We start from the raw sequence: 240,696 nt of genomic DNA on the forward strand, positions 1-240,696 counted from the left end.
ATTCCAGACTTCGAAGTTTAGGGAAATGAGAACTAAAGAATAGATTTTGACTAGAAAGAATATGCTCTTGGGTCCGCTTCTCTTATTATTTATTTATTTACTTTTTCGACAAGTTAGTGAGATAACGGACTTATAATTTTATTTAAGAAAAAATAAATTGAGTGATTAAATATATATATATATATATATATATATATAATCTTATATATAATCTTATATTGTATAGGTTCAAATTTTAGTATCTATCTTAAAAATATAATCAAACTATTAATCTAATGATCTGAACTGTATTTTATTCTTTTATAAGACATTGATAATTCTTATTTCATTTTCTATTATATCAAATTTTCCTTTAAAAAAATTATATGCATATTATATTTTTAAGAGTTTTATTGGGTTAAAGTTATCGATTAATCAATTTAATTTAATTAAAAAATATGCATTAATTATTGAGGTTTCGTTGTTGGCAATCAAAAGTGTTTATGGGCTATAGAAACATTGCCAAACACACAACTTCTGACATGAAATTCATGTTTTGAGGGATGATTATCCATCCAAACAAAAATCTGTTAAAAGAAGTATTTTTGTAACAACTCGTTGGTCTAGTGGGATGAGACAATATGTCTCTAAGTAATGTCAGAGATTCGAATTCTTGCGTTTGCGAATGGAGCAAACTGGATTGGAAAAGTCGCCCTCACCTCTGCAGTATTCGATCTGGATTAGTCGATCAATATATATTAGTAATCAATTAAAAAAATATTTGTGTGGTTTGGGAAAAGCTTTGGCAACCAAATAACGATCTTAACCCTCAAATTTATTCACCAAAGGGTTTGGGGTTTGTGTTTTGTTTATTACGTGGCTTAGTTTATTGGCTCCACGTTGCTTTTTATTTTCTAGGTCAAATATATTTTTCATATTTATGTGGTTTGTATTATTATATTTTATCATTAATTAATGACTTAGTAATCATAACAAATTAAAATAACTTTATACGTCTATATTAAGCTCAAAATGTTGGGAGGAAAAAGAAAAAGAGATATGGGTACAAAAGCAAGAGAAATGGAGAGGGCATAAAATTAGATAGATCAGTTTCTTTCTTTCATGAATCGACTTGGATTAAATTTTAAAACCTCTCTTATTAGAATGACACACGTGTTTTCTTTGATGAAATGCTTGCAAGAGACAACCATGGTTGCTGTTTATGTTCTTCAACGATAAACAGGTATCTGTAAATACTGTTGTTTCTATCTTTTACCAATCTGTACCCAATTCTCTTGAAAGGAAGAGTTTGTCGATGTACAAAATGACAGGACCGGATGCTGCAACATAGTGTTGCATTTGAATTCTCGCCGATGCCTCGTCTTCATTCACTTTTTCATTAGCTGTGCCCTCGTCGGAAGAGCATACATCCCAGCAGCTACAGCTTTCCTGATTGCCCAGCCATGGTGTGGTGCAAATACCTGAGCATAGGCCTTAGAAGCAGGATCTCTTAAGGAATCACCCTCTGTAGCTAGAATTTGTTCAAAGAGGACCCTGACCATGTCAAGACCGCGTTTCACTCTCAAAAGGTTTCGTGTATGACTCCCCGCTTTCCTAATGCAGTTCCGCTCTATATCCCCGTCAAGCATTGCATTTAGCGTCGCAATCGACTTTGACGCCTCTGCAAGATCATTAACCTTTGCAACGTAGTCCATTTCTGCGAACTTGAAGGCAATGCCTAAACAACCAAAGAGGGGAGAAACAAAAGAACATGCGCGCGAGAAAGGGGGCACCTCCATATCTGTTGTTTGCGAGTTTACCGTGGCCGCAAGTTCCTTGAAGGCTTCGGCGATTTTTCTCAGTGTCTTATCGCTCTCCGCATTCGCCATTGCTGATCAAATTTTATGTAATACTAGTAAGTAAGCCATCTGGTACCAATGCAAACTAACATGTTTGGAAGAGAGACAATATAGTAACATTAACAAACCCTACATCAATAGATATTCCAAAGCTATAGAAGATGAATTAAGAAGCAGAACACCGAAAAACCGATGAAGCAGAAACACACTCCATAATGAAAGATTCTCTCTTCATAGTGCATTACAAATCTTTCTTCTTCTTCTTACCCCCCCCCCCACCCAAAAAAAAATTCAGTTGATGGCACAATAAAAATAGAACTAAAAAGCTTTATTTAGACAAAAAAAAAACAGCCAAATTAACTTACAATTCCAGGTCCTGTAGGATCGATGGTGGATAGTTTGATTTAGTTAGCCTGTCAGTAGGAAGTTATTGATTACCTAACCAATTATGTATATAAAAATGCGTTCAGTGTAAATGAACTATTATTATTTGATGAAGAAAGTTTTCTCAGAACTCCTCATCTGTTTTCTCTTTAACAAATTGATCATCTTCCTCCTACTCTCAGTCCTTTTTCAATAATTTCACGATTTTATGCGCACGATTTACGACATGAAAAAGAAAAACGAAGTCAAACAATAATCAGATCTACGATTCACAATTAGGCAACTCGAAAAGTGAAACAAGAGGGGGAAAGCAGTTCGATTAAATGAAAATAGAACCCTAAACTTCCTTACTTTTCACATATTTTCACGGAAAACTAATCAAAGAAATATGAAAAAGGTAACATTAAAAATAAAAACAGAAAAAAATACGATGATTAGAGTACGTAATTTACCTTCTGAAGCTGCCATCACTTGATTTGGGGAAAGTTGGAACCCTAGTGAGAGACCCCTGAGATACTTTTGCAAACGGAATCTATATAATATGTCAGTGTAATACACGAATAAACTGCCTTTCTTTGGTCCAAATAAAGTATAGATGCCTTTTGGATTGCACTCGAGATGAATTCGATGGCATTGAAAATAAATAGTAGTGATATGATCTCTTGACATTATCATCAACACTATTCATGATCTTAGGTTTGTCATAAACATCAAGAATCTGAACTCAGTTATTCTAAATCATTTTATAAGAATCACCTATTACAACTTTATATTTATATTTAAAAGATAGTATCCTAAAATCATCTTGATTCTATTTTCCCCATCAACAATAAAAATGTGATGAAAAGAAAAATCAAGGACTAAACTGATAAAGGTAAACAAATTCAGTGGTTAAATATGTTTAACCCTTTATTTTTTAGATAAATTAAGAACAAAATTTAATCAGGAAAGATCCGAAGGAGGTTTATATATGGTGGTGGGTCCACTGCAAAAGGCAACGATCCATGTGGAGATCAAATCAGTGTGTCAGCCACGTATGCAAAAGTAACATAGGACCATCCACACTGAATCGAATCTCATTTATGTGCTGCACATTCCAGTTGAATGTTTGGTGCCGTTTTGCTCTATGATCATCATCAAACCGTAGACTGATAGTTTCTTCCCTTGTATTAAATCCCCAATACTTGAAATCTCAGTTCAAACCCCTAAAAACTGTTGGTCAAATATGAATACTAGCAGCCGGTGGCTGCTTGATATTCAAAGGTGGGGGGTGCTTTGAATAAATGGGTGGCTGCCTAATTTTGTTGAATTTAGGTTTGGGTTAATTATTTTTTGGTCACTAGACTTTAGAATATTTTCAAAGATTAGTCCCTAAGTTTTAACTATAAATACCCTAGCTCATTTAGCTTCAATATCATCCCAAAATCTTCTAGTTCTCTCTCAAGTGTGTTGTGTAAACACCTGTAAATTTTATCTTAGTAAAAGATCTGCAGCAGCCCGGAGACGTAAGCACAATTGGCTGAACTCCGTTATCAATTTCGGGTATTATTTTTCCGCTTTTATTTCGCATTCTTACAAATCTGGTTATAGGGAAATTACTTGTACTTGGTTTATTTCCTAACAACTGGTAATCAGAGCTTTTGGTTGTGAATTTTGTAAATTTTCTGCGAGGTTACTATTCATTACTATTCACGTGAATAGTGAATTTCGTGAATAGTGAAATTCGGTCGGCGATACGAGTTTGTCGACGGAGGTGTTCTAATACACGGCGGTTCGCAGAAATTGTCAGAAACGATCCAAACGAAGCCAGATTCGAGTGGGAGCGATGGCTGCAGACGAAGGGAAGGTGAAAATTGAAAAGTTCGATGATGCGGACTTTGGCTTTTGGAAGATGCAGATTGAAGATTTTTTGTACCAGAAAAATCTATATCAACCTCTTTCAGGAAAGCAACCAGAGGGCATGAAGAATGAAGACTGGGCTCTTCTCGACAGACAAGCCCTCGGAGTTATCCGACTGACGTTATCCCGCAATGTTGCTTTCAACATAGCAAAGGAAAAGACCACGGCGGGTCTTATGGCGGCTCTCTCCAGTATGTATGAGAAGCCATCGGCCTCAAACAAAGTTCATTTGATGAGGCGATTATTTAATTTGCGGATGACGAAAGGGGCATCGATGGCACAACACCTAAATGAACTCAACACAATCACAACCCAGTTGAGTTCAGTGGAAATTGAATTCGATGATGAAGTTCGAGCTTTAATTCTCTTATCATCTTTACCAGACAGTTGGAATGCTACTGTTACAGCAGTCAGCAGTTCGTCGGGAAACAGCAAATTAAAATTTGACGATGTTCGGGATCTGGTACTGAGCGAAGAAATTCGACGGAGAGAATCGGGTGAAGCATCAACCTCCTCAGCCTTGCACACAGAGTCTAGAGGGAGAACTTCAGAAAGAAATTCAAATCGTGGCAGATCGAAATCCAGAAGGGGAAAATCAAGAACAGGAAATAAAGATTTTACCTGTTATAATTGTGGCAAGAAGGGTCACTTCAAAAGAGATTGCCGAGCACCGAAGAAAAATACCGGCGCACAGGAATCTGCCAACGTGACAGAGGAGACATGTGATGCCATGATTCTAAGTGTCAACAGTCTGATTGAATCATGGATCTTGGATTCAGGGGCATCTTTCCACTCCACGTCATGCCAAGAAATCATGGAGAACTATGTCAGTGGTGATTTTGGGAAGGTTCATCTTGCTGATGATGAAACCTTAAAGATCGTCGGAAAAGGAGACATCCGACTAAAGCTGCCAAACCAGACCACCTGGAAGCTGACAGGAGTGAGACATATTCCTGGTCTCAAAAGAAATTTGATTTCTGTAGGACAGCTTGATGGAGAAGGATACAGTACAACCTTTTCAGGCTGTGAATGGAAGATTACCAAAGGAGCACTCGTCATTGCTCGTGGTAAGAAGACTGGTACTCTCTATGTAACCTCAAATTTAGAGAATATCATTGCAGTAGCAGATGCTGATGGAAAATCAAACCTATGGCACCAAAGGCTTGGCCATATGAGCGAGAAAGGAATGAAGATACTTCTGTCAAAAGGGAAGTTGTCGGATCTAAAGAATGTAGATGTCGGACTATGCGAGGATTGCATCTTTGGCAAACAAAAGAAAGTCAGTTTTGCAAATATTGGCAAGACACCCAAGGCAGAAAGGTTAGAATTGGTTCATACTGATGTATGGGGACCATCCCCAGTTCCATCTCTTGCAGGCTCACTATATTATGTCACCTTCATCGATGATTCAACAAGGAAGGTGTGGGTTTATTTTCTGAAGAAGAAATCAGAAGTCTTCGATATCTTCAGAAAATGGAAGGCCATGGTGGAAAATGAGACTGGTTTGAAAGTCAAGCGGTTGAGATCTGACAATGGAGGAGAGTACAGAGACAGTAGATTCAGAGATTTCTGCGCAAACAGTGGGATCAAGATGGAGACAACAGTTCCCAAGACACCGCAACATAATGGTGTAGCAGAGCGCATGAACAGAACTCTGAATGAACGTGCCAGAAGTATGAGGATACATGCCGGCTTGCCCAAATTTCTATGGGCTGAAGCAATCAACACTGCAGCTTACTTGATCAACCGTGGGCCCTCAGTTCCTTTGGATGGCAGAATACCAGAGGAAGTTTGGAGCAAGAAAGAAATAAACCTTTCACACTTAAGAGTGTTTGGTTGTATTTCTTATGTACACATAGACTCTGCTGAAAGAAGTAAGCTTGATGCTAAGTCCAACAAATGTGCCTTTGTTGGTTATGGCGGTGATGAGTTCGGTTACCGGTTTTGGGACTATGAAAATCGGAAGATCATCAGAAGCAGAGATGTCATTTTCAATGAGAATGTGATGTACAAAGACATGTCAATTGTAGAATCAAGTAGTTCAAATACCAAAGCTGAAACAAAGGAATTTGCTGAGTTTGAGGAGATTCCTGGAAATGATGTTCAAATCAATCCTGAAGCAGTTCAAGAAGAACCAAGCACACCAGAACTGAGACGCTCCTCCAGAATTCCTAAACCAACCCAACGGTATTCTCCTTCTTTGCACTACTTGTTGCTAACTGACAATGGTGAACCAGAGTGCTATGATGAAGCAATGCAAGTGGAGGATTCAATCAAGTGGGAGTCTTCCATGAAAGATGAGATGGACTCGCTTATGTCAAATCAGACATGGGAATTAGCTGAATTACCACAAGGCAAGAAAGCGCTCCATAACAAGTGGATTTACAGGATCAAAGAAGAGCACGATGGGAGCAAACGTTACAAAGCAAGATTGGTTGTCAAAGGCTTTCAGTAAAAAGAAGGTATTGACTACAATGAAATTTTCTCTCCAGTCGTAAAACTGTCTACAATCAGACTGGTGTTGAAAATTGTAGCTGCAGAGAATTTACATCTTGAGCAGTTAGATGTAAAGACAACTTTTCTTCATGGTGATTTGGAGGAAGAAATCTATATGAGACAGCCAGAAGGCTTCATAGAGGCAGGCAAGAAAGAGCATGTATGCAGGTTGAAGAAGAGCTTGTATGGTTTAAAACAAGCTCCTAGACAGTGGTACAAGAAGTTCGATAGTTTCATGGGTAGCAGTGGTTTTACCAGATGCCAAGCAGATCATTGTTGCTACATCAAGAGGTTCGACAATAGCTTCATTATTTTATTGTTGTACGTTGATGACATGCTCGTTGCAGGCCCAAACATGCAAGAGATCATAAACTTGAAGCAAAAATTGTCGAAACAATTTGCAATGAAAGATCTGGGCGCTGCAAAGCAGATTCTTGGGATGAGGATCAAGAGAGACACAAAGTCGGAGACTTTGATGTTATCACAGGCTGAGTACATCAACAAAGTACTCTCCAGGTTCAACATGCAAGATGCTAAACCAGTAAGTACACCTTTAGGTGTTCATTTCAGACTCTCCAAAGAACAGTCACCAAAGACGGAGGAAGAACGTGCACACATGGTGAAGGTGCCGTATGCCTCAGCAATTGGAAGTCTGATGTATGCCATGGTTTGTACCAGACCAGATATTGCTCAAGCAGTGGGAGCTGTTAGCAGGTACATGAATAATCCGGGAAAAGTACACTGGGAAGCAGTCAAATGGATCCTCAGATATCTGCGGGGTACTACAAACAAAGCACTTTGTTTCAAAGGTGGAGATACGATACTAACAGGCTATGTAGATGCTGACTTAGCCGGAAATGTCGACATCAGAAGGAGCACTACAGGGTATGTCTATACTCTAGGAGGAACTGCAGTGAGTTGGGTTTCTCAATTACAGAAGATAGTTGCTCTCTCCACAACCGAAGCAGAATATGTCGCTGTTACGGAAGCCAGCAAGGAGATGGTTTGGCTCCAAAGTTTCTTGGAAGAGTTAGGCAAGAAACAAGAAAACAATGTCTTGTATTGCGACAGTCAAAGTGCTATCCATCTAGCGAAGAATCCGTCTTTCATTCCAGGACGAAGCACATACAATTGCGATATCATTTTATCCGGTCTCTTCTGGAAGATGGGATTTTGAAACTTGAAAAGATCAGTGGAGCTCAAAATCCAGCAGACATGTTGACAAAGACGGTGACCACGGACAAACTGAAGTTGTGTTCAACTTCAGTTGGCATGCTAGAGTAACAAGACTAGAAAAGCTGCTGCATCGATCGAGGTGTGAAGATAGATTAAAATCAGTCTTCAAGTGGGAGATTGTTGGTCAAATATGAATACTAGCAGCCGGTGGCTGCTTGATATTCAAAGGTGGGGGGGCTGCTTTGAATAAATGGGTGGCTGCCTAATTTTGTTGAATTTAGGTTTGGGTTAATTATTTTTTGGTCACTAGACTTTAGAGTATTTTCAAAGATTAGTCCCTAAGTTTTAACTATAAATACCCTAGCTCATTTAGCTTCAATATCATCCCAAAATCTTCTAGTTCTCTCTCAAGTGTGTTGTGTAAACACCTGTAAATTTTATCTTAGTAAAAGATCTGCAGCAGCCCGGAGACGTAAGCACAATTGGCTGAACTCCGTTATCAATTTCGGGTATTATTTTTCCGCTTTTATTTCGCATTCTTACAAATCTGGTTATAGGGAAATTACTTGTACTTGGTTTATTTCCTAACAAAAACTTCAGTTCCAGCTCTCTCTTTTTATTCACGTTCGAGTTTGTAAAGCATTTTCCTATCTTTTCAGGTAATAAGAAGTATCTTTCTTTCGCTAACATTTCTCGTTTCATTTTCTTGTTGTTTGCTTTGATAGTTTCTCGAATGTATACCAGCTGTTTGGTTCCCTAGATTCTTTTATTCTTTTATTTTTTTCTAAAAAATAAAGTGCTGGCTAAGTAGTTAGTTCGAGCCAATTTACTGGTAACACTTTTGAAATTTGGTGACGTGATTCAGTGCAAATTTCTTACTCTATTCAGCAACATATTTGGGTAACTTTGTTATTGCTTGACATTGTTTTTGCTTTGTTTCTCTTGGCTTGAAAGGATTACTATTGTTTTTGCTTTGGTTTGTGGTGCTTTTTGAACTTTGGATTAGTTTTGATGGTTTGTGTTTTTTCTGTTATTAGTTTGTGCACACAAGAGGATGTTGCTGGGTCATGCTAATGGTCTATCTGAACTTCGTTCGTCAAAGGACCAGCTACTTGCCGATCCGGAAGCGCTAGAAGATGATTTTAAATTAGACAGTTCTGAACCAATTTTGTATGCGGCTTCCTTTGAAGAGCTCGCAAGAAATTATCTTCAATATGACACCATTATATGGGTTTCTATATCGTTATTGCTGGTTTTGGCTTGGGGTGTTGGCATCATCATGTTGCTCTACTTGCCCTTTAGAAGATATGTGCTTCAGAAGGACATTTCATAACGCAAGCTGTATGTCACACCTAGTGAAATAGTTTACGAGGTATGGCTATAAAGTTTGGGCACAAAGATATAAGGTCTGAACTTACATAAACTTCCTGGTGGTTATCAATGAGAAATAAGTTTACTTTGAGTATAATCCTTTCCATACTATTATTTTGAAGGTTTCGAGGCCGTCTTTCATACCCTTTTGGGGCACAATAACAATGGAGAAGCATGTACCTCTTTCCAAGGTCATTGATATTATAATTGAACAAGGTATATACTTGTTTTTTCACTTGATAGATATTTGGTTTCTTGTCTAATTACTTTCCTAGTTTCCTTTCTCTATGTGGTGGATAATTTTGCAAGTGAAAGTTTCTTATTGATTTCTGATCAAGGTAAAATAACAATAATGTGTAATACAATCCCCTTTTCCATTTATTGCCTAAGAGCTGAAACTGAAATTGAGCAACTGATTTGAGTGACAAAACTTGGCTGTCATTTTGTCCATGATTCATTGAATATTCAATCCTATAGCCATTCTTTATGATGTGGGACCCTACAGTTGTGAATAAAACAAGTTTATTCTATTCTGATCCATAACTTGTTTTGCCTACATTTGAGCACATATCCGATATAAACTTTCCAGTACAGTGGTTCCTTCAGAAGAACAATTTATATGTTTGGTTTTGGCAGGCTGGTTGCAATCAGTGTACGGTATCCATACTTTTAGAGTTGAAAGCATAGCCCATGGAAAAGCGGCACCAGTTGATGAACTACAGGTTCAAGGGGTTGCTAACCCTGCTCTTCTGAGAAAGGCAATGGAACTGATTTCTTATGCTATCTTTTTTCTTTCTTTCTTTCTTTCTTCTTTTTTTTATATTTTTTTTTCAGAAAAATACCATTGGGATATAATCTTTGAAAAATGATGACATTCATTCTCATAAACAATTACAATGAACTTTGTTTAAATGTTTTGCTGAATTGCTGTTGTGCATGCAAGGCATCCTTATGGAGATTGGAAATCAGAAGTTCATACTTCTTGCAGGTCATTGTAAGAGAAACTGCAAAGGCTATACAGGAAGTCGGTAAAAGTTGGAAACTTTCTACTGTCACGGTGAAGTGGAAACTGTATCTCGCATGACAACATCATTCACGGAAGGGCAGCCTATCCTAAGATCACTGGCTAAAAGTTGGAAGGTAATTTAATCACTTGAAGCCGCTAAAATTTATACCTAATCATGCCATTTGTCTGGTAAACATGAGAAAATACCTGTTCTTGGATATGCCTATAATATGTCTTCTTATTCAGGTCAATTGGATTTAGGATGCAATAAATTCCAATTTAGTTATAGCACTTGGAAAAAAATTGACCCTGTAAATCCACAACTCTGCCATCAAGCTTGTAAGGTCATATGGTAATAGATTGTTTTTAGATTCTCTTCTGATAGGAGAAAGTAGGCTTTAGTGATTTCTTATGGGAATATAACAATTTTTTGTAATATTTAAGAATGAGTATTGAGTACAATAGATAATTATGTTCATGTCATCGCAGTAGCAAAACTTTGAATTTTGAAGGTCTGAAGTCTGAGCGTACAGATTAAACAAGATCTCCCCAGAACAAAACCTAGGATGCCAGTAAATATGTTTTACGGCATGAAAAATGAATGGCTAACTTGTTAACTCCTTTCTGCATGCTATCTGTAGTAATATTTCACAGGTTCTTTTACCAGTCGGATATATGCTTTACTAATTGCTGTTACATATGATTTCAGACATCAGCTTCACCACGTCATTCTTCCATGGAGCGCAGAGCAACGATGCCTGGAGAGTTGGTTATGCAAAAACTTGACGAAGTCACTAAATCAGTAAAGGTTTGCACCATCTCATTTCTTTTTATTGTACCGAGAAAAGGGTTGTAGGCATAGTCGGTTCTGAGAATAATTAGTTGACCCAGAAATGAATGTCAGAGCTCTCAAGATATATATTATATATATCTTATTAATGTGTTTTTTCATCAACCCTTGAACTAATGCTTCATCCCATGCCTGGCCAGAAAATCGAGTTTCTCATCGAGAAGTCCCAAGCTTCTTCAGAGGGTAGCTGAGAAAGGTGTAGAAAGTTCCAATACCGAGAAATGCAGAGTTAATATCATCAAACTTCAACAGACTTTCTTTTGTTTAATAAGGAAAAGCTTTTGTGTTTCTTCTTGATGTTCTATAAGTAGGGTTTACTTTGTACAAGTTCATCAATTCATTGCTCCTCTTTTTCACTTGGCATGTAACATTATAGACATAGACCTTAATCTCAGACTTGTAAATTTTCATGAAGTAATTGTACCATTGTCCAAGGTTTGGGAAATTATGTTTCATTGTCTCCGAATATTATCAGATTACTGAACATCTGAAAAATGCAAAGAAAATATGAATTAAGATGAAGTACTATTGAATTATGTTCAATTAGTCATTCTCATTATTAATTTTTTAAAAGTTATAAAATAATAATTGAATTTGTTTAATTGTTATAAAATTATCATTAAATTTTATAGAATTATTATAAAATAATTAAATTTATTAAAAGTTAACATTTATTATAATATTATATTGATAAATTTATAATAGTTTAATATTATTTTATAATTTTAAAAATCTAATTATTAAAATAATTTTTTTAATATAATTTATTGACTTTTTACGTACTTTACCCTTTACGTCTTATCCGATACTCAAGACTCGAGACTCATTACAACTTTGAACTCATGTGCAATCCAATCACTATCCAACAAAGTGACAGTGAATAGTGATTAAGAATTTAAGAAGATTCCTACCATGGGTTTCCTTTACTAAATCTCTAGAATCCAACCAATGGTATCAGCCTTACGAAACTTCCTACCAGAAAGAAGAAGAAGAAGAAGAAGAAGAAGAATAGAGGAAAAATAAACTAAACCCAAAATTGCAACCATCTAGGAAGGGATAAACGAGCACTAAGAAAGTGTTGGTAGTGGGAGGTGCAGGCTACTTGGGGCAACATCTCTTGCAAGGATTTTCAGAGATCCAAGGAATCACCCATATGACTTGGCATTCACCTACAACTCCTCTCCTCCTAGGCCTCTGCTCCATTCCTTCCCCGGCTCTCTTGCTTTCCACGTTGATTTGAAGACCGGAGCTGGTTTCCATTTCATTTCTATGTACATGCAATAAGCACAAACTGGCATGATCCCAAAATTCCTACCATGCTCTTTCTTTTCTCTTAATTTATTCCCTTTTAACTTGGATCATTTACGGTAACTTGCTGGTTTATCAGGTTGACTGTGGCTTCATGTCCCCTGCTGATATATCTATGGATATCACCAAGCTGGTTCAGACTCTGAATATTTCACCTACTCCATTTAAAGATGGTGTTAAACTGAGACTTGCAGCTGAAGCAAGTTTGAGTTAACATTGATAGTTATCCTTTTTTTGAACTACTTTATATTGGAAAAGTCAAAATGGGCACCGAATTCGGTGCATTTAATTTAGTTGAATTTTTTGGCATGGGAAAATTGTAACTTTAGTCACTGTACTTTAGGGTATTTTCAAGATTAGTTCTTAAGCTTCAACTATAAATACCCTAACCCATTTAGCTTCAATTATAAATACCCTAACCCATTTAGCTTCAAAATCATCCCAAATCATTTCTTTCTTTCAATACTAAAGAGTTTAGAGAGTTTTCTTGTGAGTGTTTTGTAAACACGTGTAAATTTTCTCTCTTTAGTAAAAGATCTGCAACAGTCTGGAGACGTAGACATAATTGGCCGAACTCCTTTATCAATTTCAGGTATTATTTTTCCGCTTTTATTTCACATTCTCACTAATCTGGTTATAGGAAAATTACTCGTTTATTTCTCAATAACTGGTATCAGAGCTTTTGGTGGTGAATTTTATCAGTTTTTCTACGAGGTTACTATTTACATGAATAATGAATTTCGTGAATAGTAAAATTTGGTCGGTGATACGAATTTGTCGACGGAGGTATTCTAATACACGGTGGTTCGCAAGAATTGTTAAAAACGACCCAAAAGAAGTCAGATTTGAGTGGAAGCGATGGTTGCAGACGAAGGAAAGATGAAAATTGAGAAGTTTGATGGTGCAGACTTTGGCTTTTGGAATATGCAGATTGAAGATTTTCTGTACCAGAAAAATCTATATCAACCTCTCACAGGAAAACAACCAGAGGGCATAAAGGATGAAGACTGGGCTTTTCTCGACAGACAAGCCCTCGGAGTCATTTGACTGACGTTATCCCGCAATGTCGCTTTCAACATAGCAAAGGAAAAGACCACAACAGGTCTTATAGAGTCTCTCTCCAGTATGTATGAGAAGTCATCGACCTCAAACAAAGTTCACTTGATGAGGCGATTATTCAATTTGCGGATGACAGAAGGGGCATCAGTGGCTCAACACCTAAATGAACTCAACACAATCACAACCTAGTTGAGTTCCGTGGAAATTAAATTCGATGATGAAGTTCGAGCTTTAATTCTCTTATCATCTCTACCAGACAGTTGGAATGCTACTGTTACAGCAATTAGCAGCTCGTCGGGAAACAGTAAATTGAAATTCGACGACGATGTTTGGGATCTGGTATTGAGTGAAGAAATTCGACGGAGAGAATCGGGTGAAGCATCAATCTCCTCAGCCTTGCACATGGAGTCTAGAGGGAGAACTTCAGAAAGAAATCCAAATCTTGGCAGATCGAAATCAAGAAAGGGAAAATCAAGAACGAGAAAGAAAGATTTTAACTGTTATAATTGTGGCAAGAAGGGCCACTTTAAAAGAGATTACCGAGCATCGAAAAATGACAATGACGCACAGGATTCTGCCAACATGACAGAGGAGACAGGTAATGTCATGATTCTAAGCGTCAACAGTCCGATTGAATCATTGATCTTAGATTCATGGGCATCTTTCCACTCCACCCCATGCCAAGAAATCATGGAGAACTATGTCAGTGGTGATTTTGGGAAAGTTCATCTAGTTGATGATGAAACCTTGAAGATCGTCGGAAAAGGAGACATCCGATTAAAGTTGCCAAACCAGACCAGCTGGAAGCTGAAATGAGTGAGACATATTCTTGGTCTCAAAAGAAATTTGATTTCTGTAGGACAGCTTGATGAAGAAGGATATAGTACAATATTTTCAGGCTGTGAATGGAAGATTACCAAAGGAGCACTCGTCATTGCTCGTGGTAAGAAGACTGGTACTCTCTATGTAACCTCAAACTTGGAGAATATCATTGCAGTAGCAGATGCTAATGGAAAATCAAACCTATGAAACTAAAGGCTTGGTCATATGAGCGAGAAAGGGATGAAGATACTTTTGTCAAAAGGGAAGCTGTCGGATCTAAAGAATATAGATGTCGGACTATGTGAGGATTGCATCTTTGGAAAACAAAAGAAAGTCAGTTTTGCAAAGAGTTGCAAGACACCCAAGGCAGAAAAGTTAGAGTTGGTTCATACTGATGTATGGGGACCATCTCCAGTTATATCTCTTACCAGCTCACTTTATTATGTCACCTTCATCGATGATTCTACAAGGAAGGTGTGGGTTTATTTTCTGAAGAATAAATCAGAAGTCTTTGATACTTTCAGAAAATGAAAGGCCATGGTGAAAAATGAGACTGGTTTGAAAGTCAAGCTGTTGAGGTCTGATAATGGAGGAAAGTACAAAAATAGTAGATTCAGAGATTTCTGCACAAACAATAGGATCAAGATAGAGACAACAGTTCCATGAAACCACAACAGAATGACGTAGCAGAGCGTATGAACAGAACTCTGAATGAATGTGCCAGAAGCATGAGGATACATGTCGGCTTACCTAAATTGCTATGGGCTGAAGCTATCAACACTGTAGCTTACCTGATCAACCGTGGGCCCTCAGTTCCCTTGGATGGTGGAATACCAGAGAAAGTTTGGAACAGAAAAGAAATAAACCTTTCACACTTAAGAGTGTTTGGTTGTATTTCTTATGTACACATAAATTCTGCTGAAAGAAGTAAACTTGATGCTAAGTCCAACAAATGTGTCTTTGTTGGTTATGGTGGTGATGAGTTCGGTTATCGGTTTTAGGACTACGAAAATTGAAATATCATCAAAAGCATAGATGTCATTTTCAATGAGAATGTGATGTACAAAGACAAGTCAACCATATAATCAAGTAGCTCCAATACCAAAGTTGAAACAGAGGAATTTGCTGAGTTTGAGGAGATTTTGGAAATGATGTTCAGATCAGTCCTGAAGCAGTTCAAGAAGAACCAGGCACACCAGAACTGAGATGCTTCTCCAGAATTCCTAAACCAACCTAGCGTTATTCGCCTTCTTTGCACTACTTGTTGCTGACTGACAATGGTGAACCAGAGTGCTATGATGAATCAATGCAGGTGGAGGATTCAGTCAAGTGGGAGTCTTCCATGAAAGATAAGATGGACTTGCTTATGTCAAATCAGACGTGAGAATTAGCTGAATTACCACCAGGCAAGAAAACGCTCCAAAACAAATGGATTTGCAGGATCAAAGAAGAGAACGATGGGAGCAAACTCTACAAAGCAAGATTGGTTGTCAAAGGTTTTCAGCAAAAAGAAAGTATTGACTACAATGAAATTTTCTCTCCAGTCGTGAAGTTGTCTACAATCAAACTAGTGTTGAAAATTGTAGCTGCAGAGAATCTACATCTTGAGCAGTTAGATGTGTAGACAACTTTCCTTCATAGTGATTTGGAGGAAGAAATCTAAATGAGGCAGTCAGAAGGCTTCATAAAGGTAGACAAGAAAAACCTGGTATGCAGGTTGAAGAATAGCTTGTATGGTTTAAAACAAGCTCCTAGACAGTGGTACAAGAAGTTCGATAGCTTCATGAGTAGCAATGGTTTTACCAAATGCCAAGCAGATCATTGTTGCTACATTAAGAAGTTCGACAACAACTTCATTATTTTATTGTTGTATGTTGATGACATGCTTGTTGCAGGCTCAAACATGCTCGTTGTAGGCTCAAACATGCAATAAATTATAAACTTGAAGCAAAAATTGTCGAAGAAGTTTGCAATGAAAGATCTAGGTGTCACAAAGTAGATTTTTGGGATGAGGATTAAGAGAGACACAAAGTCGGGGACTTTGATGTTATCACAGGCTGAGTACATCAATAAAGTACTCTCCAGGTTTAACATGCAAGATGCTAAACTAGTAAGTATACCTGTAGGTGTTCATTTTAGACTCTCCAAAGAACAATCACTAAAGACGGAGGAAGAACGTGCACACATGGTGAAGGTTTTATATGCCTCAGCAATTGGAAGTCTGATGTATGCTATGGTTTGTACCAGACCAGAAATTGTTCAAGCAGTGGGAGCTGTTAGCAGGTACATGAATAATCTGAGCAAGGTACACTGGGAAGCAGTCAAATGGATCCTCAGATATCTGCGGGGTACCACAAACAAAGTACTTTGTTTCAAAGGTGGAGATACGATACTGACAGGCTATGTAGATGCTGACTTAGCCAAAAATGTTGACATCAGAAGAAGCACTACAAGGTATGTCTATACTCTAGGAGGTACCGCAGTGAGTTGAGTTTCTCAACTACAGAAGATAGTTGCTCTTTCCACAACTGAAGTGAATATGTCGTTGTTACGGAAGCCAGCAAGGAGATGGTTTGACTCCAAAGTTTCTTGGAAGAGTTAGGCAAGAAACAAGAAAACAATGTCTTGTATTACGACAGTCAAAGTGCTATCCATCTAGAGAAGAATCCGTCTTTTCATTCTAGGACGAAGCACATACAATTACGATATCATTTTATCCGGTCTCTTCTGGAAGATGAGATTTTGAAACTTGAAAAGATTAATGGAGCTCAAAATCCAACAGACATGTTAACAAAAATAGTGACTACAGACAAACTGAAGTTGTGTTCAACTTCAGTTGGCATGCTAGAGTAACAAGACCAGAAATGTTGTTGCATTGATCGATGTGTGAAGACAGATTAAAATCAATCTTCAAGTGGTAAATTGTTAGAAAAGTAAAAAAGGGGGCACTGAATTCGCTGGATTAGGTACTAAATTCAGTGCATTTAATTTGGTTGAATTTTTTGCCATGGGAAAATTACAACTTTAGTCACTGTACTTTAGGGTATTTTCAAGATTAGTTCTTAAGCTTCAACTATAAATACCCTAACCCATTTAACTTCAAAATTATCTCAAATCATTTCTTTATTCCAATACTAAAGAGTTTAGAGAGTTTTTAATGAGTTGTGAGTGTTTTGTAAACACCTATAAATTTTCTCTCTTTAGTAAAAGATCTGCAACAGTTTGGAGACGTATACATCATTGGTCGAACTCCTTTATCAATTTTGGGTATTATTTTTCCGCTTTTATTTTACATTTTCACTAATCTGGTTATAGGGAAATTACTCGTTTATTTCCCAATACTTTAGCATCTAAAAGGAGTATAAATTTATGTTTTTCTGGTATTTGTTGTTGATTATTAAAGAACACTCGTGGTAAGATAAGGTGACTGTTGCACCACAATTCATTCATTTCTCTGTTCTAAAGCCAAAAGAGCTATTCATTTGTTTAGATACCATCAGAGCTATAACAAAAATTTGGGTGAATCACTCGATGTGAAATCAGACAGTCAAGGGCAAAAATTCATTTATTCATTTGCATTCTGCTCGATAATTCATTTGATTGACTATTGTAGGAAGATGCTGAGGGTCCGACTCGCCTACCTTAACATAGGCAGCAAGCATCTCATATAAAACCCAATGGTTTCCTGAATCTGAAATAGATTGCATTGTCTTTAACATTGATGCTTTATTCCATTGCAGAGAGTGATGTCGAATAGTTACCCAACAATGGAAAGGTAGTATAAAGAGGCAAGTTGAAAACCTTTTCCAATTTTTCTTGAGTGTCGTTTGTCGATTGTCGACTTTCTTCGAACAGTAAGTAGTTTGCCAGATGAGCCAAGCAGCTTGAGCTTGGCAACTAGATAAGCTGCTGGCAGTCGTGCATCAAATCGTTTGAAGCTGCTTAGTTCTGGCTCAATGTCAAACTCACCTAAACCTTTAAACAAATTGAAGGCGTATGTTTTCGAACTGCATACGATCGCATCGCAGAGACGACCCCTGTTGTCTTGAATATAAGCATAATTAGTCCACTTTTTTATCACTGGGATGACAGAATAAAACACAAGGCACTCCTTTGAAGATCAATATTTTCAAGGGAATTTGAGTTCCAGAAGAAGCAATGTGTTTTAGAGACGGACATAGAATTTTATGCTAGGGGTGAATTTTTAAAATTTTTAGATGACACGAACTTATAAAATCCTAACAGAGCGAAAAATATTTTTTAATACAAAATACATAAAAAAAACTCACGCCGATTCATCCCTTCGATATAAGTATGAATAATTATATAAGCATAATTAGTCCACTTTTTTATCACCGGGATGACAAAATAAAACACAAGGCACTCCTTTGAAGATAACTATTTTCAAGAGAATTTGAATTCCACTTTATGGGAGATGATTGTTCTAACTCGTCCCGTTCGATTCATCCCTTACTTGTTACCGGTTCTAGTGACCAATGTAGCTGCTGCATTCAAATTTTCAAGACCAAGCGAATCGATGAACTTAGCCGATGAAATGTTGGCCTTAAAGGCTGATACTTTCCCCTTGTGTCGAGATTTTCCGCACTCCATCTCCAAATCACCAAGAATGAGTTAATATGTAAGTTAATTAGTGAGGGATTTCTTTGGCTTAATATATTATTTGGACCATGAATTTGATAATTTTATGATACTTGAATTAATTTAGACTTTTAAAAATAAAAGTCATCCCTTTAACTAAAAGTAATTAATACAATGTTATTGGATAAAAACTTTAAGTTAGCACTTAATACAAGTTATTAGCGTTCTAATAATCAATACCATGTTATTAAGTGGTTGTTATAATATCATGTTAACGCAAGTAATAATTCGAAAAAAACTTTAATTTAAAATATTAATGAAATGAAAAAAATAAAGTTATTATTAAAAAAATATTAAGATCAGATGTCAATTAATATATTAGATTATTTTATTCACACTAATTTTATTAGACTTCTCATGCTTTTTAGGTTATGACCGATTAGCCTTGATTTTTATTAGTGGAATCTCTTTTATTTTTTTAATGTCTGTTAATAAGTATGGACAGAAATAAATGAATTATGTTGATTATTAACGGATCATTTTTTTTATTTAAATAAAGAGTTATAATGAATGGTGATATAACGATCAGTATTTAGGTTATCTATCTTCATAAGAAAATAAAAGAAGATAGCTGAAAAAATACATACTAGTTCTTCTCTCAATACTGATTGATAAGTTTTATAGTGATTTAGTGTATTCTTGCATACTTTTAATCATGATAACCATTCATATATTGACAGGACGAATATATTTGATTAATGTGATCAATTGTAAATTGATTTTTGATTTTGACATATCACGTCACGTGAACACATTAGAAGTCATGATTTTTTAAAAGATGCAAGACTTTAAAAGTTTTATGTTCAAAAATATTCTTTTAGAACCTCAACTACGAATGATTTCTTCAAAGATCAAGATATACAAAAAATATGGAGATGGTATAACAATAAAAGTTTATCACTATTAGAATAATAATTTACTAAATAATTTATTAAATTGATGTTTTAAAATTGAAATAGTAAAAACGATATTTCAAAATTTAAATATGGAGATCCATATTCCAAATAAGCGCAGGAGGTCCTACCAAATCGCATTCTCTGCCGAACACTCTCTCTTCCAACAATTATAACCGTTTTGCGCTTCCACGTATACTCTCTGGGCTCACACACACGACCTTAACCCAAACAAAAATAAAATCATCAATAAATAGAGAGAACAACAGAATTATAGAAATGAATAATTCTTTATCAAAATTTAGTATATAAATATTGACTAAACTCACGCTTAGAACAAAACCACCACTCTTCGTTTGCATTTTTTATTATCAGTGAGTTTTTTTTTTTTTTTGTGAATTCGGGTATTGAAATATGGAGCACGGAATGTGGAATCTGGCGCGATTTGTGGCGTCGAGACTGATCCGATCGAGACGTTGCTTCTCATCGATGATTCCTCGTCCTTGTATTATTCACAAGCGTGGAGCTGATATTCTTCATGATCCTTGGATCAATAAGGTTTTTTTTTAACAATATGGTGAATTTGTTATATTTGCTTATTATTTGCCATTGCCTTTTTGTTTTCTTGTTGCTCTCTAGTTTTCTTGTTAAATTTCAGGACACTGGCTTTCCTTTGACTGAAAGGAATCGACTGGGGCTACGTGGTCTCCTTCCACCGCGCGTGATATCATTTGAGCAGCAATATGCTCGTTTCAGTAAGTTTGATGCCTATTAATATTTTCAGAGCATTCTTAGATTTATAAGTATCTGTGATTTGAGTAAATGAAAGGCTAATATCTTATACGATTTAGATAGTTAATATTTATTTAGATTTGAAAATTGAAAATCATTTTTCTCTATATGTTATCTTTTATGAGATATTTTGGTCTGGTTGATCTTATCTTCAGTTTTAACAATAGCCTTAGTTTTGACACTGTTTTTAATCTCTAGTTGAATCATATCGCTCCTTGGAGAAAAATACACAGAACGAATCAGATACTAGCGCTGTGGCATTAGCGAAATGGAGGATCTTGAACAGATTACATGACAGGAATGAAACACTGTACTTCCGAGTAAGTTTCTTTGCTTGTTCCGGTTTCTAATATGTATACAAAATTTTAAGTTCTGAACATCACTTGAATATTGCCTCAGGTCCTTATTGACAACATCAAAGATTTTGCTCCGATAATTTACACCCCAACTGTAGGACTAGTATGCCAAAATTATTCTGGATTATTTAGACGCCCGCGAGGAATGTATTTTAGTGCAAAGGATAAAGGAGAGATGATGTCTATGATATATAATTGGCCTGCTCAAAGGGTAAGCTTCTACATGTTACTAATTTTTGCTTGTTCCACGAAGATCTAATATTAAATTCAATTTCCTTTGTTTTACAGGTTGATATGATAGTCTTGACTGATGGCAGTAGAATTCTTGGCCTCGGTGACCTTGGAGTTCATGGGATTGGAATACCAATAGGAAAACTTGATATGTATGTTGCAGCTGCTGGTCTCAACCCACAGAGAGTATGGGTTATTTTTTCTTCTTCTTTGTGCGTGTTTGCATGTATGAGTGTGCCTGTTGTCTATATAATTTGAGTTATACATTCTTATCGGTACTTAACACCAATTAATTTGGCCTGTATCAACCATTTGCGACCATTTTCATACTTGTGTTTGGATGCTGGCTGCATTTGACACCTTTAACCATTCAGTTGAAGTTCTCTGTTATATGCATGTGAGCTTATTTGCAACTATTTGGTTTATATCTAGCTGAATTTTTTTCCCCTGTTATTATTGTATTTTACGTTTTCAACTTTTTTTTGCCGTGGCAACTCTCTTGTCTTGTGTATAACTTTAATAATTCAATCAATGTCTTTGACAGATACTCCCGGTTATGCTAGATGTTGGTACTAACAATCTAAAGCTAATTGACGACCCGCTTTGTGAGTAAAATATGTATTTAATTACTTTGTTCTTATGTAGTTATTACCTTCATAGAGTGGAACATATGAAATGCTTTTTGTTACCATTTTTTTTGACAGATTGTGAAGATTTTTTTTACATCTTTTTTGGGTTTGGACAGATTTAGGACTAAGACAACCTAGGTTAGAAGGGGAAGAGTATCTATCAATTATTGATGAGTTCATTGAAGCAGTTTTAACACGTTGGCCTAAGGCTATTATACAGGTTTCTTTCTTTCAGAAGTGAGGTTTTTGTTTTATGCTTGTAGCATGATGTTTATTTCATGGTGACCCCATTCAGTTTGAGGATTTTCAAATGAAGTGGGCCTTTGAAACTCTGAAACGCTATAGGAGAAAGTTTTGCATGTTTAATGATGACGTGCAGGTGAGCACTTGTCTCAGCATGTTACTTTTATAGACTGGATTAGTTTCTAGTGTAATGCAGATTGCTGCAGCATCACTATGAATGCCACCGGTATTAGGAAATTGTGCTTACCTAGTGTCTATTAGGGAACTGCTGGAGTTGCACTTGCTGGATTGTTAGGAACTGTACGAGCACAAGGTCGGCCTTTGGATCACTTTCCAAACCAAAAAATTGTTGTGGTGGGAGCTGGAAGGTAATTGTCCAACTTATAGATAAGGCTCGGGCTTTCCTTCTTTCACCATATGTATTCTACTGTTCCTTTTTGCCCATTCCCTCTCCGCTTTATTTCTCTCACGCTCTTTTCTGTCTGGCTTCCAGTGCAGGGCTTGGTGTTCTTAGCATGGCCGTAGGAGTTGTTGCAAAGATGACAGGAAAAGCAGAAACAGCTGCCCAGAACTTTTTCCTACTTGATAAAGATGTACATTTTTGTACTCTAGTACTTTTCATCCTATTTGTGTAAAGCCTTTAATGTTCTTCTAGATATGTATGGTCCTTTCTCTTGTGTAAAAAAGATGGGGAGTTCATGAACTAAACAAGTCAAAAAGTTCTACTAGAAAAATTATAGATAGGTTTCTTTATATTCTATCTACTTCATTCATAGTTCTTTTCTCCCTTTTAATTCTTACTTCTAGTACAAAGTGATTATGGTTCGACTCTAGGAATATAAATGTTTTTGCTACTTTGTCACTTGACCCTCTGGTATTATTCATTCCGTACTCCATGCGGTGGGTACATACTTACTGTTCTAATTGTTTGTTGTTGGTTAAGGGTCTCATCACTAAAGAAAGGAAGAATCTTGATCCAGCTGCAGTACCATTTGCTAAAGATCCTGGACAGATAGGGGAACTTAGAGATGGAAACTCTCTACTTGAAGTGGTAAGTTCAATATTAGTGTTCGAGGGGCAACATGTGTAATTGAAGTGATAAGTTGAATCTTTTTGTTCAACAATGAAAAGGTTGATGTTATGCTACACCTTTTATAAGTACAATCTTCAACAAGTTATGGCTGCTCTTTACATATATAAGAACCTTATAGCTATGAACCAAATTTTATTCAGGTAAAAAAGGTCAAACCTGATGTGCTTCTTGGTTTGTCTGGAGTTGGCGGAGTGTTCGATAAAGAGGTGGAAATTCCTATTTTTCTATATATCTCTATCATATATGACATTTATTTTATTATTGGGGTGCAGGTTATGCTTATTTTCAAATTCTGATTACTGTTTACATTCTGCATTGTGTTGAGTTTCTCACTGCTGTGTTGGCACAAAAACAGGTGCTCAAGGCTATGCGTGAATCTGGTTCAAGTAGACCTGCTATATTTGCTATGTCAAATCCCACAATGAATGGTTTGTTTTCTCTGTCCTGCCATGCAGTATGGTTTTCCATATAAAACTAGATATTTTGTCTTGACATTTGTTTGCATTTCCACTGAACAGCGGAATGCACTGCCACTGAAGCTTTTAAGTATGCTGGAGAAAACATTGTCTTTGCCAGTGGAAGCCCTTTTGAAGATGTCAAGCTCGGTATCTTCCATATCTTGTCTGAAAGATATAGCATCATATGCATTTACAAGCCGTTTTTTGGCTATGTACAGCACGTTTTTGTGGTTTTTCTTTTCAGTTGTGGCTATTATTACATTCTAATAATTTGAGTGTTGACAGGTAAGGGCAAAGTGGGTTATGTAAATCAAGCAAATAACATGTACCTGTTCCCAGGGTAGGTATTATTTTCTGGTTCGTTGCGTTATCTGTACTTTGATCTTAATTTTGGTTTAACCATTGTTGATTTTAATCCAGGATTGGCTTGGGAGCTTTGGTCTCTGGTGCTCATTTTATAACCGATGGAATGTTGCAAGCTGCTGCTGAACGGTATGAATGTGCTTATTACTATATAGTTGCTCCCGTTCTTGTTATGGAAGTTGTGAATGAAATGTTGTCCTTTGCATTGCAGCCTTGCATCTTATATGACTGAGGAAGAAATCCAAAAGGGTATATTGTTTCCATCTGTCAATAGGTAAGGTTTCATTGGCTCTCACTGGTGACTTTTCCTTGTTCAAAGTGGTAAAAGTATACTTGTTTTTCTTTGTTCATACACTTTCAAATGCTTAAGCTTTTATGATTTAGCAAGGTGTATAGTTTTTAGGTCCATGATTAGAAAATTATAATTTAAACTTCACTAGGATCTTTAAGTTAAATTAAGTGACGCATACGATAAGATAAGATAATATAAGGTTATATCTCTTTTCAATACATATTAGAAATCCAAACTAGATTAAAAAATTTTAAATTAAATTTGATGACATAAATAATAAAATAAGATAAATAAGTACGTAATATCTACTTTTTTTAGACCTATAGATATAAATTATAGATTGTAATGTATTCAATTCAGTTCACACTTTCAATAATACATTGATTCTGGTGTGGTATTCCAGTATTCGAGATATCACAGCTGAGGTTGGAGCTGCTGTTGTCCGAGCTGCCGTTGAAGAGGAGCTGGCTGAAGGGCATTTAGAAGTGGGTCCTAAAGATCTGGCCAACATGTCACAAGTATGCAATTTCTTTCTCCTTTACTTCCGTTCTATATATAGATTAACAAAAACTTGAAATTAAATATAATTATATATTCGCACTCGATGGGTGCAGGAGGAGACGGTGGAATACGTACGTTCCCATATGTGGTACCCTAATTACAGCCCACTTGTTCAACAGAAGTAGTCTCTCTTTCCCTCACCGTTTTGATTTGGAATTTGGGTCAATTTCTTCGGCCCCAGCTTCCGCGGGAGAAAATAAATAAACCCGACTTTATATTCTTTTTTAATGAATTTACATTTTTTTCGTATAATAAATTTACGTTATTTAGTGAGTTTTAAAAATTATTATTTTCTCTATTTTTTTTCCTATTTAATCTTTTGAAATTACCCTCGGATGAATTTGATTTTACCTGAAATATATAACCCAAAGAAAACCAAAACCATACTGCCGATTAAATTTAACTAGCAAAGCTACGACCGAGAGATTGGAGCATACAAGCAACCTGTAAACTCAGAAATGAAAACAAAAGCAGCTCGCAAACCTAACAATCCCACTTTTCGCCAAAGAGTCCGCGTAGAAGATCTGCACTTGTGGAATGTGGCGATATTAGCATCGATCTTTTGGAATTTGCTCGGATAGTCCAAAACCAATGTATAGTATAACGGAAAAGCTTTTCTTGAGACCTCAATCTGCTTAATAGCCGTTGGAAGGAAAAACAGACCCAAACAGCCTGCCTCATAGGGAAACGGAGTAGGAAGAGTAAGAAAGAAACAACACCAACACGAAGACAGCGAGCTGAAACCTCCCGCCAAGATCTAAAATCAACAGGAAACTCTAGCAGATAGATAGGAGCAAAGAGAATTCCCACCATAATCGAAAATCCACAGGGAACTCCAGTAGTTAGAAAGCAGCAAAGAGAATCCCCAGAGGGAACAACGCCTCCTCAGCACCATTGCAACACTTTCTGGCAAACTAGCGCATCACCACCTTCTAGCGTCCAAAGCGAATCTAAGTCGAAAGTCAAGGACATCCAATCCCTTACCTTTCGAGCAACCAAAAACAGAAGAACAAAATAAACCATAACCTCACTCAAACACCAGCAAACTCTAAACAAAACCAACAGCTGAAAATCAAGGAGTAGCTTCTTTAGCTAAGGAGTCAGCTTCTTTATATTATTTTTCATCTTCTTTTAAATATATTTTTGTAATAATTAAAATTTTCACAAGCCATATAGAGTGTACAACTGTACATACATGAGATTTGTTAACTATTACGGTTAGTGTACATATATAAGATTTGTTAACTATTGGGGCAAAAAAAATGTTAGTAAGTGAACTTTAGTATGTATGTTGATTTTGTTATTGACTTTTAATTTTTTTTTTTAAATTTAAGCCCATCAAATGGTTTTAGTGGTTAAAGGGAGTGTTATTATTTATTTGAGTAATTGTGTTTACAGAGTATGTGTATGTTATCAATAATTAAAGAATATTTCAAAAAAAATTAACTTAGTATTAATTATTTTTAATATCACTTTTTTTTATTAAACCATTAATAACTAAATGATATGATAATTTGATGTTGATGTGAAAACTAAACAAATATTATTTTATTTTATCTCATCGTCTTTTTTATTAAAATTGTAATATTTTCATACATTTTCAATTGTCATATAAAATTTTCATTCTTTCGTGTTTTTGCATTCACCCTGACTACTAATGAACCTTGTGTCATCATTGCCTAACACTTTATCGAATTAAATTGTTCAAATCCTCTTTAAAACTCAAGATACAAAAAAAAATCTATCATTTTGGGGTTTGGGGCATTCTTGAATTCATTGAGTTTAAGGTATTTGTTTGTAAATTCAAATTATGAGATGTATTCTTTTAAAAGACAAACAACATACTGTAACACCTCCAACCCGTACCCGACCCGGATCCGAGTCTGAGGTGTCACATTGACTTTTCAAAACATTTACTTGTATAAAATAGTGAGTAATTTAAAACTTTTATACATGTAACTTATTCAAAAGATTTCGAGAACCATTCAAAGCTTAAATGTTTTTACAAAACCGATCAGAGCATATACAATTCAAAACATTAATTACATGCCAACTATTTTCAATATACATAACACATCTAATTTAAGACATCTTTTCTGATATGATCTTCGATAAGAAGTAACTGACCTGTCTTGCTCCACTTTGCTCTTTACTCTTCTCACTTCTGTAACCTACGTGTGAAACAATCACACGCTAAGTCTATGACTTAGTGAGGCAATAAATATATAATGTAAACTATAACTTGTACTCATGCATGAACAATTACTGCTATCACATCATACCTAAACATATATCCATTCATATATCAAATCCACACATGCATATAATTATCTTATTTTCTATCATTATCATATTATTACCATTCATATTTCTATTCTCTTGTTTATATGATCTATTATGTTCATATCATATATCTTATAACATATACAATAATCATTAACACACACATATATCATATCATATAATTCATATCACAAAACATATATATGTCACATATATTGTATTCAATGTTATCTCTTATTAGCCCATGTACACCTGTGAGAACTGTAGATATGTGAGTCTATTGAGATTGTGCACTATGTTGTCACCACAGCTCGTAAGGGTTCCCACTAAGGGCTATGAAATTTTGTCCCGAGGGACCTATGTACTGTATTTGTCCCGAATGACCACTCTTTAAGAACTATATACATATTCCAGTGGATCAAATCTGTCTCAAAAGACCCTGTAAATGTTCCAAAGGATACATATATATCCCGAAGGACCACGTAGAACCCTCGACTCTTAGCATGCCAACTATACCTATAGCTCTCGTATCATATAACATGGGCATTTTCACTTATATCATTCCACATATACCCTTTCATATCATATGTCATATAATCTCATAGCTTCTTTCACATATACATGTAGTCGCATAGCTTCTTTTCATATTATCACATAGTTCATATCTTATAATTTGTTTTCCCATGTTTACATATATCATGTCATATGACTCATATCTTTCTCATGCAATCACATAGTTCAGTTTCATATATGTTCATATATATATATATATATCACATAACACATACTTCTTATATCATTACATATAAAAGCATGTTAACACATATAATCATGCAACATGTACAATAATATGTCACCACATCGACTCATGCACACATATGAACCATAGCAAAAACATACTTCTATCTAGGAATTCATGCATTTTACTATTGGAAATAGACTTGTCGCAAGTCTTATTTCCCATTAAACATCATATACTAAATAATATGCACTCACCTGGGCCTCACTAAGTTCCAATCCACTTTTATGATTTCCTTTCTTTCGATCGAATCTTAACTTGATAATCGTTCTGAAACTTGTTCATGTTCGATATCTACATAATCATACATTGATACATATCAGTATCCCATTGATATACTCTAATTTATCATTTCTTAGACCAAAAGAAATGTCTATTTCAATTTCCCCTTGAAGTGCATCGATACATTCTATAATGCATCGATGCATTCTTTAACATGTGCATCGATGCACTACCCATGCATCGATACACAAATCACCTTCGATGTTTCATTTTAAGGCCTTATGCATCGATGCACTAACTGCATTCGATGTTTCCATTTTTAATGGGTGCATTGATGCACTTCTTGTGTATCGATACACACTGAACAATTTCTTGAAATACCCTTGATGCATCAGTACACATTGAATGTGCATCAGTACACATTGAATGTGCATCGATGCACATAGCCCATATTCATTTGTATGCCCGAAAATCCACTCTTTTCAGCTTAATAACTTCATATATCATCCCCTTTCTTATTCTTAACTTATATACTCATATTCAAACTCATTTCTATTCATTAATCACCTCTTTAACATCAAAATCCTATTCTCCATATGTAATTCAAGAATTACACTAAATTTTCAACATGTTCCAAATTCAATTCTATTGCTTATAACTTCTTAATTAGACCCTTGACAAGTCAAATCCATCTTTAGAACTTCAAAAACATTTCTATTACAAAAGTTCATTTCTAAACTCTTAATAGAATTTCCTTTCTAATTCTTTCCTCTTGGTGTTTTAAGCTTATATAAGCTTTCTTTAAACTTATATAACACTCAAAGAATAAAACACAACTCAAATATTCAAGAATTAACCATCAAAATTAAAACTCACCTTTGAGGCTTGAGCATGAATACACGGGAAGAAGAAAGAAAAAAGAAAAAGAAGAGTTCCATATAACTCTCCAAACCCACGTGTTTTATTCTTATAAAAGGGGGAAAATATCTTTTAAGCTAAAATTACCATAATGCCCTTATAATCCTTTCATATTTACCCCTTTCATCCAATACTAAAATAATCCTATTTAAAACCTTGAATTTTTAATTTTCCTAAATTGATCCCCAAATTTTAAAAAGTCTCATTTTTGTCACTAACCCTAAATTTCAGGATATTATACATACCTTGATATTAGTCTAATCAGATGATTATCGAAGGAGATCAAGCATTAAAGCATCAAACTTTTTAGATAATCTTTAGTTAGTTTAAGGTGGATTTTGTGAAAATTTTATTTAAGAAAAAAATGTGAAACGTGAATAATTTAATATTGATTTTATCATGAATGTCGATTGATTGATGACAGACGAAAATTGTCTAATAAATACAATTGGAAAAATTAACGATTTTTTATAAAAAGAAAAAACAAGAAAAGCCTACTATCATTATTTTGTTAATAATTTAATATCTCAATGATAGAAAAAAGATAAAAAAAAGTCTAATGATAAAATTAAATTTTTTAAATAATAACAATAAAATTAATACACGTTAAAATTCAATGATTAATTATTAACGTGATGGTTTACCTATATATCAACCGTGAGTTTTTTTTAAACATTTTGATGCACTTATAATAAAACCCATAGTGAACAAACCGTTCACTACAACTACCGTCATATTCATCGAGTTGTTTAGATCAGAAAATGGCAGAAGGCTCCACCTTTCTTGCAACTAAAAGGTTATCTCTTGCTTTCATGATTTCTTTGATACAATGTATGCCAATAAATTTCTTTACCTCCATCAAAATCTTCTACTCTACTTCTTAGGTTTGCAGTCGCAACATGAGTGAACAAAGGAATCGGTTTTGAGCTATGCAGGAACCTGGCCTCAAGAGGGATCATGGTGGTTTTGACTTCTAAAGATGAAAAAAGGGGACTCCAAGTTTTTGCAAAACTGAAAGCTTCTGGTTTGTCAGACTATCTGTTTTTTCATCAACTTGATATAACAGACCCTTCTAGTGTTGCCTCCCTTGCAGATTATGTCGAATCAAAATTTGGAAAACTCGATGTTTTGGTTAACAATACTGGCATTTTTGGAGCTGTTATGCATCAGCAAGCTCTTGCTGAAGCCATTCAACATGCTGGTTACTTTGTAAGTAATTTAATCTGTTCATAGAACCATAGATTTAAGCTCTGATCTGGAATTAGGAATTAGGATAGTCTAGCGGTTTGAGAAAGAACAGATAAATTGCAAAATTATTGCAACATATACAATAATATGTCAACACATCGACTCATGAACACATATGAACCATAGCAAAAACATACTTCTATCTAGGAATTCATGCATTTTACTATTGGAAATAGACTTGTCGCAAGTCTTATTTCCCATTAAACATCATATACTAAATAATATGCACTCACCTGGGCCTCACTAAGTTCCAATCCACTTTTATGATTTCCTTTCTTTCGATCGAATCTTAACTTGATAATCGTTCTGAAACTTGTTCATGTTCGATATCTACATAATCATATATTGATACATATCAGTATCCCATTGATATACTCTAATCTATCATTTCTTAGACCAAAAGAAATGTCTATTTCAATTTCCCCTTGAAGTGCATCGATACATTCTACAGTGCATCGATGCATTCTTTAACATGTGCATTGATGCACTACCCATGCATCGATACACAAATCACCTTCGATGTTTCATTTTAAGGCCTTATGCATCGATGCACTAACTGTATTCGATGTTTCCATTTTTAATGGGTGCATTGATGCACTTCCTGTGCATCGATACACACTGAACAATTTCTTGAAATACCCTTGATGCATCGGTACACATTGAATGTGCATCGGTACATATTGAATGTGCATCGATGCACATAGCCCATAATTCATTTTTATGCCCGAAAATCCACTCTTTTCAGCTTAATAACTTCATATATCATCCCTTTTCTTATTCTTAACTTATATACTCATATTCAAACTTATTTCTATTCATTAATCACCTCTTTAACATCAAAATCCTATTCTCCATATATAATTCAAGAATTACACTAAATTTTCAACATGTTCCAAATTCAATTCTATTGCTTATAACTTCTTAATTAGACCATTGACAAGTCAAATCCATCTTTAGAACTTCAAAAACATTTCTATAACAAAAGTTCATTTCTAAACTCTTAATAGAAATTCCTTTCTAATTCTTTCCTCTTGGTGTTTTAAGTTTATATAAGCTTTCTTTAAGCTTATATAACACTCAAAGAATAAAACACAACTCAAATATTCAAGAATTAACCATCAAAATTAAAACTCACCTTTGAGGCTTGAGCATGAACACACGGGAAGAAGAAAGAAAGAAGAAAAAGAAGAGTTCCATATAACTCTCCAAACCCACGTGTTTTATTCTTATAAAAGGGGGAAAATATCTTTTAAGCTAAAATTACCATAATGTCCTTATAATCCTTTCATATTTACCCCTTTCATCCAATACTAAAATAATCCTATTTAAAACCTTGAATTTTTAATTTTCCTAAATTGATCCCCAAATTTTAAAAAGTCTCATTTTTATCACTAACCCTAAATTTCAGGATGTTATACATACCTTGATATTAGTCTAATCAGATGATTATCGAAGGAGATCAAGCATTAAAGCATCAAACTTTTTAGATAATCTTTAGTTAGTTTAAGGTGGATTTTGTGAAAATTTTATTTAAGAAAAAAATGTGAAACGTGAATAATTTAATATTGATTTTATCATGAATGTCGATTGATTGATGACAGACGAAAATTGTCTAATAAATACAATTGGAAAAATTAACGATTTTTTATAAAAAGAAAAAACAAGAAAAACCTACTATCATTATTTTGTTAATAATTTAATATCTCAATGATATAAAAAAGATAAAAAAAAAAGTCTAATGATAAAATTAAATTTTTTAAATAATAACAATAAAATTAATACACATTAAAATTCAATGATTAATTATTAACGTGATGGTTTACCTATATATCAACCGTGAGTTTTTTTTTAAACATTTTGATGCACTTATAATAAAACCCATAGTGAACTAACCCTTCACTACAACTACCGTCATATTCATCGAGTTGTTTAGATCAGAAAATGGCAGAAGGCTCCATCTTTCTTTCAACCAAAAGGTTATCTCTTGCTTTCATGATTTCTTTGATACAATGTATGCCAATAAATTTCTTTACCTCCATCAAAATCTTGCACTATACTTCTTAGGTTTGCAGTCGCAACAGGAGCGAACAAAGGAATCGGTTTTGAGCTATGCATGAACCTGGCCTCAAGAGGGATCACGGTGGTTTTGACTTCTAGAGATGAAAAAAGGGACTCCAAGCTTTTGCAAAACTGAAAGCTTCTGGTTTGTCAGACCATCTATTTTTTCATCAACTTGATGTAATAGACCCTTTTATTGTTGTCTCCCGTGCAGATTATGTCGAATCAAAATTCGGAAAACTCGATGTTTTGGATAACAATGCTGGCATTTTTGGAGCTGTTCTGCATTAGCAAGCTCTTGCTGAAGCCATTCAACATGCTGGTTACTTTGTAAGTAATTTAATATGTTCATAGAAGTATAGATTTAAGCTCTGATCTGGAATTAGGAACTAGGATAGTCTAGCGGTTTGAGAAAGAACAGATAAATTGCAAAATTATTTCTTTTATGATGAAAACTTTATATGTGGTGAAGTACAAAAGATGAATTAGGAAGGATTCCTCTTAAATCATGCACCCAAGTGAAGAGCAAGCCAGTCAGTTTGAGATTGCAACTCAGACTTTTGAGTTGGCACAAGAATACTTGGAAACTAATTACTATGGTGCAAAAAGAATGGTTGAAGAATTTGTTCCCCTGCTCCAGTTATCTGACTCCCCTAGGATTTGTTAGAAATCAAACTTGATTTCTTATAAGTCAAAAAAAGACGGTTATAGAAATTAGCAAAGTTGAAAAGTTTTTGGCAGCATGCTCATGCTTAATAATTAAGGAAAAAACATGGAAGCTTCTTGAATTAATTAAGTATTAAGCTTAAGTAAAGATACAACAAAGTCAATTAAAGCAACACAAATTAATGTGTATGAAGGAAGCAACGTATACATGGATAAGAAAAGTGAAAGAAACAAATGAAATGCTTAGTTGTGAAGGAAAGTTTGAGGCGGTAACTTAGTCGGTTAAACACTATGATAAATATATGCAATGTAAAGAAAGAATACAAATGAGAAAAATAAATATGATTGAAAGCTTAAAAAAACTAGAGAGAAATTGAGAGAGCTTAGCAAAGCTTTGAATAGTGGGGTTGTGTTTGTAAACTAGCCGCATCTAGTGTTATAGTGTTGTAGTATTGTAATATTGGGGTAACGTCGTTGTAACGTATTTTGCCTCGTATTAATAATATTTCGAGTTAGAAAAATTACTCGAGTGCCCACCTACGCTTCCAACAAGTGGCCTCAGAGCTTGGTTCGAGTTTAACGTGGTAGAGAAGATGGCCAACATGATTCAACCTCAAATCCCGAGATTAACAAAGACGAATTATGGCAATTGGAGCATTCAAATGAAGGCGTTACTAGGCTCCCAAGATTGTTGGGATATCATCGAGGATGGTTACACCGAGCCTGAAAATACAACAGCAGAAGCAGTCCTTACCAATAAAGAAATGAAGGTATTGAAGGAATCTAAGAAAAAAACACATATATATTTTCGTAAAATGTACATAAAATTCATAAAAATTTAACCGTTCATTACTATACATTTATATTTACATAAATACGTTTAAAACATTACAAAACTTGATCATAGCATAAATACTTAATTTATCGATTTTGTTTACATGCCAACCACTATCCTTATTACAAAATACATACTATACATTCCTTTTCTAATCTGATCTTTGGAAAGGAGAAATTGTCATGTCTTGTATAACTTTTACCAATCTTCCTCTTCTCGGAACCTACGCGTGAAACAATCACATGCTAAGTCGTTGACTTAGTGAGGCATATAAAACATATAATAAAAATCATAAAACATTTCATATATTAAAATACATACATGCACATATACTATCACATTTCTATTCATATATCAAATCCACATATGTACATATATGATTATCTTCTTCCTTATCATTATCCTATTATTATCATTAATGTCTTTTATCATATAATCATATACTTATCATTTATACACATCATATATCATTTCATAAAGAAATACACTTAACATCATAAAATTCATATCAAATGCATGAGCAATTATTACGATCATATCATATAAAAGCATATATCATTACATAAATCTTGTGATCTATTCCATATAACAAATCACATATACATATCATATTCAGTATACTTATTAGATCTCTTTATTAGCCCATATACACTGTTGAGAACTTAAGGTATGTGAGTACATTGAGGTTGTGCACAAATGTTGTCACCACAACTCATATAAATTCCCACTAGGGGCACTGAATATTTGTCTCGAAGAACCGCGTAGAAATATCCCGGAGGACCACTATGTCCCAAATGACCACTCCTTAAGAACCATATACATAATACAATTAACCAAATAAGTGTACCGAAGTACCATATACATGTTCCATGGAATTACATATATGTCCCGAAGGACCACGTAGAATTGTCCCGAAGGACCGCGTAGACCCTCGACTCTTGGCATGCCAACTATACCTCTAGATCTCATGACACATAACATGGGCATTATCTTTTATAATTATCACATATTCATATCAGCACATAGTTCACTTACACGTAGAACATTTTCATACGATTCATATTCACATGTCATATAGCTTATACCTTGTTCTTATGTCTTCTCATAGACATATATTCTTTCTCACATAGTCACATAGATCCATATCATATAACATATATCACATGTGCATGTAATCATATAAATCGTATCATATAACTTATATTATTTCTCATGTGTTCATGCAAACATGCATATCATATCTGGTTCACATATGTTCATATATACATCATATATCACATATTGCATATTCATTTAAACATATAGATCACGTAACATATAATAACATACACCCATTTCCATATCTTAATGCACACATAAGAATCTCATAACATTTTAAAAGTTATTTCTTACCATAGTAACTACGTCACTGGCTCATCGCAAGCCAATATTTATTCAATAACATAAGTACAATTTAAATTGCACTCACCTTAGCCTTGCTTTGAATAAATCCTAATCCTTCGATTGTTTCGGAATTCGTTTAGGCTCTGTATCTACATAAATATAATTTTTAAGGCAATTATCAGAAGCCTAAACCTTATACTTCGATGCTATTAACTTAAATGAATTTAATAAAATCATATTTCTAATTTCCTTTAGGAGTGTATCGATGCACTATGGATGCATCGGTACCCAAAATAGCTTCGAAATTCACATGCATCGATGCACTCCTTAATGTATCGATGCACCTTCAAAATTTGTCTTACTGCATCGGTATACATTCATAGTGTATCAATTCATCTGTCAATTATAAACTGATTTTAATACGAAAATTCCATAATTTTTCATTAAAATTCTTCATGTTTCATTCCCCTTTCTATTCTTAACTCAAGTACATATACTTAAACTAATTTTTACTCATTCAATATATCTTTAACCTTAAAATTCCATCTTTTATATGGAAATCAATAATCATACCAAATTTTCAAAATACTCTAAATCCAATTTTATCACTTCATATCTCTTAATTAAGTTGATGACAAGTCAAATTTAGTTTCAAATTCAACTTATCAACTCTTTTCCAAAAATTCACTTAAAAACCTATTTTCTTTAATCTCTCATAACTTCTTCATCTTTTGATTTTAAGACAACTTAATCTTTCCTTAAGCTTAGTTATCATCTAATGATCAAAACTCAACCATAAAATCAACAAATAATTAACTAACAAAGAAACTCACCTTTGTCTTTGGGGGTTCACGGTGAAGAAGAAAGAAAGAAGATGAAGAGAAGTTTTGGAGAAAATATCTCCATCTTATCCCTATATCCTTATCAATCCCATTTTTAATTAATTTCTAACTCAAATGACTGTTTTGCCTTTCACTTCATTTAATAATTACTAATAACTTTAGGAAATATCTCCACATAAATCATTGAACTACTCAACTATTTTATTTTAATCCCCAAATTCTAAAATTTTTCAATTTAGTCACTAACTCATAATTTGGGATGTTACAACAATGTTATAATTGCAATAAGTATGGTCATTATAGTTATGAGTGTAGATCTGCTCCTAAACAAGAAGAAAGAAATAACGTAGCAACAACTGAAGAAGAAGAAATCAAAAAATTGAAAAATCTCCAGAGAAATGGTGAAAAGAAATACATTTCAGATGTTTATTATGTATCTGCTTTAAAAAGCAATATCATCAGTCTTGGTCAACTCCTAGAAAAATGATATGAAGTGCAGATGAAGAATTGCTCGCTTGCCATCAAAAATAAAGGAGAATTGATAGCCCAAGTTGATATAACTCAAAATTGTCTCTTTACAATTGATATCGAGTCGGGAGAAGTCAAGTGCATGAAGACCGCGATCAAAGATGATTTATGGCTATGGCATCTAAGATATGGACATCTTGGATTTTCTGGTTTGAAGTTGTTATAAAAAACAAATATGGTGAAAGGACTACTAAAGATCAACTCTCCAAATCAATTATGTGAGGCTTGTATTAAAGGAAAGCAACATAGACAGAGCTTTGAAGTTGGTAGATCCTGACGTACTTGAAGACCGTTGGAGATAGTACACACAGATATAACCGGCCCTTTTGATATACCATCGCTTGGCGGTAACAGGTACTACCTAACTTTTATTGATGGTAGAAAATGTTGGATTTATATCTAGAAAGAAAAGTTAGAAACGCTGGAAAAATTGAAAGAATTTAAAGCAATGGCTGAAAAACAAAGCGGCCAATATTTGAATATAATTAGATCAGATAGAGGATGCGAATATATATCAAAGTTATTTGAAGAATTCTGTAAAGAGCATGGCATCATCCATCAGCTGATAGTCAGATACACGCCACAACAAAATGGAGTTGCAAAAAGAAAGAACCACACAATCCTGGACATGGCAAGAAGCATGATAAAAGGTAAACATCTACCAAGAAATTTCTGGGCAGAAGCAGTTCGATGTGCAGTTTACCTATTGAACCGATGTCCAACAAAAAGTGTGAAATATATGACGCCAAACAAAACATGGAGTAGACAGAAACCAGGAGTTGGACACCTTAAGATTTTTGGATGTATCGCATATGCCCACGTTCCTGAACAGACTAGAAAGAAGCTTGATGACATAGGAGAAAAATGTATTTTCATTGGCTATGATGAAAGAAGCAAAGCTTATAGATTATATAATCCTCTTACCAAGAATGTAATAATTTCAAGAGATGTCTAGTTCAATGAAGCATAATATTGGAGATGGAGCAAAGAGGAAAAGAAAGTTGAAGGACTATTTTTTAATGAAGATAAAGATAAAGATGACGAACTTATCAATCAAGATGAACAAGCTGATGATCAAAGTCTTCAACAAAATGTAACATCGTCGTCAAGCAGCAGCAACAATGCTAGCAACATAATAGAAAATTATGAAGCACCTCCCACAGAAGTTCGAAGATCCACAAGAGAGAAAATAATACCAGAAAGGTACAACGATTATGAATTAAATAATGTTTCACTATTCAGTCTCTTTGCAAAAAGTGATCTCATAATAAATGAAGAATCGATTGGAGATGAGAAGTGGAGAAAAACTCGGAATGAAAAATCAAGTTTGAGGGGGAGTGTTAGAAATCAAACTTGATTTCTTACAAGTCAAAAAAGAAGACTATAAAAATGAACAAATTTTAAAAGTTTTTGGTAGCATGCTCATGCTTAATAATTAAGGAAAAAAACGTGGAAGCAAAATCAACGTGGAAGCTTCTTGAATTACTTTAGCATTAAGCTTAAGTAAAGATACAACAAAGTCAATTAAAGCATCACAAAGTAATGTACATGAAGGAAGCAACGTATACATGGATAAGAAAAGTGAAAGAAACAAATGAATTGTTTCGTTGTGAAGAAAAGTTTGAGGCGGCAACTTAGTCGGTTAAATACTATTATAAATATATACAATGTAAAGAAAGAATACAAGTGAGAAAAATAAATATGATTGAAAGTTTAAAAAAGCTAGAGAGAATTTGAGAGAGCTTAACAAAGCTTTGAATAGTGGGGTTGTGTTTGTAAACTAGCAGCAGCTAGTGTTATAGTGTTGTAGTATTGTAATATTGGGGTAACGTCGTTGTAACATATTTTGTCTCGTATTAATAATATTTCAAGTTAGAAAAATTACTCGAGTGTCCACCTACGCTTCCAACAGGATTGTCAATGTTTCCTCTATTATCGGGTTATTGAAGGTACATGATATACAGTTTTGTTAGGGAAACTCTATCTTCTTTCGGGAGAAATCCGTAAAATTTTGTTCGTCAGGCAGCTAGTCGAATCCATTATTCTCCATGTGCTAGGTTCACAGAGCCAAGAGTTCTTCGGATGGAAGTCGTGCATAGACGTGAGCATTTTGCACACTTGTCGCTTGAACACTCTACCTATGTAATATAGGCCAAGTTGCAATTGTGTTATGGCTCCAATCCGAGTCTCTCCCGGCTCTGTGAACCCGCCAAGGGCTCTCAGCATATTACAAGAGACAAAATCTGGACACGGGAGGAGAATAGATTATTGGGGTTTGGACGACGGCTCTTTTTTCATGTTGAATTGCAGCATGCGGGTGACTGTAAGCTTTGAAAGAAATTTTAAATTTTAATCATCTTCTGTCATGGTTGTGCAGAATGTACCCAGTCAATCTGTAAAATAAGTAGGAAGTTTTAAAACAGTTTCTTAAAGATTTCAAAGAGGGGTTACTGAAAGATCAAGGTTGGCCTACTTATTTCTCAGTATACACACTCTCCAAAGCAGCAATGAATACCTACACAAGGATTCTAGCAAAGAAGAACCCAAGTTTCCTAGTCAATTCCATTGGCCCGGTCTTTGTTAAAACTGATATAACCTGTAATTTTGGGGTCCTAACTGCTGCTGAAGGAGCTGAAAATGTTGCAAGGCTAGCATTGCTCCCAAATAATGACCCTTCAGGTCTTTTTTTCCTTAGAAAGGAAGTGTCATCATCCTTTTGATGAAAGATTTAGCTAATGAGTGTATCAGCTTGTATATCAAATCGAAATCATTTACAGACAGATTCTCAATGTTCAGTGATCTTAAAATCAATGAATTAAGCTTCCATTGGATGAAGTTTTGTATTTTTATTCAAGTAACTTGGTATCTATTTTGCTAAGTTTTAGACCAGGTGTTCCAATGATATTCAGATTGTTGCTTTGTTAGTGAAGGAACAAATGAAACGGTATTCTTTGTCGGTTCGAATACCTCCCATATAAATAAGCATCTGATTAATGGGAAGGTAGTATAATAGAATAAAAACTTTTGAAACTGGGTAAAATACACAAATGATCCTTCGACTATAGGATATTTTTTTGTTGAGTTCCCCGACTATAAAGAGTTGCTTTGTTTACTTCATCGACTATTAAAAGTTACATAATAAATAATCAAGTGACGATTTTGTAACTTTTAATAGTCGAGAGACTCAACAAAACAACTCCCTATAGTCGAGGGACTATTTTGTAACATTTAATAGTTGGGGACTCAAAAAAGTAGTATCGTATAGTTGAAGGACCATTTGTGTATTTTATCTTACTTTTATTTGTTAAATAATTTAGGATGATTACAATATAGTATCTGTTCAGAATTTTTTTTAATCAATTAATAGCACGGACACGCTGTATAATTACCACATACTTTTATTTGATTTGAATGGTAGATTGAGTATTTTATGATACAGTCGGAATACAATGGCTCATTAAAGTCATTATACATGTTATACATGAGCACCACTAACTCCAATAACCAAACAAAGGAAGAGGTCAAAAGCTAAAAGCCCTTGTTTCTCTACACAATTACTACATTTAAGCATCTCAAAATTTCAGCATCTCCAATCACGTGTGTGCCATCAAAACTCTCGCCATTATCAAACCCTCTTTTATAAAAACCAGAGCAGAGGGGTTGTTTCGATCATCAACTCTCATTTTGTCAGAAACCTCGAGTTGCATCTTTTTTTTCTTGCCCAACAGTTCCTCTGTTCCATCACCAAAACCCAAATCTTGAAGCCAAGTTCTAACCCAAAAATCAAGACCAACAACAATGGCATTCACAGGAACTTGACAAGTGCAAGGCTTGTGACAAGACTGTCTATGTTGTGGACGTGATGACCCTTGAAGGTGCGCCTTATCATAAAACATGCTTCAAATGCACCTATTGCATGGCTTCAAACTCGAGGTATCTTTCGATCTTTTTTCCTATGTTTTTTATTTTATAAACTCGAACAACGGCACTTGATAAAATCGAAAAATGGGTTTAAAAATTCGAATATGTTTATTGTTGTCCTGTATAGATGTCCACCTACTCCTCCATGGATGGAGTCCTGTATTGCAAGATTCATTTTGAACAACTATTTAAGGAATCTGACAATTTCAACAAAAACTTTCAATCAGGTAAAATTTATATTTACTATGACCCTTCAATTTTCTTAAATTATTTACTTGTTTGCTGCATGGCTAAGGCTAACAACATTAATTTTCTTTGATTATAATATTTTTTTACAGCTAAGAACGACAAGAAAGATGATTAGCCGAGGACTCCCAGCAAACTTTAATCAATGTTTTTCGGAACTATATACAAATGTCGTGCTTGCGAGAAAACAGTTTACCCATTGGAAAAGGTTACAATGGAAAGGGGATTGTACCACAAGACATGCTTCAGGTGCGCTCACAGTGTGGGTCTCCGTTGACCCACTCGTCGTACGCGTCGCTCGACGCCGTGCTGTACTGCAAGCACCATTTTGCCCAGCTGTTCATGGTGTGAAAGGGAATTATACCCACGTCCTTCGCAATGGCGGATGCACTAAATCCCATAAAATTTAAATGCACCTTATTATTTTAAAAAAATAATTAAATTTAATTTAATGGGTTAAAAAAAATTATAATTTTTACATACTCATTAATTTTAAAAAATAAATTAAAATTTTAGATATTATTTTTAAATTTCTAGATCTGTCACTAATTTTTTATGCTGCTCATAGGAGGAACAGCTCCACTGGGTCATCCACCGACTTCGCTGAAAACAACCGAACTGATCAAGATGCTGCGCCAGCCGATGAAGACGAATCCGAAGAATAGTCGTGATTAAAAGGAAGAAAAAGAAAAAGACGACGACGGAGAAAATGATTTAAGACAATCCATCGATCGATTTTTTTATAAAAAAAATTGACGCGCCCATGATGTTTTCTTAGAGCTTTTGAAAAAGTGTATTGGCTGGCACAGAAGACATCAAAAAGTTGATATGACAATAACCGGTTCAGCAAAAAGCCTTCAATCATATCCTGTTTTTTTTAGGTCCTCTGATTAATGCAAATTACATTTAAACTCCCTTAAGTTTTGTTAAATGACGCTTTAATAATATTCCCAAAGAATAGATAATGCTGCTTTAATGCTTTGAGTTGACTGAGCCCACCAACGTTGTCCTGAATCCCACTCACTCCGACTCACCAAGCACCTTCATCCATTAATAATGTAGATATTATTCATTTATATACATTAATTATTTTAAATTTATCTAAAAATTATTATAATAGCCCTCCTCATTAAGTCATTTTTTTATTTTAATTACAAAAATTTTCACTTTATTTTTTCTATATCATTTTTTCAGGAATCCATCCTCATTTTTCTATATAAATATGAAAGTGAATGATTAGTTAAAAATTATTATGGGTAAATTAATGATATGAATGAACTTTATTAGTGGAAATCATAGATTATTCAATGAAAAAGGTTTATAAAATAATTTATTTCAGTTTAGAGGAATACATAATACATGCAAATCTTGTTCAACTGTAGTGTTTATCTCCTAAAAATAGATGGGACTGTTGTGGTTGGCAATAAAATTTAGAGAAAACTGTATCATAGGTCCCTAAACTATAATCACATGATTATTTTAGTTATTAAACTTTTTAAATTTATAAATATTCATTAAATTTATTAAACAATTATAAAATGGTTACTGTATTATAAAATAATTATTAAATTTATCATTTTATAAAATGATAATTAAGGTTTATCATAATATTATAAAAAAACTATCAAACTTTATTTTCAAAATATTGTAATAATTTGATGTTTTTAATGATTATTTTATAATTTTTAAAAATTCAGTAGTAAAAAATAATCATTTGGTCATAGTTTAGAGATGTTACTTTACCCTGAATTTATAAATATAAAATGTATAAAAAAAATATGTGGATTCCCTAATTTAATTTTCTTGACAAACTCAGAAACGACTAAGAATCAAACCATTTCTCTTCTGTTCTACAATTTCCGTTCTAAAATCTATTATATATCTGTTTCCTTTGCCACCAAAAATCAAACAATTAAGGAACCTTTGCGCATCCCAAAACCAAATCATTCGATTTCTTCTACAAAAATCATTTCATTTTTTCTTTGTTTTCGATAGATCTCTGAGTTTTCACATAAATTTGTGATCTAACCCCCCTTTTTTGATTCAGCTACCGAAGCGGAGCCTCTTTCTTGTGTTCTAGGTCGACCCTCGGTTTTGCCACTATTTAAGGCGTTACCCCCTTTCTAAGAAGCCCTAACTTTGCGGTTTTTTTGGGTAGTTGTGTATAGATATTGGTTTATCTAGGTTTTTTTAATCTGGTTTCTAGGAGATTAGGATTGTGATATGAATAGTAGAGGGAGGTATCCACCGGGGATCGGTGCTGGCCGTGGTGGCGGAGTGAACGCGAGCCCTAGCTTTCAGTCCAGGCCTTCGCAACAGCAGTACGTGCAGAGGAATTTGGTTCAGAATCACCAGCACTTTCAACAACAACAACAGCTTTGGCTTAGACGAAACGAATTGCCCGGTGGCAATGACTCTAATGTCGTCGATGAGGTCGAGAAAACCGTGCAATCCGAAGCCGTCGACTCTAGGTCCCTTTTCATTTCTCATTTTTTATTGTTAGTTCTATATACGAAGAATCTTTTTCTCTATTGTATTTTGTGGCATTATCTCTCAATGGATGACGATTTTACAGGTTTTTTTTAGTATTCTAGTCATCTTTTTCAATCGTTATATGGTTTAATTTAGTCTTGAACTTTCCATTTGTATGGAAGGACTCGATTATATAGAGAAAGGTTGCTTTTGTTGATTTAGACTGTTAGTATTTTCTTTAACTATGAGTTGGAATTTTCTCTTGCACGTGATGTAGATTGTAACTTAATCTTTATTTGATTTTTCACAAATTGAGTTTTCTGTGCTGTATTTTCCCTTTAACACACGTTTGTTGTGCATGATTTCACGGTTGTTTACATCTTTTCTTGCATCCTCTTTCAGCTCACAAGATTGGAAGGCAAGGCTAAAGATGCCACCGCCAGATACACGCTACAAAACAGAGGTATTTATGTATATCATATCTGTTCTGGTGTTGAATATTTACTTCCTTGTTAATGATGCTGTACATTTTAGAACTATGGTTCTAAAATTTCTTGAATGATTTTATATATTTCACTTTGATAATCTTCGTACCTTAATGAAATATTAAAAAAATTTCTCAGCTCTTTAGAATGGTGAAGGAAAAATTGCTTTCTTCTGTTATTCTGGTGATACAAGTGGATTACTATTTTTTAATTCCTATTATAAATTTATAAGTTTTTAACTTGGGGAACTGATACCTGGGGGTTTTGATGCCGAGGCCTTCTGTTAGAGCTGTTTAGGCTTGCAATTTCATCCTTTGTAGCATATCCTTTTATTTTTGTCACATATATTGATATATCTCATTGCAAGGCATGATGGTAGTATGTCGGTGTTTATTGTTGTTTCAAGTTTCAAATAATCTATTTACATGTTTATGAGCTGATCTTCCTATTAAATTGCTGCTAGGATGTGACAGCTACCAAAGGAAATGAATTTGAGGACTATTTCCTTAAACGTGAACTACTTATGGGAATATATGAGAAGGGTTTTGAAAGGCCTTCTCCTATTCAAGAAGAGAGTATTCCTATTGCTTTAACTGGAAGCGATATACTTGCTAGAGCCAAAAATGGAACTGGGAAGACAGCTGCATTTTGCATTCCTGCCTTGGAAAAAATAGACCAAGATAACAATGTTATTCAAGGTTAGATCTCCATCTACCTTTTTCCCCACTCTTTTTGTGTGTATCAGTTATAGTTCCAGTTAATTGGTAATGGGTAATTCATAGCTTTTCCATTTCTTTTGTATATTGTTCTTCTAGTTGCTTGATTTGTTTCAGTCAGATATTGGAGAAGATGCATGGTTACCGTTTACTGCATATTTTGTTAACTTAAATCTGAATTACGAGCATTGGTATGTATGGACATAGTCAAGTGGTGGTCAAACTTCTGTACCAGTTTTGTGAAATGAGTACATCAAGACTTCCTGCAAATAGGTGCAACTTTTTGTGTCAGTCCGGGCATAAATTTTCATTATTCTTTCTGAAACCCGTCACCCATGCAAGCAAAGTTTTTTATTTGAACCCTTTTGGTTTAGTATGAGATACAAGTCAATTCCCCTTCTGTATCTCATGATGTTACTTTTGGCACAAGAAAGTTATCAATGCCACACTTGAGTTCTGTTTTTTCATTATTTGTTCAGTTACCTTTTTTTTTTTTACTGAATATCTGTTTGTTTTTGCATAGCTGTCATAATTGTTCCAACAAGAGAATTGGCTCTTCAGACATCACAGGTCTGCAAGGAGCTTGGGAAGCATTTGCAAATTCAAGTCATGGTCACAACTGGAGGTACCAGTCTCAAGGATGATATCATGAGACTGTATCAACCCGTCCATTTGCTGGTTGGAACTCCTGGGAGAATTCTGGACCTTGCTAAAAAAGGTGTTTGCATTTTGAAAGATTGTTCTATGCTTATCATGGATGAGGTAATAATTTGGTAGTTTCTCTGCATTTTTTCTCTCAGTTTGATTTTCTTTTTGCATTTTATCTGATTTTTTGTTTTTTTGGTTTCTTTCAGGCAGATAAACTTCTTTCTCCGGAGTTTCAACCATCTATAGAGCAGTTGATACATTTTCTTCCAGCAAATCGTCAAATTTTGATGTTTTCAGCTACATTTCCTGTTACTGTCAAGTACTTTAAAGACAGATACCTTAAAAAGCCTTATATTATTAATCTAATGGATGAGCTTACTCTGAAGGGTATCACTCAATATTATGCCTTTGTGGAAGAAAGACAGAAAGTCCATTGCCTAAATACTCTTTTCTCTAAGGTTTGATGTTATAAAAAACTTAATCTACTTTTCTCTCTTTTCCTTTGTTTAGATGAGTTGTGATATTTATTTATCTCCAGCTGCAAATAAACCAATCAATCATTTTCTGCAACTCGGTAAATCGGGTGGAGTTGTTGGCCAAGAAAATTACAGAACTGGGCTACTCTTGCTTTTATATCCATGCAAAAATGCTTCAGGACCATCGTAACAGAGTATTTCATGATTTCCGCAATGGTGCATGCAGGAACCTTGTTTGTACTGGTATGTTATGCCGTGATATGTATTTTTGTGATATGAGCTAATCTTTGTTTACTGTTGGATTCTTTAACAATTAAATCCATGGTTTATAGCTGATAGTCTGAAGTACTTTCTTTTACTGTTTTGCTAGAAAATAACTAATTTGAACCCAACGTTTCTGGCTTTATTTTATTTTATTTTGAGCAACATACTTCACGTGCCTTATAATCAATTCCTGATGCATGTGCTGAATAGGGTTTTACTCTTCATAAGCATTCTGTGATAGTCGTCTTGAAGAATAATCCCCTAACGATGTATTTGTACTTTCTGCAGATCTTTTTACAAGGGGTATAGATATCCAAGCTGTTAACGTTGTTATTAACTTTGACTTTCCCAAGAACTCAGAAACATACCTTCATAGAGTATGTTGGTTAAGATATTTTATATCTGGCGTGTTGTGCAATGTTCTTATCATTCTTTTCGGTAACGTTCATGCATATTCTTTTAATGGGCAGGTTGGTCGATCTGGAAGGTTTGGTCATCTTGGATTGGCTGTGAATTTGATCACTTATGAGGACCGCTTTAACTTGTATGTTACCATTACCCAACTGATATTACTATATACATTGAGGTGCTCCTGGTTCTTGAAAATTTTATGTGGCCCTTTGTAACAGGTATAGGATTGAACAAGAACTTGGAACTGAAATTAAGCAAATTCCTCCACACATCGATCAGGCAATTTACTGTCGATGATTTATGGTAGATGTTTCCTGTTCAGCCTATGGTAGATGGATGCGTGTTAAGTGGTGTTGGTAGAAGACTCTTATTGTTGCATATAATGCCCTGATTTCTTCTATCGATTCCTTCCTCAAACTCCTGCTTTTGATTTAGTTTAACATATGTCTGGTACTCTTATGGTTAGTCTCATCATGGTGGAAAGGCTTTAGCTTTGTGCAAGAAACTTATGTGTTGTTTTATGTTGGCGCAGTTGCTCATCTCTGTCATATGGATAAATAAAAGGCATCTGACATTTAAAAAGAAATTAACTTTCTTTGATCTCATTCCCATTTTCAATTTGTTTTAAGGCATTGTTAGTTGCCACTTTTGTACTTTCATTCGGGTGTGTACTTGTTTCTAGCAAGACCTAGAATGTGTATCCTAAACCACGACTCTAATTCTAAATTAATTTTTAAACTTTTGAATATTCTAATTTTATCATACGTCATGTCTTCTGTTACTAAAATTATTAAAAAATATTAATTATAATATAAATGTTGATATATATTATGTAATAATATTATGTGATATAAATGATACTTAATGTTGTGTTGTGTCTTTGAAATTATTATATAAAATTAATTTGAAAGGTTCTTTGGTTTTTTTTCCTCTCAATTTGTTTGTAATTTTTTCTATGTTTTAAAGTTAAATTATTATTTTATTTAAATTCAATATTAATTACTATTTATGTCATATCGTATTATTATTTATACACATTGATTTTTATATAATTAACGTTATTTATAATAATTTTATTAACCGGAGGTATAATTAGCATATAATAATTGTTTAGAAATATAATACAACGTTCAAATTAAAAGTTCATAGAAGGATCAAAGTTTATATATTAGAGTGAAACATTTGAAAATTTGAGGATGAATGTTATAATTTATGGATAGAATTTAAAAAATTAATTTAAAATTGAAATAATAGTTTGGAGACATGGTGTTATTAACTCTTATAAAATCTAACGAGTGATTAGGGTGAAGAGCGAAAATTTTAAGTGTGATAATAAGTGCATGGTTTGTAAGTGAAGACTAGGGCTGGTTATCGAGCGAGTCGATCGCGAGTTGGGCAGTGCTCGACTCATTCTCGTTAAAAAATTTACTGTTCTACTCGACTCGTTGCTCGTTAAGTTCGTTAAAATTATTTTCAACTCATTGCTCGTTAAGCTCACTAAAAAATTATCTTATTTTTTACCTAAAAAAATTTACTAATACTATATGAGGATATTAGGGTTGTGTTTGTCTTTTTGTGTTAAAATAATATTATTAATTAATAATATTTTATTATTTATTAAAAAATAATAGATTAGTTAACTTATTATTTTTTATTATTTATTCATAAATATTTAGATTTATTTTTTGAATGAAATAATTCTAAAGTAATTACTAAAATTATATTTTAAAAAATTAACGAGTTGCTCGTGAATTTATCAAATCGAGTTAGACTTTACTCGGCTCAACTCGTTAAGATTTAGAATCGAACTCGAGTCGAATCAATTCAAATCGAACGCTTACTAAATTTTAATCGAATTAAATTTGAACTGCTCAAAATTATTCAACTCGTTATTCACCCTAATAAATGTGATGTATAAATAGATATGTAATACTGAAGCGAAAGTACAACATCGTCTGTCACCTCGTTTCTTAGTAACTGTTATGTTTCTTTCCATGATAGAATGGTGTAAAAGTATCGAAGCTATCATCTTCATGTAATTATATTGAACTACAGTTTTAATAACGATTAAGAAATTTTTTTATCAAAAATAATATTTTTTTAATATTTTCGAATAAACATTATCTAAAATATTTTTTTATCAAAAATATTAATTTCGCTAATTAATTTTAGATATAACTCAATATTAATATTTTCGGTAAAAAATAATATTTTAAATAATACTTTATCAAAAATATTAAACATTTTAAGTAACTTTCAATATTAATATTTTCTATAAAAAATAATATTTTAAATAACACTTTAAAAAAATATTAAAAAAAATATTAACATTTCAAATAAAACGTTTGCTTAACCTACATTAAGACTGCTACCCTCGACTTCCAAAACACCAAACCAAACGTCTTTTTCAGTTCGGCCACTGACCCGCTTTTTCAGTTTGGACTTTTTAACTTACCACATTTATTACACTTAACCAATTGAATCAGAATACTTGACCTTCCCATTCCCTCTTTCTAGAAAATACTTTTGCTACTCCGCATTAATTTTTTGGGTAATTTTTTAAAAATTTTTATAATTATTTAATAGGAGAAGCCGTGACGGATTGATGAACGTTGCTCTTACTGAGGAATCAAACCTAGAAAAGCTCTAGACTCGATGAAGAATAATAAGAGATAAATGGGGAAGGTGGCGGCAATAGCTAGGGTTCTTTGGGGTTTCTTTAAGTGCTGGAAACAAGGTAAGAAACAAGATAAACAAAATATAAAGAAATTGAAAATAAAATATGATAACCAAGAAATCAAAAGTTCTCCCTTATGAAGGTGAACGGTAAAGATAATGATGGTGTGGATGAATATGTGGAAAATAGATGGATAAGTGTCCTATCGAGCCCTCCTAGTCGCAATGAAAAGGCAAACACGATAATACGGCTCTAACCAACCCTCCTAGTCGCAATAAAAAGGTAAATTGGAGTGTGAAGATTAATCTCCCTCACAAGAACTTGAAACAACTCCAGGAGAAGAAGCTTCGAAGGCACAAGGCAATCAACACTTGCAAAAATGAACTCTCGTTGTATTATTAATCAAAGAAATCTTGTATTACAAAGTTGAATGAAACCTCCTTTATATAGGGGCTAAGTTCTAAAGGTCCTAGATAACTAATGAATAAAATAATAATAAACTAAACATGTCTTAATAATAATAACTAAAGATAATATTTTAACCCACCCTTAATTCCTAATAAAATAATAAATCTAATCCTAAAAGATAATACATCATCCTATATTAAGTTATATTACAAATAATCAATAAAAATATTGAAAATTCGTAATATTTACAAAATCCCGTATTAATCCCGTATAGGATTTTTTGCATGCACCGTCTTCAATAAAATGGCTATATCTTGAGTTCCCGATATCGGATTGATGTGATTCAAGAACCGTTAGAAAGATAAGGGACATACGGTTGTATATCCATAAGACATGTCGACCAAATAAGATCAGGATCCCATTCAAAAAATCATCGCAAGTATGCTGTTGTTCTGATCTTCTTTTCCAAAGCTTGGACGAGTAGATCATTTGGAAGAGTTATTACTTCTTCCTTTGATTTGAACCTTGTGATGTATGTATCATCCTCCCTTTCTTCAAAAAGATTCGACCTCGAATCTGAAACATTAAAGAGAGCAACATTAGAATAGTTTAATAATTCATTCACATTATGCTTACCGAATAGATATGCTTTGAATCTTCGAGACTTTGTTCTTCTAATAGGTTCGAGTAGAAACATTAGTCCAAAGAAGCATGTATTATGGATTCTGGTGCATGTATCATTCCCCCACTCCTCAAAAGGATTCGTCCTCGAATCTGAAAATCCAAAAGAAAGAGATTTAGATGTGTTGAAAGAAAAACTTGTGAAACATTTACCAGGATCAATGTGATGTGTCTTTATGCGTTTAAGTCGAGGTTTCTTCTTTGTAGGAACTGATTTCTTGTAGTCTTGAAATCCTCTTTTGCATACAAGTCTTGTAATCTGATGTTTTGGTTGAATTTCAACATGGCGCCGGCCACTGTTGGCTTTCTGTATGATTATTTCAAATAATTTATCCATGGTTTTATTCGTGTGTGGCGAGAATGAGTGTTTAAAAATCATGTCAACTGGTTTGTTAAAGTAATCCCTTAAGTCTCCTAAGTGTGGTTCATGAATTAATGATTCCCAGGAGGAGATTTGTGGACTGTAGAACCTGTTTAGTTGGCAAGGAAACTCATATACAAGATAAAGCTCATTAAAAGCACTTTTAAAAGTATGGGTAGGAATATCAGAAATATCCGAGTTATCGTGATATACATCTTTGATATGTTCAATTCTCAGAATAGTAGTATGAGTTTGATAGGTAAGAGTATACCTTCGTGGTAGTGTATCGTCTACTGTGTTTTGCTTACCTCGGTATGTTACGCACTTAAAGGAGTTGTGTTTAGTATGGATGACAACTTCACGAGCCTTACCTTGTAAGAAGGAGAAGAAGTACGTTACAATGTCATTAAAATGATTAATAAAATATTTACCTTTGGACTCTCGTAAATCGTGACTCTTCATTGGTATGGCATAGTGATTAGGGCTTTCAGGTGGTAACCCTTCAGGAGGGTCACCTAGCACTATTCGACAACTCTTGGCGATGGAAGATGGTGTGGGCCAGTCTCATGTCGCTTTTACTTTCTCATCATTTACATGGATTCCCTGTGCACGAACTATAAAGCATGTGGAGTTGTTCAAGTCATGTTTCGTCATTAAGATGACGTTACGATTAAGGCTTTCATGGATGTAGCCTTTTTGTAACAAATCTAACTCTTTGGTTTCTTCGAGATTGTATGTTTGACGAGGTATGATGGAACCTTGAATTAGATTGGTTTGGTGTTTTTCCTTTTTCTAGTGGTAATCCGTCAGGTGGATCACCTAATTCTTCTCAAAAATCCTATAACAAAGATGAAAACACACTAGGCAAATCCTTGTTAATGTTAGAAATCGAAACAATTGATTCTCTAAAGCGAACAAGGATAGAAGGTTGTTTGTAAAGAAGGTTCTCTCTCAATTCTTTTGTGCTCACACATAGATTTTGAGTCACTCTTTTCTTCTCACAATTAGGTTCACTCACCTCCCATGGGTCATTATTCTTTTGGTTTTTATAACTAGTGACCTCTTTCTCTTTTGCCTCTTTCTCATTTTTTTCTTTTTTTGCTTTCCCTACCTCCTCACAAATTATCATTTGATCTTTAGGGGCTGGAAGTGTGTCATTCTTTGCTGGTCGTTCTTTCTCCTTGTCAGGTTTGTCATCTCTTGGGTTTTTCAGAGAAGATGGAGCAGAAGATGAGGAAGGATTTGAAGGATTACCTTGGTAAGAGGATGAAGTACCTTGGTAATGTTCTCGAAATCTCCTTTGGATTTGTATTTCGATTGTCATTGCTTTCTTTAGTGTATCTTCAAGGTTTTCGTACCCATGGAGGTCAAGAAGATCAGTGATGTTTGAGTTCAATCCGACGACGAATCTTGACACGGTGACCTCTTCTTTTTCGGTTATGTTATCCCTATTGAGTAAGGATTGCATCTCTTTGTAGTAGTCTTCAACTGAACTTCTACCTTGTCGAAGTCGGTGTAGTCGTAGTTTAACTTTTCGTGTATAATGTGTCGGTAGGAATCGCTTCCTCATGGTTTGTTTGAGGTCGGTCCAAGAAGTGATTGTTGGAATTTGGAAATTCTGGATCTTTTTCCTTGTTTGCATCCACCAAGTTCGAGCATATCCTTCGAATTGCATGGTGATGAGGGGAACTTATTTAGCTTGGGGGTAGTCATGGTATGCGAATATGAGATCAACTTTTCCTTCCCAATCGATGTACCTGTCCGGATCGTTGTCTTCTTTGAAAGACGGGATCATGAACTTTGGTTTTGCAAAGAGTTCGGGTGCTTGGAACTGTGGTTGTTCTCGCCTGGGTACCAAAAGTTCAGCATTATTTAGTCTTGGATTTTGGTTTGGTAGATCCAGTTGTGGTTCTTGTCGTTCTCTCACAGTATTGGTAAGTTCATCAAATCTTTCAACTTGAGTCGTGAGTCGTGCAAGTGCGGCTAAGATAGCCGTAAGTGTCTTGTTGTTATTGTCACACATCCTGAAATCATAACACTCGAAAGAAAATTTTAAAGTAAAATAAAAATAAAAGAAAGAAAATTTAACAAAGCAAGAAACCTCACAAGTCACTCCAAGAAAGTAACACAACGAGAGGCAAGTAAGCCGATCTTGTACTCTTTAAAACTCACTTTACCAATTAGTCTTTCACAATTCGTATAGGAGTTTGATTACTAGCAAATGCGATAAGAAAAACCTAAAAGCTCTAAAAGGCCAAACAAAGGTTAGACTCGAAGAGAACGAGAATGAAAAGAAGGAAGAAGTATGCAAACTCTTTAGTCCTACTAATACAAGGAAGATAATGTGTTAGATAATGAAAAAGAACAATAACAGGGAAAAACAAAAGAACCTAAAGCACTAAGAGTCAAAGAAAAAAAGGACCAAACCAGAAAACCTAGAAAACGCTGGATCAACTTGAGAAACATTTTTGAGGGGTTACCGGTATCCAAAAATTCTGGAAAAATTCTTGAATGTCTTTCGATGCGTCAAGAAACCACCTGTAAAATTTCAGAACCAAATACCTTCAGTAGTATCCAGTAGACTTTGTTGAACGGTGAGTCCTCAAACAATCTGTTTTTCTTGATCGTTTTGTTCGAAGTTGTTCTTGATCTCCAAAAATTATGATTTTTTGTGTGAATGATATTCAATATATGAAGTTTCAATCTGGAAATTTTCACCACAAAATTCCTCCTATAGAATTTTCAAGAAATTCGACAATATTCTAGACTGAATCTGCCGATAAAACTTGAATGATGTATTTGAAGGATCTAATGAACTCTGATCGAAGTGAATTTTGGACTGGAGATTAAACTTAAGACGAATATGATATCTGGAGAAAATCAACCATAAATACCTTCGTTTGCAATTTTTTTTTTTGAAATTTTGGTTTTTTAGTTTTGTTTTTTTGCCCTTTTTTGTTTTTTTTAAATAGCAAACTAACAAGAAGGATTTGAATCTAAATTAAAATTAAATAAAAAATAACCTGAAACGATGAATCTTCTCTGAACTAGCTCCGTTGGGGTACCTTTACGGTGTTGTATGCAAGAACAAACAAGATTGCTTGCTTCTTTCCTAGAATCGACCCAAATCTAATACCAATTGATAGGGGAAGCGATGGCGGATTGATGAACGTTGCTCTTATTGAGGAATCAAACCTATAAAAGCTCTAGACTCGATGAAGAATAATAAGATATGAATGGGGAAGGTGGCGGCAATAGCTAGGATTCTTTGGGGTTTCTTTAAGTGCTAGAAACAAGGTAAGAAACAAGATTAGAACAAGATAAACAAAATATAAAGAAATTGAAAATAAAATATGATAACCAAGAAATCAAAAGATCTCCCTTATGAAGGTGAACGGTAAAGATGATGATGGTGTGGATGGATATGTGGAAAATAGATGGATAAGTGTCCTATCGAGCCCTCCTAGTCGCAATGAAAAGGCAAACACGATAATATGGCTCTAACCAACCCTCCTAGTCGCAATGAAAAGGCAAATTGGAGTGTGAAGATTAATCTCCCTCACAATAACTTGAAAGAACTCCAGGAGAAGAAGCTTCGAAGGCACAAGGCAATCAGCACTTGCAAAAACGAACTCTCGTTATATTATTAATCAAAGAAATCTTGTATTACAAAGTTGAATGAAGCCTCCTTTATATAGGGGCTGAGTTCTAAAGGTCCTAGATAACTAATGAATAAAAATAATAATAAACTAAACATGTCTTAACTCTAATTCCTAATAAAATAATAATAACTAAAGATAATATTTTAACCCACCCTTAATTCCTAATAAAATAATAAATCTAATCCTAAAAGATAATGCATCATCCTATATTAAGTTATATTACAAATAATCAATAAAAAATATTAAAAATTCGTAATATTTACAAAATCTCGTATTAATCCCGTATAGGATTTTCTGCATACACCGTCTTTAGTCTATATCTTGAGTTCCCGATATCAGATTGATGTGATTCAAGAACCGTTGGAAAGATAAGGGACAGACGGTTGTATCTCCATAAGATATGTCGACCAAATAATATCAGGATCACATTCAAAAAATCATCGCAAGTCTGCTGCTGTTCTGATCTTCTTTTCCAAAACTTGGACGAGTGGATCATTTAGAAGAGTTATTACTTCTTTCTTTGATTTGAACCTTGTGATGTATGTATCATTATCAAATAAAATAAATAATATCTTTTGTTATAAATATTAATAATCAGTTAGTCTAATAGGAAAAGATATTAAATTCCTTAAGTAATGTCATAGGTTCGAACTTGACGTTTGTAAATGGAACAAACTTAATTGAAAGGGTCGTCATTGTCTCTACAATACCCAATATGAATTAATCGGTTAATAGATCGAACACTAATGATTAATTAAAAAATATTATTTATGATAAAAATATAATAAATTACATGAAACAAATAAACTATAAATACAAACCGACGACCGTTTTCTTACGCGGAAATGAAAAACATCCCCAAAAATCAAAGAGAAAGAAGTTGCATTCCATATATGCTTCAATCGATTCCACGACCAAGATGAAAAACGGCAGATTAAATCTTTGTAATGTTTACACACTGTTTAAACATATAACAAACATAGAACTGACAACTATACAGATGAAAACGGGAAGACACAATTACAATTGCAAATAAGAGGCAACCACCAAAAAACAGCTAGAACTTACATTTGCTTCAGCAGACTTCAGAAACATCCGAGGAGCTTTTTCGGAGTTTGTCCGGTCGCGCGGTATTTAGCGGCCATTTCCTCCGCCTTGAGAACTTCTTCTCCACTTTTGGCTTCAACCATTGCCCTCTTTTCTTCTGCTTCCTTGTGAAGTAAAGCCACCTTGTTCTTCATTTTCTCTGCATACTCTGCCTTCTTTTCCAATTGTTCCTACCAATGTTCGCAACACGTTAGAATTAAACCCGAATGATAAATGATCCACCAAGCTTATCCAAAGAGCTGCTCTTGACCTAAAACTCTAAATTCTAATTCCACATTTGCCATATAACCACACAATGTAACATAGTATTGAAAGTAAATAACATTGCAGGGCCATTATGGCTGGAAAAATAAGCAACGGTAGGGCCAGTTACCTCAATTTTTTTCAGTTGAGCTTCCAGAGCTGCTTTCTTGCTGTTCTCCCATGCTACAATTGCAGAGAGCTTTTTCTGGGACCTGCTCACCAGTTTATGTTGATAAATTATTTAACAGTTAAAACTCCTCTAGAAGATCATGGAAATAAAAGAGGGTATTTGGCCTTACTTATTTTCTGCTTTGGCCTTTTCGCTATCTTCCCATGCCTTGACGAAGGACAACCTTTTTGCCTTTTCAACCTCTGCAAGGGCAATATCTGAAGAATAGAAGAGGTTATAGATAAACATCCCTCCTTTTAGCTGTATCTGATGATAATAAAACGGTGGTATCTAAGAACTATTTCGAACACTTACCTCTATCATGTGATCCTCCTGAAATTTTCTTTGGTTCAGGTTCTGGAGCCTCTGTCAAGATGAAAATAATGTTAAAATCACCAGAAGAGTGACTAGCAATGATTAATGACAACAGTGTGTAAAGTTAAAGATGTGAAACAAAATACTTCAATATATAGCATGTCTAGATTAATCTTACTTCATAAACAAATAAAAGCATGCAAATGGGTTCTTTAATTACATTGAGGAAATCCAGATATGGAAAAACTTGCTCAAAAACTATCACCGAATTGAGGATTACCTGGAATTTCTATCAATACAGAAAGAATTTAAAACTATAATTCTTCATCAAAAAGGATACTACTATAATTCAGGATTCTTCTTCAATCTTAAAAGCTAGTTAAAAAGAAAAGGTATAGCAACAGTAGAAGTTATGTTCTCAAAGCAACTTTAATCTTTCACCTAAAGATAATGAAATTATTAGATGCCCATGATGATAATGGAGGGACCATGTTTACAAAAAGCATATCGTTAAACTAATCAGGAGAGCACCGTGCCAGCCTAACCATATATTCTACTAGAATACAAAAAGTACCATCACATCAGTGTAAAGATGTGTTTCACATTTGATAAACACAATTACAACAGAAATATCAAATTCGTGGCAGTAATTAATTTTGATGATCTGAGAAAAGTAAATGAATGATATGGCTCGGAAAAAAATAAACTTCACTTTTCTAAAAGTTTCCAAAATATATTTAGATATAAATATAAAAATATAGATGTATGGTCTTTTGAATATATAAATTTTTTCACAAACCTTCACTTTTCAAAATTGAGTAATTTCTAGGGTTGAAACTGTGCAAAAAAAAACAATCATTGGTTATTTCATAAATGGTAAGCAAAAGAAAGACATAGAAAAACTCACACATTTAAATCTGAAAAAGGAAATTTAACTATTCTTTTAATTTTATTTGCTCCCTTTTGTGTCAAAATTGATTATATCCTAAAATAACAGACCACTGAAACAGCGATTAAAAGTAAAGATGTATGCCAAACAGTCTTGAACTCTGTTTTCCAGATCAGTTGATATTAGTAAAACATTTTAGACACTAAGTTTGACATGAATTAAAACCAAAAAAAAAATTGATTATACGAAATGATCATGTTTAATTTTATCTCATACAAATTTTTGAAAGAAAAAATTACTTCAAGCAGGAAATAAATAAATAAATCCATCTTCAACGAAAAAACACTCTAAACAAAATATATCACTGAAAAAGAAATAAAAATTCACTGACTAGTGTTGATTTCCAGTATAATTAAGCAACCAAACAGGCCTTTTAAAAAAATACGAATTTCATTATCCGAATTCTGAAAGTTGAAACTGTACATAAAAACAAACACGATGAGGTGAAAGCCAAGCTTACTCTCAACTACCGCAAGAGCTTTCGATTCTTCGGGTTTCTCAACTACTGCAAGAGCTTTCGATTCTTCAGGTTTCTCCTCCGTTGATGGTGGAGACACGGTTTTTTCTTCAGATTCAGCTTTTGGAGCCTCCAATGTCGGCGGTGGAGCCACTGTGGTTTCAGCTTCAGCTTGCTTCTTCCCCTCCTCGGCCATAATTTAGATTGATCGGTGCTTGTGGAAAACAAACGAAAATTTCGTTAGGACTTGAGTGATAACTGATCTCTTAAAATTCTCGAATAATATTTTATATTAGCAACGTTCCCTTAAATCAAACTATAAATCCACTCTGGACTTTTATCTCCTACGCTTAGTTCACGCGCAAACACTGTTGATTTTTTAATATTAAATCTTTTTTTGGGTTGATCCAACGGCCGGTATTCTTTCTATTATGAGGACACGCAAAACGGTTAAATGTGTGCCACGTATGTCTACTAATATAAAACGACGACGTAGAGTAGTTAATTCCAGGGCATAGTAGCACTTGATTCTTTTTACTATTGAAAAAATATTTATGGTAAACTTTCTAATTTTACAAGTAATCTTAACGTCTTTTATTATTTAATATATTAATTTATTGGCACAAATTATAACTTAATTAATAATATTATTATTGTAATAATTTTAAATTTATATATATTTTTAAATTATTTACTTTGATAAAAATTTATATATCCTTTATAATTAATACTTGTTTAAAAAATTAATTATTAATAATATATACACACTATAAATTAACTAAACTTTTAAAGAAAATAACATTTTATCTTACTCTCATTTATTGTGAGAACTAAAATGAAATGAATGATGAGATGACATCCGAAAAGCAAATTGCAAAAGCAAGGAGATGTGAGTGACAAGTAAGTAGTGTAGGGCTAGGCTGGTGGCCAACTAAGGTATGCAATTGGGGATTTTTATGTGAATGATTTGGGTACAGTTGCGCTGCGCTAGAGGTCTTCTTTTTGGTTGGCTATTTCCCCAACAACGTGGACAAATTGCATTTTGAGTTTAGCTTAATTAATCTATAATTTATAGATAAATATTACATAAATTTTAATTTTATTTAATTATATACATTATTTATTTATTTTACTATTAAAAAGTTTATTGGTTAATATCATTTTAAATTTATATTAATGTAACAAGTTTATCTCTTTGTTAACGATTCACTTCTCTTGATTTAGGTCATCTCCAGCTCTCATCTCTACTTTATATCATCTATATTTTTACTCTAAAGATGAAACAATATTTCATATCCAGCACTATCTCTATATTATCATCAGCTCTACTTTATTCATAATATTTAACTATTATAATATTGATTTTACAAATATAAAATAAAACATATACATTTCTAATAAATATCAAGATAAAAAATATAAATAAAATATTCATAAATAATATTACGAAAATACAAATAAATAAGAAAATTACAATTCATAATAATAATACGAAAAAACATAAGTTACATAATTATATATTTTAATTCATATATATTTTAATAAGAAAATAATAAAAGAAATTAAAAAAAAACTAAAAATCAGAAGAAGAAAAAAATAGAGCATCTATCGTACAACGTCAGTTGTGACGTGCACTATAATCTGACACCATAATCTAACATAACAATAGCGATGTGTTAGAATATAAGATCATCTCCAAAGTGAAGATAAATATCACTCCAGCGATAAATGATAGACTATCAGCTAATAATTCAATATTGGAGAACAATAAAGAGAGATAAGTGAAGAGGATGATGGGCATGATGATAACTTGAAGAAGAAAAAAAACCTTTTTTAGTCTTTTTTGGGATATAAATAACTCGATTGTAAAATAACTGTGTTAAATCTACGGTCATCATGTCTCTCAGTAGACTGTCAGTTTGTACAAATACAACTACTAACCATCAAATTTAATTGTCAAAATCGTATCAAAGAATGATAGATAGAGGCTATGAGTGAACCATATGACTAGAATAATTCCAAAAATGATATGATATTTTTTCCCGATAGTTCTGTGCAATAAATATTTTGGACGATTATATTAGCGAAATATTGATATGTTCATGAGGATTTACACCAAAAATATAACAGTTTTACATGTTAGAAAAATTGAATAGTTATAATTATTAATTATAAAATAAATAATAATATTTATCATTTTAAATGAATATACAGTTAAAACTTTATAAATTAATAATGTCAGGACCGAAAAAATTTATTAATTTAGAGAGTTATTAATTTATTGATAAATTATTAATTATTACTTTAAAGAATTTTTAAGTAATTATACTGTACATACCAAACAAAAAGACAAATTAATTTATGCCTCTTAGAATTACGTTACAAGAAATGAATTAAATTAATAATGAGCTCCAAATATACTTGAACTTTAAAGGAAAACAGACAACTATTGAATCATATTTCAATAGAGTGTAATATATTTTTTTAAGTTTCTATGAATTATTAATTTATGATTTTCTTAGGACCGAAAATTATAAAGGGATCTCACGAAAAATTATTATCTTATTATTTTATCGAGTTTTTCAATTTTTTACATTGACCCAAGTCGGGACCGAACAAATTTATTATTTTAGAGAGTTTATTAATTTATCGAGTATTAATTTAAAGAGTTTATACTGTAATTAGATCAAAATAATAATAATATATGAATAAGTGCACGGAATTAAATTTATATATTAAATTATACATATGATCTAAATTCATGAATAGTTTTTAATATATATACTAAAATTTTAAAGTTTAAATGGGGAATTGAAGTTGTGTTTTAGTAAATGAAAGGTGGGGCTGGCTCAGCGAAAAGCATATTCGATAGGGATGGCAATTCAATTCAAACCCGATCAGGTCGGATCTTTTTTTAAAAAATTTGAGTTCGGGTCGGGTCGGGTTTTTTTAATGCACTGTTCGGGTCGGGTTTAAGGTGAAAAAAATCTGACCCGACCTGACCCGAAAAATATATATAATTTTACCTATATATTTAGGGATACTTATAATATTACCCCTCTATATATAATTTTTTTCAATTAAATCAATGTTTTTATTGAATAAAAATATGTATATTTTTAATTATTTCGGGAAGGATCGGGTCGGGTGAAATCTTATTTTCTTCGGGTCAAGTCGGGTCACGGGTGGAAGACTCTTTCTTCTCGGGTCGGTTCGGGTGACCCAAAAACCCGACCTGACCCATTACCATCCCTAATATTCGAGGATTACAATCCAATTACCTTATAGTGTATACTAATTTTCGAGAGGTTTAGGGAAATACAATTTAATATAAGTTTAAGAAAATATGTTATTAGAAATATTAATATTTTTTTAATATTTTTGATAGAGCGTTACTTAAAATATTATTTTTTATTAAAAATTTTAATATCAGACGCTATTTAAAATGTTATTTTCGGAAATATTAATATCAAAAATAAAATTAACATTTCTGATAAAAAATCATATTTTAAATAACAATCTACTAAAAATATTAAAAAAATATTAACATTTTTAATAATACATTTCTTTAATCTTATATTAAATTATCGTACACCAAAACTACCACTAATTTCCATGATTCTTCTTAGTCAAATTCGTGGTTACATTGCAGTACTGTTGGCCCGCTACTGAAAACGCCCATCTCCCTACTGTGGCAGTGAAATGGGGTAGCCTTTTATCCTAACCACGTTTTCTAAATTTTAAAAATATATTCATTCAATATTTTAAAAAGTTATAATGTTTCTAATAAATTCCATATATTTTTAGATTATTATTTGATTTTTATGTATTTTGAGTTTTCATAAATTATTTTTTTCTGAAGGTTTGATAAATATTATTTTTAATTATGTATATTTTATTATTTTTATGATTTCTTTTAATGTTGTATATAGTGTATTATTTTTATTAAAAAAACCTACCAATTTTACAAAGGCGAAACTAAATTGATTTATAAATATTTTTATTATAAATATTAAGAACTGAACTATAAAAATGTAGTTATATCATTTTATTAATTTATACTGTTATAGTATTTGAAAGGGATTTATGCTTTATCAATTCAAGAGAAAAGACCTCTACTTACAAGTTAAAGTGGTGAAATAATAATATTGAAAAAATATAGGAAAATAAAATCATAAGAAATTATTTAGGAAAATAAAATGAATGCTATGGTAATAGGTAATATCTCCAGCAACTGATGGAGATTTATTTAATTTTTTTTTTTACATTTTTGTGAAAAAAAAATATATAAGAAAATGAAAATACATTAACTACAATACAAATTTCCAAAAATTAGCCCAGGTAACTTTTAAAAATTCAATTTTTATGTTTCAACTACAAATATAATATAAAATTTTGAAATTCATAACTTTGTGTTTGAGTGGTTGATTGAAGATTTTTTTTAATTTACATTATTTTTTTAAGATCTACGCGATATCAATTCCAAAGATAATTTGTCGTCATTTTAGCTCAAAAACATATCACTTTGTTTTTAAATTTTAATTCTTTTAATATTTATTGATAATTTAAACCTTTAACTTCACTCTTTTTTAATTTATGGAAATTAAAAATTCAATTTTTATAAAAATATATATTATTTATAAAGATTTTATATATTTATTTTTAATGCTTAAAATCTAAACTTTTTACAGTGGTCCCTATAATTTAAATTTTATTTCAATTTAGTCTTTATGGTGCAAAATAAAATCATAATCAAATCAAATTCATGCGACAATTATCATTTATACCAACAATATTATTATAGCCTAAACAACAATATTATTATTTGTTTAAACTCACGATTTCACTTAAAATGATAATTTTTAGAAAATTTTAATTTAATCGATATACTTTTATTTTCTTACATTTTGATCTTAAAATCATATATAATAATAATAATTATCAACTGATGAGCAAATGAGTGTTGACACAAGTGGTTGTGATTCAAGAATTTAAGCTTGTAAGGCCAAGTTTGAATCCTACCACCGTCACTTTTGGAGAGCAATCTATAAATTCTTATGTAAATCTTAATTAGGTCTTAAGTATGCCCTGACGTTAAATTGGGGAAACTACCCCTAACCTAAATTTTTTGTAAAAAAAATAAAATTACCAACTACTGATAATTTTATCAAAATTATCTTCAATTATTGATGACATTTATTTACTACTATAATATTCATTATATTTTCATAAATAATATTTTATGATATTTATTTCCTATTTTTTCCAACATCTATAACCTTCATTTACCACTAGTTTCACCCTTACAATTGTATTCAGTTAAATGTCATGTGTATAGAAATAGCTAACACCTTGTTATATTTTGCTAAAACAATATTTTCTCAACCTCATTAAATTGATCTCTTTTAAATTTTAAAATTATTTCATTTAAGATGTTTTTATTAAAAAATAATAAATAACGATTTATATTTTTTATTCTCACACCTCAATATTTAATTTAAAATATAATTAATTGATATAAGCGACTAGATTGAATATTTTTGTAAAATTTTAGGTCAATTTCGAATGTTTAGAAAGTTAAGGGATTTACTCCTGAATTTTCCCATTTTTGGATTGTAGAGAAAAATAAAAAAATGGAAATGTGTCGCTGAGGGGTTTTGAACCCTGACTTAACACATGGCTGACCATCTAGGCTAGGCTCATGTTTAAAACCCATCCCCATTTTAGATTTCAAACCTCGCATCCCCAAATTTAATCCCACAAATCCTAAAGATTAATCGTCAACCCCTCTACGATTCCTTATCGTTCGACACCTTGGAGTTCACCGCTGCCACTATCGAGATTGCCGCCTTGTACGAACCGAAACCCCTATTGCCCGTCATCGAGATTCATCGTCGTTCGCCCTGAATTGATGTTAAACTGTTCGAAAAGAACCCTAGCAACTGCTATTAAAATTCATTAATATTGGCCGATCAAGCAGGCTTTGTTGCCCACCGCCATCACCGTTACATCCCTCGCGCAAATCCGAACAAAACCCAGGCGGGTTCATCGGTTATATGTAGTTGCTCCGCCATCCATCGTCAATAAGAGTTATAACCATTTTTTTTCATCGTGATATTGGTTCGATATTGGGTTATTTTAGAATTAAATTGTTAAGTTACATCTTGTGGAATGGTTGACCATCCTCAATGACTCCTATCGTCGCCGGTGCACGTGGGGCTATTCGGTCGGTCCAAGAGCCTTTTGGAACCTGAACCGGTCTATTCAAACTGAACCGGTTCAGTCATACCAAAACAGGTCGAGCTGAGTCAACTCGGCTGAGTCAACCTGTTGACTTTGATTAGAGTTGACTTTGACCAACGTTTACTTTGACTTTGACCAAAAAGTCAAATTGTTTGAAAAATCATATTTTATGTTTTTCAACGTCCTGAGTCCGAGTCTGAAGTTCGATTTTGTCAAATTCGAACCTGAAAGCCTCCGAATTACCGTCAAACCCGAATATACAGATGTAATTAAGTATTTTATTTAAGAATAATTAAATTAAGGTTAATGACCAATATAAGATATTGTTATTTGAAAGTACACGAGACTCTCTCGACCGTTCGATAGCTGGACCCAGCTCCTCTCGATCCGTTTGACCTCGTGAGCCAGAGATTACACGTATTATCCATAAACCCTAAGAATATTCAAATTAAAATATTATTACGATAATAACTCTGTTGCATTATAAATTAGGTTCGAGCACTGTTGCAGAGCGTGGCGAGATAGGTGCTCAGTAGACTTACCGACTGATCCCTTTTTGCCAGATGTATTCCCTATATGCTATATGATTGTTTTATCTGCTTCGAAATGTGATTTACCAAAATTACTAATTTACTTAATCATTTAACTGCTCGATATTATGACTTACAGATTTATTGGTTTACTCTTTATAAAATATGATTTTTTGATTACTTATTTTCCCTGGGAAATATGATTATGTTGATTTATGGATCATGAAATTTACTGCTTACTATGTGAAGTGTTTTATTGAGATACTGTTTGGATAGGATTCTGTAGTATGAAGGTTCAACTTTGATCAAGCTGGTAATTCCTTACGGACCTAAGGTGACCCTTGGGTAGGCTTCGAGGCCCCAAGAACTTTATTGGGTAGGCTCTCAGGCCCCAAGATGTTCCCTTAGGTTAGCCTCTATATCCAATGAGTATAAGATAAGTCCTTATGGATGCAATATGGGGACTACATTATGGTGTACGAGATGAGGGTATTTATGAATTTTAAAATATAAACCTCACTGTTACTTTATGAAATGTTACTGAATTATGGTGTACGAGACTACATTACGGTATAGGATAAGTTCTTATGGATGCAGTGTAGGGACTACATTACGGTGTATGGGGAGGGTACTTATGAATTTTAAAATATAAACCTCAATGTTACTTTATGAAACTTTATTGAATTATTTTCTAAATAATTTTCTATGCCATTTTATTTACACTATTGGAGCACGCTGAGCTCTCTAGCTCACTCTCCAACCTTTTTCCTTTCAGATACTTTTGGATAGACACCCCTAATTTGGCACTTGGAGGATCGATATATCACCTACAATGCTTTTTGTTGTAATGTTTCTATCTTCCAGACTGTCTTTACTTGGTGACATGTGCCTACATTATTTTGAATTACATGTTTCATGACGTATTTTATTTTACTACTAATACTTGTGATATTTGTGATACTAGATATTTGGTTTACTTATGTTATTCAATATTTTACAATACTCTTCATATTTTACGCTTATATTACTGATTTGGGTAATACCATGAATTTAAAGTATCAAAAGATGTTTTGAAATTTTCAATATAATATGCAAGATCTAGTCATAATGTGTAGGCTGAGTCTAGAGGGTTACATTTAGTTGGTATCAGAGCTTTCAGTTTTAAAATCCCATATTGTGAATGGGTCCTAAATAAATAAAAACACTGTTTTAAAATATTTTACAACTTATTGTAAAGTCATGTCACCCATTTTTACAAGTTTAATTATTCTCGGTATTCTAGTACTAAATCTAACCCTAAGTTTAACTATTTTATAGTGAGTCTGAGATCATCCCTATGAGCGCTAGAAGAGATCGTTAGCCTGGCTGCGGGTGAGGTTGAGCCTCGAGGTTTGCTAACCCCATTGACGATACTATTATAGATTCGTCACATGCTCCTAGATTTAATATGATGACACCTGTCAGGGGAGCGCCAGTATCTAGTTCTGAGCCTACGAGTGTGGTGATAGATGAGACACTCGCTAGATAGTTTCTTTAATTGATTCAGGGTACGGTTAGAGTAGTTGGTGCCCTACCTGGAGTCCCAATTACTTAGACCTTGATTACCAATGGGGTCAGGACTTTTAGAGGTTTGACTAGTGAAGCTCTTACTGAATTTGAGGATTAGCTCTATGATATAGAGAGATGTATGTATCAGTTAGGCTTGGATTTATTGAATAGGTATTTAGGAGCTGTCTCGATGCTTGACGTGAATACCCACACCTGGTGGGAGTCAGCAGTGAGCAGTGTCCCCGTTGAGCGTCTGACATGAGATTTCTTCAAAGAGCGCTTCAGGAACCGTTTCCTTTGAGAGCATTATTTGGCTGAGAGATGACAGCAGTTCTAGGACTTAGTTCAGGAAGATATGTCAATTTCTGAGTATGAGATGAAATTCTTGAAGCTATTGAAGTATGGTTCTAACACAGTTTATACTAAGATGGATAGATGTCATAAGTTTACTCTCGGACTCAGATACGAGTTACGTAGGCAGGTTGTGACCCACCAGGATGAGATATTTGATGTTTTAGTGGGTAGAGCGAAGAATGCTGAGAAGGTGGAGGCCTTGGCTCCTGTTAGAGACTGAGTAGATCGAGAGCAACCTAAGAAGTCTTTCGATCAGACCGAGTCTTCTGCACGTCCTAATAAGAGGGCTCGTACTTCTTTCCCCAATAGGAGTAATATCAGTTCAGGCCTGCAGTACCTTCACCCCAGCTGTTAGTCGAGGTGGTTCATCGGGTTTGCCTCAAATGTCTATTTGCGACTTTTATAGAAATCAACACAGAGAAAAGTGTCATAAGAAGATAGGTGCTTGCTTTCATTGTGGATCCAATGGTCATTTTCGGAGGGATTATTCATAGTTAGCTTCGACATAGCGAATGACTACTCAGACTCATGCACATTATTAGGCTTTTGTTCAAACCCCATATAGAGGTCATAGCTAGAGAAAGACTCTCAGATCAATATTCATGGCTGAAAGTAGAGCCCGTTCATAGTAGAGCAGAGGGCCAACAATATCAGAGGTTAGACAACATATTGAGTTAATCAATCGACGGAATCAGCCAAGAGAGGGGTGAATTGACAATTAAAAATTTGGTGGAAGTTTTAGCAGAAAATTGAAAGTAATTGCACAACGATTTAAAGTGGTTCGACTTTATTAACCAAAGTCTACATCCACTACCTTAGCTATCCAAACTAAGGATTTTTCAACAAATTCATTAATTTGTTCTTTCTTTTAAGGCCAAAGAGATAACCTTACAACTCCCTCAAGAATATACCCCAATTCTTGAGAACACTCTTTCTCAAAGAGAAGATTGCAAATTCACAAACTTAATGAAAAACCTCACAAGGCAAATGTGTTTGTACAATTCTATAACAAAGAAAGAACACTCAAGAATATTACAATTGAGCACAATAAGTGTTCTTGAAAGCAAAAATGAATATTGAATGAAATAGACTTGAAAATGCTCAAACTTGAGGTTTGATGCTTTCTCTTTGATTCTCTCTTGATTTTTGTTGATTGATGTTTCTTGTTGTTGATCAATGGCTTCTAAGCTTGTTTAAATACTCATTCGATTGATTCTGAACGTTGGGGATTATTAGTGGAGTCAATAGAGTCGTTTAAGTGTGAAAACAATTAATAAATCTGCTTGGAGCGTGGGGGGAATCGGTACCCCCTCATAGGGAATTAGTTCATGCAGTGTAAAATTCAAATATTTCGACAGTTAAACAGGGGGAATCGGTTCCCTCCGAGCAATCTGTTATTTCTCGGAGCCAAACCATTCAGGGGGAAATCGGTACCCCCTTGGGGGGAATTGGTTCCCTTTGGGTAATCTGTCCATTTTGGTTTGATTTTAATTAAGAAATGATTTTTGACTCGATTAAGGCTCGAAATACTTTTAAATTTGTTTAAAAGATTAAAACATATTTTTTACACTTTAGTAAGGATTAAAATGAACTTTGAAAGACTTGGAGTAATTTTTTATATTCGAATAATTATATCTAATATACTTAGAAAATATTTTGTAAAATCTTAAAATTCATTTAACTTAATTTGTTATATCGAAACATCAAAATATTTTCAACAATCTCCTCCTTTTTGATATAACAAAACATTTTAGTAATTTTAAGATTTTCTAATTAAAAACAAAATTGAAATCAAGTTTTGAAATGACTCCCCCTTACTTTAACACTTCTCCCCCTTTTTGTTGAATCAAAAAAGAACTCTAAAACATTTTTAAACAAGGTTTTGAAAAACTTTAGCCAATTGAATTAGAAAAATTAAAGCCTTAAGCTGCTAAGATCACAATCAAAAGAGATATTAGCCATTAGTTTCATAATCAATATTCATAAACGAATGTGTAATGGTAAAAATGGTCATATATCTAACATGATGTAAATGATGCACAAAATAAAAATTTAAGCAAATCCTCATATATAGATAAGTTTAAAATCATCCAAAAACATAAAAATTCAACATTCATATCTAATTCAAACATCCAAAATATTCAAAATAAGTCTAAACATCCACAAATTCAAGCATTCACAAACATCCAAAATGTTAAAACAATAAGTTTGGAGTTGTATCTAATAAATATAAGCAAGAAACAAGGCCTAATCGTCCATCGGTGGATCAAGAGGAGATAATTATGTCCAAATGTTGATCACATCACGTGAAAGTGCATCGACCCTCTCATCCAAAGTGTCGAAACGACGATTCATCGTTTCGTTGGTAGTAGTCAGATGTGATTCGATGGATGCAAACCTCATATCAAGATTCTCCATAAATGATCGGAAGAATGGAGGCACTTGATCTTCTTGTTGTGCTTGTTCCTCGTGCTGCTCCGATTCATCGTCGGCTTCGTCAATTTTCAAATGTTGCTCACTGGTACGAACCCATAGACCCGTTTCTTCATTGACCTTCCATCCCGATTTAGTTAAAGAAAAAAGGTTGATTTGATTTTTGAGAGGAAAAGAGGCATCAAGACCAACCCTAAGCTCGACTTTTAAAAACAGATTACTCAGAATGCAACCGTAAACTAGAGATGAACAGAGTTTCTTATTAGGAGCAAGATTTACGGTTTCGACAATTTCAGCAAATATAATTTGAGGTAGGTTTATTTTAAGATTATTTTGGATACAATGTATCCAAAAGAGATCCAAGGCTCGAAGTGTGGAGTATCTGCCTCCGGATGGTCGAAACCACAAAGAGATCATTAGATGAAGGAAACGATCATGAAGATCTAAAACACTCGCATTATCTCTTCGTTTATACTGAGAACCTACCATTTGTTTTTCATTGTCTAAGCCTGCATTATCTAATCCTAATGCGTTGGCTATGTATTCCGGGTCAATATAAAAGAATTGTCTTAGAATATAGGATCGAATTCCTATGGTTGCGATTATAGCCTGGTTTTGAATACAAACATCATTAGAGTAGAAGATACGAACGAGTTGATGATAAACTATTGGTTCAAGTTCAAATAGTTTATCAAATTTCCACTCTCGTAGGGTAGGAAAATGTCGAAAATTGATGTCTAACATGGCTTGAAGAGATGTGATTCGTTCTTCTTGGATTTTGTAAGACTCAAAGTATTGAGAATACCTAAAGAAAAGATTTTTTCTACGACCGGGTTCATTGAAGCACGAATTATAAATGGTCATATTAGGATCATCGGGATTGAGATTAGGAATTTATTGGATAAGAGGTGAATTTGGTGGTTGGTTTGATCGACTAGAGGATAGCCTAGAACGTTTGTGAGACATGATTTAAGAAAATCGAAATAAAAAGAGTAACCTACAATTTTAAACACATGTATGCAATATAATCAATCCCAAAACTCAATTGAGTTCGCAATATTTCAAGGTTCAAAAAAATCCTAATGGGCAATTTTGAAAAATAAGTTTGAAAACATGGTTTGAAAGTCAATATACGTATAATTTTCATAATAAAAACATAATTAAATCAAAACAATTATTTTTTTTAAATTTCGAAAATCTCAAAAATTTTGATAATTTTGTGTTTTTGATGAAATTAGTTGTAGATTATAGTTCTAAATCAATATATAAGCAATGCCCAATCACTATTTCAACCTAGAACTAATTAAAACTAGTCTTATGTTCAAAATCAATAAAATAGTGAGTTTAGAAAAATTACATTGAAAATTGAAGATTGAGTAGATTTTGATGTTGTTTGCACGATTTTAAGGATACTAGCAGGTTTAGAAGATGAAATATGATGAAATTCTGACTAGAAATCGTTGTTTTGAAGCAATGTGGAGATTTGGGGAGATAGAGAGGTTGAAACGGTGGCAAAGAAGAGAAGAGAGGGTTTGAGAGAATGAGAGTTATCTGGGCATTTAAAATACAGACCTCGTCGGGGTTATTGATTCCCCTTCAAGGGGGTATTGATTCCTCCTGCACTAAAATTCAAAAATATGTATTTTAAACACTCAAAATGCTAAATTAATTTGCTCTTGTGGTATTGACAACTCATATATTGAAAATTAATCATGTTCAATTAATCAATTTTATCCTTAAACTACATTTGAACATAAAATTAATTTTCACTAAGAATCATAAACTCTCCCTAACTAAAAGCAAAGAATGCAATAAAAAATTATTATTATTATAAGCATTTTTCATTTATTCTTAAAAGTGCTAAGATTAATTTAAACGTTAAGTGAAGATAGGTCAGTTAAACCTAATTCTTTCCTAAGTGTCCTAAATCTTTTTTTGTCTAAAGGTTTTGTAAAGATATCCGCTAATTGGTGCAAAGTATCAATAAATTCTAGAACTACATATTCTTTAGCGACATGGTCTCTAATAAAGTGATGTTTAATTTCAATATGCTTAGTTCTAGGGTGTTGGATGGGATTTTTAGTGAGGCAAATAACACTAGTATTGTCACACTGGATAGGAATGGTACCTACTTCAATTCCATAATAAAAAAGTTGTTGTTTCATCCATAAAACTTGTGCACAACAACTATCGGCTGAAATGTATTCTGCTTCAGTGGTAGATAATGCAACACAATTTTGTTTCTTTGAAAACCAAGAAATCAACATATTTCCAAGGAATTGGCAAGTACCAGATGTGCTTTTCCTAACTAATTTTCATTCTTCATAATCTGCATCAGAGAAGGAATGCAAGCTAAAGCTAGAGTCTCTAGGATACCAAAGTCCTAAACTAGGAGTGCCCTTAAGGTATCTAAAGATTCTCTTAACAACTAGTAAATGTGATTCCTTAGGACATGATTGAAATCTAGCACATAAGCAAACACTAAAAATAATGTCTGGTCTACTTGTGGTTAGATAAAGCAAAGAGCTAATCATTGACCTATATAATTTAACATCCACACATTTACCTCTTTTATCTTTGTCAAGCTTTGTTGATGAGCTCATTGGAGTGTCATGAGGTTTCCCATTTTCCAGTCCAAACTTCTTGAGCATATCCTTGACGTACTTAGCTTGATTGATAAAGATGCCATCTTTTATTTGCTTGATTTGGAGTCCCAAGAAATATGAGAGCTCCCCCATCATGCTCATCTCAAATTCACTTTGCATTAGCTTAGAAAATTCTTGGCAAAGAACATCATTAGTAGAACCAAATATTATATCATCAACATAAATTTGAACTATTAATAAATCTTTACCTTTATGTTTTAGAAACAATGTAGTGTCAACCTTCCCTTTTGAAAAAACTTTTTCAATTAAAAAATTTGACAATATTTCATATCAAGCTCTAGGAGCTTGTTTTAAACCATAAAGCGCTTTTGTCAATTTAAAAACATGATCTAGAAATTTTGAATCTTCAAAACCAGGAGGTTGTTCCATATACACTTCTTCTTTTATAAAACCATTTAAAAATGCACTTTTAACATCCATTTGATATAATTTAAACTTATTAAAACATGCAAATGCTAATAACATTCTAATTGCTTCCATCCTAGCTACGGGAACGCATGTATCATCATAGTCTATGCCTTCTTCTTGAGTATAGCCTTGAGCTCACTATATTACCACTTTCATCAAGCTTATTCCTAAATACCCATCTAGTACCTACAGTAGACTTATTACTAGGCCTTTCAACTAATGTTCATACTTTACTTCTCTCAAATTGATTTAACTCTTCTTGCATAGCCATAATCCAATATTCATCATTTAATGTTTATTTAATATTCTTAGGCTCTATGCATGAGATAAATGCCACATAATTACAAATATTTCTAAGAGAAGATTGAGTTGTTACCCCTTTGGATGAATCACCTAATATTTCACCATCCTTGACAAAATTGTATTCCCTTGGGTAAGAAACTTCCCTTTCTTCAATGGTTGGATTCTCGAGAGGATCTTGAGTTTCTTCATCTTTCGTTTCTTCTTTTGATGATGATTCTCCAACGTCATTTATGTTTATAATACCTACATCATAATTCACACAAGAATCCTTCCTCGAAAGGGGATTATCATCGAAAACAACATGTATAGACTCTTCTACAACTAAATTTCTTTTATTAAATACTCGATAAGCTTTAAAATTTAAGGAATAACCTAGAAAAATTCCTTCATCACTTTTAGCATCAAATTTGCCAAGATTGTCTTTACCGTTGTTTAAAACAAAACATTTACATCAAAAAGGATGAAAAAAGCTAATGTTAGGTTTTTTATTTTTAAAAAGTTCATATGGAGTTTTCTTCAAAATAGGCCTAATCATTACTCGATTAATAACATAACAATGGTATTTGTGACTTCCGCCCAAAAATATTTTGGCAAATTATTTTCACAAAGCATGGTTGTAACCATATATTCTAAAGTTTGATTTTTCCTCTCAATAACTCCATTTTGTTGAGGGGTTCTAGGTGCTGAAAAATTATGGCTAATACCATTAGAATTACAAAATTCAGTAAATTCAATACTTTCAAATTCAGTTCCATGATCACTCCTAACACTAGTTATAGAGTAACCTTTTTCGTTTTGGATTACTTTTGAAAACGTGATGAATTTTTCTAAAGCTTCATATTTAGTATTTAAGAATAGAACCCAAGTATATCTAGAATAGTCATCTACCAATATAAATGCATATTGTTTTCCACCCAAGTTAGTAGTTCTAGATGGCCCAAAAAGATCTAAATGGATCAATTGTAATACTCTACTAGTGGATACGTCATTAATAGATTTAAAAGAAATTCGCTTTTATTTTCCTTTAGCACAAGCATCACATATTTTATCATTATCAAATTTTAGTTTTGGCAACCCTCGAACTAAATCTCCTTGAATTAACCGTTGCAAAACACTCATACTAGCATGTCCTAGTTTTCTATGCCATAACCAACTATCATGCTCATCCTTAGCAACTACGCATAAATTAGTCATATCTATAGAATCTAAATGCACCATGTAAATGTGTCTTATTCTATGACCAACAAGCATAATCCGATTAGATGCAATGTCAATGACTTTACAACCATTAGTATCAAACATGACATTGAATCTTTTATCGCACAATTGACTAATACTCAATAGATTATGCTTTAATCCATTCACATATAAGACATTCTTAATTTGTATGGAAGAGGTATTACCTATAGTGCATATACCTTCAATGTGACCTTTTGAGTTATCACCAAAAGTCACCTCTCCTCCATTTTTGGCGTTGAGCTCTATGAATCGATTTTTGTCTTCGGTCATGTGTCTTGAGCATCCACTATCAAGGTACCATGAGTTTGAATTTGTTTCCCGTGACTTGTAGCAATGCTCCTTTTCCTACAAACATAGATTAATTTTTTATTTTTGGTACCCAATTTCTTTTTGGGTCCATATTCATTAGTTTCCAAAATTCTAGTCTCCTTAAGTATCCATTTGTGTAGGATATCCTTATCTTTAGTAGTAATGAGTTCTTTAGGAACCCATATACTTTTAACGATTTTTCCATTTAAGGTTCGTTGAGGACCTCTATGATTGTAGTTTCTAAAACATTTTCTAACAAAGTTGGATTTTGAATTTTCTCATTTTTCAAAACGTTTTGATCCAACTTTATCAAAGAAGCTTTAAGATCATCAATTTTCTTTTGATGATCATCATTGACTCTTGAAAGTAGATTATGTAAATCGATATTTTTCTTTTCAAATTCATTTAATTTGATTTGCAATTCTTTGATCTTACTTTCAAGATCATTGTTGGTTTTGGACATAAGACTATTTTCACTTTTTAATTTTGAAATATCATTTTTGTATTTTGAAAATAAAGTCTTATAATCCGAAGCCAACCCATTATAATCCTCTAATAACTCATCATAAGATAATTCATCCGAATCGAATGAGTTAGAGGTTACCTTAGAATCTTCCCCGAATGCCATCAAACACAAGTTTGCTACTTCTTGTTCTTCTTCATCGGAACCTTCTTCATCGCTCCATGTAGCCACGTGAGCCTTGTGCTTATTCTTTGATTGACCCCTTCTCATCAATTATGGACAATCATATTTGACATGCCTCGACTTTTTGCATTCATAGCAAATGATCGGGTCCTTCTCTTTTTGGTTCATTCTTGAAGCCTTCATTTCGTTTGAATTTTCTTCCTCGGTTTGGCGTCATTAATTTTCTGAACCGTTTGACAAACAACGCAATTTCCTCGTCATCTTCATCTGAATCACTATCATCCTTTATTGATTTGAGAGCAACTCTCAAGTTCTTCTTTCCATCTCCTTCTTTGGCTTGTCTCTTTTCTCGAGGTTTTCCTTTTCTTTAAGAATCATTTTATGCGTGAGGAGAGAGCCAATAAGCTCATCGAGAGTCAAGGATTTTAAGTTCTTAGCCTCGATGATCGCCATCTTCTTTGATTGCCAAGCTTTTGGAAGAGAGTAAACTAACTTCCTTACAAGTTTGTCATTTGGAATGATTTCTCCATATGATTTGAGACTATTAACAATCGTGGAGAATCTATCCGTCATAGCTTTGACATCTTCATTCGGTTTCATCCTGAAATTTTCATAGCTATGAGTTAGAAGACTAATTTTAGATTCTTTTACCTCGTTTGTGCCTTCATGAGTGACTTGTAGTTTGTCTCATATTTCCTTGGCGATTGTACAAGATGAAACACTTCTGTATTCATCCGGTTCAAGAGCATAAAAGATAATATGGATGGCTTTGGAGTTGAGCTGGAACATTTTTGTCTCTCATTTACTCCACAATCTCGGGTGAGTAGAGGGTTTGATGTATCCGTCTTCTATGACATTCCATGTTTCCATGTCACTTGCTTGAATGAAATACATCATTCTATTCTTCCAATAAGCATAGTTAGCTCCTTTGAATAAATGAGGCTTGTTGACGGGCATTGAATCGAGAACGAAGTCAGAGTTTGAAGCGCCGGCCATTGATGACTTGAATATCGATGTAACTCTTCCCGGATCTACTCAAGAGGCGATTAAACCTTTAAATGAGTCAATCACTGATACCAATTATTGAGTTAATCGATCGACAGAATCGGCCAAGAGGGGGTGAATTGGTAATTAAAAATTTGGTGGAAGCTTTTGCAGAAAATTGAAAGTAATTGCACAGCGATTTAGAGTGGTTCGACTTTCTCAACCAAAGTCTACATCCACTACCTTAGCTATCCACACCAAGGATTTTCCAACAAATTCACTAATTTGTTCTTTCTTTTGAGGCCAAAGAGATAACCTTACAACTCCCTCAAGAATATACCTCAATTCTTGAGAACACTCTTTCTCAAAGAGAATATTACAAATTCACAAACTTAATGAAAAACCTCACAAGGAAAATGTGTTTGTACAATTCTAGAACAAAGAAAGAACACTCAAGAATAATACAATTGAGCACAATAAGTGTTCTTGAAAGCAAAAATGAATATTGAATGAAATAGGCTTGAAAATGCTCAAACTTGAGGTTTGATGCTTTCTCTTTGATTCCCTCTTGATTATTGTTGATTGATGTTTCTTATTGTTGATTAATGGCTTCTAAGCTTGTTTAAATACTCCTTCAATTGATTCTGAACGTTGGGGATGATTAGTGGAGTCAATAGAGCCGTTTAAGTGTGAAAACAATTAATAAAATTGATTGGAGCGTGGGGGGAATCAGTACCCCCTCATAGGGAATCGGTTCCTGCAGTGTAAAATTCAAATATTTCGACCATTAAACAGGGGGAATCGATACCTCATGGGGGGAATCGGATCCCTCTGAGCAATCTGTTATTTCTCGGAGCCAAACCATTCAGGGGGAAATCGGTACCCCTTGGGGGGAATCGGTTCCCTCTGGGCAATCTACCCATTTTAGTTTGATTTTAATGAAGAAATGATTTTTGACTCGATTAAGGCGCGAAATACTTTGTAAATTTGTTTAAAAGATTAAATCATATTTTTTACATTTTAGTAAGGATTAAAATGAACTTTGAAAGACTTGGAGTAATTTTTGATATTCGAATAATTATATCGAATATACTTAGAAAATCTTTTGTAAAATCTTAAAATTTATTTAACTTAATTTTTTATATCGAAACATCAAAATGTTTTCAACACAACCAACTCTTGTGTATGCCACCAGACGTCGGGATGACAGAAACGAGCTATAGGTTATCGCAGGAACATTTACTATTTATTTTGTTCCATACTTTGCATTATTAGACAACGACTCCACCCACTCTTATGTTTCGAGTTCTGTATCCCAAGACTCTTAGATTCTAATTGAGGATACCGAGAGTGTTGTTATTTTTATGAGTTCAGTCGGATTGTTAGTGTTTATTAATAAATTATTCAGGCATTGTCCTTTGGAGGTTCAGGGTGAAATTTTTCTTGCCGACTTTATGGAGCTTCCTTTATAGGAGTTTGATCTCATTCTGGGGATGGATTAATTGAATGAACCCCGGGTCAATCTAGATTTTGAGTACAAGAGAGCTACTATGAAGACTTTTGATGGTCATACTGTTATGTTAGTTGGTGAGCATTGAGGCTACTTTCTAATATAGTATCGACTTTGGTTATCAATCAGATGATTCGAAAGGGGTATGAGACTTTCATTGCATGTATCTTGAATATTAAAGGCTATTTGTCCAAGATTGAGGATATTTGTGCAATTAGCGAGTTTCCCGATGTCTTTCTTAAGGAGTTGCTAATGTTATATCCGGATAGGGATGTAGTGTTTTGAATCTTCAAAACTTTGTTCTTCTAATAGGTTCGAGTAGAAACATTAGTCCAAAAATTATGGACTCTGGTGCATGTATCATGTAGAGTTCGAGATTGAGACTTATCCGTGTTCTGCTCCTGTTTCTATGGCACCATATTGTATGGCCTCGAAGGAACTTAAAGAGTTGAAGGTTCAATTGCAGGAATTACTTGATCGAGGTTTTATCAGATATAGTACCTTACCTTCGGGATTTCTAGTCTTGTTTATGAAAATGAATGTTAGATCGCTCAGACTGTGTATTGAATACCGAAAGTTGAACAAGTTGACAATCAAGAATAAAAACCCATTGCCCATGATTGATGACTTATATGATCAATTGCAGAGAATTATTGTATTTTCTAAGATTGATATTCGTTCAGGGTACTATCAATTAAAGGTAAAGAGTTCAGATATCGTGAAAAATGTCATCTACACTCGATATGGGTATTATGAGTTACTGGTTATGCCTTTTGGTTTGAAAAATACTCCGACAATTTTTATAGATATGATGAATCGTGTATTTCAGCCCTATATATATTAGTTTGTAGTGGTTTTCATTGATAATATTCTGATCTATTCTCAGACTAAGACAAAACATGATTCGTATTTGAACATTGTTATGCAGACACTGAGAGAGCATCGTCTGTATGCCAAGTTAAGAAAGTGTGAATTTTGGCTTCGGGATGTGTCGTTTCTAGGGCATATTGTTTCTGCGAGAGGTATTCAGGTCGATCCGAGTAAGATTAAGGCCATTGTGAATTAGAAGTGACCCAAGAATGTCTCTGAGATCCATAATTTCGTGGGATTAACCAAGTATTATCGACGTTTTATCGAGGGCTTCTCGATCATTGCTGCTCCTTTGACGAAGCTGTTAAGGAAGAATATTTCGTTTGACTGGGGTGATGCACAACATGAGAGTTTTGAGAAATTGAAGACAACTTTGAATCAAGCTCCAATTTTGACTAAACCTGAGCACGGGAAGGATTTTACAGTGTATAGTGATGTTTCACACTCTAGACTTGGTTGTGTTCTAATGCATGAGGGGAGGGAAGCCGCTTATGCATCATATCAGTTGAGGCCACATGAGTGCAATTACCTAACCCATGATCTAGAGTTGGAAGTTGTGATCTTTTCTTTGAAGATATGGAGACACTATCTCTATGGAGAGAAGTGTTATATTTTTACTGATCACAAGAGTTTGAAGTATCTTTTGACCCATAAGGAATTTAATCTAAGGTAACGTCGTTGGCTTGAGCTTTTGAATGACTATGATTGCGAGATTGACTATCATCCATGTAAAGCTAATGTTGTTGCGGATGCTTTGAGTCGGAAGATGATAACTGATCTGAGGTCTTTATTTTCCAGGATGAAGTTATATGATGATGGTATTATGTTAACTGAGTTACAGATTAAGACGACATTGGCTGAGGAGATCAAGGCCAAGCAGACTGATGGTCAATCTGATAGGGTGATTCAGATTCTAGAGGACATGTTATGGGGCTGTGTGATTGATTTTCGTGGTAGTTTGGAGGACTTTTTGCCCTTGTTTGAGTTTGCTTACAATAACAACTATCAGGCTAGCATTCTTATGGCACCGAATGACGCACTATATGGGCATAGATGTCTTACCTTGATCTATTGTACTGAGTTACGTGATAGAAAGACTTTGGGACCTGAGTTAGTCCGAGAGACTAAGGTCACCGTCAGGTTGATCCGTGACCGCCTGAGAGAGGCATTTGACAGGCAGAAGTCTTATACTGACCAAAGAAGGAAAAACATCGAGTTTGAGGTTGGATATCAGGTCTTTTTGAAGGTATATTCGTGGAAAAAAATGATGAGATTTGGGTGAAAAGGTAAATTGAGTCCGAGATTTATTGGGTCATATCGTATTTTGAAGAGAGTCGGATCTATTGCATATCAGCTCCAGTTACCTCCCCAACTCAGGCGTATTCATGATGTCTTTAACGTGTCTATGCTGAGGCTTTATCGTCCAGACCCTAGTCATTTTATTCATATAGAAGATGTTGAGTTGAGGCCAGATTTATCCTATGATGATGAGCTTGTTCAGATTTTGGATTTAGATGAGATAGTGTTTAGGAGCAAGGATATACCGATGGTAAAAGTTCAGTGGAGTAATCGTGGTCCAACATAAGCTACTTGAGAGACAGATGAATCAATGAAGACTCAGTTTCCACATCTGTTTGATTCAGGTAAATTTTGAGGACGAAATTTTCTTTGGGGGGAGAATTTTCAAATTCTAATATTTAATTTAAAATATAATTAATTTATTTAAGGAATTAAATTGAATTTTTTTGAAAATTTATGGGTTAATTTTAAATGTTTAGAAAGTTTAGGGACTTAGTCTTGAATTTTTCAATTTTTGGGCTATGGAGAAAAATAAAAAAAATGGAAATATGTGGATGAAACATTTTGAACCCCTAACCTAATGCATAGTCGACCATAATCCTACCATCTAAGCTAGGTTTCTGTTTAAGATATTTTTAATTATAATATATTTTAAACTTATCGAGCTTGTTTTAATATCCCAAAACTTACCCCCATTTTAGATTTTAAACCCCAAATCCCAAAATGTAAACTCACAAATCCCTAAGATTAATTGTCGGCCCCTCAACGATTCATCGTCGTCCGGGCACCTTGGAGTTCACCGCTACCTTATGTCGACCAAAACCCTTCTTGTCTGTCACTGAGATTCATCGTCGTTTGCCCTGAATCGGTGTTAAACCATTCAACGAGAACCCTAGCTACCGCCATTGAAATTTGTCAATTTCGATCGATCTAGTCAGCGTTGCTGCTCACTACCCTCACCGTTGCATCCCTCGTATAAATCATAACAAAACTTGGGTGGGTTTGTCAGTTATCCATAGTTGCTCCGTCATCCGTCGCTGGTAAGAGTTTTGATCGCTTTTTATTCGTTTTCATCATGATATTGGTTCGATATTGGGTTATTTTAGAATTAAATTATTAAGTTGCATATTGTGGAGTGATCGACCGTCCTCAATGACCCCTGTCGCCGCCGCAAGCGCCACAATGTACCGTCAGTGCGCATGGGTATTCTTGGTCGGTCCAAGAGCCTTCTGGAATCGGTCCAGTCAAATTGGATCGGTCCAGTCAGACCAAACCAGGTTGAGCTAAGTCAACTTGTTGACTTTGACAAAAAAAACAAATTTTTCGAAAAGTCGCATTTTATGTTTTTCAACGTTCTAAGTCCAAATCTGAAGTTCGTGTTATCAAATTTGAACCTGAAAGCCTCTGAATTGACTGTCAAACCCAAACATGTATATTTCCTAGAGTATTTTATTTAAGAAATTAAATTAAGGTTAATGACTAATCTAAGATATTGTTATTTGAAGGTAAACGAGACTCTCCCGACCGTTCAACAGCTTGACTCAGCTCCTCTTAATTCTTTCGACCCCGTGAGCCAGTGATTACTCGTATGATCCGTAAACCCTAAGAATATTCGAATTAAAATATTATTTCGATAATAACTTTGTTGCATTATGAATTAGGTTCGAGTACTGCTGCAGAGTGTGGCGAGGTAGGTGCTCAGTAAACTTGTCGACTGGTCCTTTTTTGCCAGATGTGTTCCCTATGTGTTATATGATTGTTTTATTTGTTTTGAAATGTGATTTACCAAAGTTACTTATTTACTGAATCTTTTAACTGCTTGATATTATGATTTACTGATTTATTGGTTTACTATTTATGAAATATGATTATTTGATATATGTTATCTGATTACTTATTTTCACTGGGAAATATGATTATGTCGATTTATGGATCATGGAATTTACTGCTTACTATGTGAACTATTTTATTGAGATACTGCTTGGTGGAGGTTTTACTTTGATCATGCTAGTAATTCCTTATAGACCTAAGGTGACCTTTGGGTAAGCTTCGAGGCCCCAAGAACTTTTTTGAGTAAGCTCTCAAGCCCCAAGATACTCCCTTAGGTTGGCCCCTATATTCAATGGGTATAGGATAAGTCCTTATGGATGCAGTGTAGGGATTGCATTACGGTGTACGGATAGGGTAGTTATGAATTTTTAAAATATAAACCTTGTTGTTACTTTATTTAAAGTATTAAAGGATGTTTTGAAAATTTCAATGTAAACCGTTAGATCTAGTCGTAACGTATAGGTTGGGTATAGGGTTACATTTACACTTATATGTCATTATTTTATGTCATTCAAAATAAATTGATCAATTATATAAAAAATTATCATTTTTTTCATTTTTATATAACTCGATATATTATTAAATTTATATTTTAAATTTATATATTTAATCAGCATAAAATAAAAGTAATGAGACAAAGAAAGTATATGAGATAAAATAAAAATATTAATACTCCAAGCTACTTATAGCATAAATTCTGGTAAGCAATGGGAAAGGCCGACACATTAGATATTTTCTTTCTTTTTGTGGAGGAAAAGCTTAACCAATGGAGCAAGTTGAGATTTGACTTGTATATTAACATTTTTTTTTGTCTTTGTATATTAAGGTTGTCTTAATCCTATATTAAAGTTATCGTAAAACAGAACTAGATGTAGTAATAAGTAAAAACACATTTGATAACATTGTTAAAATGTTTTCCGCATGTACGAAATATATTCTTACATTAATCTTTTTCATCGAATTATTCGTGATCTAACTAGTAAAATAACTTATTTTACTTATTTTCATATATTTTAAGAATTAACTTTTATTCCTTTTTATGTAAATATGAAAATAAATAATTACTTAAAAATTAATTATAAATGAATTAGTATATAAACAATAAAAAATGAAGTGAATAACTTTTGCTTAATAAAATAATTTTTGGTGAAGGACTTGAGAAATTGGTTCAAAGAATAATACTGAGTTATTCTCCAAAGATACCTAAAGTGAAATAAACTAGGGTAAAATACACATCAAGTTACGAACTTTTGGTCTGGTTATAAATAAGTCATTTAAAAAAATAATTTAACTATTTAATTAAAATATTATTACAAAATTTTTTGAAGTTAAAACTAAACAAATATATTAATATGACGTGTATAATAATAATTTTAGTTTATACAACTTATATAATATATTAATTTCGTTATAATTGAAATAATTTATTAAAATTAAATTTCATATTTAAAAGTTCAATCAATTTAATCATTTTATACGATATTATCGAAATAAGCGAGTTTATTAAATCAAAGTAGCAATTAAATAATTACATTCTACCATATAATAATAAGTTACTCTTAAACTATTATTATACAATAAAATTAATATAATATTTATGAGAAAAGAAAAAGTAATATAAGAGAAAAAAAATCTTAATTGACATAATTTTTTTAATAAAAAGCACTGAATCTAAAAAACTATTTTAAATTAAGATAAAATTAATTGAACATATAAATTTTAGAAATAATAAGTATTATTATATTTAAACATATTATTATTTCGTTTTATATTTAATGATTTATATTTATTTCTAATAATATTTTAATCAAATAACTAACTTATAACATTTAAAAAACAGTTCATTTATATTTAACTAACATTGAGTGAGCTGATATTTATTTTATCTAACAAAATAGTCCAAAATGAACAGTATGAATGCATGTATACTGAGGCACCATGAAATCTAGATTTATTTATAATTATTATTTATTTTATTAATGATATCTACTCTTCTTATACAAAATTTTTCTATTATATATATATATATATATCCATCCTAAAAGTATATGTGAATTCATCACTGAATATGAATATTTTTCAAAACTCTTAGCATTTCATTCAGCATCTTTTATCTCACACTCTTGGAGAAAAGTAAAGAACATATCGACTTTAACAATATAAAATAATGGTGGCCCGTATTTCTTTCCTCAAAGCTCGTCGTTGTTATTGACTTATGTGTTGACCCGGAACTCCTTTCAGCTTGAAACCTTTCCTTTCTACAAACTCAAGAACACTGCTGCAATTTCTAAGAAGAAAAAAAAAGATAAAAGAACAGGTCCTTAAATCCTGGTTGCGCGCGTGAGCTTTTGAATACAGCTTCCATGGCGGAGCAAGGTAAAACTGGCGATGAAGTAATTCATGGTTGCTTTTCAACGGTTGGGCTTGGACGCCTCAAGGGTTTCGCGACGACGACGACTACCTTCATATTCTTCTTCTTCCTCGTTGTTATTGCAGCTCTGTTTTGGATGGATGTTGTAAGTCATAATTCTTTCTTTTATGAATAATTTTTGAAAAAAAATAATTTTTATTACAATAACAAATTAATTGTTTATCAGCCAATCATACGAGGGAATCCGTTTAGTTTTACTACCTCTGAAATTCATCACGAGAGGATTCCATTTCCTCTCACCTGTTCCGGTTCAGTTAATTACACGTCGGTGGTTAAGCCCAAAGAATCATCGGCCAAAACTTGCCCGGACTATTTCCGGTGGATCCACCAAGATTTAAAGCCATGGAAAGCTTCGGGAATTACAAAAGACATGATCGAGAGGGGAGTACCGAGTGCGGATTTCCGGCTCGTGATTGCCAACGGAACGGCTTATGTGGATAGATACAGACCGTCGTATCAAACCAGAGATTTGTTCACTTTGTGGGGCATTCTGCAGCTTCTAAGGTTGTACCCTGGAAAAGTACCGGACTTGGACCTTTTGTTCTATTGTGGAGATAATACTGTGATCATGAAAAGAGACTACAAAGGACTGTTTGCTAAATCATCGCCGCCGCCGGTGTTTCATTATTGTGGAGAGAAGGCGGCGCTGGACATTATATTCCCTGACTGGACCTTCTGGGGATGGTAAAAGAAAACACTCAAATGCTTACTTCTACTGCAAGTAACTAGCTAATCATGTTTGCTTTGTTGTGGCAGGGTAGAGGTTAATATAAAGCCATGGGAGGAGATCTTGAGGGCAATAAAGGGAGGGAGGGAGAAGGTCAAGTGGGAGAAGAGGGATCCTTATGCCTATTGGAAGGGTGCAATCACTTCTAGAGATAGGTCTCATCTTATGAAGTGCAACCTTTCACACACTCATGATTGGAACGTTCGGCTTTATTTGCAGGTAACTTCCGAATCCGAAATCGGATAAAACTCGGGCAATGCCAAGCCAAATGGGGTGACTCTCTGGTTTGTTTATTGATTCAGGATTGGGGTAAAGAAATCGGAGAAGGATTCAAGCATTCTAATTTGGAAGATCAATGCACCCATAGGTATAAAATTTATGCAGGAGTGACATGGTCTGTAAGTGAGAAATACATAATGGCGTGCGATAGTATGACCTTGATGATAAAGCCTAAATACTACGATTTCTTCTCGAGAAGCCTCGTGCCGATGACGCATTTCTGGCCGATCCAACGCAGAAAGAAATGCAAGCATCTTAAGTTTGTAGCTGATTGGGGCAATAATCACACTCATGAGGTACGTATTCTCAGAAAATCGATACATGGATTGCACAGAATTCAATCATTTATATATGTGAACTTGCAGGCGCAGGCCATAGGGAAAGCAGGAAGCAAATTCATGGAAGAGATGGTGGCAATGCGAAATGTGTATGATTACATGTTCCATTTGTTGAATGAATACTCGAAACTCTTGAAATTTAAACCGATTATACCTCCGAACGCCCAACGGCTCTGTGCCGAAACCACCGAGCAAGGTTTAGCTAGAGAGTTTATGTTGCAGTCGATGGTGAAGTCTCCTAGTGATGAGCTTCCATGTGCATTGCCTCCGCCATTTGAGCCTAAAGACATTCAAGCTTCTTTCGACGCAGAAAAGAATATAGCTAGGCAAGTGGAGACTTGGGAGACTGAATATTGGAACAAAAAAACTAGACGATAAGAATTAAACTTTATGAGGTGACGGCCAAGCTCTCTCTCAATTCTCAAGTACTGCAAGAGCTTTCGATTCTTCAGGTTTACTCTGCTTACGGTGGTGATATAGTTTTTGGATCCTCCACTGTAGGCGGTGGTGTCTCCGTCGTTTCAGCTTCTGCCCGCATCCTCATCCTCTCGCCAATCGCCATTATTTGATCGGTGTTCCTGTAGAAGAAACCAAACAAATTTATATCTGAGGTTGTGATCCAATGACCATTTCATGTATAAGGCCTCGTTTCTCTGACCTCTTAATCACAGACATGATAGCACTGTTGACCTACTACAGAAACATCAAATGTTTTTTTTCAATGTAATATTTAAATTATTTAAATTTTATTTATAAATTAAAAGATAATACACAATTAAGTACATTCAAATTTAAAAAAACAAAAACAAAAATCTTGTCCTCCTAGAAATGCATTTAGTTCCCTAAATGTAAATTTATAATTGGTTATTTCATATTGATATATGCTTACAATCACTTCAAATATGTCATAGATACCAAGAAAAATAATTGATTAACGTAATTACTCTACTTTAAATTTTATATTCTTCTGTCTGGAGATTGTCTACTTTTGCTATATTTCATCTTTATTTATTTAATATGGCAATTTTTTTAAACAAATGATTATGTTTTTAATGAAAATTCTTATTAAATAATCATTCTTTCAAGTATTGATGTGATAATTCACGTATATTTTATTAATATTTTTTAATTTTTAATCAAGCGTGTATGTAATTATTGATATAATATTATTTTATTGAATTTTATATTATTCTTCTACAAAGTTATTTTTATAATATGAAAGCTATTTATTAGTATAATAATTTGTCATCTTGACAATGAAATATATACGTAAATTGTCATATCAATGAGTGGGAATTTTAATGATTCAATTATTATTTTTATTAAAATAACAATTTTTCTAAAGACGATTTGATCGAATCCAAATAAAATGAATCAGTGTAAAATTGATAAAGTTTATAAATCTGATGGCTAAATTTATAATTTAAATTAAAGAAAAGTGTGATATATGTAAAAGTTGTTAATCCTGGAAAGCTAAGAAGTTTTAACTTGTAAAAATCAAATTTATTACATACACTGGTCACTAGATACGGGACCGCGACTATTAGTCCCTACCTTGTTTAATTAATTACATACATAATAAAAGCAAATTTGACATTTGTATGAATATCGTGTCTCGTTTCCTCTCCGGATTGGCCTGGAAAATGTTGAATAAGCCAATGGCTGCCTTATAATAATCTTCAAATCTCTGTCAGTATTTCGTCACCTTTATCCCTTGTTTTGGAGAACATTCAAAAGGGAATGGTTGGCGGAATTTAATTTCAATGGTCCAAAGTCTCAATAATCACTTGTTTTTTTGTAGAAATAATTACATTAGAATTAATATGTTCAAAAAACTGATAAAAAAATATTTTAGCCATAGTCTTCTCCAGCTGATCATCTCAGTTTTGTAAGCTCCAATTACGTAGCTTCCATGGCGGAGCATGTTAAAGTTGTTCATGGCGATGAAGTGAGTCAAGGTTGGCTCTCAAAGGTCGGACTCGGACGAGTCAGGGGTTTTGTCACGACGACTACTACTTTCATCTTCTTCTTCTTCCTCGTCGTTATTGCAGCCCTGATTTGGATGGATGTTGTAAGTCCATTTCGTTTTACTTCACCAAGTTCTAAAATTCATCGTGAGAAAATTCATCACGAGAGGATTCAATTTCCTCTCAACTGCTCCTGTTTCGTTAATTACATGACGGATTTTGAGCCCGAAGAATCATCGGCCGAAACTTGCCCGGACTACTTCCGGTGGATCCACCAGGATTTAAAGCCATGGAAGGCTTCAGGAATTACAAGAGACCTGGTCGAGAGGGGAATTCCGATGGCGGATTTCAGGCTCGTGATCGTCAACGGGAACGTTTACGTGGAGAGGTACAGACCGTCGTTTCAAACCAGAGATTTGTTCACGTTATGGGGCATTCTGCAGCTTCTGAAGTTGTACCCTGGAAAAGTACCGGACTTGGAACTTCTGTTCTATTGTGGAGACAATACTGTGGTAATGAAAAGAGACTACGAAGGACACCGGGCCACATCGCCGCCACCGGTGTTTCATTACTGTGGAGAGAAGGCGGCTCTGGACATTATATTCCCTGACTGGTCCTTCTGGGGATGGTAAATTCTGGTGCATAGGCCTAATGTTTAATTTTACTGCAATTAGCTTGGTAATTAATCATGTTGGCTCTGTTGTGGCAGGGCAGAGGTTAATATAAAGCCATGGGAGGAAACATTGAGGGCAATCAAGGAAGGGGCTGAGAGGATCAAGTGGGAAAACAGGGAACCTTATGCCTATTGGAAGGGTGCTCCCACTTCCGCAGATAGGGGAGACCTTTTGAACTGCAATGTTTCGGATAAACACGACTGGCGTGTTCGGGTTTATAAGCAGGTAACTTCCGAATCCGAATCTGAAATCGGATAAAACTCGGGTAACTCTGTAACTCTCTGGTTTGTTATTGATTCAGGATTGGGGTAAAGAAATCGGAGAAGGATTCAAACATTCGAATTTGGAAGATCAATGCACGCATAGGTACAAAATTTATGCAGAAGGACGGACGTGGTCTGTAAGCGAGAAATACATAATGGCATGCGATAGCATGACCATTATGATACAGCCCGAATACTATGATTTCTTCTCAAGAAGCCTCATGCCAATGCGGCATTTCTGGCCTATCGGCCGCCGAAACAAATGCAGGCATCTTAAATTTGCAGTTGAATGGGGCAATAATCACACTCACCAGGTACTGCATTGAGTTCAGTCATTTGTATTTCAAAGTATACCCTTTTTCACTCGATGAACTTGCAGGCACAGGCCATTGGGAAAGCAGGAAGCAAATTCATGGAAGAGATGTTGACAATGCGAAATGTGTATGATTACATGTTCCATTTGTTGAATGAATACTCCAAACTCTTGAAGTTTAAACCGACGATACCTCCGAATGCGCAAAGGATCTGTTCCGAAACGACGGAGCAAGGGTTAGCGAAGGAGTTCATGTTGCAGTCGATGGTGAAGTCCCCTAGTGATAAACATCCATGTGCATTTCCTCCCCCCGTTTAAACCTCGAGCCATTCAAGCTTCGCTCGTCGCAAAACAAAGTAACACTAGACAAGTGGAGACGTGGGAGGCTGAATATTGGAAGAAAGTACACGATAAGAAGCAATAGATAGTTTTCATCAGCTTATTTAATTAGCTGAGCCAATTAAGTAAATATGGGTGTATCTGAGATCATTACACCAATCATATAGAAGAATTCTTAAGAAAAATTATAGCTTGTATAAAACATTAGGTAACTGTGATATTTTTCAAGTTTACTTGCTGCAATTCTAAAGCTTAAGACCTTGGCCAATTTGTCTGATAATTTATTTATCTTTTAATTTAAAATTTGAAGTGAAGTAGCTGGTATTTAGCACACTTCTATTTTTTATAAATAATTTATCGAATTTCAAAATTTAGATCTTGGTCTATCAATATTTGTGCAATAAATTAAGTGAGTTTAAAATAATTAATTTAAAGAAAAATAACGAAATTTATAATATATTCATAATAGCATAATATTAGGACTGTAGCATAATTTGATTTGCGACAGCCATTTGGGTTGTATGGATTAAAATTTACTAAATTAGATTATATGGATAAAATCTATAACTTATGCATACTACAGGGATTATGGATACAGTTTATCCCAAAATTAAAATGAAAAGTAAATAGAAAAATAAAATATGAAAGTCATGGAATGCAACCACTTCCTTTTATATTAATTTTTGGTCAAATCGTGTTATAATGCTCGGAACTTAAATATGAATTTTCTTTATTAAATCTGTGTACTAATATAAAACTGTAGAACAAAAAATGTCTTATAATATACGAATTTAATTAATTTTTTTTGGATTTGTCAAAATGACGAACAAATTCACAATGCGAATTCCAATTTCGCAACCCAGTTTCTAATTCCGCAACGCGAATATGTAAATTCGCGTTGCGATATTCCAAATTCGCAACGCGTTAGTCAAATTCTCAACGCGAAAGTCAAATTCGTAACGCGAAAGTCAAATTCGTAACTGAATTTCAAATTCGCAACTAAATTTCAAATTCGCAACGCGAATTTAATTTCGCAACAGGTTTTAGTTTCGCAACACAAATGTTTTGGGTATATAACAACGCAGCAGCAGCAACTCATAATCTAAATCCCTAAATCGTAACTCATTTCATCTCCATCTATCACTCTCTCCGGCGACATTCGTTCCTATATCCAACGACATCCTTCCTCATCTCTATTTTTTTACATAATTTTATTTCTATATAATTTTTCAATGATTTCTCTCCCAAATTATCAACTATCAACTTAATAAAGGTATGTTTTTCTCTAAGTTAGTGATGATATCTAGTTTATAGCTCGTTTGTTTAGTAAATTAATTTATAATTTTTAGAATGAAATCATCTAATGTTGATCATGTTTAGATAGATTTGTGTTTTGGAGGGTCATGGGAGAATGTTCATGGTGTTTTACAATATATGTCTTTACCCATGAATCTTCAACTAAAACTGTCATTAAAAAAGTTAACTTATGAAACTCTAATGTTACGTGTTGCAAAGAAATTGAATTTAGAGCCTCTAAGTGGATTTAGGCTATCTTATCTGAGAAAAGGTAAAGTTTATTTGTTAACCGACAATGAAGATGTTGAACGATTCATTGCTTACATTAGTTTTTCGCAAGAAGATGATGTTACATTATATGTTGTTGAACCTAGAAGTAGTGAAGTTGGGTCAGTAGCGGGTAGTAATCAACAAAGTTTTTCAACCCAAAATTTAATGGTTCCACCACAATTTCATCACCAAGCAAATTTTGTTTCACCACATTTCTAATACCAAACACAATATCAAACACAATCTCAAAACTCACAACCTTTTCTTAATCCAAATCCCAATCAACTTTCAGCACCAAATTTCGGTTTTCGTATTGACCAGTTAGACGATTATGAGCCAACAGAAAAAAATGTGAGTACTAGTCAGTATTCGAAATTTGATCTTGGTCAATACACGGACTTTGATCTTGGTCAATACTCGGATTTTGATGATGTGATGGAAGAAGAAACAGACCCTGCATGTAATGATTTTGATATTGGTCAAAATCTGAATTTTGATGATGAAACAGCCGATGCCGAGGAAGATGCTGTTGATGATAATGAGGAGAAAGTTACGACTGTGAATGAACATGTTGAACATCCATTCTGTAATTCATATAACCCTGAAGAAGAAAAAGAAGAAGAAGAAGAAGTCCCCGAAGAAAGGAAAAAGAAGAAAATGCCACGTGAGTATAACTGGAATATGCCAGAATTACTTCAGATACCGGAAGAAGAGTTGGTAAGGATATCAGTTGATTGTTACACAAAAGTTATTCGTATCAAGAAAGATGATTGTTTTGATACAAAGGAAGACTTGAAGATAGCTTTGTATACGAAATGTGTGGAAGATGGTTATCAACTAAAAGTTAACAAATCAAACAAAGATTGTTTCGAAACAAGGTGTATGATTGACAAAAACTGTACGTGGCGTATGATTGCTAAGAGGATAAAAGATTGCGAAATGTTTCAAGTTAGGACTTTTATTGATAAACATACATGTTCAAGAACCCAAGTTTTTCCTCACCATAGACAGGAAAACAAAAAGGTGTTGGGTGGTTTTCTGGCTGAGTTAATGTTTTTGAATGGAAGGGTATATCGGGGACATGAAATTATGACTGACATGAATGCTCGGTTCAAGATTGGTATCTCATATTCTCAAGCTTGGAGAGCCAAATGTTATGCCTTGGAATTGTTGAGGGGGTCGCCAGAAGCATCGTTTGCCCAACTGCCGGCTTATTGTCACAATTTAAAGCTGAAAAATCCTGGGTCGGTAACTCATATCAAAACAGATAGAGATGGACGCTTTGAGTTGCTGTTTATCGCCATTGGTGTTGTGGTTAGTAAATAATTATAATTTTGTTAACTCATTTTTGTTAGTTGCATGCATTTCACATTTAAATGATTATATTTCTTGTGTATATGATTTTGTAGATTCGTTCGTTTATTACTTGCATGCACCCAGTTATTATAGTTGATGGAGCACATTTGAAAGGTCGATACCTTGGAGTAAACTTATTAGCAGTAGCCATGGATGCTGACAATGGGATACTGCCAATAGCTTATGGGGTTGGCAAATCTGAAACCTCTTATTCATGGACATGGTTTATGGGGTATCTTAGGGATTACATAGGTCCTATTAACAATCTGATAATCATATCCGATAGGGAAAACTCAATTGAAAACGCTGTTAGAAGGTGTTTCCCAGATGCTTTTCATGGACTTTGTGGTGTTCATTTGTACAGAAATCTAAAATCAATGTCTGCTGGTATAAAAAATCACAAATGGACATAATGGAATGCTGTAAAAGCTTATCGGGAAGTGGATTTTAATAAGCATATAAATTATTTAAGACGAGTTTTGCCTCAATGTACTCAAATACTAGAAGATGTCGGGTTTGAAAGATGGTCAAGAGTACATCAACTTGGAGCAAGATATGGTTTCATGACGTCTAATAGTGCAGAATCAATCAACGCTCTAAGTCGTCATTCCCGGAAATTACCCATTACTGTTAATGGAGTTTTTTTGAGCCTCTATTCAACAGTGGTGCTACAAGAAAAGAAACCATGCAGGTATTATTTCTTTAAATTCGTAACTTATCATATATTTTACTAAGTATTATTTATTTTAATTTACAGGAACATTGGAACGTCGTGTTACACCATGGACTGAAAAAAAGATAACGAAACGTGTTATAAAGTCAACGTCCTGGAGAGTTGAACCATGTTCAAACACTTTGTTTGAAGTATTGGATAATAATTTAAATGGGATTGTCGATCTAAATGCAAAGACGTGTAGTTGTAAGAAATGACAAACATCTGGTTATCCGTGTGGCCATGTTATAAAAGTTGCTCTTCATCTAAACCAAGATGATTCAAGCGCATACGCTATGGATTACTACATTACAGAAGTATATCGACAGACTTATGCCGAGATTGTCTACCCATGTCCACATCCTTCTGAGTGAGACATATCAGATGACTTACAAACAGTTTTGCCACTAGTCATGGACAGCAGGCTACCTGGCCGACCAAAAAATCACGATCGTATACCGTCTAAGGGTGAAGAGAAGAGGATATCGACATGTAGTCGGTGCAAGGAAAGTGGTCATACAAGGTTGACCTGTGGATCACCAGTGCCATCACAATCATCTTTTCCTCTACTAAAAAATGAATCCTCATCAAAATCCAAAGCTCATATGGTGCCAAGCAAAAAGAAATCAAAATCGCAATCAAAATCCCAATCACAACCGGCTTCACCTTTTGGGACTTATTAACTTAGGTGATTTTTAAATGCAAACGTTATATTATGTGTATTTTATGTGTGAATGCATACATTTTCAGTTAGACATTCATTAGTAACTTGAGTTTGAATATTGCTATGATATGTTCAGTTGTTATCATGTTGGGATTTTCTCTTGTGTTTGATTGCTTGAATAGTTGTTATCTTGCTTCTTCAAGTGTCCTTAGCTTATATTTATAGCTTGGAATGTGTTTGATGTTGTATATACCTTGATGTTGTATGTTGCGATCAACGCGAAAGTCAAATTCGCAACGCGAAATAAGCGTTGCGAATTTGACTATCGTGTAGCGAATTTGACTTTCGCGTTGCGAATTTGACTATCGCAACGCTTATTTCGCGTTGCGAATTTACCTTCAACATGTCTTTTTTACCTTCAACATAATTCAGATTGAAAATTAAACAACAAATCAATTAAACATTGTTGTGGGTACATTATTTGAACATTGTTATGGGTACATTATTTGGAAAAATAATGTTCCGTACTTCGTTAGAAATATTCATCGGATTAATTTCGTTTTTGTGGGTACATTATTTGAACATTGTTATGTATAAATGTTGTGTATGTGTTTTGGTTTGATTCTATGTATGTATATTTCATTCAGATGAGATGGGGTGTGTATAACAAAACAATCTATCTCTTCCATGTGAGTACTTTATTCCAACCATGTGACAAGTGTGACAACCCCATCAACTCACAACTCAGCTTTGAACTCAATCAATATTGTCTTTTAGCTTGATGGTTCATAAAGCATGTTACTTGAACAGTATGAATCAATTATGCAATTTCCATGTTCAATTTAACACTCCATTTCAAATTCATTTTATATGTAATTGGAGTTTGAATTTAAATTTCAATTTGAGTTTGAATTTCAATATAAATTTCGGCTCCACTATAAATATTAGCCCAAGCCAATATGCATGATATCATTGATTATTCCTAATTTCCATTGTTTTTTTTTCAACTTTAAACGCGAGGGAAATCCCGACCAATGTATTTTTTTGTCAACTTTAAAGTGTCAGAAACGTTTCGGGCGTATGATCTAAGCGGTATACGAGAAATGCAACAAATGGCAACTAAAAATCCCGATAATTGAGGGCTACAACTTGTAAAATAATAAGTCCGAAATACTTCTGAGTACCACCCAAATCATAAGTCCGAAATGCTTCCGATGCTCATCAAAATCCAAAGCTCATATGGTGCCAAGCAATAGGAAATCAAAATCTAAATCTCATATGGTGCCAAGCAAAAGGAAATCAAAATCTACAACTTGGGTTTGAACATTTATATGATCTGTTCAGTTGTTATCATGTTGGGATTTTCTCTTGTTTGATTTTTTGGATAGTTGTTCTCTTGCTTCTTCAAGTGTCCTTAGCTTGTATTTATAGCTTGGAATGTGTTTGATGTTGTATATACATTGATGTTATATGTTGCGATCAACGCGAAAGTCAAATTCGTAACGCGAAATAAGCGTTGCGAAAGTCAAATTCGCAAATCGAAAATCACGTTGCGAATTTGACTTTCACGTTGCGAATTTGTACCTTTAACAGGTCTTTTTTGCCTTCAAACATAATACAGATTGAATTTTTTAGAAACAACAAATCAACTTTTACAAATCAATTAAACAAGCAAAAAAATAATTCTTATTTTCAAAACCAATTTAAACAAATCAACTTTTACAAATCAATTAATCAAAAAATAAATCTTATTTCCTCATCAATTATAACAAATCAACTTTCAATGTAAAATTCAATTGTTTACAAAGAACTTTCTACACATATAAAACCAACAAATAGCAAATTATTGAATTCTATGTACTTAACCAAATATTTTCAAACCAATTAAAGAGTACTGAATTCAAACTTACCAATTGTTTATGTATAACTTTCAGCACGCGGATGCAGGTAGACAGCGTCTCGTATATATCGATATGGCCATATAATGCCGAAACCACAAGCATATTGTAGCTCTATCTCTATCTGTGGGAGGTAGATATTGTATACTTCCTGTCGTCAAACGTTCCAAGCACAAGCATACAAGAGGACCACAATCCCCTCTGGCTCCCTGCGTTTGTTGTGGCGCAATCTCGTCTCTGATCATTGTAATTTTGAACTTCTTTGGCTTCTTGTTTCCAGATTTTGTGCAATAATCAATCACATTCAAGTATTTAGCCAAATTATCGCTCCATCTCTTTGTAATAATATCTCTCAAATCAGACAATGGTATGTAATTCAACATGTTGTCATATACCACTGTCTTCAGGGATGGGAGCTCAAGCTCGATGAGAAGCCAATGACGATGTTCCAAAACAGGGATAAACACCTGCAATCATAAATAATTGCGCACATCAAATAAAATTTATGAAAACCTTTAAAATATTCAAAAAATAAATACTAACCTTATCGACCTCCCACCACGCAGGATAAAGTTTAGTTTTTCCATTAGTCAACTTATATGAAGCATCTCTCTGATCCTTCAAGTGAGCTGCGTGAAAAGACGTCAACATAATAGTCCATCGAATACCTCTTTTCTTCAATTTCCTTATTATTAGAGACGTGACACCCATGCATCAATATGTTGTTTTATAAAAAAATAAATATATTAGTGAATTTATTAATAATTTAAAAAAAATTAATCAAAATGCAATATAAGAATAATATAATACTTACCCCCTTCGAGGTAACCATTATCTTCAACCCCTAATAAAATACCCCACCAAGACCGATCAAGAAACAAATTAATAGCATCGTCGATTTAACATAGGTTAGAATAACACCCCTTGCTCCGCTCATGTAGATAAAAATCAACTACGGTCTTAGCCCAAAGGGTATTATCTGTAATTGTGTCTGGTAGTGTTTCCATCTCCTGCTGAGGAATGGTACTGGCCGGTAACTCATACGAAAGCCAACACGCATCCATCATATCGGGCACGGGAGGTGGTTATCAATATGTCGACATATGACGCCAAATGAATCAGGCTCTTGAACAATGACAGGGGCCTCTTGAACGGTGGGAGGGGCTTCTTCGATGATGATAGGGGCCTCTTGAACGAAATGAGGCGCCTCTTGAATGATGATAGGTGCATCGGGTTTATTCTTACGGAGTCTTGGCACTAGTGGGGTGAACGGAGACGTAATGGCACATGCACGTCGTTTGATGCGTGAACCCCATCGTGCAAGAAAAACCCGACGTAAAACATCTACCTTAACGGGCCGCTGAAAATAAATTAATATATAAATCAGTAAATAAATAAATAAATAATGCCGAAAAAAAATTATTTGCATTTTTAGTATAGTATTAAACAAATTTACCTCATTGCGTAGAGTATTAACCTCATTCTGCAACAATGAAACAATCTCGCGTAGAGCGACAACCTCATCACGTAAGGTAGATACCTCACCGCGTAGCGCACCATTGTCATCGCGTAAAAAATCCACCTCACCACGTAAAGATCGAACCTCATCACGCCATGCATCATTATATTCACGTAAAGTACCGACCTCATGATGCAAAACACTGACCTCATCACGTAATTCCCCTAACTCATCCTGTGGAGGTGGAGAACAGGGAGATGGAGATAGACGGAGCCTCTTTGTCGGTCACCTATCATGAGGTGATGGTGGAGAAGAGGCTCGATGATGTGATGGAATAGGTGATGGTGGAGGTGGAGAAGAGGCTCGACCAGGTGATGGCTCCGGGTGTCGAGCTATAGAATCGGCCCGATGGGGTGATGGCTCTCGAAGTGGGGGGTGCTCATCATCCATCCCATCAAAAAACCGCTTACTAGCTTGCCACCAATCAGTGTCAAGCTCAGCATCTGAGGGTGTCAACCTCTGTAATGGGTAGTTGGCCTCCTAACAATATAAAAGCTCAAACAAAGTTAAATGTGTACTAGTAATAACTTGTTTATATATGGTAGTATTTGTGTGTTAACTTACATCATTAATCGTCGTATATGGGAGTAAGTCTTCTCAATCCAACATGCAGATCCTCTTCCAGGTAATAGCCCTAGGAATATCATTTGATCTTTTTATCGCATATGTCAGCATGATGGGGAAAGCCTCAAATATCCAAATCTACAAACAATATAATACACAAACATTAGTAATTGTTAAATAATTAATTATAATTTTGGAAATATTATATAGAAATTCTTGCCTTAAAGGCCCAAGTAAAGTCTGTCAAAGTGTATTTAGAACCATCGCCCTGCAAACTTTTTTGGTCGGCATACAAAAGTAGTAAATGGCATACTTTGACAACATCAAGGCCATCCATCCGAGTAAAACCATATTTATCAAATAATCTCTTCAAGTCGTCGACATGTATACTCGGCTTCGACTTTGCCATCTAAGGAAAAACCTGATATAACCATGATGGGCGGGCGATATGACTAGTGTACCGACCTACATCATTGTGTCCGAAGCGTAGACCGATGATTAAGCAAAACTCCTCCCGCCCAAAACAAGTATACGTCGGTGTCGGAGGAAAATGAAACCATATCTCTTCATCACCACGTTGTACCCCCTCGAGTAGATCGTTAGTCATAGTCTGAAGAAACAAATGTGTCAACATAGCATCTCCACCCGAATGTTGTACTTTTAGCCATGGCCTGAAGCAAGTATCCTCAAACAATTTTCTTTGTAGAGGTATAAGTGTCGACACAATTTTAGTGGCTATGCTTAATTTATTCCTTAAGGTCAATTGAGCCGAAAAAAATTTCTACAAAAACAATAAACATACCAAGTTAGATATACCAAAAACTACAAATTATACACTACAAACAAACATGATATTAAATAGTGAAAACAAAGCCAAATATGTTTCAAACTAGCACGGTATTCACCCAAGTCATTATTCCATCATAGTTCACAAAATGCATCAGATAACATTCCAGAAGTAAGCACTTATATAAACATTTAAAAGGACAACATATAGGTTTAGTGCAGGTTCAATAACATTCCAGAAGTAAGCACTTATATAAACATTTAAAAGGACAACATATAGGTTTAGTGCAGGTTCAATGACAACATAAAGAGTAGTAGTTTATTCTTGAAACTTAAATTAGCAACACTGTGAAGTTAGTATTTGTCTTTGTTTTTTGGTTGAAGTAATGCAATTCATTCAAGTTTTAATTTGCAGAATAAAAGAAGTTTCTGAAACTTAAATTCGCAACGCGAAAATGAAAATCGCGTTGCGAATTTGGTGTTGCGATTTAGGGTTTCTTCAACAAAAAGACAAATACTAACTTCACAGGGTTAAAGACTAAACAGTTTAGCAGTATTGGCAGCAACCGAATGAATTTAGCAATCTTAGTGAAATGGTTAATCTAATAATAATACAAAAATTTCAAAATAAAAATAAGAGATTAAAAAAACTAACCCTCGGTGGTTGATTTTCCATTTCTGACCGTGAATGGTTGTGAGGGTTGATCTGAGAGATGGAGATAGACGGATTTCGTCGGAAATGGGAACGGATTTCATCGGAGATGGGGATGGATTTCGTCGGAGATGGGGACGGATGTCGCCGTAGAGAGTGAGAGATGGAGATGGGATTGAGTTGTGCTTTAGGGTTTTAGGTTAGAGATGATTTGCGATAATACTGTTTACATTTGTGTTGCGAAATTAATATTGTGTTTCGCGTAAAAACATTTGACTTTCGCGTTGCGAATTTGACTTCTGTGTTGTGAATTTGACTTTCGCGTTGCGAAATTGGAAACTGGTTGCGAAATTGGAATTCGCGTTGCGAATTTGTTGGTCATTTTGGCAAATCCAAAAATAGTTTGTTAAATTTGTATATTATAAGGCATTTTTGGTCACTGAGATTATTTTCTCTTATAAAAATTAAAACTCAAAAAGTAAAAATAAAAAAAAACAACAATAATTTAAAATTTCTATAAAATTTCCAAAAGATAAAATGATAATAATAATTACATTTGTGAATGAAATGAATTGGATTGAGATGATTGTCCTCTTAATAGACTTAGATAGTATTTAATTTAGATTAATCGATCAATAGATTCGATATCGATGGTGATTATCCTCAAATTTTTCAGAGTTCGATGATTGAAATCTCATTTTGATAATTGAAAAAATCCTTTGAATCGTTAAAAAATCGTGTATAAATTGATTAAATCCATTAGATTAAAACCATAATAGCACAAAATATCATTAATGTTTAACTAAATAGTCACTTTGATCAATATCTTTTTAAAGCTCCTTGGTCGCAATGTTTTATTTTGAAGTAAAATACCACTTAATTGGAAGAAAATCGTTAATTGACTAACAGTCAACGCTTATAACTGACATGATCAGTCTTACAACAAACGTGATCATGAATCAACTAATGATTTCTATCTAACTAGGGAATATTTATCCTAAAACGAAACAATGTGGCCAAAATCTTAAGAAAAACCATAGAAAACAAAATAACTATTTTATAAAACATTGAGATAAATTTTAATATTATACCGTTAAATTTTTTCTTTTAATAATAAAAATCTACATAGATTTTCAATATAATGCAGAAGCTCCAATAGACTTAAACCCTTATCTTGTAGATAATAGATAGATTATAAGAAAAAGCAAACACGACTTGTGGATAATATATTATCTCATTTTTCTTCTCTTGATAGGCCTAAAATAATTAAGGCAAAGACTTAGGGTTTGCTAAATTTAGCTTCAGTGGTCAAAGGCAAAGACTTAGGGTTTGCTAAAATATGTTCTAAAAAATATCTAAACACGTAAAGGCCACAGACTTCACCCCTCATCCATAAATTTCCTCAAATTTCAACAGATATTTCTTTAATATTTTTTATTCTTTTTAAAATTTTATGAATTTATTCCTTCTAAATTTTTATAAGTTTATCCTTCTTAAATTTTTATAATAAATTCGTCATTGATGTAAACTATTACCTACGTCCCTATAAATCTTTCACCGCGCATCGTAATTTGTTGATTTAGCTAAAAACTATTTTACTTTTTACAACATCAAAATCTTTAGTGCTTAGTTTTGACCCTTGTTCTCCGAAGGTTTCAACGGCTGATCATCTCGCTTTTGTAGCTGCCGCTCCATGAATCTATACGCATAAATTACATGCACGCATGATCTTCTTCTTTTGTTTCCATGGTTTTTCATCTGTCATGCAACGAGATCACACGTTAGTTTATCTATGCATAGTCGACGAATGATTTGTTCTTTGATTTTTCTGTATTTTTTTTTTCTTGTGGAAAATGATATGATACCTAAAGACGATATTCTTTCAGTTTATTTTAGTCGCATGCATGACAGAAAGTCTTTCAACGTGTTGAATCATAATTGTCTCGTAAGGTCTTTGAATAGCTTATTTTAATGACCATCCAGCTCAGTTGGTAGAGCACAAGGTTCTTAACCTTGAAGTCGTGGGATCGAGTCCCACGGAGGGCATTTCATAATTTGGAGGTCTCTTACGGAAGTTGCTCTCAACCTGGTGTTGGGGGTAGCCTACATCTTACCTCCCCTTACCCCATATATATATGGGAAAAAGGGACAGCCATTTTACGTAATGGACTAAATATATTTGGTCATAGAAAATATTATTAGGCATAAATGTTTATTAAATAAATTTAATCATTAAATAATCTTTATTCCTTAACCATTAGAATTATAAATAATTAATCTATCACCAATTAATAAATAATAAATTAATATTAAAATAATAATATAAAAGTTAGGAGTTGCCTGTGTCGCAGTCGAATTAACTCAGTTATATGTGTCGCCAAACAGAAATTATCCTTCCAAATTCATTATATATATATATAAGCCCTTGACAGATTTGGTTAGCCCTGATTGTGTTGAGGCTTTTCAATATAGTTTCCATGGCGGAGCATGTTAAACATTTTCATGGTGTTTGGTCTTTCGGCCTTTAAGGGATTGGTCTCGACGACTGCTACTCTCATATTCTTCGTCTTCCTCGTTTTTGCAGCTCTGCTTAATTGGATGGATATTGTAAGTCTCCCCTTATATTTATATTTTGATTCTTATTAATAAAAGATCGATGTAAATTCATTTTCTTCTTCTTTTGGTCTATTTGTTTCTCAGCCTATGATATGGGAGACTTCATTTGGCCAGGCGATTTTTACTTCACCAAGTGCTAGAATTCATCACGAGATGATTGAATATCCACTAAACTGTTCTAATGTACATAATTTAACACAAAAATGTCCGGACGATTACCCATCGGTGTTCGAGCCCGAAGAATCGACGACCGCAACTTGTCCGGATTACTTCCGATGGATTCACCAAGATTTAAAACAATGGAAAAGTTCGGGGATTACAGAAGACGCGATCGAGAGGGGAATTCCGAGTACGAATTTCAGGCTCGTGATCGTCAACGGGAACGCTTATGTGGAGAAGTACAGACCGGCGTTTCAAACCAGGGACGAGTCTACAATATGGGGCATTTTGCAGCTCCTAAGGTTGTACCCTGGAAGAGTACCGGATTTAGACCTTTTGTTCTTCACTGGAGACAGGACTCGGATCATGAAAAGAGAATATAAAGGAAAAGGACCCAATGCTCCATCGCCGCCACCAGTGTTCCATTACTGCGGAGAGAAGGCGGCTCTGGACATTGTGTTTCCTGACTGGACCTTCTGGGGATGGTAAATTCTGCTACATAATTGCAAAAAGGTTACTGCAATTAGCTTGTTGATTGTATTTACTATGCTTTGTTGTGGCAGGGCAGAGGTTAACATAATGCCATGGGAACAGATGTTAATGGCCATAAAGAAAGGGAGGGAGAAAATCAAGTGGGAAGAGAGGGAGCCTTATGCCTTCTGGAAGGGTAACCCCCGCGTTGCTGCAGATAGGGTAGACCTTTTGAAATGCAACCTTTCAGATAAAAATGACTGGAATGTTCGGGTTTATAAGCAGGATTGGGGTAAAGAAATCGGACATGGTTTCCAGCAATCTAAATTGGAAGATCAATGCACCCATAGGTATATGAAAGCCTTCTTCTTCTCATTGTTAGGGGAGTAGATTTCGATTTTGAATAGTCTAATGGGATTCTGAACTTTGCCGTGGTGCCATGGATATCAAGATATAAGATTTATATAGAGGGAGCGACATGGTCTGTGAGTGAGAAATACATATTGGCATGCGATAGTGTGACCTTGATGGTAAAGCCTAGATACTACGATTTCTTCTCGAGAAGTCTCGTGCCGATGCGGCATTTCTGGCCGATCCACCGCAAGAACAAATGTAGAGATCTTAAGTTTGCAGTTGATTCGGGCAATGGTCATACTCGAGAGGTATGTGTTCGCAGCAAACGGAAATACGGACTGCAATGAATTCGACCATTAATATCACGTAATGTAATAAACCCTTTACACTCCATGAACTTGCAGGCACAGACCATAGGGAAAGCAGGAAGCAAATATATCGAATAGACGCTGACGATGCGAAATGTGTACGATTACATGTTCCATTTGTTGAATGAGTACTCCAAACTCTTGAAGTTTAAACCAACGATACCCCCGAAAGCTCAAAGGGTCTGCGACGAAACCGCAGCGTTCTTGGAGAAAGGTTTATGGACGGAGTTCATGGTGCAGTCGATGGTGAAGTCTCCGAGTGATAAACTTCCATGTACATTGCCTCCCCCATACGAATCTCGAGCGATTCAAGTGTCTCTCAACGCAAAAGAGAAAATAACTAAGCTAGTGGAGACATGGGAGACTGAATAAGCAATAGATAGATAGAGGCCCAAATCTCTTTAATTAGTTTAGCCATTAAAGAAAATTCTTGTGTATTCATTCCATACCAATCATATTGGAAAAATGTTGTGTTCAAATATTAGACAGATTTTGAAAGCAGCATTCAGAAACAGGGGAATTCCTACCTTTATAACAGACCATTTAGACTATAGGGATTACTTGGGATGTTGTAGTATTTCAGAATCAATGAAAATTATTGCATGAAGGAATTAAAGAGCTCAGGATTTGATGATGTCGAAGCTCATCTCGCTTGGATCGGTTGCCTGCAACTCGGCCTGAATCCCGTCCAACTGTCTCTTGAACTTGTCCTTGGAGCTTGCGTAAAGCATCTTACTCCTCACCCTTGCCCCATCGGGTGACCTATACATGTACACCATGAAGGAACAATATTATTGTAACCATCAGTTCTTTGGGAAGAGAAACCATGTGTTGGTTTTCATACCATGCAACGAAGAAAATCTTGCTCTTCTGGCAGTTCTCGTGGGTGATGAAGTAGTAGTCGAGGACGGCATAGCGGCATTCGTTGGGAGAAAAGGAGTTGGTGAAATCTTCGTAGGTTTCACGGGGACCTCCGAGCTTGCCGACGACCACCTGCTGTGTCTGCTCGTCGATCTTATACACGATGAACCGATAGTTCCGCACTCATCATTCACATACATTCCGGATGATGAATTTGCCTATATGCATCACCATAGGAATTATCACCATTTACTTGATAATAACATACAATACTGAAACCAAGGTTATTATTCGATATTACAGTCGTACGATATTGAAGTTAATATATATTAATTGATATCATTTATCAATTATCATATGGTATATTGGAATCAAATTCTTTAAGCTTTCATCTTTCATTTACATTTACATTCTTATTGTTGTTTTAAATCATCAATTACATTTCAAAGTTATTTACCAATAATAAAACATACCATTTTGTTCCTCAAATGAAGCTTTGACGGAAATTGTCAGGCGAAAAAGGGGAATTTTCTGAGAAAATAATGAAGCGAAAAAAAAAAGGAATTGAATGGCCGGTTTTAGTAGGGCGTGAGAATTTGATTTTCTTTTAATTAGGGAAAACAGAGAAAATAAAATATTTGCTTAATTTTAAATAATTACGGTTATAAATAATTTAAATTTAATATCTTAAAATTTGTCAAAAACTTAATTTTACCATCATGTCAAACAGAAATATTATATTTATTATTATAAAATGAAATTGTTTTAATTATATTAGTGTCTGTTTTATTTTAAAAATTAATTAAGTTTGAATTGATTTAACATTAAAAATTTCAATCTGAAAGTGATGTTTAATCAGTGTACATAATTTGACCAGTAAAATTGGTGTATACCACTAAAATTTTCAATATATTAAGATTTTTCATAATAATAAAAAATAATTATTAGTCAATTATTTTAAACTGCATGGAAATTTCAGACTAAGACATCTGAATTTTTTTTTCTTTCCCATCGCATTCTTGTTTCGTTATATTAATTAGATATCAGGACTTGGGATAAGCTCAACAAGTGAAGTTAGGTAAGTAGCATAAACTATATTTTATTAGTTAATAATTATTGAGATAAATATTAAAATTATACAAAAATTTAAATTAAATATATAATATGATATAAAATATTTACTTAACATAATGATATATATAATTTTGATTTTGATTTAATATATATTTTAAAATAAATTTAAATATAAAATGATATTATATGGATTTTGATTTTTATAATTTGTGAAAATAGAATAGAATGAAAATTTCATATATATGTATGTATATAATTATAAAAAAAATCAAAATTTATGTGTAGTACTACACATTTAACTAACATTAACTTACAGTTTTGATATTATTCCTTAATATTTTACAAAAATTAATTATATGTTAATGAAGTTGACCGATAAGAAGAGGGATTCTTAATTAATAAACTAAACATGTCTTTTTGAAAATAATTTTATACATATTTTGTTAAAAAAACTTAATTTTTTAAATATTTTCCAAATAATCAAAATCAAGAGAATTGATATATTATATAGTATATAGGGGTGCTTAATGAGTTGAGCAGCAGTTCGAACTCGACTCGGTCAAAACTCGATAAAAGTTAGAATCGGGTTGATTCGACTCGAATTCGAACTCGAGCTAAGACTTTTTAAATAATTTTTTAGTAGTTATTTAAAAAATTATTTCATTCAAAAAATACTATTTTACTAATAGATAATAAAAACATAATAAATGACTAATCTACTAATTTATAGTATTAGTAGATTATACCTATAGTTAAAAAAATAAGATAAAAATTTCATTGAGCTTAACGAGCAACGGGCTTAACGAGCACGAGTCGAGCAACAAGTTTTTTTAATGAGCTTCACGAGCAATAGATCGAGTTGAGCAACAAAATTTTTTATGAGCACAAGTCTAGCTCTGTCCAACTCGCAATCGGCTCGCTCGACAATCACCCCTAATAGTATATTTTCAATTTTGATTGCGTGTAGTCTTATTCTATCAAATTCATATTATTGTAAAATTTACAGGAATTAGTCCACTTATTAAAATATTTAGATTTTTCCCCACCATAATTATTTTTTTCAACCACCCTTTAATCGAGGTTTCCTTTCACACATATATAAGCATATTAATTATATATTTGATGGGCATATAAATATTGATTACTATGGACCTTTACATTTAGGATTAGATCCTTCAACTAAAATTTTTATTTTATAAAAATAAATAAATAATTAAACATAAATTAATTTAATGAGATTAGATATTTGATCTCTTAAATAATAAATAAAGTTCAAATTTTTTATTATAAATAAAATAAATTAGACCAACAGTTATATGAATTAATTAATCAATAGATCAAATATACATATATGAATTTAATTTTATAAATAAAAAATATACATATATTAGTTTACTTTTATAAGTACTGATTACAAATTATTTAATCAACAAATTTGAAGTTTTATTTAATTTATTAAGAATTTATTAATTATATGATTTTAATAATATCATTAGACTGGTTAAGTATTTTATTATATTTTATATATAAATAAAACCAAATCATCAAGTCTGGTTGGGTCCGAAACGAGAAGCATCACCAGCCAATCAGAGGGAGTAGAGCTCTTTTAACCCCATCCCCCCAAAAAACATTAATTACTGTATAGCACACGTGTCGGAAAGATAAAAGCGAGTAAATCAACTGAAAATGTAAAACAACGTTACATACCGTATCGCTGTCGTATACGATTACAACGGCCAAACAGAGAAAACAAACTGAAACTGATTGTTAAACAGTAAACTAGAGCTTCAACTTTCCCTCCTCCTTCCTCTTTTGTTTTCTCATTTTCGTTACCCAATTCTGCTCTTCCCCGAAGACTCCTTTCAGTCAACTATTTTATTACCAGAACTAATTGTTTATTGATGCTGCTTTGTTTATATCCGATCGCTTTCTCCGTTAAATTTCTGAAAAGCAGCTCGTATTAAATCTTCAACCGTTCTTTCATTTTCATAACCGAAGCTTTCAACTTTAATACCAAAGGTTGGTTTCCGTTTCTTTAATTCTCGAATTGGCCGTCCAGCTCAGTTTGTAAGAGCGTAAGACTATTAACGTTGTGGTCGTGGGATCGAGTCCCAAGACAATTCATAATTTTGTTGGAGGTATACCACAGAAATTGCTCTCAACCTGATTGGGGCTACTATCTTACCTCCCCTTACTCCAATTACATATGATAATAGAAGAATAAGGTCGGTTAATTTTTTTTTTCATAGAATTTTTCTCCCACTTTTCCTCTATGTGGAATGTTATAGTTAAGTTTTTTTTTTCCATAACTGGACATGGGAATTCAGTTTCTTTATATGATGCACGCTTCATCGTTGTTGAACCATTAGTTTTCTTCTTCTTCTTCTTCCATTTTCAGGGTTCCTTTTATCCTGTTCTGATTAAGATAAAGCATGGGTAGTTTCAAGTTAGGGGTTGAAGTGGTGGGCGCCCATGACCTTATAGCCAAAGATGGGCAAGGTTCATCCAATCCATTCGTGGAGCTTCATTTCGACGACCAGAGATTTCGCACCACTGTTAAAGAGAACGATCTCAATCCTGTCTGGAACGAGAGTTTCTATTTCAACATCTCCGATCCGAACAACTTGATCAGGCTTCATCTCGAAGCTTATGTTTACAGCCATAACAAAGCAAACAACTCGAAAGCCTGTCTCGGCAAGGTCCGCCTCACCGGAACATCTTTTGTACCCTACTCCGATGCCGTCGTTTTGCACTACCCTCTTGAGAAACGAACCATTTTCTCCCGTGCAAATGGCGAGCTTGGTTTGAAAGTGTTCTTAACCGACGACCCTTCAATCAAACCTTCGAATCCACTTCCTGCCATGGAATCGTTTCTGGATATCCCTATTTCACTTCCTGAGGAGAAAACTGATAAACGTCATACATTTCATAGTCTTCCGAATGCAAACAACTCGCAGCAAAAGCAGAATTCTCCCCCTGTACCACCCCAGCAGCAACAAATGAATTATGGAGTACATGAGATGAAATCTGAACCTCAGGCAGCGAAAGTTGTACACATGGTCTCGGGTTCATCATCTCAACCGTCTGATTATGCTCTTAAAGAGACGAGTCCGGTCCTTGGAGGAGGACGAATTGTTGGAGGTCGAGTCGTACGAGGAGACAAGCCGACGAGGCCGAGCATGCATGACCTTGTTGAACAGATGAGGTTCCTTTTTGTACGAGTGGTAAAAGCCCGAGATCTTCCTGCAAAAGATATGACAGGCAGCCTCGATCCGTATGTTGAAGTAAAAATTGGAAACTACAAAGGAAAAACAAAGCATTATGTGATGGACAAAAGTCCCGAGTGGAATCAAGTGTTTGCCTTTTCAAGGGAAACACAGCAGTCATCTGTGTTGGAAGTTATTCTCAAGGATAAGGATTTAGTGAAAGATGATTTTGTTGGGGTCGTTCAATTCGATCTCCATGAGGTTCCGGAAAGGGTTCCAACGGATAGTCCGTTGGCTCCGGAATGGTATCGGCTCAAAGACAAGAAAGGAGAGAAAAAGAAAGGAGAACTGATGCTTGCCGTCTGGTATGGCACACAGGCTGATGAAGCATTTCCAGAGGCTTTGCACTCGGATGCCTTTGCTCCTGGTGATAGCACTTCAATTAACTCCTCATATATCCGTTCAAAAGTTTATCACTCTCCAAGATTGTGGTATGTCCGAGTTAATGTCATCGAGGCACAAGACCTTGTTCCATCCGACAAGAACAGGTTTCCTGATGTATCTGTAAAGGCTCAGATTGGTAACCAAACTTGGAAGACAAAATCGGTTCAAACTCGAAATTCGAATCCAATCTGGAATCAGGAGTTTATGTTTGTTGCTTCAGAACCCTTTGAAGATCATCTAATTTTCTCTGTCGAAGATCGTGTCAAACCTAATAAGGATGAGACCATGGGAATGGTCGTTGTACCGTTGAGCTCTGTTGGCAGGCGTGCTGATGACCGACCTATCCGTCCTCAGTGGTACAGCCTGGAGAAATCTTTACCGGATGCCATGGATAAGGATCGTGCAAAGAAGGATAAATTTCATAGTAGGCTCCATGTTTCTGCTTGTCTTGATGGAGGATACCATGTGCTTGATGAGTCAACACAGTATAGCAGTGATCTCCGGCCAACTGCAAAGCAACTCTGGAAATCAGCAAGTGGTGCTCTGGAACTTGGAATTTTGAATGCTAATGGTCTGCAGCCAATGAAAACAAGGGAAGGGAGAGGTACGTCGGATACGTATTGTGTGGCGAAGTACGGCCACAAATGGGTTCGAACTCGAACCATAGTAAATAGCCTGAACCCGAAGTATAATGAGCAGTACACATGGGAAGTTCATGATACTGCCACAGTTCTCACTGTGGGGGTCTTTGATAACAGTCAGATAGGTGAATCCAATGGAAACCAGGATATGAAAATCGGAAAGGTTCGGATTCGAATATCTACTCTAGAAACTGGTCGTGTTTACACACATAGTTACCCCCTGCTGATTCTTCAACCTTCTGGTGTCAAGAAGATGGGTGAACTTCATTTGGCCATACGGTTCTCATCAACATCGATGCTTAATATGATGCTTCAATACTCACGGCCCCTTTTACCAAAGATGCACTACAAAAAGCCATTGACTGTGATGCAGCAGGACATGTTGCGATATCAGGCTGTGAATATCGTGGCAGCTCGGCTTGGTCGTGCTGAACCACCTCTCAAGAGAGAAGTAATCGAATACATGTCTGATACTAATGCTCATCTTTGGAGCATGAGGCGCAGCAAGGCGAACTTTTTGCGCCTGACATCTGTTTTCACGGGATTATTAGCATTTGGAAATTGGTTTGGTGAAGTTTGCAAGTGGAAGAACTCTGTTACAACAGTGCTGGTGCATGTCCTATTTGTAATGCTGGTTTGTTTCCCGGAGCTGATTTTACCTACAGTTTTCCTGTACATGTTTATGATAGGGGCATGGAGATATCGTTTTCGGCCAAGGTACCCTCCCCACATGAACACAAGTCTCTCGTGCGCAGATGCAGCTTCCCCTGACGAACTAGATGAAGAATTCGAGACCTTTCCTGCAACAAAGAGCGCTAATCTAGTTCGGATGAGATATGATCGTTTAAGAAGTGTGGCGGGGAAAATTCAGAGTGTTGTGGGTGACATAGCTAGTCAAGGCGAGCGTCTTCAGGCACTCTTAAGTTGGCGGGATCCTCGTGCTACAACCATATTTATGATATTCTGCCTTGCAGCAGCCATTGTAATGTATGTCACACCTTTCCAGGTGTTCGGTCTTCTAGCTGGATTTTACTTTATGAGACATCCCAAGTTTCGCCACAAGACACCCGCAGCGCCGATTAACTTCTTCCGTCGATTGCCCGCAATGACAGATAGTATGTTGTAAATAAGGTTACCGGGATTTATTTTCTTGCAATCGTAAGTTTTGGATCCTGGTTGTAAAGCCTGATCTTTTTTCTGTGGTGTTGTATGCATATATATATATATATATGCTAAGAATCAGATATGTAATGGCTTAGAATTAAATGCAAGAAATTGTTCCTATATTGTCTGGTATAAACTCTAATATATCCTTTTTCACTTAAAAAAATTAAAGTTCAATGAGTAAATTAAAAAAATCAAACTTCAGTGACGTAAAAACTAGCGCTTGATTCCAGCAGTTGGTGTAATCATCCAGGCGAGTTGTAAGGAAATAACAGGAGGAAAACCCCAAGACAAGTTGGAATCTCAAGACTGTCGAAGAAAACAAAGAGCTACTGTCTATAAAGATTAGCTAAGCACATCTTTATTTGGTTCAAACAAGAGAAAATGAAATGCAAAGGCCTAAGGATCAGTTGAAATCATGAGTTCTACAATTTCCAAACTAACTGTCATCAAACCTACAAATATCAGACCAAATTCCATTCTGTCATTGCCATGGGAAGTGAGAATCATCGAAGCCAAAATTCAGGCTGCCCCGAACATATCCCATAATCAACAGCAAACTATCTACATTGCTCGCAAAACTATTAGGGAAAAGAGTCATCGTCATCCACGCATTAGATCAATGTCGACATGGCTATTGTTGCGAATATCCATCGATCGTGGCCCCGGCCACATGCCTGCAGCCGAACTTGGAGTCAGATTTTGATTTGGTGAAATGCCGGGAGGAGTTACTACATTGTCGACGATCTGATCATCCAAGTCTTTTAGACCTTCTTGACCTCCCCCTTTCTTGCCCTTTGTCTTCGAGACACCCCAGATAAAGCTCCCCACAATAACCTGTTTCATTCAAGTTCAATTACTTGAAATGGTAAGTTTATATGATTTAAACTTTGAAATGGTATTACGATGGCTTCCGACTGTTTCGGACCATAGATACCAGTCACAGCGATAAAAGAGTTACCTGAACTGGGCTTGCTGCTATAAGCATCCCTCCGACACCTCCACCAATGACACGGCCATCAGGACTGGCAAGAGAAACACTAAGACCACCAGTTCGATTGTGAGAGCCGCTATTGCTTGTCAACAGGTAAGAGCCCGACAAACATAATATCTCGAATCGGCCCTATAGAAATCAAAATGGACGGATTTCTTCAATAAAAATATGCATCATGACAAGAATTTATTAAACAGCAATAAAGGTTACCGTATCCGAAATGAGAATTTTGTTTAACAGCATTAACAAAAACTACAGACCAGTTCGACAATATTGGTCACATATCTGTCAAAATAATGCAAGAGTCTAGTTGCCAAGTGCCAAACCTCATATGTAACAGTGCCACCCAACGATGAAGGTTGTCGAAGTGTAACGGTCGAGACGGCACCATTGGCTGACAAGATGCATACTTCTCTTGGCCCTTGCTGTGAAAATGACATCAGTTTTGTCGCAATATCCTGCAGGGAAAGTTGAAAGTAATTCACAAGAACAAGGAACTTTCTTCCATTATAAGATAACCTACAGAAAGATGTAGTACCACATTCAAACAATTCATACCCCAAATGGTATCGATTCAAGATGGAATATCTACTTGTTGCTAGAGAAACAACGAAAAACCTAAACAAAACTTAATGCCCTCGTGCACAACCAAATCGACAGCAACGCTTTATTACATAGAAAGCCATGAAGAGCACTAGCAAGGAAAGATAGGGCTATAGAGTCCTAGTTTCTTGTATAATTAATTTAGAGGGTAGAGTCCAACGAGGCGTAATTAATAAAAGAAAATCGCATACTTCTCCTATCGCAATGGTGATGACATGTGGAGTAAAACCCATCCCAGCTGAACCAGACAGCAATTCACCTAGCAAAACAATTACACGATCGCGACGTCATTCACATAGCAAGAATAAAATATGTTAGAATCAAGCACTAAGAAACAGAGATAAACGGCAAGCCATGACAAGATATAGCATGTTCATTCACCAAGGAGAATGGATCATAGCTTGTAGGAATTGAGGAATTGTTACTTATGAAGACTTCCACGTTTGAACATATACAGTGTCACTCGCAGTTACTTAAAATCTGAAACTCTTGTCAGCTCTAGGCATATTCCTAACTAAATATAAGGCCGAGCTTGCAATTTAATTATATTAGCGAAACATAAGCCCAATCAAGCTTTAAACTCTACAAACTGGTGGGAAAATAACTTACCAAGGGAAGACAACTGTTGCTTCCTTCCGGTGCCTGGCGGCCGCCCTCTTCCCCGTTTTTGGATTGGAGTTATTGTTCCAGGATGAGTGGCTGATGTAGGAGTCAGTGCTAACGAAACAGTTCCATCAGGTCCATACTTCCGAGGTCTTCCTCTTTTACGTTTCACTGTCTCACTAGGCGGCACCGCAGGAGACATGCCTACATTGACACTATGAGGGGTCATTCCCGACAAAGGCTCTACAGGTAAGGTTGTTCCCATAGTAGTGACATTAATACTCGATTGGTACTGAACATTTGGACTTGATAACGGATGAATGCCCGTTGATCCATGTACTCCGGTCTGTGTTCCGGACCCGGACCTGGACCCGGACCCAGTTATTCCTCTTTGTTGAATATAGTAAGATGCGGAGCCCGATAACGCCATAGCATCCCTTCGATCCATGCATTTACCTCGAATAACATATACTTGAATTTGCCTTTAGATCAACACTCCATGCAAATTGCAAAGGCTAGGATAGCAGAAAAGCGCCAACGAAACTCCAAGTGTGACCACTAAACAGTTAGAAGGCATATGGATATTGGAAACAACATGAAAAGACAGAAAGAACAATCTATATGAAAGATTATAATATGTCAATGAAGAACTTGTTTCCCCACGGTTCATATTCATATAAATCGAATTTCACACATGCATGGCTCATGAAATTGAGCCGCAACAAAGAGTAAAGAGATACATTTAGCTTTACAGAGAAGATAAAACAGTAAACACCAAGGGAAAAAGCCACAAAATCATGAGAGGAAAATGAAGAACCAATAATCTACAAGCTACCAGCAGGAGAAAACAATGGAGAGAGAAGAAAAAATAGTTGAAATATCAAGCTCATAACTTGAAAGGAAAAGACAAAAATGCAAGCTATTTTACAGCTTACCAAACAGTAGGGGGAAAAAAGCTTCATGTTAAAGAAAAAAAGCAGGATGGGAACTGAAAACCAGGTCTTAACCTCACCAACTCATTATATATCTTTAACACAAAGCATGACCAAAATCACTACCCCAAGGAACGATTTACTCACATGATTAAGAAAATAAAGAAATAAACAGACAAAAGCTAAAGCCAATGCCCTACAAAAGAAAGTTAAACCAAGTTGAAAGAAGAAGTACAAATTCCTTCAAAAACTAAACAGACATGGCTAAAAAAATTGCTCCTTTTCATGAAAAAAAAAAACAGAAATTGAAAGTAACTTACATTAGAGAACAGGGATTAAACTGTTAAAGGTCCAACCTTTTGACAGTAAGAAGCTTTGAAGTAGATGGGATTTTTTTTCTTGGGAAAACGAATAGACGGAGAGGAACTAAAAGGAAAGTGAGAAATAATAGAGAAAGGAGGCCATTTTTTTAGTTGTTTTGGTGCGATGGAATGAAGAAATGTGAAAGAAAGCGTGTGTTTATTAGTTTCTACAAGAAGCTCCTTTGCAAACACCAGTCCTTATCGGGATTCATATTTTCTAGGGCTGTGCTCTCTCTCTCTCTCTCTCTTTCTCTCCTGTAGTGAAAGCTGAATATCTTTACTCTCTCTCTATTGATATCTATAAAGGTATTATTGTGTTTATCTTCTTATTTTCTCTCTCTATCTCGCCTTCGTCGTCTCAACTCTGTGCGAGTAGGAGTGATGATGCTTTGCTTTCGATTAGAGTCACAATGGCTGGCTTAAAACATACTATAAATATCTATAATTTGAAAGAAAAAAAATAAAATTTAAATTTTTATAATTAAAGTAACATGAAATTTATATAAATTATAAATATATTCAATTTTTTATAATTTCATTCTAAATTTCATTCCTACCGTTATTCTTCGCATAATGCCAAAGTAACCCAATGTTTATCAAAATATCAATTTGGCTCCTGTTCTTTTTTCTTAACTATTTTAACCCAACGTTTTACTTTTGGGGGCAAAAAAATCATACTATATATGAAAATCATTAGTTAACATATAATTAATTCTTCAAAATAAGAATCTTTTTAACCTAAAATAAAACGTTGCCCATAAAAGAATAAGAGACAAAGTGGTTTTTTTATCAAATATTATGGACCTTTCTACCCTAAAATTAAATGTTGGGACCAAAATGCTTCAAAAAAATAGAGTAGAGACAAAATAATCATTTTAATAAACGTTAAAGGTTAATTTTCACATTACACCTTAATTTTTTTCGTTAGTTTAATAGATTAGGTCTTTTTTTTACCTTTTTTATTTTATTTGCATTTCCACGAGGTGATATTCTTTTGAATGATGTTTTTTTCACTTGTTCTTTTTCGTTATAATGTTTGCATATCAAAGTTGTGTGTTTTCTTTCAGAGCTTCGCATGAAGTTATGCGCTCTCTCCCAAATTTCTGTATCTTTTATTGATGTTTATATTTATTTCATATTACATCGAGTTGGACTAAAATTATACATTCTCGTCTTGCTCTCATTGAGTCAATAATTTTTTTAGATTATAGTTTAGAGGTGATTAAATCTTGGAGATGAGGTCGTATGTATATTTTTATTTGTTATTTAACTTATTCTTTTTAGTATAAAACGATTCGTTTTATCGTATCGATGTTGATATATAACAGGTAACGTAGTGGTTTATGATAATCTAAAAAGTGAGAATGAAATGATTAAGTCGATGATTTATGGTTTATTGTTTCTACAACAGATGAAATTAATAATGTTGCGAAAATATGAGGTTAAGAAAATGTGTTTCTTTTCTTTAGGTTAAAATAAAAGTTATTTATAAACTCATTAAATGACTTAAGTGATAAAATAGAATGTTGTTTTTTTATATCTTAAGGGTACGTTTGGTTCATGGAATGTAACATTACCTCCGGAAATAAGATTATCAGAATGTTACATTACCTTACACATTACTGGGAATGTTACAATATTGTGTTTGGTTTGTTTGACAGGAATGTATGATTACCTTATTTGGTTGAATAAAAGATTACTGGAATGCATATTTTACTAAATTATCCTTATGATATTTTTTTAACAAGTTGAATTCCAAATATTCAAGTGAAAATATTTATATAGAAATTCATAAAAAAAATATTATTGTATTATTTTCAATTTATATATTTTTTATTAAATTTTAAATTCATAAAATTTATATAATTTTTTTTACAAAATTTAAAAGATAAATGAGTAGATTAAAAGAGTAAATATATCATATATTCTTTTAATCTTAATTAATATTTAAAAATTTATGATAATAAATAAATAAATAAATAAATAAAATACCGGTTGGGAATATTTTTGAAATAAAGTTATGATAAAAAATGATAATATATTATAGCTTTTGAAATAAAAATAAAAATATTTTTGAAATAAATCTTTTAGGACGAGGGCATTTTAGTCCAAGGTGAAGGGAAACAAAAAATACCTAAGTTACCATGGGATTAGCATTCCATGTAATATTTTATGGGAATCTTACCCATCCAAATGTGGAAGACCTTGGAGAAATATAGGGAAAAAAATAGAGATCTTCACATGGCGTTCATTGACCTTGAGAATGCGTATGATAGTGTTCCCCGCGATACGATATGGAAGACCTTGGAAACGAGACAAATCCCAACTGCTTATATCCGGGCGATTCGTGATATGTACTGTAGATCTACTACATACGTCAGGACTACAGTTGGCGATACCGAGGCTTTCCCGGTGGAAATCGGACTCCACCAGGGGTCTGCTCTTAGCCCTTACATCTTCGCCTTGATTATGGACGACATCTTTTCTGCTACACCAGACGGTGTTCCATGGTGTATGCTTTTCGCTGACGACATTGTCCTAGTTGCTGAAACAAAAACTGAATTGAATAGTAGACTGACTTCCTGGAAGACTGCTTTAGAAGAAAAAGGTCTAAGGATCAATATTGAAAAGACAGAGTATTTATGTTCAAACTTCAGTGGAAACCAAAACGATGAAGATCTAGAAGTATGCATAGAAGGACACGTTATCCCCACAAGGGATTGTTTCAAGTACATGGGGTCTATGATACATAAAGATAGGGGTATAGATGATGACGTTACACACCGTATAAAGAAGGGATGGCTAAAGTGGAGGGCTGCAACTGGAGTTTTGTGTGACAAGAAGGTGCCTCTAAAACTTAAGGGAAAATTTTATAGAATGGCAATAAGACCAGCGCTGTTGTATGGATCAGAATGTTGGGCAATCAAGAAGGATCATGTAAGGAGGATGGAGGCCGCAGAAATGAGAATGCTTCGATGGACATGCGGTAAAACTCTGTGGGACATGACACCAAACTCTGCAATTAGGATGTCCTTGGGGGTGGTTCCTGTATTCGAAAAATTGAGAGAGGGAAGACTACGGTGGTTTGGGCATGTCCTTGGGCGACAAACGTCGGATACGGTCAGGAGGGTAGAGTCGATTACACTCGACGGTGCCAGAAAGAGAGGACGACCAAGGAGGAAGTGGGTAGACTGCTTGAGATCTGATTTGAAGGATTTAGCCCTTACCGAGGACATGACCTCTGATAGAAAAGTATGGAGACTTATGACCAGGGTAGTCGAGTAGTGTGGGTCACAACCATATGGTGTAGCATCTCTGTCTCCTTTTAATGCCTTCGTAGTAATCTCCATGACTTCTACTTTTTATACGTTTCTGTTATTAGATTTTATGAAGGCTTAGAACTAGGATAACGGAGTAGTGTTGCCTTAGTTTAGGTTTTAAACCATTTGACTTTATTCCTTCTCGTAGCTTGCTATCGCTGACTCCTGTGTATCCTTATCTTCATTTTTCCTCTTTTTATATTTAACCGGAACTTACGTTTCTGTCTATAAGCAGAGATTTTTACGCAGAGATTTATTTGCAGAGATTTACTAACCATTACAAACGTAGATATGAAGACTATTCAACTATGTATTTATTGATTTATTTATGCAGGCATTGTATCTTATCTTTATTTTTAATTTTCTTACTGTCGGATGTCTTTCACGGAAGCTGCTCGCAATCTGGCGTTGGGGGCAGCCTACTACCCCACCTCCCCCTTACCTCATTGCATATGGGAATAGGGTTTTGTTGTTGTTGTTGTTACCCATCCAAATGTGGAAATCACAAATAGAAAAAAAATATTCCTACCAGTAATGTTAAAATCATCAATCCAAACGTCCCTAAGTTTAAGTAGTTATTCTCTGCATAAGTACGTATGATGACATAAATGAAAATGGATATGATGAGAGCAAAAATTAAAAATAAAAATAATTTAATAATAATATATTTTTTTGTTATTAGTTCGGGATAATACAAGGTAATAACTGTTTAAAGATTATCAAGTATTTATTATTAAACATTATTACATTTGTATACGCCGTGTTCAAACATGAGACCTTAAAAAATAATAACAATTCGTTAACCATTAAAATCGTTTAGTAATAATAAACAACTATAAAATAAACATATCCTAATAATAACTAAAAAAATAAAACTTTAATTTTAATTTTAAAAAGTTAATTTCAAATATAATAACTTAGATTTTTTAATAATAACTTTGAATTTTAACTCGTGATTTTAACATTTATTATAACTAAAAATATTTTTAGTTTCAAAAATAAATGTAATAGAAAAGAAAGCGTTTTGGTGTGGGATAATCCTCTCTCCTTAACTTGATACTATTTCTCTTTGTTTGATGTTGAAATTTTGAATATTAAATGCTGTCCCCAAGAAATAACATTGTCTGGTCCCTCCTCCCACGCGCTCTCCTTACGCGTATGCTTTTCATTTTCCTCTTGTATTTAATTTATATTTTAAAATTAAAACATCCCGCAGTTTAAACATTCTACAATAAAAAAAAAAACTAATTTACAGTCAAATATATTATTGCATTATAAATAAAATAATAATAATGACTAATTAAAGGCGTTCAAAGAAGTATTTCATAACTTACTAAAAACTTGAAAGATAGTAAGATACTAAGAAATCGTTTTATCATTTGAAAGAGTAGCGCGTGGTGGGGACGCAAGAAGAGGTGAAGGGGGAAGAAGAATAGGTTGTTTGGTTTGTAATGCATGTGACCTTTCTCTGTTTACCGCTAATACTGCTCTCTGTGTAGACAGACCATCAGTCTCGAAATATCTTCCTCCTAGCATTGATAACATCACCCCCTCACTTTCTCACCGCCCCTCTTGGAATGTATTTGTAAATTTATGGGTAAACTATCCATTAGTCAATGAGTTTAGTTTGTATATCAATTTAGTCATATCAGACACATCTTATTATATTTATTTATATTAAATCCACGACTGTTTTAAGTTCAAGACTCTTAAATGTTGAGTAAAACATGCACTATTTTCAATAGTTAAATTAAATTAAACTCCTAACAAAATGAAACCAATATTCACAATATAAATTTAAAAATATTAAACTCTTTAACAATTGATCGGAGCACGATAAGTTAGACAAAGAAGATTAGGCACAAAAAGTTAAGAATGTTTGACTCATATACCGAGAGATTTCAGCATTGTTAATTTTTAGAATGGTAAAAACTTTACACAATACAATAATAGTAAAAAAAACAAACCAGTTAAGCCAGCTTTTAGCTTATTTAATTAATCTATTATTCTCATGGGTCAACGTTGACTTTTTAGGTGTCGGGGACATAAAAATTAGTGGATATCATAAAATATATCGCAAGACGTGTTTGATCATTAATGCAACTCCTTGTTGGTATAAAATTAAAATATTAATACAGGGTTTATCTGCTTCTTTTAATATAATTTTATGAATTATCATAATGATCGGAGAGATAAAAGGGCAGTGCCGTTGTTCATGCGAAGGTGACATATTATCTTTCTTTTCTTTTGAATGATTAACAAGGCAATAATAAGTTATTATATTAAGAAAGTAATTAAGCAGTCGTATAGAAGACCGTAAAGGTCTCGATATAAAACATCTAGTAGTATGTATGTGGGAGCAGAGATGTAGATCAATATGTGATCGACATGATTAACTTTTGAAATTCTATTTGTTGTTTCATTTGCTTCACGACGTACGAGTGCAATATCTATGCACCGAGCTTCGTTGATGAGATGATTGAGATCTGTAATGGCTCGGGCAAGATTAAAAGGGTTGGCTGTGGGGTCCGAGTTTAAGAGGTTAAGAGTGTTGGCACTATTAAGTTGGGACGAAATATTCTCAAACCCACAGGACCAAGACCTTCAAAATTGTCCCATAATTCGATTTGGAGCGCCGTTGTGAATTTGAGTCTTTCGTTGAAGCAAGCAGACGTAATATCATATTTTGTTTATAATTTAAAAATAAAATTATTAATATTTTGTTATCATATATCATATTATAATTATTTTAGACTATTTAAAAATAATTAATATATAATTTATGACGATTTAGTTAAATAAACATATTTTAAAAGCAGCAACGACAGTAGTATCTTAATTTGTGTATATACAGTGGAGATGTCCACAGAGCATCTTATCGAGTTCAAATATGTGTACATAGAATTTTTACAATTTTTTACGGTTTACCTTTCAATCTCACCTACCCTAGGCTGACATTCACAATAATTGGCTCAAAAGGAGAGATTTAATTTGGTAACGGGTGGTGGACTTGTCGGGAAGTTAGACGTGCGACATTTTAATATAAGGTTAAAATAAGACGTTATCGATTTTATTATTATTTAAATAATAAAATCGGTAAAAAATTATTTAAAATATTATTATTTTTACTTAAAATATCAATTTTTTAATATTTTCGGTAAAAGTGTCCAATAATAATAAAATAAATAAAATAATAATAAAACTGGTAGCACTTTATCAATATCAGTAATACGCCTAATAATAATAAAATCGATAGAAATAATAATGTTTATGTCATTTTTTACCAGTTTTGTTATTTTCAACCGTTTATTAAGGCTGCCAGATTCTCTTCATATTTCATTCAGTTTCTAATGGTTTATTAACGTACTGATTTTAAGCTTTTGACAATAACATTAACTCATTTGTATAATAATGTTTAGACTTAAATAATCCCCAAACTCTTGACATACAAAAATTACATATATTAGTTAAAGATTTTTAAGATACAACTTGACGTTATTAGTACTCAAACCCAGATCCTAAAGAAATATTTTAATTACCTTAAAAATATTTGGCTTTTTAAAATTAACCGATATCAAATCACAAATTTCCCTGGTTCAAATCAGATCGGTTCACCAATTTTTAAGATAAAAATTTTCATATTACTTTTTAAAGTTATTTTCACTAATTCAATGTATAAAATATTTATTATCATATAATAAAAACAAAGAAAAACTAATTATAAATTAAACCATCTTACATTACAATACAGATCTGCGTGTGAGATTTTGGAGTGCAATCAAGATGCTGATTTCAGTGAAATCAACCATCCACCAACGACTGCAACATGGAACTGCCACCATTCACCAACATAGACGTAAGAATTCAAGTTGGAATTCGTGCTGCCTTTTTCTACGTGCTAAATTGTTCTTCTTCGACATTTTCCCTTGTTCGGCACGCCTCCGACTAACTAAGATTAGTCGTTCTTCTGCTCCTTTGCTTAAACCCTAAACTTAGCATTCATCTGATTTGTAAGGTGTTCGGTTTTCTGTTTAATTTTCTGCGTTGCAACTTGTATGAAGTATAAACCCGCGAGAATCGGTTTTTCATATTTGGGCCGATATCCACCTGCTCCGGCCTGACCTTTGTTGAGCTTGTGCCGGTTAAATTCTATTTATTATGTGTTAATTCCCTTTTTGATCCCCAATATTTGTATCCAATCACTCAATTTTCAAAGAAACCTTTTAGATTCAAAACGACCTACTCGTGCCGGTGAGTCTTGACAAAATTGGTAAGGTTGAGCTATACTGACTTACTCAAGGCATGTGATAGTGATTAATACGAAAATTTAAATAGAATTAAGAGGAGAATTGAAAAATCAAAGAGATTGAGATAGAAAGGCATCAAAAAATGAAGAAGAAAAGTTGATTCAACATTCACAATAGAAGCACTAGCCTTGATTCAGGGTCTTTACTTCATTAATTGTAGCAGCATCAATATGCTAACCTTGTTTAAAACGTGCACCTTGAATCGGGAACTATTTAGTAATCCATTTATTTTCACAGGAAAGTGCTTAAATTCACTTCTGCAAAGTACTTGGATTAAAGTATAGATATCTTATAGAATTTGTATCACAAATCAGATGATATTAACTCATTAATGAATTGACAAAAAAATAATTATATAAATGAAGTGAACAAAACTAGACCCGAAAAATTGATCTTTTCAATTCGACTCTATTTGAAAAACTTGACTCGTATTTTATAAACTCAGCACGACTCGAAAAGATTTCAAATTTGAGCCAAGTTATAAAAGAGAACTCGAATGACTAGCAATATTTGGTAATTAGTGGATTGATTTTTGAGTTTGAGTCGATTCTCTCAATTATATATATTATATGCATATCACATATAAAAAATATGAAGAAATATACATGTATTGTATATGGTTATTGAAAACCGTTTAAATTGGAATCATATGGTACCATAAATTACAAATATTTACAACTAAATTTAAATATAAACTCAAACAACTCGGCTCGAAAATATTTCAAATAAAATTTGAGTTATAAAATAGGACTTATCAACTCAAATAACTCATTTTTTTGACTCGACTCGATCGAACGCTCACCCTAGATACAAAATGGTCTTGCAGTTCAAAGCTTCGAGTTAGCTGATGGGTTGGGAGGTGTAACCATCTTAAGCAGTACTTCTTGAGTCAATGATACACCAAGCTGCAAATCAACATACACAAGTATTATAATCGGGTCGATAACACAGGAACGGGATTCCGTGGAAAAGAAAAGGCAACTCAGGACTAAAATGTATAAGGGAATAACAATGGGATTAAAAAAAACAGAGTAAACTAAATACCTCCCCCTTTCTGTTGAACATTTGGCCTGAAAGAAAGCAACGGTTGTTACAAGCTGTAGGACTCACAATCTGCATAAGATTGGTTTTACAAATGATTATTTTTCATTATGAAAGTGAAAAACATATTTTGATCATAATTCATAAACCCTACCACGAGCAATAACCTGTCGTCGGCCCTAGGATTCCGGTGGAACCACCACATCCTGGGAAGCACGAATGAAAGATTAAATGATGTCGTGTATAAGAACTAGCTAAAAGAATAATATTGATATGATGCAGATTATATTTACCATTTGTTCAACACTCAATACGTTTAGTGTTTGAGTGCCAGCAATTTCATTTTTAAATCACTTGTACCAATCAGAAAAAAATATAGATATTAGGTCATCCTTTAACTTTAACCTCACAGACTACCACTGGAAACTTATAATCTTCACCTAAAACAACGGCATTGAAATATATTGACTATAATATGCATCAAGCACACCAGTAAATACAATGGAAGCATACTAAATCATGTTATCATACAAGGTAAAAGTGAGGAACCTTGGTAGACAAGGTACGAAAGAAGTATAAACATGCCTGTCCCACCAATTGTCCTCCATATTCCCAAATTTTGGGTCATCTGGCAGAGTAATCCCTTGGAATATGTTCAAATTCAATAAATAGGAAAAATAGTCTAAGTATAGAGGTTATTAAAAGAAACTAATTAGATTAGTTGTTTTTCAACACTATTAACATGCTTCTAAAGAAAGAAAAATGTTAGAATTTGAAGTATACCAAGAAAACATGAACTCTTAAAACTTCTCACTTTCTAATGGCAACAGAAAAAATATAAGAAAATGACACAGAAACATACTTCTATTGGCTCTAGATGCAATATACTTTCCACGGGTGCACAGATAGATTTTGACTGAAGCAAAGTGCAATGTTCATGAGGTAGAAACAGGCAGGTCATCTGTAGTAACAGGTAGTCCATATTATTTTTATCACCATGTGCATTTTTATAAGTGGTTGGAACGTTCTATCAAGAAAAGTTACGTAAAAATAAGTAAAAAATATGTAGCTATACTTTAGTTAAAGCGATTACATCTGCCATGAGAACCAATGTGGGATTAACTGCAAAAGAAAATTATATTGATTTTAGGACTAATGTCTTCATCGCTAGTTGATTTTAGACCATTCCTATTCATATAAGATTAATCACAGACATTTCCTCAAAAAAAAAAAAAGATTAGTCAGACATGAATGCACATTGCACAGACAAAAACTCTACATACTGAAACAGTCCGATACTCAAAAATTGTAAAAACATCACATGAAGGAACGATCAAAAAGCTAACCATGGCCAAAGTAATCGTATTGTTGGAACTGAAACTCGAGTCGATTTTCTTCTTCAACATGGACTGATACAGATACTTCAGCCTATAAACCACGGAATTGAAACTCAGCAAAAATGACTTTATTTGGTTTAGATATTTACTTCTAGAAACAAAACACTTATTTGAATACGAAATTATCAGCAATTTCCTGATCGCCAATATGTATATTAATATTTTTTGAAAAGCAAATGAACAAACAAATAAAACAACCAAACGGAAGAAATAATAATGTATGCAAACAAGGAAAAATAAAAAGAGACCCCTCCTTCCCACACGAAATATATTCCGTCTCCAACTTCTCCTTCCCGAACGACATAATCTCCTTTCTCTGCAACGCAAATTATTTTAAGCAAATCCAGTAAGTAATCAGTTTTAAAACATTTCTTTGTAGTTTGATTTAACCTGTTGAAAGACTCTGTTTGGTAGCATACGCAGCAAATCAAAGAAAAACAGACGCAGTTACGCGGATCAAATGAAAAATGAAATCGCTAATACTTCATTTAACTGAATTTGATCAGAACATTATAAGTTACCAAAGTGCTTAAAATTCACGAGTTCAGCTATTCTCTTGAACGAAGAACTCGGTAATCTCTGGAGCAACGGAACGTTGCCCAAAAACTCGACCACTGCAAAAGAAAAAAAAAGTATCACAGAGATCGCAGAAAGTTAGAGCATTATTAGGAGGTGGAAGCCTAAATTTTCAGAGAAATTTTTTTTATCGCAGTTTCTCGTTAACCAATCGGAGGAAGAAATGAAACTAACGAACAAAGCCAAAACTCATAAATATTTACCTGCTTCGGTGTTCATACTGAAGCTTGGAATAACGGTAAGGGCTTAATCTCGGGAGGCGGAAAACGGAAAGAGACTTGTGTGAGATCAAAGATAGACAACGGTAGACAAATTGTGTGAAATCAAGCGTGTGCGGAGTAAAAACGTGGATTTGATTATACGAGGAAGATAAAGCTTCGCCAGTGAGGATCCAATTTTTTTTCAAGGTAAGCATATATGCTAATAATATATAATTTTTATAAGTTGGTGAATATAAATAAAAATTTTAGGATTGTTCAAATTAATATATGAAAAATTATTGATTTTTAAATGATTTAATATAATTATAAGATAATATCTTTTCATAGTATATTCTTCGAAGATAATTAATCGAACTCAAGGTCTCATGAAAAAACTAAAATTTTTTAACTTTTAAAATAGAAAATTTAAATATTAGGGTGAACAATTAGATCACATACATCGCCACAAAATTTGACGATTTAATATCAATAAAGAATGTTATTTCTTATTAAATACCATTTTTTATTAGTATAAGATGATTATAAGGACTTTTGGGAAAATAACATTTCTTTTAAACACTTAGATCACTTGAAGAGTTCTTAAATATTATCTTAAATTATCAACAGAGGTTTGTTCAAATGGTAAGCAGCTTGATATCACTTAAGCAATGTCTCGAGTTCGAGTCATTGTGTATGAAAAAAATCCTTGCTGAGAGATACACCCACCAAAACCAAGTGTGCAACGCTGATTGGTCTTGATTAATCAAGACGAAGCCTTAAAACTGGGATGATAGAAAAAAATACTAATCTTAAATTCTCAATCACATATATAGTTATATTTACATGTAAATACAATATTTAAAGTTATTAATTACATTCAACAACTTGATTAATGATTTATGTAACATTATTAAATTTAAAATATATTCTAAAAGTCTTTTACTTTTCATAAATTAAAAAAGTTGATCATTTCAAATTCAAAAAGTTATTCCATTTACCTTTTAAATTCAAAATTTTAAATTTTAATATTAACGAAGATAAAATATAAATTTTTTAAGAGGAAATCGTTCTATTAATTCATTTAGAGTGTAATGCCCTTGGGCAAACTTGAGTTGTACTAGTTAACCTTTACACAATAAAAAAAATCTTATTAAATTCATTAACGTACTATTTTGAAGGAAATATTTTAGCTTGGTAGACATTCAAAAAAATATTATAATGAAAATTTAATAAGTATTTTTAATTTAAAATCTAAAAAATAAATAAATATTTTTTTAAATAAAAGTTAAAAGATTAGATTTCAAATAGACAAACCTATAACAGATTTTAATTTAGTTTGGAGTATAATTGTAAAAAATAATCAAATTAAAATATTAAACTTTAAATATTTGTACCGAACGATACGTAAACATATAAGCAGTGATGTAAGCCAATAATGGAATAAAATAGAATAAAAGAGTGCAAGGAGATTGAAACTTAAAATTACTTGGTATTAATGTAAGACCTTAGCATTTACTGAATGTTAGTCTGTTACGATAGATGACGAAACAAGATGGGCCTCTTTTCCCCATAACATAGTTCGGTCACTGAGTACAGAAAAAGGAATATAACTGTTACTCTTTTATTGGTTTCGAGAAAGATCATCAAAGTTATGCAACCGAGAAGAAAAATTAGAAAGGGCCCAACCGGGTTCGAACCGGTGACCTCTTGATCTGCAGTCAAATGCTCTACCACTGAGCTATGGACTCTTAATGTTCTCATTTGTATGTTATAAATTAAAATTTAATAAGACATGAAAAATATTTTAGGAAAGGGCCCAACTGGGTTCGAACCGATGACCGCTTGATCTGCAGTCAAATGCTCTACCACTGAGCTATAGACCTGCATCAAAGAATGTACTTCCAATATAAATTTTGAAAATTTGAGAGTTAATATTAAGGGTAAAGTATAGTAATGGTCACTGAACATTTCAGAAGCTTGCATTTAGGTCCCCCAACATTTAAAACTTGCAATACAGTCCCCCAACATTTATTCCGTTTGCAATATGGTCCCCCAACTTAAACCACAGTTAGAAAATTAGGATAAATTATATAAATGGTCATTGAACTTTTCAGTCACTTGAATTTAGGTCCCCCAACTTTTAAAACTTGCAAAACAATCATCAATTTCATTCTAAACCCCAATTTCCAAAGTAATTCAATTTTATTCTAAACCCTAAATTCCAAAATACTTAAATTAAATTCAATTATGTCAAAGTTATTATTATTTAATTTCATCTTATTTCACGTGATACGTATTTTTTATATAAATATAATAGTATAATTCTTATCTGTTGAAGAAATTTTTTAATTAAAAAAAGTAGTTAGGATATAAAAGAGGTTGAAAATAATTCGAATTTTAAATTTATAAAATGTTATTTTGACGTATAAATAAAAGTGTAAACTACTCGGTTGACAACTTAACTATCTAGCCCTTTTTACTTTTGTCATCGATCTTTTAAATTTATCAATCATACCACATAATTATTTAACTGTTTCAACTAAGCCACTAGTCGTTACCAATTGATAAAAATGATGATGTGGCAGTTAAAAGGAATTGACATTATTATACATTCAGTCTTTATTATTTATATAATCAATTTGGTCCTAAATTAAATAAAATTTAATAAATTATTCATTTAATTAGGATCTGACATGTGTTAGCACATGATCATGACACGTGTCATTGGTGACACGTGTTACCACCTAATTATTTATATATGCTATCAATTTGGTCCTAAATTAAATAAAATTTAATAAATTAATCATTTAATCAGGATCTGACATGTGTTAACACATGATCATGATATGTGTTATTGGTGACACATGTCACCTCCTAATTAGAAGAAAATTAAGTTACAAAGAAGTAAAATTTGGGTCTTGGGCAAACTCAAACCTGAGTCACGCAAATGAAAGATATAGGGTGGAGCCACTAAGCTAACAACATCGTTTGTGTTAAGAGATATACAATAATACATATACTAATAGTATGACCAATGCCAGAAAAAAAAAGAATATAATGTAAAATGGAAATAATGAGATTTGAACTTCTGCAAAAAATTTGAAAGCAATAAATGATGGGAAAATATTATATTTTTTACAATAAAAAAAATATTATATTTGATAAATTGTTTGATAGATTTAATATATTTTTTTTAAATATTAGTTGATACAATATTTTAAAAGAATAAATTTAAGATTTATATATTTTTAAACTAAATTTAATAATTATATTTTTCATATTTATAATTCATGATTATGTATATAATCTTAAGTTGAGTATTTCTAATATAATTAATAATTTTAATTTCTTATTAAAAATAAAATATTCAAAAAATATAAATGATTCATACATTAATATATGAATATATTTTTTATTTATACATCTAAATATAAATATACATTTATATAAATATATTTTTATTCGTTGTGTCTGTGCCTTGAACTCTTTCTTCAAGCCTATATTACCTTAAATTGAAGTATTTTAGAATTTAATTGAAGTATTTTAGAATTTAGGGTTTAGAATAAAATTGAATTACTTTGAAAATTGGGGTTTAGAATGAAATTGATGACTGTTTTGCAAGTTTAAAAAGTTGGGGGACCGAAATTCAAGTGACTGAAAAGTTCAATGACCGTTTATATAATTTATCCTAATTTTCTAACTGTGGTTTAAGTTGGGGGACCATATTGTAAACGGAATAAATGTTGGGAGACTGTATTGCAAGTTTTAAATGTTGGGGGACCTAAATGCAAGTTTCAGAAATGTTCAGTGACCATTATTATACTTTACCCTAATATTAAATATAAGTTGTACAAGAAGCACATTCAAGTTCTAAGATACTCTTTTAATAGTTCTATTTCTCGCTCAAGTCAATTGCACTCCAGTTCCTTTTTTCCATTTCAAGAACCATGGAATAGAGATAACAAGAGTATCTAGCAATGTTAGAAATCCAACTCATAATGTAAGTTAAAAAGCAATACTTATACAAATGACAATCCCCCAATGTTAATAATATAAAGGTTGAGCTCCAAAAGCATTTACTGTTTATGCAATATTTAGCCCACAGTACATATCAGAAAGACTTTCACTCTCCCCCTAAACCTGAACTTGCTTGAGCACTTCGAAACTATTCCTTTGTTAATCCATAATAGACTGGTTTGTTCCCTGTAAAGGTGATAAAGTTCCACCCAAAAGCCGAGCCCCCAACAATATCTGACCCCTGAGGTTCACTGTCTTCAGATTGTAGTTTCCCTGTGACACTACTTGACTGGAAAGTCTTGGTTTTGGATGATACTGCTGGTGCTGGCTTAACGACTTGCGGCTGCTCCTGGGGTTTCTGCTTCATTCCGGTTTCAACTTGAAGTGTCTGGCCTCCGGGTGCATTGTTTACTTTTCTCTATGGAGGCTAACATCTGCTTGTACAATTCCAATAAATGCTGTCTCTGTAAATCACAAATTTGGAAAGCGTAACCTTTAGATTACGAATCAAACATTAATATCCTATGCACAGAGTGACCAGCAACAATAGATCATATTCTAAAGAAGTGGTTTCCATAACAAAATGTTTGACATCAGCAGCTGGCTAATTGCAAATTAATGTTATAAGAAAGTTAACCTAAAACAAAATTGCACTATTCTTTCGTAAAACACGTAGTATGAAGCCACATCAAGAGAGTGACTCCTTATAATACAAGTGACTCGAGAAATAGAGAAATTAATACGACATTATTTGATGTCCATCAGACTGGAATGAACCTTTTTAATGTGGAATCAAGATGCTCAGGTTCTTAAGTTTTTCCGGTAAAACAGATATTAACTTTTTAAATGCCAACAGGTGGATTAATAGAGTTAAATGAGGTTTCACATAGACAAGTCATATTGAAGTTTCCCCATCCAAGCCTTTTGCAAGTGGAAAATTTGCAATTCGACTTAAAAGAACCAAAGTTAAATAGTAGCTAACAGATGTCAAACAAACTAATGAGATGGTAGTACTTTTCTTTTCCAACAGGCTAAGACAATAGATAGCAGTAGCCAATCAAATACATGAAGACAGAAGTTTGCGACAGTTACCGAGCCACAGACAATATAGTATTAAAATGGACGAATTCACTAAGCCAACAGTTGCAAAACTTAACAAAGTGTATTGTGAGCTTACTTTCTTTGATTTCATCGGCGGCCTTGCAATTTTGAAAATCAGACACTCGAAGAACCTTCAAGGAACAGAAAATCAATATCACATCATATCAACAAAATGTTCCATGGATATAGAAAGCATTACTACTTTACAAGAAAAACAAAAACAAAATGTAATTCATACAAGCAATCCAGATTGATGAAACTACTTCAGACACACATAATTTTTCAGGACACACCTAGAGGATCTTCCCTTTACATTGTTAGGGCTATAACCAAACATCATGGACAATGGAACAAACAATCACAACTATCCTTTGTTAAAAACATAAACTTTGCGATTACCCAGAATAATAAGATCACTTTAAGAGAACCCCACAAAATAAGAACACCTAAGAACCCAAACTCAAGTCTTGAACAATGATAATCCAATTATACTGCCATATACAAATTATGGGGAAGTCAATGGGAGGCTAGTCCAGAGAACCGAAACTTGCTCACAAACAAGGGTTTCTTTTTCTCTTATTTTAAATCAACATGCAATAATAGGGGAAAATAGACAATAAAAACATTAAATAAATTCAAAAAAAGGAAAATTTTGAAAATATATGAATATACCTCGATGAAATGAGACGAAGATCTTTGAGAAAAAGGCGTATCTTGCAGTACGGAGAGTTTTGGTACTGGTCATTGCTGTTTTCTAGAGGTCTTTTCTTGCTAGCTGGCTGTTCTGGTACTGTAGGTGGAGGCTGCGGTGTAGGAGCGGCAGCGTTTGCTGTTGCGGTTGGTGGGTTCGGGGCAGCTTTCGGCTCTTCCATTCCATTTTCTCAGTTGAAAATAGCAAAAAGACCAGTTAGGTCTGTTTCTTTCAATCGCAGACCTTATGCCTGACTATTTAATTGTACAATTTATACATAAAGTAACTGAGTAATAAATTTTGATTTAACATATTTCATTATTATTAATTGAGTTAGAATCAAATTTAATCTTTAATGTATATAATTTTGACAAAATCTATTAAATAATATTTTGAGAAAAATGGTTTCTTCATATAAGACATTAATAACATTATTTTTTATTTAGTGTAAATGTTTAGTATTTTATAGAAGATATCTAAAATACTTGACGATTTTTGAAATACATTCGAAAGTTCGAAAACTTTTAAAAGAATTCATTCGAAAACTCGGCGTCGGGACACGCATGTAGTTTAGAAAAATCATTGGATCTTCTAGACATTTTTCAAAAATCGTGAGATCTTCCATGAGCGTCGTAATATTCATATTAAATGAGAAAATAATTTTTCTAACACTTTATAAGATTTAAAAAAAATATTTAATCAATTTTACTTTTTAGTTAATTAAAATATTCAATTATATCATGTTATAATATAGAAATATTATATCTTGTTTTTTTTAAAGGAGGTACTTTGTATTAATATATTTATAAAGTACACTACCTCAAGAACCTTATTAAAAAATCTACCTAAGCCTAAATAGATGAAAAAGAGTATGGCTTGAGGTAGTTGGAAGCAAAGTACAGTAATAGATAGTCATTCAAATATAGTAATAGATAGTCATTCAAACATGGCAAAATCCCACCCTACAACATACCATAGACAAAGAAAGCTAGTTATCCATCCATTGTACCCACTAACCAACCAATAACCTGCGAAAAAACCAGCAAACACTGTTGTTGGAATAACGATCAGAGCAGTTAAAAGCAGGACCAACACAACTAAGAAGCATTAGACCAACAATCAATTAAACATTATAGTAAAACCAACACAAAATATACATCAAAAGCTCAAACAAAGGCTCAAAAGCAACTACTTCGATCTTTACCAACAGTCACCAAGAGTAATGGACTCTATGGTTCGAACGAAATCTTGAACGACAGGAATCTGCATCGGCCATAAATAATTCCCCACAATCCTATCTGCAGCAAAGCAAAATAGAAAATTTTGTCCACTGAAAAAGACTCACTGTTAAACATTGATTTATTTATGCATATCCATATTTTTCAGATTATGCCAAAAAAGCCCAACTGCCAAATATGCCTAACCTATTTCCTGATGAATTGATTAAACCATACCTCTAATAAACCTCTAACATTCATTGGAAAAACTATATTTACCTTCCGCACACTACATCATCTTTGCCACACTTGCCATACCACCTCACAATATTACATCTTGTTAAATAGTTTAATAATTTGTAATCAATTATATTATTTGATAATCTATGATAATCGATGGTATTTAAATAGTTTAATTTCATGTTGTGATTTATTTGTTGATGTAGTCAGATTTGTTTGTAATTATTTTTGTCTTAATTTTAAAATGAATTTTTAATTTTTTTCTTTATATGATTTTGTTGCGGAAGACGGCTATCGGATAGAGCAAAATCGTAACTGATAATTTGAGAAAATAAAAATGAAGATAAAAAGAGACACAAAATTTACGTGGAAAACCCCTAAATAAAATAGGATAAAAACCACGGGCAACGGTAGAAGAATTTCACTATGAGAAAATAGGAATTACAACATCTCTCGATCTACCAAGGAGAAAACAATGATAATTCTCTCTCGATAAAAAGAAGAAAACAACTCTCAAGAAACTCTCTAAATTCTCTCTAGTATTGGAAGAAAGCTAGAATGCTTTGGGATGGTTTTGAAGCTAAATAAGCTAGGGTATTTATAGTTGAATCATAAGGACTAATTTGTAAATATCCTAAAGTCTAGGGGGCTAAAAGTGTAATTTTACCCTTGCAAATTTTTCCACAATTGCTGGCTACTTTTTTTGTGCCATTAATTGTGCACTTTCGGTGCCCCCAAGTTTGACAATTAACTTGGACTTTCAACAATCTCCCACTTGAAGATTTGATTGGAACAATCATATCTTCACACCATTCTTTCTACCTTATACCATCATGTTGCTTACATTTCTGACATGCCACAAGAGGATCGACACCAAGTAAATTTATCAGAATTGATTGCCTTCGTCATGAAATCTGCTATGTTGTCTTTGGTATGGATCTTCTGCATATCTACAGTTCCTTCTTCCACCTTTTCACGAATGAAATGGTATTGAACTCGTATGTGCTTTGTCCTTGAATGAAATGCTGGATTCCTTGCTAGATGCAAGGCGCTTTGACTGTCACAAAAAAGAGAAACATTATCTTGATTGTGCCCAAGCTCCTCCAATAACATCTTCAACCAAATTACTTCTTTACTGGCTTGTGTAGCTGCTACATATTCTGCCTCTGTTGTGGATGTAGCCACAAATGACTGCAATTTTGAAACCCAGCTTACAGCTCCACCATCAACTTTGAACACATATCCTGTAGTAGATTTGCTTTTATCCAAATCTCCTGCATAGTCAGAATCAACATACACATTGATAAGTAAGTTTGATCCTCCGTAACATAATGCAACATTTGAGGTCCCTTTGATGTATCTTAGGATCCTCTTTACAATATTCCAATGCTCTTTGCCTGGATTCGCCATGTACCAACTAACCACTCCCACTGCTTGTGCAATGTCTGGTCTTGTGCATATCATAGCGAACATTAAACTTCCCACTGCTGATGCATACGATACTCGAGACATCTTCATCCTCTCTTCTTCACTGCTAGGACTCATACTGGAGGATAATTTGAAGTTAATAGGAAGAGGGGTAGAAATTGGCTTACAATCTTGCATGTTGAATCGTGACAATATCTTCTTCAAGTAATTCTTTTGTGAAAGCCAAATCTTCCTATTACTTCTGTCTCGGTGAATTTGCATCCCTAGAATCTTGTTTACTGATCCCAAGTCCTTCATTTCAAATTCCCTAGCCAGTTGTGCCTTTAATTCTTCAATATGATCTTTGTTGGGTCCTGCAACCAACATGTCATCCACATACAACAGCAATATAACAAAATCGTTATCACCGGACCTCTTGAAATAAGCACAAGGGTCTGCATTAAGTCTGTTGTATCCAAGGCACATAATGAAGGAATCAAATCTCTTATACCAACACCTCGGCGCCTGCTTTAAACCGTACAGAGATTTGTTCAACCTGCAAACCAAGTTCTTCTTTTCTTTTTCTTCAAAACCTTCAGGCTGGAGCATATAAATCTCTTCTTCAAGATTTCCATGAAGAAAAGTTGTTTTAACATCTAGCTGCTCTATATGTAAGTTCAATGTAGCACACATTGCCAAGAGTACTCGAACTGTTGTTAGTCGAACCACGGGAGAAAAAATTTCATTGAAATCAATACCTTCTTTTTGAGCATATCCTTTGACCACCAGTCTTGCACGGTACCTCTCCACTTGATCGTCAACATTTCGCTTGATTTTGAAGACCCATTTGTTACCTATTGGCTTCCTTCCTTGTGGTAGTGGCACAAGGTCCCATGTATTATTTTTATGAAGGGCTTCGATTTCTTCTTGCATCGCTATCATCCATAATGAAGCATCTGAGCTGTTTATTGCCTCCTGGTATGTTGATGGCTCACCGTCTTCTGTTAAAAGGCAGTATGCAATATTACCTTCTATAACATAATCTGAGTGCCAATTGGGAAGTCTTCTCACACGATCTGATTGACGAGTTATTGGAGCTTCAGAACTCTCTAGTTCTTGTTCATCATGAGCTGGTTCTGCTTCAGAAGAATCTCCTTGTTCAACCTCCTTTTCCACATGTATATGAGTAGTCTCTGACTTTTTAGCGCTAGCATCGTCTTCTTTTCTTTGTAGTTTATCTTCTACAAAGATAACATCCCTGCTAATGATCACTTTACGGGTAGTGGGATCCCACAAGCGATACCCCTTTACTCCATCAGCATACCCCAAGAATTTGCATTTCCTGGATTTTGGATCCAACTTCGAAATTTCTTGGGAGTTGTACATCACGTACACAATACTTCCAAATACATGGAGGTTTGAATAATCATTTGGTTTACCAGTCCACATCTCCATTGGTTTCTTCAGCTCTATTACAGTTGATGGAGCTCTATTCACCAAATAACAGGCGGTTTTGACTGCTTCTGCCCAGAATGATTTTTCTAGGCCTGCATCCCTCAACATTGCTCGTGTTCTTTCTAACAAAGTATTTTACTCTGCCTAGGGATGTGACCGGTGCTTGCCATACGTCAGAGTGAACCAATTCTATAACACTTTTGCCTCTAGAATTTGATGTGTTGAATTTCAACCGGTGTTGCTTACTTGTTATACAATGCTCACACAAAGGAAGTGATACATTTGTTAAGCTGGGAAGTAGCTTTTGCTCCACAAGGACTTTCATTCCTTGTTCTGACATGTGTCCAAGTTTCTTATGCCATAACATTGCAGAATCAGAACTACATGAGGCAACAGAGGCTCCTGCTTCTAGCAAAGTCTCTCCCTTCAGCATGTACAAGTTTGCAGCTATCTTTTCGCCTTTCAGCACCACAAGCGCTCCACAGAACACCTTCATGATTCCTTTCTGTGTTTCAATCTTGCTTGCATTATTATCCAACAATCCGTAGAATAATAAATTTTTCTTCAGACCTTTCACGTGCCGCACATCTCGAACAACTTTAATTATTCCATCATACATCTTCAATTTGATGGTTCCCACGCCAACGATCTCTAAGGCATGATCATTGCAACTATACACAGATCCTCTTGATACACAGATCCTCCTGAGACAGGTTCATAATGATGAAACCATTCTCTTTTTGAGGTCATGTGATATGTTGCTCCAGAATCAATGAGCCATATATATGCAAAATGTTTTCTGCCTTCCACGGTGGTTGACGCTTCACAACATAGAGCATCTCCATCATCTGAAGTGTTTGCGGTGTTGCCTTGTGGATTGGAGTTTTTATTTAGACTCCAACAATCCTTCTTCAAGTGACCCTTCTTTCTACAGTGGTAGCACTTTAAATTCTTCTTGCTCCTCGACTTCGATCTACCATGTTTATGACTGCTGCTTTGGTCATGTTCTGTTGATCTCCCTCTCATCGTTGTCAACGCTTCTGCTTGTTGCAGATTTACTTGTTTGTCTTCCTTGTTCTTGCGCCGATTTTCTTCTTGTAGAACAGCAGCTGCAACGTCATCGAAGACTAGACTAGTGACATTATTGTTTGTAAAGTTGATGATGAGTTGATCATACGAATCCGGTAGACTTTGAAGTAGAAGTTCAGCACGTTCTTGTTCTCCTATTTTACAGCTTAAGGATGTAAGCTGAGAAAATAAGGTGTTCAGTGTATTTAAGTGCTCCGTCACTGAAGTAGATTCTGGCATACGGAGAGTGTACAATTTCCTCTTAAGGAAAATTTTATTGTGCAACGATGTGGCCTCGTACAGTTTTGTGAGATGATCCCATATCTCCTTAGTTGTCTTCTTCTCCTCGATGCTTGACAATACTTCATCTGCTAATCCTAGATGAAAGTTTGCCATAGCATTCCCGTCCATCTCGTTCCATTTGATGTCATCTGTGAAATCCACTGGCCTTTCATTGATAGCCGCTAGACACCCGTCTTTCCTCATGATGGCCTTCATCTTTAATTTCCACAATGAGAAATTTCTCCCATTGAACTTTTCAATATCAAATTTCGCTGCCATAGCTTCTATTACGAATAGCTCCCACTATTTCACTATCGTGAATAGTTCTCTGGAACTTTCAAAGAATAGGTAATACCTTCTTACTTTCTTATGTTGGAGGATCCACCTTTTGGTGGCAACCACAAAGACAATAAGCATATATTACACACTCCAATCTGGCTCGGATACCAATTGTTGCGGAAGACGGCTATCGGATAGAGCAAAATCGTAATTGATAATTTGAGAAAATAAAAATGAAGATAAAAAGAGATACAAAATTTACGTGGAAAACCCCTAAATAAAATAGGGTAAAAACCACGGGCAACGGTAGAAGAATTTCACTATGAGAAAATAGGAATTACAACATTTCTCGATCTACCAAGGAGAAAACAATGATAATTCTCTCTCTATAAAAAGAAGAAAACAACTCTCAAGAAACTCTCTAAATTCTCTCTAGTATTGGAAGAAAGCTAGAATGCTTTGGGATGGTTTTGAAACTGAATAAGCTAGGGTATTTATAGTTGAATCATAAGGACTAATTTGTAAATACCCTAAAATCTAGGAGGCTAAAAGTGTAATTTTACCCTTGCAAATTTTTCCACAATTGCTGGCTACTTTTTTGGTACCATTAATTGTGCACTTTCGGTGTCCCCAAGTTTGACAATTAACTTGGACTTTCAACAGATTTTAATATGATCTTAAGTGATTGGTCTCTCGTGTTAATGAATATATAAATATATCTAATTATGTATTCCCTATAATGTTGAATGTTTTTTTCTTTTAAAAAATAAAATTAACAAAGTTCTATTTACATAAAAAAAATATTTTAGAAAATGATGCCATTTAGATAAAAAAAAAATCCCTAATATCCAAAAGAGAACAAATTCTCGAACATACAATGTGTCGTTAATTGTTGAAAGCATCCTCGTTTTATCCGAACAAAAATGCTGAACAAGTGTTTTAATGTCCTTCACAAACATGAACACAACACCCACAGCTTTTTTAAACGCCCATTCCTTCCCACTTGTCACCCTTTTTCACTCCTCGGAAGCCCTAACGACACCGTCACTCGTCCATACCCTGATTCTTACAATGACTCACTCTTCCAACCCTTCAAAGCTCTCCCTCTCTTCAACCTTCACCCCCAAACCCTTCCTCCACTTTCCCCCCAACTCCTCACTTCCTACAAAATTCAATCGTCCACCCACTTTCAAGATCCTTTTCTCCGCTTCCCAACCGCCGCCACCGCCACCGAGCTCAATGGCCACCACTAGCTATGCCAAAACCCTGAACCTTACCTCCCTCATCGGTGCTATCCCGGACTGGGCCGATCGTATTCAAGAGCGTGGAATGCGACAAAAGCGCGCTCTTTACGACCACGAAAAATGGGTTCATCACAGAAGTTCACAACGTCACCTTCGACATTTACTTTCCAGTTTACAGTCGCGTGTCATCTTATCACTGGTTCCACCTGTTTTAGCTTTTACTTCGGTTGCTATTGTCGTTGCCACTTACAACACTGCCGTGGATTTGCATTGGTTGCCTGATTTTTTCCCGATGTTGAGAGCTTATTCGTTGCCTTATCAGCTGACTGCGCCTGCATTGGCTTTGCTGTTGGTTTTTAGAACCGAAGCCTCGTATTCGAGGTATGAAGAGGGGAGGAAGGCGTGGACTAAGGTAATTGCAGGAACAAATGATTTGGCAAGACAGGTAATTGCTGGGGTCGATAATTCAGCTGATGATCAGCCCATCAAATCTGTTCTCTTGCACTACATAATGGCTTTTCCTGTTGCACTTAAGGTGAGTATTGCTTAGAAAATTCTAATAAGAAATTGAACATTTGTATGAGCTATGAAGGAAATGACTGCTTGGTTGATAATGGCGGTTTTTTTTTGCAGTGTCATGTTCTGTATGGCTCGGATATTGGCAGCGATCTTCAGAATCTGATTGAAGTAGATGATTTAGCGGTGATACTGCACTCAAAGCATCGGCCTCGCTGCATAATTTACTTCATTTCTCAGAGCCTTAAATTGCTGAACTTAGAAGAAACAAAGAGAACTATGTTGGTATCTCCCTTCTTCAACCATCTGAACTTTAGGTTTCACCAATAAAAAATTGATGCTTTCGGGAAATATCCATCTTTATCTTTGTTTGAGTGCAGTAGTCTTATGATCTCATTTCATTTCAGGAGTCAACTCTCTCATGTTTCCATGAAGGAATTGGTGTATGCGATCAACTCATGGGGGTTCCTATCCCTCTATCATACACTCGGTTGAAATCAAGGTTTTTGGTCCTATGGCATCTTACTCTTCCCATCATACTCTGGGATGATTGCCATTGAATTGTTGTCCCCGCTACTTTCATCAGTGCTGCTTCCTTGTTCTGCATAGAAGAAGTATGCATCTTTTTCCAGTGTTATCCCCTTAATATCAGAGTTTCTTCCTCTGTTTCTATCTTTAGAAGTTTCTCTCATATTGCAGGTTGGTGTTCTTATCGAGGAGCCGTTCCCAATGTTACCCCTTGATGAGCTCTGCATCGTAGTGCAGAACAATATAAAAGAAACGATTGCAACAGAAAAGGATATTCAAGCAGGGTAAAGGGAAAAAGAAAGAGCCATCCCTACAAACATTCACCTAACGGTTGCCCCAGCCCCAACACATAGTGTTGTTAACAGGATAACTGGCAAAGGCTGTGCTTATCGAGAAAGTTTTTTTCGCATTAATTCAAGGCTAAATATCTTTGCCTTTTGCTACGTAGAATCTAGATGTACATAGAGTATGGTTGAATTCGAACCATGCATGAACAAACGATAATCATAAGATACCTATGTATATTCTACACAATTTTCTGGTAAATACAAAATAAATTGGCTTCCTATTCACTTCCTGTTTCTGGGAACCATTCAAGCCATAAGTTCTGCACTTTTAGAGAACAGTTCTACAATTCCTTCAATATCTTATGACATCAATATACCACATGCCTCTTTACAATTGCTAGTTTCTAACCATGTTAACCAACTAAATGATTCCTAAGGTTATGTATTAACTACCCCAAGTTGTGGATCGCTCCACATTGTTTTCCCCCATGGTTGAGTTCTATGGAAATGATTGATGAAAGCTTTTCTTAGATTATCAAGTAAACTTTTATCGTACAAAATGAAAATTTCGTTTTGATGTTTACAACAACCTGAAGTGGCAAATCGGTAAGGTAAACCAAGAGAGCTTACAATTTGACTGGTTCGGGTATTTGTATGAAGAGAGAGCCGGCTTTGAATCCACATATGGCCTTTTTTCTGCAACTATCTCAGCTGTTTACCACTGGTTTAATGGCGTTCCTTTGGAACATTTGCAAATTTAAAGATGGAAGATCTAGTTTCCAATGTCAGATCTCGGAGTATTACAGCAGTCCTTACTCAACTTTCTGAGGTGACATCGTTTGCTCCAAAACAGAATCCTTGTAATTTGATAAATAAATAAATAATCAACTAGGTTTTTATGATCCTTTTTAAAGGGACCGAGTATACCGTTGAATGCTCGAACGTGCTATTATTGTTTGGCTGGCCATCTTGGGGAGACAACGAAGGACAAACTCATTCGAAAGGGGATTGTGGTGGATGAGTCGTGTATCTTGTGCGGGGATGCTACAGAGATTAGAGATCACCTATTTTTTTGGTTGCTCTTTCTCGCGAGTGATCTGGCAGGAGATTCTGGCCATCTGTGGCTTGCAGAGGGCTATGTGTGGGTGGGATTCTTAGTTGGAGTGGGCTGTTAAGCGCCTAAAAGGTAAGTCCATCATCTCCTTTATTCTCAAGCTTGCCTGGAAAGCTCTCATCTACTTCATTTGGACAGAGAGGAATAGAAGGCTCTTTAGTAATCATGTGAGTAGTAGTGAGGAAGTTTTGGAATCTATAAGGGAAGTTATTAGAGTTAAGGCTGTTGGCAGACGTATGATGGTGTGAATTCTTATCTTTGTACAGCTTGGGGTATACCCGAGTGAGCTCCTGTTTTTTGTTATGGTGCTCAGTAGTAGCTTTGCTGCATTCTTTGGATATTAACGCAATCAACTTATCCAAAAAAAGAATACAACTACAAAAGCTATAGAAAAATGGCTAAAAATGGAAGCAGTGATAGTTAAATATTATGGGAACATACAAATGTTTCTTCATCGTAATCTTGGGATTCGGAGTAATCAAAGTTAATTTTCTTTTTTCCATTCTTTTGTCTTCCTTTACTCGGATGTTGATCATGAAAAATTACCGCCTCGTGTGCTTCGCCTGGGAATTGAGTCAATGGAATTTTCTGTTTGGTTACTGAGAAAAATAACAGAAAGGATGAGTTTGATTTTGTTCTATTTTAATCCGTCTTGATTTTCTGGCTACTAGGAATCGACAAGCTTTTATTCGACGCCGTTAACTTACTGTATTTTTTTTTGAAACACCGTTAACTTACTGTAACTCATTCGTTTAATGGACCAGCCCAAATACGTCGTCGTCTCATATCATTGCACACATTTTACAGCGTGTCAATATCAAATCAAAACGCAAAGGAAATCTCTCCGACTGCATATTTTTTTGCCGTTTAATGTCGAGTTTTCAAATTTCAAAACCCTAATCTCCTCCCCAAAGGGATTTTTTTTTTTCAAATCTTCCCCTTTTACTCCATGGCTCTTAACAGCAAACAAAAATCCCTCGAGACCCACATCGACAATCGACGAGCTGAACCGGAGCTTGACTCCGAAGAGGACTTGGAGGAGCTGGAATCCGATGTGAAGAAAATGGCGGAGAAGATTCTGGAATACAGATCCACTATCCCAGATCAACTCAAGGCCACTCTAGCTTCAGTTCTCTCTTCTCAGAGACCCAGCTTTTCCGATATCGTGTCGGAGCCTGGATCATCCGGAGAGCTTCATCCAGGTAGGTCCGTAAACTTTCTAGGGTTTGTGAAATCGGGATTGAAAAATCACTCCTGATAATCGACCTAAAGATTTTGGTTGTCATAGATTCAGAGGAGACGGAGTTGGAGCAAAGGACAAAGGAGAAGATACAGCTACTTAAAGAGAAAATTTCAAGTAACATTTCATCAACGCCAGCGATTCTGAATCGAATGAAGAGTTGTATTTCCAGGATCGAGGAGCTAAGTTCTGGCAATGGCGTTATACATCCTGCTTTTAAGAAGAGAAAAGTGGTTCGTCAATGAAGGTTGATTTTTCATACGGTTCGTCAATGGTGATTGATTTTCAGTCATTTTAACCTTTGTAGCCGTGTAACTACTTGAAGCATTGATTTCCTTGTCTGTAACGCAATGCCAACAAAAGGAGCAGCCTTGTATTGATATGCAAATTATTTTAGGCGTGTATTTTATGTTATCATTTCTATTATTTCGATACCTATTTTCGACACATATTTAGATGAAATTAAATAAGATTTATTCGAATATATCAAAGAAATTAACGAAGATTGAGCAAAATTATTCAATAAAATAACACCTTGAGATCACTTTAAAATCATCTAAAAGAGAGCTAAAAGAGATGTATTCTCTTGAGACTTGAGAGGCAAGCAAAAATAGGAATAACTACAAGATCTTCAAATCAGGCAAACAATTCCATTGAAAAATAGAGCATACAAAATTAATGTTCTCTTGTCGGTGGTACGGTATCGGTTCCTAAAGGTTTAGCTTCACTCCAAGTTTTCCAAGCAAATATTATAGTGTCACGTTTTGGTGAGGTAAATGATATTAATTTTATATCGAAATGAAAAGAAAATTATGGATAGCACAAATGGTGATATTATATGTACTAACATATTTTTTGAGAAAATAGTTATGGTCCCATGACAATAACAATAGGTCTTGTCGGTGGTGCCATTTCACAACCATCCATCATATAGAGTTTTTTACCCCAGCAAGTCCAAACATTCCATTTCTTTAGTTGATGTGAGACGGTAATCCCTTCCAAGAAGATATCGGATCCAATACATAGCAAGAAGTCCGGTAAAACCCGGTTCGATATAGAGCATAAACCCAAATTTTAGTTAAATTTTGCATTCTATGATACGTATACTACTCCACTATGAACCAAGTCTCCTTGAAACATACTTCAAAATGGCATAGTACGCTCGAGGAACTCTAGCCAATTGAATATAATAATACTTACATTTGAAGACTATTAATTACATTCAGAAACAAAATTAAGATCAAATATTAAGAGGAATAAATTATTTGAATTTAAAATAATAGAAACCATTAAGTATTTAATTTAAAAAATTAGAGATGATAAAAGTCTAATTCAAATTTAAACTAATAAAGACTTAAAATGCTATTATTAGTCCAAAAATTTTGAAAGAGACAAACCCTAAATCACTTTCTATGTACCTTCGTCTCTAGTTACATTGATTTCAACAATAAATAATGGGCATAATGATAAATTTGACGCAATAAGTTGCATTTGTTTTACAGATTCATAACAGAATTCAGCTATCAAAGGCAATCATCAAATTGGAACGAGCCTTTCTGAATTTCAAAGATGCTATTTAAAAAATCACTACAAACAGTAATTATAGACTTTGAAGAAATACAATTTCAATGCTTCAGATAGCCGAACATTTCCAACTTTAAAATAATCTCATTATTTCCAGTGAGTTCTGATAGATAAGCACTCGCCATCATCCCAACCATATGCATCAGTAACTACGGTGGTAAGCAGTTCGAAAGAGAATTTACCTGAGGGGGCGGTTTTCGATGTTGAAGAATCCTTAAGGCAAAAAGGTCTTCAAGTTTGACCATAAAGATTAACACATTACTAGATAATTTAATATTACACGGTAGTTCAAAGCTTTGAGACAGTCGATGGATTTGGGGGCCTAGCCATCCTAAGCAGTGCTTCTTGAGTCAATGACACAACAAGCTGCAAATCAAGATATACGAGTGTGATGAATGGGTCAACGGCACAAAAAAGGAATTTGGTGGAATAAGGGAAGGAACTGCGAGATAAAGAAAGGATAAACTAAATACCTCTCCCTTTCTGTTGAACATTTGGCCCGAAACAAAACCACGAGTGACACAGGCCGTAGGACTTGCAATCTGTGTGTCATTAGTTCCATTAACAATTTCTTTCGTCAAGAAAGTGAAAACAAATTCAAACATAATTCATATGTGAGAATATACATCAATCTTGAACCTACCACGAATAATAACCAATCGTCAGCCCTAAATTGCCTGTGGAACCACATCCTGGTAAACACAAACAAAAGAGTAGATAATGTCATATATGCATAAATTTTCTGAATATTGAAGCAAGAGAAAATGAATTCTGAGTTGTGGAATAAGTGACCCACGGACAAAAGAATAGTCGATATTAGGTAGATTATAGCAGATGCTTACGAGTGGTCCAGGCTAAGGGAAGCTAACTTAAAACCTCTTCTGCGGTGTGGGTTCAAACTAACACCACTAAACATCAGATCAGAAGCAAAAGCCACTACACATCTGCAAAACAGAAAATTAATAAAATATAAGAAGGCTTTATCAACAACCCCAATCTATATATACAACTGTTGCCATAAGCTTATAATTCTCTGATAAGATGGGGAAGTAGAGTGGATGTGGATGTACACATGGCCATGGACAGAACAAACTCAAATAAGCTTACATTATATGCAAAAAAGGTTCCGAGAATTTTGCCAAGTCTTGAGCAGAGCCAAAGAAGAAAGGCGTATGTATAGACAAAAGGAGAAGTTTTTAGCATTTAAAGGGATCACTGACCTATGCAAAGCTTGATCATCTGAAAGCTTTCCTTTGGCTCTAAACCAATACCTCAAACTGTGAAGCAAAAAATCATTCTCAAATAAGATATAGCACTGAACCGAAAAATGATAATGTGGCAGCTAAATTGGTTAATGCATATTAATATGTAACATTCGTATTTCCAAGTGAATTGGAAAAGCTAAGATTATGCAAAACCAGAAAAATGCCTAACCTTGGTTCAGATTTAGTCTGGTTTGTATTAGTGTTAGGTTCACAAAGCCTTATCTCTATCGGCCAAGGAACAAATTTTGTTGTGGCCACCTTTTTCCGGTAACTCCTGAAACAAAAGACTGTGAGGCATTTCACATAACAGCCAAAAAAGAAAACACTATCCAAAGACAAATATGAGGCCATCAGATAATGTGTTTGCCTTTTTCGTTCACCCATTTTTTTTTGGGGGGGGGGATGTCAAAGTTTACAACAAAACAAAGAAGTAACCAAGTAATAATATAGAATAAAATGAGATAAGAAACAAATGTATTGAAATCATATTAAAGCTTTGAACCATGGAAAGTTTACATATATAAATAAAATATAGTATTAGTGTGAGTGCTAAAATTCTTACATAGGAAGACGGGGATCAGTGAGACGTGAGTCTCGTATCTCATCCAATGACAGAAGCTGCAATAGGTCAAAGAGTAATCCTGTTATCCAATTATCCACCACACCAACTGATGGGAAATTTTAACTTAAAGACTAGAGCATATATTAGTTACCCCATCTGGAGCTGGCACAGATGGCATCATTGCTTCTTGATGATCAAACCCTACTTCTTCTTTCTGCAAGATCAGCACATACAAGTGTACAAGTAACCTGAGATGCTATTACTACTCATTCAGAAGTTATCATGTGTGCATATATTACAACAGATCAGGAAGTTTCCTAGAACAATGAGACCCATGCCATGTACTATTTCACAACCAACCAACCATTATAAAAGAACTATAATAAATGGAGAAAAAGACTTCTAGAGAACATACTGTAGTAGATATTATCATTATCAAACATCTACCTCTGCACCGAAAAATGTAATATCTTCTTCGCATATTTTTTTTATAGATAAATATTTGGTTTATTAAATAGTTGAAAAGGGAAAATTCAACTCGTTTTCTAATGCTTTGGTAAAAGAACAGAATAAGTAATATTGGAACCTTCATAAAAGAACAGAATAAGCAGACCTTCATAAAAAAACAGAATAAGCAATGTTGAACAGATCTACTTATCTTTAGCATTATTTAAAACGCCACTCACACTATTTTATCCCATTTATATCGATCTACAGATAGCATAACAGAAAGGGACTGTTTCATGAAGGTGAAAAAGTGGATCATGATAGTTCTTCACAGATACATGATATAACAGTTATACCTACCTGTCAATATTTGTTTAAGTCAAGCTCATACAGAAAAACTAAACGGTCAATAATTGAAGAATTAGGAAAATAGATGGGAACCTTTGAATATAAAATGAGGAAGAAACTTCATACCTGAAAGGACGCTAATAATGTGAATATGGTGTTTCCCTTTTGTATTGCATCTACTCTACGGGTAGCAAAATTTCTACCATCACGTAGACGATTAACTTGATATATTATAGGTACTGTAAAAAATTCCGTGAAGGTATAAATATTTTCTATTGCGAAAAATTTCACTTGAACAGTTAATTATAATTTCAAGATGAATCAGTGATTTAACATGCAAAGCTCAATAAGGAAAAACAATGTCAAAGCTATCATCTATTCATGGTACTAGGTTTTTTTGATATGAAGGATGTTCAATAACTTTACTTATAGCTATAACAGCATGATCAATGCCTTTCATCCCAGCCATAATTTCTAAGACAAATTCTTAAGCAACAGGATTAAATTAATAATCTTTTGGAAGCTAATAGCGAAACAAAATTGCTTATCCAGTTTACTGCAAGTTTTTTTTTTCATTTTAAGAAAAGAGGGTAATGCGTTTAATATTTTTTCATCTATTTGCACAATTTGGCACCTAATATTCGTTTCTTTCTGGTCATGAGTCATGGCATATCTTCTGCCTTCTTTACTCACATAATCCAACTTCAATTTAAAATGTACAGAAGGCTAGGATATCCTTCCAAATTATGGGAAGATAGAGAATGAAGAATGAAATTTATTAGCTTCGACATTTTCAAACTGTTAAAGTTATGAAGATTAAAAGTGAGGGATTATAGTGTCATGCAAAAATTTAGTTAAACTGTTAACATAACAACAGTAGGAAGTTTCAAAAAGACAAAAAAGTACGATGGATCTATTTACTGCAATAATGCTCACAGATAAGACACTTACTATTAAAATCCCCAACCATAAGAAAATAAGAGTGCAAACCATGTACAATTTTAAGAGAATCAACTGTTTTTGATGCAGCAGCCAGCGCCTGAATAATTGATGACCAAAAGGAAAAAGAAGGAAGCAGTTACCTCAGTTTAAACAGCATGGTAATCAACAGGAAACAAATAAGACAACAACAACATCAAGCGAATTAAACCACTTAATGTTGAAAAATCAGAAGCAAGCACCATGCTTACATATCATGAAACAAGTCAAGTTTCTTTATATTTTCCTTTTTTCTCTCTGTTTCTATGCAATAAGTGTACGGCCTCTGTAGTAACTAAATACCAACCTCTATATTTTAGTTATATATCTACATAAATAAATTAATGAGCAAGAGCATAATATATTTACCATTTGGTCAACACTCAAGACGTTTGGTGTTTGAGTGCCAGAATTTTAAATAGTTTTACGAATCAGAAAAAGAATATGAGGCCAACATTTAACCTTACAAACTACTACCAGAAACTTATAATCTTCACCTAAAACAACTGTGCTGAAATATCATTGTCTGTCATACGCATCAAGCACAAAAGTAAACAAAAAGGAAGCATACTAATTTATTCTATCATATAAGGTAAACTTGAGGAACCTCACATAGGCAAGATGGATAATGGAGAGAAAGATGCTTAAACATACCTGCCCGACCAATTGTCCTCCAAAAACTTTACCAAATTTTGGTGCATCTGGCAAAGTGATACCTTGGAATATATTTAACTTCAATAAGACGAAAGAAAAATGTCTTAGTATGGAGGTTATAAGAAGAATCTAGTTAGATCATTGTTTCCCAACACTATAACATGTTTCTAAAAGGAAAGAAAATTGTCACAATTAAAAGTATATCAAGAAACATGAACTTTAAAACTTCTCACTCTTCCTAATGGCAATAGAATAAAATGAAAATAGAAGACGCATACTTCTATTGGCTCCAAATGCAATATACTTTCCACAAGTGCACAGGTCTCATTCGTCGTATCTGTGCTCCAGATAGATTTTGACAGAAGCAAAGTGCAATGCTCATGAGGTAGAAACAGGCAGGTCAGCTGTAGTAACAGGCAGTCCATATTATTTTTGTCTGAATGCATTTTTATAAGCGGTTGGGATGTTCTAATCAAGAAAAGTATGCAAAAGGGAACTAAAAAACATGTAGCGACCTTAGTTAAAGCGACTATATCTGCCACGTGCACTGACGTGGGACTAACTGCAAAAGAAAGCACAATCATATTCGATTTACGATTATGTTCTCCATCATTAGTTGATTTTAAGCCCCTATTCATATAAGAGTATCAAAGACATGAATACACACAAAAATACTACATACTAAAACAGGCCAATACTAAAAAACTGCAAAAATATCACATGAAGGAAAGATAGAGAAGCTTTAACCATGGCCAAAGTAATCATATCTCTTCAATTGATACTCAAGTCGGTTTTCTTCTTCAGCATGGACTGATCCGGACACTTCAGCCTATAAACCAAGAAATTGAAACTCAGCACAAAAGGACTCTATTTGGTTCAGATTTTTTTTTCTTCTAGAAACAAATATTACTTATTTGAATACAAAATTATCAATTTTAGCTATTTCCTGGTCGTCAATATATATTAATAATTTTTGAAAAGAAAATAAATAAATAAAACAACCAAACGGAAAATAATAATGTCTGTAAATAAGGGGAAAAACATACCTCTCCTTCCCATACGAAATATATTCCATCTCCAACTTCTCCTTCCCGAACGACAAAATCTCCTTTCTCTGCAACGCGAATCGTTTTAGGCAAATCCAATAAATAATCAGTTTTAATATATTTCATTGTAGATTGCTTTAACCTGATGAAAGATTCTGTTTGGAAGCACACAAAGCAAATCATAGAAAGACAGATGCAGTCACGAGGATCAAATGAAAAAAAAATCAAATTGCGAATATTTCAATAAACTGAATTTGGATCAGAACTTCAAAAATTACCGTAGTGCTTAAAATTAACTACTTCAGCTATTCTCTTTAACGAAGAACTCGGCAATCTCTGCAGCAACGGAACGTTGCCTAAAAACTCGATCACTGCAAAATTTCAAAGAAAAACAAAAGGTTGCACACAGTTCGGAGAAACTTAGCGCATAATTTAGAGGGGGGATACCGGAAATCAACTGACGGAGCCAAAAATAAAACTATTCACCTGCTTCGTTGTTCATTAAAGTAAGGGCGTAATCGTGTAAGGCCGAAAACGGAAACAGAAGAATAGATGACTGGAGTGCCAAATGAGGATCAAGTGGATGTGGCTGACCCTTCTGTTTTATGTGGAGAAAAAATATACGGGTAATTATCACTTAATTATGAGCTGATTTTAAGTTTTTAACTGAGTATACGTTTTTTAATTTTATTAATTAAATTATTTAATTATTTGAAATATGTCAATTAGATTACATATAGTTAGTTAACTGAAGAATTGGTATGACCTTTAATAACCTGATACAATTATATATTTAGTTATTATTATTTATATATTTTATCAGTTTTGTTTTTATTTCTATTTGATTTAATAAACTTAATCATCGTATAAAATTGATTAAAAGTTTTTTTTTCAATTTATTTAGTTTAATTAAAAAAATTCCTTCCAATGAGAAGATACAATGAGACGGAGACAGGGAGATTAGCGTGCTTTTATCCCTATATCAACATGCATGTTTGGTTCAGATAAATTTGAAATAAATACAATAAAATATATGTTCAAAGACTTTCAATCCTTTAACAATAAAGACTCGTACTTTTATATATGCGATGCTCAAACTCGAAATATTAAGAATAACAATAAATCTATTAGCTACTAAAATAACTTCGTTCGTGTTTATTTATAAATAGGTTATGACATGTTTTATATATTTCACATTATAATTAATACCAGAAAAAATGGAGAGAAAAATAACAAAGAAATTTTTTGAACTTAAGCTAATCGGAGAGTACGAAGATATCAAACTATTGAAGTAAATGTTATTGTCGATTTATATAAAATTTAAAATAAAAAAATGAGTTAAATAATTTTATATTTTTTAGTATATATGAATAGTATTCAATTAAGTTATTATTTTAAGAATATTATACTATTAAAAATTAATAATAAATATATTATTTTAAATATTTTTATGTTTCACATATTATTTAAAAGCGTGACAATTTTATATTTGGTCCCTCGAAAAAAAATTTGATCCTTGAATTTTTTTTATTTAAACCTCATTAATTAATATTAGCATAATTTTATCTACGTACATTTTCAATCAATCAAACATATACATTACTTATTAAATTAATATTCCTATTATAATATTTATAAGGAAAAATAAAATTAAATCAATACAACATTTAAAAACAATTTATACATTAACGTAATTTATTTTTTCTAACCATATATATAGTATTATGTTTTTCTTTTTTTGTAAATTTATATATTTTTGTGCATATTTTTGCTAAACCAATTGGATTTGACTTTATACTCACTTCAAGCTCTCAAATATAAATGTAAAATTTTCAATATTAATTGAAAACCATAAACTAATGATAATAAAAAAAACTCAAAATACTTGAATATTAAAATGCTCTGATTCAACTCATTAATTTACTCCAACTCAAAACTCAACTCGACAATCTCCAAATAATTTAATTGGGAAAAAAAAGGAAACTTGAGAAAATAAAGATCTTGTTTAAGTCCCTACTTGTAATTAGAGTTTTGCTATCTGAAACATCAACATCCTCAAAAATCACTTCTTCTTCTCTGCACCTCCAGCTGACCTGTGAATGAAAAAATTGGTCATCTTAAAACACTCGAAAAATAAATGATTTATAATAACTCGGTTATCATTGGACTAAATTCATAGTAAAATACCTCATCTTGCGGAGGACACTGGACATCTCTTCACGCTTCTTCTTGGCCCTCTTGTGAGTGCCTAGCTTTCTCTTCGCCACCTTCAATGCTCGCTTATCTTTCCCGACCTTGAGAAGTTCCGTTATCCTCTTCTCAGATGGTGCGAAACCAGCAACCTCCCTTATTAAGCTCCTTACAAAGTGCACTCTCTTGCTGGTTTTCTACAACAAAAAATACAGAATATATCAACCATCCAAAAGATCGCATGACCGAAATCGCATGAAACATGAGGATGCATACGGGACTACGCCATTCTTAAGAAAAAAGGAAGCCACTCTAAAGGTATCTTGCCAAAAAACTTCATCATATAAGCTACCATTATAGCCTCATAGAATTCAGGAGTGCAACAGCTAGGAGTGCGACATAAACTTGTTCGTTCAAGCTCGGTTCATTTACACCCCTACCAACAGCATGATAATTTGAAAAATAGAACTTACCCCCTTTCTATTAGTCGGACGGGGAGCCAATTCCTTCTTGGTGACAACATGACCTCTGTTTAAGCCTACGAAAAGGCCAGAATTAGGTTGACTTGGAGCCATCACCTTAAAGGACCACCCAGCATGAAAAATTCAGATTCGAAACCAGTCCAAGAAAGGGAACCGAATCGCGTAAACTTGTTGATGCCAAAGACAAATAGAATGTAATTCATGTTACAGATAATTGAATAGTGAATGACTCCAACTATTGGGGTCTATACTTTCATGCCATGTTACCATGGATCAAGGAATTATCTCAAACTCTAAAACCACCTCACCCCTTACACCATAAAAAGGAACAAAGATTGTGATTTGTGTATACACATGATACTAAATCACTATAAATATTTAAGAAATTTGCAGACTTAGTTACAAGCAAACTTCACAAGGGAAAAAACGTAACTCGAGTATTAATTTAAAACTAACAATCAGAGGTTTTTGTGAAATGTAATAATGATTGGGATTTTACAGCATTTCTTCCCACATCGAAAATATTAAAAACAAGTAAAACTCAAGTTACAAGGTTTAATCATCCAACCAGGATGGACCTAGGGGTGCTGGCTGCAGTCTCATCCCGGAAATTTCAAATTCACATATAGTTTAATCATTTTCTTTGTATTTTCTATTCATGATAAAATTTGTAATTTTGCACTCCTAAATTTCTAATATAATTTCTTAAGTTCAATATCCTTGCATCCATTCATGAATCAAATTCGGCAAGTTCAACTAAGTACCTCAAAATCTCTAAAAGATTAATGTATACATTAATGGTACAAGAAGATGATGTTAAAAAGGATCGAATGGAATGGTTAATTTATCAAATTGAATTTAGCACAATCATAAAAGTATGTCCCAATCATACCAAGACTCTACAACCTATTTAACTGTTTAGCAGACAATAAATTTTGTTAAAAGAACCATCATCAGTAAAACTTCTTATTAGTTCCGGAGAAAAGAAAAAAGGATTTCGGAATTATGAACTTCAGAGTATAGCTTTGGAACCAAAGCAACTGTTTTGAAGCACATCATTTCCAGGAAACCAAATCCTTAGACATTCAAAATTCCAGATAGGAAACCACGGAAGAACTTTATGCTATTTCAAGCTAAATAAAAATAAATAAATTTTCCAAAAACAAAATAAGACACGAATTAACTACAATGCAGGGGGGGAGAAGAAGTTTCAACTTTCAACGTGTTTTCTCACCTACCAAACAGCTCCGACTGAAAAGCTCCTACAAAACTCCGACGCTGCAATAAAGAGAATAGCAGAAGTAAGCTTCCGAGACGGGGAAAAGAATTTGAAGTTTTCAATTAGGCTTAAAATGGCGGTCTCACCCCTCCGCTGCACAAAGGCGACGAAAGACTACGGTTTCCGCTTTTTATGCTTATTTATAGTTTGCAGTTCAAGGCTCCATGGGCCCGTTAACCTAATAGTCATGTAACGATCTTCTTATATATTATGATAATAATATACTAATCGAATTAAAATTAATTGATTTTTAATTTTTTAAATATCGCATAATTAAATTAATACATATTTATGTTAATTGGTTATCATATTTAATATCAAAATAATAAATTTAATATTTGATTTATATTTTAATTGAATAATAAAATTTTATAGATTAGAACAATTGAAAGATCAAAAGTGGTGAGAAGAATGGATGCCCCGTCGAAGCAAATCTCGAAAACTAAGATAATTCAATACAAATCATTGTTCCAACATAATTGAGCTCAGCACCAATTAAACATCTTCTACTTTACAGAATTTGGAAATCCTTTAACACGTTTTTAACATCTACACAAGGGAAAGATGAAGTTTTCTGATGTGATGTCTGCAGATAAAATAAGCTTGCTTGGGGTTGGTGGGGACTGCAGATTTTGGTATATTCCTGCTAACTTGAGGGAATCAATCGTGTTCTTAAGCATATATCTTTACATAGGTAGCCTAAATCATATCATTTATGTAAAAAAGAACATCCACTGAGTTTATACGTATATTTCTTTCCCCTTAGCAGCAACCTATCTATCATTTCCACTCGTGTGTAGCAGGCTTTTCATTTCGGTGGGAGATCCGATATTGCTTCCCCTGTAAAATGATGAGGGTAGTTTCAGTTCGGTGATAAAAGGCACGCGGTTTATTCAGTTTTAGAAGCAGTACATGCTCCAAATACGGATACTAAGCCTCGGTTTATCGAGCCAAATCCACTACTTTGGATGATCATCTCTTTATCAAAATGAAAGCATGAATGAGAGAAGTGAAGCTAATATGGTAGTACCGTGCATCCCTTTGATGAATCTTTCAAATTCCTGAAAGTTGTCTCTCCATCAGAATTGGGCTGCGCCTGAGGTAGGTAAAAGCACATAAATGGCGGCCATCTGGGTCGTTTCAGGGCTTGCCATTTTCTAGTATCTTATTATAGCCTTCTCTATCGTAGCATGGAAGAGCATTCTCACTGGCAACAGGTATGGAAACATCCCATGCAGCATTCAGCACCTGGAAATTAGAAAGATGGTGGCAAAATTAGATGTGGTTTGCTAAGGTGGTGTTTGTTTTCACTGTTAAAGGTCTTCAAAACTTGTATGTCTGCGCCACGCAGACATTGAACTTCGCAGACCGTTTGTTTTTTAGAATATAGAAGCTCTAACGTCTGCACGTCCTCTTCTTGGCGCAGACGTGGCCTTAAGTCTTTAAAGCCTCTTCAAAAAAATATTAAAATTATTTAAATCTATTTTAAAATTTATTTTAAAATATAGATTGATTTATTTTAAAATATGAATTGATTTATTTTAAAAAATTTATTATTGTAGTTGTATGGATTATTTAAATTTCAGTATTGTAAAACTAAAATTATTTAAATATGAGTATTACAAAACTATTTTAAAATTTATTTTAAAATATGGATTAATTTATTTTTTAAAAAAAATATTATTGTAATTGTATGGATTATTTAAATTTCAGTATTGTAAAATTAAAATTATTTAAATCTAATATTGCAAAACTCTTTTAAGTTAAAAAAATCAGTTTATTTATATTTTAGTTTATTTTAACAGTCTGCAGACGTTAATTTAATAAGGTTATTTATTAAATAATTTATTCAGTATGGATTGATTTATTTTAAAATATAGATTGATTTATTTTAAAAATTTTATTATTGTAGTTGTATATATTATTTAAATTTCAGTATCTTAAAACTAAAATGATTTAAATATCAGTATTACAAAACTCGTTTAAGTTTAAAAAATCAGTTTATTTATATTTCAGTTTATTTTTGCAGTCTGCAGACGTTAAAAAAACAATATTCTTCTTGTAGACTGCAGACTTTTAGTCCACCTATTCTGCTGCAGATGTGGTCCGCAGACTGTAGACTTTTTACCTCTGCAAAAATAAACACCACCTAAGAAACCAAGCCATAGTGCAACATCCACGTTCCAATTTATGATAGCCAATTGAACGGGCCCTGCGCAAAGATTCTTATACTAGACTGAAATTAGGAATTTGGTCGGAAATCAAAACCACTATTGTCCATGTTCTCTTTCCCCATTATTAACATCAAAGAAAACAGTTAAATCCATTTGTATCCTAGAACAAACTAACATAGCAATAATCCATTTCTTAATGTGTTCTAATTTAGTAAAACCAGATTCCAGAATTTTTTATTTTTATCTTTTTTGAAAAAAAAAATAGCTATTACCTACCAAACTAATCCCTCTGGGTCTGCCATTGCCTCTGGGAAGCCCTCATGCTGGCTTAAGGTGCGCAATTCAACACGTGAAGTTTATGCAACCTCGTGTTTCTTCAACATTGCTGCAATTGGAGCATAGCCATCACGATGTGCAGAATTGTAAAAACCAGTATTCAGCTCTGCAGCATGGCTAGCTGTTTTATATCACCAATGAATACCTGATAGCTGGGAATAAAATCAAAGCAGAACCACAGTTGTTTACAACAAAATGAAGCAAAGAGTTTTCTTGTAGTTTTATTTAGAAACATATAATTTATATCAGTACATAGAGGAGAGCAGGCTGCAGCACTGACCTTTGCAGCAATGCAACTGCCTTCAAAAGCCAAGTTGGCCAGGGCAAGCACACGATCACCGTTATCAACCAAAAATTGAGTACCAATTAAGAAAGAACCTGCCATAGTAGCTGTCATAATCACCTCCATCACGAAAGAAGCCAGTCTCATGAGGTACGGAATTATAAGAACCAGCATTATTTGGTGCTCTACCCCAGAAAGTATGCCCTCTTTTCTCTGCTGCTTTCCTTAGACTCTTCATCATATATTTATCATAACACTGAACTAAATAAGGGTTCCATTAGGGATTGGAAGGTAAGAATTGAAAACATATCAATTAATGTTGAATCATCAAAACTGATAGGTAATTACCAAAGATCCAATCAAATTACAAAAGATATCTGAATATATGGTCATTTAAAATGTACCTGAAATGCACCTATACCGGGATATTTCCAACCAGACTTTACAGGATAAGAAGTATAGCGTAGCTCCCCACAAGGACCCAGTCCTACTTCAATTTCAGATATCACTCCATCCACAAAGAAATCATCAAATTCTACACGAAAGTTCCTCATGAAGTCAAAGTAAACCTGCACTTATATATCAAGCCAATATCCTCTTAAAAGTTAGCAACGTACCAAAAGAAATAAATTTATTTGGCAAATGATTCAGGAAAAGAAAGCAAAAAATAAGAGACAAATTCTCCAATCTTATGTAATTCAAATCTGTGAGGATGAGAATATCCGAAAACCATATATTTGAAAGCTTACTTTTAATTGCTAAACAATTAAAAGATTGAAAGATAAATTTGGAAATTTATCTCTGACACCTCAACCAAAAAAATAAAAAAGTGAGAAAGAGAAAAAAGTTAAAGAAAGGAAAAAATCCTAATAAATCAACTTATTGATGTCCAGAATCACAGCCACGCAAGAAGAGAGCAGAACCAAACAAGAGAGAGAAAGTATAAAAAACTGTCAAAAGTTATCATTAATAGATAGAATCATAACCATAATTAACTGTATTACTATTACCTCAACAGCAGTTCAGCCCCTTAACACCCGGTCCTTATCAATTCCCCATGTAAGGCATTCAGTATTGCGCCTTCCTTCTTTATCTGTGAAATATATATCAGGGTTGCTATCCCCAATTTCTGTTACCCACTGAGGGAGTGGAATATTCACATCATCGCCGACATTCCCTCCACATTAGTGAAATGAAATTACAACCTGTGCTCATTTCATATCAAGGACCGGGAAGATGATTTTGAAAAGATCAAGGGGCAAATAATCTCAGTTGAAAAGATATTGATTTCCATGTAAATATTTCATATAAATGATATAAAATCCTATATGAAACTAAACTAAGATACTGATAAATAAACAAGGAGTAAACCACCTCATCTCAGTTCAGCTTTACATAGACTACTAAAGGTAATAATTCAGATAGTGTTTAAAGATCAAGTCAGGTCATCACAAGCTCATAATTTAAAGATAAAATGTGGAATAACTAGTAACTAGTCTTTTCCTATCCTACATCGTACCAAAAAAGTGAAGGGAATACAAGAAACAAATGTCACGGAATGTATAGTTGTTAAAACAAAAATAACAAAACATGAATTAAAGCACTGCTACTCGCCTGCAACTTAAGCCCAACATCACGCACAATTTGGAAAAGCCTCCTGTAGTCAGTCCAATTATACTTTTAAGGGGCATGCGCCTCAATTATCCCCCACCAGCAATCAACCATTACACCATCCACATTAACCGACTTCAAAATAATTGACAGATTCCTTAAACCCTCTGGGTCAACCAACTCACAATTCGTGTCAATAACACCCAGCTTCCAAACACGGCATTATATAACACAAACAATATAAAAAAATTAGTCTTCGCCAAGCAACATTTCCCAAAAGAAAAAACATTGGATCGAGTTTAAAATGCTAACCGGCAGCATAACATATGCAGGAACATAAGGTGTGCCAGCAAAATCACGCTGTAATGACATCGGCCATGAGTCTGCATCCTACTAAAAATAGAGACATTTAGCTTTAGATTCTCAATCGATTCTATTTCTAGTGAAAACAATAATCAAATACAAAGGATTGTAAACTTCTTGTTTTTTTACCTGATTGTTATCTGTAGAATCACCGACGAGTGGATAATCCTCTGTTCTTTACCCTTTCTCTCTACCTAGGGCTCGATCCCGAGACGATCTGGAAAGAGAATAACCTAAACCTCCCTTGACACGAAACGATTCGTAAGTCAATGAGTTCGGAGACCTAGAATGCAATGTTGAGTAAGCTGTAGCCGGTGTACGTGGCGAGCATAAACTATTGAATAGCCGAACTGGTGAAACCGCCATTTTTTCAGTAATTGCCTGAATTAAAATGTAACTGAACACTTCGCAGAGATCAACTTCCAAATAAAATAAAATGAAAACATCTATGAAGAATTTCCTTGATTTAGAATAATCGGATCATTTTATTTTATTGCTTTTTTCTTTTGCATCGGAAAATTCAACGGAAAAGAGGGAGCGATGAGTGATTTTTTTTGGCGGGAAAAATGAGGGAAAGAAACACTTAACGATGACGTTTTATCATTTATGGATCCAAGACCAAGAGCATTGCGAGAGTGTACTATTTTCCGATTCTCGGTTGTCGATGAAGTAAAAATAAGAGTTAATTGCAATTGAAGTACCCAAACTATGTCTATCATTTTAAATTCATCTCTAAGTTTTAATTTACTTTTATTTTAATCCTCAGACTATCGATATCAATATATTCTAGGGTAACGTACAATTTTAACATTCTCAATTATCACTTTTGTTCCGTTTTGATCATCCAATTATTTTTTTCAAGATCATATATAATATTTAATTTTAATTTCATTTTGATCATTCATCATTAAAATTTAATAAAATTATTAATATGATATTTTTTTATTTTTAAGTATGATGATACGTCAACATTATTAATATTTTTTAACGCATGTTGTTATGTTTTGGTCAGTAAAATTATGTTTTTTTTTCTTAAAAATTATCATTGAACTGTCTTCTTCACCGATTCATCCTCATCCACGCCAGTTCATGCTCGATTCAGTGCTGATAATGATGTTGCAGAGCTTCGATCTTGTTCATGGTTGGCCTAAGTTGATTTACAACGGTAAAAAGTTGGACCAACTTAAATGATAGTTTTTTTCAGATTAGGGTTGTCAATGGTCTCTCTCTCTCTCTCTCTCTCCAGTTTTCTCTCTAAGAATCGATCTTATCGTCACCACCTATTGCGGGCTCATCGTTATTGTTATATTTTATAATAATTAGATTTATCAGAGTCGTAGGTCATGGATCATCATTCGCTATCACATGCTTGACGTTGATTTCGAATTTTCCTTTTGGTATGTTGTCTGATGTTATGATTAAAGAACCCTCAATCAATCACATGGTTTCATCTGAACCTCTATCATCTTACCCATGCCCCGTCCCATCAATAAACTCTGCATCCTTCGATCTTTTACTTTACCAACACAAATGAAAATTATGAAATAATTCTGTTAAAAAACACACAAAATAAATACAATGAATATATATATCTAAATATATTCATTCAACAAAATTCATGTGTGGAGTTCAAATAAAAACCGGAAAAAAGGCTGCTCCCGCGTGAAAATTTCAGATTATTAAATAATAAACAATACACGTAAATTTTAATAAATTAGTTTAAGGACTTAATTAAAAAAGTAACAGAGTTCTAACTAAAAACAGTAAAATATTTTGAAGTTTAATTAGAACTTAAGGAAGTAGAACATTAAATATATATCTCATAGGCAATTATAATATCACTTGGTGAGAGCCACGTTCGCACTTTATTGAAGGTGGATACGTATTTACCTTATAAAATTTAAATTTTATTTTGTAATTTTTTATTTTATTAATTGTTTCAATCATGAAATTTTGTCCGACTCCACCCTATAAAAAAATTATATTGTTAATATATGAATGTATCTAATCTCAAAAATATTTTTGAATCACTCCTGCAGCTAATTCAACTATACTTAAATTAAATTAAGTCAAACATTTAATAAAAATAAAACATTCAGAATGTTTATTTTTATTTATTGGATTTTAATTCAATACTTTTTTAGAGCTATCAATCTTCTTACAATTCTAACTTAGGTGGTATAAATTTTAAGTAATTTTTTATACATAAGTTATGTAAATTAAAATTTATATAGTTTTCGTCATTTAAAATTAGAATTTAAAACTAAATTTTATAATCCTAATTTTCTATATTTTATACCTTAAATCCTAAACTATCAACTCTAAACTTTAAATCACAGTCAACGTACATATTATTAAACTGAACTTTGTGTAAAAACTTATGGATCATGTAATTTTTCGTATATTATTTACTAAATTTAAGATCATTATCTAATATACAAACTATGCAAAATGTATTTTATATACTCTGTCTATTTTAATGTAAAATATTAATATTTAAAATCCTAACACAACTCTTAAATTTTAAATCTTAATATTTAATTTACATCATTTACGTGCAAGATAATTTCCCTTGTATTTATATAAGATTTATGTTTAAGATTCGTTAACTTTGATGCTGAGATGTGATGTGATGTGCCAGTTAAGCCATTAACATCATTTTGCAGAAAACAGTGGGCCATCTCGTCAATCAAATGATGTGTTTGTAATCTTTTATTTCTCCCTTTTTATTCTTCTTTATAGTAAAAAGGAAGTGAAAACTGGAAGAACAATGGATTGACCGGTATTATTATTATTTTAATTAGATTATAAGAATTATAAAATATTATATATTTAAATATATTTTTATTATTTAAAAAACAAATATTTAATGATATAATAAAAATAGAAGAATTAAACTATTTTAAAAAGATCTTATGGTGGAGTATGAATTTTGCTAAATTAAAATATTTTTATTAATAAAATATAAAATATTAACTAAAAATATTATAATATTGCAAATTTCAGAAAATTCGTAGAGGGGGGACACCCTTCTTCCGATTGCTCATTGGTATTGAGTCGGCTGTTTACCATAAAATCCTGACATCGCCCCTTTGACTGTTCCTGCCTTTTACTAACCTCACCTACCATTCTTGCTCTTCATCTTCTTTCTTTTCTCCTCTCCTTAGGTAAAATCAGTCTCCTTTAGGTAATTTTACAATTAGTAAGATCATATGCCGAAATGAGATTATCCCATTTAATTTTTCACCATTGTTTGATGAGATAATGCTATGTTTTAAATAAATTTATTTCATTTTATTATTTTTTTATCAATTTCATTTTTAAAAAATTAAATTTATTTATGAACTGATAAGTCTATCCGATCTAATTTAAATATAATTGAAATATATTAATATATATATTATTTAATTTTGATTATAAAAATTAATAAAATATTATATATATATATTTTAATAAGTGGGGTTGTGTTGGCTCAAATAAAGATTTTGCCTTTAATGAAGACCAAACAAGAAAAGTTACATGGATAAAGCTGTCACATCTGCTGGTCTATGGACCGAACCCATTACGACTTACATTATTTGATTCCATATAACATTAATTAATAATTCATTTAAATATTTTAACACTTTTTTTTATTAAATAAGAGAGTACTATTATGTTAAAAGATAATAAATTTATTGATGATTTATAATTTTATGTATAATATATTGTTAAAATTTTAAAATTTTAAAAATTTAATTTATTAAAATTTAATTTAAATAATTTCCAGCTTATAATTCTACGTTTTTTCATTTTTGAGTCATAAAGGGAGAGTTAACAAAACTTATATTACACACAATGAATTATGAGGAAAATGGTGCAAGGGATAATTGGCAGACAGAAATCGTGTTTTCCATTTATTTAAAAACATGTCACCATATCATTCTGCACCCTGTTTTTATTAATTTCGGACATTGTTGGCCTTTGCTACTTGAAATCTTGAGAAAAGAAACACAAATAATATAAGCTCCAAAAATTGTATTTGGCCCTGCCCTGCCCTTTTGAGTTTGGACATATCCAGTCTACTGAAAGCAAGAAAATCTCATCTGGGTTAGCTGAGAGAAAAAAAAAACCAGTCAGAACCACGTTGAAAAATTCCAGTCATATTTTGTTATGTGTAATGGCTAATGCTGTTAAAAACCAGGTTGGTGGTGTGCCAGAAAACTTAAGGAAACAGCTTGCAGTTGCTGTAAGGAGTATCCAATGGAGCTATGCAATCTTTTGGTCTTTATCAGCTACACAAGGGTCTTTTTCGCCTTTCGTATTCATCAACTTTGATCAGATTTTTGTTTAAATATCCCTTTTTTAACTTTGACAATCACCAGGGAGCTTCAATGGGGTGATGGTTACTACAATGGAGACATCAAGACTAGGAAGACAGTGCAAGCATTTGAGCTTAAAGCAGATAAAATTGGTCTACAGAGGAGTGAACAATTGAAAGAGCTTTATGAATCTCTGTTGGAAGGTGATTCTGATCAAACTAAAAGATCTTCAGCTGCATTATCTCCGGAGGATTTGTCTGATACAGAGTGGTATTACTTGGTCTGCATGTCCTTCGTATTCGATACCGGACAAGGGTAATACTAATGAATCCCTAATGTCTTCCATGTGTTTGTTGTTTTGCTTAATGTATGTTTTATTTTGGTGTTCTGTCTGTTAGCAATTTTTTTTACATCGTTGCATAGGTTGCCGGGAAAAGCACTGGCGAGTGGTGAAACCATATGGTTATGCAATGCTCAACATGCAGATAGCAAAGTATTCTCCCGCTCTTTGCTTGCAAAGGTTGGTCCCCCCCCCCCCCCCCGCTCGAGTGTTGTTAATCTTATGTCAATTGACTGACATTATTTCCCTGTGAACTTGGTTTTTACATGACTCGATGTTGAAACGTTTCCCTTAGAGTGCATCTATTCAGGTAAAGATCATATCGATCTTTTCGGAAAATTAGCCGTCTGATCTTCCGATGTTGATTCGTTATCTTGACATTAATTCAACATATTGGCTATTGTTTTTGTTTTGCAGACTGTGGTATGTTTTCCCTACCTTGGAGGTGTTATTGAGCTTGGTGTGACTGAACTAGTAAGTTCTTTTAAGTTCATAATTTAAAAGATGAAGGTTATTTTCTCTGAAAATTCTAAATTATTTAGGTTCTGGAGGATGCGAATCTGCTTCAGCATATTAAAGCTTCCTTGCTGGACTTCTCAAAGCCTGTTTGCTCCGAGAAATCTTCTTCGGTCTCTCATAATTCAGATGATGACAAAGATCCTATATGCGCCGAGATCAACCATGGGATAGTTGATTTGTTGGACTTGGAGAACCTCTATTCCCCTACAAAGAAAATCAAATTTGATCACGAGGAATTCAATGAATTTCGTGAAAGTATCAATGAAGATTTCGATATCGTTTCCGCTGACGAGTGGTCGAATGGAGGCGAACAAAATCATCAGATGGATGACTCATTCATGGTCGAAGACGTGAAAGGTGTTGCTTCTCAAGTTCAAAGTTGGCATTTCGTGGATGGCGACTTTGGTATTCAAGAAAAAGCTGCAATCTCCTCTCCCAAGCTGGAAAGTGTAAGCCATTCTCGTTTTAAAGAACTCCACGAAGGCAATCAAACGATAAGCTCATTGGATCTCGAAGTTGATGATGACTTGCACTACAAGAGAACTGTTTCTGCTGTTCTAAGAAGTTCAAACTGGTCGATCGAAAGCCCCGGTTTTCGTACCTGTGGCTATAAATCTAGTTTTGTCGGATGGAAGAAAGAATGGATGACAAATTTTTATAGACCAAGGGTACAACAAAACATATTTAAAAAGATTCTATTTGCAGTGCCTCTAATGCATGGAGGCAATTTTCTTTGGTCTGTGAAGGAAAATGGTAGAAAAGATTGCCTTGGGAAACCGGAAAAAGATGAGAATGCCATACGATGTGCCTTGCCAGAGAGAACTAGGGAGGAAGAGAAATTCCGGCTCCTCGGGTCAATGGTTCCTTCCATCAGTGAGGTTAATCGACTTTCATCCACTGTGACACAAAACATACATATACATTTAGTGTTCTACAAATATAGTGCTTGTTTTTGCAGGTTGACAAAGAATCAATTCTCAAGGATACGATTAAGTACTTGAAAGAACTGGAAGAAAGGATAGAAGAACTGGAATATTGCAAGAATTCGATGGAGTTCGAGGCAAGGCTAAGACGGAATTGCCTGGATGCGGTGGAGCAGACATCAGATAATTACGAAACCAGGACAGTTGACAATGCCAAGAAGTCTTGGATAAACGAGAGGAAGGCTTGTGACTTTGATGAAAGCCTCCAAGAAACCGGTTCGGATTTAAAGAGGAGTACACCAAAAGATGGCCTTGCACCTGATGTGAGAGTAAGCATAAAAGAACTGGAAGTTATAATTGACATAAGGTGTCCTTCCAGGGAATTCTTGTTTCTGGATATCATGGAAGCTATAAACAACCTACATTTGGATGCACACACAGTTCAATCGAGAACTCTCGACGGTCTCGTTACATTAACCCTGAAATCTAAGGTTTGTTCGATAGATCAGAGGCTTATTTTAAACAGAATCCTCAGTTCTTTATTGTTACACTCTAAAGAATAACCGGTCTTTTTTATTTTCCCAGTTTCGAGGAGCAGCCATTGCACCTGCAGGGATGATCAAACAAGCCCTTCAAAGAGTTGCAATTAAGTGAGGATGAGAAACCACATCATAAACTATCATCAATCGGTGTCTAGTTTGTAGGATTTCAGGGTTCAGTATGCTGAATTATTGTTTTTGGGTTACTTGGTAACCAAGCAAATGCAGTGGTAAATGAAGAAGAAGACTGATAACAAAGCATTTGTTGTCAGCCATTGTAGCCTTCCTCTTGTCTACTGTATTGTTAAGAGGACCAAAATCTTCAATTTATTTCACTACAAAGTTCCAGTTTATTACAAGGCTTTAAGTTGAATCTCGGTCAAGAAATTACTTAATTTGGTCTAAAAACATTAAACCAGACTCCATCACTCAATGCTTGGTTTTTTTCTCCTAAATCAGCAGTTAAATATTGATAAACGACATCACAATGTATGCATATACAATATGAAAAAAGTTCACAAAAGATATCAATTTCTTAGTTAATAATTAAGAACACATACAGTCCTGAATATGATCTCTACGAGTTGAAAATCTTTTGGTCACATTTTTTTTTATCGATATTTGTATTATGTATAGTATAGATTATGGGTTTAATTCATATACTATATAGTATTAGAATAATTTAATTAAATTATAAGGACATAAATCAGAGAATATAAACTAAATCGTAAACTTACAAGTGTTTAATAACATAATTTAATTTTCTCTCCGGAGCGAGGAATACGTTTAGGCGATCCCCTTTCGCCCTACATTTTTGTTCTTACTATGGAAAGGCTTGGGCATCGAATATTGAAAGCTGTTGAAGATAATGTTTGGAAGCCTTTCGCTCTTGTTCGTGGTGGTCTTCCTCTTTCGCATCTTATTTTTTTTTGCGGATGATCTCATCCTTTATGCCAAAGCAACAACGTCTCAAGCTGCTCTTATAAACCATATTCTGATGAATTTGGAACTTACTCGGGGCATAGTGTTAACAAGGCCAAATCCCAAGTGTTTTTTTCTTCTGGTAAAACAAGTATGGAAACAATAAACCTTGTGACTTCTCAACTTGGAATTCATAAGGTGGACGATCTTGGTGTTTATCACGGTATGCCGGTGATGCATAAACGGTCAACATGTGAATTCTTTAGTTTCATTATTGATAAAATCCAAAAAAGTTAGCCGGATGCCAATTCCCTGTCCTTAGCTGGCCGGGTGACTTCAGTTAACTCCGTTCTTAATGCTCTGCCTACTTACTACATGCAAACTTGCCGTTGTCCTTCTCGTATTTGTGATGAAATTGAGAGGCTAATCCACAATTTTATTTGGAGACCGAATTCCACTGCCCATGGTATCCCTCTAGTTTGTTGGGAAATTCTTAGCCAACCTCGGAAATACGGGGGGCTTGGAATAAGAAATCCCCACAAACAAAATATTGCTTTTCTTCTTAAGTTATGCTACGCTCTTGTTTCAAATCCTAACAGCTTTTGGGTGAAGCTCTTGCGTCAGAAATATAAGATCTTTGATCTTTGTCCTTCATCCATCCAAAGAGCAAACTGCTCTCACTTATGGCGTGCCATTGCAAGAATTTGGACTTTATTTCATGGCTTCCTCGCTTGGTCAATTGGTGATGGATCCCTTATTCGCTTTTGGTATGACATTTGGGTGCCTCAACTTGGCCCCCTCATCAATTGGAAAAATCCTACCGCCACTGTCATTAATAATCTTCTTGTTTGTGATACTTTATCTCCTGAAGGTGAGTGGAATTGACCCCTGCTTCATCAACTGATCTCCCCAGATACAGTTCCTTTTATCATGAATATTCACTGCCCAAGTTCGACCATTGGTACTGACTTTTACTATTGGGAATCTAGTAAACAAGGACAATTCTCAATAAAATCCGCCTATCACAAGCTCTCGGATTCTGCCTGGGACAACTGCAATCCTAAATGGAGCCTTATTTGGAAGCTTCCTATTCAGGAGAGAATCAAATATTTTCTTTGACTTTCGGTCAGAGATAAACTGTTATCTAATCAGTCTCTTTGGCACCGTAACCTTACTGATGATCCTGCTTGCTCCACCTGCGGTGCAGTCGAGGAATATGCTATTCACATCCTTAGAGACTGCAAAGAAACTAAAATTCTTTGGCTGTCTATCCTTCAACAACATCATCATAGCCGCTTCTCGCAGCCAATTGATGACTGAATTTTTTCAAACATTCAATCAAACATTCTCCTCGCAGGTACTGAAATTCCTTGGCATATCATTTTTGCTTCCATTTCTTGGCAGGTCTGGAAGCGTTGTAACTCCACGATTTTCTCGGAACAAACCATATCGAACATAACTCTTCTAGATCAAAGCAAATCTTGGGCTACTTATTTTCAGAAGAACCACCAGCAACTTGGTTCTAGTTTGCCATCTTCTACTATACAAGTGGAAGTTCGATGGAATCCTGCTTCTACAAGATGGGTCACTCTCAACACAGATAGATCCGTTTCTGCTCCTTTTTCTTTATCTTCAACTGTAGGTCTTATTCGAGACTGTCAAGACAACTGGCTGGTTGGTTTTAATAAATATGTTGGAATCTCTCATCCTCTCCATGCCGAGCTTTGGCTTACGTATTGCGTGGTCTACCGGTTTCGAGTGGTTACAATGTCAAACTGACTGTGGGGAAGTATTCAAACTTGTTATGTCGCCTACTGCCCATTTGAGCCCTTTCGCTCTTGTCCGAGCTATATCCCAGTTTACTTCCAAGGCATGTGATTCGTCGCGAAGCAAACTTCCCTGCTGATTTTTTGGCAAAGATGCCTCCCTCCGTGATGGAATTACCTCTATCCTTTCGACCCCATCCCATGGAGTTGTCAATTTGCTTGACAGAGACCTTAATGGCCCTCCCTATTTTAGAAATTAATCTTTGTATTGACTTTTAAGCCCTTTCATTTAAAAAAATAACATAATTTAATTTAGTAGTTTTTACAGGTACTGTTTGGGTAAAATTTTAAAATTTAATTTATGTATAAGACATGGACTAAAAGAAGAATTTAACCAAAATTTTGTTATTGGAATTATTTTCTCTAAAATATGAACTTGTTTGCAATCATATAAGAATATAAAAAGCAAATAAAATATTCAATTACAAACATGTCATGCCTGTCCTATAATAAAAAATGTCTCTGTCAACCAAATAAGCTATACAAACTTGTTGCAAAATTTCCAAAACAAGTCAAAACCCATTCTTTATTTTCATTGATTCAACATTTTCCTGCAAATTTTGCATCTGGGTTTGTTTTCGTTCGATCAGAAAACTGAGAAAAAGACCCAGCAATCTTACGGTGAAGATTCATTGTTCCTTTGTTATCCAAAAAAGAAAGTGTTGTAGTGTGTTCCTTTTGGAAAGATGATTAGGAGGGAACGATTTCAAATGGTCCTCAGATTGCCAGATATCCTCAAAGGTTTCGAATTCAAATCTATTTAAAACCCTTTAAAGGTAACTCGTTTGAAGAAAAAATAATGTTACAAAAGACCGTTGCTAGCAAACGTTACTTTAAGCACAAGCTTTTATTTTTCATATTATTTCCAGTGAATTATGCTTTAGAATTCTGATAGAAACAACGACCTGTGACTGTAAACAAAGCATCTTTTGCTTTTCACTTTGATGGCCGGTTTTTTCTTTTCTTTTCGTCTTGTGTGAATACTTTCAGTTATAAATTCAAAAAGTCCTAAAATATTGAAATTTGAACCCCCACTGACTACATTCCCATGGTTACTTCTTATTTGCAGAGCTGAGAATAGTGATTAGTTTTAGGTTCAAATGGAGAATTTATCAAATTCTGATGAAAACTACGATCTGGGTTATCAGCTTTCGCCTTCTTCTGTCGATCAAATCGACCAGTCAATTCCAGAAACTCCGGGATACTCAACGTTCAGTGGCGCTTCTTTCTTGTATGGCAGAACTTTCTCTGGAAGATCTGCATTTTCGGAACCTGTTGACGATCATAGCTGTTTTAGTGAAGCTTCGCCTTTTCACTGGGCAGCAACAAGATCCGGGGCACAGAATCAAGCTGTTATTACCAGGCTTGGAACAAAGCAACTCGAAAATAATACAGATGAAAAGCAGCTTAATTATCTGGAATCATTGGAATTAGGTGCAAATATTTGGAGGGACTGTGTTTACATTTTTTTTTTGGTTCTGAATTATAATGTTTCTTTTTTATGCTAATTGTTGTATAATTTTGTTTTATAGAACTTGAAACGATGAGAGAAAGATTTGCAAAGCTTTTACTGGGAGAGGATATGTCAGGGAGTGGTAAAGGTGGCTGCACAGCGATTACAATCTCGAATGCCATAACCAATCTCTACGGTAACATAAACATGTTTTCAGACAAAGAAAATGACTTTGTTTTTACTTTTGTCTTTTGATTCTACAAAATTTTGGTTAAATTATGTCTGGTTCTGCAGCAACTGTGTTTGGACAAAATTTGAGGTTGGAGCCTTTGAACCCTGAAAAGAGAGTACTGTGGAAAAGAGAGATGAACTGTCTCTTATCTGTCTGCGACTATATTGTTGAATTTACTTCAAAGTCACAGAATCTGCTCAATGGAACAGCTATTGAGGTAATCCGTACCAAAACTTTGTCTGAATGGGAGTTTGTTTGTCTGCTTTAACATGATGTTTTTTCTCTTTGGATATTTTTAGGTTATGGAAAGCAGACCAAGATCAGATATTTATGTCAATCTTCCTGCACTGAGAAAGTTGGATGCAATGCTAATTGTAAGGCAAAAAAATGAAGTCATAATCTTTTTGTAATTACGAAGGGTCATCCCATAGCTCATATGGTATCCTTTGACAGGAAATATTGGACAGTTTTGAGGACAGAGAATTCTGGTATGCAGAGGAAGGGAATTTGTCATCGAATTCAAGTCGAACAGGCTCGTTTCGAAGGGTTGTTAAGAGAGATGATGAAAAATGGTGGGTGCCAATGCCATGCGTTCCTCCGTCCGGTCTCTCTGAGAAAGCAAGGAAACACTTGCGACACAAACGTGACTACGCCAATCAAATTCACAAGGCAGCTATGGCTATCAACACTGGTGTTCTGGCAGAAATGGAAATCCCGGACTCCTACGTCGAATCTCTTCCAAAGGTTAGTCCTTCTGCTCATCAATTTGAAGCAAGTACTTCCAAAGTTTTCAGAAAATTCTTATTTGGAGCCCTATTTTGAGCGAGGAAACTTGCACAGAGCGGAAGAGACAGTATCGGAGACCAGATTTACCGGTCCATGCACGCGCCGGCAGAAAAATTCAGCCCGGATTATCTGCTTGATAGTCTGAATATAGTATCGGAACATGAAGCACTCGAGCTAGCAGACCGTGTGGAAGCTTCGATGTATACATGGAGACGTAAAGCATGCATAATGCATTCGAAATCATCATGGGGTATGGTAAAAGAGCTGATGTCTGATGCTGATGGAAGTGACAAAAATCATGTAATGGCCGAAAGAGCAGAAAGCTTGCTTTTTGCCTTGAAGCAGAGGTATCCTGCACTTTCACAGACGACCTTGGACACATGCAAGATTCAACACAATCAGGTAAGTCATAGGCGAAAAAGAAGCTGTTACAGCTTTCTGAGCCCGAGTTATTGGAGACATTCGTATTCGACACATTCGAGTTCGAATAAACTAATTCTTATTCATATTTATCACAGCATGAAATTCAGAGTTATTTTACCATAAAATGTATGAGTTTCTAATGAAATTTCTACTGCATTGCAGGATGTGGGACAAGCAACCCTCGAGAGTTATTCAAGAGTGTTGGAAGGTCTAGCTTTCAACATTGTAGCTTGGATTGAAGATGTTTTTTTTGTAGATACAACAATTAAAAGTAAAAAATGAAGCTAATGCATTTGTTGAGTTAATGAGGATTTTATTGCAAGAGAAAATGATAGCAGTGACCATATAAAGGTGAATTTTTATTATTAGTCCCTTGTACAGCTATGCATTTAGTTCATGTTATATAATTTAATCAAAATTTTAGTCCTTGCACTTTTGGAATTCTGAAATTTTAACAATGCCTCAAATTGAAGTCAATGGATTCCACTACTCTTCGAATTAAGATCAAAATTTAAAAATTCAGAGGCAAAACGTTACATTCCAATTTCTATCTAATACCAAATTTTGAAATGAAGCAAAAGATTGCCTTAAATACCTCTATCTGATGCCTGCCCTATGTTATGTATTTGCTTATCTACAAATACCCATCAATCTTCATGCATAATTAAACACACAGTAGTCTTCGTGTGTACGCATACAAATGTATTTAAGCATTGCAGTAATGTATGCACGACAGCAACATTAGCATTCATGAAGATGGGATGGTGATGCAGTCTCGTCCATGTGTTTTTCAGTGTTAGAGAGAAATGAACTTCCAAGGGACTAAATAATTGATTAGCAAGAATAACTACATATAATTCTTGAGATATTATACCTGATCAATTGGTAAACTGAAACAAATATCTCTATACATACAACAAAGCCCGAACCGCAACCGAGTACACGGCCCAGATGGCGGCGAGGCATAAAATGACAGTAATCTGCAATGCCGAATACATGGCCTACATCGGCACATCAAGACATTTCTTTCACAATGATTCCGGCATGCCCACCCCAAAATGTGAAGAAAAAAACAACAAAACCCCCCTCCACTATCAAACATGGGACAGGCAAGTCCAATGTGCACAACAAATAACACATTATATACCTGTTGTGAGGGGCCTCGTGAACCTTAGAGACCAAATCTAAATTGATGTTGAACCTAAAATCAGCTGTCATCGTCCACAGCGCCAATATATGCCAGGTTTGTCCGTCTCTCTCTCACAGCCCCCTTAAGCCAACTAGAGGCTCGAAGATTAGCCTGGTCACTGCTGCCAATAGCAGCAGTGCTACTTGAAGATGTACCAGATCCAGCTCCATCTTCCAAAAGTGTCCATGGGTCAATTTCCATTTCATTCTCCTGCAGTAACGGCATTGATTTGGATTTTCCTGCCATGTTAGTTGCATTTCGTGCCAACGCAGCCTGTCTCTGAGGGGCATTCATAGTTCCAGTGTAAGATCCAGGGACAGAGACGCTAGGTTGAAGCAAAGTAAGAGCACCAATAGGAACAGAAGGTGGGTGGCAGGAGATCGAGTTGCGAAGAGAATGAAATAATATTGGCATTGCTGCTTGGATTCGCCATCTAATCAGCTCTGGCACTTGCATAGAATCTAATTCGTTCTGCATAGACAGGAAAAGAAGGTAACTACTTTTGAGAGGCAGAATCAATTGGAAGTCCATAAACCAACAAAGACATTCAGCCAAAGTGCCTATCATGATGCACCTCTTTAGCATATGCAGCATGCATGGTTTATTTATATTTCTCATTAACAAACACCTCATAACCACATTTCTGCACATTATTACGGCAACTTTCTTTACCTCCAGAACTACCATAAGCCCAAATAATTTATTATTATTCATTATTTTTTTTTTTACCAAAACAAGCAGCAGTAGATTCAACCAGCAAAATGATAAAGATCAGACCTGCAAACCCTCCACTGACTCACGGTCAAATCCAGAAAAATCCTTGGCATCCTTGGACTTTAACCAACTTGGTCTGCAGCTGCTCAACAACCCATGTAGAACCAACAATAAGAGATCAAAAAGACTATCTCCAGACATTTCTGAGGATACAACAGCTGGCATCAATTCCACATCCACGTGTACAACCCTACTTCCAAGCAATCGAATTATTACAGAGGCAAGCATATGCCTCATGTTTCGTGCTGATGGTTCCCTGAATAATCCAACAAATGAACCTTGGTAACTAGTTTATCACATACTTGAAATAATAAAATAAAGATTTCATGACATTGTTGCACCTAGACGACCAAATACCAATTAGCATGAAAAATCCATTACCAGAGGATGGCCAAAAGTCAATGAATTCCCAAAATAAATATCATAAACAAAGCAGAAAGGCCCCTATCAAGTTTCAACATGCTTTTTCAATTTAACAATTTTATGAACTAGTATTTAAAATAATTTCAGTGGTTAAAGATTGACATATCACAGAAATAAAAGGTTCTTACCCTAATAACAATGGCTTGCAATTTCGAAGTAATACAAAAATGAGTCAGTATTATGGATAGACAACACATAATTCAAGCTAATTTCAGAGACCCCTTTCAACAGAATAAATGGAACTAGAAAGGCTTAAGCTAAGAGTGAGGTAAGATTAACACAATTAACCTATTCATTTCCGGCAGAAATATGCATGTACTAATAGAAAACAAAAACAAGACACTAAACAAACAAATTGACAAAAGCCCGTGAAATCTTTTCATAGGAACATGAAAAGCTGCCTTATTAAATTGGAAAACCAAAAAAATGTCTGACAAAGCAGTAAGCATAGAAACTGATCATGCTTATTTAAAGTGGAATAAATGAAACAGGAAAAATAGATCATATATTTACCCATCCGCACATATTATTGGCAGCAATCTCACAATAAACTGCAATCTCAATGACATAGAGGCTTGCAAAGCAGCAGGGGAAGGAGGCGAAGACTCCACAGGTGCCTGTGTTCGTCTAGCCAATCCAGGACTACCACCTCTTGTACCTTTGCGATTATTAATTTTATTAGTAGAACCTTCAATTCCAGAAGCAGCAGCGCCAGTCTGCTTGCTTATGCCACGAGTAACAGAGTTTATCTGTTGCTCAATGGTGTTAAACTGCTTTATCAAATCACTTGCAAATATATTATTTGAGTCAGCAGAGCTTTGGTCTATGCAAGGAAGAACCAATTCAATGAAAGCCTTCTCAGTTACATGCTGCTGGCTGATACTGGAACCTTCAACATCCACTTGTGTGGACCCTTTCACACACCCCTTTGCCTCCATACCCTCCTCAATAACTTCACCTTCCTCAAGAGAGGCGACTTCAGACTTTTTCTTCTCTCCACTCTTTGTCACAGGATCGACACCTGAATAGGACCATCCCCAAGGCTTCCAAAACCGTGTCTTTGTAGAAAGGTTTTTAGTTTTAGCAATATTACTGAGTCGTTGCCTAACAGTTTTCCGCCCCAAAAGAACATCCGAGCCTCCTAAGAACCATTTAGCCTGCATCAACATTGAATCCTCTAATGATTTCCCAAAAAGATGAATCACCTCTGAGAAGAGGGGAGCAGCATCAGGTCTGACCAACAATCTAGTGAGGATAATCTCAATGAAAACTTTCTCACTCTCAGAAGGCGAGGCTCTTTCAGAACTGGGTGAGGAAGAGCGAATAGCATCCACCAAGGACATGTCATGGTTTTCCATCTTATCAATGAGTGATTGTTCATTTAAAAGAAGCCTTAACTCAACCCACTGCCAGTGAAATTTAGCAGGTTGCAGAGTGTCCAATGCACGGACAAGTTCATCCAAAAACTTAGACCCAGTCTCTGCACACAGAGCTTTAGACTCACCAAGTCCAGAAATCCTACTCCCATCATCCTGTGTAAATGCAGTAGGCATTTTGCAATCAATTAATGCGTTAAGAAAGAGCCTTGCACGAAGAGGGACAAAGGCCATGGGTTTCAAATGCATGTCCAAACCATTCAACTCTAGCAAGGCCGCAAACTCAGCATCAGTTGTATCTGCAGCTACAATATCATAAAATCCATGAGTATCCCTCATACAAACATCTCGAAAAGGTCTGTGTTTTACAGCATCACCAATGGCCATTGTAAAAGACTGATACAATTGATGGATATCTTCACGACTTGCAATGTTACCATTCAAAATGAATCGCTTCCATATAACAAATGCAAATATTGCATAAGCTGGTGGAAAGACCAAATTAATTGGGAGCAATCTCTGCATTCTTGAAAGAGCTAAAACAGACTGTTCACCCAAAAGTTCCAAAACTAGTCCATCACAAACAGTTCTGCAGTTCCCAACAAACAATCGAAACCAGTGCACATATACTTCAACTGTGTTGTCCACCTTAAAAGCCCCAACAGATCGGGTATTACCATTAGACGTGGTTTTCGTGCTCCTAACCAATTGAACAACATCCAAACCTTCCTTTAGTCTTAAGACTGTTACCATTCTCTCCAAGCTAATAACCCCATGAATAATGGCCCCAATGACAAGGGCAGAAATAGCGGCTGCCATTTTGGTAGTTCTCCCAAAAGTTGATTTGGCAGAACCGTGTGAATTGTCATTAGATATGTTTGGATTAGAATCAAGAGAATCAGGCTGAAACTGACCCCGAGAGGACTTTGCAGGAGCAAATGCTGCTGCTAAAGCAGAAGAAGCCTCTGTTGCAAGAGCTATCTCAAATGCTTGGCTTTTGCGCTCTCCAAGAGCTTCCTTCAACAGGCATAAACATAATAAATGAATGTGCAATATGCGCTTAGCAAAATTCAAGGAATTCATAGGTGGCTGATAATTTGAATAATTGCTACCACCAGTAAAATCAAGTATCTTTGCTAGGGTGGGTCCAACATTGCTAACAATGGCAGAAACAGCAGAAGACACCAAACCTGGGTCTCCTTCTTGAAAAGCACCACCAGTCTGCCTAAAACAATCCATTAGCCTCATGATGATTTGTTGAGCTACTTGATAATCATCATCCCCTTTTTCAGTGGTCGGGCTTTTCGGGGCATGGGCTGCAAAATGACGCTGAACAATATCTCTCATGCTTAAACCCACTCTAGATAACCGTCCAACAGTTATCCTCTGACGGCAATAATCATCAGGATCCTCAGTGCCTGCTGGAACTCCAAGTGGAAACCCAAACTCTCCCTCTGTTCGTCCAGATTCAAGTTCAGAGAGAAGTCTTTTATCGCATGTCCCCTTGAAATTCCTCTCCCATTCATTCACACTGGCAATGTTGCCATACCTCTTCAACAAATAACGGGCAAAAACTAGGGTTCCAGAACCTGTAATTCTTCCATTAGCGGCTATAAAAGCTGAAGCACAACGCATTGTAGCAGACAGAGCTTCAGGCACGAGATCTGCGGCAATAAGTATGTTCTCATACCTGAACAAAATTCATAATTAAGCATGTAAGACAAATATGGTCACGAAACATAGACATCAATGACAAAAGGTTTTGCCATGATGACTGCAGTAGCTCAATATTCCAATCTTGAGCAATAAGAATAAGAAGAAAAATAAGCATTCTAATCCAACCAGACCCCCAAAAATGCATCATTACACTGTTTCATGAACTCAAATACACAATTCACAAACAAACGAATAGTTTGCTTTTAAAAAATTGCGGAGGAAAGAGGGAAAAGTGGTTAAAATTATTGTTAAAGATTTTTTTAAAAAAACCCAGAAAGGGCACCAAACCATACTGCAATACGATGGTCACTAACAAAGAACCAACCCAGAAACAAACAAATTTGATAGACAGAAATGGTTTGCATGAAAAATTTAATAAAAAATAAGAAACGACAAATGGTTTCACCTTCGGAGAGATGACAAAAGATATGCCTCCCCCACTTCACAAGCATAGTTTTCCACATTCCTGGGCACTATATTGTTTCTCCCACCATGAATAGTAGGACTGGGATTATTAACAGCTTTTGGCAACAGCCAAAGGAGAAACTTGACTGCTGAAACTGAATCACACGAAACATCCAATAGATACAGAATGGCTGATAGCTCATCCTCAACAAGTTTCCATCTTAAAGGACTCTTCTCATCAGCTGCAACAAATTGTTGGCCATACTGGCCAACCTTGACAATAGATTTCTCTGACTCTTCAACAAGCTGCCTAACTACAGATAGCAACCAAGCAGTTACAATCCTCTTCTCTACAAAGCGAAGCTGCTTTACACCCTTTGCAATTGAAAGAATATCTCTATGATGGGTTGCTTTGACCCCATCAGATTGTTTCACATTCTCCACCTCAGTTCTATGATGTGGACAGCTTATCTTGTTATCACATACATGACTTGTCGATGCACCCTGACTATCCTCAATTCTAGCAGCAGCCAACTGAGCGAGACTTTGAGTTTTACGGACAGGCTTTTGCCTACCACGAGATACTTGCTTTGCCGACTTAAGCAGGGGGTCAACTTTGGAAGACTCTAAGTTTTTGGGGCCCTTCCTCACCCACCAAGTATCTTCATCATCTGATGGAATTGGTGAAGATACTTGAAGACATGAACTCTTATCCTCGCTTAATTTCTGTCTTTTTACCCTTTTACAGTCTTCACACCCAGGAGTACCTTCCAATGAATCCGCCCTGTTGAATGTTGACCCGATAGATCTTTCGACACTCCCTTGAGACTCATCCACTCCATTATCAGAAGAAGTAAATGATGAACTGGGAAATTGCAACAAAACTGAGATGGTAGCCTTCAGTTCTTCAAGGTTCACTTCTCTCCTGAAAGTCTTTGAAACCTGAATAGCTTTCTTCTGATCACATGAAACTTGGGAAGGAACATCTCTTCCTGAGATAGAGTGATAGTTTTGCTTTTTAGCTGGTACATGTGAATTGTTTACACTGTTAGATGAATCAAAAAGAAGTTCATGAAGGACAAGACGGCGCTCATTTTTGTAAACATTTACAGCCTCGAGCAGTTCTGAACCCTCGGCAATTCTTGCTTCTTCCAAAGCATCAAGCAAAAACTGTCCTGGGAGCTGCTTCAAGATTCGTTGGTGTCTCTTCCTTCTCAGGTCAGCCGTTGATCCATTTGTATCAATAATTCCACTAACTATCAGCTGCCTCACATATGCTTGAGGATAAAAAATTCCAGAACGTATGAGTTCCAATACAAAAAGCTGAAGACGCTTGCTACCTTCTCCTTTATGCCCTTCGTGCTGATCGATCCAGCACACAATAATATCATGCAGAGGACCTGGGCTGTCAAATATATCAGAAGAGTTGCTTCTTCCATTCACACCTTTTCCATTGCTTTTAGCTTCATGTGTATTTCCCAACAAATCCCTGCTGGAATAGCTATTCTGCTGACTGGTATTCTTTCTTGATGCCCTTCCCTTCTTCAGTTGTTTCTGCAGTTCTTTCATTTTCAGCTTCAAAAGTTGAATCGCAAGATATATTTGTGAATAATCTTTCCTGCCAGTGAACTTCACGTCAGAGGGTGGAGCAGCCCGAAAATCTCTGTAATCACAAGTGGCCCACTCACAAAGGAAAAAAACCGAGCAAATCAATGACAAATTCACAGTCTGAAGCCATTTTAGTGACGATCTTAAGCATGGACTGATTGCTGCTACCCAACCTTCACCAACTGCTCCATCATAAAGATCACTGAAGACCTGTTTATAAGAATCTATCATATCTCCTTGCAAAAGGGCTTTATCCAGGGTCTGCACAGCTTTTGCCACACTTTGGCTAGGATATCCAGCACTTGCACCTTTAGCAAGATTATCAGCACGTTTCCGGATTGTGGAAACAACATGATTAAACGACAAGGCCTGGTATTGAGAATCAAACCCTTTACTTCTGACAACATATGCATCTGCCAAGTAATTTTTTATTTTCCCTGCATCATCCGAGGACTTGGATAGAAAACCGCCATCACTCAGTGAATGTGAGAGTACACAATTTGGAAGAGGAAAGCAATCTAAAGCAACAAATGTATCCGGCGCAGCATGTATCAAATAGCGAAGCATCTCAACCAGCGCAGATATTGTGTAAGCTCTCCGGGAGTTATCAACCAAATCGGAACCACCTGGAGAAGGCTCACGGATGAAGCGAATAGCTACACCCACAAGATTGCGTACATATGTCTGACATAGAATGATGGTTTCCAGAACTCCATAAATGATAGGCAATAGCAACTGTAGAACCTCAAGCAATTCCTTTTCCTGGAAGAGCACAAATAATAAGAAAACAGAAAATGCTCATAAGCCCATATTTTCTATATGAACAAATCTCTCAGCACAGTGGAAAAATTATGTGCAATGAGGATAGATTACATCGAATATGATACCTGCAGTTGATTCAGAACCCAATCAATGATAAGTGAAGGAAGAACCAATCCCTCTGCATGATGCCACTGCAAGAGCCGCACTACATACCACCATTTAAAGTGAAGAGACGATTCCTTACCATCAATAATTGTTGGTGCCTGATCAATCCTATGGTGTGAAGACCCAGCATAAACCATTTGTGGCAATCGATCTCTACCATGCTGAGCAGAAAGAGAAATATTTCGTGAAAAAAATTCATCCAAAAGATACTGCAAGTAATCAATAACATCTTTTGTCCATAGCTCAGTACGCAATAATTGAGATTTATCAGGTACTCCAGAAGAAATCGCAGAACCAGGACGAACCTGTAAAAGATAACCATAAATCCACTGCCTTCCAAAATTATGAATAAACTAGGGCAATTATGGAAAGAATGACCAGATGGTATAAATAAATTAAGACTACTGTACCTGATTAAGATATGTTACTTTGATAAACCAAGTTGCTCTCAGCAATGGAACATTATTCCTGATAAGAACCTCTATTAGTGTTCTCTTCTTATACCCTTGAGGTACTTGATCAGCCAAAGAACACAAAGGCTTGTGTTGCAGTGATAAGCCCTGAAAAAAATATGAGCATAACAAGTCCTTGAGTTCACACAAAAAGTATGTGTTTGCCTTTCACCAAGTTTAATGAAGTCAAAAGCTAAAAGAAAAAAATAAAGTCATGTTCAACCACATAGGGGAATATGAACTAACCTCAATCCATTTTTTTCTGAAATCTTCATTGCACGGCCTTTGTTCAGGGAAAACTACTGGTTTACTTAACAGTGAACCAGAGAGAGGGACACCATAAACCTGACCAGCCTGATAAGAAAAAAATATAGGACTTCAAAAAGGAAGCAAAAAATAATAGAAAAGAGGGGGGTGGACACAATAAACATGTACATAAACAAGAAACAAGTAAAGAAGCAGATAAATTAATAAATATGAAAATAACACATGTATAACCTTCCTCTTTTGAACGCGAGATTCATTGATAGACCTTAGACACTTTCTAATTGCCTGCAAAGAAGAGAGGAATTGCTTATTAAAAAGTAAAAAAAAAACGACAGTTACATTACAACGGAAAACCTTCTTTTTTTTAGTTGAAAAATGAAATTAAGCTTGCATAGAAAGGTCTGCTAGATGACCATAGCATCCCAAATGAAATAGCTTACATCTTTGCATTTCAGAACAACTGGCTTTGTAAAAGCCTGAACCTGAGTCAATGAAATCTCTTTCGAATCCTGAAAAGATGATAGTACCATGTTAAACAACAAATAGGATGCTAAGTAGCTATATCAGCATGCAGTCCAAAACAGCCCTCACACAGATACTATTGGATTTCAATCTAAGATAAGCACAGTAAGCACATATGTTACATAAAAACAAAGCAAAAAGCATCATCGGGAAGAAGAAAGTAACGTTTGACAGAGACTAAGACAATAAAATGAGAATCCTGTGCTAGGAGCATATGCATCAGATATTAGTTAACCATAAGAAAAGTTAGTATATTAGAAAAATACGGTTTCATCCAATTTCTATATCAAATAGAAGAGATTGCTGCTTGGCTGCTTGGTTCTTAGCTTACTACAAGGCTGTATCTATCCCTAAGGACTCTCTTATTTGTGACCCTTCACTTGGGGATTGCTGCTCCTTATTAAGCTCTCCTATTGTCAAAACGGTGTCCTGGTCTAAACCTCCAGAAGGATTTATTAAGCTGAATGTGGATGCGGCTGTGACTGCAGATTGGAGGAAGAGTGGTGTTGGGGGCATTCTTAGAGATCATGATGGTTCGGTGGTGGGCTCTTTTCAAGAGGCTGCTGGTCCAGGTCCTCCAGTTTTGTTAGAACTCAAGGCAATTATGAAAGGGTTATCTTTCTTTGACTCGTTTCAGCAGCGGTTTAAGGAAAGGTTAATTGTTGAATCGGACAGTAAATTAGCAGTGGATTGGGTCAAGAACATCGACCGTTGTCCCTATGTTTACTTAGACATTGTGACAGCTATTGGTGGCAAGGTTAGTGGACTGAATAGTAGTATTAGATGGATTGCTAGGTCAGCCAATGTTGAGGCTGATAGTTTAGCTAAGGCTGGTATTGGGTAGATCTCTGGTTTTTAGTTGGGTTTCTGTTAGGTTTTGGGTTGCTTATTTGAATGATAGGTTGTATGGTTGTTTTAAGTATTTGTAACTTGTGGTTATCAATGAATTAATGAGGCACTCTTTTCCTCCTTCCGCTGATTAAGGAGCACCGTGTGATCCATTAATCATGAAGGGGGGTTTTTAAAGAGGCCTACCTTTCCTATCAAAAAAAAATAGAAGAGATCAATATAGAATTAACACTTGAACTTCAACTAAGAATATCAAACAAAAAAAGAATTCATGATCCAATATTTTAATTTTTATGAAGACCCAATTACAATCATTTTACTCGAGCTCAAAAATGGTGAAGTATACCGCAACACTAAGTTCAAAGTGTGAATATATATAGATATGAAGAGATGTGAATGCAGTTCATATGGATTGGTAAAGCAACCATAGTTACCAACCACTTGCATGCAGGCAACACAACATCCACGTACAGATGTTGTGGCAAAACAAAAAAACATTAGTGAATCTTAATCAATCATAAGAGAATACCTCCAGTCCATCAATAGTCTCCTTATATCCCTGCTGCACATTTTCTCTAGTGAGGGTCTCCTCGGGACAATTCTGGGTCTGAGGATGAAAATCAGGGGGGCCAAGTCTGGAAAGGAATAAAAAAGTTGGTACACATGAAGTTCAATAACTTAAGAAAATGCATTTTAACCCTATGTTTGAATTGAGCTAAAACAAGGGAAAGTAAGCACCATTATCTTGCTTGGATATTTTGTATTTAAGCAAGAAAAGTGAAGGGAATTGAATATCCCTTGAAACCTTCATTTTAATTTATCACAATTTGAGAGGAAAGTTGTGGAAAGTAAAGTAAAATTCTTTAAAGATATAAAATACTTTGTTTATCCTTTTAATCTCCTAGGTAAGTTACATTATAAAAAAAACTATAATCGGAAAAGGCCATTAATAAAGACTAAGTTCCTTTCCTTTCCCTTATTAACTTTAACTATTCAAACAAAGTACACAGGTGTCATTTCCCTTACTTAACCTTCCTTTCTTTCCTTAACTTTCCTTTCATTTCTTTTCCTTTATAATTATTTATCCAAACATAGTGTAAGAATCAAACCAATCAGACCATGAACTTAGTCAGCTTCACAACCCGTTAAACAAAGCTATAGAAAATAACATATAACCTAAAAAGATGACGTAAGAGTCATGTCAATAGAACACTCAACTCTGTCAGTTTTGCAATCAACTACTATAAAGCAATTATAAGTAGCATTTAACCTTATTCTGAGACATTACTAAATGATTCCGCATAAATATAATTAAGACAACAGTTCAATTCAATTGCATAAATTACCTGGAATTCAGAGGTTCCTTGTCACACTTCAACTTGTAGGATGCTAACTGGGAATGCCGCCTACAAAAGAAAATAAAAATATGATCGGGTAGAAAAAAAGTGTACTTCCCGCAAGTAGACGGCTTCACAATTCTCAAAAATGTCAAGGATAAATATGCTTAGAGAGAGAGAGAGAGAGACTCGTCTCAGTATGGAAAATATATTTCTTACAAAACAAACAAATGATTTGTTAAAGCAAGAAAGGTGTCAGACACTATGCTGCAGCATATGTACAATCACAGAGTCAGACAAAAGGACAGAAAATATGCAGTACAAGGCTTAGAAAAACTAATTCTGAACTAAGTGTGCTTTAAAGTATGAGCAGAATATTCTCAAAATTTGATCATTAATTGAAGATTCATCAAAGGAAAGCATCCTAAAATATAATCAAATACGGATTTTAGAATCAATTCAAGAAAATGAGTATCTGTGAACAGAACAACAAACAATATGGTATGTTGATACCTAGAATTCAATGAGAAGTTGGATGGTAGTGAAGATGAGTCAGCACGGGAAGTATCCCTAGCTGTGGCTCCTCCTATACTGTTATTAACTGCACTAGTGCAGCTGGCAGCATGATACCTTTGCATTTCTCCCAACTATCAGCGGCATACTTCTTCCAGCATCAAATTCTAAGAATAAATGACAAAGCAAAACTGCACGGTGCAAAAGAAAGAAAAAGGAAATAGAAAACAGAACTACCAGTTAAGGCACAAGTAAAGTGGAATTGAAAATAAAATTGAGAAAAAATAGATTCAATGATTGTGTCACCTCAAACATGAAATGTACAAATTAACATCACTCTGACCTGTCAGCAAATTGAAAAGGAAAACATCACATCTTCGGGGAAATTCATGTGTTTATATAGAGTTTTAGAGATGAAGAAAAGAAAAGCTACTATCGATGAAAGAAATCAAAATTTTAATCACTAATGCAGTTTAAAAACACTAAGCATGAATAAAAAAAAATTAAAAAGCACATCCTCATTCAAACTAAGTCAGCAGTGCCAGTGCTAAGATGCAGAATCAGAAATTTGTATAAATAAGAAGCAACAGGCCACTAACGCTCAATAAGGAACAAAAACTTAAAAAGGGATGCATAAGTCAAATTTCAGAGGTTCTAGGGGATGGAGTTCTTAATATTTCTTCAGGTGAACAATTAAGAAAGCATGACCTAAAAGCATAACTCGGTGACCAATTAACAAGTAGCACATAAGTTGAACCTCAAACCATGACAACTGTGGAAATCATCATTTCGAGATCTTATGTGAATAACACAATTTAACTGCAAAACTCTGGATGTCATGTGATTAAATTCAATTCCTTTGTTCTACTAAGAAAGGATCCAATTCACAAAGCTATTGCATACCACTAGTTTAGACGAAATAAGAATTAATTTTAAGTCATACAAATATAATTTCAATCAAAACTTCAAAACTCTTAGCATGTGCGAGTAGTCATTTAAATTTAAACTTAAGGTAAAATAAATCAGCTCACGTCACTCTGAAATGCTGGTCAGGAAGGTAAACTCAAAAGACGCATGACAAAATAATAGCATTAAACAATCAAATGGCTTTGATCTGTTAAAATGAACCAAGAGAAACAGCCAACACATCAAAATTCAAAATGTTTCCCTCTCCAGGTGACTCGATCCAGTTTACCATCAAAGCACAGAAGAAATAACTAAAAAAACTTACAAACTTGTTTCAGCGATGAACCAAATCTACTGATTCAAGCAAACCCGCAAAATTGAACTAAATGCGTGCTACGATCTTTACATGCTAAAAAAGCTAAAATTAGAAACCAAATCTCTAGCCTAAGACTATGGGAAACACAAATTCCATAGCACGAAACGAGAGCTAGGGTTTATGTGAGCTAAAAAGGATTGAAACTTTCTATCTTTTCGCATATTGTTGAAACTAGGGTTTTGATGGCAAATTCGTAAAATAATGCAAAGGAGACGAAAGATTAAACGAGGCACAATAAAACATACGAAAAAGATTGAGATTACGAGCAAAGGAATGAAGCCTACCTCTGATAAAATTAGGGATTTCGAAGCAGAAAAGGGGAAGAAATCTAGAGAGATCGAAGGGGGATTTTAGAGAGAAAACAGGGAACAAAAAAGGGGAAGAAATGGAGAGAGAAATTCGAAGGAGAGAAGGGCGTGGGGCTTTGACTATTTTTTCTTTTAGCTTTGGTTGATCGATGCGATTACCTTTTTTTTTTTAAAGCTTTGGCAATTGGCCTTCTGTTTTCTTGCTCTCGAACAATTAAAAAGTGGAGAGGAATTGGGGGGCAATGCGATCTAATCAAATAAAAAACTATTTTTTATTGTTTTTATGTTTGTTTTCCCATTTTATCCTCGAATCGTTTGTTATTCTTATCTGCCCTCCGCAGGATGAAGAGAGAAAAGTTGGGGCTATCATGGGGAATTGAATGTTTTAAAGTGTTGATTAAGTGGATTTAATTGGCGTGGAGTGCTTGAGTTTAGGGCGAGGGCGTGGGCGTGGCATACTTTTCAAACCTTGGGTTTAAATAGCATGCACCCATCCAAACCAATAATAATTAATAATATATAATATATATCTTAATTTTTAAAATATTAAGATATCCTCGATAATACTAATTAATTCTTTTCATTACGAGTGTTCTTTAGAAAATAAACAATTGATCACAATTTGTACTCTATTAATTTTTGGTTATGAATTTAACGACTAATTTTAAATAAAATAAAGTGATATATTTTATTGGAATCAAATTTGGAAATATTATTTGATGAGAAAATTTTGTTTAAATGTATATATTGAAAAAATAATTTGAGATCTAAATCATTTACTATTGTACACATAAAACTTGTTATGCTAACGTGATGAACTTTATAAAATATATTAAAAATAAAACTCGTAATATGAATTAGACAAAATTTATAAAACTGTCATGTTTACGTGAAGAATTTCAATTAATTATTATATTTTATGAAAGTCGTTATTTTCGCACTACGACTTCCAAAACCACTACAACAAAATGATGGAACTCGTATAAGCTGAATGCAATCAAGATTTGTCATTGTTCTGGACTTGGATAATCTCACGAAACTTTGTTTTGTTTGAAGACAATTTTTCAGATTCCACTTATTCCTTTAATTAATTAGATTTTAGCTTCATGGTAGTTCTATCTTACGATAATTTTAATATACAATTAAATAAATATCTTGTCAAAAATATTAATATTTTTTAATATTTTTTGTAAAACGTTACATAAATATTATTTTTTTATCGGAAATGTTAGTTTCGCTACCTAATTTTTTATTAAAAAATAATATTTTAAGTAGCAGTCAATATTAACATTTTCGGTATAAAAAATAATATTTTAGATAATACTTTACCGGAAATATTAAATATTTTAAGTAGAAGCCAATATTAACATTTTTTAGTATAAAAATAATATTTTAAATAACATTTTATTAAAAATATTAAAAAGATATTAACAATTTCAAAAATATTTTTTCTTAACCCTAAATTAAATTGTCGTGCATTACACATTCACTTTGTTCATGGACATGGACAGGCTAAAATTAAAAAGAAAACACAGTGGTGGGCACTGAGAAGATAAGACGGCTCTAGAGACAGAGTGACTACTTTATATCTATATATAGGATTGGGATCATAGATGGATTTTAGTAAAATAATTTAAAAGTTTATTTATTTTAAAAAAATGTAAAACTTAATGATAAATTTTAAAATATTTAAAAAGAATTTTAATTAAACATAAAAATTTTACTAATTTTACAAATTTTTTGTTTATAAAAAAAAAAGGAGACACATGCTATTTGTTCTAAAATCTTGGTCCCTTGCCCATTTACATATGTAATGATTATATCTTCATATAACGTTAAGTTAATTGCATCAAATTTAACTATTTTAATTTCATAGTAAATTATGACTTGTATTTTAAATTAGTCATTAAACTTTTGAATATTCTAATTCTATCCTTCAAATTATGACCTTCATCTAAATTGATCCCCAAAATTTTGAATATTATAATTTTATCCTCAAATTAATCCAAATATATAATTGGTTTTGACCACGGTTTAACCTAAATTTTGTTTGTTTAAAACATATAATAATATAACTTGGCCTAATAGTTTTATTAACAAGGGATGTGATTAGTATATACATGTAGTTTGGGATGAAATTGAAATGTTTAAAAAGTTTGAGGACTAGTCTAGAATGAAGGTCATAGTTTAGGGATGGAACTAAAATGTTCAAAAGTTTGAGGATTAATTTAGAATGATAGTCATAGTTTAAAGATTAAATTATATAATTTAAAAATATAGGAACTAATTTTAAATGAATATCATATTTTAAAGACATATGATACAATTAATTCTATAAAACTAATGAATTTTATATTATATAAGTAAATCTTATCTTACATACATAAAAATCATTATATATAAGAGAATTTATATAAATTTATCTATTTTAATATGCTACGTCTTATTATAGTGTAAGATTTAAATTTAGAATTTAGAGTCTAAGCTTTAAAGTTTAGGGTTTTAGATTTTATATTAAAACATATAGTATTTTATAAATAAAAAAATTGGTAAATAAAGGAGAGTAAAACTAGACTAACTTAAACAATGTTGTCTTATATTCCTAATGTCGTCTTATAACTTTAGGATTGCCAGTCCTGTAGGCTCGAGGAAAGTTGCTCCCTAAAAATCATTTTTTCACCATTCTTGCCAATACATCAACTACTCTATTCGCATCTCGTCGGCTTTGAGTGAATGTTACTGTCCAGTTTCTCTTAGTCAATTCTTTTATATATTGCAGGATGGTCGGTGTCGATATTACTCGTTTGTTTTATGAGCATAGTTTAAAAGCTTTATAAATTTTAGTTTACATAGTTTGTGTATGAGAAGATTACTCGTATATATCAAAAATTATTCAATACAAATGCTATATAAAATTTAGAATCTTATTTGTTTTAATGTTAGCCCCGTAACCCTAAATCACAAACTACAAATACTAAACTCTAATTTTAAATCATAATTTTTTAAATTTTAAATCCTAAATAAAATAAATATCATTAGAATAAATAAAATTATTTAATTTAAATTTTACATAATCTGTATATATATATATATATATAATTGCATGATCATATTATAATAATATGAACCCCTTTATATATATATAATTGCATGATCATATTATAATAATATGAACCCCTTTATTCATATCTGCATTTCATAAGAAAATCATGTATATTGATTGATGGCAGTGTAGTTGCCTTTGCATCCAACTTTTTGTAATTTATTTAAAACTCTTAACAGCCAAACTTCTCTTTTGCTTTGGAAGAGGTTTTTATTTTGATGTTATAATAATTTATATGTGCTGGACAGCTACAACATACGATTCCGAAACAAAAAATATATAATATCTATAAGACTCACTCCGTTGTTTTTTTCCGGCTAAAGTATACAAATATTCCCCTAGTTTTAGGGCATTGTTTTGTGAGTCTCTTTACTATTAAAAGTTATAGAATGATCTTTTGATTATATAATGTTGTTTTGTTGAGTCTCTCGATTATTAAAAGTTATAAAATGATCACCTAACCATTCATATGTTCCGAACACTTTTTTTTTTTGGTAAAAAATTATTGGTCGTTTAGGCTGAAAATTGGAATGTTAACCGAGATAAGATAGTTGTTTGAGATTTTGTGATTGATTTTAACACATCTCGATCAGCAGGTTAATGCTCAGCTCAAACGTCAGATTTTTAATGAAAAAATGACGCGTTTGAACATATGAATAGTCGTGTGATTGTTTTATAACATTTAATAGTCGGGAGACTCAACAAAGCCAAGTCCTATAGTTGAAAGACTATTTTGTCATTTTTAATAATCTGATGATTTAATAAAATAATACTCTATAATCGAGGGACCGTTTATGTATGTTTACCCTATTTTTATATGCATTTATAACCCTAAACCCTTAAATTTCCGTCATCTAATTGGATATTTGTCAATAATTAGAGAGTTAATGATAAAGAGCATTTGAGCCGAACAGGTGGTGCCTCTGTTGCATATGTCATGTCCTCCGCTCTCCTGTCCAACATTTCATCACTATCGGCGTAACCGAGTAAATTAGCAAATTGCATTTTCGTGAAGGATAATACATCAATAACCAAATAGTTGGAAGAAGTGGTAATTAATTTTCTCTTCCGCATTTAAATTAAGTTCAATATTTAGAGTTATCGTTGTTAGGAGACTTTATCCAAATATTGATTTTGATTTAAAAATAATACATCAAATATTTTTTTAAACTTATTCGATTGATCGAGTTGTTGTCCAAAATTAGTAACCGAGCCACAGTGAAGGCTTAAAAAAAGAAAAGAAAAGAAACCTTAAAGTTAACTGAAATGGACACAATATTTTATATTAAGAGACGATTTTTAAAAATTTTAAGAGGGAATAGATTTATATATTTATAAAAGACAAAAATATATTATCAATAAAAAATATATAAAATATATAATTTTTAAATTTTTTTAAGAAAATGATTATCTCTACTTGCACTTTTCGATCCGTCCCCCTGTGCCGATGATCATAATTTGAACTATATAGTCTCATATTGCCCCATTTTATATCATTGAGGGGATGTCTGGTTTAAGGAATATGAGATTCCCATGGGAATGAAATTCACATTCTCATGTTTGGTTGGCCGGTAATATCATTTCCGGTAATGTTTTATTATTAATAGTAGATTTTTTGTGGTATATTACCGGGAATGTCATTACCCATCTTGCCTTAGGTATTGTTAGATTTCTGACGTTTTGGACTAAAATGCCCTAAATTTTTTTTTCAAAAATATTCTTCTTCTATCATTGAATCATAAAAATTTTACGAATGTTAAATTACAAATTTATCTTTAAACTATTTAGATTTACAAAAAACAATCTATATATAAAATTTTATATGAAGTTCAAGAGTTAAAATAAAATTTTACTCTTTCATTAAACCTTTTTATATTTTCAATTTTGTAATATATATATATATATATTATGAATTTAATTTTTTTAAAATAAAATATGTAAATATTTTCAAACTTGTTAAAAAAATAAATATATAATAAGTACAATTTGGTTAAATATACATTCCAATAATCTTTTATTCATTTAATCAAACACGGTAATCTTACATTCCTGCTAAACCAACCAAACACAAAATACAACATTCCCAATAATCCTATTCCCAGGTAATCTTACATTCCCACTGTTAATCTTACATTCCGTGAACCAAACACATCCTGAGTGGTAACATTGATTACTACAATTGATTATTGGGAAACCACCCTTGCCTTTTAAATATTTATTGGATCCTTCAATTGGGGTCTGGACATATGAACAAGCTGAGCAGTTGACTCACTGTGCTTTGAGATATAAAAATCAAATACAATTTATGTTATAATTTATAATACAGGATATACACGTTCATACACATTTAATTTAAGAGAAAATAATTTCAGTGACCGAAAATTCCTTATAATATAGGATTTTGACCAACTTTTTTTTCGATTTTCCAAAATGACCAACAAAATCGCAATGCGATCTCTAAATCGCAACGCGATCTCCAGTATCGCAAATCAGTTTCCAAATTCGCAACGCGATTTTGACTATCGCAATGCGAATATGTAAATCGCAATGCGATTCTGACTATCGCAACGCGATAATACATAATCGCAACGCGATTTTGACTATCACAATGCGATCTGACTATCGCGTTGCGATAATACAAAATCGTAATGTGATTTTCAAAGCGCCATTAGTATCGCAACGCGTATTTTATTTTCAAATTCCAAACACGAATATTAATACATCCCGTAATCGTAACTCTTAACCTAAAACCCTAAATCACAACTCAGTCCCATCTCCATTCTCACTCTCTACGACGACATCCGTCCCCATCTCCGACGAAATCCATCCCCATCTCCCGCGAAATCCGTCTATCTCCATCTCTCAGAGCCACCCTCACAATCATTCACGATCAGAAATGGAAAATCAACCAAATCAATCACCGATAGTTAGTTTTTTTAATTATTTTTATTTTGAAATTTTTGCATTATTATTAGGTTTTTCATATTGAAATTGATAATAAGTTTACTGATAATTTCAATAATAGATTAACCATTTCACTTAGATTGCTTATTAAATTCATTAGATTGCTGCCAATACTGCTAAACTGTTTAGTCTTTAACCCTGTAAAGTTAGTATTTGTCTTTGTTTTGTCTTTTGGTTGAAATAATGCAATTCATTCAAGTTTCAATTTTAGACAATGACTATTTAAAACCGAGGATCGCAACGCGAAATGAAAATCGCAACGATAGTCAAATTCGCGTTGCGATAGTCATTTTCGTGTTGCGATTTTCATTTCGTGTTGCGATTATCTCGTTGCGATAGTCAAATTCGCGTTGCGATAGTCATTTTCGTGTTGCGATTTTAAGTTTCAGAAACTATTATTATTCTTCTGCAAATTGAAACTTGAATGAATTGCATTACTTCAACCAAAAAACAAAGACAAATACGAAATTCATTGTGTTGCAAATTTAAGTTTGAAGAATAAACTACTACTACTCTTTATGTTTATTATTGTTTTTGGTATATCTTCATAGTGTAGTTTTTAATCTAACTTGGTATGTTATTTGTTTTTGTATAACTTTTGTTCGGCTCAATTGACCTTAAGGAATAAAATAAGTCTAGTCACTACAATTGCGTCGAAGCTTTCACCTGTACAAAGAAAATTGTTTGAGGATACTTGCTTCGGGCCATGGCTGAAAGTACAACATCCGAGTGGAGATACTATGTTGAACCCTTTGTGGCTTCAGACCATGACTAGCGATCTACCCGAGAGTATAAAACGTGGTAATGAAGAGATATGGTTTCATTTTCCACCGGCGTATACGTGTTTTGGGAGGGAGGAGTTTTGCTTAATCACTGGTCTACGCTTCGGACACGATAATGTAGGTCGATACACTAGTCATTACCCCCCCATGGTTATCCCGGGTTTTTCCTGAGCTGTCAATGGAGAAGTCGAATTTACACGTCGACGACTTGACGAGATTATTGAATAAGAAAGATGGTTTTACTCGGATGGATGACGTCGATGTTGTTCGAGTATGCCTTTTAGTACTTTTGCATGCCGGCTTTTTAGGCAGAGAGGCCAGACAACCTATTCCTAAGGACCTAATATTATTGGTAGAGGACCTAAATGCATGGAACCTGTTTCCGTGGGGTTCGTATATATGGAAAGCTACCTGGAATAAGTTATCGTCTGCCTTTGATGACCGTAAAAGTTTGTGTGGCGATGGTTCCAAATACACTTTGTCAGGCTTTATTTGGGCCTTTAAGGTAAGAATTCTATATAATGTTTCCAAATTATAATTAATTATTTAACAATTACTAATGTTTGTGTATTATATGTTTTTGTAGATTTGGATATTTGAGGCTTTTCCCGACATGCAGACATATCATTAAAACTTCAAATGATATTCCTAGAGCTATTTCCTGGAAGAGAAACGACGGTTGTTGATTTGGGAGTTACTACGGTATACGACAATAAATGATGTAAGTTAACACAAATACTACCATATATAAACAAATTATTACTAGTACACGTTTACTATATTTGAGGCTTTTCCCGACATGCAGACATATGCATTAAAACTTCAAATGATATTCCTAGAGCTATTTCCTGGAAGAGAAACGACGGTTGTTGATTTGGGAAGAGTTACTACGGTATACGACAATAAATGATGTAAGTTAACACAAATACTACCATATATAAACAAATTATTACTAGTACACGTTTAACTTTGTTTGAGTTTTTATATTGTTAGGAGGCCAACACTCCATTACAGAGGCTGACACCCACGGAGGCTGAGCTTGCCACTGATTGGTGGCAAGCTAGTAAGCGTTTTTTTTATGGTACGGATGATGAGTAGCCTCCACTTCGAGAGCCATCACCTGATCGACCACACTATATACCTCTACAACGAGAGCCATCACCTATTCCGTCACATCATCGAGCCTCTTTTCCACCATCACCTCATGATAGGCGACCGTAAAGATGCCATGGTATCTACTTACGTGGTGAGGTAGCGACTCTACGTGAGATGGTAGCATCGTTGCCGAATGAGGTTCATACTCTACACAACGAGGTAAGTTTAAGATTTTTCATATTTAACTTGATTTACTCATAATTTCACTTAGATTAATCATTTCACTTAGATTGCTTAGTAAATTCATTCGGTTGTTGCCAATACTGCTAAACAGTTCTAAAATAACCCTGTGAAGTTAGTATTGTCTTGTTTTGTCTTTTGGTTGAAGCAATGCAATCCATTCAAGTTTCAATTTGCAGAAGAAAAATAGTTTCTGAAACTTAAAATCGCAACACGAAACTTAAATCGTAACGCGAAAATGACTATCACAACGCGAAAATGACTATCGCAACGCAAATTTGACTATCGCAACGGAATAATCGCAATGCGAAATAAAAATCGCAACGTGAAAATCGCAATGCAAAAATGAAAATCGCAACGCGAATTTAGTTTCGCGTTGCGATTTTGGTTTCGCGTTGCGATTTTTATTTTGCATTGCGATTATCCCGTTGCGATAGTCAAATTCGCGTTGCGATAGTCATTTTCGCGTTGCGATTTAAGTTTCGTGTTGCGACTTTAAGTTTCAGAAACTATTATTCTTCTGCAAATTGAAACTTGAATTGATTTCATTACTTCAACCAAAAGACAAAACAAAGACAAATACTAACTTAACAATGTTGCAAATTTAAGTTTCAAGAATAAACTACTACTCTTTACGTTGTCCTTGAACATGCACTAAACCTATATGTTGTCCTTTTAAATGTTTATATATATAAGTGCTTACTTCCGGAATGTTATCTGATGCATTTTGTGAACTCTGATAGAATAATGACTTGGGTGAATACCGTGCATGTTTGAAACATATTTGTCTTTGTTTTCACTATTTAATATCATGTCTGTTTATTTACTGATTTATGTATTAATTATTTTTAGTGGCCCGATAAGGTGGATGCTTTACGTCGGGTTTTTCTTACACGACGGGTTCACGCATCAGACGGCGTGCACGTGCCATTACGTCTTTGTTCACCCCAATAGTGTGAAGACTCCGTAAGAAGAAGCCCGACTCACCTGTCATCGTTCAAGAGGTCTCTCCTATCGTTCAAGAGGCCCCTATCATCCCTCAAGAGTCTCATCCCACCGTTCAAGAGGCCTTTGTCATCGTTGAAGAGGTCCCTCCCACCATTCAAGAGCCCGATTCATACGGCGTAATATGTCGAATTATTGAGAAACCCCCTCACGTGCCAGACATGATGGATGACTGTTGGCTTTCGTATGAGTTACCGGCCAATACCATTCCGGCAAATGAAGTGGAGAGGAGACAACTATCGGAAACAATGGATAATACCCTTTGGGCTAAGACCGCAGTTGATTTTTATCTACATGAGCGGAGCCAGGGGTGTTACGCTAACATATACAAACTCAACGATGATATGCATTTGTTGATTGATCGGCCTTGGTGGAGTGTGTTATTAAGGGTTGAAGACAAAGGCTATTTCGATGGGAGGTAAGTCTTATATTTTTTCTTATATTTCATTTTGATTAATTTTTTTTAAATTTATGTAATTCACTAATATATGTCTTTTTTTTGTAAAACAACATATGATGCATGGGTGTCATGTCTTCTAATAGTAAGGAAATTGAGGAAAAAAAAAAAAATATGCGATATACAATTATGCCGACGTCTTTTCACGTAGTTCACTTGAAGAATCAACGACAGGAATCATATGTGTTGGCTAATGGACAAGCTAAACTTTATCCTGCATGGTGGGAGGTCGATAATGTTAGTATTTATTTTTTAAATATTTTAAAGGTGTTCATAAATAAGTGCACAATTTGAATTATTACTTATGATTGTATGTGTTTATCCCTGTTTTGGAACGTACTCATTGGCTTCTCGTCGAGCTTCAGCTCCCATCCCTGAAGACAATAGTATATGACAGCATGATAAATTACATATCATTGTCTGATTTGAGAGATATTATTAAGGGATGGAGCTCTCATTTGGCTAAATTCTTGGATGCGATTATTTGGACTTATTCTGGAAACAAGAAGCCAAAGAAGTTCAATGTTACAGTTATCAAAGACGAGACCGCACCACTACAAACGCAGGAAGCCAGAGGGGATTGTGGTCCTCTCGTATGCATGTGCTTGGAGCGTTTGACGACAGGAAGTGCACAGTATCCCTCCCACCGATAGAGATAGAGGTGTAGTAGGCTTGTGGTTTCGGCATTTTATGGCTAGAGCGATATATGCGAGATGTTGCCTATCTGCATCCGCGTTATCAAAGTGTCCATAAACAATTTGTAAGTCAAATACAAGTGTTGTTAAGTACCTAGAATTCAATAATAATTTGATGTTTGTTGGTTTTAGATGTGTAGAAAGTGTTGTTTGAGCAAATGTTTGGTTTCTGCAGGTTAATCCTGAAGTGAGCTGCGTGAAATTGATGTATGGGTGCATAAACAACTGTCTGGGGTATACTTTTTTGATTGTTTAATTGATTCATAAAAGTCTGATTTGTTTAATTGATGAGGAAAATAAGAATTATTAGTATGTTTTGCTTGTTTAATTGATTTGTAAAAGTTGATTTGTTTAATTGATGTGTAAATAATTCTTATTTGTGCTTGTTTAATTGATTTGTAAAAGTTGATTTGTTTAATTGATGTGTAAATAATTCTTATTTGTGTTTGTTTAATTGATTTGTAAAAGTTGATTTGTTTAATGTAAATAATTCTTATTTGTGCTTATTTAATTGATTGAAATGTAAAAGTTGATTTGTTGATTTCAATCTGCATCATATTGAAGGCAAAGACATGTTGAAGGTACACTTTCGCAACGCTAAACTCAAAATCACAATGCGAAAGCCAAAATCGCAACGTCAATTCGCGTTGCGATAGTCAAACGCTTGCGATTTTCGTTGCGATAGTCAAATTCTCGTTGCGATAGTCAAATTCGCGTTGCGATAATCAAATTCACGTTGCGATAATCAAATTTATAGCAATGCGATAGTCAAATATTCGCGATAGTGCGATAGTCAAATTCGCGTTGCGATATTCAAATGAATGTGTAATAAGTGATAACAACTGAACATATCATAGCAATGTTTAAACTCAAGTTACTAATACATGGCTAACTGAAAATGTTAAAAGTTTACAAATAAAATACACATAATAGTCAAATTCGCGTTGCGATATTCAAGTGAATGTGTAATAAGTGATAACAACTGAACAGATCATAGCAATGTTCAAACTCAAGTTACTAATACATGCCTAACTGAAAATGTTAAAAGTTTACAAATAAAATACACATAATAGTCAAATTCACGTTGTGATATTCAAATGAATGTGTAATAAATGATAACAACTGAACATATCATAGCAATGTTCAAACTCAAGTTACTAATACATGCCTAACTGAAAATGTTAAAAGTTTAGTTTGCATTTAAAAATCACCTAAGTTAATAGTCCTAAAGCCGGTTGTGATTGAGATTTTGATTGCCTTTTTCTTGACACCATATGAGCTTTGGATTTTGATGAGGATCCATATTTTGGTAGAGGAAAAGATGATTGTGATGGCACTGGTGATCCACATGTCAACCTTGTATGACCACTTTCCTTGCACCGACTACATATCGATCTCTTCTTCTCTTCACCTTTAGACGGTATACGATCGTGACTTTTTGGTCTGTCAGGTAGCATTCTGTCAATGGTTGGTGGCAAAACTGTTTGTAAGTCATCTGGTATGTCCCACTCAGAAGGATGTGGAATAAGGTATATAATCTCGGCATAAGTATGTCGATATACTTCTGTAGTGTAGCAATCCATAGCGTATGCGCTTGAATCATCTTGGTTTAGATGAAGAGCAACTTTTATAACATGGCCACACGGATAACCAAATATTTGCCATTTCATATAACTACACGTCTTTGCATTTAGATCGACAAGCCCATTTAAGTTATTATCCAGTTCTTCAAACAAAGTGTTTGAACATGGTTCAACTCTCCATGATGTTGACTTCACAACATGTTTCGTTATCTTTTTTTCAGTCCATGGTGTAACACGATGTTCCAATGTTCCTGTAAATTTAAATAAATAATACTTAGTAAAATATATGATAAGTTACGAATTTAAAGAAATAATACCTGCATGGTTTCTTTTCTTGTAGTACCACTGTTGAATATAGGCTCGAAAAAACTCCATTAACATAGTAATGGGTAATTTTCGGGAATGACGACTTAAAGCGTTGATTGATTATGCACTATTAGACGTCATGAAACCATATATTGCTCCAAATTGATGTACTCTTGACCATCTTTCAAACCCGACATCTTCTAGTGTTTGAGCACACTGAGGCAAAACACATTTTAAACAATTTATATGCTTATTAAAATCCACTTCCCGATAAGCTTTTACAGTATTCCAGTATGTCCATTCGTGATTTTTTATATCAGCAGACCTTGATTTTAGATTTCTATACAAATGAACACCACAAAGTCCATGAAAAGCATATGGGAAACACCTTCTAACAGCATTGTCAATTGAGTTTGCCCTATCAGATATGATTGTCAGATTGCTAATAGGACCTATGCTATCCCTAAGATGCCCCATAAACCATGTCCATGAATCAGAGGTTTTAGATTTGCCAACCCCGTAAGCTATTGGCAGTATCCCATTGTTAGCATCCATGGCTACTGCTAATAAGTTTACTCCAAGGTATCGACCTTTTAAATGTACTACGTCAACTATAATAACTGGACGCATGCAAGTAATAAACGAACGAATCTACAAAATCATATACACAAGAAATATAATCATTTAAATGTGAAATGCATGTAACTAACAAAAATGAGTCAACAAAATTATATTGATTTACTAACCGTAACACCAATGGTGATAAACAGCAACTCAAAGCGTCCATCTCTATCTGTTTTGATATGAGTTACCGACCCAGGATTTTTTAGCTTTAAATTGTGACAATAAGCCGACAGTTGGGCAAACGATGCTTCTGGCGACCCCCTCAACAATTCCAAGGCATAACACTTGGCTCTCCAAGCTTGAGAATATGAGATACTAATCTTGAACCGAGCATTCATGTCAGTCATAATTTCATGTCCCCGATATACCCTGCCATTCAAAAACATTAACTCAGCCAGAAAATCGCCCAACACCTTTTTGTTTGCCTGTCTATGGTGAGGAAAAACTTGGGTTCTTGAACATGTATGTTTATCAATAAAAGTCCTAACTTGAAACATCTCGCAATATTTTATCCTCTTTGCAATCATACGCCACGTACAGTTTTTGTCAATCATACACATTGTTTCGAAACGATCTTTGCTTGATTTGTTAACTTTTAATTGATAGCCATCTTTCACACATTTCGTATACAAAGCTATCTTCAAGTCTTCCTTTGTATCAAAACAATCATCTTTCTTGATACGAATAATTTTTGTGTAATAATCAACTGCTATTTTTACCAACTCTTCTTCCGATATCTGAAGTAATTCTGACATATTCCAGTTATACTCCCGTGGAATTTTCTTCGGGGACTTTTCTTCGGGGATTTCTTTTTCTTCTTTTTCTTCTTCAGGGTTATATGAATTATAGAATGGATGTTCAACATATTCATTCACAGTCGTAACTTCCTCCTCATTATCATCAACATCTTCCTCGGCAGCGGCTGTTTCATCATCAAAATTTGGGTATTAACCAATATCAAAATCATTACACGCATGGTCTGTTTCTTCTTATGAAACATCATCAAAATCTGTTTCTTCTTATGAAACATCATCAAAATTCGAGTATTGACCAAGATCAAAGTCCGGGTATTGACCAAGATCAAATTTCGAATACTGACTAGTACTCATAATTTTTTCTGTTGGCTCATCATCGTCTAACTGGTCAATACGAAAATCGGAATTTGGTGCTGAAAGTTGATTGGGATTTGGATTAGGGAAAGGTTGTGGGTTTTGAGATTGTGTCTGGTATTGGAAATGTGGTGAAACAAAATTTGCTTGGTGATGAAATTGTGGTGGAACCATTAAATTTTGAGCACCATAAACTGGGGTTAAAAACTTAGTTGATTACTACCCGCTACTGACCCAACTTCACTACTTCTAGGTTCAACAACATACAATGTATCATTTTCTTGCGAAACACTAATGTAAGCAATGAATCGTTCAACATCTTCATTGTCGGTTAACAAATAAACTTTACATTTTCTCTGATAAGATAACCTAAATCCACTTAAGGCTCTAAATTCAATTTATTTACAACACGTAACATTAGAGTTTCATAAGTTAACTTTTTTAATGACAGTTTTAGTTTAAGATTCATGTGTAAAGACATATATTGTAAAACACCATGAACATTCTCCCATGACCCTCCAAAACACAAATCTATCTAAACATGATCAACATTAGATGATTTCATTATTGTAAATTAATTTACTAAACAAACGAGATGCGAAACTAAAACCTGTTGCCGGATGGGAAAGATGTCGTTGGATATAGGAACGGATGTTGCCGGAGAGAGTAATAGATGGATATGGAATGAGTTGCGATTTAGGGATTTAGGTTATGAGTTGTTGTTGATGCGTAGTTATATACCCAAAACATTTGTGTTGCGAAACTAAAACCTGTTGCGAATTTGAAATTCAGCGTTGCGACAGTCAGAATCGCGTTGCGATAGTCAGAATTGCGTTGCGATTATGTATTATCGTGTTGCGATAGTCAGAATCGTGTTGCGATAGTCATAATCGCGTTGCGATTTACATATTCGCATTGCGATTTTCTAAAATCGCAACGCGAATTTGGAAATCGCAAAGCGATAGTCAAAATCGCGTTGCGAATCTGGAAATTGATTTGCGATATTGGAGATCGCGTTGCGATTTAGAGATCGCATTGCTATTTTGTTGGTCATTTTGGCAAATCGAAAAAAAATTGGTCAAAATCGTATATTATAAGAATTTTCGGTCACTGTGGTTATTTTCTCTTAATTTAATAATAATAAAATATTAAAAAAATACTTTTAACGCTTGATTAAATAATTACTTTGACTATTTTTTATAGTACTTTAAGTCTCAAAATTTCATTTTAGGATAAAAAAACTTCGAGTTAGATGGAAAACTTTATTTAATTAATGATTTACGTTTATCATTAATATGAAATTGTCACGCTATCATTTTTAACAAATAATATGTGTCATATCATCACTTTCAACATAATATTTTAACATTATATCATCAATAATTATAAGCTGGCTAAGAGCTGGGCTTTTCCGGTTCCATATGAGGCCCATAAACATCAACATCGAGAGGCAGTGGGTGAAATTATCGTTCTACTGTCTCAATTCTGAAACAAAGCACTTCTTTCTGAGGAGCCAAGTCATGAAAAGAAAATCAAATATAAATTCTGACCGGAGAATATCGTTTATTTAAGCAAAAACTCCACTCCAGTTTTCAAAAACTTGAAAAATTTAGAATTATACTGCCACTGGGAACAAGAATCTTGAGTATTTACTAGTTGTGGAAGCATTGCATATATAAACATTCTCAATTACATTTTATCATATTGTAAATCTATTTGACAACAGCTTGATCATTATTTTAAAACTAGATTAGCATTAAGCATCATATGTAAAACGTTCTTCTTTTTTTGTTTTCCATTTTCAAAGCTGAATTTTCTTCTTCGTAAATGCTCCGTAGCTTCCTACAAATCTCGAAGAAGCTGAAAATAGAAGACAAAACAAACAATGTAGCAACAAGCAGGGGAATAACGTGTGGACCCCAAGCAGAAACCACTTAAGTCCTAAGGCAAAGATTTTGGTCCTTTTTCTTTTCCAACATGGACAGTATCTTTAATAATAATACATTGGATTGACTTTCATCAACTTCCCATGAAAGTTTCTTCCCAGTAGCAAATATGAGAACCTGCCTTTTAACTTGAAAACAAGTGATCAGTTTAGGGGCAAGTAAGTGGAGAAAATTAGCAATGGATCAGAAGACTGATAGTGCTGAAACAATATATGTTGCAGTGGGGAAAACAGTAGAAGAAAGCAAGCACACCCTGTTATGGGCGTTGAACAATCTTCCCCCCACAAAAATCTGCATTCTTCATGTTCGTCAGTCTGCCAGTTTCATCAACTTGAGTAAGTTCCAATTGGGTGTCTTTACTTCTTTGAAATATGTCCAAATTTTGATTTTCCCTCCTTTTTTTTTTGGTGTTTTAGGTCATACGAGTTTTATGGCGAGCAGGCTTCAACCACAGGAATATGGGAAGAAAATTTTAGACAGGAATATCATGGACGATTACCTTCTTATATGTGGTCAAAAAAGTGTAATATTTCTTCTTTTTTCCTTCAAGGAAATTGTTTAAAAAGTTGCAGAAAGCCATTTTGCCACTAATGTTGTTAGCCTTTGTTTATGTGTTTCCGTGTAGGTGCAAGCGACAAAGCTAAATATCGAGACGGATGATGTTGCAAAGGGGATTGTTGAGCTAATCCGTGATTACAAGATCAAAAACTTGTCATGGGAGCTGCAGCTAACAAGCATTTTTCGGAGTACAAAATAACTTGTTCAACTTTGATTATTATTTCTGAAATCTATTGTTGTTTTACAACTATGGTAATGCCCAAATTTGCCTTAACATTGCAGGGGAATGACTGATCTAAAGTCTGAGAAAGCTCAATATGTGGAGCTACATGCTCCACCTTCCTGCAAAATTTGGTTTATTTGTGCCGGACAACTCGTCCATACAAGGTTCGCTGATCGGTAATAGTGTTGTTTTATTCTGTTCTGAAGTTTCCGCATACCTATGTAACTACAACTTGCTGTAGGTCACACGTTGAAACCGGAAAATCACACCTGAATGACCTTTCTTCAAGTTCAAGTTATTCGACATGCTCATGCAAAGTGACTAGCAATTCGGATCTATCTGCGTCTGAGACACCAGGGGATAGTCCGGACTGGCTTGAGTTCCATGTACTGCTCTACTTAGGCAAAGTTATTGATTAGTTGAAAAGCTTACATCAATGGACCAAATATATACATCAAGCATTAAGCATGTGATCAGATTAAACCATCTGCTAATTATTTTTTATGGTTTATGAATTTTCACAGGAAGGAAGCGGTGATGATAAACTCTTTGATGAACTTGAACAAACCCTATTGATTGCTGAAAAATCAAATCAAGAGGCATTCGACGAGTTGGATAGGCGTATGAAAGCTGATAAGGATGCTCTTAAAGCTGTAGTACGTCAAGTAATGCTCCCTTTCTTGATTATACTCTCCTTTCCTCTCAATTTGTGTATATATATTTGCCTCAAACCTGTAGAAATATAGTTGATTGTTGTAATGAAACATGTTTCTACTGATTTAAAACATGTTTCTACTAGTTCTTGTAGGGAACAATGGATAAAATTAAGTAAACATTTCATGTTAATGCTTATTCTGTCTATTTCGACGGATATCAACCGTATCAAGTTTTGGCTCGAAGTTCCAAATACCCGGTTTCTGGCCCAGGTTTGGTGTTTTCATGTTGTCTTTAGCAATCCAACCGATAGGTTTTAAAACTACTTTCTCTGATCCCACAACTCTATAATTATAGCCATTATCGACTTGTAGGTAACTGAAATGAAAAGCTCATACGTTGGAAAGTTGAGACGCTGGAAGGAAACCGAAGCAACACTTCGAAAACAGAACAAGGATCTTGAACAGATCAAGCAACAGAGAGATGAAGCACGCAATTGTGTTAAAGTATCGGAAGCTAAGGTTTCAGCAGCAGTAGAGCAGTTAAAAGTCTGCCAGAGAGAACGAGATGAGTTGCAGATAAAGCTAGAAAATGCTTGCAAGCAAATTGAAGATCATTCTACGAAACAGGAAGACACTTCTAGTGTGCATATGCAGGAATTCTTCTCTGAGTTTTCTGTTGCAGAAATTCATGATGCAACTGAGGATTTTGACCCTTCCTTTAAGATTGCAGAAGGAGCATATGGGAGCATTTATAAATGTAATCTTCGTCACACCGAAGTGGCTATAAAAGTGCTCCATCAAAATAGCTTACAAGGGCCCTTGGAATTTCAGCAGGAGGTAAGCTAGTTTCATCTGAATTATCGCTTTTAGTGACCTTGATTTCAAAATTTTAAAGGCAAGCATGATTTTTCAATCCTAAGATGACTGAAACTTATAAGTTAATATATATTTTTTTCAGGTTGATATTTTGAGTAAGTTGAGGCATCCAAACCTGGTCACACTAATTGGCGTATGCCCGGAAATATGGGCTTTGATCTATGAATATCTTCCTAATGGAAGCCTTGAAGATCGTTTGAGCCGCAAGGATAATACTCCCCCATTGTCATGGCAAACTCGGATACATATTGCTACTGAGATATGTGCTGCTCTTATCTTCCTACATTCCAGTAAGCCTCACAGGTTAGTTCATGGAAACTTAAAACCCGGGAATATACTCCTTGATACCAACTTTGGCTGCAAACTTAGTGACTTTGGAGTCTGCAATGCACTTTCTTCTCTCGAGAATTCAAGTGATATGACTGATATAAGCCGCAGATTTCCTTACCTGGATCCTCAGTTTTGCTCCACAAGAACATTGACTCCAAGTTCTGATATATACCCATTTGGCCTTATATTACTACAGTTGATTACTGGGAAACCACCCTTGCTTTTAGCAGAGGAAGTACAATATGCAGTAAATGGACAATATCTTGATGATTTATTGGATCCTTCTGCTGGAGGTTGGCCTTATGTACAAGCTGCGCAGTTGGCTCGTTGTGCGTTGAGATGCTGTGATCCTAACCCAAGCCGTCGACCGGACCTTCCTTCAGAAGTTTACAAGATGCTTGAGCTGATCAGAAATGATATTGGACCCTTAACAACATTCCATGCAGGGTCTGATGAGCATAATCAGCCTCCTCATTACTTCATTTGCCCCATTTCACAGGTTAGCTTACGCCATTTCGAATGTCGCATCTATCAGTCACCGGGGCTAATCAGCTACTTTGTCACGCTACATATAAACGAGAACATGTCTCAAGAGTCTACACGTATGATTGTTTTGCTTATGTTTGCAGGAGGTGATGGCAGAACCATATGTGGCAGCTGATGGATACACTTACGAATTACGAGACCTGCGGAGATGGCTGGATAGAGGTCACAATACCTCTCCTGTGATCGGCAATCGGCTCGCTCATCACACTCTCAACCCTAACTATGCGCTTCGTTCAGCAATCTTGGAGTGGCGGCAGCAGCAGCAGCAGCGTAACTGAACGTTGTATAAGTGTTGATCCTTAGTAATTTGTGCGCTTGATGGGCTGCTGCTGTTTCTTGTTCCAGGTACATATCTGATTAGTGTCCCTTTCCCCATGATCCATGCCGCATGTTTCTACTTTCTTTAGTCTTAGTATCCTTCTTAGTTGCCAAGCAAAAAAGGAAAATGTATCTTTGTAAGTTGGAACTTCCATGTCGTTGCTTGTATAAATATTATATGCACATAAATATTAAATATATATGAATGGATTTTTATATTATTTATATTTGTTAGTTTTATACTTTTTTAAATAGAGAATTAGCTGTGAACTAGCTTAAAACTAGTCTGTTACTGTTTAATTTCTAAACGTGTTGTAAACTTGTAATAGCTATACTGCAAATATAACATGCTTCTCCAGTCCAGAGATAGACATTGTTCGGATTTCTGGTCGACTTGATAAAAATATACCCTTAACCCAAAATTCGATCTGATCGAGATTTAGGATGACTTCACCAATCTATCTTTTGAGATAAAACTGATTTGATTCGACACAATGTAACTCAACACAAATATATATAATTCTTAATTTTATTCGATAAAATAACGATTTAATTGAAGAATAATAATATATAATATATAATTAGATTATTTTTTGAATTGGATCAAGTCAAATATTTTTTTATCATAAATCCGAACCTGAGCTGAACTTACAATATCCAACCAAAACCCATTTTTTTTATAGAAAAATTAACTCAATCGAATCGAATCAGTCATAACTAGTCGAGTTCAAATCCCTCCCATCTCTATTCTCTACAACCTAAAGGGGTAAAAAAGTTTATCAATCGGTTCTTTCTATTATGACAAAGAGGTTACCCTCACAATCAAAATTGCATACTGACTAAGCCCAACAAAGAAACTAAATTTAAAAAGAAATAAAAATTAGAAACTTACAAAGGATCCACAATGCCAGGGATCCCAACCCTTGTAGGCGTCGTCTTTCAACCACCTGAAAAAGCCTCTTATCAAAATCTATTCATGCTGCAAGCCAAACGGAGGAAATGTCCACTCATCTTTGCTCAGAATCTGGATATCAATACACAAATAATTTACTGTTAGCTGTTTACTAGTTTGATCAAACAAGACTTTAGTTGGAAGCGAATGAAAACACGCAGTTTGGTTTTAACTTCCAAACCAAACCATCACAGCCAAGAAAACTCATTTACTCAACATCAGGGGAATAGGTGACAATGCAAACATGTCTACATACAAGTTCAATTAGTTAATTTCGCAAGGACTGGCATGATGTAAAAGCAAATAAAATTACAGATACAAGTTCAAATACTTATTTTCATAGGAAACATTACAAAAATATAATAGAAAAAGGATAGCATCGTACTTGTGTATCTCCTTAGTGAACCATTTCCATTAAGAGAAAAATGCCCTGGTTTCCTTTCATGACCAAAAGATAGAATTTCTTGCATTCTTTCGGGCCAATCTGAATTCAATCTACGGGCAAAGTCTTCCACCTCCCTAAACAAAAGATTAAAAGAAAATCATTCAGGTTATATATACAAATTTCTTTTAACATTATTGTAAAGCAAGTATAAGATACTGACATTGTTACTACAGTAAGCATACAACTTTTCCTAAGTTCATATGAACAATAACTAAAAGTAATATGGATAAGTACATAGATTTCAAATTGAGCAATGGTTTCATATTATTTAATATTTCCAAAATAGTCCCGATTACTGAATAAATACAATATCAGACTATGTCTACTGCTATAGAGATGCAGCAGCACTCCCCTCTAGATACATAAAGGGAATTACGTGTATCATTGAGAAATGAATAAGGTCATGCCATCGTGTCTATTAAATCCACTTACTACAATGTTTATTAGGCAGCTAATCCTGTGGGACACTTGTCTGTAAAAGATCAATAGAAAATGGAGAGCAAACGGAAAGGAAGAGAGACTGAGAAAGAAATGACACCAAAATATCCTTAACCCTTATTTTGCCTCCCAAATATGCAAAATAAAACACCCAGGTGATCATATATATCAATATGTATATATATAAAGTCCCAAAACCACAAAATCATGGATTGTCTATAACCAGACAATTGAAAAAGATTAAAACATCAAATCTTAAAGCAAAACTCCAGGGTTACATGACCATTGCTTTGATGTTCCAGAGGAGGAAGGGGGAGCAAAGGCCAAAGAGGAAGAGGAAGATTTACAAGGCAAAATCCATCTTTACCTGTCTAATTTTTCTTTCAGTGCTGGATCAATCCCGTCATCAATATCACCATCATCAAGCTCATTCTTACTGGCAAAAATATCATCTTCAACGTCATGTAAGTTCGAGGTAGCACCAACACCGGCCCAACTTTTCTGACCAACTTCGGCACTACAGCACACTGAGTTAAGACCATTTAGCTCCTGGAACGGAAGAGGGGCTTTAGTAATCTACCAGTATTCCAAGAAAGATAAAAGAAGCCATAATCGATGAGGTTCACACCTTATTATGATTTTTAACGGTTTCATTGGTAGATGTGCTCTTCTGCTGATCTCTCCTTCTTCGGTTCTTCTTTTTACTCTTTGAAGATTTAATCCCTTTAGAATCTGCAAAACAGAATTCCCTTACCTCCCATGAGGCCTTCAGAAAGAATTAGAAAAAGAAGACTAAGAAAAGAAGACTAAGAGGCAAAGCCTATGGTATCCATGAAAGCAGAACAATTTTAAATGGTTATAATTCCAGTATATAAAACATATGTGCCGGCACAGATGCCAAATATCAAACAAACAAGTATAATTAGTTCTCTAGACATTCTATCAGTTAATTGATATCAATAATTGAGTGTAAAATCTTGAAATTTCAGTTTTAGCTTGTCGGAAAATTTTTCCTAAACAAAGATGCTCAACAATGATAATTGAAGGAAGCAAATAAGCACATTAATCATTTTATTATCCTGTTCACTAAAAAGTTCTCTACAATCCTGTAAAACAGGCCACCCTGTAACATCTTCAAAGAAAGGTCATGTTCTTTCCATGCCTTCACAATTTATAGATCATCAAACTGGTTTCTGATAAAGGAACGTAAAAGAATTTGCTCTTTTGTCCAATTCAGGCTCTATGATCGACTTTTCAGCTCTCAAATCCCAAATGACATCAGAGAAATAAATGACATTTGGGCATAGAGATCGAGATTGACACATGACTACATGAGATGCAACCAGAACAAAACTAAACTATAGTACTATGTTATTCTTTCTAGGAGAAAAGCTAAGGTATCTAATCAGTAAAACCCAAAGGTATCTATCAAACTATTCTGCCAATATAAGCAATAATAATAAATAAATAAAATACTCATGAAACAGAGAAGGTTTTACAGAACTATAATCTTTGGGATAGAAAAGTAAATATATTCAAACAAAATATATCAGAACAAGATTTAAGCATACCTCCATTGTCTCCATTAATAAATGATAAAAGGTCATCAACTGAACGATCATCGACACGCTCTTCTTCAACCTCAGCATTCTAAGACACAGAAGTCTTCACTTATTTACATGCATTTTAAGCAGGGAGTTGCATAGTGATGCCTTATGATGTTAATTGACAAAGCAAGTTCATCTCAACCAGAAAAATGCTCTACTAAGGAGTAAAATTGCAGAGGGTAGGAATACTAGGAAATAATCAGAGAGTAAAACCAAAAACAAGAAAGAGATAGTCACTTTTAGTTTCTGCCTCTCTTTTAGTTCCTTCCTCTTTTTTGCATACAATCTATTCAACAGTCGAATGCGTGGGTCATCAGTTGTGTTTTTCAAAGGCTCCAACTTTTCTTCCTAAACCAACAGTGTAAGTCTTAAAAATACAAATAAGGATGAAGATAACAAACATGATAAACAAAGAAGTTTCAACTAATACCAGACACACCTCAGTAAGATCATCCGGCAAATGAAATATCTCACGTATCACCTCGGGGCTTTTTCCCTCAATAATTCTTGCAAGAGCACGACTAGTAAGATCGACTAGAGGCTTTAATTGAAGGCTATCAGCAGCAGATGTCAACTCACACAGCCTCTTTGTGTCCATTCGGATAAACTTTTCGTCAAAAGATTTCCGCTCCTTCAAATAGAAAAAGCAAACATACAAATGAAGGGGAGAGGAAGTTCAGTCTCGGTTTGCTAGCTTAAATTGTGTACCCTAGAAACACATAATACATTTTCTTGACCCAAAACACAGTAGCAAAAGAAATTAATTAAAAAAGAAACCGTCTATACCTAATGAAAGTTAAAAATTGGCTCCATTTATGCCAATCCAGAAAGAAAAAACATCTATTTTAAGAAAGCAAGATGATAACACCAAATATAAGAGGTAAATGCTAATTGAGAAACATTTTTGACCTACCTTATTAGAGTGACCAAGCACTTGATGAAACCGGCAATAATCAAGAATTAGGCTTAGCATGGCAGGGTTGACTCGCTGAGGAAGAGATATAGCATAATTCTTGGACGATCCCATGCCCTTTTGTATCACTTCATGATATATCATAGGACAAAACATTGCAACATCCTGTTCCACTTGTTGGATTGAGCCATCAGCAGTTTGAAGCCAAATGTATGACTTCATCATCTGAGAACAAATCCCCGATGCTTCAGAATTAAAACTTAAAGATACACTCAAGAACAAAACCAAGCACACTCAAACCATTTAAAGCCCAATAACCAAATACAGAAAATAGTTGTCATCCACACCCACATCAGGAAATTATTCCAATGGGGTGTCCATCTACCGTAACTCGCACTATGCAGATTAAAAACAAATCAAGTTACACGCAATTTTGCTAAAAATACAACTAAACAACTTTGTTCACAGCATAATATTTAGGTCAATATCAAACCAGAGCTAAATCTTTCCTAGTTAACTAGGATATTTAGTTGCTATGTGAATAAATATAACCTTGAACAATATACCTTTTATACCCATAACAGAATCCAGAAGAATTCGATAGAAATTCTTCTTCTTTTGAACTCTATAATAATTATTAACCTAAAACGTAAAATAAGTGAACAGAAAAAAGGCATCACCAGGAAAATAGATAGTCTATTACTTAAGTGGACTCAATAAAAATCGTACCTCTGGTTTGATGACTGTCATATCCACTTCTGTCATTTCAAAGTATATTTCGCACACCAAGAAAGGTCTTTCTGTATAGCTTGTTGTAGTAGAAGTTGTGCACCCTGCTTCTCTGATGCTCAAAGGCTTGGAGACAGTAGATCAAACGACAGCTTTGCACTTCTTAAGTGACAGAGACTCAAATTGGTAACAAGTTTCCCAGCGCGCTATTATCAACGTAAATTTGTCCACTTGCACGAACATTGATTTCGGAAATATATATCAAGAAGTACTTAAATATGGATCATGAAGCTGTTCAACTAAAAAAAATATGGAAATATGCGGCAGTCACAAACAGATATTTTAGCTTAAGCAGAATAACTGCATAAATAAACAATTGTATCAAAATGTAGACAGTTTTCTGCAGTTAAGTAGTTAAATACATAACATGTTGCAAGAGATATATGACCAAGCTCCTGCACTAAATATTTGAAAGGTGCTCCCAGAACCTAAATAAACTGACTGTCAATTATATTTCTTATATATGTCTGAGTTAGCATTCACGTACACTGTTAAAGCCGATCAGACTGGATAATATATTGGACTGTCAAAACAAAACAAGGATCTCAACATTATCAAGGTTCTTATCACTGGAACCACTAGCATTAGAGTCAAAGCAAGCAGCAGAAGTAAAATATTTGACATTACAGGGGAAAATAGTTAAATAGTTAAACATTTAAAAAATTAACCAGGATTATCTCAACCTTTCTCTCACCAGAAAAAAATGGTTTCCTTCTACTGAATTTGCTTTAAAGAACCAAACATTCCACATTAAGCATACAAATATTTTCAGTGCAGCAACACAAGCAGGAGTCATGGCACGATGATTCCCTCATAGGAAATCAACATAAAAATTTCTATTAAAGATAAGCCTCACACCTATTGTTAAGCACTCCTATGGTAAACTAAAGTTATCAATTAAACATTCGATGTTATGCAGCTATAGCCCCCCTGTTGATGTGCTCGTGAAAAAAAGAAGAAGAAGAGATGAACGGAACCGTTATACCGAAGTTAACATGTATCCTCTCAGTAACTTACCCCATATTCCATTTGTCTTTGTTGCAAATGAATAATAAATCTTACACAAGTGTTTGTGTTACATCCAATTTATCCAATTGTACTCCCTATAAAACTACCTTTTCTGAATTACCACCATTCCTGAATTAGTCCTTATTTAACCCTACCTCCAAAAATTCTGAATTCAATCACTTCAGAATATTATTTCTCATTTTACAACCATTCCACCTCTATTGCCATTTTAAGAACATAATTTAATTTAATTTAATTGGCTTTTAAAATGAGATAATTCAACTTATGGTACCAAGAGGAAAAGCTAGGTCACTCGGCGATTATAAGAATACCGAACTACCACATGGCAGCCAAAATTTTCATCTGCCAAGGTTCTGGGAAATAACAAGATAACAGAGCTATATTTCACCCTATCTAACGGTTATTTTACATAAAAACAACTTCAATTACATGCAAACTAAGCGGAAACCTAATTTCTTGCACGTATCAGTTACCAACACAACCCAAAAAAACACCTTATAATTCAATATTATATTTAGTTCATTTTCCTATTCTTAATCAAGTCTTATTTATTACCTCTATTCCTTTTCTCAGCAAGCAAACACCTTTTAAAAAATACGAACACATATAGCATCAAATAAACATAAATGAATTTGCAAAAAGAAAAAACCCTAAACCTACCTAGCTCAGGAAGCCGAGCAGCTAAAAATCGAAAACTGAAAAATTGAACAAAAAAATAATCAAAATAAGAAAAGGAAACACATTTCCGTCACCAATCCGTCCTGTAGATAAACAAAAGCAATGAAAGAACGATTCTCGAAAGTCAATTTTAACAGATAAGTACAAAATTGATTTTCTCTTCCCTTCTAATGTTAGATATCTAGCATTTCAATTACCTTTTTTTCAATTCGTAAACAAAACGGCGTTGTTTCGATTATACCTGTGGGGAAGGCAGCGGAGGTTGCAGAGCTTTCGAACTGCTCGGATACGGCGGTAGTTGGAGAACTCCGAAACGGATAAATGGGAGATAGAGAACGGAAAAGGAAAGAGAAATATAGTGTTTCTCTTCTTTTTTTTTCCTCGTTTTTTAACGTAACGTGTAATTTTTTTTTATTTTTAAAAAATATAGTTAAAATTTTCGGAAAGATAAATATTGTAAAAAAGGAAATAAAAGGAGGAAGATTTTATGCCCAAGCTAGGGTAAGACTGAGTCGGATTTTTAGTCTACCTGATTTGAGTTGAGAATAATGACTCTTTGACCTGATTTAATCCTATAATATATATTTGATTTGATTTTTTAAAATAAAATTTGAATCCGATTCGATCCGACCTGAAATAATAAAAAAATATTATTTTTATTCAATAAAAACAGTGATTTAATTAAAAAAATAATATATAAATGGGTATTGTTATAATTATTTCTAAATATATAAAGTAAAATTATATTTTTTCGGGTCGAGTCGGATATTTTTCATCATAAATCCGAATCCAACCCAACCCGAACATTACCTTTAAAAAATCTGACTCGACCTAACCCGAAATCGATTTTTTTAAAAAAACTCAACCCAATCGGGTTTCGGTCCGATGTCCATACCTACCAAGGTTTGCGAGCCGCGTCGCCGTCTTTAGAGGAGCGAGGGTCCGTTAAAACGTCACCGCAAAACGCACACGTGAACGCTGCTACAGTTGGTTAGGGTTTGGTGGTTCTTTCTTTCATTTTTTGTTTCTAGTATTTTTTTTTTCAAATCCGCCCAGCCATTCAGACACCCCGGAAATACCAAAGATGCACTTCTCTTTAAAGAAAATGCTAATTCCGTTTATTAATCCAATAAAAATTAGTCTTTTAGTTCAAGAAACTAATGTTCCAAAAGGTAAACTTTAAAGCGTTTATCCATAAACTTAACCTAAAACATTACTTATTAAATTTTCAATTTATTATTTATAAGATTTAATTTGTATCTCAATACTCATAAACATTAAAATTAACATTCTTTAAATTATACATAACACGATACTTAAAATGGCGAATCACTTGCAGAAGGTGTTGCGTGATGTTCTGGGGCTCCAATGCACTGGATTGACTAGGAAAGATAAGTATCTGTTGCTTGGAGGAAATGATGGTAAGGTTGAATCGATGTATAATGGCAAGAAATAATTTGGGTATGTGCCATGCTTCAGGGAATTCCTTTTATTCACTAATTCCAACAGTAATATTTTTACCGTTTCCGTAATGAAATGATGTTCTATAGTACTGGTATGACTTTTGGGTATTGTACATGTGAGCTTTGTTTTATTGTCGGAAATGTTATCTTTACCATTTCTATAATGAAATGATGTTCTATAGTATTGGTATGATTATAATTTAATTTATAGACAGTTTTTTTGTTTAATTAAAAAATAAATATTTAAATTATAAAGTGTTTTTGGAATAAGGTATGTATTTAATGTTTTTTTGTCACCAATGTATAGTTGGTCACAAACGTTAAAAACAATTATCAAATCATTCAAAATATGACATGTGGCGTGTTTATAATAAAGCTTGGATGGTAGTCGATATATAACAAATGTTTTTTCTTTCAATAATATCATTTTATTTGAAATTATCAACACAATAACTAATTTGCACTATCTCTTTTTTCTCTAAAAAGATCTCTCAATGTTGTAGTAAAGTACTCCATTATCATATTGAAGAATTTGTATTTGACTCTGAAATTGGGTTTCGACCATAAAATAAAAATATTTGAAGACATTGACAATTTCTGAGTTTTCCTTTAGTAAGTAAGTCCAAATAGTTCGACTATAATCATCAATAAAAGTGATAAAACATCTATAACTATTAATATTTTTGACTCTAGAAGGGCCTAAATGTCACTATGTATCAGGGAAAAAAGGCTAAGAGAGTTTATATATAAAAGGTGGATAAGGACTCTTTGTGTGCTTAATAAGTTGGCCGATAGAACAATGAAAAGTATTTGACTTTTTATTAATGAAGAAAAGTGGGGACAACTTGGCTAAATAGTGAAAACTAAGGTGATGTAACCTAATGTACCATAGCATCACGTATCAGAGATTTCCGATGCAATAGAAAAATCATAAAAAGATAAACCAGTAGGATTATTTGGAGAAGAGGAAATATGTTGTGTTTGAAGAGGGTAAAGTCCATTCGACAGTCTAGCATTGTCAACCATTCTCTCTGAGTGCATTGCCTGCAAAGTACAAGTTTTATCAGTAAATGTGACAACATAATTCAAATATTTTGACAATTTATTGATTGAAAAAAGATTACAAGTTAAAGAACATCATTCAAGATTATGTTATTGTAAAAATAGAACCACTTCCTGCAATGGCAAATAAAGAATTGTTTGTTGTTCGAATAGAGGACCGATTATGTTGAAGCTGAAACTCACAAAGATCTTTATTTCCAGTCATGTGATCGGAAGCCGCTGAGTCAAGAATCCATGTTGGAGTTTTCTTTTTAGTAAGGCAGCACAGGATGAACCATCTTGTTGACAAGTTGCAAGATCGGAAGTGGCTGGTCCAGTAAATTGACCAAACAGCTTCTGGATTTCTTCAGCCTGCTCTTTGATAAAGCGACTAATTTTGTCAACATTGACCAGATCGGACTGAGACTTTCTGGGCGATCTGTTGGTAGACGACTTCCAGTCCATTGGCGGTTAATCATGGCGATTAATCTGATCAAAAACTCCTGTTTGGGCTCTTATAATCTCTCGCTTCTACCATAATTGGGGAACTTTTGTCCTCCTGACATGGATGCCTACGTACTACAATCAGGTATTTGAACAATGATCAATGAACAATCTCACCTTTACAATTGGCATTGAGTACAGTCTAATTGGCAGCAATGCTCAGCACTTGTTGCCTTGCTGAATAAGAGGCATTAATTGCATATGGCTTGCAGCTCCTGTGCAGGCTGTATTGCTGTTGCAAACTTGCAGACCATGCCTTTCCATGAATACACCTTTACCTGCCAAAATACATTCCAAGAGTGCTGGGTATTAGATTTACAGATCATTAATTGCTGAATTTGTTACAGCTGAAAAATTATATTTAAATCTTGATTTTGCTGTCTCACGATAGTAAATGTCATGGTGGTTCTTACAGGTTTTAAAGTTTGACTTCAACCTCACCGAATCCTGACTCCTCTGCGTATTGTCTTGGTTGACTATGGCTGTCTTTGCAAATATAGGAGGGTGGATCGCTGATACACTCGTGGGCAAAGGTTTTTCCATAACGGCAGTGCGTAAGGCAAGGATTAGTTCTCCTTTGATTCTTAAGTTTGATTTATTTCAAAAGATTATAAAATGCTTGAATGTACCAACTTGTAGTATTTTATTGATTCTTCTGCTATAACCTTTCTGATTCTTATCTAAATTCATTCTCGTTTATATAGTACAAGTCTAACACCCAACCTTCTGATCGATGAGCTGAAAAGGAAATTTAGTACTTCAGTGGAATCAATGGTACAGTGGTTGTAGGAAAGACTACTCGAGTCCTTTTACGTAATCATGCCCGTAACCAATTATTTTTGCAGATCATGCAATCGATAGGCTTTCTGGGGCCTGCCTTCTTCCTTACACAGCTAACCTATGTCAGAACACCTGCTATGTCTCTGCTGTGCATGGCATGTAGTCAGGTATCATTTATTTATTTATTTTAAGTTTCAGCTCAGCTTTGAATTTGTGTTGTTAATATATGTAGCATTGTAAACTCCTGATTAGACTGACCGAAGAAACTGACTTAGGTGTTTGGTTTTAGGTGTCCACTAACTGATCTGTCAACTTTGGCAGAGATAGTGATCTATAAATTCCTTTTTTCCTTGACAGGGATCAGATGCATTCTCTCAGTCAGGTCTTTACTCCAATCACCAAGACATTGGCCCACGCTATGCTGTGAGTTTCTGAAAATAGAATATAATGTACTTTTCAGCAATTTATACATGGCCAAATTAGTTTGACATGTCTGTAAGTGCCAGGACTAATAACTACATATTGATAAGATCATCCTTGCATAAACGTAATTAGTAAGGCTTATTTTCTAATTTGGAAGAGTAATTCCCTTAATCATCAGTGTTTCTTGTCAAGAATGACATTTTTCTTTTCCTCAAAGTTGTTCGTGTCCCTTAATCATCAGAGTATAATATATATATTGAATTGTAAAATAAAATGAAAATACCTCTCCCTCTTATAAAAGATTTGCCATTGATTATGTACCTAACTTCCTTCTGGCTCAATATCCGTGAAAAATATAACTCAGTGGCCCCCTCCGGCTCCTTCATGCCTTAAATATTCTTCACCGAAGCTACCGCTCGCCGCACTAAAAATTCACACTTTACCTCTACATTTTCTCTTCATTGATAATGTTTTCAACAATTGCTCCTAAATCTCTCTCATGCACGTTAACTTTAAGGCCATACTTCATAAACAATGTTAGTGACCAGGGTATCAAATAGCGTTTGCGGTCACGTTTTTTGTCACATCGCGTTTATCGCGGTTGCGGACATAACGGATGTCATTGCGTTCACTGCGGGTGTCGCGGTCGTAAATTTTTTAAATTTTGCACAATTTATCTTAAAACATAACAAAAATAATTATAATTATTAGAAATCATTTTTAATGATTTTTAAAATGTTTTCTAAGCGAAATTGACATATATATAATATAGTTTAATCAAATAGAAACTTTAAAAACCCGATGATAGGATAAGATAATTAATTAACGAATACATTATTATTTAAAAGAAATAAGACTATCAACAATCAACATAGGAAAAAAATAAGAAATTAAAATGGATAAAAATAAACTTTGCTATAACTATGAGATTAAAAAAATCTAAGAAATTAAAAAATTAAGAAACTTAAAATTTATAAAAAAATTATTAAAATTCATTAGAATATTATATGAATGGTCATTATCGGGGCATTGAAACATGTAGAATGACGGATTGGCACAGTAAAACCCACGTCTATGAACAAATGATGCATTCTAACATATCTTTGGTCTTCACTTGCTAGGTAGAGTGCTGCATTTGCTACATCCTCAGCCTTAAGATACACAACCTTAGGTCATAAGGCAGCAATCAAACCCATCACGGGTTGAGGAACACATGTATGATTAAACTTAAACCCTGAATAGTTTTTTAGACATTTATTTATTTATTTAAAGGACTTTTCTTATAATTTTATATTTTTTATAAAATGGAATTTTTCATAATTTAGGTATTAAAGTTAACAAATTAAATCGTGAAATCAGCCTTAAAATGATATTAGTGAAATATTTATAAAGTGATTATTCATTTTTCCCTAATTTTTACTAGATATTATTTATATTGAAATATAAATACAAAGGTTACAACTGAAAATATAAAAAAGGGAAAAAATAATACATTTCTCTTCTTAAAAAATTCATATTTTTACCAAAGATTTAATCACCCTAACATCTAAATATCTAAAATGAGTACATAACTTAAATAATGAATCTATTTAAAAAACTTAAATAATTAATTCATGGTTTGACTTCTTAATTATATATCTTTTCTCATTTTTTTAATTTTGTTATATATCTTATTTTATTCAAATTATGGACATTAAAAAATATCAGATATTATAATATATCAGTATTTTTTTGGTAATTATAATAAAATAATGATTTAAATATTAAAATAATGTATATATAACTCATAAATCAATGGTATATTAAGCCTTGAAAAGAATAAGAAGAAAACACGAGTGAAGTGTTGTGAAAACGAGGGATCAAATTTCCTAATTTGAAGCGGACGTCAATCAGGGAAGACTTTTCATTTCACTCTTCTTCACTCCCCAGTTCACTCTTCTTCACCCCACAGCCCCACCCATTTCACTATTCTTCAATTTTCACTCATTTCATTTCCAAATATGAGAGAATGGAGGCCAAAGAGGGGAGGAGGGTGGACTTCAAAACTATTCAAAAACAAAATCTTCTGTCAAAACGATCCATAAACCCACAAACTGCTCATGGTGGGTAAAGGAATTGACGATCATCATCTGCTACTCGAAGGATTTTCTCCGGCGCATCTTCTATCCAAAACTGGTCAGAGCTAACTCGGGAATCCAAAGTCTCTTCATTTTCATTTTTGTTTTCGTTTACAATTGATAGCAGCAGAGGTTGGTTTTGATTTTGTCTTGGAATCACAGTTGAATAACGGTGGTTGCATCCCGTTATTGGCGCAATCGTCCGTTTCCCGTTAAATTACGGGCGCAATCAACCGATATTGGTGTGAATCCGTGACCCACCGCAAAAACCATCAAAACCAGTTTCGGACGGTGGCGCAACCGCAATATCACGGCCGCTATCACGGTTTCGGAACGCTATTTGATACCCTGTTAGTGACATCTTCTGCTCCACCTTATAGCCAGCCATCAACGTCAGTTTATGCCTCAACAGCGCTGCTGCGGCCGCCGATTTCATCTGTAGATAAGCCAAGCCTTTCCCCAAACATATTTTCGACCCGATGTTGAATGCTGCAAATTTATAGGAGTCATGCTTGATGAACTCCTTCCCGTCTATTGATAACCACCTTTGGGACGGAACTCTAGGCAATCATCGCCCCACGTCGACCTCGTTCTCCCTACTGAATATATTGAATATGTCACTGATGATCCTGTCTGAACGAATGTTCCATCTGATAATATGTCATCGGCCACCACGTGTTTTGAATCTTCAGGGACTGAAGGGTACAGTTTAAGGTTTCAAACAATATCGCCTTTAAATATATCAATCAGTCAAGTTATTCGAACTTTAGAGTTTCCTCAAACCAAGTTGACATGTTGATGCCACGTGTGTCTATTAGGATAGTGTAGATTTCACATAAGATTTTGTCTTCGACCATTGGATGTTGGATGATAAGTCAGAAGAACCAACTGAGAGCAACAACAAATGTATAACGTCAAGATAAAATTGTGTGCCATGTATTGGAGAAACTCGTCCAAATATGGTTCTTTTTTCTTCATGAACCTCGAGAGCAAATCGTCGTGTGGGTTTCCATCTTTTTGCTGGCAAAGCAATTCTTGCTTACGTGAATTGACGATGTTGGATAAATATTCAGCCATATGGACAAGGCTTCGGCTCAGGTTCACTTCTAAGCCAAACCGGAACCATCTCTTTAGCTTCCACAAAACTTCGGGCAAAATAAACCTTTGCAGGGACGCATGTTTGTGGATCCCTTCCGAAAGCCAAGCCGCAAATATTATCAAAAGTGAGCCTAAGCAACACGTCTTGTATATCAACGGGCTGGCTTCGGCTTTGAGCTTCCTCAAGAATAGGCCAGAACACGGCCTGCCACGTGGGACCTTTAGGATAATTGTCGAAACGAGACTTGAGGATGTGCTCCTCGGGTCGCACGTGACCGTCACGAGACCTTGTTTACGAGCCAAGAAGGGGAAGGCACAAATGCAGCTCTGGTACGTGCCGCCGCAAGCTCGGAGGATGTCGGAGATCTAGTCGAGCATAAGGTCACAGTCATAGTATTAAATTGTGGTTGCGGTGTCCGTCGTAAATACGGTTACGGTATCACGATTACAGACACTATGATCATTATGTAATGCGTAACGACTTTTACGGGAGTGATTTATTTCTAAAAATCACATTATTTCTAAAACATTATATTTATACATTTTACATTCATATTTTAATACTCTAATATTAACTATTATTTAATGACATATTCTTATAATCAATCTTCAATTATTAGATAGAGATGTATCATAAGTTAAATGTTTCTTTTAATGTTAATATTATTTTTTTGTTAAGTCAAACTATTCAAGTATTTTATCTATATAATTTTATATTTTAGACAATTTAGATGTTCAATGCAGCGTTGTTGCGGCGTAATTTTTTGCCTATTGTGGTGTTACATAATAGTTTTAGACCGCAAAAGTTATAATATGATTCTCTTATCGCGTTGAATTAATATTGCATTACAGTGACATTCAAAATCGTTACAATGCGACTGTTACATAACGTTGTGATTGCAATTTAGTACTATGGTCACAGTTCTCAAAAAGCCCGACAGATTACCCAATAGAGTCCAGACACGTGGACCACTTAACGACCGTGAGGTGAACATGAACCACAGTAGGTAAGCTGAGCAAAGCAGTTGATATATCCATTGTTCTCTCTAACTACAACAAAACAACCACTCTCCTACCTCCAAAATTTTCTCGAGATAATTAAAAAGAAAGAAACTCACCTAAAAGGATGGGTATTATTCAAAAAGTGATATTTTTACGTTAAAAAAATGAGTGTTTTGCTTTATTTTTCTGTTTTTATGTCCATGAAAAAAGATATAGAAAAAAAAACCCAGAAAAGAATAAGAAGAGAGTGATAATACAAAAATGGAGTATATAGAAAGAGGATTTATAGGTGAAATTATAATGAAGGAAATTATTAAGGACAGACTGTTCCTTTGAATAACAACATCATTTCTCTTATTTTTTTAATTTTCTTCTCTAACAACATTTTGAATACTAAAGGAGGCAGGAGCCTTATTACATTACGGGGGCATTAGGCCTCTGATGAGGTGTCCCGTGGAAATCACTAAGAAGAGTACTATGAAGAGCAGGTGGAGCAGTCGAGAAGATGCGTGTGGTTCTATCAGTATTGATATCAGTTTTGACAAGACTATCGGCGGTCGAGTTCACTTCACGCTTAATCAGTTTGAAGTCCAGTGACTAGTTTGGAGAAGTAAACTGGTTAATTAGACGAACCAGATGTTAAAAGTTAGTTTCAAAGTTTGGTAAATGTTTCTTTGAAAAATATTTTTTAAAGTTTGGTAAAGTTTGGTAGATGTTTGTTGAAAATAGGAATAAGTAAATTCACTTTAGTCATTGCACTTTAGGGTATTTTCAATGATTAGTCCCTAAGTTTCAACTATAAATACCTTAGCTCATTTAGATTCAAAATCATCCCAAAAATCATTTCTTTCTCCCAATACTATAGGGTTTTCTTGTGAGTAGTGAGTGTTTTGTAAACACCTGTAAATTTTCTCTCTTAGTAAAAGATCTGCAGCAGTCCGGAGACGTAAGCAAATTGGCTGAACTCCGTAATCAATTTCGGGTATTATTTTCCGATTTATTTCGCATTCTCACTAATCTAGTTATAGGAAAAGTACTCGTATTCTGTTTAATTTCCAACAATTGGTAATCAGAGCTTTTGGTGGTGAATTTTGTCAATTTTTGCGAGGTTATTATTCATTACTATTCACATGAATAATAAATTTCGTGAATAGTAAAAATTTTGTCGGCGATACGAGTTTGTCGACGGAGGTGTTATAATACACGGGTGGTTCGCACAAATTGTCTGAAACGATCCGAAGAAGCCAGATTCGAGTGGGAGCGATGGCTGCAGACGAAGGGAATGTGAAAATTGAAAAGTTCGATGGTGCGGACTTTAGCTTTTGGAAGATGCAGATTGAAGATTTTCTGTACCAGAAAAATCTATATCAATCTCTCTCAGGAAAACAACCAGAGGGCATGAAGAATGAAGACTGGGCTCTTACCGACAAACAAGCCCTCGGAATTATCCGACTGACGTTGTCCCGAAATGTTGCTTTCAACATAGCAAAGGAAAAGACCACGGCGGGTCTTATGATGGCTCTCTCCAGTATGTATGAGAAGCCATCGGCCTCAAACAAAGTTCATTTGATGAGACGATTATTCAATTTGCGGATGGCGGAAGGGGCATCAGTGGCTCAACACCTAAATGAACTCAACACAATCACAACGCAGTTGAGTTCAGTGGAAATTGAATTCGATGATAAAGTTCGAGCTTTAATTCTCTTATCATCTCTACCAGACAATTGGAATGCTACTGTTACAACAGTCAACAGCTCGTCGGGAAACAGTAAAATTAAAATTCGACGATGTTCGGGATCTGGTATTGAGTGAAGAAATTCGACGGAGAGAATCGAGTGAAGCATCAACCTCCTCAGCCTTGCACACGGAGTCTAGAGGGAGAACTTCATAAAGGAATTCAAATCGTGGCAGATCGAAATCCAGAAGGGGAAAACAAGAACATGAAATAAAGATTTTACCTGTTATAATTGCGGCAAGAAGGGTCACTTTAAAAAAGATTGCCGAGCACCGAAAAAAATACCGGCGCACAGGAATCTACCAACATGACGGAGAAGACAGGTGATGCCATGATTCTAAGCGTCAACAGTCCAATTGAATCATGGATCTTGGATTCAGGGGCATCTTTCCACTCCACCTCATGCCAAGAAATTATGGAGAACTATGTCAGTGGTGATTTTGGGAAGGTTCATCTAGCTGATGATGAAACCTTGAAGATCGTCGGAAGAGGAGACATCCGACTAAAGCTGCCAAACCAGACCACCTGGACGCTGAAGGGAGTGAGACATATTCCTAGCCTCAAAAGAAATTTGATTTCTGTAGGACAGCTTGATGGAGAAGGATATAACACAACCTTTTCAGGCTGTGAATGGAAGATTACCAAAAGACCACTTGTCATTGCTCGTGGTAAAAAGACTAGTACTCTCTATATAACATCAAATTTAGAGAATATCATTGTTGTAGCAGATGCTAATTGAAAATCAAACCTATGGCACCAAAGGCTTGGTCATATGAGCGAGAAAGGGATGAAGACACTTTTGTCAAAAGGGAAGCTGTCGGATCTAAAGAATGTAGATGTCGGACTATGTGAGGATTGTATCTTTGGCAAACAAAAGAAAGTCAGTTTTGCAAAGATTGGCAAGACACCCAAGGCAGAAAAGTTAGAGTTAGTTCATACTGATGTATGGGGACCATCTCCAGTTCCATCTCTTGCAGGCTCACTATATTATGTCACCTTCATCGATGATTCTACAAGGAAGGTGTGAGATTATTTTCCGAAGAAGAAATCAGAAGTCTTTGATACCTTCAGAAAATTGAAGGTTATGGTGGAAAATGAGACTGGTTTGAAAGTCAAGCGACTGAGGTCTAACAATGGAGGAGAGTACAGAAACAACAGATTCATAGAATTTTGCGCAAGCAATGGGATCAAGATGGAGATAACAGTTCCCATGACACCACAGCAAAATGGCGTAGCAGAGCGCATGAACAGAACTCTGAATGAACGTGCCAGAAGCATGATGATACATGCCGGATTGCCCAAATTTATATGGGCTGAAGCTATCAACATTACAGCTTACCTGATCAACCATGGGCCTTCATTTCCTTTGGATGGCAGAATACCAGAGGAAGTTTGGAGCAAGAAAGAAATAAACCTTTCACACTTAAGAGTGTTTGGTTGTATTTCTTATGTACACATAGATTCTGCTGAAAGAAGTAAACTTGATGCCAAGTCCAACAAATGTGCCTTTGTTGGTTATGGCGGTGATGAGTTCGGTTACTGGTTTTGGGACTATGAAAATCGGAAGAACATCAGAAACAGAGACGTCATTTTCAATGAGAATGTGATGTACAAAGACAGGTCAACCATAGAATCAAGTAGCTCCAATACAGAAGCTGAAACAAAGGAATTTGCTAAGTTCGAGGAGATTTCTGGAAATGATGTTTAGATCAATCTTGAAGCAGTTTAAGAAGAACCACGTACACCAGAACTGAGACGCTCCTCCAGAATTCCTAAACCAACCCAACGATATTCGCCTTCTTTGCACTACTTGTTGCTGACTGACAATGGTAAACCAGAGTGCTATGATGAAACAATGCAGGTGGAGGATTCAGTCAAGTGAGAGTCTTCAATGAAAGATGAGATGGACTCGCTTATGTCAAATCAAACATGGGAATTAGCTGAATTACCACCAGACAAGAGAGCGCTCTATAACAAGTGGATTTACAGGATCAAAGAAGAGCACGATGGGAGCAAACGCTATAAAACAAGATTGGTTGTCAAAGGTTTTCAACAAAAAGAAGGTATTTACTACAATGAAATTTTCTCTCCAGTCGTGAAACAGTCTACAATCAGACTAGTATTGAAAATTGTAGCTGCAGAGAATTTACATATTGAGCAGTTAGATGTAAAGACAACTTTCCTTCATGGTGATTTGGAGAAAGAAATCTATATGAGGCAGCCAGAAGGCTTCATAGAGGCATGCAAGAAAAACCTGGTCTGCAGGTTGAAGAAGAGCTTGTATGGTTTAAAATAAGCTCCTAGACAATGGTACAAGAAGTTCGATAGCTTCATGGGTAGTAGTGGTTTTACCAGATGCCAAGCAGATCATTGTTGCTACATCAAGAGGTTCGACAATAACTTCATTATTTTATTGCTGTACGTTGATGACATGCTCGTTGCAGGCTCAAACATGCAAAAGATTATACACTTGAAGCAAAAATTGTCGAAGCAGTTTGCTATGAAGGATCTGGGCGCTGCAAAGCAGATTTTTGGGATGAGGATCAAGAGAGACACAAAGTCAGGGACTTTGATGTTATCACAGGCTGAGTACATCAACAAAGTACTCTCCAGGTTCAACATGCAAGATGCTAAACCAGTAAGTACACCTTTAGGTGTTCATTTTAGACTCTTCAAAGAACAATCACCAAAGACGGAGGAAGAACGTGCACACATGGTGAAGGTGCCGTATGCCTCAGCAATTGGAAGTCTAATGTATGCCATGGTTTGTACCAGACCAGATACTGCTCAAGCAGTGGGAGCTGTTAGCAGGTACATGAATAATCTGGGCAAGGTACACTGGGAAGCAGTCAAATGGATCCTCAGATATCTGCGGGGTACTACAAACAAAGCACTTTTTTTCAAAGGTGGAGATACGACACTGACAGGCTATGTAGATGCTGACTTAGCTGGAAATATTGACATCAGAAGGAGCACTACATGGTATGTCTATACTCTAGGAGGAACTGCAGTGAGTTGGGTTTCTCAACTACAGAAGATAGTTGCTCTCTCCACAACTGAAGCAGAATATGTCGTTGTTACGGAAGGCAGCAATGAGATGGTTTGGCTCCAAAGTTTCTTGGAAGAGTTAGGCAAGAAACAAGAAAACAATGTCTTGTATTGCGACAGTCAAAGTGCTATCCATATAGCAAATAATCCGTCTTTTCATTCCAGGATGAAGCACATACAATTAAGATATCATTTTATCCGATCTTTTCTGGAAGATGGGATTTTGAAACTTGAAAAGATTAGTGGAGCTCAAAATTCGGCAGACATGTTGACAAAGACGGTGACTACGGACAAACTGAAGTTGTGTTCAACTTCAGTTGGCATGCTAGAATAACAAGACCAAAAATACTGTTGCATTGATCGAGGTGTGAAGACAGATTAAAATCAGTCTTCAAGTAGGAGATTGTTAAAAGTTAGTTTCAAAGTTTGGTAACCAACTTTGAAAAATGTTTTTCAAAGTTTGGTAAATGTTTTTTAAAGTTTGGTAAAGTTTGGTAGATGTTTGTTGAAAATAGGAATGGGTAAATTCACTTTAGTCATTGCACTTTAGGGTATTTTCAAAGATTAGTACCTAAGTTTCAACTATAAATACCCTAGCTCATTTAGCTTCAAAATCATCCCAAAAATCATTTTTTTTTCTCCCAATACTAGAGAGTTTTCTTGTGAGTAGTGAGTGTTTTGTAAACACCTGTAAATTTTCTCTCTTAGTAAAAGATCTGTAGCAGTGCAGAGACATAAGCAAATTGGTTGAACTCCGTTATCAATTTCGGGTATTATTTTTCCGCTTTTATTTCGCATTCTCACTAATCTGATTATAAGAAAATTACTCGTACTCTGTTTAATTCCCAACACCATAGTAGTATGAGATGACAAGGGATCTGAAGAAGTGATTAGGTTATAAGCCACTGAGTTGTCCATTTGGCATTGGACCTTATCATAGCCATGATTCCAGGATAAATTAAGGCTTTCATAAATTCTTCAAAGTTCGGCACGAAGGACAGAAGATTGGCCAATGTATAATTGTTCTTATACATTTATGAAGATATAAATTTAAAAGACGTTTAAATATTTATTATTTTTTAATATAAATATTTATTATCCTTTAAGTTGAAAAAAGAGTTTGGGTAGTTTAATTAGAATCGTGTCCTTTTGTGAAATCAATTTACTCATGTTTTAGGGATTGAGAGCATTTTAATATATGTACTTTATTTTCTATAATTTCACAATCATTCAATCAAAGTTATTTGAAGAAACATGATTTTTTTGACTGATTGATGCATTGTAATATATGTACTTCTATTTTATTTTATTTTATTAGTGATTATCATTTACCCTTTTTGTATGTGTATGCTTTGAATGCTTTCTATCTTTTGAGTTGGTTATTTCTCTAAAAATATCAATATCAGCACATGCACCACAATATAACCCATAGATTACCAAAATAGGTGTCGGCAGTCCATTTCCATGAGACATTCGCAATCAGAATAGAGACCACAAATCCTTTTCTGGATGTAAAATTCCATACATTTTTGGGCATAAGAAGATTATGAGAACCATAACCAGAAGTTGAGCAATGTTAAAAACAAGAATTCGGGAGGCTATATCAAACAAAAATTATCACCTGCAGTTATCGACTACGTTGCTAAACAGAATTCCTCTGTAAGTGAGTTACAATATCAGACTACGAGGACCATGGACTATGATTGTCGATTTATTCCTTGATTCCTCGTCCATGGCGTTAGGTTAACAAATTTAACATCTACGTACGACAGTTCCAAACAAAATACATATTAAACAAAAATTATCACCTTGGAATTTTCATATGCTCCTTCATAATCGGTTGACAAAGAAAAATTGATGATGATGAAGCATCTCTTCACATCAAGATTATCTTCTGTATAAGTATTTTGATAAAGGGAACTTAAGGCTCCTTGCCACCTGTATTCGGTTAAAATAGAATTAAGGTTTGCATAGACACAGTATAATAACATAACATATTAGATCAAAGTTTCTTGTAAAGTTACAAGACAGATGTTGAAAAGATTACCTTCAAAGCTAGATCTTCACTTACTGCAGTACGATATCGAGTTGACCCCTCCAATGGACAGCTTCCTCCTTTAATGATAAAATTAGCATTGCATAGACTAGACAGCTGCAATAGTACATCAGACATCAGTCCTCTACTACTTCCCTCAGTTGTTAGCTCCCGACTTTCTTCTTCATCAAGGGAATCTTCTGCTAAAGAAGTTATACACTGAAATATGGCTAATAACCTCTCTAATGGAAACGTTCCAGGCCCTTTCATATGCAATTCCTGCTCCGCCATTTCCTTCTGATCCATTGATTTCTCAGAGGCCCTACAGACAAAAGTATTCAGTCAAAATTTACTTTACAAGTAAAACAAGATGCATAGAGAAAATTAGATGAGGTCATTAGTTCTTAGAGAGAATGGAGTATCTAAGCAAGCGACTTGCAGGGCAAAACAATTTCGAATCATCAGGTTACAAAAGATCATTTATATGTACTAATAATTAAGATCCGGACCAGCACCATTAAATCAATTAGCTGTGTAGCATGATCAAATCAGCAAATACTACACTACATATTCCAGAATAAGATGTTCTTAGCTTGTAATTGAAGTTGCTCCTTCAAGCACAACTGCAGTACTTTCCACATGACAGGGATAATAGACCGAAATTCATATCCAATGGAAGAGTTAAAGCAAATCATTACAGTAGAACAAGGGAGCTCTAATGGACAGCTAGACTCCATTATCATACTACTTTTTCCCATATGGTCAATAGTAGCTCCATGGCCTAGAAGTGTATTCTTAAAGAAAAAACTAAATAGTTATTGTTGTGCTTACTTCCTCTTTCTTTTGCGACTATCAGAAACCCCCGTTGAATCAAATAGTGAAGCATCAAGGGTGGCAGGGTTTCTTGAAGCAAGGAATGCCGAAATAAGAAGATACTTTGCAGAAGTGGACATGTGAAAATCTATCTTATCAAAGTCTTCTAGAATTCCTGACATCTTTGAACTATTTGTTTTCTTTGTCTTGTTAGCTTCAGCTCCGAGAAGTGGTTGAGATCTAACCTGGAATGTTTCATTCAATGCAGAAGAAATATGCGGTCGAATCTGACTAAACAACTTTCTCTTCATTTCTTCATTGGGAGCAACTTCCTTGTCACTTAAGGGTTCACAGTACTTTTTAAATAATGAAGAAAGGGCCGCAGCCAACTCATCTACACGTCTGGTAACTCTACAGAAAGGCCTTAGCACAACACTGTGTGACATAAAAGAAGGAAGAGTTTCATTAGTTGATGCACACAAAAGAAGGGTTCACTGGCTTCTGATCTGGGTACTTACTCAAGGAAGGAGGCATACAGCTTGCGGTTGGTTTGATTTACCATAAAAATATGGCGAAGATCATCTTCAGTGTAGTTGAGAAAATAAAGAGGAATTGGCTCCACATAACCAATATTCAAGTAATACATATCAGGTGAGATATTGCTAATAAAGATCAAACCAACCTCGGGCATCTTTAAAATATCATAAAGGTTAAATAAAAAGGGTAATATAGTAGAACTTTTATCCCAATATCGAACACACTCCAAATTATCAAAAACCAAGTAAACCATAGTTCCATCAGGTCGTCCGCTCATCTTAGAATTTGATTTCCCTGAATTCCCCTTGAGACTAGAAATCACATTCTCCAATGCTTCACGAAGATAATTCACAAAATCAGATGGCCTCTCACAACGTTTTACACTAGAATAACTATGTTTTGAGTCCTTCCTATGAAACAACAACTGGTTCAACATGGACTCGAACAAGATCCTGGGACTGTAACATGTAACGCAACTGGAATATATGAAAGGGCGATTTAGATGCCTGAATACCTGGAGAGTAACACTGGTTTTCCCTGTAGAAGGACCACCATAGACCAAAACCGGGAACAAGGGGGAATTCAAGGGACCCAATAAGCGTAAAAACTCTAGAATTTGAGTACGTCTGCAGGGAAAACGAGACAAGAGATCCTCCAAGCCAAAAGGTTGTTTTCCGAATGCAAGGTCATTGAGAGTTGGTTTGTAGGATTCAGAAGGTTTTGTAGATTCAACGTCATTGCTGGAAACAGCGCAAGACCTAGTTGTTCTTCTCGTAACTTGTGGGCTTCCTTCCATATCCATTAATCTGCATTGAAACAATCAACTTCACTGATACATCAAAATAAGATTCCATTTTAAAAAAATCAGATTAAGAAAAAAAGAAGAGAATAGCAGTTCAACACTAAAAGTGAAATCAAAGTTCAAAGGTACAACAAACGCTTCATTCTGCGTTGATAAATAAGAGTAAATCGTGGCGAAAATAAGACGAGAAATTAAAGTTCCAGCCAAACAAACAAAACAGGATATTATATTCGCTTATCAGTCATCAAGAAAATGGCGCATTCGAAATTTATTTTTAGTTCTTCAACGTTTTGTCGGCAACCAAACTAAGAGAATTACCTGATTAACAGAATGAAATACGCCAAATGAATGAGAGGCTTCCAAACTGAGTTTAATCAGAACCCTAAAATGAGTGTATTTGGGATTGGTGGTAGAAATAATAGAAAAAAGAAAAGGAGAAATAAGTTTTCCCGCCAAGAAGAGATGCTATCATATTGTGCGGAGGAGTGAGGCAAGCCAGGCCCAGCCAGGTATTGGTGTAATGGTATTCGTTGGGCTAAACGAAAAGATAGAACTAGATCCTGGTATGAACATTTCCAAATTTTTACCCAGTTCGGACTATTACTTAAAAAATAAAAATATATTATTATTTTTTGCTATAATTTGATCAGTTTGTTATAAATTAATCATATTATTAATTATAACATAAAGTTTAAAACTTATATATTGAATAAAGGAGCTTATATAAACATTAGTGATCATTGAGATGATTTGTCTTTTAATTTTAATTATATTTACACTTTTAGAATTGAAAAACTTAATTTATATGGAGTAATAGTTGTTGGGTTTAGGTTTGGTTTATTTTTATTTTAGGTTTTGGTTTAAACTTTGATCGTGTTATTGGGTTTTAGTTTAATTATATTTAATTGGTTATTCAAAGTTCAAACTCGATCAAACCGCTTTAAATCTAAAACCGAAATCAAATTAACTTCTTTCGAACTAACATACCTTCAAAACCAAACTAAAATCGAAATCAACCGAAGTACCAAACTGAACCAAAAAGTCAAATTGGATGAATTCAATCAGTTTTCACCAATTTTAACACACCCCTATTGTCCTTGACCCCTATCCAATCCAACCAAAATATTTCTCTATTTTAATGGGGGAAGTCTCACGCGACAGTCTTAATATACAGCTAAAAAAACGCTCTACTGGTTTCGTTATTATTTTTTTAATATTTTCAATAAAAAATTATCTAAAACATTACTTTTTCTACTGATTTTGTTATTATTTTTTAATATTTTCAATAAAAAATTATCTAAAACATTACTTTTCCTACTGATTTTGTTATTATTTGACGCTTTACCAGTTTTGTTAACATATATGATAAAACACTACCTAAAACATTATTTTTTCTAACGATTTTATTATTATTGAACACTTTACTAAAAAAGTTAAAAAATCAATGTTTTATATAGAAATAATTATATAATAAGTAATTTTTTTACCAAAAATATTAAAATAATAATAATAAAATCGGTTGCGCATTTTCTTAGACATATATTAAAAGTGTCGCAGAATAGAATTTCTCATTTTTATGGTATAACAAGTACAAACAACTTTAAATGACGGTAGGAAATTATTAACCCTATTAATAGTACCAAAATGCACAGATTAACAAGCGCATCGGTTACAAATCAGGGACGTAACATTGAATTCTCAATTTCTATCGTTTTGCTTTTGTTTAATTTATTAGAGGACATCAAAAAATGAAAATCTACTAAAGTAGGTTCTTTACTAGCATTTATGACACATAGATGATGCATGAAATCATAGAGGAAATGGCCAAAGGGGCACCTCGGTGAGGTTGCGGTAAGTGGTAAATATAACACAAAAATAAAAACAAGTCGCAGACAATGCTAACAATATAAACACATTTCGGAAACTATTAAGGTTGAAAGCTATGTAGCTTTTCGTGAGAGATAAAGACAATCAAATAGCAAACTAGCATATCAATACCCCAATCAATTTCTCCATGTCATTCTCTCACTTTGCTTTTTCATCATCATCACAAGTTTAAACTTTCACTAGGGAAGGTGACCCTCCCAAAAGAACCTCGGCGGTGGCCACCGGCGATGACTTCTTTGAGGCGATATATGGAACCAAGCACCCTACCAGTCTTCTGTCAAAACTCAAAAGGTAAAAAAGAAATGTCAATCTCCGAAGACAAAGACGGTAGGTCATAGATGAGAGAAAAAGAAGAGGGAGAAAGGGATAGAGAAATAAGAAGGCAGCATGCTCAAAATGCATAGTACTAGAACAGTTTAGATCTAAGACAGCCTCCTACAACGAACAGATATCTCAACATGCAGGGAGTTACTAAAAACATATAAAATAGTAGGCATAGGATCTTGTTTCCTTTCTTTTCTTTAATTCCTCTATACTTAGTCCAACCAAGAAATAGGTTTTTTTTTTGCAAAATATTACACAACAAACTTAACCAACCGCCCAATTATATCAATTCAGTAGTCTCCATACATGTCCATGTTCATGTAGACTCACATATCATGATAATATGAAAACACTAGGTAAAATGCAGAACCTGCCTTTTCAATACCTCTTACTTCACAAAAGTAAATGTTTTATGGCTGTCATTTGGACTCAAGCATGAATGTAAAATGAGGACATGTACCGGACAAAGGTATATTTATTTATGTAAAAGCTTTTCTGTCTTTTTTTTTCGGGGGGGGGGGTTCATATCCTCACACGTGTATTCGGGTAAGAGCCAAACAGAAACTCAAGAAAAATGAAAAATCAAAGCAGCATTAGCTTTACAAAATGCAAAGAGAAGTAAAATATGCATCCCCGTTAAATCTGAAAGGACCAATTAGCAGTCGGTAAGTATACCTCATTGTTGAGGCTGAGCTGCCACTTATGTTGCAATGCTTGCCACCTATCTTGTTGCCAACGCTGCCCAAGAATCACAAGGCCCAAGACAGCAGCTGCAACGAAAACAGACCAAAAAGCATTTGCCTCTTTGCATGAGCATACAATGAAATTGCTCTTCTCTTCCACCAAGCTTCGCAAGGGAGATCAGAGCCATCAGATTTATCATCTTGTAGAGGCTTTGCAGACTCAGGCATGTCTGAAGGAAAACCGAAGTCTTGTTCAGAAGCTTCAATAAGCTCAGAAACAGCGGTGGTTGATCCACCGAGAGCTTCCTCGCTATGGAAAGAACTAAATGTAGCAGCACTATACAACTCTGGTCCTTGTTGATCAAATCCAGTCCTTGCATTGTTGTTCCTTCTTCAAACTCTGGACCATGTTTCTCATCAAAAAATTCCATACCTGGAAATTCGTCATGTGCATTCAACCCTTCAGTGACCAATCTTCTTCTTCCTTTGTCCTAGATCTATCACCTTCTTCTACAACACCAGATTCAGGGCCCACGTCCTTGTCAACATGTCGCTAGTATTATTGAGTTCCAGTAGCAAATTCTCATGCTCGCTGGGGGGAAAGACAAAGTGATGGACATGAATAAAGCACGAGAAGTTTCTGCTTCTTTCACTTCATATAAATCACCTATGCTATCATCCTTTGTTTCAACTTCTTTTGGACCAGGAGCGGCAGCATATGCAGATGCAGTCAGGGACACAACTTCCCATTCATTACCACGTGGGATGTTTTCCTTTTCTTCCCCATTATCCGCCATTTTAAGACTTCAATGCTCCTAGAGTTAATAGTATTAATTACTTTCAAAACAGGAGAAAACAAAATAAAGGATTCCATACAGCTTGCTTCCTTGTCGAGAAAGAGAGGGGGGAACTTAGAAGTTAATAGTAAAGAAATCCACTAAGAAATAGAAACCGAATAAAACTATAAAACTACAAATTAACGATAAGAAAACTAAAAGCAATTCCTGATGATTAACATGGACTAAAGATTTTGACAAAGAAATAATATGAAAATAACATTTTTTAAGAGAACTATTTTCCTCAAAGAGAATACAAATTTTATTTCCCTTGCACCAAAATCAACACCATTTTTTTAAATTAATAATAATCGCATCTGAGAATTTTTGCAGCACACGCAGGTCAGTCAATTCAGCAAAAACCGGTACCGTGTTGTATACTTAATAGATATACCTTAACGGTTCCCAGGAGATCTTTTATATCGGACTGTTAAAAACGATTAAATAGATTTGACGGACTAATATCAATCATCGACCAAACAATTCAAATAAGTCTAACAAAAATGACTTAAACAACGAATCATGCAGCTATCCAACCATACATCAGAAATTAATCCAAGAAAAGAGAGATCAGAAAACCGTATCCATACGATGATTACAAGAAACAATCAAACATCAGAAACAACAACAAAAACTAGTCATCGTGAAAAGAAAAAAATGATCAATAATCAATGGTTCTGATTTCGCCAAATTCAAAAGAATAAAACAGCAAAAATATCAGAAAAGACAATACTTACCGGGAGAGATCTAAAGGGTACGAGCACTAGATCAGTCGGAGAGAGGAACGATGAGTTAACTGTTTCAGGAAGAAGGAACGGAAATCTAGGTCAGCTTTTATAGATCTCGAAATGTATTCGTAAGAGGATGATGAAAACGGGAGAAAAAGGTAATTGTCACATAGTGGAAGGATAGAGTTACCGTCAGTGGCAGGTAATACAACGTTGCCTAATGGATGTCTCTCGTTGTCCGTATTGTAGGGTGATGGTAATAGAAGGTGATAAAGTTTGCGTGGGGAGTGGAACTTCGTGCGTTTGCTTGCGCATTCAAAGCCACATTCCCCTTGCCATATATAAATGTCATTTTTTAACTACAATAATACATTTTTATAATTAATTAACAAAAGTAATATAAAAATATATTTATTCATAGTGTGTAGTTACATCTAATCAACAATTTATAAAAATAATAATTGATTAGATGCATCTTATTTTATGTAACACTCAAAGTGTTTCTTAATCAATGTATTTTCTAATTTTTTTCTTAAATCAAATTAATTGTTTCACTATTAAGATTTTGAAGTCTTTATACTTTAAAGAATTATTATTCTGTTATGACGTATGTATATCAAATTTGATTGTTTATGAAAGAAAATATTTAATTTTTGTTATAGATAAATTTTAGCTTAATATACAAAAATGTCCAAACTATACACTTTTTCTTAAAGTGGTATCTAAATTTTTCGGTCAATTCAGGTGTCTAATATTATAAATGTTATCACTTTAGGTGCATTGGCCGTAACGACTATTAAAAAATTTCGTTAAGTGACACGTGTTTCATTCATACAATTTTGAAAATCACATTTTTTTTAAAAAAATATAATTATATTTAAAACTCTAATTTCTCTTAAATTACAAAAAAACTCCAAATCCCTAAAATTCTCAAATCCCTAACCTTAACTTACATTCATTGTCGGTCACGACCAATGCCGTCAACATCGCCTTGTCATCTCCTAATCAGACGTCGTCATTTACTATCGATTGACCATCGAGATCGTGTGGTGTTGCGATTTGCAGCTTTGTTCTTCGTTGAGCTCGCATGATAGTTTGCTCCATTTCTGGTTCGTGGCTCCTGTTCTGATGATTTTTCGTGAGTAATTGGTCGGTGGAGGTGCAGTTGTGTGAAGTTCGCAGTGGTAAAGAGCGACGGCCGACGTTGTTAGAGATTAAAATGAGATTTCAAGTTTTGGGTTCTTTCTAAAGTTTTTCTAACAAAATAGACATCACTCTAAGAAAAACGTATAATTTGATTTTTTTTGTATTAAGCCATAAATTTTATATTATCTTCATTTGATAGTTTATTAAGCATACCAATTTAATATACGTTTTAAGTTATCTTGATGGTCAGTAAGATAAGTTAATTGATCTTCTCTGAGTAATATCGAAGATCATAAAATATGTGTTGAACATTCCTGGACTGAATTTTTTCGACTTCCTTTGATCTGTATTGCATTGTGGGGGACTTGTAATAATGAAGTTGTATTTTGTCACTACATTAAACAATTACAATTGTCAATCATGATCTCTAGAAACATCCCACTCCATGGAAATGATCGCCGCTGCTAATAATTTGCATGCATCTATCGTCTGAGTAATATCGAAGATCATAAAATATGTTGTTGAACATTCCTGGACTGAATTTTTCGACTTCCTTTGATCTGTATTGCATTGTGGGGGACTTGTAATAATGAGTTGTATTTTGTCACTACATTAAACAATTACAATTGTCAATCATGATCTCTAGAAACATCCCACTCCATGGAAATGATCGCCGCTGCTAATTTGCATGCATCTATCGTAAGGATGTGATGAGTTTTTTATTGTATTAATATTAATATTAACGGTGGATTTAGAAATACTTTTTAAAATAGATATAATATAATAATATTTTTTAATAGAATATAAAAAATAAGTAATTAATCGAATAAAATTTAAACTTCAGCCGGATATGTATATATCCTCACAAAACTGTGGCTCCGCCACTGCTAACATTGAAGGTGATTTACGAAAGCCTCTGACAGTGAACTGGTTAAAATTACCTATGAATTGAGTTTGCGATTGTTGTGTATAAGTTAGTTATTTAAGTTAATCAAATTTTATTTATTTGCTGTCCAAAACATTTAATATTTTTTAATCAAAGAGTGAGAAACAGAGAGAAGGGGAGTCCTAAGCCGTACGCCTAGCTCCCTCCATGAGATGCTTGAATCAGTGGATTGTCCCTTTGTAGTTGCAGAACATCAATTAACGCCATGGGAGGGTTCTGAAATGACTGAAGACCGAAGGGTTAGCTCCAGGCCATGATAACAAGAAATGACTTTCCACAGAGGCCTTTCATCACGAGACTCAGCAGGCAAGCGACAATCATACGCACTTTTAATTGTGAAACGACGATGTTTATCCCAACGCCAACCAGGAATATCCGGATTACCAAGAGTTTGACAGCAGCCAAATGCCATATTAGCGAAGAAGGCAAAAAATAATAAGCTCAGTCCATTTCCAATCCCCGTTTGCGCCGACCATATCTTTTATGGGCTCATAACTCACTTTGATTAGAGATGGAGAAAGGCCCAAAAATTAATGGGCAAATTAACCTCAATCCACGTAAAAGCATTGGGTAGGTTACTCGGTTCACATCGGCCGGCCGTTGCTGTGCATGGAATGAATGAAACTGAGGGGAGATTATTTCAACATTACTCAACCGTTTTTAGTGTCTACCCTCTGGTCGTAAGCAGGGATCGACTGCAGCGGGGTGGGTCAAGATAGTACCCTTAAAAATTTTAAATTAATATATATTTTTTAATTTTTTATATATTTTTAAATGATAATTTATTTATATATTTTTTTAAAAAAAAATTAAAAATTTATTTTTTTAATATTTTAAAACTCTATCATCATAATATAAAATTTTATGCTCGTACATATAATAGGATTAAATTTCCATCCATGGTTCATGGAATGGGACAGTGGCATCTTCATGGTCCCACGATTCTGGTCCCCACCCCCACCCAAATTAAAAGACGCCAAACTAATTTTTTTAAGAGATAATAATCTCGTAATATACGATTTTAATCAATTTTTTTTGGATTTGTCAAAATGTTCAACAAAATCGCAATGTGATCTCTAAATCGTAACGCGATCTCCAGTATCGCAAATAAGTTTTCAGATTCGCAACGCGAATTTGGAAAATCGCATTGCGATTCTGACTATCGCAATGCGATAGTCCAAATTCGCGTTGCGATAGCCCGAATTGACGTTGCGATTGACTGTTCACTGTTGCGATAACACTGTTCACATTGCGATAGCACTGTTCACTTTGCGAATTTGCGATAGTATTGTTGTTTCCTGTCCAGAAGGATGCAAAAAAGCTTTAAACTTGGGATTTTTTTTGTTTGAATTCTCTTTAATGGTGTATGAATTTATATAGGAAGAAAGAGATATTGTGATGATCAACGACAAGTAAGAATCATATGGAATTAGTTAATATGCTGAAAAATAATTGAGCATCCATTAATAATTCGAAAAGTGACGAAAAAATAACACTGAAAGTAAAAAATTTACAAAAACAAGATAAAAATTTGTACAAAATAAGATAAAAATTTGAACAAATTTTGTAAGAAATTAAAGAGACTTATTGCACAAAGAAAACTAAAATCCTTGATCTGTAAATAAAAGAGATTTATAAACTAAAAATATGAAATAGAGATCATTTATAATTAAAATTTTGCGATCAGATCGATGTAGATATTGCGAGCGTAAGAAGAGAAAAAGAGTGAAAGAAAGAAAGAGAGATTGACAGTGAATTAAAAGAAAGAAAATTAAGAGATTAAATATAAATAAATAAATATAGTTTATTCTATCATAAATAATTTAGAATTTATATTTATTTAATTTTATATTATTTAAAATTTATAGTTTATCATAAATAAACATTATAAAATTTATTTTTATTTTTAAAAAATTATATTCTATCATAAAACCTTATAAAGAGAATTCAAACAAAAAAATCTAAGTTTGAAGCTTTTTTGCATCCTTCTGGACAGGAAACAACAATACTATCGTAAATTCGCAATGTGAACAGTGCTATCGCAATGATTTTGGACTATCGCAACGCGAATTCAGACTATCGCATTGCGATAGTCAGAATCGTATTGTGATTTTTTAAATTCGCGTTGCGAATCTGAAAACTTATTTGCGATACTGGAGATCGCGTTGCGATTTAGAGATCGCATTGCGATTTTGTTGGTCATTTTGACAAATTCAAACAAAATTGATTAAAATCGTATATTATAAAGGATTTTCGGTCACTGAGGTTATTTTCTCTTTTTTTAAACTACTAATGGCCATATAAATCGGCTTTGATCCAAAACTTTTGAAAGTTAATTCCATGAGAAGTTTTGAATTATAATCTAATTTAATTAATCTCTAAATTTTAAAATATATAATTAAATCATTAAGCATCAATATTAAAACAATTAATCTTTAAATTAACCAAACTTGTAACTCGGACATTAAATATAAGCTCAATATAATTTACAACATATTCAGTACTTGTACCTACTTCATGACAATTGTATATGATGCGATATGAAATAAGAAATAATCTTTACTATTATTATAGCGATTATTAATCTTAATTTGATAGATATCATTAATGTTATAAAAATATACGACTTTAACCATTCTTAAATACATAAAGTATATATGATTATTAAGAGGGGGATAAAGAATAATTACACAAAATTAAATAATATAAATAAATTTAAAAGTTTATTTAAATAAATGAGTTGTTATGGTTACCTAAACCCTAACCCACTAATTATAACGATACCTATATATAGTTCACTTGTTCTAATGATTTTTTAGACATATCGTACTATAGTTACACCTAAACTTATTATAATACATTATACTTCTTAGACATTCTTAATCAACAATATGTAATTATAAACAACTTAATAATTAATTAAATATATTTTTTTAAAATTCATCCATTGCTTATTACCATTACCATCACCTAAACATACCACATGCGTGTAATTAAATACAATTACATATATCTACAAAATTCCAAACAATCCGTGAAAATAGTCAGCCGGCGGCCCGCGCCTGACATCATTTTGAATAATAAATCACGATAAATTAAATAATAAAAAGTAATATAATTATCATATAATATAGTATTTTATGAGTAAATGCATGTTGGCGTTTGAAATCCTCTATAAGTATGGGTCTCCGTCTTTAACTTCAGACCGTTCACTATTTAATACAGATTTCGTCATTTAAGCTACCCGCCTCTGCTTCTTCGTTCAGTGTAGCAATTAGCAAAATCATTTGAAGACCTCCATTGATGGCTGCTCTAAGGAGCTTACTCAGGAAAAGATCTTTAACGTGCAACGAGATGACGATGTCAAGGAGGCTAGTCTCCACCGAACCGGTTATCGATTCTCCTTCTTTTGCTCAAAGACTTAGGGATCTTCCCAAGGATCTTCCTGGTACTAAAATCAAGAGGGAGGTTTCCCAGGTAATCTCTATCTCTCATGAACTTTGTTTATAATTAATTAGACTTTAATTCGTTCTTTCTTTTCTTGTTTGCCCTTTTTTTAAAGGTAATTTCTCTACCAAAATGGGTTTTTTTTTTTTTTTATTTTTTCCTATAACAGATCGCTTTTGGCAAGTATCATTGTAGTTGCAAAGCAAAGATTTACTTCATTGAATTGCTTTAGCTGAAGATAATTCGTCGTATCTGCTGATTTTGCTCTGCGTTTCTAAATATTTATTTACTTGATAATAAATTCTACCTGAAGTTGTTGATGTATTATCATAATTTATTTTCACTTCTGTCTCTTCCTTTTAATCTTTTAAAAAATTTGAAACTATTGTTTAATGAAGTTCATCCTTATCTAAGAATTGATTCTTCATGTTTCAGCTAATTGGAAGGACGCCTCTTGTTTTTCTTAAAAGTAACCGATGGCTGCGGAGCGTATTGCTGTAGATGATGCAGCCCACTTCTAGCATTAAAGACAGGTATTGGTTTCTGCCCTTCTTGGCACTTTACACTAAAGTATTAGTTTGAAATTTTAGATATGTTGGACATGAGATAAGGTCGAACCGAAACTAATCGGACGCTTCTTTTCAACAGACCGGCACTCTCCATGATCAACGATGCTGAAAAGATGAACTTACTTTCTCCCGGAAAGGTTTGCCGGATGGCCGATGGCCTTGTTGAATTGTTGATACTAACTTTGGTGTTCAGTTGCTTTAATTTCCCCCCATAACATGTTTTTTTTTACTTTATGTTTGACAACTCTTATAGAGCCGACATCCGGTAACATGGGGATGGGAGGAACGGTGAAGAAGGCTTATGAACTACTGGAGTCCACACCGAATGCTTTCACGTTGCAACAATTTTCAAATCCTGCCAACACTCAGGTTGTTGAAGAAAAGTCAAAAGAAGTGAGCATTTTTTCGGTGGATTTTGCTTGCAGAAGAAATGGGGGCACAAGTGCATGGGTTTTTCAACAACAAAGGGGCACCGAATCGATGCCTCAATTTTTAATTAAAATATAAATAAGATTAATTAAAATATTAGTCCATAAGTTTCAACTATAAATACCTTAGCTCATTTAACTTCAAAATCATCCCAAAATCCCAAATCATTTATTTCTCCCAATACTAGAGAACTTTCTTGTGAGTAGTGAGTGTTTTGTAAACACCTGTAAATTTTCTCTTTAATAAAAGATCTGCAGTTCGGAGACGTAGGCATAATTGGCTCAACTCCGTTATCAATTTCGGGTATTATTTTTCCTCTTTTATTTCGCATTCTCACTAATCTGGTTATAGGAAAATTACTTGTATTCGGATTTATTTCCCAACAACTGGTAATCAGAGCTTTTGGTTGTGAATTTTGTCAATTTTTTGTGATGTTACTATTCATTACTATTCACATGAATAGTGAATTTCATGAATAGTGAAATTTTGTTGGCGATACGAATTTGTCGACGGAGGTGTTCTAATACACAGTGGTTCGCAAGAATTGTCAGAAACGATCCAAACGAAGCCAGATTCGAGTGGGAGCGATGGCTGCAGACGAAGGGAATGTGAAAATTGAAAAGTTCGATGGTGCGGACTTTGACTTTTGGAAGATGCAGATTGAAGATTTTTTGTACTAGAAAAATCTATATCAACATCTCTCAGGAAAGCAACCAGAGGGCATGAAGAATGAAGACTGGGCTCTTCTCGATAGATAAGTCCTCGGAGTTATCTGACTAACGTTATACCGTAATGTTGCTTTCAACATAGCAAAGGAAAAGACCACAGCGGGTCTTATGGCGGCTCTCTCCAGTATGTATAAGAAGCCATCAGCCTCAAACAAAGTTCATTTGATGAGGCGATTATTTAATTTGCGGATAGCGGAAGGGGCATCAGTGGCTCAACACCTAAATGAACTCAACACAATTACAACCCAGTTGAGTTCCGTGGAAATTGAATTTGATGATGAAGTTCGAGCTTTAATTCTCTTATCATCTCTACCAGATAGTTGGAATGCTACAATTACAGTAGTTAGCAGCTCGTCGGGAAACAGTAAATTGAAATTCGACGATGTTCGGGATCTGGTACTGAGCGAAGAAATTCGACGGAGAGAATAAGGTGAAGCATCAAGCTCCTCAGCCTTGCACACGGAGTCTAGAGGGAGAACTTCATAAAGCAATTCAAATAATGAAAGATCCAAATCCAGAAGGGGAAAATCAAGAACGGGAAAGAAAGATTATATCTGTTATAATTGTGGCAAGAATGGTCATTTTAAAAGAGATTGTCGAGCACTGAAGAAAGATACCAGTACACAGGGATCTGTCAACATGACAGAGGAGACAGGTGATTCCATGATTCTAAGCGTCTACAATCTGATTGAATCATGGATCTTGGATTCAGGGGCATCTTTCCACTCCACCCCATGCCGAGAAATCATGGAGAACTATGTCAGTGGTGATTTTGGGAAGGTTAATCTAGCTGATGATGAAACCTTGAAGATTGTCAGAAAAGGAGACATCCGATTAAAGTTTCCAAACCAGACCACCTAGACGCTGAAAGGAGTAAGACATATTCCTGGCCTCAAAAGAAATTTGATTTCTGTAGGACAGCTTGATAGAGAAGGATATAGCACAACTTTTTCAGGCTGTGAATGGAAGATTACCAAAGGAGCACTCGTCATAGCTCGTGGTAAGAAGACTGATACTCTCTATATAACCTCAAATTTAGAGAATATCATTGCAGTAGCAGATGCTGATGGAAAATCAAACCTATGGCACCAAAGGCTTGGCCATATGAGCGAGAAAGGGATGAAGACACTTTTATCAAAAGGGAAGCTGCCGGATCTAAAGAGTGTAGATGTCGGACTATGAGAGGATTGCAACTTTGGCAAACAAAAGAAAGCCAGCTTTGCAAAGATTGGTAAGACACCCAATGCTGAAAAGTTAGAGTTGGTCCATACTGATGTATGGGGACCATCTCCAGTTCCATCTCTTGCAGGCTCATTATATTATGTCACCTTCATCGATGATTCTACAAGGAATGTGTGAGTTTATTTTCTGAAGAAGAAATCAGAAGTCTTTGATACCTTCAGAAAATGGAAGACCATGGTGGAAAATGAGACTGGTCTGAAAGTCAAACGATTGAGGTCTGACAATGGAGGAGAGTACAAAAATCATAGATTCAGAGATTTCTGCGCAAACAATGGGATCAAGATGGAGACAACATTTCCCATGACACCGCAACAGAATGATGTAGCAGAGCGCATGAATAGAACTCTGAATGAACGTGCCAGAAGCATGAAAATACATGCCGGATTACCCAAATTTCTATGGACTGAAGCTATCGACATTGTAGCTTACCTGATCAACTGTGGGCCTTCAGTTCCTTTGGATGTCAGAATACCAGAAGAAGTTTGGAGCAAAAAATAAATAAACCTTTCACACTTAAGAGATTTTGGTTGTATTTCTTATGTACACATAGATTCTGCTGGAAGAAGTAAACTTGATGCCAAGTCCAACAAATGCGTTTTTGTTGGTTATGGTGGTGATGAGTTCGGTTATCGATTTTGGGAATACGAAAATCGAAAGATCATCAGAAGCAGAGATTTCATTTTCAATGAGAATGTGATATACAAAGAGAGGTCAATTGTAGAATCAAGTAGCTCTAATACCAAAGCTGAAACAAAGGAATTTGTTGAGTTCGAGGAGATTTCTAGAAATGATGTTCAGATCAATCATGAAGTAGTTCAAGAAGAACCAGGCACACCAGAACTGAGACGCTCCTCCAGAATTCCTAAACCAACCCAACGGTATTCTCCTTCTTTGCACTACTTGTTGCTAACTGACAATGGTGAACCAGAGTGCTATGATAAAGCAAATCAAGTGGAGGATTCAGTCAAGTGAGAGTCTTCCTTGAAATATGAGATGGACTCGCTTATGTCAAATCAGACGTGGGAATTAGCTGAATTACCACCAGGCAATAAAGCACTCCATAACAAGTGGATTTACAGTATCAAAGAAGAGCACGATGGGAGTAAACGCTACAAAGCAAGATTGGTTGTTAAAGGTTTTCAGCAAAAAGAAGGTATTGGCTACAATGAAATTGTTTCTCCAGTCGTAAAACTGTTTACAATCAAACTGGTGTTGAAAATTGTAGCTGCAGAGAATTTACATCTTGAGCAGTTAGATGTAAAGACAACTTTCCTTCATGGTGATTTGGAGGAAGAAATCTATATGAGGCAGCCAGAAGGCTTCATAGAGGCAGACAAGAAAAACCTGGTATGCAGGTTGAAGAAGAGCTTGTATGGTTTAAAACAAGCTCCTAGACAGTGGTACAAGAAGTTCGATAGTTTCATGAGTAGCAGTGGTTTTACCAGATGCCAAGCAGATCATTGTTGCTATATCAAGAGGTTCGACAATAGCTTCATTATTTTATTGTTGTACATTGATGACATGCTCGTTGCAGGCTCAGACATGCAAGAGATTATAAACTTGAAGCAAAAATTGTCGAAGCAGTTTGCTATGAAGGATCTGGGCGCTGCGAAGCATATTTTTGGGATGAGGATCAAGAGAGACATAAAGTCGGGGGATTTGATATTATCACAGGCTGAGTACATCAACAAAGTACTCTACAGGTTCAACATGCAAGATGCTAAACCAGTAAGTACACCTTTAGGTGTTCACTTGAGACTCTCCAAAGAACATTCACCAAAGACGGAGGAAGAACATGCACACATGGTGAATGTGTCATATGCCTCATCAATTGGAAGTTTGATGTATGCCATGGTTTGTACCAGACCAGATATTGCTCATGCAGTGGGAGCTGTTAGCAGGTACATGAATAATCCGGGCAAGGTACACTGGGAAGCAGTCAAATGGATCCTCATATATCTGCGGGGTACCACAAACAAAGCACTTTGTTTCAAAAGTGGAGATACGATCCTGAAAGGCTATGTAAATGTTGACTTAGCCGAAAATGTTGACATCAGAAAGAGCACTACAAGGTATGTCTATACTCTAGGAGGAACTGCAGTGAGTTGGGTTTCTCAACTACATAAGATAATTGCTCTCTCCACAATTGAAACAGAATATGTTGCTGTTACGGAAGCCAACAAGGAGATGGTTTGGCTCCAAAGTTTCTTGGAAGAGTTAGGCAAGAAACAAGAAAACAATGTCTTGTACTGCGATAGTCAAAGTACTATCCATCTAGTAAAGAATCTGTCTTTTCATTCCAGGACGAAGCACATACAATTGCGATATCACTTTATCCGGTCTCTTATGGAAGATGAGATTTTAAAACTAGAAAAGATTAGTGGAGCTCAAAATCCGGCAGACATGTTGACAAAGACGGTAACTA

General features: G+C 34.5%; 23 protein-coding genes, 2 long non-coding RNA genes, 2 other non-coding genes and 8 pseudogenes across 42 annotated transcripts in view; 18 read left to right on the top strand and 17 right to left on the bottom strand.

Moving 5' to 3' along the window:
• The window catches only part of LOC120136135 (digalactosyldiacylglycerol synthase 2, chloroplastic-like), a 3,189-nt gene extending 3,150 nt beyond the window's left edge, over positions 1-39 (bottom strand). Inside the window, exon 1 of the mRNA XM_039152248.1 lies at positions 1-39. This exon is cut by the window's left edge and continues 32 nt beyond it. The gene's annotated coding sequence lies outside the window, so the exon portion shown is untranslated.
• Positions 1-2,777, bottom strand: part of LOC120136136 — a 14,375-nt pseudogene extending 11,598 nt beyond the window's left edge.
• Positions 2,778-8,391: 5,614 nt separating this feature from the next.
• On the top strand, positions 8,392-11,460 carry LOC120136062 (annotated as a pseudogene).
• Positions 11,461-20,125: 8,665 nt separating this feature from the next.
• LOC120135979 (NAD-dependent malic enzyme 59 kDa isoform, mitochondrial-like) lies at positions 20,126-24,919 on the top strand. Its single transcript, XM_039152106.1, has 19 exons — positions 20,126-20,319; positions 20,420-20,516; positions 20,752-20,873; positions 20,953-21,120; positions 21,198-21,326; positions 21,685-21,745; positions 21,886-21,989; positions 22,065-22,148; positions 22,274-22,380; positions 22,506-22,605; positions 22,956-23,063; positions 23,246-23,311; positions 23,461-23,533; positions 23,624-23,710; positions 23,849-23,903; positions 23,984-24,055; positions 24,138-24,200; positions 24,622-24,736; positions 24,833-24,919. The coding sequence occupies exons 1-19, from the start codon at positions 20,176-20,178 to the stop codon at positions 24,902-24,904; spliced, it is 1,827 nt and encodes a 608-aa protein (XP_039008037.1). The 5' UTR covers positions 20,126-20,175; the 3' UTR covers positions 24,905-24,919.
• Positions 24,920-29,762: 4,843 nt separating this feature from the next.
• LOC120135934 lies at positions 29,763-30,234 on the top strand (annotated as a pseudogene).
• Positions 30,235-38,731: 8,497 nt separating this feature from the next.
• Positions 38,732-39,281, top strand: LOC120135935 ((+)-neomenthol dehydrogenase-like). The gene is made up of 2 exons (XM_039152076.1): positions 38,732-38,884; positions 38,970-39,281. Exons 1-2 carry the CDS (start codon positions 38,732-38,734, stop codon positions 39,279-39,281), a joined length of 465 nt encoding a protein of 154 aa, XP_039008007.1.
• A 1,078-nt stretch (positions 39,282-40,359) lies between these two features.
• LOC120136112 lies at positions 40,360-41,393 on the top strand (annotated as a pseudogene).
• Positions 41,394-42,569: 1,176 nt separating this feature from the next.
• LOC120135994 (DEAD-box ATP-dependent RNA helicase 8-like) lies at positions 42,570-46,763 on the top strand. Its single transcript, XM_039152114.1, has 9 exons — positions 42,570-43,199; positions 43,603-43,663; positions 44,149-44,383; positions 44,925-45,163; positions 45,256-45,507; positions 45,588-45,768; positions 46,078-46,166; positions 46,260-46,333; positions 46,419-46,763. The coding sequence occupies exons 1-9, from the start codon at positions 42,952-42,954 to the stop codon at positions 46,495-46,497; spliced, it is 1,458 nt and encodes a 485-aa protein (XP_039008045.1). The 5' UTR covers positions 42,570-42,951; the 3' UTR covers positions 46,498-46,763.
• Positions 46,764-54,909: 8,146 nt separating this feature from the next.
• Positions 54,910-57,544, bottom strand: LOC120136180 (remorin-like). Of its 2 annotated transcripts, none has more exons than XM_039152289.1 (5): positions 57,269-57,544; positions 55,824-55,874; positions 55,639-55,726; positions 55,470-55,551; positions 54,910-55,266 (listed from the first exon to the last, which is right to left on the bottom strand). In XM_039152289.1, exons 1-5 carry the CDS (start codon positions 57,423-57,425, stop codon positions 55,075-55,077), a joined length of 570 nt encoding a protein of 189 aa, XP_039008220.1. In that variant the 5' UTR covers positions 57,426-57,544; the 3' UTR covers positions 54,910-55,074. The 2 variants fall into 2 exon arrangements, with proteins under 2 accessions (XP_039008220.1, XP_039008219.1); XM_039152288.1 differs by having other exon boundaries at positions 57,233-57,544.
• Positions 57,180-57,475, top strand: LOC120136181. Its single transcript, XR_005517316.1, has 2 exons — positions 57,180-57,265; positions 57,302-57,475. It is a non-coding gene; the product is annotated as an uncharacterized LOC120136181 (long non-coding RNA).
• A 25,087-nt stretch (positions 57,545-82,631) lies between the features above and the next one.
• On the top strand, positions 82,632-84,851 carry LOC120136175 (O-glucosyltransferase rumi homolog). The gene is made up of 5 exons (XM_039152283.1): positions 82,632-82,917; positions 82,999-83,516; positions 83,589-83,778; positions 83,862-84,134; positions 84,204-84,851. The coding sequence occupies exons 1-5, from the start codon at positions 82,765-82,767 to the stop codon at positions 84,552-84,554; spliced, it is 1,485 nt and encodes a 494-aa protein (XP_039008214.1). The 5' UTR covers positions 82,632-82,764; the 3' UTR covers positions 84,555-84,851.
• Positions 84,852-85,967: 1,116 nt separating this feature from the next.
• On the top strand, positions 85,968-101,804 carry LOC120136176 (O-glucosyltransferase rumi homolog). Its single transcript, XM_039152284.1, has 5 exons — positions 85,968-86,771; positions 86,853-87,042; positions 87,119-87,394; positions 87,460-87,660; positions 101,664-101,804. The coding sequence occupies exons 1-5, from the start codon at positions 86,089-86,091 to the stop codon at positions 101,787-101,789; spliced, it is 1,476 nt and encodes a 491-aa protein (XP_039008215.1). The 5' UTR covers positions 85,968-86,088; the 3' UTR covers positions 101,790-101,804.
• LOC120136177 (O-glucosyltransferase rumi homolog) lies at positions 99,899-101,668 on the top strand. The gene is made up of 5 exons (XM_039152285.1): positions 99,899-100,056; positions 100,150-100,709; positions 100,788-101,045; positions 101,147-101,357; positions 101,454-101,668. The coding sequence occupies exons 1-5, from the start codon at positions 99,937-99,939 to the stop codon at positions 101,493-101,495; spliced, it is 1,191 nt and encodes a 396-aa protein (XP_039008216.1). The 5' UTR covers positions 99,899-99,936; the 3' UTR covers positions 101,496-101,668.
• A 223-nt stretch (positions 101,805-102,027) lies between the features above and the next one.
• LOC120135936 (actin-depolymerizing factor 10-like) lies at positions 102,028-102,999 on the bottom strand. The gene is made up of 4 exons (XM_039152077.1): positions 102,994-102,999; positions 102,752-102,809; positions 102,262-102,460; positions 102,028-102,179 (listed from the first exon to the last, which is right to left on the bottom strand). Exons 1-4 carry the CDS (start codon positions 102,997-102,999, stop codon positions 102,038-102,040), a joined length of 405 nt encoding a protein of 134 aa, XP_039008008.1. The 3' UTR covers positions 102,028-102,037.
• A 2,670-nt stretch (positions 103,000-105,669) lies between these two features.
• On the top strand, positions 105,670-108,840 carry LOC120136174 (FT-interacting protein 3-like). The gene has a single exon (XM_039152282.1). The coding sequence runs from the start codon at positions 105,785-105,787 to the stop codon at positions 108,767-108,769; it is 2,985 nt and encodes a 994-aa protein (XP_039008213.1). The 5' UTR covers positions 105,670-105,784; the 3' UTR covers positions 108,770-108,840.
• Positions 108,841-109,164: 324 nt separating this feature from the next.
• On the bottom strand, positions 109,165-112,514 carry LOC120136178 (AT-hook motif nuclear-localized protein 9-like). 2 transcript variants are annotated; one of them, XM_039152287.1, is made up of 6 exons: positions 112,260-112,514; positions 111,014-111,478; positions 110,596-110,663; positions 110,128-110,259; positions 109,769-109,930; positions 109,165-109,644 (listed from the first exon to the last, which is right to left on the bottom strand). In XM_039152287.1, exons 2-6 carry the CDS (start codon positions 111,453-111,455, stop codon positions 109,411-109,413), a joined length of 1,038 nt encoding a protein of 345 aa, XP_039008218.1. In that variant the 5' UTR covers positions 111,456-111,478; positions 112,260-112,514; the 3' UTR covers positions 109,165-109,410. The 2 variants fall into 2 exon arrangements, with proteins under 2 accessions (XP_039008218.1, XP_039008217.1); XM_039152286.1 differs by having other exon boundaries at positions 111,014-111,550; positions 112,260-112,513.
• Positions 112,515-114,133: 1,619 nt separating this feature from the next.
• On the bottom strand, positions 114,134-147,287 carry LOC120136035 (acyl-CoA thioesterase 2-like). Of its 2 annotated transcripts, XM_039152154.1 has the most exons (18): positions 147,199-147,287; positions 146,991-147,083; positions 146,713-146,780; positions 146,414-146,495; positions 146,182-146,228; positions 145,945-146,070; positions 145,667-145,744; positions 144,986-145,073; positions 144,161-144,273; positions 143,391-143,453; positions 143,240-143,295; positions 142,847-142,951; positions 142,633-142,689; positions 142,255-142,356; positions 142,056-142,104; positions 141,886-141,954; positions 120,754-120,833; positions 114,134-114,160 (listed from the first exon to the last, which is right to left on the bottom strand). In XM_039152154.1, exons 1-17 carry the CDS (start codon positions 147,212-147,214, stop codon positions 120,756-120,758), a joined length of 1,290 nt encoding a protein of 429 aa, XP_039008085.1. In that variant the 5' UTR covers positions 147,215-147,287; the 3' UTR covers positions 114,134-114,160; positions 120,754-120,755. The 2 variants fall into 2 exon arrangements, with proteins under 2 accessions (XP_039008085.1, XP_039008084.1); XM_039152153.1 differs by lacking the exons at positions 114,134-114,160; positions 120,754-120,833 and adding an exon at positions 141,382-141,778.
• LOC120136039 lies at positions 121,872-123,241 on the bottom strand. Its single transcript, XR_005517301.1, has 6 exons — positions 123,146-123,241; positions 122,888-122,980; positions 122,615-122,682; positions 122,217-122,397; positions 122,045-122,091; positions 121,872-121,930 (listed from the first exon to the last, which is right to left on the bottom strand). It is a non-coding gene; the product is annotated as an uncharacterized LOC120136039 (long non-coding RNA).
• Positions 124,819-124,890, bottom strand: TRNAC-GCA. Its single transcript has one exon. It is a non-coding gene; the product is annotated as a tRNA-Cys (tRNA).
• TRNAC-GCA lies at positions 124,954-125,025 on the bottom strand. Its single transcript has one exon. It is a non-coding gene; the product is annotated as a tRNA-Cys (tRNA).
• On the bottom strand, positions 127,166-129,154 carry LOC120136038. Its single transcript, XM_039152158.1, has 3 exons — positions 128,933-129,154; positions 128,337-128,391; positions 127,166-127,623 (listed from the first exon to the last, which is right to left on the bottom strand). Exons 1-3 carry the CDS (start codon positions 129,130-129,132, stop codon positions 127,534-127,536), a joined length of 345 nt encoding a protein of 114 aa, XP_039008089.1. The 5' UTR covers positions 129,133-129,154; the 3' UTR covers positions 127,166-127,533.
• On the top strand, positions 135,913-137,663 carry LOC120136036 (UPF0187 protein At3g61320, chloroplastic-like). The gene is made up of 4 exons (XM_039152155.1): positions 135,913-136,678; positions 136,777-136,944; positions 137,067-137,273; positions 137,359-137,663. Exons 1-3 carry the CDS (start codon positions 135,971-135,973, stop codon positions 137,217-137,219), a joined length of 1,029 nt encoding a protein of 342 aa, XP_039008086.1. The 5' UTR covers positions 135,913-135,970; the 3' UTR covers positions 137,220-137,273; positions 137,359-137,663.
• On the top strand, positions 139,448-140,233 carry LOC120136037. The gene is made up of 2 exons (XM_039152156.1): positions 139,448-139,790; positions 139,877-140,233. Exons 1-2 carry the CDS (start codon positions 139,538-139,540, stop codon positions 140,071-140,073), a joined length of 450 nt encoding a protein of 149 aa, XP_039008087.1. The 5' UTR covers positions 139,448-139,537; the 3' UTR covers positions 140,074-140,233.
• Positions 147,288-148,630: 1,343 nt separating the features above from the next.
• LOC120136119 (60S ribosomal protein L36-2-like) lies at positions 148,631-160,788 on the bottom strand. Its single transcript, XM_039152232.1, has 6 exons — positions 160,776-160,788; positions 160,539-160,542; positions 150,619-150,643; positions 149,376-149,480; positions 148,900-149,099; positions 148,631-148,805 (listed from the first exon to the last, which is right to left on the bottom strand). Exons 4-6 carry the CDS (start codon positions 149,475-149,477, stop codon positions 148,775-148,777), a joined length of 333 nt encoding a protein of 110 aa, XP_039008163.1. The 5' UTR covers positions 149,478-149,480; positions 150,619-150,643; positions 160,539-160,542; positions 160,776-160,788; the 3' UTR covers positions 148,631-148,774.
• Positions 151,740-155,796, bottom strand: LOC120135937 (annotated as a pseudogene).
• On the top strand, positions 159,400-162,358 carry LOC120136118 (transcription factor EGL1-like). Of its 2 annotated transcripts, XR_005517306.1 has the most exons (9): positions 159,400-159,714; positions 159,795-160,046; positions 160,155-160,251; positions 160,367-160,381; positions 160,489-160,545; positions 160,614-161,468; positions 161,549-161,807; positions 161,893-162,004; positions 162,099-162,191. XR_005517306.1 is itself a non-coding variant. In XM_039152231.1 (8 exons), exons 1-8 carry the CDS (start codon positions 159,590-159,592, stop codon positions 162,165-162,167), a joined length of 1,926 nt encoding a protein of 641 aa, XP_039008162.1. In that variant the 5' UTR covers positions 159,400-159,589; the 3' UTR covers positions 162,168-162,358. The 2 variants fall into 2 exon arrangements, 1 of the variants encoding a protein (XP_039008162.1); XM_039152231.1 differs by having other exon boundaries at positions 161,549-162,004; positions 162,099-162,358.
• Positions 162,359-165,851: 3,493 nt separating this feature from the next.
• On the top strand, positions 165,852-168,014 carry LOC120136120 (rop guanine nucleotide exchange factor 3-like). Its single transcript, XM_039152233.1, has 7 exons — positions 165,852-166,233; positions 166,332-166,448; positions 166,547-166,701; positions 166,784-166,858; positions 166,938-167,228; positions 167,325-167,672; positions 167,856-168,014. The coding sequence occupies exons 1-7, from the start codon at positions 165,900-165,902 to the stop codon at positions 167,973-167,975; spliced, it is 1,440 nt and encodes a 479-aa protein (XP_039008164.1). The 5' UTR covers positions 165,852-165,899; the 3' UTR covers positions 167,976-168,014.
• A 536-nt stretch (positions 168,015-168,550) lies between these two features.
• LOC120136156 (mediator of RNA polymerase II transcription subunit 12-like) lies at positions 168,551-181,786 on the bottom strand. 6 transcript variants are annotated; one of them, XR_005517307.1, is made up of 14 exons: positions 181,618-181,786; positions 180,052-180,242; positions 179,548-179,607; positions 178,731-178,836; positions 177,271-177,339; positions 177,062-177,115; positions 176,810-176,917; positions 176,522-176,671; positions 176,072-176,416; positions 173,578-175,946; positions 170,593-173,145; positions 169,660-169,912; positions 168,841-169,353; positions 168,551-168,673 (listed from the first exon to the last, which is right to left on the bottom strand). XR_005517307.1 is itself a non-coding variant. In XM_039152271.1 (14 exons), exons 3-14 carry the CDS (start codon positions 180,174-180,176, stop codon positions 168,901-168,903), a joined length of 6,645 nt encoding a protein of 2,214 aa, XP_039008202.1. In that variant the 5' UTR covers positions 180,177-180,218; positions 180,358-180,394; positions 181,618-181,786; the 3' UTR covers positions 168,551-168,900. The 6 variants fall into 6 exon arrangements, 5 of the variants coding, with proteins under 5 accessions (XP_039008202.1, XP_039008200.1, XP_039008199.1 ...); XM_039152271.1 differs by adding an exon at positions 180,358-180,394 and having other exon boundaries at positions 168,551-169,353; positions 180,052-180,218; XM_039152269.1 differs by adding an exon at positions 180,358-180,394 and having other exon boundaries at positions 168,551-169,353.
• A 15,913-nt stretch (positions 181,787-197,699) lies between these two features.
• On the top strand, positions 197,700-201,125 carry LOC120136206 (annotated as a pseudogene).
• On the bottom strand, positions 201,046-208,286 carry LOC120136210 (SKP1-like protein 21). 3 transcript variants are annotated; one of them, XR_005517318.1, is made up of 11 exons: positions 208,150-208,286; positions 206,142-206,432; positions 205,413-205,637; positions 204,939-205,130; positions 204,737-204,847; positions 204,464-204,542; positions 203,521-203,624; positions 203,260-203,441; positions 202,395-202,528; positions 201,950-202,081; positions 201,046-201,156 (listed from the first exon to the last, which is right to left on the bottom strand). XR_005517318.1 is itself a non-coding variant. In XM_039152315.1 (10 exons), the coding sequence occupies exons 2-10, from the start codon at positions 206,175-206,177 to the stop codon at positions 202,065-202,067; spliced, it is 1,080 nt and encodes a 359-aa protein (XP_039008246.1). In that variant the 5' UTR covers positions 206,178-206,432; positions 208,150-208,286; the 3' UTR covers positions 201,834-202,064. The 3 variants fall into 3 exon arrangements, 2 of the variants coding, with proteins under 2 accessions (XP_039008246.1, XP_039008247.1); XM_039152315.1 differs by lacking the exon at positions 201,046-201,156 and having other exon boundaries at positions 201,834-202,081; XM_039152316.1 differs by lacking the exon at positions 201,046-201,156 and having other exon boundaries at positions 201,834-202,081; positions 206,142-206,440; positions 208,150-208,271.
• A 2,602-nt stretch (positions 208,287-210,888) lies between these two features.
• Positions 210,889-212,137, top strand: LOC120136213 (ascorbate transporter, chloroplastic-like). Of its 2 annotated transcripts, XM_039152318.1 has the most exons (4): positions 210,889-211,001; positions 211,332-211,475; positions 211,762-211,863; positions 212,054-212,137. In XM_039152318.1, the coding sequence occupies exons 2-4, from the start codon at positions 211,395-211,397 to the stop codon at positions 212,129-212,131; spliced, it is 261 nt and encodes an 86-aa protein (XP_039008249.1). In that variant the 5' UTR covers positions 210,889-211,001; positions 211,332-211,394; the 3' UTR covers positions 212,132-212,137. The 2 variants fall into 2 exon arrangements, with proteins under 2 accessions (XP_039008249.1, XP_039008250.1); XM_039152319.1 differs by lacking the exon at positions 210,889-211,001 and having other exon boundaries at positions 211,278-211,475.
• Positions 212,138-212,543: 406 nt separating this feature from the next.
• Positions 212,544-216,372, bottom strand: LOC120136209 (annotated as a pseudogene).
• A 6,353-nt stretch (positions 216,373-222,725) lies between these two features.
• Positions 222,726-225,361, bottom strand: LOC120136207 (origin of replication complex subunit 5). 4 transcript variants are annotated; one of them, XM_039152314.1, is made up of 6 exons: positions 225,019-225,361; positions 224,873-224,910; positions 224,486-224,836; positions 223,986-224,402; positions 223,167-223,476; positions 222,726-223,057 (listed from the first exon to the last, which is right to left on the bottom strand). In XM_039152314.1, exons 1-6 carry the CDS (start codon positions 225,304-225,306, stop codon positions 223,007-223,009), a joined length of 1,455 nt encoding a protein of 484 aa, XP_039008245.1. In that variant the 5' UTR covers positions 225,307-225,361; the 3' UTR covers positions 222,726-223,006. The 4 variants fall into 4 exon arrangements, with proteins under 4 accessions (XP_039008245.1, XP_039008244.1, XP_039008243.1 ...); XM_039152313.1 differs by having other exon boundaries at positions 224,486-224,910; XM_039152312.1 differs by having other exon boundaries at positions 224,873-225,361.
• A 1,979-nt stretch (positions 225,362-227,340) lies between these two features.
• LOC120136211 lies at positions 227,341-229,927 on the bottom strand (annotated as a pseudogene).
• Positions 229,928-235,006: 5,079 nt separating this feature from the next.
• Positions 235,007-235,819, top strand: LOC120136214 (L-3-cyanoalanine synthase 1, mitochondrial-like). The gene is made up of 2 exons (XM_039152320.1): positions 235,007-235,333; positions 235,739-235,819. Exons 1-2 carry the CDS (start codon positions 235,160-235,162, stop codon positions 235,802-235,804), a joined length of 240 nt encoding a protein of 79 aa, XP_039008251.1. The 5' UTR covers positions 235,007-235,159; the 3' UTR covers positions 235,805-235,819.
• Positions 235,820-240,696: the final 4,877 nt, after the last annotated feature.

Source organism: Hibiscus syriacus, unplaced genomic scaffold (genome assembly GCF_006381635.1).
Source record: "Hibiscus syriacus cultivar Baekdansim isolate YM2019G1 unplaced genomic scaffold, ASM638163v2 tig00110621_pilon, whole genome shotgun sequence".
NCBI lineage: Eukaryota > Viridiplantae > Streptophyta > Magnoliopsida > Malvales > Malvaceae > Hibiscus > Hibiscus syriacus.

What these genes read in the sequence shown, in the direction of transcription:
- LOC120136175 (XM_039152283.1), top strand. Translation starts at nt 82,765, where the DNA reads ATGGCGGAGCAAGGTAAAACTGGCGATGAAGTAATTCATGGTTGCTTT. An exon ending in GACTGGACCTTCTGGGGATG is followed by an intron (nt 83,517 to 83,588) that starts GTAAAAGAAAAC and finishes TTGTTGTGGCAG; the next exon opens with GGTAGAGGTTAATATAAAGC. An exon ending in ACGTTCGGCTTTATTTGCAG is followed by an intron (nt 83,779 to 83,861) that starts GTAACTTCCGAA and finishes TTATTGATTCAG; the next exon opens with GATTGGGGTAAAGAAATCGG.
- LOC120135935 (XM_039152076.1), top strand. Translation starts at nt 38,732, where the DNA reads ATGGCTCCAATCCGAGTCTCTCCCGGCTCTGTGAACCCGCCAAGGGCT. An exon ending in ATTGCAGCATGCGGGTGACT is followed by an intron (nt 38,885 to 38,969) that starts GTAAGCTTTGAA and finishes TAAAATAAGTAG; the next exon opens with GAAGTTTTAAAACAGTTTCT.
- LOC120136174 (XM_039152282.1), top strand. Translation starts at nt 105,785, where the DNA reads ATGGGTAGTTTCAAGTTAGGGGTTGAAGTGGTGGGCGCCCATGACCTT.
- LOC120136038 (XM_039152158.1), bottom strand. Translation starts at nt 129,132, where the DNA reads ATGGAAGAGCCGAAAGCTGCCCCGAACCCACCAACCGCAACAGCAAAC. An exon ending in CTTCGTCTCATTTCATCGAG is followed by an intron (nt 128,392 to 128,932) that starts GTATATTCATAT and finishes TGTTCCTTGAAG; the next exon opens with GTTCTTCGAGTGTCTGATTT. An exon ending in CGCCGATGAAATCAAAGAAA is followed by an intron (nt 127,624 to 128,336) that starts GTAAGCTCACAA and finishes TGTGATTTACAG; the next exon opens with AGACAGCATTTATTGGAATT.
- LOC120136177 (XM_039152285.1), top strand. Translation starts at nt 99,937, where the DNA reads ATGTTAAACATTTTCATGGTGTTTGGTCTTTCGGCCTTTAAGGGATTG. An exon ending in TGCTTAATTGGATGGATATT is followed by an intron (nt 100,057 to 100,149) that starts GTAAGTCTCCCC and finishes TTTGTTTCTCAG; the next exon opens with CCTATGATATGGGAGACTTC. An exon ending in GCAATGGTCATACTCGAGAG is followed by an intron (nt 101,358 to 101,453) that starts GTATGTGTTCGC and finishes ATGAACTTGCAG; the next exon opens with GCACAGACCATAGGGAAAGC.
- LOC120136210 (XM_039152315.1), bottom strand. Translation starts at nt 206,177, where the DNA reads ATGACAGAAGTGGATATGACAGTCATCAAACCAGAG. An exon ending in AAGAGAGGCAGAAACTAAAA is followed by an intron (nt 204,543 to 204,736) that starts GTGACTATCTCT and finishes TCTGTGTCTTAG; the next exon opens with AATGCTGAGGTTGAAGAAGA. An exon ending in CTGAAAGAAAAATTAGACAG is followed by an intron (nt 202,529 to 203,259) that starts GTAAAGATGGAT and finishes TCTTTTGTTTAG; the next exon opens with GGAGGTGGAAGACTTTGCCC.
- LOC120136180 (XM_039152288.1), bottom strand. Translation starts at nt 57,425, where the DNA reads ATGGCCGAGGAGGGGAAGAAGCAAGCTGAAGCTGAAACCACAGTGGCT. An exon ending in AGCTCTTGCGGTAGTTGAGA is followed by an intron (nt 55,875 to 57,232) that starts GTAAGCTTGGCT and finishes TCATCTTGACAG; the next exon opens with AGGCTCCAGAACCTGAACCA. An exon ending in AAGGCCAAAGCAGAAAATAA is followed by an intron (nt 55,552 to 55,638) that starts GTAAGGCCAAAT and finishes ACTGGTGAGCAG; the next exon opens with GTCCCAGAAAAAGCTCTCTG.
- LOC120136120 (XM_039152233.1), top strand. Translation starts at nt 165,900, where the DNA reads ATGGAGAATTTATCAAATTCTGATGAAAACTACGATCTGGGTTATCAG. An exon ending in TCTGGAATCATTGGAATTAG is followed by an intron (nt 166,234 to 166,331) that starts GTGCAAATATTT and finishes TTTGTTTTATAG; the next exon opens with AACTTGAAACGATGAGAGAA. An exon ending in TCAATGGAACAGCTATTGAG is followed by an intron (nt 166,702 to 166,783) that starts GTAATCCGTACC and finishes GGATATTTTTAG; the next exon opens with GTTATGGAAAGCAGACCAAG.
- LOC120136214 (XM_039152320.1), top strand. Translation starts at nt 235,160, where the DNA reads ATGGCTGCTCTAAGGAGCTTACTCAGGAAAAGATCTTTAACGTGCAAC. An exon ending in TCAAGAGGGAGGTTTCCCAG is followed by an intron (nt 235,334 to 235,738) that starts GTAATCTCTATC and finishes TTCATGTTTCAG; the next exon opens with CTAATTGGAAGGACGCCTCT.
- LOC120136036 (XM_039152155.1), top strand. Translation starts at nt 135,971, where the DNA reads ATGACTCACTCTTCCAACCCTTCAAAGCTCTCCCTCTCTTCAACCTTC. An exon ending in CTTTTCCTGTTGCACTTAAG is followed by an intron (nt 136,679 to 136,776) that starts GTGAGTATTGCT and finishes TTTTTTTTGCAG; the next exon opens with TGTCATGTTCTGTATGGCTC. An exon ending in AAACAAAGAGAACTATGTTG is followed by an intron (nt 136,945 to 137,066) that starts GTATCTCCCTTC and finishes ATTTCATTTCAG; the next exon opens with GAGTCAACTCTCTCATGTTT.
- LOC120135936 (XM_039152077.1), bottom strand. An exon ending in TTCATTTGAGGAACAAAATG is followed by an intron (nt 102,461 to 102,751) that starts GTATGTTTTATT and finishes GTGAATGATGAG; the next exon opens with TGCGGAACTATCGGTTCATC. An exon ending in AAGATTTTCTTCGTTGCATG is followed by an intron (nt 102,180 to 102,261) that starts GTATGAAAACCA and finishes GTACATGTATAG; the next exon opens with GTCACCCGATGGGGCAAGGG.
- LOC120136207 (XM_039152311.1), bottom strand. Translation starts at nt 225,306, where the DNA reads ATGGATATGGAAGGAAGCCCACAAGTTACGAGAAGAACAACTAGGTCT. An exon ending in CTGTATGCCTCCTTCCTTGA is followed by an intron (nt 224,403 to 224,485) that starts GTAAGTACCCAG and finishes TATGTCACACAG; the next exon opens with TGTTGTGCTAAGGCCTTTCT. An exon ending in AGTCGCAAAAGAAAGAGGAA is followed by an intron (nt 223,477 to 223,985) that starts GTAAGCACAACA and finishes TTTTGTCTGTAG; the next exon opens with GGCCTCTGAGAAATCAATGG.
- LOC120136037 (XM_039152156.1), top strand. Translation starts at nt 139,538, where the DNA reads ATGGCTCTTAACAGCAAACAAAAATCCCTCGAGACCCACATCGACAAT. An exon ending in ATCCGGAGAGCTTCATCCAG is followed by an intron (nt 139,791 to 139,876) that starts GTAGGTCCGTAA and finishes TGGTTGTCATAG; the next exon opens with ATTCAGAGGAGACGGAGTTG.
- LOC120135979 (XM_039152106.1), top strand. Translation starts at nt 20,176, where the DNA reads ATGGAGCACGGAATGTGGAATCTGGCGCGATTTGTGGCGTCGAGACTG. An exon ending in GCGGAGTGTTCGATAAAGAG is followed by an intron (nt 23,312 to 23,460) that starts GTGGAAATTCCT and finishes GCACAAAAACAG; the next exon opens with GTGCTCAAGGCTATGCGTGA. An exon ending in TTGCAAGCTGCTGCTGAACG is followed by an intron (nt 24,056 to 24,137) that starts GTATGAATGTGC and finishes TTTGCATTGCAG; the next exon opens with CCTTGCATCTTATATGACTG.
- LOC120136213 (XM_039152318.1), top strand. Translation starts at nt 211,395, where the DNA reads ATGGCTGTCTTTGCAAATATAGGAGGGTGGATCGCTGATACACTCGTG. An exon ending in CCATAACGGCAGTGCGTAAG is followed by an intron (nt 211,476 to 211,761) that starts GCAAGGATTAGT and finishes TTATTTTTGCAG; the next exon opens with ATCATGCAATCGATAGGCTT. An exon ending in TGTGCATGGCATGTAGTCAG is followed by an intron (nt 211,864 to 212,053) that starts GTATCATTTATT and finishes TTTCCTTGACAG; the next exon opens with GGATCAGATGCATTCTCTCA.
- LOC120135994 (XM_039152114.1), top strand. Translation starts at nt 42,952, where the DNA reads ATGAATAGTAGAGGGAGGTATCCACCGGGGATCGGTGCTGGCCGTGGT. An exon ending in CTATGCTTATCATGGATGAG is followed by an intron (nt 45,164 to 45,255) that starts GTAATAATTTGG and finishes GGTTTCTTTCAG; the next exon opens with GCAGATAAACTTCTTTCTCC. An exon ending in CAGAAACATACCTTCATAGA is followed by an intron (nt 46,167 to 46,259) that starts GTATGTTGGTTA and finishes TTTAATGGGCAG; the next exon opens with GTTGGTCGATCTGGAAGGTT.
- LOC120136035 (XM_039152154.1), bottom strand. An exon ending in GAGGACAATTGGTCGGGCAG is followed by an intron (nt 145,074 to 145,666) that starts GTATGTTTAAGC and finishes TCAATTATTCAG; the next exon opens with GCGCTGGCTGCTGCATCAAA. An exon ending in CTGTGCCAGCTCCAGATGGG is followed by an intron (nt 143,296 to 143,390) that starts GTAACTAATATA and finishes GACCTATTGCAG; the next exon opens with CTTCTGTCATTGGATGAGAT.
- LOC120136176 (XM_039152284.1), top strand. Translation starts at nt 86,089, where the DNA reads ATGGCGGAGCATGTTAAAGTTGTTCATGGCGATGAAGTGAGTCAAGGT. An exon ending in GTGTTCGGGTTTATAAGCAG is followed by an intron (nt 87,043 to 87,118) that starts GTAACTTCCGAA and finishes TTATTGATTCAG; the next exon opens with GATTGGGGTAAAGAAATCGG. An exon ending in AGTTCATGTTGCAGTCGATG is followed by an intron (nt 87,661 to 101,663) that starts GTGAAGTCCCCT and finishes GTGCAGTCGATG; the next exon opens with GTGAAGTCTCCGAGTGATAA.
- LOC120136118 (XM_039152231.1), top strand. Translation starts at nt 159,590, where the DNA reads ATGGCTAATGCTGTTAAAAACCAGGTTGGTGGTGTGCCAGAAAACTTA. An exon ending in GTATTCGATACCGGACAAGG is followed by an intron (nt 160,047 to 160,154) that starts GTAATACTAATG and finishes ATCGTTGCATAG; the next exon opens with GTTGCCGGGAAAAGCACTGG. An exon ending in CATTAACCCTGAAATCTAAG is followed by an intron (nt 162,005 to 162,098) that starts GTTTGTTCGATA and finishes TTATTTTCCCAG; the next exon opens with TTTCGAGGAGCAGCCATTGC.
- LOC120136156 (XM_039152268.1), bottom strand. Translation starts at nt 180,176, where the DNA reads ATGCAAAGGTATCATGCTGCCAGCTGCACTAGTGCAGTTAATAACAGT. An exon ending in TCAGAAAAAAATGGATTGAG is followed by an intron (nt 176,672 to 176,809) that starts GTTAGTTCATAT and finishes TATTTTTTTCAG; the next exon opens with GGCTTATCACTGCAACACAA. An exon ending in GGGTTCTGAATCAACTGCAG is followed by an intron (nt 175,947 to 176,071) that starts GTATCATATTCG and finishes GTGCTCTTCCAG; the next exon opens with GAAAAGGAATTGCTTGAGGT.
- LOC120136178 (XM_039152287.1), bottom strand. Translation starts at nt 111,455, where the DNA reads ATGGATCGAAGGGATGCTATGGCGTTATCGGGCTCCGCATCTTACTAT. An exon ending in TCACCATTGCGATAGGAGAA is followed by an intron (nt 110,260 to 110,595) that starts GTATGCGATTTT and finishes CTTTCCCTGCAG; the next exon opens with GATATTGCGACAAAACTGAT. An exon ending in GTGGCACTGTTACATATGAG is followed by an intron (nt 109,931 to 110,127) that starts GTTTGGCACTTG and finishes TGATTTCTATAG; the next exon opens with GGCCGATTCGAGATATTATG.
- LOC120136119 (XM_039152232.1), bottom strand. Translation starts at nt 149,477, where the DNA reads ATGGCTCCAAGTCAACCTAATTCTGGCCTTTTCGTAGGCTTAAACAGA. An exon ending in GTCCGACTAATAGAAAGGGG is followed by an intron (nt 149,100 to 149,375) that starts GTAAGTTCTATT and finishes TTTTTGTTGTAG; the next exon opens with AAAACCAGCAAGAGAGTGCA. An exon ending in AGTGTCCTCCGCAAGATGAG is followed by an intron (nt 148,806 to 148,899) that starts GTATTTTACTAT and finishes TTTCATTCACAG; the next exon opens with GTCAGCTGGAGGTGCAGAGA.